The sequence below is a fragment of the Sipha flava genome, unplaced genomic scaffold (assembly GCF_003268045.1).
Source record: "Sipha flava isolate LNK unplaced genomic scaffold, YSA_version1 73_pilon_pilon, whole genome shotgun sequence".
Classification (NCBI taxonomy): Eukaryota; Metazoa; Arthropoda; class Insecta; order Hemiptera; family Aphididae; genus Sipha; species Sipha flava.
In genome coordinates this window covers 3,158,027-3,419,269 of record NW_020273613.1, presented here as the reverse complement: position 1 = coordinate 3,419,269, position 261,243 = coordinate 3,158,027, and the positions used below count along the sequence as shown (strand labels likewise).

Here is a 261,243-nt window from a genome sequence, read left to right as displayed (position 1 = left end):
ACTGCGTCTGCTACACTTTTACCACCTTGATAGAATAATTTATCCTAAATAGAGTACATAAATATTTAGCAATAATTTAAATTGTAATATTACTTTAGTTTTTATTATGAAATAATATTTGATTTACATCTTAACATTTAAGAATACTATTTATCATGAAATCAATATATTTATTTTATATTAAAATTAAATTTTTTAATAATTATTTACAATTTTCTTATGGAAATAGTTTTCATTAAACTAAAAATGAAAAACCTTGAGTGGTATTTTCCATTAATTTAAATCTTTGACTTAGTCCTATAAAATTATTGTCAATAATATTTTTCATTGTTATTAAAAATTTATTTTCTTCACTTACGTTACAAAACTCATCTTCTCCAATTTCCCAGGATAACTGTTTCTATTTTCGTAACCTGATTTTTGGAAATTCTGTCTAAATGGCTAATGTTTCAGCTTTATTCTTTGAATCGGATATAGTCTAATTTATACATTTCTCTCGAAAGTTATGTAAAATTTTATGGAGGCTTTGCAGATTTTTTGATACCTACATCAAATTGTTAGTTTTGGTTTTTGTAAAATTGTATTGATTCTGTCAATGCATTGAGAATTTTTCCCAAACAGTAAGTATTCAAATGAAATAAAAACGTTTACGTGATCTTATCAAATTATATGCATCAAAATTTGTTTCTCCCGATAATGGTTCTTGTTTTAGAACGTCAAAGCTTTTAAAAACCATATCATGTTGAGTACTTATATAATTTATTTTATTTTGAATTACAAAAAATGTAATTGCCCACAAAAATCGGAAATAGTCCGCGACGCAAATTATCCGCAAAATGATGGAATATTAAAAAGTGAAGTTAGTGGTTTTTTTTTAATTTTTGCAACATTTCACTAGCATTTTTGGATTTGATAAAAAACTAATTGTCCACAAAAATCAGAAATACGGCCGCAAAATCACGCAAATCATTCGCAAAATAACATATATTGCAAAAATAAAAAAAAATGCAAAAGTACATGTTAGCGAAATGAAGCTCCAAATTGCAACCATACATTATCGATTTCCAATCCAATTTTAAACCAGAGGCTGGAACTTATAGATTTTTTTGGTTCTGGTTTTGATTTCGGTTTTTTAAAAGAGTAATGGTTCTAAAACCGGTTAATTTCGGTTAATTCTGATTATTAGAGATTTATTGAAAAATAATACAAAATTATTTATTTATTCTTGTTTGAATTTAAATTTTTGCATTTCATGAAAATAGAAGTTATTATAAATAGTTAAAAAAAAATAATTATAAATATATTAAACATATATTATATCAGCTTATTATATTTCTTTGAGTTATGTTTAGTTATTTCATTCCAACTCGTAGTAAGAATTTGTAAAATATTTTGTAACATTGTGAAATATTATGATTTGATGAAATAAATATCTTTAATTTAAAATTTAATTTTAATTAGGAATCAAAGTTAATACTGGCTACTGTTGTAGCTATACATTTTTTATAAATATTAATTATATTTAATACTTAATTGACAAAATAGATGATATACCCATTGTAAATTGTAATATATGAATAAACATACAAAAATAATAATAATAATAATATTACAAATTTACTTATTATATGCATTACACTATTACAGTTTACAACACAAAATAATAAAAACATAAAAAGATTTGATTTTTATTTTTCTAAACCGACTAATGGACAAACAAAATAGTCATTACCATAATTTTACTGGTCTAAATAACTGACCTAAATTAACCCTTTTAAAATTTAGGTTACAATTACGGTTACGGTTTTTCATTTTTGGAAATAAAGGTTCTGGTTTCAGTTCCGGTTCCTAAATTTTAAAGGTTAACCGTTTCCAATACCGGTTCTTTTCGGTTACGGTTCTGGTCCCTGTTTTAAACATCGTTTGCACGGTGTTCATACAACCGTTTCGTAGTAACTTTACGCGTGAACCGAATTACAGACGAATGACGAGCACATCGATATTGCTTACGCTACCGGCCATTCTAAAACTAAAGTAGTCGAACAATTTGGCATGTCAACGCGAAACACGTTCCACGGTAAGAAACAGTATTACGTATTACGAGAATGTACACACGTACACGGCTTAGTGTGAAATGCGTTGTGTGTGCACGCGTTGTGTAGATGCGTGGGTACCAAATGAAATGATAACATTATTTCATACGCGAGTAAACAAAAACTGAGCAGAACTCGATTACGATTGTAAGCGTCGTCGGTTCGCCGTGTTCGATATCGTCGACATAGCGAACGAACGTCGTTGGCCGTTTCATAATTTCACTGTATTTACATTGCGAAGTCCCTGCAATCGCGTAGTATATGCAATACGAAAACGGATTCGAAGCAATGGCGTCGAAGCTTGTAGTAACCTGAAAGAGCGGAAACCATCGCTGCTAAACATTTTAAGATTTCCTTAATACGCTCGACTTATCGTATTAGCGCTTGGTATATCATGTATCGTGTACCTTAAATTTGTCTACCACCGGTTAAAAATTGTTAAAAAAAATATTTTACTTCTCATCGTTTGTCTTGACTAACAAAAGGTTCAATATTTTTACCACGACTATCAACATGTTGAAAATCCTATTGTTAAATATATTTTTGCAAAATGTTCGACAGTTGGTGTTATCTGTAATAGTACAAAATGTTAGCTGAAAAAAATACAATAGAGTTTGTTTAATATTACCAATCACATTCATGATTATACGTAGAACATGGTCGTGAATTGTTTAAACTAATTAACTAAAATTGTCTAAATTAAAACATTGTTATAAAACAATGAAATAAGATTAGATTGTAAAATTTAAAAACAATGCGCTTTGGGGACAATACTTTATGTTGTTGCCAAAACGAGTTAATAAACCGATTGAGATATATCTTAATCTCGGTTTCTGATCTTTCCCAAAAATATATTGCAGTTCAACACAGACGTTTTGTATGTTTTTCTTATTTTTCCCCGTTCCATATTCTATTGTAAAACATTGCATATAACATTAAAATGGTCGATTTTACATTTTTTTCCCGTTTTCGAAATAAAAACGTTGCGTTTCGAACCATCAAAATTAAACACAACAATCTCGTATAGCAGTTAAAAAAAAAAAAAAATTAAAATAAATTCTAACCAAATTCTATACTGTGATCGTGTCACGTGAAACATTCGCATGTACACCATTGCGTCGGATCGCTGAACATCCGTACCGCGACGTTTCTACATTATCCGTTCATCCTTCGCGCGATGCTGCGCGTAGCTCGTGGCTCGTAACGTAACCGAGCACTGTTTTAAACGCGACGTAATTACCGATCGGAAAAGGAAACCGTTCGCCGTCTCGTACGGGGCCCGACAGCTGTGGGGTTAAAATATTTAAATCGCGCGCTGAGAAATCAATCGGTGTCTCGCTAAACGTTCAACAAAATATTGCATTTCCTGAAACGGTTTTTCGGACGTTTTACGTTTGCGAACTACAAACTTTGCGCTTCTCGTTTAACCGATTTCCGCCGTGCACACAATACCATAATAACGTGCCGTGATCAGATATCGCATTAATTGCATTTTGCTCCGACAGTGCATCCTCGTCCCCTATCGATCGTTCGGATCTACTATCGCTGCCGCAGTGGCACGCGCACGGGATCCTTAACCGCAGCATGAACGAATTACTTCGTGAATAACATTACACGGTGACGACGGTATAGCGACGGTCAACCGGCCACGAATCCATCGAACATTACCGTTGTCACCGGGACGGCGGTCCGAAACTCGCGTTCGCCGACAACTCGTTGTCGACGCGAAACGTTTAATCATAACACTCTGCATAATATCCGAAACGCCGTGACACCAGACGAAATTCGAAAACCGTCACATCAGACTCGTTCCGACCACTTTAGCCTCGTCACCGGTTGTATAACGTGTCGTCTGCATCAAACACGATGTCGACCGCGCATCTATATCCTGTACATTCATAGGCTCGCGCGCACGGGGGGTGCCGAGTGTACCTGGTCATCTTCCGAAATGTCGTGAATGGAGTCCGTGTTTTAACTGATGTTGTTCAGATTAAATGTAATTTATTCTAAAATATTTGGTAATAAATAAATGGTTCATTTAGGTTCAAAAACCTACTTTCATGGGCGTCCTCAAAAATACATACATTATCCTTTTTCTTCAAATATAAGATATATTATAAGATAAAATAATTCGATTATTATTAAAGATAGTTTTCTCCTATGTATAATGTATATATATGTTATATTAAAGTAGTCTATGCTTACTAAAAAATGCTTTGAAAAACAAATTTAAAATTCTAATTCCCCGTCTTGCCCCTCCCCCTCTTAGGGACGCCCATGCTTACTATGATAATATAACAGCTACAATAGACCAACCACAAAATTACAGATTATAAATAATTGAGGTTGTCTGAAAAATTATACGAGATACAAGGAAAACATATTCATTGTCAGTGGCGTATTTACGGGGGGGGGGGGGCCGGGGGGACCGGGCCCCCCCCCAGAATCTCTCAAAAAAAAAAAAATTCTTACATATTTGCAGACCCCGATTTATTTAAGCACGCGCGGACATGTTTTTTTCCGTGAACAAAATATTTATATGAAATATAGTTTAAAATTAGTCAACAGTCGAACGATCAAAAACCCGCCGCCAACGTAATTAAACTTTTCCTTGTATTGTATGTATTACCACTTTATAAAATACCCGTATTAGATAAACATCAATAATTCTCGAAACAGTCAAAACATTCTTATCGCCAGGAATTGACGACTCACATCATTGTCCAATAAACTATTTCTATAGGACAATATAGATATCTATTATTAATCTATATGAATTTTTGCTTTGTAAACAACTAAACAAGGAAATTGTCGTAGAACCATTTACTTCATGTTTGTATTTCGTTACTGAACGACGCCGTCGGTTACGAGTGCGAACTGCATTACATTTTTTCAATAAAATACATTAGATCTATTACGTAAGTACCAACTAAATATATAATAAATTAGTAAATAATAATAATAGCTCATTGATCTGATGTGAGCCGTAAGGAATTTATTATTTTTAATAATAACATAAAACATTAATGTAACTTTTGGAGTCAACTGGTCGACAATTAGTATTCATTTAGAACCATGTTTACCTACGTAATATTTATTTTCTGTCCAGAGATAAGCAGAGTGATATGGACGACTGTTGTCATAATGTCATATTTCTATAATGTAAACCTATTTTTACGTTTTAACACGAAGTTGACAACATATTATTAAACTGCTATAGAAATAATATTAATTGTCAACGTGTACTGAGAATAATTATTGATATAGGTACGACTATCAGAGCTACGAGGCATACTTCAATATTCGTTTAACCTATATTATATACTGAACTTTTATATACAAAATCATATTATTTTTTCTTTAAAAATCTATCTGTACCCTGTGTCTCTGTGATGTGTATCGGTTCATAAATATCTCTGATATAAAATACATAGGTATTGCATATAATCGTCTTGCAAATCGTCGAATACAATGATTTTTTTTTTAATAACCTTTTGTTTAAAATTAGTTAATATAGAATACCTATTTATTTTTAAATACAAGGGTCTCTCATTTGTGATAGGTGTGAATACAGATTTGACAAAACCTAACATTTAATAATTATTTAATAAATACTATCAAATTAATTTTTTTATTTTTTTTATAGCTGTATATTTGCATCTATTTATTGTTTGGTAATTGGAATTGGAATAAATATGTCTTCCAATAAAAAAATAAAACAAAGTTCATTGAAATCATTTATAATTGCACCAGTCGCGTGTCCATCAGATCAAACAGTCGAATCTCCAACATTACAAATTCTTGAACCACATACAACAAAAAAACGTTCTTTACCGCCCAATATTGATGAATCAAATACATTTCCTGATAAAAGAGTAGATGAGAATATTAATATGTATGATATAGGCATGTATACGAATCGTTTGTTGAAACCACACGAAATTGAAGAAATTCTTCAGCAAATCTGGAAACCCGAAAACAATTTTCAATTTCCAGTAACTGTGAGTTGTAAAAAAAATTTAAGATTTCAATTTTCATGGTTATCTAAATTTACTTGGCTAGCGTATTCCTTAAAGTTTGATGGAGCGTTTTGTAAATTTTGTGTTGCATTTGCTAATAACGAAGCAGAAACCAATTCCCAACCACTTGGTGCTTTAGTCAAAAAAACCATTTCGTAATTGGAAACACGCAACTGAAACTTTTAGAAACCATTCCAGTTTACAATACCATTTAAAATGGTTATCAGACACTGATAATTACCTTAATATAAAAAAAAATCAGTCATTATCTATTGAAAACCAATTGGATTCTAGTTATGCAAAACCAGTAATGGAAAATAGAAAAAACATTATTCCAATAATAGAAGCTATACTTTTATGCGGACAGCAAAACTTGTCAATCAGAGGCCATCGTGATTCTGGTAAAATTGAAGTAGAAAATTCGGAACCCAGAGAAAATGATGGAAATTTTCGTAATATTTTAAAGTATCGAGCACTTGGTGATGCCAATTTAAAAAAATTCCTTGAAAGTCCAGGTCGTATTAAATACATTAGTCCCATTAGTCAAAATGCCATTATTGATGCTTGTAATTCTGTTTTACTTTCTAAGATTGTTAATAGAGTAAATAAAAAGATTCTCTCTTACCAGAAGACATTTTAGATGAACTTAGTAAAAAAGACGTTTAGATTTTATACTTTAAAATTATAAAATATAGTAAAAAAACTATTTTTTATTCTTATAATCTATTAAAAACTATTTTTTTATATCAGTACCTACATATCTATATTATGTTGGAATTATTGGACCCCCCCCAGAAAAAAATTGAAAATACGCCACTGTTCATTGTAACTAATATACCATAATATTAAACAAAAAATTAAAGTTATGTTTATTTAATAATATATACATTATAATTAATTAAATATACCAATACGTTTTGTTAAGATAGGGCCCACAAGAATTGAAGACGTCCCCTGAAATACTGATTTCAACGTACACATAAATACATAAAGTTTAAATTTGTAAAAACCTCTTGGTCCCTGTGGTTGCCATAAATAATTATGGTAATAAAAAAAATTCAGGAAGAAGAACTACAACTTACTTATAATTAACGTACATTTATTAACACAGAACCGTGATACATGCGGGGAGTATATTTATGAAAGATGGGGATTGGGTGCTAAAATGTAAGTTGTGTGCTTCGTTGAACGTGAATGCAAGAGTGGACTCTGGCAGAGTAGGTAGTTGGTCATACTTGCCCAGGCCCTTCAGAAATTTTATGTTTGTGCCTCAACCTAAAATTGTTCATTTAACACGAGTCATTTGTTAGCTAGTTTGTAAAACATAAATCTACCCGGGCCTTCGGGGCCTTAGTCCAACCCTGAGTGAATGTCCACCGGTTAATATTATCACTATTGATGTTCGCGTATACGTCAGGCCAGCGAGTCCAACGAAAAGGAAATACATTTGACCTCCGTGTAAACAGAGTAAGTACATTGTTGGAGTACTGTCCGTCACTCGACCAACCTGTGCCGTCGCAAGCTTTTGCAAGGTCTTGGGCAAAATTAGTATAATTGCGACCAATAGGTGTGAGTACATACGTGAATGCGTACTGCGATGACGCCGATCACTGCTGCAGTGAAATCGTTTAGCATGGATTAAATCAAGTGAGCAAATATATCATAAAACTTCCTAGATTTTCCGAAATGAAACTGAATAGGACTTTTACGTTCTGTTCATATGAGTCAGCGCAAATGCGACTTCCATTCAATAAAACTTTTGTTGTTTAGATTTAACGGTTCAGAAAAATACTACACGAGAATACAAGTGAAATTATAATACAAATACACGTCATCGTCATAGCAGTAGTTATTTTAAGTATTACTTAAACATGATAAATTGTTTTACATAAGATATTTTTAACTTTAATTGTTTACCTATAATTTAACAGTTCTCAAAACTTAATACTAACACTCTATTAACATTTTATTATTGTTATGTTATAAATTTCATTTTAAAAAATAACATTACTTAATTAAACGAGTAGAGGCACTTGAGGTTGTCAATTCGCATGGACTAGATGAATAAATAGTGGTTAATTTGAATACATTTATTCTTCTCCACTGAAAAGTTTTTAATAAAAAATAATTTATTAAATCAATATATCGTCATTAAATTGTTGCTGTTTTACGTTGGTAACCGTACGTAAGATGAGTTTGATAATTATTTGATTACATGAACTAATATTGGAAAAAATATTGAACCAACTAACAAATAAATAAAATTATTTAAATTGTTTAACTTGATACATGACTGTACATTCATACAAATTCCATTTAGGTCGAATTGGTACACAAAATACTAAAAACAGTACCATAAACGTGTGAAATTCACTATACCACAACTTTAACAAATGATTTTCATTACGCATTTTCTAGATTAAGTACTCGTTCAAAAATAATTAGAATTCTTTTGGAGTAATAATAATAAATTCACGATTTTTTTTTTTCTAATCTTATTCACATAATTACATTATAATGTAATACTCCGATAATGTAGTCCATTACAACATTTTATATAGTAATAATAATAATAATAATAATAATAGTTATAATAATGGAGTATTATTATTTAAAAAAATGTTCGTACCTAATCTACTTTAATGTAAGACAATAAACTAAATCATATACAAAATACGTATGCACGGATCAACTTTAATATATGACATCAACCTAACCTGCTATTGTAATGTTTTGGTCACGGAATTAAATGATAAATCTTAATCTTTGTCTTATAAAGCCATTATTTCTGTTACAAGAAACGAACCTGTATATAGGCTCGCCGAAAAAAGTAAACTTTTTTAATACTTTATATTACCTACGCATATAATTATAGAAAAAAAGGACGCCCAACGTAATATTTGTATGTGTTTTTTTTTAAAAAGATAAATCGAATACATTTTATATCATACTTATCATAATTATACAGTCGTATAGAAAATCATATAGATATATAATAAGTTGTCCAATGGCATAAACTTAACTTTTGTATGGGGGGGATCAGTTGTAAACAAATTATAATTATATTTATATTATATTATTATTTATATACAAATTATAATCCTAAACCTAAGTACCTACAAATTTAAATAATAAATAATAAAAGATATATATATATATATATTGAATCTGTCAAAATAATAATTTACAATAAATCCTTGCAATATTATTTTGTTTCCTTATAATATCCTTACAACAAGAACACTATTTTATCCAATTTTAAAAGAATTTGACCCCCACATCCCCCCTTGTATATGCCCCTGAAGTTGTCTGAACATTCTTACAAAATTATAATTTTTAGTTTTAGAGAATAACAAAGAAAAACCTTAAGGCCGATAAACAATATTTCAATAACATCACATATATGTAAAGAAAAAAAATAGAATTATTATTCAACTATTACTATTATTTTAAGTTAATTAAAACCATTTTTTTTAGTAATAAAAACAAAAAATAAATAAATATTTCATAAATTATAATATGAATCATTCATAACATTTATACAATTTAATTTAGGTGTTTTAGATTTTGTGTTACAAATTTTCAAATAAAACTTTTTTTATTGATTTTTTTCGAAAAACTATTTTTAGAGCCCGGTAAAAAAAATTTGACATCTTACCATATCAATAAATCAAAAATTAAAAACTTGTCGTACTATTTATTAGCCATGCTTTAATATTTCCATTTGTCTAAAAATATACGGGAAAACGTGAAAACAAAGTGAAACTTATGGAAAACTTATTTAATATAAATCTTAACGAATATTAGGTAAATCGGGTCCGTTCAAGGCAATTTTGTGAATGCGCTAATTCATAATATTAGTGTAATTTAAAATAATAATGCAATGATATTTACACTGATTAGCGTTGAAATATGAACAAAGCGTAAATGTGTAAAATTTTTAGAGTTTAGAATCTTAATTTTGTTCGTATAAATATTAAGTTTCATCTTAACTGAATGATTATTTATGGAGACATAATATTACTTTTATAAATCAAATAATATTGTGATAACATTTTAATTTTATCTTTATTTATGTGTTTGCACGAACAATATAAATAATTAGCAAAATTATTTATTGTATTTTAAATCTTTTAGATCAATTATAATTATTATTATTAGCTCATTTAGATAAACAATTGTATCCTTTTATAACGTGGAAACTATTATTGCGAAATCGAGTCTCATAGATTGTAATGCGATTTAACGAAAAAATTTCGATTTTATTTCAGAAATTATTATTAATAAATACCTATTCGACTCTTATATCATAACCTTGTGTCTCACGTTTCCAATATAGACTTTGTATGGCCATAAAGTATTTATTACAATAGTAATAAAAGTGTATCAACAAAGAGAACCTGTTAAATCGTTAAAAAAATATTATTTATAACATATAAGTAGAAAAATGGTTTCACAAATTTACTTAAACGATATCCACATCCCTAAGTATCATTAAATATTTACAATCAAGTAAATAAGATAAATTTGGTACCAAACAAAATTCAAAAATATTGATATTCAATATTTGAACATAAATAAAAAAAAATAAATATTTTTCACTACGTTTTTCTAGAAAAATGCAGTTAAATCTGAAAAACTTAACTATGTAAATAAAGTATAAATAGTGTAAAACAATGAGAGCATAAATATTTATTATTATTTTAGATTTTTTGTATATTCTTCATGTACTCTTCATGTATTCATCATCAAGTGATAAAAAAATCCAATATTTTAAGTAATCATTAGTATTACTCAAAAATTGCTATACTATTTTATGTATTACTATAACTCAATTTATTCGGCTTCCAAATTAACCTCCTTTATCGTCCTTCTACACGTCATGTACTAAATAAACTCTTCTTACATTCTTAATAAAAGTTTCAAAGTTTGAAACCACTTCAATTTATTTTTTTGACATTTATTTGGCATTACTTATTAAATTTATTTTAATGAGCTTATATCCTTAATAATTATTTTTTACCTAACACTATTCTCTAATTATTTCAGTGTCATTTTGACTTTATACTTTAATTAATTATTATTCAAGAAAATGGACAACTATGTTGATGTATGATAAATGTATTAGTCTTTGGGGATATATTAAACGTTTTATTAAAAATAATGGAAATATTAATAATGTGTAAATTACGATAAAATTAAAAGTGTTGTAAGAATTGTATATCCCGCTGAAGTGCTTGATTTTAATTCATAATACTAATACTGAATATATTAATTCGAATGCCATTATTTAGTATTGTTAAACTAACAAAGGCGACAGATATATATATATGTACATTTTACTATATGTTTACTATGCCTACCGTGAATTCGTTTTCAGATTATATTAATCACAATTGCGCAAATAGTATGTACAGCTTAAGTTATTTTGTATACACTCAAAGTAGATATAAAACATTCTCCGAATGATGAGATAACCGCAAACGTTTCAGTTACATGTAAATCTGGAAATATCCCATTTCCCGTATAGTTGCTACCACAACTCTAGTAACTCTGATAACGCTGATATAAGAGAACACACGGAGTGAAGGCGCAGCTGTCCCGTATAATTTAATGATTCATGCTTATACAGCATGATTTCTTAAACACAATAATTTTCTTTTCATACTTAAATATTATGCATTTTTCCAAATTCTTATTAATGAAAAATGAACTATAAAACGTAGATTATTGTACTTCATTAGGATCTTACGACAAAAACAGCTTTAGTTTGTCTTTATACATAAAATTATATTGTACTTATTATTACAAAAATTATAATTATTATTTATTTAATTTTTTTATTTATATTTATATAAAAAGTCATACTGTTACAAGGTATTCTTTAATAGATTCAAAAAATCTATGAATTAGAAAATACATTTTTATAGTACATATATTTTTTTAATCATAATTTTATCAAATACATCATCTATGCATAAAAACAAAGTGAACGTGTTCAGAAAGTGTACATTAAAACATGTATACTAAAATACTATATTTTTCAATAACTACATAATTTTTTTTTTTATCATTTCCTAATGAGTATACTACACTTTTTTTTTAAACGGAAACACCATTTTTTTTATTCATATAATTATTAAGTTTATTTTTCTTGAATTGTTGATGTAACATAGTGAAAATATGAACCAGCACTTCTGAATTTTTTTAAATTGAATAATAAAAAACTGAGTATAGTTTTGTGTAGTTGAATAGCCTTCGAGAATTTGGTACACAAATAACTGTTGGTTTGATTCAATATTAGGCGTGAAGAATGAGAATACGTAAAAGTAATAACTAGTATTTACCGATATTATTTTCATCCATACATATTTATCTCTGTTGTCCATACACATGTCGGTACCAAATCACGCATAATATAGTATTTTTAGTGCATAATATTGAAGCTATAGAAAGTATATATATATATATAGGTGGTTTACCATAAAAAAAAAAAATAATATTAATTACATTTTCAATATTATTTTACAGTTTTCGTACATAATTTTGAGGTTAAAAAAAAGATGTTGCCATTTGAAAATAGAGTAATATCATCAGGAAAGATACTTTTCAAGAGGTATAAAAAAGAACTATAAATCTGAAAAATTATAGTCTTGTTATAACACTTATGTTTTCCGCGTATTGAAGTATAAAAAAGGGATTATCAAATTAAAAACATTTATCCCGTATGACCTAGTTTACGGGTGAATTAGAGCATTAGTATTCATATTTTCGTAAGATTAAAAATTAAATTACGGTATATTTGATGAAAGCCGCGTGACAGAGTTAACGTTGAATCGGCGTCCAACGACGTATGAAATATGTTAAAATAATAGTTTGGTAAATTTTAAATCGCGTTCGAAATCCGTTATAATATTATATATTCTTTCTCTTCTTTTTCTACTCTCTCTTTCACTCCTTGAGAGGTATTTTACACCGAATAGATTGGCAAATAATGGATGGATAAACGCATACGTATCATATTTCGTCCTGCAGATTTAGCATAATAATCCGTGTCGTATGGTTTTCGTGCATGAACAGCAACAGTAATAACAATCGAAAAATAATGATAATAATAGTGATAATAATGACCGTACGGTTCGTTGTAACAATACAACAATCATGATAATATTCCAAAACAATTATTGCAAACACACTTGTATTTCGGATCGAGTACGCATTTCAATACGCGTTTTTAAACGCACATTTTACGTCTACACGCGCGTGCCATATCAATCCGAAAACTACACACTGTGAACAATTTTATTCAACTCGTAACCAAATTATTGTTAACAATTATTTGTTTTATTATTATTAGTTTTAATATTAAAATTATACACGTTTGATAGAAAGAAAACGCTATAATAGAACTTAATTATTGAAATCGTAATTCTAATGTTTTCAATATCTACGTATCAGCATTCTTCAGTTACACTGTAATATTTGAAAGCAAATAAAATAGTTTAAAACGTATGTGGATTATTAATTCAACGAAAATGACCGTTTTCATCTGAGTTTTTCAACCGTTATGAGTGACGATGCTGGTTAGAAATGCATGTACTAATAAAATAAAATAAAATTATGGTCCTAACCAGCAGGATTGTATATATATATATTAAATTATATCACCTAAACAGTCGTCCTTACATTTCCTCGGTGTTGTTTTTATATTGGATAATTTTTTTTTCATTACCTATTTTATAATAGTAGGAAACGAATTACAAGTCAATTTTACTGTACCATATTGTATGTGTATAATTTGAAAATATAATTTTTATAAATCAGGAATATCTTTCACTGCTCTATACAACATATGCACACCGCTTTTTTTACTAACCAAATTTAAATTCATAAACACTGTCCCGTTGTCTCCAATGAGGATTTCCACTGATATTTACTGATATTATTAATAGGTAGGAACCATTGTTTAGTTTAGTTAGACATCCTTTAGTATACGCATTGTTTTTAATTTAATTTTTAACGTTGTGTGCATATTCACAACGCACGAATAGGTACATCAAAATCTGTGTGTAATATAATATTAATATTATATTTGTATACTTTAAATGTACACATAAATTTGACCGAAGGTCAAAGCTATTAATTTCTATAATTAATGAATTTTGTCGAATCTGAATTATGCTTAAAATAGAATATTATAATATGTACGTATTATATTCACTTTTTAAAATCAATACCGTTACGTATCTTCCAGCCAGTGCCGCAACTAGCTTTATGTGCGCCCCTGGCAACCAATATTATAAATTTATAATGAATTATTTACTATTTATATATATATATATATATATATACAATTTTATGCTTAGAAAGAGAAGGGAGGGTTATAAATAATATTTAAATAGAGTTATATTTTAATTTAAAAATTATATTATTTGTATTAATACTACATATCTAATATATTATTGAAAATTTTATACTACATACCTATGTATTATTATTTATTTTACATTATAAAAAAAACAAATAACTAAAAATTTACTTTACAAGATGTAATAGACACAAACTCTTCTATGATGTCATCATAATTTAATGATTAGCTATTTCTGATTCAATTGAGATTATTGCCATATTAGACAAACGGTCTTGGCCAATGAACGATCGTAAATAATTTTTTATTATTTTTAATTTGCTGAAATTATGTTCCAACGAAGCAACGGAGATGGGAAGTGTAGAAAAATTCACAAAGCTATTTCTATGTCTGGGTAGGTTTCATTAAGAGTATAAGTATGAATTAAGTTTTAAAGTTCGAGTGGTGACTTTTCACATAAATCAGATGTTAATGATGCAGCTTGGAACTTAAAACATTCTATCTTAGATTAATAATTGATAGATAATAATTCAGCTGCATCTAAATCTTTAGAATATTTTAACGCGAGGTCAACAGAATATTTTTTTTAAATATTCAGTGGACCATGATTGTAGATTTTTGCCTATTAATAATGAAAAATCCGAAACAACATTATTTAGTTTTTTAAAACGCCAATGCATTTGACATTCCACTATTTGCATCCTCTATTTTATCTGAAGTGCCTCGAAGAGCAAGATTATTTTTTGCACAGAAAAGAATAAAGTCAATTATGATTTTTAAAATATTGCACCATTTTTCCTCATCGATATTTACAGCTTTTTGTATGAAATTATCTATTGTTTTTCCGTTTTTTAAACGTTTCTCTATCTCTTTACACTCCATAAAACATTTTCTGTGTTGGACATTATTTTCATGAGCAGGTATAAATGGATTTAAATGTTTCCAATCATAAAATCCGTCTAAAGAGTTAGAAAATGTGGAATATTTGTCTTTTGAAAATAATATGCAGGGAAAACAAAATATAGCATTTTTTGAACAACTATACATTATCCATTGGCGTTTTACATCTTCACCATTGGGAAGTTTCTTATAAAACCATTTAAAGTTAAATCGTCTCCCGTCATCCGCCAATAGAAAAGTGTATTGATCAATATTGTCTATTAATTTTGGGCCATTTTCTATTATATGAAGTCTAACTGTATCTGTAATTATTGGCATTTTACTGGATCGCTAAGGTCAAATGTACTTTGAGATATATTGGTTTTATTTATAATTATATCACTTTACATATATGTATTAAAATTTAATAAAGATTGGTCATTTTGTTCTGCTTCAATATCATTATTTTTATTTTCGTTTTCATTTCCTTTTAGTTCATTATTTACAGAAAGGATATATGAAATTAACCAATTTACTAAAAGTATACGATCGTTTTTTCTTTTTCTTTTCTTAATTTACGGAACTCATGTCCAGAATTTTTCGTAGACATTCTATATATTTATATAAATTAAAAAAAAAATATTTCCCATTCAACTGAAATACCAATTTATATGCAATAACAAAATATATTATGCTTATAATTACGCAACGACGCGTTCTCGATTTCTAATAATATTATATATTAGATAATGTTATAATATTAGATATTAGATAATATTATAATATTAGATATTACCTATGTAATGTGAAAATTCAATTGAATTATAGAGAGAAAAATTAATTAATAAATTAGATAAACGAAAACGCGAAAATAACAACCTACGATTATTTTTGTACAGTGTACAGACAAAATAGTGATAAGTAAATAAGTAATAAATAAACTCCAGCTGTGACCTGAAACATTAGATACTAATTATATTATTTATAACATTGGTAAAACTCGCTTAAGGTATGGTTTCCTATCTGCGATTGGCCGAATGCGATTGAACGCAACGATTAGTCGCAACTACTGATCTATATTAAACTGCGAACGTGGTTTCTTATGCGCGATTGACGCGTACGTGTCGAAAATAGTCGTTGCGGCCAGTGTTGCCGAACTAGCTGTTTTATAGCTAGATCTAGCTTTTTTGAATCGACGTCTAGCTATGAAAATATTGATTTAGCCGGTGGCTATTTAAATGGCATTTTCTTCAGTTATAATAATGGCAATTCAGCTATTTTAGCTTTTTCTCAAAAACTGATATTTTTTTTCTTTAAACAATAATACAATATTTTAATAATTATTTAACTATAAATAGGTAATTTCTTATTACGACCAATCTTATATTATCATTTATCTATGGGGAAAATACATGATAATCCGTAATCACTAAATCTAACCGTGATAGTAATTAGCACGGTTTAAGGTGGATGTATCCACCTTGACACGGTTATAGCATTAAACAAGGGTCCGGTATAATCGTATATTATCTACAACCGTGGTAAATAGTAAATAATATTTAGCAATAAATTAGTCTATCAGCATTGATTTTTAAATCAATGATAGTAGGTATCATGTCATCATGGTCTAAATCCAAAATAAAACTATTGCCATTTATCTCGATGCATAGAACTATAATTATTTATTAAATATTTAACAATATTAAAGTTTTATGTATTATTTTATGCTGTTGTTATTTTAATATAAATTATACTATATAACGTGTTATTCGCTTATTTGTTATTATGTATTCTAACTTGTACTGTTGTAATGTTGTCTGTTATTTATTGGTTTAATATTGTAAGTATGGGTAAGACTCAATACCCACAGAAATTTAGGGAAGAGTGGTTAATCGATTCGTCATTTAAATCATGGTTATTAAAAATTGATAATAATAACACTAAATGTAGAAGTCGATTCTACAAGACCAAAATAAATGCAAAGCATTTTGATCTTTTCCAACATGCAAAATCTAAAAAGCATCAAGAGTCCTCCAAAGCGTTTTCAACATCTCGATCAATGACATATTTTGTACAATAAAGTTCATTTAAGACAGCGGCTGCAGAAGGTGCCTTAGCATTATTTATTGCTATATATTGTTTTATTTAATCTTGTGACCATCTTAGAATATTATGCAAGAAACAATTCCAAGAATCAGAAGCAGGCAAAAACATCAGAATGCATCGAACAAAGTGTACAACTGTTATATCTAATGTCATAGCACCACATTTTCAAGCCACTCTAAGAAAAAGTATTGGTGATCAATCATTTAGCCTCCTAATTGATGAGTCTACCGACATCAGTGTATTGATGTTTTTGGGTATAACGATTATGTATTTTGATTTAAAAGTAGGTAAAATTGTTTCTACTTACTTAGCTTTAGTATAGATGGAAGGCTATGATGCAGATTCTATTCAAAAAGCTATTTCTGATGCCGTTGAACAAAAAGGACTAGATATAACAAAGATGATGGGTCTTGGAAGTGAATGCATCGGTGATGGTGGGAATTAATAATGGAGTTTACACAAAACTTAAGGAAAAAGTTCCTTCCCTAATACACATTCCATGTGTCTGTCACTCATTGCAATTAGCAGTGTCGGCAGCAGCAAGTGCAGCATTACCCAGGAATATTGATTATTTGATTAAAGAAACCTTCAATTAGTTCAGATACTCTACATTAAGACAGGCTCAATATAAAAATGTATAGAGCGCAATAAATGATGGTCATATTCCTCTTAAAATTGTTAAGGCATGCGATACAAGATGGCTCTCCATTGAAACAACTGTTGATCGTATATTAACTCAATAGGCTGAATTAAAAACCCTATTTGGAATAACTCGTCAAAAAAAAAAAGCATAAAAGCATAACTACAGAAGTGCTGTATGGTATATATTGCGATTCAAATAACTTAGCTTATTTAACTTATTATATCCAGTATTGAAAGAAATACAAATGGTAAATAAGTCTTTTGAATTTAATAATGCTGATCAAAGCAAATTGCTAAGTGATTTGATACTTTTGATGAGCTCAGTAGCTAAAATATTTGTAAATCCCTATTGTCGAGAAGATCCCCCCTCACATGTGATATGGATAGTTACACCAGTCCAAATATACAATGGCCCTATGCATTTTCACAAATACTACAAGCTAGTACATTATCAGAAAAGAGTAAAAAACTATTTAAAGAAAGGTTAGTTAATTTTTTTCTAATATTATTAAAGCAATTGTAACAACGCTTACCACAAAATATTGGTATAATGGAAAAAGTGTCAATGATATTTATAAAAAATTGTTTAAGAGTAATTAAGGAGCCACTGACACCGGTTTTGGAACTAATGAAGTTGAATGTTTAAACGATATACAAAATAAATTTTCAGTGGCATTTTTCTAGCATTTTTACATACAATATTTTCTTATTTTCAGTTATGCATTTTGGCAAAACTGGTTGCGGCTTGCAACTGTAGTGATCCGATAGCAGTGTTGTCGATGAGTCGCATGTGTGTTTTAATCAATAGTTTATTTTTAAGTAATTTATGGCGAATCTATTATAATTATTTAAACAATTATAATGTTAAAAACTATGATGTCAAAATTTTTGCCAAACGAAGACGAAATTTTAGTCGTGGAAGTAGTTTACTTTTTCGTCAGGTCGAATTGGTTTTTTAACTCGTTTAGACGGAGGTAATTGTATATCATCCTTTATCAACGAAAGAATGAACATAAACTGGTCTCAATTTGTACGAAAAAATTCGCGGAATTTCTGTTTACTGTTATGTAAATGTCCATTTATTAGAATTTCAAAAAGTACTTCATCTTTTCGAGTTGTAAAAAAATCTCCTTCTTCGCAGTTCATAACATATGTAAGGTATAACAATAATTATTAAAATATAAAGTTATAAACTAAACACGTCTGTACACTAATAAATATTGGAATAAAATGAACCATTATACACCAGCCGCAAAGTAAAGTCGCATTTAGGAAACCAGTCGATACGCAACGTTCAGTAGTTATGACTAGTCTTTGCGTTCAGTCGTATGCGGCCAGCGCACATAGGAAACCGTACCTTTAGAAAAAAATGTTTTCGTTTTAAATTTATATTATAATATTATACATCGAATTTCAACGTACGTTATGATGATGAGTACACAGATATGGCAAATGATAGTTGTGAAAAAAATATGTGCTAAAGGCTCGGTGGTAAATATATTTCGAATATTTTAAATTTAAAATTTATCTTCGATCGTTCGTTAAAATATCGTTATTATTAATTATATTACAACAATTTAGATTTTCAAAATTATCAAAGATAAGCATTTTATAAATATAATAGGTATTATGCATGTGAAATTGAAATTATTTCATAAAGCTCCGGGTTCGGCTTTCAGTTTGAGAAAAGTACAGTCTACTTGACTGTAACTTTACACACAATTTTCAAACAGACTTATACACTAATCCATTGCATAAATTTCGTGGCTTATAAATAACTAGATACTGAACAAATTAAGAAAACCACACTTTATACGAACATGTTTCTAATATGCATCACATGAAATTTACAAGTCTAAAACTTTAAAATAAAATAAAAATAATAATTATTGCTTTATATATATATATATAAAATCAAATCCAATCAAATTGGATTTTCTGTTCATAGAACGGTAAACACACCATATCGTCGGAACGACTTGTAATAATATATATGTTACGATAATATTACGAACACCGGTGAAATCTAGGCTTTACCGTAAATCCTAGGTTTTTCCGATTGCGGTAATTGTCCAAATTTCGGACATTATTTATTTAATACTGAAATATTTAATTATAATAGACGTTTGACATTTTGGTCGGAGATAATTATTGATTCAATGTGTCAACAAAACAATGTTCGATATAATAACACTTGTTGTGTGAGTGAAGGCTAAAATTCTAGAGTTAATATATTATATACATCATAAATAGTATTATTGGTAACCAAGGAAACGAAATTCTTGATAATTAATTGACGGACGGATCCTACTCGGTGATAGTTACGATAATAATCACAGGGTAATCCAGCATGTTTCTTGATGGAAATATTTTCGTGAATATTAATTATTGTTTTTCCAATATTTTTGTGTTAAGTGTGTAATTGTATCTTATTTACGAGATACGTTAAGGAATCATTTAACAAATAACTACAAAGAAGTCGGTAAGGTACTGGTTCCGGGGTTAGGACTTCTGTTGTGTTCATAGCATGGTGTATTAAATCACGTACATCGCAAAACGATGCTGAATGTAATTCTATACGCATACATTTATAAATAAAACGTATTACATTATGATAACTCTTTTCAATGCAATGTTTTCGATTTTATTTTTAAAAGCAGGTATTTGTCATATGATCAATTCGATTAATTATTTTGTAACGCCTTCTTAATGCTTATCATTTACGTACAAATTGTCAACAAATATAACTAATAAATTAAACAACATTGTAGGTGGCATTAAATACTTAATATCAGTAATACTATCAAGTATCGTTGCATCGATGAAATCAAACCTAACGATATAAGCACAAGATTGGCATTAATGTCAATCTATTTTTTTTTTTTTTTACAGAATCTATATGTTGACTTATAGTAATTATGTTATTTACATAAACAGTACTATAGTACATAAAATGAAGTATCCGAATAAACCAATTTTTTTTCATAAATTAAATAAAATGCTTTGAATAGTAGAATTTATTATTGTGTGTGCACACTACCATAATAATGTCTACTTCACAAATGTTTTTTTAATTTTTTATTTTAGTAGATGATTAAATATTGACCAATTTAAAACTTTTTTTTTAATATGTTATGAAAGTTGTAATATTTAATTTTTGTTAATTATTATAAAGTTGGCAACAAAACAAAAATCTATATAAATGTAAGATAAAAATTTAATTGTATTAATAAGTTTTATTGTTATAATTATCGTTAACAGACAATATTATACATTATTATTATTTATATGAAAACAAACGAACCAACTAATTGAGATAACTTGGTTTCGTTTATAGGGTGTATTTAAACTTGAAATATTTATAATAAAAATATATTGAACTACCCAGTTTTAAGTTCTTAAAGATTTAACCAAAAACCAGATGTGCGTGAAGTTGGTCCCCCTAAATCAAGCAAGCGACTCCAAACCTTCACAGACATTTTGCATTTAATTTGCTATAATTCGTTATGTAGTTTTCAGAATTTACATACTCGTGGTTTTTCCGGAAATTCATATTTTCCGTTCGGAGGACCAACTTCACCACAGCCTCCCAAATTTAAGCTAGCGACTCCAAACCGTCACAGATATTTTGCAATTAATTTGCTATAATTTGCTATGTAGTTTTCAGAATTTGTATAACTACGATTTTTCTGGAAATTAAAATAATCATTTAAATACGAGAGTTTTACTACTTCAATAAATTTTTCATCAAGAACAAAGTGTTACAAATGTAAAATTAATTGATTCAAGGTGCAATATTTCATTTATTATGATTAATTTATTAAAAACTGCACCTTCTACCATCGAAAGTATGGAATGCTCAAGAACAGAATACAAGAATAATAGAAGGAAAATTTGCAGTCCAACAATTATATTGAAAATGAAGCATAATTTTTCCAATTTTCAAAATGTTCTGAATCAATATTTATCAGAATTACACTATACATACGTTGAAGGTAACTGCGATGGAATAATAACATCTACTAGAGCAATTGAAAATCATTTATTTATTGAAACTGATATGGTAGCTAATGGACATCAATTTTCATTAAATTATTTTATGTGATCGTTCTGATAAGTAAGTTTAATATTGCATCTTAATTTTTATAATATTTATAAATATATTACTGTTTTATAAATTACAGCTACCTATTAAGAACTTATAAAAGAAATTAAATTATTAAAACATCAATGTTCAGCTTATTCATATATAATTACATAAATTACTTAATTTGTTCATTGTAGGTATATTCTCCGAGGAATAGTTGGATAAGAGTCCATTATATCGCGTGTGTAAGATGATCAGATAGATGTTGGGAAATACATAATGATTTAATTCAAAAAATTCAAAAAATTTCAAATCTTTAAAGATTTCATATAAATATACATTTAATTATATATGTGAAAATCTAAAATCTATAATTTAATTTATTGCTTGAATATAGGATAATTTTTAAAGATTTTGTATGATTTAATTCTAAAACGAAGTTAAGAAATAACTAGGAACTCTATCATAAAGTATTACTATAGTTGAAAAGTAATAATGGCTTTTTTGACAAAATTAAGTTTACTTCAGATTTAATAGAAAAAATATAGAAAGAAAAAATCAAAAATGATACTTTAATTCATTCTAATAATAAAACTTTTTTAAAATGGGGAGGGGGCATAATAGGAATTATTCGAAAAATATGAGTTTGTTTCCTTCAAAATGTTTTACATTAAATCTTAATAAAAACATTATTTAGTCTTTCAGAATGAATTTAAAATTAATATATTATATACACAGTGTGTTATAAAATTATTGATTATGTTTAACCACTTTTCTATTTAACATTTTTAAATTCTGAGTAAAAGTGGAATATGTATGAATTGTAAAAGGATTGATTTAATTTGTGTATACAGTCTTGACCAGAAAGAGTGCTCCGAGACTTAAAAACTTAGTACTCTCCAAATTAATCTAAAACACTCTGATCGGATGAGAAGGTATATGTAAAATTGTAATCATACAAGTGTTTTTACATGTTAACTAAGAAATAGAATAATATTTAAATTTAATTAATTTAGATATGCCTCTAAACTTCTTTCGTGGAACCCTAGGGATCCACGGAGCACAGTTTGAGAACCACATTTAATTAATTATAACCAAATTATTTTGAATTTCGATTATATAAACCGTCAAAGAAACATTGATGTACAATAATGTGTAAAAAACAAAATCAATCAATTATTGTTTAATCTCCATGAATAATTATTATTACATTAATTATTATTTATTATTACATGGATTTATTTTCTTGCTTTTTACATATTTTTTAAATATTATCATTGGGCCCTTTTATAGGCTGGAGCTATGAGCCTGTGTATTTGATATATGCAATATACACGGTTATTGCAGCACTGATTCTGGTATATTATGAATATATATATAAATAAAATTTATTATAATAAATAAATTATTGTTACTTTGAACATCCGAATATTTTCAGCATCTTGCAACGGGAAATATTCTATGAATCTAAAATATATATATTTTTATAAATATTAACACTCATAATTAAATATTACATTTTTTTCATATCTTTAAATTTATAACACTAAACCACTAAGGCTTTTTTTAAATTCTCAACATCTGTTGAAGTTAAACAGGTGTGATTTAAGTATACCAAGTCAAAAATGTTTTCTTAGAAAAATCGCGGGTATGCAAATTCTGAGAACTATAAAGCAAATTATAGCAAATTAATTGCAAAATTTTTGTAAAGGTTAGGAGTCGCTAACTTGATTTAGGGGGGCCAACTTCACGCACATAAAAACCAGTGCACTTAATGCGTTTGATTTCCAACTAACCACTGAATAACCGACTATATTTTTTTTAAATTGTTTTTTTTCAAACACACATAAACACACAATTAGTTCTCGTAATATGTAATGAATCACATCGAATTACTTTTATGCTCATCACAATTATTTACTTAAAATTAAAAGACCGATTATCGTTGGAAATATGCATCATCCTATACAGTGGTCGGTTTCGGGAATAATTTGTTGTACACAGTGAAAGTATAAGTGAAGCGAACCTGTACACAGAACATTTTAAAGTTAACTTTAGAAAAAAGCTCAGAACAGTCAATCGATCCACTAATAATTTTGAGAAGAAAGACCTTATTTAGTTTAATTTGTCTGTCAGCTAAGGATTGCAAACTTAATCTATTTGAGACTGTTTCAAATTTATGAGGTATATATTCTATTTTTAATAAATATACAGCAAATTTCAAAAACTTGCGTTAGCCCTTTCTATCTGATTGATATTACTCACGGTGGTGGGTCCCATATAATAACTGCAAATTCCAAAGTAGATCTGACAAGTGTACAATATAAAGTTTTTAGTGGAGTTTGTAGCTTAAATTCGTTACAAACCCACTTAATAAATCCAAGAGCTTTTAAAGCTTTACAACATTATGTATCTATATTGGTACAAAAACTTAAGTCTTTGTCATAGATAACTCCAAGATCGTTCACCGTATTTTCTTCAATAGTAAGACAGGTACCACATAGTAAGTATTTAAATTCCAAGCGAGTATGATTTCTATAAAAAGACTTTGACCAACATTTATAGACATTAAAGTCCAAGCCAAAATGAACAGCTCAAGCATCTACCGCATCTTAAGTCACTTTGGAGTAGGTTAAAGTCATTTACTGAGCGAATTTCTAAAAAGAGCTTAAGTCAACTACAAATAGTGAGATTACTAATATTTAATATAATAAAACCACTTCACGTCCTCCGTACATCCTGTATTCGTATAATAGTACGCGAGAGATGTCTAGCAACCAATAAACTTCAAACGAGTACGGTGTAAAAATAAAAAGACAATGCCTACTTACAGTTACAGTCGTGCTCGACAATTGCGACAGGTCATTGGAACCTCTACAGCAAGATTATTAAAACTTCATGGGTCGCGGCTAATATCCTGTACCCGTGCGATGAATAATGATTTATTATAATATTTTTACTGTTATCTGCGTACCGCAACGCACCATGGGCCGATAAAAATTTGTACCCCGTCGAACGCGAGTGTACGTATCATGGTAGTACGTATACGTTATTTCTATGTGCGCACGTGTACAATTAATACAAATAATGCACAATGTAATTACATAAATTATATCGTCTAAACAGGACCGAACATCGTAAAAACGTCCGCGGGACCAAATACCTGACCCACGGTGCATGCGAATGCACATAGCCACGGCAATATTGTTCAACCATCGTTCGATTGATGATTGATCGTGCGAGTGCAGCGAATAAGCAAAATATTCTATGGACGAAAATTACCCGATCGCTGGCGTTATCAAGGATTGCAGTTATCAAGATTAATATTTATTTATCGAAATTCATGTTGTCACGGGGGTGAGGGTGGGACAGGTATCAGTAGTTTACGGATCCTTAATAACGAATAGCGATGTTTTATTCGGTTTTTTTTTTACCTACTTTAATCGTTTATTGTATATTATTATCTCATGGGGAAAGAAAAAAATTACGATACACAATGTAAATAAATATCTTTTATAACTCGGAGCATTCGCTTGATACTTATGATAAGCACAAATTATGCCAATCACAGTTCTACCGTGAATTTCTCAACTTGCACTTTTTTCAAAAAGCTACATAGTCGATGCGTTGATGAACATTTATGAACGGAAAAATTGCAATTTAAATAGACACGATTTTTTTGTCCTGCATATGGGAATGAAGGTAGTACTCGCGTAAAATAATCGCATATCACAATACTATAACGGAGTGCTTTTGCGGTCGCGACAAACGTTATTGCTCCTTTTTGAGATAGATGAGTGGAAAGGTGTGCAAAACGGTCCGAGAATTGTTTTTCCTTCTATCGTGTCATTCGACCGCGCGGGAGAAATGTTTGCGTCATGTTTAACAACCGTAGACGTGGAAAGAAAGAAAAACAACCGACAGCAATATTTAAACACTACAGAACGCATGCGCCATTGCCGTGAACTCGATAGTACCATTGCACCGACGACGACACCACAGATGCTTTTCCCGGACCGTCATCAATATTGTCCTGCTCCTAGTGACTCATTGCACGCCACCGGCCGGAAAAAAAATGTACCGGGACGGCGGTGGAATAATTGGTTTTCCGTGATCCGTCGCGACTCGTGCCCGCGTTATCCCTTTTCGTGTGTTAGCGAATTAGTTTGGAACCTTTTACTGACGTTCTTATACGGTACCCAATATTGTAGCGCTCATGGTGCGGTTGCACTGAAATCAACGCAGTACTGTTTGGTAACGACCACCGGTGTGTAGACGTTACATGAGTCCCGGTCTGCAGATCATGAAACTAAATGGTACGGATAGATCTCTCGGTCGATCCATCGACATCAATCAAATAGTGACTAAGGTTGTTTATTTATTTTTAGTAGTTCATACCGTTATTATGAAGTTGCAGACATTAAAACTGCATGGATATAGATTTTATATGAATTACGTTTCAAACGTATTATCATTAATGTAATTTTAATAATATTTCCTTCTTTTTTTTGCATCTCAAATGTGAATTTGAGTTTTTGAAATGGATATTTATGGTTAGCGAGGCCATTTTAGAATTGATATTTTACAAAATGAACAGAACATAATATTATTAGATTCAAATGTTTGTTTGCCATTTTTTTTCAACTTATCACTCTTATTAGTCATAGGTATATATTTCACAAAACTACGTACGTGTTGTATTATCATCACTAATTTGTACAAACGTCACTATTGTATAGTTGTTACACAACTTTACTTTAACAATAACATATAGGCTTACTGATTCACTTAGAGGTAGCCGATATAATTTTACACTATAGTAAAACTAAACTAAACTAATTCATAGGGTACTATTTTATAATTTTTTTTTCTCACATAATATTTCGTGACTGAAAAGCTGACGAAGAAATACAACTTTATTGATCACGCTTAGTTCTAAAGTTACGGTAAAAAAAATGTTCATAATTTTATATTTCCGGAAATACCTCAAAGTTTAAATTAAAGTTCGGAAACTAATTATTTTCGCTCTCGCCTGTGACAGTTTTGCAGAGAATATCGAATTGTGGAATTACCTAGTTCAAAGCTCATCATGTTAAATCATTAATTATACCAACAAATGGAAACAAAAAAGTGTATTAGAAAATCGTGAAAAAAATATTGCTGTCAGAAAACAAATGTAAGATAAATCTTAAACAGGTTTATGTGAGTTAAAATCAAGTTGAGTTTGATATGATTACTGTTTTGATATTTCCAAATATATGATGACACGATTTAATATAGAGAGTGCGGCCGCACCAGTGGGTCTAAGAACCGTGTGTTACATAATATAGAGTTGCGCCCGGTCACCATACAATACACTACTGGTTTTCTTGAGTTGTTTGCCAAAGTGACGTCTCGGGACGCGCACAAGTCTTAGATTGAAATCGGTAATTGAGTTGCAGAGAGTTGTCAAACGTATGGTAACGATTTGTTAAAAGTTTTTGTGGACACGCGGTGACCGGCAAACACGGTTCTTATATATAATATAGTATACTATTAATCTCATATATCTTCATCGCAAACAATTACACATCATTAATTATTTTTTTATTTCACGCGAGAAAAAAAAACAATCCATCCAAGTAAGCTTTCAAAATCTACTGACTTTAGTAAATACATAAATACCATTATATAATATTAGTCACGCCACGACAATAGTATAATACTCGTACAACCGAACGTGTATTTAATGTAGCGTAAATAATATAGTGCGCGCCAAACTTACCTAAATAACGTGTACCCGTCGTTTCTTTCTCTTTAATTTTCCAATTAGGATAGTAGTTGAGCTACTAAAAAAGAAAACTTTGTCAAATCACGTGTTGGCCGTCGTCGTGCGGTTGATTTCTGTCGTCTGAACCTCGCGAAATGAGAGTGAACCTGACAGCAGGATGATCCATCAACGCCGTCAATCCATTTATCGTATACAACGTCCGACGCGTGTAAATATATCGGCGCAATTATGTTGATACGATTAAAAATGACGCCGAGGATTACACATAAAAACGCTATGTTTAATGTGATTAATAAAAATAATAATAATACACCATACCTTGTTCGCAACCCGCACACACCTGGCCTCGTCATTTTGTTCGTTCATCGTTTTGCTGTACCGAATTAGTGCTATTATTATTGCTTATAATTAAACACGAGACCCGAAACGTAATATAATATTATTAAAAGTAAATTTATAAGAGCCACAGATTGGAGTAAGCGATTCAGAAGTGGGCGATGTCTGCTTGGAAAACTGAAGAGCGTGGGAGTATAGGACGATTGTTAGCTAGGCGCATCAGACGATCAGTTGCACTATTCCTACCATAATTGACGGAACAAGCTTAGAGACAAACATACGTTACCCTTTCTCGAGGGGTACACCTTACATGGATATCTAATTTTTAGCATACAATTAACGTGTATTTGCATGACCATTTTCGAAATTTTAGATTTTTTGTTTTTTTCTTTATTTGGCGTGATGTCAAAAATATAAATGGTATAAGGGGGACCTGTCAATTACAAAAGACATTTATAAGTTGGAATACGTACGTAAGGAATAAAATATGAAGAAATACAATGAAACGGGCACGGAGCAATTCTAAACAAGAGCGTATCTAGGGGGTGGAAGGTTGGGTCTTTAAACCCTCTCCGAAATTTTAAAACAAATTTATAAAAAAAGTATTGCTTAGTATTTTTATTTTTATTTAATTTAAATTTAATATTATAAACAATTTCAAAGGTTATTTAAATATTTATATATTATTGTTGATCTATCTAGTAGAATAAAATTAATTATCCGATTAATTACTAAAATTATTATCTTGTGAAATAATATATTTTAAATATTTAATGGGAAAAATATTGACCCCCACTCCTAAAAAAATTCTAGGCATTCTCCTGCGCGTGAATAAAAAAGTCTTCCGTGGTGGTGGTGTGACTCGACCATTACAGGAAACCTATGTGTTATTTCAAATATTACCAGTATTATCAAGTAATACTGTATTATTATTTAAATTAAGTATTTATGTCTACACCTACGATTTATCGGCGTGTACGGTAGTAAGAAAAAATATTGTCCCATTAGTGACAAATGCGTCAACATTTTTGGCTACATAAATATAATTAATGCATAATAATATAGGAAATAGATACTCCTCGAAATAAAAACATATAGTTCAAATTGAAAACCCATACATGAATGTTAAAAAAAAATTTGATTTCTTAAATTCTACTTCAAATGTTTGCTTATTATAGACTACCTATAATCGGCTGGTACCGAATTCCGTTCCGGGCCCCCTATGGTTCCATAATTGAAGACCGAATTCCGTCCCGGAGGCGGAGCAACTATGTCTGAATTCCGTCCTACTACCTGTAACTATGATATATTTGGCAGTAATATTTTCCTTCACATTTTCCCCAGGCTTAGGACTGGCAGCTTTGCTGGCATGTTTAAAAATGTAAAATCCGGCAAAACAGACTTATTTATTTATTATTGACATACGGAGCAAAAAAAAAAAAAACTCCACTTATAGTATATGCCATTTATGTATAAATATGACAGTCATATAAGTATTTTAATAAATTTAAGAGTATAAGTATAATATATGTTATGTGTAATTAGTATTTAAATTATTTTTTTTTTTTTTTAATTATTATTTTTTAGATTTGAAATAGGCTGGTAAAATCTTAGACGACACCTGACTTTGGTATACACAATACATAGTATATAAATCGTTTCCGTTTTTATTGCGAATAATTGTGATAATACAAAAAAACGATACGCGTGATGTCAGGTGAAGCCTCTTGAAGTTCTATAAAATTGAACTTATATTAATACCGTCCAAGACTAGTCGGGACGGAATTCGGACATAGTTTATCTACCCCCGGGACGGAATTCGGACATAGTTGCTCTGCCTCCGGGACGGAATTCGGCGATTGCCCTATAATCGGGTTCCGCAAAAGAATGTTAGTTTCCGCATCTAAGGTAGCCAAATTATTATAAACTGATATGTAATCAGGCGCGTACACAAGTGGAGAGGGATTCACCCCCCCCCCTCAATTCAGGAAAATTAATAAATATATTTTTATAGATTAAAAGTGGTTTATAGATTATATCAATATGAAAATATTCAACCCAAAACCTCCCTAAAATTGTTGTTTATGTACTCGCTTGTATGTCACAACATAGCATAAGGTATTACATGTGGCGCGTTTTTTTATAGTTGTATCCAGGCCTTATTCTAAAAATAGAAGAAACTTCAGCAAAATTAATCTTTTTCTAAAAGTCGGTATGTCAATTGCTGCGAGAAAAATATCATACAATCTGCGATGAAACCGATAAGATACATTATAAAAGTTTCGGCAATTAATTTTACACCGAATGGTATGCAGTTTTCGGGAGAACATAGGGAATGCCTAAAAATACATTTTTCGATGGTTTTCAAATTGTTAACCCTTTTATTATGCGCATACGCAACGCAACTTGTAATTATTTTAAACGGCAACACCTACTTTTTATTTACCGATTTGGATAGACTGAAATTTTTTAAATAAATTTGTTCGTTTTACACCATAGCTCTAGAGTCGTGCAGCAGTGTGACACGCGCATTTCTCGTACGCTCCGGACGTGACAACGCGTTTACCGCCGGACGTGCGATAACATTGTTGTGCGCCACCGCGACGACGACATCGGTGGTCGTGTTCTGTTCGTTTCGTTGTTTATCGCGACGCCCGCGCTTGGTCGCAACCATACAGTTTTTTCCGTAACGCCTAGGCGCGTGTGTATGTTCCGCATTGTTTGCAGTAGTACACCCGTATAGATTGTGACGTCACCTAGCAGGGCCGTGGAGAGAAATCATGGGCCCCAGGGACAAATTATACCAGACCCTTCTCGCGCGAGGTATTAAACTTGCCACTGACATCTAATATCTTCTTTTAAAATGTGTATACCAAACAGATAGGTAATGTAATCGCAGTCATGGTTATCCCGCAGACTAAATTAAAATAATTATTTACAGCCTATGGATCATTCTTGAAAATGTTATTTGTCTACGTTTTAGATCAATGTTGTAGTGTTCAGTTTATTGTAGACTAGTTATAACTATACCGCATATGCAATTATTATTTGGGTAGGTTATTAGTACGATTCATATTGGTGATCCATAAATAGCTCGACACCATGACCGAGACGTAGTGAACTTGATCAAGCTCCGGGCCTTTCTTGAAGCCCGGGCCCCAGGGCTTACAGTCCAAGTTGCCTCTCCCCTCTCGTCGGGCCTGTCACCGAGGCACGTGTCAAAGCCGCTCGCCGTTGGTACTCTGGTCTCGTGCCCAAAGAAGAACCGCGCACGCATTCCAGTCATCATGCGAACGGTTGTTTTGATTTTGTGTCGTGCGTCGAATATAATAACAATAATAATAAAATACAATAACGCTCTGGAATGGCAGCCAATGGATAAATATTGTTCATTGCATGGCACCCTTATTTTATTTTCCATCCCGTTAACAACTCCGCCGTGGTAGAAATATTTAAATCTTAATGAATCTATAACATGGCAAGGCCATTAAGTCTTTTCTGTGACAAATGCGATCTCCATTTAACTATCTTCACAATAAGTGGACAACAATTTTCTGCAAGCTAACGACCTACAGCGATAGGCATAAGCCTGTGAAGTGTATAATGTGTTTCGAATTGCACTTTCAAAAACACTAATATTTTCCTACCCCCGAGTTTTATTAGTTTTTATGAAATTAATAAAATTTATAAATTTTTCCTTTGTTCGAATTTACTAAATTAACAAAATTCAAATCAATCGAAATTTCAAAAATTGAGCTCTGGAAATTCTCTATGACAGGGTGGAAAGTCCCCCCACCACAATAAATACGCTACTGCGTTGCACGTTCTGTACACACGATCGAACGAAATTTATTCAAATGCTTACTCACATGCTCACCTTGTGCGACGCACAAATATGCTCTCGTGTGTACGCTCCTTAGAGGAATCGCCTGTTGGGAGGCCATGGCGGTGGGTCTGAGGGAACTCGGCACGAGGTTTTTATGTACAATGATGAGAAAGAAGAATGAATAGAAATTTCGAACATTTTCTCGGACGTTTCGTGGACAAAAAAAAAAGAAAAAAAACTATTAATCCGGTACCAAGAGTTTTCGAACACGTATACGTAATAATGTTGCGTGCTAACCGTTTGGTAAAAACATACGATAATACATGTGTAACATAATATACGTGAGTGCGGCGTACGCGTACAAAGGTGACGGTTACGGGACCAGCGAATTTTCGTGATTTTAGATGGAATATACCACTTCGTATTTATTACTGCACAACCGTTGCAGCGCAGCAGTTACACGTGTAATTTTCACACTGTTTTTCCCGTTCGTACTGCTATGAATTACGTTCCTGCTTACAATAGAACGGTGATTTTTATAAATAAACATTTAAACTATCAAAAAACTGTGAGACGGAATTGTAAGTCCGATCGAGTTGTATTGTACGCATACATACGAATTTAAAAAGATGCGATTAATTTTTGAAAACGTTATGTCTGTTTTCAACCGCAATGAATTCCTCGTAGAACACTAATCATCTTTGTGATAAAAACAAATCATTGGACAAATATCTTAAAACAATTTACTTTCTTGACGACGTTTTCAGAGATAATATTATTTAGTTTTAAAGGTTTTCAATCATTTTGTGCAACAGTTATATGTATACACTTTAAGTAACAAAAATAATCAGCAGCTCTTCAGTATGATATTTTATAATTGATCCTAGGAACCCTGACACTAAATATGTCGGAAGCAAATATGTTCCTCGTGTGTTTTCACAAGTTGAATCATATTATTTAATACTAAGATTTATTCAACTTACAATAAATTACTTCAGGAACAATGAAGTTTAGCAATTTTATAAAAAAAAAAAACACATATTTACTGTCAAACCATTGCAACGCAGCAATTACATTTGATAATTATGCAGTATATTCCTGGTTCGTAATCAATACGTAATTTTACGAATTATTTTTAGTCGAGTTTGTTCTTCCGATTTTTCCATATTGATTTGCTATGTTAACGATATTGAAAATATCGTATTTTTACTAATAAAAAAAAAAACGCTATGTAAATAAAATTACATAATATTTTTACCTATTTACAATAAAATGATAATTTAATTAATTAAATTTAAATTATCAAAAACTACATTAAATGGAATTATATTGTACCATTGATTATTAATAATAATATATCAAATTAATTAATTCTCACGTATAATCAATGATTGTACGTATAGGAGTTTAAAAATAAGATTAGTTTTTGAAAACGTTATTGGTTTTCAAATATAATCGAAATAATTAATTTATAGAACTTTAAGACCGTCAAAACAATTGGGCTTACAATAAAAACTGCTGCTTAAAAAAAATATAAGTTGTGCTTCACAATAAAAAGATTAAAAATTTGAAAACCATCGAAAAATGAGTATTTAGGAGTTCCCTATATTCTACCAAAAACTGTATATCAATCGGATGTTACTAGACAGAATTATTTAGTGGTACCTTTAAAGGAATCATGTATAATATTGTAAATATATAAAATTAATTGCTGCAATTTGTATAATGTGTCTTATCGGTTTTATCCCATATTGTATAAAGTTAAATTTTTTAACACCGCAGTTTGTATATCAGCATTGGGAAAAAGGTTAATTTTTTCACAGTTTACAATCTCCCAGTTGCTCAGCCTGATTGGTCCATAAAAGAGCAGGTAATCTTTGCTTTCTTTTGGGTATGACTTTATTAATAATAAGCTATCCATAATCTTATAGGATTATTAAAGAAAATTATTCAATTAAAATTTAAACCGATGAACCGTTCAGAAAAGAATTTTATAAAAATGTGTTACCGTTCTAGATCTGGTAATAACTTGCATTCATAATATAAATATGATTAGTCATGTTATTTTACCTTATATCTTTTTTAAATCTTAAAGTACTTGAAAAATGTCAAACAATTTTTAGCAGTTAATTCTTGAGCTTCACTTATTGATCTTGTAGAACTATCAACGGTCCTGTCAATAGGGCTGATCACTACGTGCACATAACAATGATCGTTCGCTAAAATTATGAAACGATAATGTAAAAAAAAATCGAGCAATTATTATAAATCAAATTTTAAATCTAATTATATGGCATACTTGAATAATAAGCGCCAGTTACATATGACAATGTTAAGTTTTTTTCGCTCGTAATCTGGTCCAAGAAATCGATATAAGATTCAATTTCGAAGTCTGTTATTAATTCCAACTCCTGTTAAAAAAAAAAAAAACCAAAAAATACCCACATGGATAGGTATTATAGTAATATAAATACACTATTTTCCATCACAATAGACCAATATTGTTTCTATTTTGTAGTCGGATAAAATTCAATCACCTTAAGTTTTCGCATGCAAGGATTTTTTCGATGATAATAATCGTCTGAAAGCAATGTCGGCCAAAATCGCATTCTCCCTCATCGGTTCATTTATCGATAACCCAACGTCTTCCAATGAATCGCAAAGATGATTTCTTTGTTCTTGGTTCGACTTGACCGGGATTTCTATTGTTGGCTTAGTCGTCTCAATCACCTCCATCACGGTACATTTTGACGTTTCCCCAATATTGTGCACTTCAGCCGTCGTGTCACGAACAGCTGTTATAGATGGAAGCACGTCCTTTAAACTTACGGTACACAAATCGGAGGATTTCTCCGTTTCGTCAAACTCTTTTTGTCAAACCATTGTTTTTCCCTAAGAAAAAATACGAATCTTCACGTTTTTTATGTTATTAATTTTTTTTTTTTTACATAGGTAAATACATACTTTACGTCCACAGTGGTGGAAGTGGTTTTAATGATATACACTGGTAATATTTCTAATGCTGTTTGCGCGTATTGTTATGTGGAAGAAACCGATGCATACGCGAGTTAATCTGCACGGCGGCACTGTCCATTTTTTTCCTTATCTGCTTCTTTCTTCCGGCTTCCCAACTGTATTTATGTGAATTTTTAATTGCATATTATATTCTTATTTATATTATTGCCAATCAACCGTATTATGTAACGCTGATAATTATTTTCATTATATTTATATCATTTTAGTTTATTTTTTTTTTTCTCGTTCGTTCGTCGTCAGCCATTGAGGCAACTGTTTTTTTTTTGTATTTTAATCATCGTCGTTTTTGCACAAATACAATTTTGTTTCGTTTATATACTTATTTTTTGATACTAATATTTGTTGTGATTTTTTATAGTTTTTCCTTTTAGTCTCGCATTGTGCGAACTACTTAAATTTGTATTTATTAATTGTGCAATTATAATATATTGTTTTACGCCATTGCGGTTATTAATTACTAAAATATTTCTATATTATGCCATTGCGGCTAATACTTGTTAAATTGTTATTTTTATTCTCATGCCATTGCGGCTCTCTTTTGTAAACTTAATTATTGCTGTAAGGCTTAAATAGCCATCTCTTTTGATTATAAATTTATTACTATTATTTATTGTTAATCGGCTCTAATAGCCAATATTTAAATATTGTCTTATATTGTTTATTTCTTTTTGGATTATTATTATTTTATTTAGCTCAGGCAGCAGCTGGCCAGCGGTGCTCCACAAAATTGTGAGTTTTTATATATATTATTATTTATTTATTTATTGTTGATAGTTTTAGTATAAATTATTATATTTGTTGTGCCAACCAGGCAAATCAAAATTATATCATTCTTTTTATTATATATTTATTGTGCCACTATGGGTAATTAAAAATTATTTTTTTTCATTTCCAAACATTAATGTCACTACCGTGACTGGTCCTTCAATCGTCGTTTCGGCCCGAACAAATGCTAAAATAGTTGTTGGTATATCCACATCAATCATTGAATTTATCGATATTTGTCCATCTACTTCGACCAGACTTGTTAATTTGGTGACGTTTTCGAGCATGGTCAATTCGCTCTGCTCCTCTATCGATTATATGTGCCCTCTACAGAGTCATATTCATCTGACGTTGAAGCAATAATCTTCTTCGTGCGAAGGACATCGACATTGATCTCGCAGTCGTAATCGACATTTTTTATCGGATCACCGGTCAAAAGTTAAGTTGCTCTACATCTTTGATATCAATTGTCATTTGGTGTACTTGAGGAGTCTTCCTGCTTTCTGAGCGGAATTGGGTGACATTCTTTCAATTCCGTTGAAACGCTGACCATATCGACAGCATCCGCGTCGTGGTACTTTTTGTCGAACCGCACTTCCGAGACCACGGATTTGGCCATCATTTCGGATGTGTTGAACATGACTCGGTCCGGTGTTTGTACAAGTTTAACCATGTAAACTTCACTTATCTGGCCACTCGCAGGATCAAGTGGAAGTGACATCGTCGACCGATCGCAGTGTTGTTTAGTTGATTTCAAGCCGTTCATGAAATCAGTCATATCTTCCTTAAACTGAACAAATGAATTTTTTCCTGTTATCAACTTGTCCATTTCATTCTGTAGTCCATTGAAGTGTAAAATTTGGAGCTTGAAACTAGAAAAATCGGCTAAATAAAATCATATAACATGATATATATTATTTTGTCTAGTGAATATAGTTGATTTTTGATATTGGTATTGATATACCTTCCATGTTTTTCAATTTATATTCATTTATTTCATTCTGTTAACGCAGAACATCAATTTTTCGTGCCGTCATCATTTTTTTCAACAACAATATTGACTAGATACAAGTTATTTAATGTTATATTAGTAATTTAGTAACTTTTAGTAATTGTATTTATTGTATTAATTTTATAAATAAAATCATAATAATCTGGAGCTTATCTAGGCTGAGTTAAAGTATTTTAAGCCTCCCCCCCCCCGAAATTTAATACATTTAGAAAAAAAATATTGCTTTATATTTATATACAATTTAAATTTAATAATTTAATTTTTGTCTGGTTCATTGTTGAATTATCTAGTACTATTTAATTAATTTTTATCTGTTCTTTTTCTTCCGATTTTTCGTTTCTCTTAAAGTTTTAAAAATTCAGAACATTCAAATAACTCTTCATTCTCAATTTCTATTACATAATTAATGCAATGCAAATAATATTTTTCATCTTCGTAGCTATGATCTAAACATTTCTAATAAATATTGTCCTGTTATTTATTGTACACACATTTTTTACAATATTTAAAATAACGTGTTATACTAAGTTTGAATAAAAAAATAATATAAATAATCAATCGAATGTGAATGTCGTAATAAATGTATTATAAAATGATTGTGTCGTCATCGTGTATACATCATTAGTACCAATAATATATTATAATTTTAATCGGCTTACGAAATGATACAAATTATAATATGGATACATGTTTCAATTTACTCATCGCCACGTGTACGCGAAATGAGTACCTCAACAGCTACCAGCGTTACGCTGCGTTTCGTGTGGTTGTATAATAATGCACCAAATTTATATTTTAAAGAATAAGTATTAATTATTTCGATACACAATGCGTGAAAAGTACAATTGTTATTAATTGAAAAACATTAATTGCACGATTATAAACATCTTAATCATCATCGTTCATCAATTGGTTTCGTACTCGTAATCAACTATTGTTGTTTTGCGTGTATAGAGCGGAGTAGTTGTTGTTAATTAGAAAACTTGTGCGTTGAAATCGCATATTTAACATCACCAAATTGGTCTAAAAACCAATTGATGTGTTAAAATGATTAATGAGGTGTATGTAACATTGAAAAATTGCGAACTCTCTTTAAAAAACAATAACGTTATAAATATTAGTATTAAAATAATTATCATTCACCAGAATGTGTTACATAAAACGGTATAATTCATGTTGAATAAACAATTCAGTTTTTAAATAAGAATCTTTGACATAAAACTCCATACAGCAGAAATATATAATTTTATATTCATAAAGTTTATTGAATATACTATGCAAAATTAAAAAATGTTATATATTTTCACAGTCCTAATTTAGCTCTTTTATAATAATTAGATTTTTATTAATAAAATAAATGATTTTTTTTTTTTACATCTTAATGATTTTGGAATTAAAAACAAATGAAATGGTATATTTTAATGAATTTGGTAAATATCAAGATAAAAATATATAAATATTATTTTACTTCTACTGCGGTGGTTCTCATGTTTATTTATAAAACTTGTTTATATCATAATTCTTAAATTAAACTCATGATTGAAAAATACATAATTATCATGTTATGCATTGAATCATCCTAAAATACTAATAAAAGCAAAAATAATTTTCATTTTATCAAATTTTGGAGTGGATCATAAATATTATAATTTGTTTTTCTTTTATTATGATAAATATTTACAAGGATATATGTAAAATAACAATTACTACCCATGTCCAGTCGAAAAAACTATATTTATTTGTTTTTATGAGATGAAAAAAAACAATTGGTTGAATGATTATCTATTATAAATCATTTCTACATTTTTTGAACTGATAAATTAAAATTGACTGTTACAGGATATATTGGTATAATTGTAAATTATGTATCATATGTTTTGGGTAAGTCATACGTGTGTAGTATTAATTATTGTTTAACAATATCTTCGAATTAGAGCTATCGAAGTTGCGTGGCGGAAATTGATGATAATGTTCGCGCAAATGTTAAGTCGTGAATGTACACATATATTATTAGGGATTTATAGGAGCTCGCTTATATTGGTTTGTAGGATTCGCATAAATAAAACAAAGCTATCAATAATAATGTTTAATAATATCAAAAACTCAGATGTGTTGTAATTATTATAAAATTTAAAATTTTTCCATATACTATTTCAATAGAAAACAATGGAATGTATTATGTTTGTTGGCTATTCAAATAATCGAACACTTGCTTATTACTTTTTTTTCTTTTCGTTAAATTATCGAACAAAGGATAATAAATCTTAAACTAATCTAAAATAATATTGCAATTGTATTATATTGTTAATTTTATTTTATTAATAAACACCAATTGGCAATTACAATTAATCTGAACATAAAAAAAAAATTAAATTAAATAGGTAACTTAATATTATTGTAATTTTAAGTTATTTACAAACAGTAATGTGTAAAAAAAATTATGTTTAAGCAAACAGGATAGTAGTGAAATAATTAATTAATTTAAAATATAAATATTAATTAAAAAAAACAATGAATAACTTTGATACTGTACTGTGGCAAATACATATATATTTCTAACAATACATTTTCTTTTGAAGAATTTAACGAGGTTCTCGACGAGCTTTTCAAAGTAAAAATTTTCCAGGAATATGAAAACTCTCAGTACAATTCAACTACTGCAAGATTATCAGGATTAGCACTCTTCCATTGTCAACGAATTAACCATATGGTATATACAGACAATGTTTTCAAAGACTAATAGAAAAAATGGTTTTAACATTGAAAAGTTTTTATCTTATTTTTATTAGTTCTTATCAAGTAGTTCATAGAATATCTTATTTATATAATTTAATTTATCAAGTTCGCGTTATTTATACAATTACTCTTATCAAGTTCACGTTTTGCGATATCACCAAAAAAATTAAAACGCACCATTATTACAGTATTAAGTTTAATATTTAATGAATAAAATAATGATTTTTCAATCTATCATTTAACATTTTTTTCAGTTAAAACTAGTATTCCACATTTTTTAACTCACCATATATGTGACCCATTAAAGAGATTATTGTTTTTAAATTTTTGACTGTTGAAAAATTGTTCGACAACATGAAAAAGTTGAAAAATAACCGTAAAATAACCATTATTATCATGAAAACGGAAAATTTAAAAAAAAATTAATTCTTATCATAAAATTTCGAAATTTTTTTAATATAAAAATAATACACGATTTATTATTTACTATAACATATTATAGGTTAATTCTTTTATTACATTTATATCACTTATGCATAAAAATGTCTAATTTTATTATTTTAAAGGAAAAATAAAAGTACAAATATTTGCTTGCGTTCAAAAAGTAATATTCTAGTTTATAAGTGCGTATGACTATTATATCTTTTCGGTTTATTTCGTGTACTAAAAATCTCAATAAAGCGAAAACTATCCAATAAGTTAACGACCGGTAACATTATAACTATCTCAGAAAATATTATTAAATAAAAATATATGTTACATAGTTAGTTTTATATTTTTATATATTTAAAGTGTTGTTAAATTATTTCAAATAATTTCGATTCACGAGAGTACTCTTCGTTGTTTTTCCATTAATCCAATGAAATAAATTCGAGATATTTTTTAACATAATTATTTAATAACCAAAAACTAACCACGTGTGCTTACAACAATCCGGTACAGGTATTATTTTTTATATCATGAGTACTTTTTTATTTTTATGTTACTTACTTAAAATAAATTAGTTGTGTTACAAGTTGATCGAACACTATGAATTATTGTTATTGTAAATCATGCGTTTTCACTCTCCATAATTAAAACCATAAATGTGTACACTTTTATTCAATGTTAAATAACTTTAATTTTAATTAAAATATATTTCAATTTAGTAAAAAAACTATTTATACATGAATATACCAATAACATTTTTTTTGAACCAGAAATATTTTCACAATTTACTAATTTACGCTTTCCATGAAATTCAAGAACTTTTCTAAATATGTATTCATTAATATTAGTTATGAATATTAAATGAATATAAAAATAGTCTTTTCTCAAAAAATCAACAAAAAAAAATTAATATTTAAAAAAAAATGGTATTGAATCTAAAATTGGTTATATTTTATTTAAGAAATAAAACGATTAAAAATTACATTATTTTATACTAAATAAACATAAAAATATTTTCCAAATAATTATAATTCATTTTTACAATTATGGTAATAATTTAAAACAAGTAATATCAGTTTATACAATAATTCTTATTATTTATTTTTTTCGAATTTCACTGTTATATTATGCACGTAACACATCATAACAATATTAAATTTAAATTATTGTTGCCATTGCTTCAGGTGAATTATTTATACAGTTTATCCTTAAGCCTCAATGTTTAAACTGAGAGAAAATTCTATTAATTAAATTACAAAAATGTTTGTTTTGGACAGATATTTTTGATTCAGTAAAAGTATTTAATGAGTCTGTCCAACAAACAATATTCTGAAAAATTCCAACTCTAAAAATTTTTCAATTGAAATTTATGTCACGAAATTAGATGATAAAAAGAACAAATTGTACGACTTGTCATGTAAATGAAATAGTATTATGCACTTAGTAATAACTATAAAATAAATTATAAATTATATTATTCATACCAAAATTATGGTAAACAACTCACTGATCGATGGATCTTGACAATTGTCTGATTTACGTATTGAATAGAATGTCGGTAAAAAATGTAGCATTTTTCGGGATTATTTCTCCGAATATTACGACTTGAAGCATTTAAATATTTAGTACATAGTATGGAGAAGGTAGATTGACGTTGATTTATAGACATTACTTTTAGTAGGTAGCAATAACCAAGCTATTGTGTATTTAGTAAGCTCTGCGAAATAACCGAGAATCATGTAATTTGTGTAATTTACCTTGATCGAAGTTTAAATCAAAAACATTGCCATGCTATTCGAATGGGCAATTACGATGGGTGGAGTAGTGTAGGAATAATAGATCTACTGAAACCTCTTTTTGTTTTTTACATTTTTCATGAAGATCATCAACGTGACTTTACGAGGGCTTGTGATACTCAGATATAACGTCTTGAACATAAAACATACAAATCAAATATCAATCATGATTACACTAAATGTATAGTTGAGAGTATACGGATCCATTATGTCAGGTACATAACTTTAGTTAATTAAGAAAAATGTCCTCTGTATTTTTATGGAACAGATTTATTTTCTTTCATGCGATTGTACATAATGGAGAGTATTTCCAGTCAAAATGTACATCAAACAATATGACCAACAGATAAAACCGTAAATGATTTTTTTCGAAATTATCGGTCACTGTATGAATAATCAAATTGACTAAGATTAAACTGTATACAATGAACACGGATTTATTAAAATTTAATTCAAAATAAAAATTATTTCTAAGTACATTCATACTAAATACATTTTTATTTTAAGATAAATATTTTTTATTTTATAATACGATAAATTTTACATTTTGTTTTTGTTAAAACAGTTATGTTTCGGTTTCTGGTTAATAAAGGTTTCGCATTAGAAATATAGTTTTAATATATACAGTAGCGCCACTTATAAGACTCAAATTTCGTAAGAATATCATAGAAAATAAACTTCTACGTTGGTGACTATTTATTGATATAGTAGTTGAACCACCATCAAATACAGACCTTCTAGAGCAGTGATGCCCAACATTTTTCATTTGGCAGGCCACAAAGTATAAAAGTACAAAAATAATCTTATATATTGGACTAGTTTTCTTTTCTAAACAAAACGATATTTTAAAATTATATTCAAAATTTCCACACGAAAATTTTCCTGCTTTAAGAGACTTTATAATGAAAATGGCTACTGTATTTGGCTCGACATATATATGCGAACAAATATATTCACGAATAAAACAAACAAAATCGGTTCATAGATCGTGACTTACGGATGAACACTTTCATTAAATTATGAGGATTGGAACCACCAAATTTCAACCAGATTTTTCATTATTATTAAAATAAATAAAAGCTCAAATTTCACATTAAAAATAAGAGTAAAACCTTTTTTATAGTTTTTAGTTTTACTATTATCATTATAATTGTATTTTTTGGAATAATTATTTAAACGAATTCATAAATTTAAATAAAAATAATATATGAAAATAAATAACTTAAACATTTTTCATACATTTTTAAATTTTTTTTTATTTTAGAATATTGTAACGGGCCACAGATTGGGTTCCACTATTTTAGAGACTCTGGAATTGTTGAGGAGAGCTTTCCATCACTGAATTATTAATTTTAATTACAATACGAGTACGAGCAGTATATTTCCAAAATAATTAAATATAATAAAAAATAAACTATAATCACATTTTAATAAATAATATAAATTGTTATTAATAATATTATAATATATTTATTACATAATAAGTATTATTATCTAATATGTAATAAAAGCAAAATAAAGTTAGTAATTTATTAAGATTATTGTTTGCATTTTTTTCCACTTTGCCTATCAGATTGATTCGGTTATAAGACTCATTTTATGCTGGTCCCAAAGTGAGTCTTATAAGTGGTATTCGCATTATTTGAAACAGAACTATAGTGTTTGTTTTTTATTAAAAGGTGATTTCCGTCCTATAGGAATTCGTCATAAGGAGGTTTTTCTGTATCTATAATATGACGATGCTGATTCGCTTTTATTTTTAACTAACCTTGCCTTACACCGTCGGGTGTATATCGACCATATATGTTAACAAATTATCTCCACTGATATACTTTTACATATAGGATCGTTAAAAAAGTAATATATATATAATAAGATGCATCAGTCACGTCTTCTACCGTAATAGTATTTCTTCAATATATATTGTGATTATGCGATCTATAGAATTTTTGTGTGGGATAATTTAACGAAAAAAAATTGAAAACAAAAATTAGAGATTTGCCTTAAACCTATACTTTACAACCGTCAATACTCATACATTATGGCAAAACAAACGATTATATAAAACAATTAATTTACTGAGCTGTATGATTTTAAACTATATCAGAAATATCTGTAATGTACATCGTATACAATTTTATCTGTTATTTTGGTATACTTGCCCGACTTCAATCAGGATGAAAAAAAAATAACAATAATTTAAACGTGGGAACCAGGATAATCCTCGTATAAGAGCAATAAAATATAATTTTCTGAAGGGGGATTTTGCTTACTTCGTTAGTCCCACACTTCTGTTCCCTTGGGACGGGTTAAGATAATTGAATCGGATTGTATTGAATTGATACGGATATACATCACATGGATTAGAAGCAGAGAGTTATAACAATGAGTGTGTATAGAAAACCTAAAGGAAACGCTTATGGGTTTTTAGTTGTTTCCAACTAGTGATAAATTATATTGTACAGACATTTTTTGAAATATGAAAACAAATGTTTTTTTCGTAAAACTTATTACTATTATGAATAATTTAGTTTATTTTGATACAGGTATAGCGATCAATGTTGTATTTAGATATGTAAAAAATTTTATTTAATTCTACATTTATTTATCAGAAACTGTGCAAATGCATTGTTGTACTTGTATTACCCACATAATACAGTATACAGCGGGAATACAGTTAATACTGAACCCAATTATTAATAACCCAATGAATTATTTCAAGAATTAAATTGTATAACAAACACCGAATCTTAACAATTTAATCTATATATTTATAACAATAAAATCTTATTATCTGTAAAACTATTAAACAGATTTTAGAAGAAAAAAGTTTTTCTCGTCCATTTACTTTTAACTAAACTCTGGTGATAGTTAATCTAAACTTTGAAATATAACATTTAAAAAAAATCAACGAAAATATAATTTTAAAAATGTCTATAACACAATTTAATATAATTGCCTTATTATGTAACATGTGAATTAAAAATTATCAAACTACAATCAACTCGCGATATAACGAATTACAAGGGACCGAGTAAAAAGTTCGTTACTTCGAAAGTTCGTTACATCAAAATTCATTATATCAAAAGCATAAGTCAACAAAATTTGTTTAAACAATATTTAAAAAAAAAAATTAGATTTTATTACATTTTTATAATTACATACCTACATACAATATTAGATTATTATTAAATATTTTATTAGATACATTCATACATTTTTTGTTTATTACATACATACTTATTTAATTTTTTAAAAAATAGATTATTTTTTAAAAAATAGATTATTTTTTAAAAAATAGATTATTTTTTTGTGTGTATCCACTTGCGCTTGCGTGATTAATAGAGTTGTCCAAATTTAGAATATTACAAAATACACTGTCGTCAATATCATGTCTTTGCAAAAATCTTAAGGCAGTGCGGAGACCTAATGTTGCTTCATTCGAGCTCACGGGGGGGCTGTTCGTCATCAGCTTTATTCAAAATCACATCGTCATCGAGAATTACACAGATAACTAAATCTTTGTCGATAGCAACAAATTTTTATTTATAATTAATACAATTTACATTTAACAGACGTGTATCATATAAACGATACATGAACATCTTATCACATAAAAATGGCCGAAACAAACTCGTAAAATGTGTATTATCAATCTCCAAAGTTGTGAAAATTCGTTAAATTGCGTGAACTGTAGGACCAAATTACATTTAATTTTTCGTTATACCACGAGATTTTCAAGGATCTGACACTTTTCCACGTTATATCGAGATTTTCGTTATATCGAACTTCGTTATACCGCGAGTTGACTGTATAAATAATACGTATTTAAAAACTACTTAATCGATTAAAAATATTGTACCTTTAGCTTATTTTTTTAAATATATATTTTTTCAATCCTTTTTTTTTTTTGTTCGTGCAATTATTGAGTAATTATGTGGTTCACAAAAATAAAAATAAATTTAACTACATATGACAATTTTTCAGTACTTGGGTAATTTACTAAAGATGATTACAATTTGTTCAATTTATTTTTAGTATTCAATGACACTCAACAATAACAATTAAACCTTCGTTACCATAATTTATTACGAGTTCTATGTATTAAATCATTGATATAACATAACATTGATCCATCTATACTTCAAGAATACATTTACTTTTGTATTTACAAAAAGTCCGTATTTGAGTTTTAGATATTTCATTGAAACTTTATATATACGAATATTATAAAAGGACTAAGTTTTATTTTTTTAACAAATATCAATGTAGGTATATATTAAAGACCTGCAAGAGTCGGACCGGCCCAACCCGGTCCTCAAAAAGCCCGGCCCGTACTGAGAATGGACCGGGCCGGGCCTTAAAAAAAATATTGAGGGCTGTATCGGACTTTCATTTTCGTAAAAATTTTCAAGCCGAGCCGGGTTGGGCTTTTTTTGTAGAACTTATTGAGCCGAGTCAGGCTTAAGGATTTTTACATCTGGCCGCGCTTGGATATTTTATAGATTTTTTTTTGTATGACAAATAATTATTATTTAAAATAAAAATGATAAATTCAAATTACAACGTAGGAATAACCACGAATATTATGTAATTCGTGGAATATGGGTATTGAGTAATGGGCAGTGCTGCAAAAACCGGGTGTGCAGAGTGTGCCGCGCACACAGACCCCAAGGTTTACATAAATTTGATGGACCCCCTAGTCCCAGCCTGAAATAAGCTATACTTTACAAATATAAAATTATTTAATAATAAAAATAAATTTTTTTAAAATTCACGTAAGGTTGTTATAATATTTTAGAATAATACGAGTATAATATTTATTTAACAATGAGTCCATTGAATATTTGAGTAGGCATACAACATACCTATCTAAACTACTTAAATACATTTACTACATAAATATGTAATGAAGTATAATATACAACAGTTATAAGTATTTAGTTTGATATATATTTATACATATATCATACACTAAGTGATATGAAATGAGTTTTAAAATCTAAAAAAATTGATACTTAAATTGAACAAAGATAAATCCTAGAAAGGCGCCCAATATAGTTACCACACACGGGCCTCCTATTTTGTAGTTACGGCACTGGTACTGGGTATAATAAAGTTATTTATATGTAATTCATAAATATGTCATTAATAAGTAACAACACTACCAAAATATATGGCATACTATTAGCGGGGTAGAGGTACTTTTTGTATTAGTGAGATTATTATTTCTATGGTATCATAGTACCAAGTACCAATATAAAATAGAAACGATAATTTGAAGTATTTAAAAAAAATCCATTGTGTTTGACTATGAAGATTGTTAACACTAATCTAGGATACTATACTATAGCCGGTTTCTCCTGCCTAGTTTTAATGTTCCACGTTAGTGTACCAGTGAACATATGTTGCGTATCAACATTTGTTTGTTTAAATCAATATTATAAGGTAAGCTTTTAATGCTACCTACGTATATAATATATAATTGTATATTTTTCACTTTACTAATTTATCAGTATTTATTACGTAAAAAGTAATAACATTAAAGAAAAAACTGTTGAGGAACCTATTGCTTTTTAAAATATACAATATACATGCAATTTATTTCGCCATTCTAAAAATACAATAATAATCAATTTATTGTTTTAATTATTTGTTAAAAGAATTACCTAGGTAGTAGGTATCACAACAATTTGTTTTTAAGATTATAATTAATGGGTAATTAAATAATATTGATGAATAATAAACAATGACTGCTTTTAAATATTATTTTTTTATTTGATTACCTATAGGTAATATAATTTTTAGAAATATTATATTATATATATATATATTATTATATAATATATATTATATATTATATATTACTCATTTTAAAGTATACATACCTACTTGATACTTGTATACTTAATATCTATTTAACACTTTATTGCACAGTGACCAGTGTCCACATAAGTTTTTAAATCCAAATATTGAGTTTAACTCTTACCAAATACTTACTACCTACTACAATTGATTAAATATTTAATCTATACTACTATTTAGTCTAATATTTATGGTTTATAAGAAATATAGGTTTTAATAAGTATTAAAAATTGTAATTCAATCATTCAGGACAAAAGTCGACATATTATTTCCAATTTAAATGTGTTACCGACTTCCTATTTTAATTTTTAAATATTTTTGATCATCTTTAGATGTACTTTGTGTAGATATTGGTTATTTTTCAAATTGAGTATTTGGTTTTCAATAAGAAATTTTAAGTACTTTCTGTTTGATTTAGTTTCTTTTTATCAAACTCCAATGACATCATTTAATAATGTTTAAGGAGGGGTGGATCACATTTTTCTACATGAACAATTATTACTCGATAATTTTCTTATTATATAGTTATTAGTTAAATATGATGTTCTAGGGCTAAAAATATATCTCAGACGGAACCAAATTTTTTTAACAGCTTGGAATTATTTTCGGGCCGGACCTGGGCTTTTTTTACAAAATATTTTGGACTGAACCGGACTGTGCTTTTTAAGAGCTTATGATAATTTTCAAACCGGACCTGGGCTTTTTTTTACAAAAAAAAAAAAAAGGCCCTTGCAGGTCTTTAATATATATACACACATACACACATATTGTATATACATGTGCGTGTAGTTATATATGTAAATGTAATATATAATCTTCATCGTAATCTAATTTAACAAGTGTTTTCCCAAGCTATTATCATTTAAAGTTTCTTTGAGTACGAATAGTTGAGGATGAAGAAATAAACGACGTGATATAGGTATACCTTTTACCTAATACACCCGTACACCCGACTCAAATGCAGATCTCGTCTGGAATTCAAATTCGTACAAAAATCAAAACTTTAACGTTGAAAATAATAAAAGATAAACTGAGTAACATAAATTGCGTGGAAATACATTTAATACGGTTAAGTGTAAAATCAAAAGTGAGTATGAATTGATATTTTTTTATTTCACCGTTTACGTTTTATGGGTAATTTTATTTTATCTTTTATTCATACATTCTCGATTTGTAAAAAGTAATTTGATTTCAACATAAAAAAATAAATAATTATATTAATGATTACTTCAAATGTTTTGTGTAATGTCTAATATATTATATTTTAATAAAAAAATACTTCGTATGAATATTACAGTAGTCCTATGATCAAGTTTAACTAACCAATGCGTACCAGTGCCATTCAACAATATGATTAATTATTTAAAAAAAAACTATTCTATAACTATTTACCAGTGGCGCACGCAAAGGGGGGGATTAAGGGGTTGTAAGCCCCTCGAAATTTTCTCCGATGTCTAGGTTAAAATTTACAAATTTTACAAGTTTGAAATATGAAGAGCTAGTATTGAATACCTAGTATCATTGATTATAAAATAGTCTATTCTATTATCAATGCTATTATTTAAGTCAAAATATTTTATGAATTTGCATAATTTTGTTAATTGTAAAATGTGTTATATTTTTACCTTGACCCCCCCCCCGCGAAAAATACCTGTGTGCGCCACTGCTATTTACATGTTTTAAAATATGTTAACATGTTAATGAAAATAAAATTTAAAAATTGACTCAAATTTAAAATGCTTAAGAGATAAAAACTGTAAAGTTTACTTTATGCTCTACTTTTATTTTAACTCTTATGAAGTGAAGTTACTTAAAACACGTTTCTCTGATATAAATGAATTGAACATTTTTTGAAAATATGCAGTTTTGCAAGCCATGTTCATGTGCTACCAATAGCCTATCTAGTTACGTGTGTAATAATCGCATTCATTGTCGCCTAATGGACGGTAGCACTTTCACGTCTTCGTGAGGTCTGGATAAAAAAAAATAGTTATCGTGGAAAACACTCCTTCGTTAAGATCACACGTTTTATCGCACCGAATCCTGTGAATAAAATACCGCGTTCCACTCGCATCGTCCGAGGCGTTAAGACCCACACACGGTCAGGTTTATGCCTCAGACGTCGAAACAATATGCCGGTTCTCAGTATGGACTTTGACCTGAGGTCACTAGTCGGTTTAGCCTTCGAGTCAGCTAAGTGCGAGACTGGAGCAGTGATAGAGTCAACGACCATAGTATTATCGACGAGCATTATATTTTGTGTACAAAAATAATACGATCGTTATTACACGAGTTACATGTTTTCATCATTTTTCGGTGAACGCATTAAACAAGCTGATCATCAGCAAGCTTAATGTCATTGGAACGGTTGTCGCTACTCCAAACAAAGATTGTTAATCGAGTTAATCCGTGTTTTAAAATTCTTAAACAGTAAATGTATTACAAATGTCGACAAATACATTTCGTGTGATCGTTGTTGTTGGTTTAATTGTTGTCGGACTAGGATCCATTTGTTTAAAAACCTGTTTTTCTTAAGCCGACACACTGGCCCACACTGGGCTCGTCAAAAAATGTTCACGACGCCGTGACTTGGCCACGAAAAACTTTTTAAGATGCGTATTTTTTATTTTTATCATTGTTAAACATTTTTTTTTCAACGAAGTAGATGAACAGGATTCAGAAATATTATATTTTATATGCATATTACATTTATTTTTGGAATGTCGTGGCACACCAGTGCGTGGCGACACCTGGTTCGAAAACCACTGGACCGTGTCCTGCACGAACTGCAAAGTGAGATTCTAATACAGTTTTTCACCTAGGTAAATCATAATGTGCTTTGAGGAAAATTATGATAAATAACCGCAGTAGATGTGTTGTGAATCTATTAGTATTGCGTTCGGGGGAAAAAAGTAACAGCGCCCGTAAAAACAGGATTCGGCTAGCACCCAAGGATTCGCACGGCAACAACAGGTAACTTGTTTTCGTTTTGATCGGAGATGACCCGCACCACAACCGTAGTAGAAGTTTTTATAATGTGTGATTTTCCACATACATTTTCGCCCATATTGTCAATTGGAATTTCGAAAACAGATACTTTTAAAATGTCGTTTCCGGCATACCCTGGTGATTTTCCCGAACACGTTTTGAACAATAACTCTTAAAAACAACGAATAATCCAAAACCATGTTACGCGGTAACAGTGAGCGCTTCCTTTTGTCAAAATCAAAAAAAAAAAATAGTATATCCAATGAAAAGTGTAACGTATTATGAGCATTAAAATATGATTGATTTCACCTCAAAGTATTTATAGAACAATGCGGTCTTCGGTCCGATCAACCGAGTGGTTATATTTCCGTTTCCAGGGCTTTCCACAATAGAGATGGAACGAAATAAATTATAGCTGACAGAAAACCCTTTAGTTCAAGGTTGAACGGTCGAATTGAAAAATCAAAACGAACGTTAAAATACTACAAAATTTATTACTAAGTGTTTATCTTATTTTTTTTTTTCATTTTTCATAACAGTATATAAATATGTTACGATTTTGTTACAAATGTGTTTTTTTGTAGCTCTGCTATACTTATTATAATAATCGATGATTTACAAATATAACTAAATTGTTTAATAAAATGAAGAATATTGTTTTGTTTTAGATTTTGTTGCCTCGTTGTTTCATTGTTATCAATAACATAAAAAATACTGAATTTTAAAAATAAAATATTTTCTATTTTTTTGTTATTTATACAAGTAATTTAACGATTATAATAGATATGTACTAGATATACCTGTTTTCAATAAATATTTCGTTAAAATGAACATCATAATATTAAATTTCTATATTAATTTAAAATTTAAAATCATACTCACTAATAATAATTATAAAATTAAATGAATAAGTTTATATACATTTCTTAACAAAATTAAATATTTTTTATTTCTTACATCATATTTTTTTTTTTGGGGTGAAATGGTAAATAAGATTAACTATAAGCTAACTATAAGGTTAACTATATATTCTAACTAAATATGTATGTTATTTTTAAACTGCATGATCATTCAGGAGTGAAACTGATTAGAAAATGAATAATAAGTAACAATGGGAAACATAAGCGCACAATATAATAGGGATTTTTATATTACTTTGTATATTTTATTTTAACTCAGAGAATTTTTATTCATTTATCTGAAAACTTTTCATACTTAAAACTCCCTATCGTTTTGGTGAATAAGTTTTTTATTTTAGTCAAATAATTCTATAGTAATAAAAAAATAAAGTTAATCCGTTAAAAAGTTGATTAGATAGTCGTATTAATCAGCTTATATAAAAATGCTATTAAATACAATGTACAGTCAACAAACTTATTTTTAATTAATTTTATAATATTATTATAGAAAAATGTTTAATTGAAATAAAACAAAGCTCTTTGGACGCACTCAATATGGTTTAATAGTTAGGTTAGATTTTTAATATATGGCTTATTGAAATTAAACTGTTAATAAAATATAAATATATACTCCTTAATCTTAAAAACAACTCAGCATAACAGAATTACAGTGTTTTTGTATATTTTTAATGTCGCAGTACACTTATGTAATTTTATAAACATTTTTAAAACCATATCCGTATTAGAACTCGTTATTTTGTATATTTAGATAATACAAGTATTAAGGGATTGAAATTCTATTACAAAGCCAAATATTTTGGAAATCGTGTGTTGATTTACTCAAAAAAAAAATAAAAATTTCCTATGTTCAAAAACGATACGAACGATATGATATGGTCAATATATTATTAATACTCTATAACACAGCATTGTTTCATTATTTCCTAATCAGTGTTTACCTATTTGAGTATATCTTATTTCCGAACCACCATACGTAATTTATGAGCCTCAAATGAAGTATAAACATAAGTTAATATTTCATTACGTAATGCGGACCAATATAGTAGTATATGTTCAAACCAAAACGTAACCTAAAACGGTAAATACATCTGAACAATACGGTCTAATTTCGACGTGGATATGTATGAATTATGAATTGTACAACGAACAAATAATAATCCGATTTAATTAAGATAATGTCAATAAAGAGTACCAAAATATCATATATAATATTCCATAGGTGTAGGCTGGGAAAAACTGTTTGCATAACATCGTGTGTGATCGTAACGATGAAAACTTCGGTAAACGAACGAACTTGCGGCATGAGTTCGAAGGAAATAATATCACAAAACTAAACAATTTGACCCACGATGATCGTTAATTTTTGTCCTCTCTGAGAAACCGCATTGAAAAAAAATCACGTCACGGTCGAAAAACAACAAATAAAGGTCGATTGGATGCATTTAAATTATTTTCGCTCGCGTTGCTTACGGAAATAATGCACGTAGTTGATTACCGCACGACACGTATTTAATCTTGTCAAAACGTGTGTTTTTGGTACGCCAAATGTCTTCCGAAAAGCATGTGAGCTGCAGCGATTAGCCGACACGAGTGAATCCGGGTACCTATACCCAGAGGTGGAACTAGGAATTTTTACGCTCGGGGAAAATGTTAAAATTACGCCCTATCACAGACCAATAATCAAATAGCCTTCTCGAGAATTTTTTCCTAATGATTAATATACAATCATACTTATTGAGTCTTGACCTAATATCAGTATTTAAGCAAAATTAAAAATCTCAAATGAGTTGTAAATAATTACAAAAATTACACCTTCTAAAATTTTACGCTCCGGGGATGAACCCTCGTCTTCCACTCCCTAGTTCCGCCTATGCCTATACCTAGTGCCGACCTGTGACTGTTATTTCTTCTTCGACTGCAAAACAGTTATTGCCGCAAACGTTCCGTCGACAACACGCGGCTGATAAATATTCACGTCTACCGGCAGGCAGCGCCTACTTAACTAACGTCGTTCGCGTTTGTTCCATTAAAATATACAGAAAACGGTTACGGTGTGCGCGTGTTTATATCACGCACACAATATCCATTAATGTTTCCCCGGAGCTCACGACCGAACACAGCAACGGTTGAATGTAATGGCCGAACCGATTGATTGCGTTAGTGGTTTAGATTATTCGGCCTACGATTTGAAACTGATCCGACGTTGATGTAAAACCGCGCCAAAGTATTTTGTCGACAATCCGCAGTCGTTGACGGTCAGTTTAACCATTTTTTCATCGGTCAACCGCTGTCAAAGTTTTCGCGCTATTGTTCTACCCGTAAGACTCCCCGCGCAAGCGCATCGGCCTCGGAACGGACGATAATATCACTGTATTGGTCTACCGATTTTTGTGTCGAACGTTTTGCGACAATACCGTTGATGCTATGGAGGAAATCTTTGCCCTCGTATTTCTAAACGTTATGATAACGTGGCATCAATAGTGTCTATACAACAGTGGTTTTCAAGATTTCTTGTTCGTCCTTAAGACGATAAGAAAAATAATCTAAGGAACCTCAAAAACCAAGATTGCCAATTTTAAACTATTACTTGTAAAACACAATAAATCAATGTTTCGGTTTTTATTTATTTCTTATTTTACAATTATTTGTGTGTCGTTTAATAATTTCTACTTAACGTGATCAATGATTTTTTTATATTTTTCATTTACCGATTTGATGGGAGAAAATGCATGCGCATATCTGCTTCGATAGAATCTATATAAACATAACGTTTTAACTACCTCATAATAATATTCGAATTTTATTTAAAGTAAGATGTGTGTTTGTAAAGCTTTTAGATCACTCTCGCAGAGTTCTAGATCTCAGCGAAGCAGAGTTTAATAACCACTTAAACAAAACATAAATATCGTACTTATTTATCACGTTAAAACTATTCAAATTTTTTTTTTTTTTACAATGTGCGCGATAAGAAAATTACATATAATAATTATAAATTTATAAATAACACGAACAATTACGGAGGAGTGAGGTCATACAGCGATAGAAACCTCTTGACAGGAGTTTTTTTAGAAATAATATAATTAGTATTTTAAAATTACTGCTTTTAGATATTTTTTAATATTAAAGAAGATCACACACTGTTTTCGATTTAATCGTCTCATCGGATTGTAGTTCTTGAGATTTGTATAAAAAATAAAAGGTAAACACGTATCAATCAATATATAAATAAATAAACAAATAGTTTATACAAATAAATAAATAAATAAATAAATAAAAGCTTAGTTTTGAGTAATATTTGTAAAGTATGACCAGTTTCAAATTAAAAATACATCATCAGGTAGATAGGTATATACCATAGGTTCTTAACCCGGGGTCCATGAACCCCTTTGGGATCCGTAGATGACTACTCAGTAATCCACGGGGTGGCTGTGAGTTTTTTTGAAATAAGCCAAAATAAATTTGTTTTGATAGTATTTTTAAAATAATTATAATTGTTAAAACACTCGAAAGACAACAATGTTTTTAAATATAAAACTTAGATTACGATAATCTTATATGCCATAAAAAGCTATCGTAATCGTAAAATAATATAACATGGCAATACAATTTAACGAGCAGTTCAATTTAACATTGAAACCTATCACTTCTGTTGACCCGTCACCGTATAATAAAAATTATATTTATTTACCTATATATATATTTTTTTTTTTGCAGGGGGGTCCGTGATTTTATTTTATGCTTTAAAGGGGTCAATGGCTAAGAAAAGGTTAAGAATCTATGGTATATACAAAGTTAATAAAATTGTGACTGAATGTGAAAAAAAAACAATTTAAGTTGCGATTTAATTTTATTTTTTCATGTTATGTCGCAATTTTATTAACTTTGTATTTATATAATGATGAACTCGTGTTGTTCGATATTGTCACATTCGAGTACCTATATTATAATATTATTGCGCAATTTGAAAATGTACCTATCATACATTTACGGATTAAATTATGATGTTTGTTGAATAAAACAGTTTAGATGTAATACTTGTTCATCATTTAAAATAGTAGTACGTATGGTGATTTTGAACAGTTTAGGGGAGGGGGACAAACTTATGCAATTACGAGCAAATGATGTACCCGAAATATATAGGTGATGGTAAATAATTTTACTTCATCATAAAAATACTGTATTTTTGATTAATTTCAAAATCCAATTTCGAACAAATCAAATCATTAATACGAATTAATCAATAACAACATATTACTGTTCGTTCCGCATTTTAATTAATAATGAGTTTTAACTTTATTGGAGTCATCTACTCATAAAACTACGATAATTTTACTAATGAATATATGTTTACTTTTTACACATTGTAATAATTTTTTTTCTTTTTTATTTCACTTTTTCTCGTTTTTAACAAAATTTTATCGTATACTCGTACGATTACCTGGACAATGTGACTTCTGTCCACTATTACATACTGTACCTGGAATTTCGGTGTATTATTTTTATCAAAAAATAAATAAAAAGCATACGTTTACATGTGTAATCAGATCTAACATTGGATTTTTGAAGGAAAAAAAAATTAAATTGAAAAGCATTCCATTCATTCCGATACAGAAATACGGAATGACATTTATATCGTTTTCGATAGAAATTATTTGCGCTAAATTTTACACACAATATTATACCAAATCTATTTAACACAATAATTATAATATTTTTAACTTGTGAAATTATATTACGTGCAGCAATTATTACAGTGACGTATGGTCATGATATTTTAAAAGAAAACATACGTGTATTATATTTTCCTATGGAAAATTGGTCACTTAGAAAAACGGATGTTGTACGTGGAATCCAGCTACAAGTAAACGGACGCACATTGATGGATATAAGATTTATGTATAAGCCCATAAATGGAAACGTTGTGAATTATAAGAAAAAATTAAGTGGAAAGCCTCGTCCTTAAATGTCAGAGTCATCTGTTACCTTCTAGCAGACCTCGAATACTCGAAATGATGTGTTCAACAGCACTTATAAATGACATGTTGAATTTCTGATGAAAAAAAAAAAAATATTAAAAAAACTTCGATTCTTGTAACGATCCCCCCTACGGTCATTACAATATGCTGAGTATTAGTAATATAAAATGTGCGTTGTATTAGTAATAGTAAAAAATGTGCGTTGTATCTCTAATGTATCTAACTGTCTGTACTTTTACCCGGCGGGATGTTTGCATGATAAAAAATACATTTTTGTCGTCCTCATCGTACGAGTAAGTAGCTCCTTTGCGCGCGAAACACATTGAATGTTTGCTTGGTAAATCGCACCATCGACGGTTCACTGGCAAAAAACTATTTGCGAACGCAGTACGCAATTGTAACCACGTGCACCGAGGACGTCGGTTGATTCACGATCGTCGTGTATCAGCCCACAGCCTGCGAACGTAAACTGCAACGTTAAAAACGTATTGCTGTGCAACCGAATTCAACATTTGTATCGGTAAACCTAATTAATATTTGCATTGACGCATTCAGGTTCTGTGTGTGTGTGTGTGTGTGTGTGTGTGTGTATGTGCGCGTGCATTTTATATTTCATCTCCCTCGACGAACAAACAGCCGGGCCAATTAAATCCGATCGGCTGTATTGTTAATCAGCGACGACCAACGCCACGCAGCTGCGCATATTACATATGTATATAATTTTGCCCTGCGTTTGAAACGCAAATACTACTGCACGTTTAAATGTGCATTTCTATCCACCTACAACAAGACTTTTACCGAATAATAGTCGGATGTGTTTAAAAATCATTTTTCCGCACACGCGTGTAATCGCTGTTGCCGCGCGGTTATATTTTATTTTTTTTATTCATTTTTTTCTCGACTCAAAAACTATTCGATCGCTTGTTTGCCGGGAACGGTTTAAACGTGCCGCAGTATAGGTGTATACCGCTAAAGTCAATAAATCGTTGTGTATAATATCGGCTTTGGGGTAGCCGTTTTTGTCTTCTCAGAGGTTATAAAAATAGCGAAAAGATAAAGTTTTCCCCCGACGAGTTCCAAAGGGATTCGCTTATGGCGGCGCGCGGAGGCCACGGACGTGCCATTAATTTATTTGTTTAAGATGAAGGATAAGAAGCCCGGGAAAAGACATATATGGAAAACTGATGTACAAATAACTCTGTATTTTCTCATTACTTCGAGACTTTTTGTGCGTGCGCGCAAGTGCTTAAATAACCTACTGTAAGACATTTTATTTGAACACACTGCTGAAGTCAAATGAAAGCAAACTTCTGCGTCCGCTGGAATAAGTTGCTTGTCCTATACCGTCTCGATTTTCAATCCACTCAACGAACGCAACAAAAGCGATAGGAAAGACTCGCTTCTAACAAGAAAAACCGTCTTCACGATTTGTTTGAATTGAATAAGTGATGAAATTGCATTTAAATTGGTAATTATTCAAATCTGAATAAGCGAACGTACACATATCAACAGAATGCAGTGTAACCCTTTTGTGTAAAATCATGAAAACCTATTGATTATGTAATCGTATAAATCCATCAAAGTCTAATTGTGTAGAATGTTTTTTATAAGATTTTGTGTTCAATATCTTAGGAAACTAGAGCCTCAAATCTATTTCTAATACAATAGAATTATCTATAAAGAATGCTTCAATGAAAAAAATGTGCATATAATGGTGTTATAATATATATATGAGTAAATAATAAAATATTAATTTGATGTACAATGCTCCAATGTTAATATCGATTTCGTTCATTCTATTTTACAATATAAATTAACCCACATAACACCAAAAATATATCGCTATTGATTATTTCAAGTTAATTATTACTTTTGACAGACTTAATGGTTTATCTCAAATGCTTTATTTAAAATTTATAAAAACCTACCAAAAAAATGAAGGTGAATACATTTTTAATTTAAGGATATGAATTAAAGTGGCGAAGGACATGCCATTGTTGGTCTTATATAATAAACATTAATTCAGATAAAAGTATAATGAATCTCGTTATTATATTATTATCGCTTAGAACTACGAAATTAAAATATTAAAATGAATTCATTGTTGTTATTATTATTTTTTATAAAACCCACTACATATTTATAAATCTTATTCAACCTCGAAAAGTATTACTGTAAGAAAAATTACTGTTGTATAATAAATACACATTTCATTGGGCCTATTTTATTTATGATTTTTATAGATATTTTATAATTTTAGAAGTTCCAATCAGATTTTATTAAACTATAAGTATTTTAATAAACTTTAGTGTAGACTTTGAAGTCGGACTTGTTTCATTAAAATCTTCATACATTTCATTATTTATATATTATTAATAATTCAAACAATATTAGTATTTAACGTTAAGTCAGTGCTAGTCCTGTGGAGGGAGCAGTGTGGTTGCAGCGATCCGTTGCGGGGCCCCCGTACCACGAATAATAAAAATATTAATTATAATCTCATAAATTAGTTAATATAACTTAATCTATAAATAATCTTATAGTAATATCGTCACCATAAAAGGATTATTTGTTGTTATTATCGACGAAAATATAGACTTTAATGAAAGACCTTAAGTTTAAAAAATTATATAAAATTAAAATAAATAAATAAAATTTACGTGGAACCCTACATTAACTTTGTTAAGCGTATTTATGTACATGGTATATATTTACTCGCTTGTATTTTAAGAGAGAAAAAGTATACTATATTTACTAATATGTATTCACTTTTCAAAAACGATTTATTATATTTATATCAATTTATATTAATGTTAAATATTTTAAAGATCGTATTGAAAAAATTGTTCAGTCAAGTTTTATGTATTGTATTTCTGATTCATCTTAAACACTTTCTCACATCACTACATACATAATCCTATCTTTTAATTTGCTGATATAATTGTGATGTTCTAAAAGACAAATTATTGTATTAAATAAAAAAAATGAAATAAAAAAGAACGATTATAAAAAAAAAAAAATTAAGTTGTACAAAAATATATTTTCACATCTATGACGTTTCACGAATATCCAGAATGTATAATCAACTAATATTTGATAAAATATAAAAAATTCACCCATAGTAAATATAACACTTAATTATACGTTGTTTCAGAGTAAAATCCTAAACAAATCGGTAGTTCAAAATTCAGTAAAATATAGGGGGGGGGGAGGAAAGAAATTTTTTTGTCTGAACACTCTGTGTAAAAAAGACAAAATTTCATTGAATTAACCGTTTACCAAATTTCGTAAGATTCTCTAATATTAGCCGACCATGTTTACCAAAAGTTTTTTATTTACTTGATATCAAGGTAATTGATGAATTCAAAAAAGACTTTTCCGCACATCTCGAAACAAAAAATATAAAAATAATTAATTTACATTGTTCTCCTAAAACAATTTTCAATTATTATGGTCAACTAACGCTTACAAATATTTAAGTTGTTGACCCAAAGATAATTATGCATACATGCATACAACATGCATACATTCACGTAGTATTAGTTAAATTTATTTTTATTGTAAATAATAACTAATATTAAAATATACCACACAAGGATACCTATTGAGCTCAGTAATTTCTAACCAAATGAACATTTTTAATATATGGTTTCAACTTATCATATTCATAATTATCATTTATTATGGATTTACTGAGTTCACTAATTTTCTTTGGACTTATTTGGACCAAGTGAACATCAAAAATGTTTGGTTTCAACTTGTCGATAACCACCAAAAATATAGTGGTAATTACGGTTAGAAGTATTACACATATGTTGTTCGTCAACATTTAGTTAGTATAAAGTTATATAATATTTAATTACCAGTTGAATACGTTAATTATTAACATTAATAGTTTATTACTTAAAATTAAATTATTTTATTAACGACAAAAACATATCAGCATTTTAAACCCGAGCCTTCCGAACGAATAGTACATCACTACCTAAACTCGGGACCAGGGGGGGCCCAGACCCCCTGAATTCCCTCTTCTTTATAACCACCACTGTATTACGTACACATAAACACGAATCATGTTGGGGGGAGGTACGTAGCCCCCCTTAGACTAACCTCCTCCCTTTGGCTACATCATTGGTTATGTAGGCATCGTTCAATGTCGTTGCATGTCAAATGCATTCCGTATAAAAATACCAAACGACGATTGACTGGAATATAAAAAAAAAATACCCACAAATAGTTTGCAGTGAATATTTACGCGTGCATAACATTTTAATAGTACTCATGTCGTTCTCCTTCCACGTGCGTCTAGTTCTTGAATCATTGTCATCTCGCGCATATTATAACCGATGTGAAATGTATAATATTGTTATGTTCCGCGATCGCATTGCACCGTGCGCGTGACTCGGGTGTCGTTTTACGAAGGGTGAAAAATAACACGTCGGGCTTTGTCGGGCGTTTTATTCGAACAACACACTCGGTTCGGTCGCGTTTAGTTTTCTCGGGATTAATTGAATGCGGAATGTCGTTGGGGGATTTTTAATGCATTATATTACCATTATTATTATTTATTTATTTTTTTCGAACCTATTTTTTTTTCTATTTTTTTTTCATACTACTCGTGTGGGGAAAACGAACAACGATCCGGACGACTTTTATATAAACGAGCGGTAGATTTGTATTATTGGGTAACTCGTCGTGTTTACGCCATTACGATAATGACGGTCATAATAATAAAATAAAATAAAATAATAATAAAAATAACGGTAGTAGTTTCTAGTGGGGGGGAGGAACATGCCTGATTTTAACAGATGGTCAGGGGTGTTTCACGCGTGCACAGTTCTTCGGGGTGCAAATCGCATTATGCTTCGTACATTATATAGATCCATAAAAATGCTTTTAGACAGCGCACGTAATAACAAAAAAAAAAAAAAAAAATTACGTTTGACTTTTATAATGCAGAGGTGAAATAAATACCGTTCGATGATGTCCTTGTGATTAAACCATTTAACAGCTACTCAATGCGTGGGCGTATCCTTTTTGTTTAATTCGAAAGCGGTGTAAGTTTCAAGTGCAATATCCAATGCGAATACTCCCAGCGCTTGTGTTTATGATCAATCATAAGGTGGTTGCAACGTTAATCGCACTTGTTTGGTCTTGCAATTTTTTTTTTCTACATGAAAACTTTTAAAATGTTCAGCTGTCTACGTTATGTATACAATGTTGTAAAGAAAATCAAATGTTGTATGCGAACTATAAATACATAGTTTTATTTTTTTCAATCTTTTTATTATTACGACTTCATTGTTACAACTCAATATTCATATGTTTAATTGTACATTTCAGTGCCAGTTGGTGTTAAAATCGGTTATCATTGTATAATAATACCTTCTGTATGCGTTTTAATTTAATATTGGAATATTGGTTTCGTTATGACACACGTCTTTGTAATTTGTTATACCGTTTCAGATACTCCAGTAAATCCAAAATACCATTAGCACTAACGTTATGATTACTCAGCTTTATTATCGAAATGACGGATTTGCATTCTGAATGCCGCGTAATGAGATTTTTTTACCGGAGTTTATGTTTTTAAGATTTATCTTAATGCCTTTCGAATAATACGTTGTTCGACGTACTAAATGAGAAATTCCTCGTGGGTATAAATAAAAGTGTTCTTCTTTTAATGTCAAACTATTTCTTACCATACATAAAAAAAAAAAAAACGACAGCTATAAATTAACAAAATATTATAATAAATATATTCTGAGCAACGCTGGTGAATCTGATTACAAATCCAACCAACAAATGATTAACAGTACGGTGTGAAACTTAAATCTGTGTTACGTCAAAATTGTAACCTTATTATTATTTTAATACCTATTTGCCATTATTAACATGAAAACATTTTTGATTTCAGTACATTTTTATTTAAATACATACTTTTAAAAAAAATATTTGACATGATTATAATGATGCATTAAAAATATCAAAATAAAATGAGCCTACTAGAGCCATAATAAATCATTTTTCTGTTCTAACTATCATTGTTTTTTTTTTACGGTTTATATCATCATTTTAGAAAAGTAAAGTTACTAACATTCATATATTAAACTATCATTATACTCATATGGTCTTTACAAAAAAAAAAACCTCTTGACACTTATATATTATCCGATTCCGAGGCAAAGCCGTTTGTACATAATAAAAGGTTAAACATATATAACTTCTGTAATAAACAACGTTAAACGATAAGACATTTACGTATGTAAACATTGAAAAACACACTTATTCAATATTTATCATTTTATACTTAAACCATCTACTTTAATACCCACGAGTCGTGCTTATTAAATCATCGTTGTTTTCTTCCGGCACTTACGGCACTCTACGCGTACACGTAAATAGTTAACACCAACACTTTCAACGATTTTGCTTGGTGAATATTACAATATTTTGATTTTCGATACAAAATCGTTTTCTCTGGGTGACGTTCAATGGCCGGCGAAGTTTATGATAACACCAACGATTGGCTTATCAACATTATACGTATTATAATATAATACGAAGAACAAAACAATTCGCATGTAATCGCAAGGATTAGCAAATCAATTTTTTTTAAATTTACTATTTAAAAATTATAAATATCATACGTATGAATTTAAAGTAAATTAATTAAAATAAAAAAATCCACCATGTCCTTTTAGTATGATTTATTCTGTGTGAATTTTATTTTTATTTTTTTTTCTACACTTTCGTCTTCATATAACATATCTTTGCTCTATGAACAAATTAAAAATTAAAAAAAGTGGGTTTACAGAATATGTGAATATTAATAAAATAAGAATTCTAATGAGCTACTTACAATGACGTAATACTAGATCCGATCGACCTATACATTGTAGATAAAAATAATAAATATTAAATATTATATTTTATAGTTTATAGTTTTATACCTTAAACAGTGGACGCATATGCGTGCGTATGAGAGTGAAAGAGTACCTAATTCCCAATGCATTTTACACTCACTTATGAATAATGATAATTATTAATTAATAATTATTAATTTACTACCAAGTACTAATACTAACACACTGCATAATGCGTTGAATCATGAAATTACCAACACACAAATCCTTAATAAATGTCCCATTCTTCGTTAAGTGACTTTTTCTATATACCTACATTACGATATTTCTTTAGATATCGATATTTTCAATATCGATATATTGATTTTAATTTTGATATCGATATTAAATATATCATGATATTTGTATTTGATATCGATATCGATATCATATCGAAGTATCTATAATATAGATACTTATTATATAGATTCTATATCGTTAGAGACCCCTGATATTTTATAATCACAATAATAGTATAATGAGTTAATTACATTTTATCGTGCCGTATTTTCGTTTTTTCTAGCTAAACGAAACTTTCTAACAAAAAATGTAAGTTGAATAAAACAAATATGAAACCGTTGCCCGTTTAAAATTGCATTGAAAGCACTGTACTTAAAACCTTTCCGACACCATTCATTATTATACTCGACGAGCGTTATACTGTATGGCGGCAACGTGGTTTTAACATTGCTATTATAACTATTATTATTATTTTTACTGCAAATAATATTATATACGATGTATTAAAACAAATAATAGTACGTATAATATATGCAGTGCCGTTCCGAGGGTAAGACAAACGGGGCAGTCACCCAGGATCTCGCGTATATAAAATAATGGACGAGTATATTAAGTAAATAAAAATATTTGCAAACGATTTAGCAACGACTTAGAGTTTAAATATGTTTCAAATGATATCAATATTTGCAAAGTAAAAAATGTTTTTAAAAAAAAACTGACTGTTAAGATAACATAGCGAAAAACATTATTTCGAACTGGTACTCGTATCATTAAAATATTAATAATACAAATAAAAAAATATAAATTTGATAAAAGTATAATATTATGCGATAAATTGATATTTATTATCGTATTAAGATTCTATTATAACCATCAAATGTCGAACCGATATCGACGATTATTGAACATCATGTGAATATTGACTGAGTCCAGGGACCTTTAATTACAAAGTTGCTCAGGATCTCACAAATACTGGGAATTTCACTGAATATATAAGTATAAATAAGGACGTATAAGAGGTATGTTATGTGTTTATTAAAAAAATATACAAATTACACACGAGACACAAAATACAACATCAGCATTTTTTTTTAAAGACCCACCATGACATATGGAGACCTGTGACTAATTTTATAAGCATTATCAAAGATAAAAGTGCTCCATATTTTATATATTCATGCACTTATGAAATCAATTTTTTTTTTATTTGTATAACCATTTATTAATATTATTATTTTGTAAGTGTAACAATATATAATGATGTAAGAACTAATCATATTGAATATTAAAACAGTGGTTAAGGTATAGCAACCAACAGTTCCTTAAAAATATTAATGCTATAATTATTTCATAACAAAACAAAAATATACTTTGATATTGTCTATCCTGTTTCTGATTTGTAATAAATTAGTGAAGAATTTTTTTTTTAAATAATACAGCACGGTGATTAGTAGTATATAATATAGAATAAGCAGAACAATTAGATATTAAAATATAGATAAGGAAACCAGCATTAAGGTTAAAGGAGATAATAGAAAGAATGACAAGAGAGGATCGAGAGTTGAGGAGATAACTCTGATATCGGGTTTATGATGTAACTGAGAGACCGAAGATGATGAATGAATAAGGATAGTCTAAAGAAAGAAAGAGAGGCAACTTCCCCAAAGTCAAAGAGGCGGTGGTAAAGGTTGAACAGCGCTTTCCATAAATAGTTATGTGATAACAATAATGGTATGTAGATATTACCGCGTATCAACAACGATTTATGTGCGTTAAAATTTCTTCTCAAAATCGGTATGACTGAAAAAAATATTCCGTTACGACCAGAAAATATTCGATCCAACGTAATTAATTAAACTGACCGCCGAAGAAAAAATATAATTATTCATTTCCGTGTCACATAACAATACATATTAACATTATTCTATATTATTATTTTGTACTGCACTCGCCAGGCAACGGGAATTGGAGTCGTCCACTGGCATAAAATTATAATTATGTGTGTAATGATAATTATTTGTATACAATCACGTGCATTCGTCTATAATCATGTTAGGCACATTGATTACTTCAACTTCAATGGTATTAATGGGGTCGTATGAAAATAAAAATAAAAAATAAAAAATTGTACAGGTGCTGCTGAGTATATTATATACCTGTGTGAACACTTCAGCGCTTAAATTGAACCGGCAACCCTCAGATTCAACCAAAAACGTTATCCTGGGATTTCATTTTTTTCATTGTGTTATAGTTTTCTCGCGAACTATTGCAATCTTTTGAACGTCAAAAAAAAAATAATAATAATAATAACAATAACACGGAGCACAATATTTTCAATAGGTTTTATTCCACGAAATCGTTGCGCGTACACTACCAACAACGTAATCGCACCGGTTCTGTTCGTCTTGCAAAAAAATATAATTTTGCCACGCAAGCAAGTGAATTGTCGTAGTAAGTTATGATTAATGCTGGGATGTTAACGCCCTATAAAATCTCAAAAAAAAAAAAAAAATTGCCCTTCAAAAAATGCATAAATGGCTTGAAAAACTCAAAAATGACTCAGAAAATTAATTAAAATTAATTAAATATAAAGCTATAACAATTAATTCACACTGTGGAACCATAAACGAAACTCGTACTAAACGGTATCATCGAATGTACGTCAAATTTACCAATTCTAAACAGTCAATCAATAATTTTAAATATATTGCGTAAACTATCATAGACTTGTTGTTAACTAACCGGTTAACTAACCGCCACTTGTTGTCTAGGTTTAGATGTCAACAATTGTCCAATAATATAATATAAACTACGAGTGCCAAATTTTTAATTTGTTGCATTTATATAAAAACCATGTTGGTGTGTAAAAATCTTAAAAAAAATTTTTCAATTCAAATTTAGGATTTAAAATCCTAAAAAAGTTCCAAAAAGGATTTGCTACTCATTATGTACAAACATTTTAAAATTTTCCTGTCTGTTTAATAAGTTATATACGACGATCGCGGTCCAGAAACGACCGAGGGAAACGAGTTTGAATCGCGGCGACGGACCGACGACTTGCGGTACGGACCGACGGCCGGTGCGACGTGCCCCCGTGAAACCGGTGGTGGCCAAGAGGACGCCGGCTGTCGACCGTAGCAAGATTAACGCGCCGGCGGCGGGCAAGGGTGACGGCGACGATGGCCAGAAGGTCTAACGCGAGAACGGTGGTGGCGGCTGTGGCGGCGTGCGGACGCGAAGCGATGGCGTTCACGAGCCGAGACAACCTGATGCAGCCTCCGTCGAAATCGCGCGCTCTTCTCGGGTTCGGGATCGTGCAGCCGCTAAGCGCGGACGGAAAGACGACGGCCGCGCGGGTGAAAAACACTTACGTGGAGGCGAAAATGGGTGCGAGGCCGACGGGCGCGGTTCAAGTGCCGTCGTTTTACATCAACCGGAGCAAGAAGCAATCGGATATGGTCCGGACCAACAAAATACTGGTGAAAAAGATATTGAAGGTAAAGTCCACGTTGCCCAAGTGCCGGTGAACCACCGCCGCCGCCGCCGTCGTGGCCACGACCGTCGAAGCGTGTCCTTCGCGGTAATGGCATTAACGGTAACACACCCCGTTAGATCTGGATATTTTTCTAAAGAAATCGAACGAGAATTTGCACGATTCCATCATATTTGATTAAGTTTATTCGATAAAAATCGATTATTCGTTATTTTGTTATCCCACAATCGTGTAAACGTACGTATCCCTGCGGTGATCCGGCAACAAAGTTGAAGTATAATATATTCTATATATATATATTCTACAGATGCGGAAGCATTCACGCTTGAGTTTTCGACTAGGTACCTATGTCTGTACGTTATCGTATCTGTAGAATATATTGTGTTGTAGCTTTGCTCCGATTTGGCAAACTACTGGGAGAATATTTCATCCCGTTCGCACTAGTTTGTAATTGTACGATTGTAGAATTGAAAATACGAATTTTTGTTTACTAAATTTACTTACTTGATTTATTTTGTCAGCCGTAAGTTCTATAGTTAAAAATATTTGTTAATTTCAACTACTCGTATATACAGTGTGTTCTGTTATAATGGTATCATGAAATATTTCCAACGCATCGACTTGAATTTTTTATTCGGATTCTTTTATCTGTAAAAGTCCTTGGTTTTTACACTTATTTTTGACATTTTTCCCGCGAATAAACAGTAAAACAATTTTTCTTAGAATAGAAACCCGTTAAAAATCCGAATAGAATACAAGGTGATATTTTATGTTACCATTATCGTAGAACACACTGTATATTGTTGAAATTTGCAAATATCTTTAACGATAGAACTTACGTCTGACAAAATAAATCAAGTAAGTAAATTTAGTAAACAAAAATTCGTATTTTCAATTCTATAACCGTACAATTACAAACTCGTGCGAACGCTAGTTTGCCTACTCGGAGAAAAGCTACAGAGGCGGACTGGCCAGGTGAGACAGTAGGAAAAGTCATACTGTGCCGCAGGCTTTCTAAGGCCGCTGGGCCGAACCATGTAAATTTAAAATTTAAATATTTTAACTAAAATAAAATAATAATAATTATATCAAAGTCTATTATGTTTATCTTATATTATAAAATGGTTATAAATGCAAGTTTTTATTAACACAAAATAAAGAAAATATACATTTAATTCAGCTTGGTACGGCGATACTTCTATTTATAACTTTTAATAAACAAATAACAATGTAATATGGATAATAATTCCATTTAAATGCAGGTCATCATTTGGTTACCGGGTGGTGGCTGACGAGTTTTTTGTAGTATTGTGTATTTGTGTTCTAGTGTTCATTGTACATTTATGTAGATGTGTAAAATCATATCAGTGTGGGTGAGCATAGATATACCATATACATTCGAAAATAATAATTAATAATTATTTTTACGCGAGTACAGAATTTCCGATTGCTGACTGACGAGTGACGAAATGACGACGTGCACACTGCTGCTCGAGTACAAACGCTACACATTACAAACTGTAGTCTTGTCTATAATAGTATTCTTGTCTAGTATGGTCTACTAGTCTGTATTAAGACATATTATAATAGCGCGTCATTCCTTATATTGGATATATTTACGCTTTTTATTTTTGTTTGTAAAAATTTTAAATAATGAATTCTAATAAGCCAAAAGGTGGAGCTGCCAAAACATATTAGATGTATTTAAGAAAACAAAACCTAGTGCTAATGAGTCGAATAATGAAAATCCAGTGAGTATTTATTTTATAATTTTAATTTACACATTTACCTACCTAATGTAAAAATATTTAGTTATTTATTACACACATAATATACGACATTAATATTAGTATATTAATTAGGTTTATATTTGTTTACATTTTAGTGTGATCAAATAAATATAGCTGCAGAGAAGTTATAGGTAAGTTTCTTAATATAACTATCAATTTCCAATTTTTAATGAAATAATTCAACTTTAAAAAAAAAATGAATAAAAAAGTGTTTATTATTTATGTGTTAATTATTTATTATAAGCCTTTTCTATTTAGCATATTATTATATTTTTTTAAATTTTAGTGTGTTAGGAATTCTACTGCTATAGTTCAAAACGAGCATGATTTAATAAGAAATATTGGTTCAAGTTTAGCATTTACTGTGACTAAAAATCAAACAGGCACAGCTACAGAAAAATCATTGGTAATGTTTTTAATATTATTAACAATCAAATATATTGGTTTTAAATACTTGTTATTCTTTAGAAAATACACTTAAAAAAACAGTGCTTGTGGCCCAGGGCCCCCCCCCCAAATTTTTATAAAAATATGCTACAGTATTCTTTCTAATTATATCCAATTCAATAAATCATTTAAACCTTCAATTTTTTTTTTTTATACTTTTTCATCCGTTTTCTAACTTTATTTCTAATCCAAACACCTCTTAAAAATGACAAAACTGTGTTATAAAAAAAAAAAAAAGAACATAATTATATATAAAACAATTGTTAATTGAATTAAAGTTAATAGTTAATGTTATAATTAGGGCTATGAATTTAGTGCACTAAAAAACCTTAAATAATGTATTGAAAATGTCAAAAATTATAGTATACAATGCACTTAAAATGGTCTTTAATTAAATTTTTATATTTATATTGATTTAGTATATTATATTCTATATCATTAAATTGATTGAAACTTATATTTTAGGAAGTTGAATCTCTTGAGTATCATTTGCCATCTAATGAGGAGTTATTTAAACTAGACAACAATGCTGATATCCTTAAAAAAATAAACTTTGTTAAACAACATCCTATTCAGCCATCATTTTTTAGTAATATCCAACTAGATTTACAAAAGCTTTATTTTAGAAAGACACCAGATGACAAAATAATTGCACGAAAGTGGTTATCAGTGCTATGTTTTAATAATGAGCTCAAAGCTATATACTGTCCGATTTGCATTGCTTTTAGTTCATCTGCTACTACATTTTCTAACGGTTGTAAAAATTTCAAACATATTCATGAAGTTGTTAAAATACATGAAGAATCATTAACTCACAGGCACTTAGTAGAAGTCTTTATTCAATCATTTAATGATAAATCTATTGAATTTGGTACAATAATAATTTAATGGCAATAAAAAAAAATCAAATACTAGATAATATCTATGTTTTAAATGAAGTTTTTGAAATAGTTAAATTTCTTGGTCGTCAAAATTTGCCATTCAGAGGTCCTAAAAACTCTGAAAGCTTATATAAGTGGGACGATGAAGACAATTTGAACAAGGGAAATTTTTTGGAGTTGGTGAAGTTTACAGCTAAACGTGATGCTACGTTATACAAACATTTGAATTCCGCTATAGAGAACAGCAAACGCAGGAAAGTAAACTTGGAAAAGAAATCATTAACTTCTTGTGGTAGGGGTTCACTGGTAACTTTACTGTCTAAAACTATCATGAATAAAGTTGTTTTATCTATCATGAAGTCAATAAGGGATAGAATTAAATTGGAATCGGGTGAACAAAATTTCAGCTTACAAATCGATAGTACACAAGATGTTGGTGTTGTAGATCAGGCTGCAGTGTGCATACGGTACATTTATGAAGGTGAAGTAAAAGAAAGACTATTTGCTTTATTAAAAGTGGTTGATTCATCAGGAAATGGCTATTATAATATGTTAAAAAAACTTTTTTCTGAACATTCCATTAAGTTTGATCTTATTATTGGTGAATCATTTGACGGTGCAGCAAACATGAGAGGGGAATATTCAGGTTTACAATCTAAGATTAAAAATCAAGAAAACCAAAAAAGCATTTATTTATGGTGCTATAGTCATGTGCTTAACTTATGTGTATGTGATACATGTAAAAGTATGGAAGCTAAAAAACTGTTTGGATTTTTGAATCGATTATCAACATTTTTTAGTGAATCTTATAAACGTATGCACGTATGGTTACATGAAATTGATTCAAGTTTGGGATCAAATAAATTGAAAAAGCTTCAAAAAATAAGAGAAAACAATACGCGATGGTGGTCTCGAGAAAAAGTTCTGTTTTGGATTTTTGATGGTGATAAATGTCTTTTTCCTATAGTTATTAGTGCTTTACATCATATTTCTATTTCCAAAAATGTTGAACCTAAAGTTTGTTCAGAAGTATCTTCTTTATTAGATAATTTATGTAATTTTAAAATAATTCTCACAGCTCATATATTTTTGAAAATCTTTAAAATTATTGGACCAACGTCACGTTATCTCAGACAAGAGGTATGAATTTATTATCAGCTTAGAGAAATCAGCTTGGAAAACGAAGAATTCTGTGTATGGTTATTTCACGTATGACGAAATATTGAAAAAAATCATAGTGCAAAAGTTGCGGATCAGCATTGACTGTAAGTATCCATTAAATTATAAATTATAAAATTTATATTCTATACACAATACCTAGAATAGTGATGTAAATTGGCCTGCTAGATTTATAGCACTACATCATCAGTACCCAAATTCTGATAATTTTTGAAGTTTAAAATGTTTATCTGTAAGCACTTACCTATAATTTCTAATTCCAAAACTTTAAAAGTAAAAATTTGAATATTAGGTACATAAATGTAATTTTTGTTATGTACTATATAAAAATGAAGTTGTTCTATGTATGAATACCTATCACTGTGGGTCAAGGAAAGGTAAGCCATACTACAGATTCAACATCTTCAAAACAGTATAAATATATAAAATATAGTTATGTTATAGTAAGTCTTAACCTAAATCATAACACTCTTACGATTGGAAATTATAATGCATGTACAATGGTACAATGTACTCAATACTTAATACATATAGTAGGTATTAATGAAAGAAAAATAGAAATTAGTTTTAGAATTAGGTTACAAAGAATAATATAAAGACGTACACACATAAAGTAGTTAGCTATACGGTTAAAATCACTTAAAATTCTAATTTAAAAATAATTTTTGGTAACAGGTTATAACCGGTATTAACCGTAACCGTAACCTCAGTTTCATATTTTTAAGATTTATGATTTAAGCCGGGTTTACACTATACCGTGCCGTGTCGTGTATTCTAAAATAATTATCTCTGATTGGCTGAACCATATTGTTATATCAAGTTATACCGTATAATAAATCACAAGTTACTTCACTAACCATAAGATACCGTGAAGTTCATTTTATCCAATTTTTGAACGTGTGGTTACTGATTTTAATAGTAATAATTTAATATTCTATGATAACATTATTCATAACAACAAAGAGCTCGGAAGGTGTTGTACTTGCATGATTTTATTGGGCTATTCAATTTATTGCTAAGTAACCTTGAAATTATTTTCATGGCACTATGAAAAACCTAATGGGAACATTTTGAAAGAAAATTTTAAAATTCAATCTATTTATTTTATTTTATCTTACATAAGAAATATGAAGTCCTAGAAATTATGTTTAGCTTAATATAATATACTAACAACATTTGTACTGTTACGCACGAGTATATTTAATAAAATATCTTTATTTTGAACATTTTGCGTTAAAAAAAAAATATTTTTTTGCATATTTTTGAAGCATATTTGTACTTTTTTAAACGCATAAGTGCATTTAGTACATAGTACTTTTTAAGTGCATTAAATTCCGACCCTAATAATAATATAATACATACTGTCTACTATATAATTTAATATTCATCAGTTATTATTTATTGAAACTTATGGAAATATTTTATATCTAATAAAAAAACTGTGAAAATATGTAACCAAAATTTGATAGCGTCATCATAAGATATATATTGGTATCACACATTTTCAAAGCACACGGTCTGGTAAAATACACGTCACGATGTAGTGTGAACCCGGCTTTAAACCGAAACCGGAAAAAAACATAAAGGCTACAATCCCTGTACTACACGGTCGATTATAAGATAATATTAAGATAATATATTTGATAATTTGTATTACAGTCTGTGACAGGGGCGGATACAAGGGGGGAAATGGGGGAAGTTGACCCTCCCCTTAAGGGCCTCTGTATCCGCCTCTGGTCTTTGACGATATATGTATACACGTGTCTCTGTGTGAATGAGTCGGTGTGCGTAAACGAGTTATCTATTTTTAAGTAAACGACTGATTTCGTCGTGCGCAAACGAGTCGTCGATTTTCTGGTAAAAAATTTTGAATGTGCGCAAACGAGTTGTAGCGATTATATTTGATACGGTCATGCGAGTGAAATTACACACGGCCGAAGAATAATATGAAAAATTAATAACTCTTAAAAAAAATACAAGACGGTGTAGGCTTTTTTAAGTAAGTCGCAAACATAATTGAAACAATGTATTAGTCATAAATTATTACTTAGAACGAACACATGTTTTTTTTTCGTAACTAATTATACGAGGTTCGTATTAAAATTAAGGGTTTATTTAACATAGAATTTATAAATTATTAAAATAAAAACTAAATAATCTTTATGAAATTTAATATTGCAAGAGAAATAAGGAAAATGTCTGTTTGGTTTTTAAATTATATGTGTATTCACTATTTTCCAATGGTTAAGACGCTGATAATTTTGAATGGGTGTTAGTAAAATGTGTGAAATATAATTCATAAAATTATATTATGTTATAAAAAGAATAAAAAAATACTTTTAATACAAGTGTTTAATTCAGTGACTTACAAATATTTTGTGAGTAGTTTCCAGTTAATTTCAAGCATTGTAATTAAGTTGTTACTAAGTCGTAAATCATAATCGTTATGCATTTATAATTGTATCATATATTTGGTACTCGTACATTATTCACATTAAATTGTAACACAACCACATTAAAATATATACATCTTATGTATTCATAATATAATATTTTAATTACATCAGATATTAATAAGTTAATTGTAAACAAAATATATTTATCTAATTTGAATAATTGCATATAGTTATAAATTTCCTAAATCCATAATTCATTCGGAAAATAATAGACACGTGTTAAATATCAAACTATCAATTAGCTAGCCTTTGAATAAATTAGATTGAGTCTAATAATCGTAATAAATAAAAAATAAAAATTGACTTAAATATGCATGGAATGCAAAATGTTAAAATACTTTATAGTTGGTATGAATAATAAATATTGAACTTTGTACCTTGATTATGAAATTTATTGCTATTGAGAACTATCATTATTTGTTTATTATTTTTTTAAATTTATACAAAGGCACGTAATGTAACGAGTTACCCGCACCCACGATTATCGAATCTTACCAGAAATAAAATGAAATAAAACTTTATAAAAACGAAATTTTATTGTTTAATATTTTTCTTCCTTTTTTTTGCAAAAATATTACTCGGACTAAAAAAAATCAGACCCATAAAAATATACACACTATTAGTATTGAACACAATTATTTATTAGCAAACGTAATAATATTTGCATCACAAACAATTATTGTAAATAGTAAATTGTATTAATATTATAACAAACGTATTATATGTTTACTGAAAGTTGCTGAACAGTTTATTAATCGAAAACGAATGATACGTTAAACTTTGTTTTTGAAATTTTAAAATGTGTTTAGCATGATTGACTATTGTTTAAATCAAATTTATTTCTACCTACGTTTTTTCTCGAATACCGATTTTTTACTGTAAAACCTAATAAATTTTACTTAATTATAAAATCAATGCCAGCGTACCTCAAGGAAACGACTTATCAGCTATCTTCTATAATATTTAGACATCAGATCTCCCCATAACAAATCATACAGCTCTAGCGACGTATGCTGTTGATACTGCTATACTAACTTCAAATAAAGACCCAAACATAGCCGCTCACAATATACAACAATATACAATACCACTTAAATCTTATTTAAAATTGGATGAAAAAATTAAAAATCAAGGCAAATGAAAACAAATCAATCCAAATAAATTTCGCTTGGTATGAAAAATTGCCCTCAAACATCACTAAATATCATACCTATACCAATTCTAAACGTATATAAATATTTAGGAGCTTACCTTGATAAGCGACTTACGTGGGCACAAAATACAAAATACAAAACAAAACACTCTACACTTTCTCGCCCATTACTATCCCGTCAATGGTTCACAATAACAAACTTTTAATACATAAAACAATTATAACTTCTGTTTGGCCATATCGAAATTTTGGGCTAAACTAAACCCTCTGACATAAGACTTATACAAGCCTGATTTCCAATCTTTGAAAAGTAACTGGAACCCTGTGGTATATGACCAATAGTGCACTACATAAAGACCTACATATTCCAATAGTAAACAAAAAACTACCCGACAATACAAAACATTTCACTCTAAACTCCATTTAAACCATGACCCGTCAATCTCTCGTATGTCCTCGACCACTTTTCTTAACAATCCACCAAAAAGATTTGAAAGAAAATGGCCAAGAAATGCTCTGAATTAAAAAAAATAAAAAATAAAAACGGTTCTAACACTTAAACCCATCAAATTAAGTATGAGGTACTGTTGCTGAACGAGTTTTCTCCCTCATACTAATCAAGTCAATCTATTATATTTTATTGAGTCATCTCATTTACTTATTATGCTCTTTTATAATGATCGTAAAAAATTTTATTAAATAAAAAAAAAAAAATCATCATAAAAACTGTTCAATCACTCGAATAAACCATGATTTTAATTTCAATATTCACATAGGCCATATGGTATTGGTGATATACCGTGATTGGCAAATCCTCGAATACCCCAACGACGATGGAAAACGAATCAAATTAAAAGTTTGATCATGTTTACACCAGTGTTATCAAATTTAAAATTTTTTATTTTTTTTATGCAAACGCAATGATAACTTTATGTCAGTTTTAAATGTACGATTCCATTCCCGTTAATCGTTTTATCTCAGTTTCATAATGTAACGTATGGAACAGACCTAAAACATAATATTCGTTTGGTTATTGCAGTGGTTCTCAAACTGCTCCGCGGAAGAAGTTTAGGTGTTCCGTAGGCATATATTAACTATCTAAATTTAAATATTATTATATTTCTTAGTTATTGAGGAAAAACACTGGTATGATTACCTGAATTGCACAATGAGTTATACGTTTTAGTGACACCAATTTTATATAAGTAAGACTTTTTTTTTTTTATTTAAGTAAGTAAGACTTCTGATAAAATTTGGTTATTATGACTTCATAACTTGGCTGGTATTTTCACAAAATTAAATGAAGTAAATTTATCAATAAAATGTAAAATGACCAAAGTTTTCACAGTAAATGACAAAATCCGAACTTTAAAAAAAATGAAATTTTGAACTGTGTGTATTTCTCAATATGAAATATTATTAATTATTGTTGTCTTGAATATAAATTCCTAATTTTCGGAACTCCGTAAATTTTTTTGAAAACATGAGGGCTCCGTGGACAAAAAAGATTGAGAACCACTGAGTTATTGTATAAATAATCCAAATGCACAGCTGAAAAATATAATAACACAATAAGCAGTTGACTATCGGCAGTTTTAATTCCAAAACGGCAAGTGTCCGTTAGGTTAGTCAACTTAGAAGTCCATCCCGCCATCGTAAAATAACATTTGTTTTTTTTTTTGGCCAATCGATATTCAAAGCGTTGCGTTCGCAACAACAACGTCCGGGACGTAAAACATACATCATTATAATAAAATACACAGTGCCGCGGTTTTTATTAAATTATAATATTATTATCAATACGAAAACATCGATTAGGTACCATTATCTATTGATAGCATGTACGTTATTATGTGTAGAAAGTTTGCTCGGTTTATTAAAATTAACATTATACGTATTACGGTTCTCGTTACGCGCCCGTAATAATATTTACCGTCGCAGTGAAATCGATCATCGAGCTGTACAAGGATGTGTCAATTCAAAGCGCAGTATGGTAATTGTATTTCATTCGTGTCGCGTTGCAGTTTGTTCAGTCGTTATGGAAAAATGTCTGTAAACAGAAATATTTCAGTAGCGCGTAAAATATTTTACCACGCGCAAACGAATATCAATTTAAAAACGCATCGCGACTGTCCAATTACCGTGTTCTATCCGTGTCGACAAACGCTGAATTATAATACTTCGACGATGGTTTCGCTTCGGTTTTCTAATTGGTGTCGAACTGCACAATGCTCCGGCCTACAGGTTCTGAAATGAAATCGCAAACAGAGTCGTACCGAGCCGTTTTTTTTTGCTGAGGCAGAACTGAAGCAATGCGCCCCCTAGGTTTTAGGGTTGTCACACTCGTAGCTTTAATAACGTGTATAATACGGGTTCGGAAAAATCTGAAAAATTGTAATTAGGTTTCTAGCAAAATAAGAAATAACATTTCTTAAAATAATATAATTATTTAATATTTTTGCGCCTCCCAGCTTCAGGCGACCAAGGTAAGTGCCACGCTCGCCTCACTCTAGTTACGGCTCTAATTGCAACCGAAACCTGAAACGATTATCGTACTTCCGGTTATCCATTCGTAGGCCATTTACGTTCGGGGAGCTTTTTTAAAACTTTTCTCTTAATATTTACGTAAACAAGCGATCGCCGTATCAGGTTCTCGGAGCTGACTGCATACGCACGTTCGCAAGCCCAAAGTGGCTTCAAGTTTTAATTATTTTTATAGTTTTAGCGGGTCACACGCGGCTAATTAGAAACCAATATCACGGATAATAACAGATTAACATTTTTGACGCTCCGTCAGTGTTTGTTGAACATATAATTTGCAACGGTGCCACACACACTGCTGATGATCGAATGTATTACAATGTGTATCTAAGGATTTCGCATGCGCTGTTTGTGTATTATTATTATTGTCATCGCTATAATTCTCCGGGAACTTGTCGGCGACTCACAGTTCACACGCAAAGCTCTACGGACATTTTCACGCACACAAATTATTCACACCGAAATAATTGATCAACCACCCGGTCGTATTATATATTATTATTTTGAGTAAACGGTGTAGAAAACGGTCGACTAATATAATCAGTGCTCGACATGGAGGGGGATGGGCGTGGTAGGACTCGGTACCCTAACTGAATTAACAGATGTTTTAGCGTAAACCTACTATATTTTTAAAAAAAGAGTCGAGTGGGTGCTATATTTACAATTTTACGGAATTACAAAAAGCTTGTTTTTATAACAAACAAACCATTTACAAAATGTGTACCTAAGTATTAGTTTTTGATACACACACACAGATCAGTACATGATCATCAAACATCAAAATTGACGATTTTTGTTGGCATACACAATTGCTTACCTATTACTATGGCTCGGAAGTTGATGCATTTTGCATTCTTTTTGCATTTTTTGGTGTTTATTACTTTTTAAGTCATTTTTTGACAATTTTAGTTCATTTTCCCATATTTTTAGTAATTTTTATTGATTTTGCACTAGTTCACTTCTAATCGTTGATTGTTGACCATTACGCCGATAACTTAAAACTTTTTACATTCGTCGCGTCGTTGTGATATAGTGAATAATACCTATTATATCTAAATTTTATTATTTTTTTCGTAATATTTTCGAAATGTCAAAAATTAAAACGTAGGTTAAAGCTCGTCTGCGTCTCTCAATCACTTCGGTGGACGTGGAGAGAAGATTTTCTAAAATAAATATTTTTAAACAGATAATTGTCGTTTATTTATTTTGATAACATCAAATACGCTCTAATTGTACAATGCAATGGTTTTGATTTTTTGAGTAATTTGTAAGCATTGATAAATTTATAAAACAGATATTTGTAATTTTTTATTTCATATTTTAAGGTGAGTCGCCAGTTGCCCTTTCCTGTTATAGACGAACGTTGGACCAACACGTGTATTTTTTCACTACGTGCACACCAGTCGATAAATAGTCGAAATATATGATCAGACAACAGTAGTCGAACAAGATTAACTAATTATTCCGTTTCCCCAAAAAATATTGTGTTGTTATTTCAACATTACAGTGAACAGATATATTACCTAACTTAAGAGGAAGAACATTTTTTGTGTTTTATTTAGGGGTATGGTCAGTTTTGTACGATATTTTAATTTTAAAACAAGTGTTTGTTTTTTTTAATTGTAATATTTCGCATACTCATAATTCCTTCTAAAATTAAACTATCGTTAAAAACCGACGGACAAAACACAAGTAATGTTCTTCCCTTTATGTTCGATCATAGGTCAGTTTGATATGAAAACTAACAATCAACATTTGAACTGCTGAACGCAAATTTCCTGTATTGTAAGTTTGTAAAATGGTGACAAGATATGCGGGTGTAGCGTTCTTTTAAGTATATAAAAATTCCTATGTAAAATGAGTACGTATTTGTTATTATACATATGTACACCTTTATTGACCGTACCGTTATCTCGTTAGATTAAAAGTTATTCAGAATGATATTGCCCCCGGGATCCGGGTGAGTCAATTATATATGTATAAATATATTGTACCTAGATCTTACGATCCGTTAAAATTTTAAATAAATAAATAAATAACGTCACGTTTTCGACCAATTCAACTGCGTGTACTGTATCGAACCGGCTAAATATTATAAACAATAACGTCCCTGTATAAGTTTCTTACGTTATTACAGATATTCCTATGTCTGTCAAGAATATTATTTTTCGTTTTCGCTTTGAAAATTCAAAATTGTGTTTTCGATCGCGGTGATGCGTATCTTAAGCCTCGATCTGTACGACTTGTTCGACCGTAGGATTTGTTTCACATCCTGTGTGGGCGTGTATTCATTTGTGTGCATGTGTACCATGGACTAAGGTAACTTCAACATTTTAACATGAAATCGAAATTATCAAAAGATCCATTCGGTAGGATGTATGCGAGGCACTGAAAATAAATTTTAAATCAAACGAAAATAAGAAGTGCATGTACGTACGAGATGTATTGTTAACAAGTTTTGGTATAACTCACTCGTTTGTTTTTCATAATCCGATGGGTCAACACGTAAGTTTCATTGTTAAGTTTAACTAACGATTTGACGAAGGTCTGTGACCCGTCGAACGATTATTATTGATTATTTAATATATTGGCTTAAAACTTAAATCTACGAGTTTAAATATTCTGGAACAACTTTTGATCCGTCTGCGCAACGTTCGTAACAATTGAATAATGAAATTTTACGAGTTTACCGTTCCATTTCGGCGGGGCTCTAAACGTTCGAGTAACCCACCCTTTTATAATATAACCATACAGCCACTCACAGTTCCGCCATTGGTTAGCGGGAGCTGAGTGTAAACATGAGCGAAACCGTGACCCCTATTCTCATTAGATTTATTAATGCGTCTTCCTTATTTATGTTCTTAGTGCTTTGTATGCCATATGTCTATGCGGTAATACGTTGCATGTATTATTTATTTCACAGGGGTTCGCGATAATATTTTTTTAGTAAATTATTCGCCTTGTTAATGGCATGTCTAGAGTGGTCTAATGGTCGACTGGTTTTTTTTTTTCGTACGATTTGTAGAACAGCTTGTTGATAAATAACACTATACACAGCTCATTATTTAGGTTTGGTCCGATAGATTTTAATTTTTTATTTATTTTTTTTTTCAACAATGCCTCTCAATGTTTTTTTGTTTTTTTGTCTCTCAATGTTCTCGGTCAATTCAGTGCTCTGGTTCTCATATAATAGTAGATTAATTTCTATATTATTACGTTTGGGATTTACGAACATGTTGTTTTAGAATATTTACAATTAACTGCAGCACTATATGTTTATACAGCAGTATGTGTGTTGCGGTTAACATTTATTTCTTTTCCCTATCAATCGCACGGTTCTCGGAGAAATTTTAATCGTTGATCATCATTCTTTTTCAAAGACTATTGTTTGTACACCAGCACTATTATTTTGTTCTCCGCAACTTTGCGCGATAAACGCATCATGTAATTTATAGTTGTGTAATCATGTTTAAAGTCCGAGCGAAGCCAGGAATGTATTTGTTTTCTGTCTAAACTATTACGACCACAGGGATTGCCCCGATCTTCAATGTAAAGGATGATTTTGATAATAGAAAATGTCGTTTAGTTGCTACGTTCGGTAAGTAGTTTTCTTAATTTCTAAACAGTTTTCTTAATATTTTAAAAAAGTGTCAAAAAATTACAAAAAAAAAAAATTGGCTATTTGTCTACTGGCAGCATTGCAACTACAAGAACATTATACCGTGTTTTACCACTCTACAACCATATTTCGATTTTAGACAATATATTCTCATATGTGGTTAGTGGTTGTTAAAATGGTTTTAATGACGAACACATTTTTTTATAAATACGTAATATTTTTTAGGAATTACAAATTATTATATCAGTACTATCAACCGTTTATCGTCGTCTCGTTTAATTAATATTTAGAAATATAAAAAAATTTAAATGAATATTAAAATACTTGTGCTATGTCCCTTAGAAATGCATCACTTTTATTCACACCTCAAGTGAACTCAAGTATTGTCATCCAACGACGAAAATATATACGATCAACAATTATATAATGCAGGAAAAAGATAGTACTAATCTTTATTATACCATTAAGTCAAGTTAATAAAGATATAAATTACATAGTAGAGAGCATAACAAGCGTTCCGCAATTGCAGGTATACCGCAATCTGAGGTTACAGCATACGACAAGATAGCCAAAAAAAACACTAGATTTTTTGAATTTTTTTATTTAAAGGTGCAGGTTATACAGTATATTGTGAATATAATACTGTAGTGTACCTTCGATGTTATATTTTTTATATCCATAACGATTCGAGATGTATCCATACTTATTGTATTCATTATACATCTTGTGATTTTTGCGAATAGTGTAAGATGATGTTATTCTTCTTATATTTCATCTTTAAAAAGTTGTAAACTACATTCCGAAGCTTTTGTGGTCGATACGTTGTTATTAGTATGTTTTTATTTTTTATGAAAAGTTGCCTTGATGTTTTTTTTCATTAAAAGAAGATAAAAGTAGGTGTACTTCTTTCATCAGATTTTTATTCTATAACATTTTTCCTAAGCACCCATTTTTTTTTTTTGTTTGTCTCACATATAAACTCTCGTTTTATTTCGAATTTCATTTTGTTTGTATTGAAGTTTAATTACGTAGAACAAAGATTTCTTAAACTGACAAATCAATTTTTTCTGTTCTAAAAAGCACATTTATAAATTTATCTATTAATGTTTATATATGTGACGTGACTTTTAACTTTTCAGTAATGTTAAACAAAATGTTTGGTTTTCAATTTTTAAATTAAATTAGGACTAGTTATTTTAATTTGATAAGACATTTTTGTTCGACAAAAAACGTTTTTACATCTATACGTGTGGTCATTGATTATTTTTAATTAACGGTTATGATATTTTATGTTAGTCAAACTCTCAAAAATGTGAGAACAATGGTTGGATTTTTCATTTTTTGGTGTAATACTTATAATTATGATTACTTATGAGGGGCTTACATTGTGGGTTCATATAATACTTAGTAGGGTTCAGATCATTGTTGAGCTATAATTTATATTCGCCAAACGGTACGGTAGGTAAATGTTTTTACTTTTTTTTTTTTTCGGTCTCAGGCCCTACGTCATATCTTGCAGATAATTGAAACCTCTCACAATCTCCAAAAAATACACATACAGTATTTAGTTAACAATATTTATTCCTCTCTTATGCGTAATACTCAAGGCAATAAATTTGATGTTTTTGCAGATATTAATTGTGAAATTATAATTACAGTCTGTTAGAACTTTGAGAAAAAAAATCATTAATATATTTCCATAACTTCAAGATTTTATTAAGAGAAATCTGTTTATTCTGTGATACCATAACTTCATAAATTGTTACACGTTTGCATTAGCTCCAAGTCTGTGAGTACGTCAGCCTGTTAATTTTTGTATAACTTACATAGTATTTAAGAAGCCATGTGTCGTTGTTTTAAAGTTTGTTTCCCGGAGATAAACGACTCCCGGATTGTGTTTCCTAATAATTAGTTTTAATTACTCTAGTTTCATGTTATATACGTTTGTGTTTTATGTTTAGCTTTTGTTTTGTTGATATTTTTATTTTTTCTTAACTTTTTGTAATACATTTAATACATTTTTCATGAATATTAAAATTAAAATATTTCAAATACCCAAAGATTAAAACTAAATCCGGTGTAACGTAAAAAATTCAAATTGCAGATAAAATAAAACTATCAAAAATGTCCTTGAACTTTACTAAGTATAGAAACGATCATATATGCACGGTATAATATAGCATGTTTAGTGATCATCAAACACTGACTACTAATATAGATGGGTGGTTCAAAAATCTTGTAGTTATAACAGAGTCCCATTCAAAAATACCTAATAATTTATTTTCAAAATTAGTTTTCCATTAGTTTACTGAGTCATAGTATACCCATCGTTTAGAGGCCTACGATTAATTTCAATGCAAACTCAATTTTTAGAATTTAATATACAAAGCAATATAAATAACATTGCATGGTAAAATTATATACTAAATTTATATTGCTGTTCATATTATTGGTTCGTATATGTTGTTTATAATAAAATTTAATATAAATGAAAATATAAATTATCATGATGTGTGTCTTATAAAATCATTGTTACTAAATCGATTGGGTTAGGATAGAAATAACGACGTTGTTTCACAAAATATTGTAATTATTTTACAGTGTATCAATTATGAAACGAAATGAAGAGCTCGTTTGGCCATGTGATTAATTGAACCAACGGATTCTACTAATGAAATACGCATTATTGAATGTTACATTTTTCAATAAAATATGAATACATTATTTAAAAATATAAATTTTCCTTTACATTAATTTCAAACAAATATGTTTAATGTTTTCCAACAATAAAATTATTTATAAAAAATTCTTAGAAACATTAAAATATTATACATATATATAGCCCAATTTTTTTAGTTTCTATAGTCATAACTTTCCAGTCTTATCTATACGGTTACTTTTTACAGCCAAATAAATTTTTTGGACAAGAGATTACAGACCACAGATTACGTCTCGATAGGTCAACATTAATCACCGATAACTTTTAATTTATTGTTGATAGTAAAGTAAAAATGTATGCTCAATTCGTATAAATGTTTATATTTCAAAACAAGATCATAAAAAATATTATTTAACTATCTGTTTATTTGAATATGACATTATGATGGGTCATATAAAATACTTATGCCTCAGTTATACAACTTGATTGCGTTATATTATAATATGTAATTATGTATTATGTTTTTAGTTATACTCACCTCGTGTATCAGTCTTACAATTAACTTCACCGATTTAATAATATTTATAAGTTACATTTATAAATGATGCGTTTAAACGTTATGTTTAAAAACGAAAAAATATTTTTACGAAAATGCATATTTACACTAAAATATTTGTTCGTTAAAAACATTTATCTTTTCCGCTGCGACTGCAAAAAGGTCATATTTTCTAAAACTCAGTAACTGGAAACAAACGAAAAGTACAGACTTACACAGGTGTTCTATTTTTTTTTTTCTATATTAACATTAACAAACACATTTCACGTTCAAAAGTATTTTAATATATTTCGTTTACATATGTCCCTCTCAATTTTTTTATATTCTCTATATGTGCCAATTTAGAGTAGAGATATTTTTTTCACGCGTACAAACATCGTTTACGGACAAAGATATTTTCTTTTTATCGTGCTTCGTGTATGGTTAGAACTTATTGTATTTTTTATTATTTTTTTTCACATCTCACCTCTTTTTTGCAATTATCGCTGGTGACAAATCAGTTTGTCAAAAATTATTGAGTGGACGTAAATAACGTAAAAAAGGGGCGGTTAAATAAACAAATTATTATGATTGTTATTGTGTTTATTTATTAATTTGTTTTTCCCGTCTTAAGTGCGTAAAATCGTACAACATATGAAAAATAACTATTTATCGGTCATCAACGTGCGTGCATTCGACTTATTTTTCTTCGTTTATTTTAAACCGACACTCCGTAAAGTCCTATAATATTTATATCCCTTTAATTTCCCAGTCTTGACGAGAAAAAATTTTCTTCAAGGAGCTAACATAACCTAAATATTTATACCCATACATAACTAGATATTGTAAATAATATAAAGTTTAAGCTTCATTAATTAATGTATACGTGTAAAGTGCTTATTTTAAATAATTTAATTAATCTTAAAAATAACCGATTAGTTATTAACAAAAAAATAATTCTGGACATAAATAAACTACCTATTTGAAATTCAGCTGGTATTAATAATAGTTATTAAAGTGAAATTATTCAAACACTATTTAAAATGAGTATTGTACATGCCATGAAATTGAATCGATAATCAAGACATTCGTTATTAAACATGGTACCATATGTATTTTAAGTAGGAAAAATACACTTAAACACTAATAATTCGTTATTTGCGGTCCTTTCTTCTTATATTCAAGATTAACGCATCGATAACTTTCAATTTTACAGAATATTTTTCAATAAGTAAATTATGCGTGCATGAATACTTTGACGGTCATTGATATAGTGGTTAATGTAGGCTGTGTATTACAGTATCAATTACTATAGCAAATACGTATTATCTTGTATAAATTATTTATTCAAACATACATAATCATTTTTGAATGATTCAGCTTTAAACATTATGTGGTTAAATTCGTTAAATCAATAATTTCTCTGTAACTCGTTTCTTCTTTGATACGCTATACATATTTTGAATGTTAAGTACAATATTATTTATTTACATTTCCCTAATTTACGTTGTTCGCCTAGTGCCCAGTGTCTCCTTCCCATGCATGAAGTAATTGAACAGTATAATGTATTATTACATTTTTAATATTATGAAATAATTTGTATTGTGCGATAAAAAAAAATTCTAGTTACCAGGATATTAATAATAACAACTAAAACAATGTTAGTCTTTTGATGTTTGCCTTTAAACGAAACCTAAACTATCTACATTAAAATAATTTGAATAATCTTTAAAAAATGTACTTTTTTTTTAAACATTCACAATATACATGCCAAATATAGTTAATAGTAAAAATAAAAATAAAACATTTAGTTGTTCAAAGTGGTTTATAAAATTATTTTATTAATTTACTATGTATAATGACATGTATTATATTATATAAATACATTGTAAAATGTGTATAAAACATTGATAAGATATTTTAGCAATCGTATAAAAATTAAGAAGTAGTGTAGTCTGCTACGTACTCGTATAACTGATGACTGTCATGTCACTTCATAGTTTTATTCAAAATAATAATAATATTCTCAAACTCTGATATTAATCACCTTAAAATTAAAATAACACAATGCCTATCCTGAGTTCAAAGGTTGTATCCCTTCCGAAAAATATTACGTGAACCCAAACTTAATTGTCACCGGATAAAATTGACCATAAATATACACCAACGCCCTTAATTATCATCAATACAAATAGTGTACTCGTATGTCATAGTTGATCAATTAATTTTAGTAAAATATGTGATTGACTGTCTGAAATTCACAGCGACTGCTTTCGATCTTACCTAATACATTTGATATTTTTCAACATTCTTATAGGAAACTACTAAATATTTCTAAATTTAAATCACTTATGGTGAGGAAAAAAGACTTGCAAAAGATTCCTAGACTGGTGAAAAAACCCAGTCGCACCCTCGGCACACCTCTACAATCGGCATTATAATATGTACTATTTTTTTCACTTTCGTAAAACATAATTTAACAAACACGCATTACCTAGATATTTTCCTACATTTACTTGGGAGCATATTATCACTATCATAGAAATACATAATAAATTTATATATAATGATATTTTATTTTTATTTGTATTATATATAAATTAATAAATTTAAAAAGATTATAATTACTTGTTTTAACAAAGGATAAATAAATTCAATTTGAATAGACTCTATACATAAATTATTATAAACCTAAGTAAAGTAAAAATATTAACTGTCTACTTAATTGGATAAATAAAAGCCATTTTTACAAATCTATCGGAACTTAATTTCAAGCACGCCTTAGTTCGTAAATCCCTTCACTTATATTATAATGTTATAAATTATTTAATTTTTTTATTATTTTAATTTTAATTCTATACATTGATTTCATGTTTTTACTGTTAAAACGTATTCAGAATAGGTAATTAATTATTCAAAAGTCAAGGTACGTTAAATAAACTAATTGTTTCAAAATTATTGCTTTAATTTTTCGACATTTGAATATATAATTTTTTCTTTTTTACGCTTTTAGGACTTCGTACTTGTATATAACTTTTGTTACTATTATTTGAAACTAATATTTGAAATTAGTTATAGGTACACTTTTAAATGTTATAAATTATTTTTCTGCTAATTTTTTTAGAAACCTTATGAGTAATAACTATTCAAATTTTTAAAGGTATTGCATAATACTGACTTATTTTAAACAAAATAAATATAAAAATCAAAAAAAATCTAATTTTTGTTTTCAATACAATTTTGTTTGTTAATATTCGATTTACAAAATATATTATATAAATCAAATACACTTTTAGAAAATGATTTCATATTTTTTAAAACTAAATTAATTGTTTCAAGTCCGAAACAAACTAAACACTGTGCAAGAAAAAAATAAACACGGCTTATTTCACATGGATACATTTCACTTATTCGCATATTGCGGACAAAAATATTTATACTGTCCAACTTATGTTTCATTATTTCGATTTTGTTGACAGTTATTCATTTTTATCTTTGAATTTGGTAATATACCCTGGTGAACACATTGACCATTTTCTGTACATTTGTCGAGACTAGGTTAGATATTTGACATTTACTGATATAGTTGATATTTGTAATTGCTCTTCTACGAATACGTCTTATTATTTTATACTCTATAGAAATATGTTGTTTAAACATTCACAGTACATACATGTGATATTTATGTACATACCATTTTTTAAATTATATTTTGCAATAATTGTTTATGTTTTTATAATCAAGCCAAAAATTCTAATATTTATCTTTAGCAATACGTTATACATGACTGGCTGTCCACTGAATCAACTATCAATTTATTATTTAACTTTCTAAATGCATTCAATACTTTTATTGCTTTTTTTGATAAAATATTTATTTAAGTGTTATTTGATTTTTATTAATGTTAACTAAAAAATCCGGAAGTTGTTAATAGCTCTTTTGGCTGCTTTATCAGTATTTACATCATACTTGTTTTTTAGAGAAAGAATGTATTGAGTGATTTTCTCTTGTTAGTTTAAATGTATTTATTTTGTAATTACTCTATTATATAGGAGCTTAATACAATAAAGACAAAGCGAATGGTACTCATACATGTTATATCCTTAATTTGTTAAGAATAAAAAATATTTATAATTTTTACACCAAAATAGATTTATGAATTATTAAATGTATTATTTTTTTAATACCTAACCAAAATTCTAACAATTTAACCCAATGCTAATCGCAGTATAAAATACTAATAAAAACATAAGTACTATTGTTATGATTCGAGTATAAAATCGTTTTAGTCTTTAAAATGTAGTTAGTACAATATAATATTATTATAGATGTATGGTATCGTATTAATATTAATTTTTAATCTAATATAGATTTCATAAAGATATTTGGACAGTAAAATATAAATTTAACAAACAATTTAATTTTTAAAAAATCATATGATTAATACTATCAAAAATTACCATAGAAACGATTCATTTTTTTTTTTAACCATTTTAGGTTGAAAATGTAATCGTCATCAATCAAATTAGTATAACATGTAAATATTACTTTATTATTATTTAGGATTATTGTCTTATCTTACGAAGGTATACTAACAATGTAAGTAAAAATGCACAGCCCTTCGAAATATATTACGTTGAGATCTTCGTTAAGTATATGTGAATAAAAACGACTTTTATGATTTTAAAGCTATAAATAATGATGTAAATAATCGTCATAATTTTTATATTTTATGCAGTAATCAATAAAACATTATCTCTGTGAAAAATTTTTTTCTTTCACAGTTGAGCGAAACTCAAAAGAAGAGGACAGTGAGAATTATAAGACTGACAGGTGGACATGTGTGTATGTTGCAATATTCGAAAATTAATTGTAATTAATGTCCCGTTTGAAGTCCGTAACTGTTTGAAGGGTTGTATACATTCAAGTATGAGTGCCGGTAAATGTTTCGGAAACACATGGCTCTCGGTGGTTTGTTTTTGAAGTGCTCTATTATACGCATATTTTGAAATAGTGCCATTTTATACATGGCTAATGATTCATTATAATTTAATAATATATTTGTAGATATTATAGACAGTATACGTATACGATACACGTGCTATGGCTAGACTATCAAACCCAGTGATTTTCAATTATGCGTTTCATTTAAAGTGACCATGTCGAAACCAATATTATTTACCAGTAAAATATATAGCGCGGAAGAGATGAAAAAACTTGCGATTGTATTTTAGATTTTTCCGTGATAAAAAAATAAATAATACAATAAACTACATATGTATTATTTATTTTTTTCATTAAGTAAAATTAAATTATAGTAAAATTCAAAAATGTAACTCTAATTAAAATAACGCGTTTCGCACGTGATCATGATTCTACATTTATTAATTTTCTTTAGTAACCCTACAAACATTACTTAAATATTGCACAAAATATTTATAATTATTTTCGTAGACACTATATTGCGCATTTTGCTTTTTATGCTAATTTAATTATATAAACTTCAAAAAACATTTGAATACAATGATAACCCTTAAAATTATAATTTAATTAAAAAGTCATTATGTGTGATAATCCGATGGGTAATTTAGAATTAATAAAAAATTAAACCGTGCGATAAATGGAAATAAAAATATGGCTTTAATTGGAAAAAGTAATTATAAAAAATACGTATATTTGGGACCACATGCAACGCAATCAATAATGCATACATAGTGATGTATTTATATATATATGTTACCGTTAATATGGATAATCCGGTCTTTGCAAAATGCCTAGACGTTATTAAAATGCCAAAAATCACTCGGAAATATACATAATACGAGCTTTGCTTAGGTATTATGTATAACGCCAATTGTAGAATAGGTAATATGAAGAAAACAAACAAAAATGTCGTTTATCAGAAATATGCGTTCACGATTTAACACAATATAGATTAATATTATTGTACTACTACAATAATAATTCTGAGATATAATATAGAACGTACTATTAATTTTATTACAATATCATAATTTTTCTCGTAAATTTTGTGTTTCGTTTTGGTGTTGCAACTATACTTACGATTTGTATGAAGTCAAATTTTTATAACAAACTACAAATTTTTTAAAAAAAATTTGGCCACTAATACTAGTTTTTTATATAATGAACAGTATAATGAGTTGATAAAAATTAAATCCACAAGAATTGGCCAAGGATTTTTAAAATGTGTTTGTAAGTCCAAGTGTCAAAATAAAAAGTGTATTTGCCTTAAAAATAACATTTCATGCACTTCAAAATGTTACTTTTTTACAAAATGTTATAATAAGTAAATAGTAGCTTAAGTAAAATATTTATACATTAGTAATAATATAATAATATATAAACATTAAATTTTGACATTTATTGGACCAGATGAAAGGTTAATTTTAGTCTTCGTTATCCATAGCCATAATTAGGCTAGCTCATTAATATGAGACGTTTTAATAAACGCTTTATACATTTTTTAATAATGAGTATTGCATTGGAATTTAAAATAAACGTGCACCATTTAGAGGTAACCAATATTTTCATAGACTGCTACATGTTCATATATGTTTGGTGGTTTCTGAATCAATTCAAAAACATTTAATTTTAAAGTTACGGCATTGATTTAGAACAATGAGACCACTATAGATCAAAATTTAAAACTTTTCATACATCTATATGATAATATAAAAAGTAGTACAACGCATGTACATATATTATTAAAAATTTCTTAAGCTCCACACAGTTGTAGATCTTCGATATACTTTGTTATTTTTGCGACCCTCGTATTTATATTTTAAGAATACAAATAATACTCCAAATTATCAAAACACTTCGTAACAATACATGCATATCGAGCAAAAACTTTATTCGTAAAAAAGTCGACTAATGATTAATGGTGAGCGTGAGCTGAGATGAAGCAATCGTAGTGAACTCTGTCCATAAAAATTGACTTTGACATAAAATTTAACTGTATTCGCTAATTATCATGGATATTTTATATATTCAATAATCAAATAGTCGTTTTCCTTTTTTCCAGTTTTATCATTTTAGTCAATTGCATATTATATATATATATATAATATAATATACTTGACCAATTTGAAGTGTGCTGATGAATAGTTCTAAAGTGTTTATGTGAGCCCTCTAAATATTCAAATTTTGCTTTTGCGTAACGGTGTTATTTTTATGGAAAATCAAATAATTTTCAAAACAATATAATTAGTATAATTATGTATTGAAAGAAAACATACAACAATTATAGACCGTGTTTAACATTGGCACTAAGACTCGTAAAAGTGCATTGCTCTTTGATATACCATGTAGTCATATAGAATATAAAACCAACTTCGGTGTCAAATGTCTCTTTTATTTTGTAAGGTATACAATCATTTGAAAATATAGGTATAATGTATATCATATTATCATCAAATAATTTTCTTAGTTTCAACAACTTTGAAATTATATATTTTTACATATTCTTTAATAATGGGCAAGTAATTTTGTAAATGATTATAAATCAATCGAATCTTAGTTGAAACAGTAGTCTTAACAATTTCAGATTATACAGATTATTCGACATTAGTTTAAATAAAAATAGTAAACATTATTTTCTAAACAGCTGATACAAATATATGAGTGTAATTGATTTTATCAGAAATATTTATTCTTATCTCAACTAATAATTTATATTTTATTGATGCATAAAGAATATCAGCTGTAATGTTGTATAATAATTATTTCCCAGTAGTATAATTACACATTTATAAATTTATTATAGGTAATTATCATTACTCAAGCTGTAAGTTTTGTTCTATATGATATTCAATCGATAAACGTACATAAAATAATTATTTTTATTTAAATATAAATCATTTAAACAGAGTTAATCAAACAAAGTTACTCATATTAATTTAAATAGATTTGTAATTATATATTTACTCGTATTCAGCTATAAAAATGTCAAAATTAGAATTATACACAGATAATAATATTATGTTCAATTTTAATATTATACATCAATATATCAGCTAATACGCCTTGAAATATAATCCATTTATTTAATTCAAACGGAAAAGAAATATGTTTTAACTAATTAAGCATTCAGACACTTCTTTTCTTAATTTTACTAAATTTTACTGTACTATCATTGATTATATATATATATATATATAATATTATTGGTTAATAATGTAAAATTATTTTAGAGTTGGTACATTTTTTTTTCTTTTTTTTTTTATATAAATTAAAAAAATGCAATTATTTTTGGATAAATCAAAAACAAAATATAATTTTAATTGTTAAAGCATTATAAATTTATAATAAAAGTTATAGTAATAAGTAAGTTTTAAACATGTAATATTAGTTGCATTCTGATGATCAATAATAATGATAAAAAAAATTAATAAAAAATAGAAGAAAATCAAACGCTTATACTAACAACTAAGATGGACAGACATGGGTTATGTATTTATAAACGTTGTTCTATGAATACCGGTCAATAGCCATCTCTACATGTATAGGCCATTAGATTGGATACTTCAAATTCTATAGCTGATACTTTTTATAATTTTACTTACCGCACAACGTTTAAGAAAGAAATAATTCTTATTAAATTCATATTCGACCACCTACGTATAATAATTGTAAAATCCATAGAAGTCACCGGTGGCGTCAAAATTGTCAACGTATTATAAATAAGATAACGTGTTTCCGCCATTGACGCTAAGGACTGTTTATTAAATTAAATCAATAATGGCTGTTGTCAGTGCCGCATTTGGACATTTTGCGCCCCGGCGCAAAAAAAAAAATTGGCGCCCCTCTATGGGGTCTACCCACGGAAAATATAGAAGATAGATCCTCATGAACCTTTTAGATATTCTAAAATCAATGCTCTTTTTGTGTAGTAGGCACGCCACCGCACGCAGCAGGTGATAACATAATACACCGTATTATTATAAATAACTTATGTTTATTGACATTATCACAACAAATTTGGGAACTAATATTAGGTATATTAATAATATTCTGGATCGCTGATAGGTATATTTCTATAAATATATTAGTTCATAGTTGTTTTAAATTCCAAACAGCATATGACATTATTAACATTAATTCATGACACTGTTATTAAAAACAAAAAAAAAAAAATAAAAATTTCAAAATAATTTTATAAGTTCAATAATTCACAAGTGAACAAATTTCCGACCACAAAATTTTGGTGCCCGGGGCATTTGTAGTCAGTATCCCCCCCCCCCCTAAATGCGGCCTTGGCTATTGTCTATCGTCTATAAAAGACGTATACATATTGTATATGTATAATAAATATATATACATTGTATATATATATATAATATATACTATACTATTATATGTATGAAGTGTAGGTATATCCGAAAATCCGAAAATAACAACAGGTAAAACAAAAAATATCTGAATTACATAATATATAATATATTTTATGTTAACTTAATTAATTATATTAACAGTTATATAATTATTTAAATATTGACGACAAATTTCAAAATTAGGTTCGTTATATATATATATATATATATACACACACACAGGTCTGGAATAACACTATCGTAGGCCCTAGGCCCCTAGTCCTTGCAGGGCCGTTATCCAGTATTTAAATGATTAAGAAACCTTCTTTTTGGAAGAGGAAGTGTAAAATCTCATGTAGCAATAAGCTTTTAAAATCAATAATATTTACAACATAAAAATCAAATCTAAACTTATACATGATAACTATTATACATTTTTATACGATAAAAGTTTTAACAAATTTTAAAAAAAATTCATTTTAATCTAAAACATACATAATATAAATTGTCAAAAACCATAAACAAAATTTTTTATAATAATTTACATACTACAAAAAAAATCGTAGCCACACATTTTCGTAGGCCCTAGGCACAGTGCTTATATGCGCTAATACGGCCCTAAATATATATATATACATTGATTATAACTAGATAGGTTAACTATTTATTTAATAGATTAGTTGGTATATAGTGATATAATTTAGATTTTGTAAAAAACACCCGGATTTATTTCACATCACTATGGCTATATACCGTGTGTTCAATTTAGGGAACACTGAATTTCTCGGCCGGATTATGTTGGAATAAATCGATTTTTTTTTACAGGTTTTAGGTATATAAATACACATTTTCAGATAAATTTAAAATTTTTAATCCTCTCGGTACGCGCATGCGTGATGCAACTTTTTGTTTTTTTTATATCAACCGGTATTTTTGATATCAAATTCGGATAGACTGAATTTTTTTAAGTCATTTTGACCAATTAACCATGATTCTAAAACCAAAATTGACTGGATGAGAGCCATTTAAATTTTAATAAATAACACATTTTTACAATTCATTATAAAATACATAAAACCATTTATAATTATTTATTATTGATTACTTTTTGAATATTTTTACGTATTTTTTTTTTTTTTTATACGTTTTATAAACAAAATTAACATAATATGGATATATAATTATTTAATTAAAATGTATTACCTACATGGTTTTATGCATTTTATAATAAATTATAAAAATGTATTATTTATTAAAATTTAAATGGCTCTCATTCAGTCAATTTTGATTTTAGAGCCATGGTTAATTGGTCAAAATGACTTAAAAAAATTCAATTTATCCAAATTTGTTATCAAAAATACCCGATGCTATTAAATAAAAAAATAATAAGTTGCATTGCACGTGCGCGTACCGAGAAGGTTAACATTTGAAATTTATCTGAAAATGTGTATTTATATACCACTAACTTGTAAAAAAAATTCGATTTGTTCCAACATAATCCGACCGAGAAATTCAGTGTTCCCTAAATTGGTGAACACACGATATTAGTTACATTATGATTCAGATCCAAACGACCAAACTGGTGTATAATGCATGAGGTCATATTTTCTAAACTGCGCTTATAATACTTACCTACTACAATATCGCAATTAATGATTTGTCATTATACATTAGTTACAGGATTTATATTGCGGTGATTTGCACTTTAAAAACATTTAGACAATAATTTAGTAACTATCCAAATAAATTAGTGTTGTAATATTTTAATGCACTTCACGTTTAAATTAAATGACCAATTGTTTGGCATAAATATTCGAACCACCCAAGGTGTTTTATTATTGAAAAACCAAAAAATAAATAAAAAATAAAAATGTACATCTATTAAGCTGTTGTGAAAATTTGCGAACTAAATATAAATTACTCATAAATGTCTAATGGTCGTATACTTAATATCATTAATATGATTAGTTGATCGATGATTGTTCATGCACTAAATATATTATAAACACAATAAGGTGTACTTGTAGGAGAAAGTGTATTTTATACGTCATGACTGTTATAAAATGCACGATTAAAACAATGCAAATAAAAATGTTTAAAGTATAAACATTGTTTGTATATGACATACATATTATGCTAAGATGATGTACATAATAAACGACTAATATTCTATTCATTAATTTATAAAAACCTACAAATTACTATTTTATTTTTAAAGGTTCGCATGTTATAACTGAATTTAGATTAAAAACTTACCTAGAGATATACTATGTATTTAATGGTGTGTATAACATTGTAATTTATTTGAAAAAAGTTATTACCTTTTAACAAGTTGTTTAGTCATATATAATTGGTAACTCTCTAATTTTAGTATCTTACATTATTTTGTTATCTTACCAACTTAAAATTGCATTTATTTTTTATAAAAATATTCCCTTTTTGTGTTATCCAATGGAGTTAAAATGCTTACATACAATTATTTTCAGCTTGTTCTCTCAAAAACCATTAAAACCCATTAACTATAAATCACTTTTATGCAAAACAATTGTAACGACACTCTCACTCGATTAATATTATAATATAAAAAGCTAATTTGTTTATAATAATCGAAATAATATTAGTTTTTAAATTAATTTCATTTATATATATATAGTTATATCCCTAAGACATAGTCAAAAATAGAACAATGGAAGAAAAACTACACTATTTGTCCGACATGTGATTTTTAGTCACTCTTACTGTAGTTTATTATAAATAAATTACGAAACAAGTATAAACATTCTATATTTTTTTCTCGGTTAAGTATATAGGTAGGTTAAATTATATGTTAAGAATAAAATAAATTAACATTAAAAGTAAATGCTGGTTTATATGTCAAAAAATTGCATACTAAAATAAATGTTTACAAATATTTTCATATAGTTTTTTTTAATACATTTTTTACAAATATGTACAAATGTATTAATGGATTGTAATCATTGAAATCAATAAAAAATAAATAGATAATAATGAGTTGAAAGTTTCACATTACGAATATGAGATTTGTAATTTTGACTTTATAAATAATAATATATTGGTATAACAAAAACATATTGAAGTTCAAAATGATTTTCGTTATTGTATTACGGAGTTCATAGCCCTAATTTAAAATTTAAATTATATGACGTATTAATACATAATAATAGGTAAAAATAGATTTTTAAGTTGTAATAGTTGTATTTAAAACAATACTCACATTTGTGAAAATCAATAAGAAATGGTAGTTCCGTTCCGTCTATTGAATGACTCAGCATGTGACAATGTGTTTTTTACGTATACGTAAGAATGTTGAATTGTTCCTATTTCCTCTAAGCACTGAATATCATCGGGTGACTCATTTTCAACTGATGCACATTTATTTGCAGTGGAGAACGGAAGTTATATTAGTTTTATCAACTTTCTATTGGTGTTTATTAAAATACCACACTATAGATAATTTATGTATTTAAATATATTTAATCTATGAGAACACTATGTCTAGAACTGATTGCCAAATAACAGATGGTCTGGTATAGGTTTTCACGTACTTAAATTTAATTTATTCATATCCAAACTCATCTTTATCTTTATTTTTATTATTGAAATAAAATAGTTAAATTTTAAATGTATTGATTTCTAAAAATATAAAAACTATTTCAATGGATTTCAATTTCATTGGTAAAATAAAATTGATAAATTGAAAATAATAAATATTTTCCCATTACCTTAGTATAATATAACAATTGTTTTTATCATATAATAACTTACAAGTTATAAAAATCTATAAATTTAATACTTTGATAATACTGACAAGCTGATGAGTTGTGTTTGCTCAAAACAAGTCTTCACGTTCCCATGGCTCGTGGCTCGCCAAGTGATCTAAGTTCGCCGAGCCACCACTCGGCCACAATAAATCGACAGACGTCATGACAGACTCGTCGCACATACGAGCTACCTATACCAAGTTAATCGATACTAAACGCACGTGTACTAAACCGAGGTGTACCAAGCCACAAGCCCCGAGCCGAGCCACGCGCCGTTTGATCCCGGCTCAAATTGAATAATACAAAAAATATCCCAGAGTGATGTTCAGTGTTTATTTTTTTTTTGTTGTTTCTTAAAATGTATTGACGCCACAATAAACTGAGTTTCGTACAGAATTGATTTTCAAATGTACTGATTCATCATTGCTTTCAGTTTTAAAAATACCGTTCTGATGGCTCACCCGTGACTCCTGAATTTCACCTAAAAACCTAAATCCGAGCGTATTTATTCTCTGTAGTTGTAATATAGCATTGAAAAATGACTTGTAAATTAAATGAAATTAAATCATTGCCCCAATAATATTCATCGTTTTTATTATTAAAAGCTGCCAAGTATCTATTCGAATTTTTAATTGAGTAATCTGCAATATCATCAGTAATTCCCACCAAGAATTTACGTACCAAAATAGTTAGAAAACACCAAAGAATTATGTACACCGGCAAAAGTTTTATAATTAACGTTATGAAAGTTTGTATTTGAAGTTGAACGATCACAGAGTTTCGTAATGTAAGACCACACACGGCGTTTTAGCTGAACGGAGGTATAATTTATTGTCACCGTCAAACCTTGGTGAAAAATGTACAGGAATACAAATGGTTTTTTATAAGTCTATGTGATTGTTTAAAAAGCCAATCGATTAAGGTGTATGAGGTTTTCAAATCCTGCAATAATCCATTAAGAATTACGAACAATGGTTTTAAATTAAAAAAAAAAAAAAACATATTGGACTGACTACATAATGCGCTTTATGGCAAATCTCCGTTTGTACTTCGTGGGTTCGCACTGAATAATATTAATAAATAATACAATAATAAATAATAATAAGTTCAAATACATGGAAATATTTAGTCGTGTAAGTTAAATTACATCTGATATACAAATAAATAAAGCGGTGTGATTAAATACATTTTATATTTCATTAGTGCTACAGGTACTAATAAGTAGAGCGTGGATTAATATTATCTTAAAATAGACAAAATATGCAAAAATATGCTTTTTTTATCAATTAATTTTTTTAACATCAAAATTAATAAATTTAATTAATAAATAATAATTAATAAAATTAATAAATTAATAATTTATGAATAATAACATTATTAAAATAATAGTTAATAAACACTATATTTTTAAAACTTTGTTTTTAATGTTAAATTTATAAACAAAATAACACATAAGTTAAAATAATAAATAAAATAACAATATTTTGTTAAGATAAATTAGTATTCACCCTTTTAATTGATACACCTTAATAAATAATAACTGTGTAGTAGTCTTTAATGATTATCGATAGAAATATATCTAAAAAAAAAAAATAGTAACTTTATTAACCAGTCTTATGATTTTTCTTAAATATATAACCCTAAATATTGAAAAATGGGCATTAACATAATTCATATATCACGCATGAAACAATTTATTACAATGTAAAATAAAAATTCAACTATTACAAAATACTATAAAATTGATATTTGTTAATTTTAAATTTTAATAGACTTCGAATATAAAATTATAACTTGTTAACACTGGATGAAAACGGGCGATTGTAAACTCCGCCAGAATATTCCGTTAAGATAAAAAAGTAATAAAAGATCTAAAGTAAACTCCACCAGTTTTTTTTTTGTGTTTTGTCTGTAAATCCTTTCATAGTCATCTAAGAAATTAATTTTATAAAAGTTAACCGAATGTTCATATTTTTAGTAATGTTCTTATCGAATTTCAAACCCATACTTAAATACTAATTGGCGTATCTCAAGTAAATTAATTAAAAAATTCGAAATAAAAAAAAAATAACAGTATTACAGGATGCTATAAATAGGTGCACATGGAGTAATACAAGACTTAGAATATTTACAAATTGTATCACATTATTTTAGTTTCCATACATGACATAACTATATCTTTTTGGATTATTAGGTATGACCATTATTTATTATGATTTTTTTACTATGATTTAAATATTTAATGTGAACGATATGATATGATATTATATTATATTATAATTTTTTTTGAATATATTCCCTTAACATCAAAATATGCACTTATATGCAAAATACAATTTTGTATTCAGATTCTTTGTACTATGAATTGTTGACACATCTTACTCTCATAGTTATGCATACAACTAATAAAAAATATATTTTTACATAGAAATCCGCGCTCTACTAATAAGCAATAACAAAAATTGAGATAATTTGTATTATAGATTATAGCATACTGTATTGTATACTTTTTATAATTATTTAAATATTAATTTATATTAATTTTTTTTTTCAAAACCAAAGCTATTATACTATATATGTTATAAATTACGTTAGGATAAAACTAGGCATGTTTTGTTCATTTCCATTTGACACATTTACATTTTTTCTATTAACCATTCGAAACGAATATATATCTACGTCTTATCTTTGAAGATAGTGTCATACTCTAATATTATTTTTAGTTTGCTATGAGTTACTCATTATTTCATTTTATTGAAATCCTCTAAATTAAAGTTGCATAAAAATTGTTATTTGCTAAAAAAAAATCAGTATTATTGGTGTGCTTTTTTACCTACTCTTGATGGATGAGTAAATTTTTACATACGAAAAAGCTACAATTTTGTAAGTGACAATATTATTCAAATACTAAAATGAGGCAATCCAAGTGCAATTTAAATAAAAATATTTTAATTTGACAATCACTTACAATCTATTAATTTTGTTATAAATTTAAATTAGTTTAGTATATAAAAGTCATGAAGTTTAATAAAGTTAATGATAATTAGTAATTTTATAACGTTCAAAATCTATTAATCGGATAAACTTTAAAATTGCTTTATTCTTCTTTTCAAGTTTAAGTACTATCACATAAAAATAGTTAGTTAGCTATAATAGTATTGATTTTTTTCAAATTAATTTTGGATTTATTATATTTTAATAATTACATGATTTGTAATTTTCCATTTATATCTCACCAACTAGAATAAATTTTAAGGTTCTTGTTTGTGAAGCATAAATTCTAAACGTTCATCATTAAAATAATGTTCAGTTTGCACTACGAGTGACATATTTTGTGTGTTGAATTCAAATCTTAAATACATGTTATATTATATACGTACTACAGTTTTCTAGCAGTAGGTAACTATAGTGGTACATATTGAGGTCAAATAGGCCACTGCGAGAGACTTAGTAGAATCCGATAAAGGTTTTAAGGATTAATATGAGATGATAGAAAACTTTCTATATTTATTTATTAATTTTTTTTTTTTTGAGCATGTCAAAGTTCTAACATTCTCAGTCGATTGGGAAATATTGTATCATTCTTGCTTGTTATTGGTGACCGAGTATGTACTGCTATTACATACAATACTGTATAATACTTACAATTGTATCTTTTAAATTTTGAACCTATAATATTTTATAACTGATATTTTATTATGAGCACTTATAAGTGCATGTAAATTGAAATGTTTAAAATTTTAGTAATTTCGATAATTTTCTACAGTTCTTAAACACTTTTATATGCAATAAATTGCAAATTTCAATGATTTTGACGATTCACCCATTGTACATTGCAATTAATTTATCAATGACGTCACGAATTACTATTTACACGAAATGTATGAGACATAACCCCCTCCTGGTCTTCCACGACCTTCCTGTTTAAATACATTAGATTTTTTTCATAAAACGATAAACTTGTATGTGCAATACACATTGCGTATAGTTAAAGGATACATCAAACTTAATCCACTACTTTTTAACGCTCTTGAAACGAATTTCAGATATTAATAATTATATGTAATATGTGTTTAATAGAACAAATAATGACGATTAAACTATTTTATTATTTGAATATAATTATTGTGCAAAATGATCTTATATTTATTCAATTATACATACATCACTTTAATTTGTATGGTTAGATGTAACAATGGATTATTATATAAGTAAAATTGCGTTGATTAACAACTAGAAATTACCATTGTTATAATCTAAACCATTAATTTTTTGAATGTATTCTAGAAAATACATAGGTTACAATATACGAAATCATATTAGTATTCCGCCTCAGTACTGATAAGTGTACACATCTGTAACTCATGTTAAATTGTATATTTTGTCGTTTTAAATTACAGCAAACGGTGACATATCTGGAAAAAAAAAATAATCCGCAAACTTAAACAACGGGTTCGTAAAATTTTTACGTTCTTCTCGTTGGCTGTCCCGCATTCACAGCCATGCAGTAATAATAATTAGAAGAAAAAAAACAAATATTCCCTAAAGTCTTATTTTTTACGACCCTAAATAATATTTTATTGACGTTCATTCGTTCAACAATTTGCCGGTACGGGCTACATGCGGGACATCATGACGATAACATATACAGTTTTAAAAAAATAAACACGCTACACAGCCGCCACCTATCCTCGAATCGTGGTAAAACAGTTGACCACCGAATTTATTCTTAATAAAACATTCGCATAAAAAATTGAAAAAATTCAAATCGATCACTGAAGTATAAAACGCGTAATGTTTCAATAAAATGCCCATCGATGCGTTCAAGGATTCGTCTAGTTCGGTCACGTTTCGCATTCGACTGACCCGTAATCAAAACGCCAGTCACACGTTGATTTCAGTATCTATTATGCACGTGCTTTACAAGTTCTTTTACGGGTATTTGCAATAGTTCATGCGAAAAACAATCGTGTATCAATGTCATGTATCAAACGTATCAAATGTATCGAGCCGTTACGCGTGCAATTATCGCAAAGGAATGTAAAACACGTAGAATAGTTTATTCCCAGACAAACTAAGGGTCGATGAATATTTCAAAGTTATATTTACGGACCGTCGGCAAATAGTTTTGAATTTAAACACATACACACACACTGCCGCAGCGTTCGGAGAATGTTGTAGCAGAATAGTAAATATGTAATGCTATCGATAGTATCTTCCGTAGTATAGTCGTCGGGATAGAACGAAAACATGGTGGGATGAGCTGTGCGGCGGTTCAGGTGACGAGATTCGACGCGATACGGAGAGGCCGCTACGATGACGGTTGGCTTTACGTCGGGCGGACGGTGACGCGTGCCGGAGAAACCCATGAGCGAAAAGAATTTCGGCGAAACGGTCGAAGCAGCAAAATGAAATGCGCGACGGCCGCGTCGCGACCGAGGCGTACGCTCGAATAGAATTGAGTTCGGAGTTCGCGGTGGCGGCTGCCGTGGGTTCGGCGACCGTCGTCCGCCGTCGGCCCCGGTCGCTTTTAACGGTCTTCGGCGCGCGCGGTCCGGTTGTACCCGTCGGCTACGGTGGCGGCGGTGGCGGTGGCAACACCACCACCGCTCCGCTGTCGATGTACCGCGGACCGAATGGGCACACCGCCACTACGTTCAGTCGGCATTTTGACATCGCCTGTGTTCAGCGTGTGTACGTCACTCTGATTTTCCGTCGTCCGTGTTCGGTGCGTGTTTTTTATTTTAATTTTTTTTTTTTTTACCGTGCGATCGCGTGCCCGGCTCGTCCGTACCGTTTTGTGTTCCGCCGCGTGTTATTCAATACATCCGATAGGTCCGCGTGCGACCGTTTATTTTCGCGTTTTCCACGTAAACATTGAGTTCCGCACACGCGATCACATACCGGACCGGGGCTGAGCTTCGTCATTGCGCGTCATGTCGTCCGGTTTCTCGTAGCCGTTTTAGGAGATTACACGAGTCTCCTGCTGCCTCTTGCCATCCGAGGTACGTCGTCGATCTCACGTCGCGCGAGTGTGCGCTGCATCGGGGTAGTCGTGCTTGCGTACGATGCGCCGAAATAGTGGCCGGCCGCCGCCGCCGACATTTGCGACGCGATGCAGCTCGTCCGTACGGAAGACGTTGCTGCTGCTGTGTCTGATGCTAATGCCGTTCGCGCTTGTAGCCGCCGTCGAACCGTCGTCGCCGGACGATCTACAACAACAAACAGGTAACGAGAGAGATTTTTAACGCGCCATAACCAGCAACACTGTCTTGGATCGTCGATGGATGCGTGTGTGTGTGTGTATGTGTGTGCGCGTGTACATGTAAGTACACGACGACGACGACAACCGGTTTTCTGTGCGTGTCTACCTGCTCTTTGTTCGCGCATAACATGAGTGACGGTGGAGGCGAAAGGGGGTTTCTTTCTCCGCTCTCCCCCTTTCCCGCTCCGTACCTCCACACACGTCGTCGCCCGTCCATCCGTGTATAATAACAATTATTATTATTCCCCGTGTGCCGTCGCTGCAGCAGGTGTTCACCACGAAAAACCACCGGGTGCTGCTGCTGCTGCTGTTGCTGTTGCTGCCGCGGTGCTCTGTGGTTGGATAGGTCGACGACAAAAGATGCAGAACGCGCGCTGTCGTTTCTTTTCTGTTTTTAATTTTATTTTCTACCTTTTTATTCCGTTCTACGCTTGTATATCATTTTTCTGTTTCCACTCATCCCCTGTTCGCCCGCTTAACCGAATTGATAATACCTGTTCCGCGGTCTACGGGTAAAAAAAATTATACATCATCCGAATGACCCACATGTACCATCTAGAATATTTGTACGCAGGAAATAACGCGCGTTCCGTAGTAACACTAACACACATACATACGTAACCAGAAATACTTTGAATCGAAGTTTTTTAATTTTGATTAGAGATTTGTTTTCACGCCCGGGCGAACGAACGGTTTTCTTCTTCGCAGACCTTTTTTTTTTGGAGACTGGATCTATTATTTTATTTTCAAGCTCGTTTATTTATTTTCCTTTAATATGCTCTGCAGTTCTGTGTAAATTTTAGTTAAACGATTAACAATTACATATATTTCTGAAGTATTACGGTTTCTACAAAGTGTTTCTCTCACTCCCGTGCGGTCGATTTTATGAAGACTGAAAAAACTCGGCGTTAACTAACAGTTTACACCGGTTATTTTTATTAAAATGTCTCTAATTAATATAATAGTATAATAGTCTTATATTAATATAATATAGGTATTAAATATTATTTTGTTGAAAACTTTTTCTGTGTCCGAGTGAAAAATTAAAATTCCGAATTTTTCATCATGTATTAGTTTTATTTAAAAGGAAAAACCTTTTCAAAAAATGAGAAAAAATGTCGGAATCGAATTCATAGGCATTATGGAATTCATTTCTGTTCAAAATATTTCGAATACCTTTATCTCGTTGAATACAATTTGTAAGTATTTTAAGTATGTTTGTGTGAAGGTGTGCACATTACTAACAGGTACGATATAGGTTAGTATTGTTGTTGCACGCATACCCTCGGAATCATTCCCATTTCATGGAACACGTTTTCATCGGAACCCACGTTTCTTTTGATTGCTTGCTTGCAACGGTTTTCGACTACAGAGTGAACAATATCGTACAGAACTTTTAAATTTGATTGTTTTGTATAAGGGTTTATCTAATTTCTTTCGTGTCATAAGGAATGTACTGAGTAGCCAAATTAAATTTATTCTTGGGGTACGTCTAAAAATTATTTTTAAACGTTGCCAAGTATTAAAAAATTATTTTATTTGTCAAACCAAATTGTTCGTTATTTATAACGGTAGAAACCTTTTTTTTTTAATTACATTTGGATCTAATTAATACTATTGTTTGTATTAAATTTAGTATTTGAATAATTAACTACACTAACTTCTCACCTAGGAAGAGTAATTAAGTTATTTAGGAAATTAATATGGTATCTTAAGACTAAAGACTATCATATTTAGTTATTTTTGTTTTATTAAACAATGTTATTAATTTTCTTAGTATTCTTAATTAGGTAATCGGGTGAAACTAAATAAAAAAAAATCGAAAATTCTTTAAACTATTACATTTATAGTTATAGAAAAACAATAACAGATAGTATACGATAGACTTACATAAACTTTTCCGAGTGTACTAATCATAGCCAAACGGATAATGTTTTCATCAATGAGTCCATCCTTGCCTTTCTCAGGCAAATATGGCTAACATGACTTGAGAACATGATTTATTCATCCTTGTCTATTAAAGGCGAAAAAATTTAATTTTTTTATTATTTTAACAACGTAACGATCTAATTTTATTATTACTAAAAAGCTTTATAATTTGTTGTTGAATTTTGTCATCAAAGCAGTGGAAAGATTCATCACGATGAAATAAAATAGCCTTTTTAAATTTTACAAATAATTGTCGTTTTGCAGTTCCTTTACTATTCAGTCAATACCCTGTTCATACGTTATTGTTGAGTAGTTTTTCAGAGTTTACGCTTAAACGTGAAATGTTTAAGTGTTCGTACTTGCTTTATACCAGTGACGTAGCCAAGTAGAGGGGGGCTATAGCTCCCTTAGTGTTTATGTGTATATACTAAATTAGTATATTACTATTTGATATTTAAATATTTTATAACTTTGGTATTAACTAAATGTTGACAAATAACGGGTTTTTATCATTGTCAAATACATAAGCGTATTACTTCTACTGAGATTACTACTATTTTTTTGGCATTTATCGTAAACGTGTTTGGTGATTCTTGTTTTTAACATACATTTTATAATCACTATAGTTTTTATATCATGTTACGTCGTGGCGATGCTACCATAGCTGATCACCGTTAATTTATAAGTATTATTCATTTTATTTTAATAAATATTATTAAACATTTGAATATGTTAGAAATACATATACATACATATTTTTAAATTTGGTGATGGGGAGGGGTTATGAGTGAACTCTCACAGCCTTTCTTACCTAACCTGCCCAAAAAAGTTTTTAGCCCCTTCAATTTAAAAATTTTGGATACGCCACTGCCTAAAGTTGCCATAAATTTATAAGGTGAAACCCGGATAAAATAAACTCATTATTGAGTAATATACTTTTTATATAACTTAATATATTGAGTGCATTATAAATGTCCGGCAATATAATATTTTAAAACCCGTTTTAAAATATTTATATCAAATAAAATATATGATATATATAGGTATATGTGTAAATTCTATCTCTTTATTTAAGTTTATCTGTAAATCTATTACAATTAAAATTGTATTTTAAAATAAAATCGTTAAAATTAAAAATTAAATAATTCTAAATTTCCTCTAAACATCTAAGCCGAAACATATAGACGTCTCATTTACATTTTTCGTGACAGGAAGTCCAAAACCGGTGTCAATCTCGTTTTTCCGGGACGTATGTCAATCGTACCGTTGCCTTATAGTAATATCATTGTTGGTTTACATTTAGAAAGAATAAATGAAAACCACGTAGAAATCATAAGCTTATTATTAAAATTATTAAATTATTATTTAAATATAAAATATTTAGCTTATTTAAACATTTTTAAAACGTATACCATTTTAATTTCGTATAAACCACTATATTAGAATAATATTATAAGAAAGTTTAAAATTTATTCCTTAATCGTCATTAAATGTTATTATTATGACTATATGAGTTGGGTGAACTGTTGTCTTTGGTTTGTGTCAACAAGTGTCTTGAAGCGATAACGAATTCTTGTTATTATTGCATCATCATTGATAAAATGAATTTCCATTCTTCTTCTCATAATAAAATATAAATATGTGTATATAATTATATAACTATGACTCACTCATTTGTCATCTCGTTTGAATATTAATAATAAAATAATTTATTTATATAGGTACTTGGTATCCTGGTTACAAATCTGTCTTAACATGTTATAGAATTTTATGTATTGATTTCTTTAATGATTTAAATGTATACTTCTAGAAATAAAATCAATCTTATACAAACATTAAAATAGTTTAATTTTTTTTATATGTTTTAGTTTCATAAAAAAATTAAAAAAATGTTTGAATGCAGTATATACTGCTAAATGGATTTGTGTATAGTTTTTGTGTTGATAATAAAATCTTCATATGACTAGGAAAATCTTTTTGTATTTGAATTTACATAGGTACGGATTGACTATCATTATTAGTTTCGTAAATATTAGTATTATGTGTAATAAAAATTGCTATGTTAATTTGATAACTGGATGATTTATAAAGATGGATCAGAAAATAGTTACTTATTATAAACTATTTAATGTTCAATTTGTCGATTTACATGGTTAGATGATATATAGGTTGCTTAAAAAAAAAAAAAAAAACGCAAGATTTAAATCTGGTATAAATTAAATTTATATGTTTTATAAAAACATGACAAATATATCATTATCTTCAAAGTTAAAGTTTAATAGTGAAAAACAATATCGGGCATATGATCCTACAGGCGATTATTCTTTCCGTAAAATTTACCATCACTGGATAACGCATTACCTCATCAAGTTTGTCGAGAATACGACGAATTTCTTGCTTAAGTTACAGGAAATTTCGAACTTTATTCTGGTAAACTCGTGACTTAGTGTATCCCTATAAGAAAAAAACAACACGACGTCAAATCACAAGATCGAGGTGGGTAGCTTTGGTGTCCATGCGACGTGATTAGTCTGTCCGGGAATTTCTCCCGCAGCTGAGGGATTGTTTCTCTTGAAGTGTAACAAGTTGTGCCGTCTTGTTGTAACCATACAGGAATACCTATTGAGCTCAATAATTTTCGTTGTCCTCATTTGGACTGAATGAACATTAAAAATGTATGGTTTCAACTTGTCACATTAATAATTATCATTTAGTATGGATTTACTAGTTAATTGAAAATAAATTCATTCCCTTTAAACCTATATTCTTAAATATTAATATTTTTTTTAAAGCTGTGAAATTATCGTACTCTTTTTTATACAATTTGTTTTGCTGCTTTCGAAAAAAGTATAATAAATAAATAGTACCTTTTATGATATCTGATGTCTTTTTTGCCTCAAAAATATACAGATTTAATAATTGTATTCTTTAGTTTTTAACCAAATATTTTTTTTTCAATTTATAGAGAGGTACCTACATTCTCCAGCTGTATTAAACTTTGTTTTTCACTATTTTTTTTACTTACTTTTTCTCTCGCTTTTTTATATAAATTTAAATCGAAATTAAAATATCTGAGATCAATGCGGGTTATGTAATGATTCATTCAAGATTTATTCTATTAATTAAATAAATAATAATTTTGTTAATACTACATGACAGAATCATTATTCCCGATGAGTAGGTACAGTTTTGAGGGCAAAATGATGATATTGTCACTACCGGGTGCCTTTTAACTGTTCCTAAAAATACAATAGGCATCTAGGTATTTTACATAACTGGTGCATGATCACTTTTTTGCTGGATTTTTTTGGTGATAGTTGAATTTGGGTATTTGTAATTGTGTTGAGTTTTCTCTCACATTAGTGATTTGGATAAAAAGTTACATGCAAAAGGTTGGTATGACAATGTTTCATCTGGTGATTCCCAATTTTGGGTTATATTAAGCAAATATTAAACTGCGGTTATAGTTATTAAACAAAACGAAAGTGAGGTAGGTATAAAAAATATCTTCTTCGAATATTTACACTTTTTTTGTTGGACTAGGATTTTTAAAAATTTACTGTATAGAATTTTGCCTAAAAAAAGCTGTATTATTTGTTACTAGAAACATTTTGACCTGTAAATTATTTGTATTAGGTATTGATTTATAGATAATAAATGAGATGTATACTGATACCTTTTTACAGTAGGTGAATATTTATCATTTATTATTGAATTCGTGTTTTTAATTAAATACTTACTGTTGTTATATTTAAATGAAATTTTGTCTCTTGTAAATTAAAAATATAAAATCGTAATTTTATACGAATCTGCATGTTGAGTGGTATAATTTGGGTTTCATTTTTAAGTAAGCATACTACGATCCGGAATTTCCAGTATATTGATAGTGTTTATTGATAGATAGAGTTGTATACGGTTAAACCACGGTTTAAAAGCGAGTACGTCGATGGGTCCTATTTGCTTGGTAATCGTGATCACGCTGTATCGAAGGCGGAGTAAGGAAAGAAAAACCGTTATATGGTCTCTTTATTTATTATTTTTCTTACATTGTGTCACGTACTTCGTACACTACTCACAGGATGCTTAAACTATGTTTTGCGTTCTGCTAAATTTAAAATAATTTTTTTTTTGACTAAATATTTAAACTCAATTTTAAATCTAGTATTTTTTTTTCATTCTTTGTATAATTTATTGTAAAGTACCCATAAGTACTCATTAAATAATAAAAAATTTATCAGTGTACGAATACTTATTAAATTCAAGTTAAAGTTTGTATTTAGAAATTTTATGTATCCATAAAAAAATTGTTAAATTCGCAACTATTAAGTATTATCTAAGTATGTACTAAAATAATTGTATGTTCTGGTTAAGTATTTTTAACATACATTCATAATTTTGTGACTTGATTTATATGTTATGACTTGATCAGTTGTACAATAATATGGAAAAAAATGTATTTTTGTTATCTTTGAACTGTAGTTTCAACTTAACAAGTAGTTTCTTGTGTATTATTAAAACTTAAATAAAATATCGAGTTGAATTTAACATTATTTAATATTGATGAATGTAATTCAACGTTGATAAACTGAAAAAATTCGACCCTTAACTAAACGAGTTGGTTTTTTTTCTTTTAATTAAAATAATATAGCCTATAGTTAATTTTAAAATGTTTTTTTTCTCATAGGTAAACCATTATAATGTAAGTATAAAATAATGATAAAATACCATTACAGTTTATTCATAGTTTCCACAAAAATATTCATAAGTACAAAAAATATTTTATACATCATAAAATATAAGCCTAAGTATTATATAAAGTATAATGTAAGTATTTATTTGCAATTTTATTGCGATATTAAAAATTAACTTTTAGATTTGATGTACATAGAATTTTTCTATTTTAGTTAATCTTGGAAGTTCTTAATATATATGTATTATTATGAAATATTCAAAAATACTCTAAGAGCTATGATGCACAAAAAAGTATTTAATTTGTAAAGGTATTTATTTATAGGAAATAAATTCAATTTTTTTTTTTTTTTTTATATATTTTTGCTTTTCTATTATCACTTAGGAAAACAATTATTATAAGTGGTATTGTTGAGAAATAGAGTAGCACGTATATATAATTTATTGTTTTGTCCTTGTGACTTATAATTACCTGTTGTTACTCTTATGCCTTGTCTTATGCTGAGTCCTTTTACAATAGTAAACTGAGTCATACATTTTATTTTTTCTTTAAATAATGGTCAACAGAGAGGAATTAAGAATACAAATTTAAGTTGGGTAAGGCTAGATTCACATGAACACGCGTACACGCGCGTCAGTTGATCGCGCGTATATTAGTTATACGGGTCTCAAAATCATCGTTCTCATGGCGTCTCGATGCGAACGATTGAATTTTCATCTATAGTTTTTGAAAACGAGTGTTTTTTTAAATATGGAAATTGAAATAGATATGTTAATTAATAAAATAGAAAATAGGCCTGCCATATGGGACATTTTGATCAGCTTCTAAGGAGTCTTTAATTATCTTCAATAGGTCATCAAATGATTTAATGGACATTCTAAAGTAATTGAAAAATTTGTCATGGTGCTCTCTTAGTTTAGGATATAATGTAACACTAAATATAATGTAATAATAATATAAGATTATAAGAAAGCCTTGTTTTCAAAATAGGATGAACCCAATATTTCCTTTACCTCATTTTTCTGCATCTTCTCATCTTTAGGTGGACGGCCAATAAACACACAGTATCTATCACATTCATTTTTGATGACAGTCTAAACTATACTAAGTAATATAGTTTTTAACTAGAACATTCCCGTACAACGCGCGTGACATGCAGCCATCTGAACGGTTATACGCGCGTCGTTGTGAACTTAGCCTAACGCATTCTTAGAAAAATTATTTTTTGTTTTTATCATATTTTCTTCATGTATTAGGTACAAAAATAGCGTAAGACTGATATTTATGTGTTATGTCTATATATATATATATATATTTGTTTTAACTAGCGCTGAATCACTTCGTCCGTGTGTAGTATTTGCTTTCTTTTAATTAAATTCTTAATTTTTTTAGTTTACTTAATTTGATCAAGTGCTAAATAGTAGTAGCTGAATTATAAAAAAAAAAAAATATATATATTTACAAATAATTCTAATGACTCAATAATTATAGTTATAATTTCTATAATTCAACTTTATTCATGAATATTTACAAATGGTTCAATACTGATTTACTCATTTTAAAAATTACCTAAGTAATAACCTCTTGGTATACCACATTCAAAGTCTTATTTTGTATTGTATAAACGTTTAAATGGTCAAGTCTTCTTATTTTAGAAAATTTTCCGTACAATTGTCCATGTGAGAAACAGTTATTTTTCATATCTAAAACACAATAAGTTAAAGTATGCCTTGCTCTTAGTTTATTATCATTGTCTAACAAACTTTTGTTGAAAACTGAATTCTTCTAAACAAAGGTGGATAATCGCTGTGGTATAATAGTAATTTCAGTTTTTCTTCCTTATCACATTCGATTACAATTTCAGCTTTAATTGATAATTAATTACATTTTTGGAAGAAAAAAAATGATAGCACCTATAGCATAACCTAGGAAAATTCAAATTTTTTATAATATAATTAGAACTCCCACCTTCAGTGATATTTAGTGAGGTGAAATACTAGAATGTGAATTTAAGAATATTTTAGAAAAATTTACTGATTATTTACAACAACTATATTATTATCAACAACTATATCGATAGAAAATTAATTCTTCACGGTTATAACTGAAATGATCAATAGAATGAAATTGTGAATAATAGAATACTCGTAGGAGTATTTGGTATAATTTTCTGAAAAAAAAAAAAAAAATTATCGTTATATTATTTAAAGGATACGCTACAAAACTGTTATCTATAGATAAAATTTACTCTTTCCTTTCCTCAGATAAAAAAAAATTAAAAATCAGACGACGTGGTGACACTCAGGAGAGTATTTAAAACAACTCTGCAAAAAAAAAAAAAAATTGGAAAAATGTTAAATAGTGTCATCACAATATTGGAACATACAAAAAGCCTGTTCCTTTATATATATAAGGATAAGGATAATAATTTTTTTTTTTTTTTTGCTTATTTCCGGTGTCATGTAATTCAAAACTGCATTTATGACTCTTCCTATAAAGTATGGCTGCTTATGTTTGTCGACAGAATATTTATATGAATTCGACATACCAAAGGGTTTCTGTTATTGCAGTAAATTTTTAATGTTATGGGTAGGGTTAGATTTTTAAACTAGGGAATGCCTATTGTTTAATTATGTAGTTGAAATAACATTGTATGCTATATTGATTTAACAATTAGTTATTATTTTTCGAAAAACATTTTTTTTTTTTTAATTCTTATTTAATAAGATTGTAAGTGAGTTATAAACCTTTGAGTTGTATATGCATGTTGAAAAAAAATTACATTATCCTTGGGTAATTTGTATTAAAATAGTTTATAAATTTTAGTTTAAAACCAGCTAAAATTATTACATTTTTACAATATTCAACTATATAATAGTATACTTCATTATACTGTTACCATAATTTTTTTACACTGAATCTGGACACCAAAGTTTTATTTAAGAAGGGGTTGGATAAGTCCAAGGATATTGAGTAGAAAAAATAAATAAAATGTTAATTACAATAGAGAAATTAAAAAAAAAATTGTAAAAAATCAATATCATTGTATTATTAATACAATTTTACTTGGATATATGATAAAATTTTTATTGTACAATGTATTAAATTAAATGGGTGTTACATGGTTTTTATCAGTTCGTCGAGGAATAAACCATTTTTTATTGTTTTTATAATTATAACTATAATATTTGTGGTCTGTTTGTAATTTCACAATAAATCGTTTCGTATAATCTTCGTTATGAGGTAGTCAAAATAATCATGTTTGGGAATTGAGGGAACGATTTTTTCTGGCTGTATGTTCTTATAAGAATTTTGCCTTAATTTTGTTCATTCAAGTACCTAAAAATTATTCAAAAATCAGAAATCAGAAGGTAAAATGTATAGACTAGGTTTCTTAATTTAAATTTAGTTAGCCTTGTAAAGAAAAAATGATGAAATAAAAAGATTATACTTCAACAATAGTTCAATGAGTAATAAATTACTGAAGTATGCGTTGTATTGAGAGAAACCTTCCGTCTTAGGTGGATGAGTCATCTGAATAGTGTGCAATACTCGTATTAAGTTTCGAATAAGTATAAGTCATCATTTAGTCAGTCCATGAAATCTTCGACTAGATGTGGGTTTTTTCGAGTTTTTTCTATAATACTCAAAAATAGAAAAACTCAGTGTTTAAACATTATTGTAATGGTTTTAGAAACCGTTTACGAAAAATTTTAATTTCCCCCGTTTCCCATTATTGTCATTAGATTATTATTACAATGATTTTATAACGAAAATTATTCTTTATCTTTGTATTTACCTAAGTATAATTAATATAAGTTACTTATCTTGTGCATGAATACTTAAAAATACTGATTTTTCAATTTGCGTAACCAATTAATACATAATGCTACGGTCAAATATGTATATATATTTTTATTTATTAATAAATAATTTATTTAACAATTACATAAAATAATTTAATAAAAGTTAATTTGCATTTATTGGTTCATCGTAAAATTATATTTTGACAGACTTTCAAATATTTATTTTTTTGAGAGAAGATAATATTTTGTTCCGGTTATTTTGGTTCATATTGATGGTAAAAAATTAAATGTTTTATATCTGGCGTGTATAATATGAAAAATGGATTATTGTTGAATTCATTGTATCGTATTCCGAATTACGATTATTTTCATTATTTTTAAATTTAAAAATAAAACTTACAGATACTTAGTTATATTAGTGTTGTCAAAAGCATTTTAATTTATATAACTAACTCATTTTTTATTTTTATGCTCTCAAATAAATATTTCTGAAAATTATATACTATTATAAATGTTTCTTTGTTAATTTGTATCACCATGTTAGGAACTTAAGATAATATTTTAAAATATAAATTAATCACCATCCAAAAATTATGTTTGAATCTATGGACGATTTATCTAAATATTCATAATTTTTTTTTATGCATTCGACTGATTATAATAATATTTATTGCTAGATTTATTTTAACATTAGTGGTCAGAAGTAAGAAAATTAAAAAGTTGATTATAGCGAGAAAAATTTGATCAGTAAATTACCTTAATTTTATTTAGTATCTAGTAAATAAATAATTTAATTTGAAGACATATTAAGTGATACATATTTATGAATTGGAACTTAAAGTTTTATTTTTTTATGTCGTAGTTATAAATAAGTTGATAAATAGGTATTGTTGTAATATTTTTTTTTTAAATTTTTTTATTTAGAGCTTTAGTAAGAAACTATTTAGCTTGACAATTACAGTAATTTAATTAATGATAAACTAATAACGATTGAATTTAGTGAAAATGATAGGTACAGCAATAGATACAGATAATAGTAGTGTAGATGATATATAAAATAATCCAATAAATATTAGATTCATAATAATGCAAAAAGTTAATATTAACAAGTTAGATAACAATGCGGTATTTACAGTAATTATTTAATAAAAGGTATAGATAAGATTGTAATTATTGATTCAACGAGGACGTATTTAATGAAGTATTGTATTCTTAGAAAGTAATGTGTTTTGGAGAGTGGATAAAAGCAAAATTAAAGGGGTGATAAGAGAATTTAATTGCGTAACTAATTGTGATATAATTATTGAAATAGGTTCAGTATTTAATATATTCCAGTTGTCTACAGGAGCTGGACCATTATTGTTGTTTTTCGTGATATCCGCGTAAGACTTATTTGCGTGGGAAAGGTGATGATTGACCGGTACATTGCCGGTCGGTACGACTGGATAAACTTTTTTTGAAGCATTGTTGATTGTTGCTCTGGAATATTTCTTATCACGAACATTTTTTAACTTCTTATAGGTTGGGCAGCTTAATTAATTTGCTGTATGCGATCCGAGACATAGAGCACATTTCGCGGATAGCTCGCGGGATTTCTTACAATCCGCAGTGGAATGCGTTTGGCTACATTTGACACATCGTGGGGTGTATCTGCATAACCTTTTTGTATGACTGTACAACTGACATTGTATTGCATAGGATTGTGGGATTTTCTGGGTTTTTCGACGATGATTGTGGAGTATAGTAACTTAGTTAACAGAAGTATGTTATGACTAAATTCAATGGGTTCGAGCTCTACAGAAAATAGTGACGTCGGGCTTTTTGTAGTCCGATTCTCTATGTTCCAAACATTTGTGACAGAGTAGCTCAGTTCCATTAGTGTTATCTTAATATTCTCGATGGGAATTGAATGATGCAAGTGCCGAATAACCGCCTGGATTTGGCAATCGCAATTTGAAAAGAATGTGTGAAAGGACAGATTTGTTTTAACAAGGTAACTTACCGCATTTTTATGTTGGATAGTATTAATCGTATGAATCTTTACATATTTTTTTGACGATTAAAAGGTAAACCCATCGGGGCCCAAAATAGAAGTAAGCGTGTCATTTAGCTTGGGTAGATTAGTTAGGTTTTTTATGAAAATTGGTGGAGCTCTATTCGTATTTACGTTTTCAATTCCCAGGGTAAACGTGTCAACATCTTGAGCTAATGACGATTTAGTGACTGAAGGGGGGCTGAAAACATCCGGTAAATGGTCTTCGGAGAGTAGGGCAACCGATTAGGTGTAATAAATACCTTACTTTTCAATACATCTTGCTTGGAAGCCGACGACGATGAAGAAAGATTTCGTTTGGAAGTATTTGTATGAGGCATAGTCGGATTTAAATAATATAAAATATATTACGAAAATATATATCACTCGTGATGTGCATGACGACGAAAAATTGTGATGACGTAGTTAATGTGTACTATACGTGACAATGACGGTCGAAATGGAACTTATTGTTGTAAATTAAATTAAAATATATTTATTATTATTTAAATATAACGAAAAGCTAATGTTTTATTTTTTTACTTAATTTTTATTTTATTATTTTAATAAACTAATTATTATTTCTAAAATTAAAAATAAATAGTTCTTCAAATATACATAGTGAGTTTCTTTTATCTAGGAATCGATGGATGTTGGTTAAATGTAATGAAGGGTCAAAGCCCAAAGGGGATAATACTTAAAGCTAAGTGATTGTAAATCCCACGATTAGGGGATTAAATGGGCAAACGTGAGTAACGTGTAAACTTTTAAAACATTTCCGTTGCATCCGAACTCAACAAAGCCACCATGTTTAAATGTTACAAACTTTTAAATAAATATTTGAAAGTGGTAGTTTTTTACTGTATATTTTATTGTTTAATTTGGAGTCACTAGTTATGTGAACGTGTGTTTTAAACTTGAATTAAAATATTGTAGCATGATTTATTATTACTGAAAATATTTAGATACTTTCTATAAAATAAATATAATAGTTACTTTATTTGAGTGCTATATATTAATTACTATAACCCATGATATAATAAACTTGGTATGATATACAGTTATGTGATACACATATTCTCCTTTTCCGCCACCCATCACTTCAATAGTGCAATATTGGCGCTGAACTTTCGTCGTTTCATTCGGTTTTCATTGGTTGTGTATTATATTATTGTGATAAGCACAGATTCTGATAACTTGTTAAATCATTGTCAAACGTGATTACATGAACTTATAAATAATTAATTCTTTGATATTGTATATTGTAGAAAATTTTAAATAATTATATTTACTAAAGATGAATAACATGAACAGTTAGGATTAACACGGGGATTAACACTAATTGGAGAGATAAATATTTTTACTAAGAAAGTTTTGATGAAAACGAGATAATCAGTTACCGTTAAAAGAGTTTGAAGTCATGACAATAAGTAAACCATTGTGAAGTAGCGCCATATTTGCGCCACATAACACTAAAATACAACTGTTGACATTACTTAGTTTATTATATCCTGGTATACCTAACTTATATTTGGTATTAAAATATGTGAAAAATCTGTGGGTATACATTTCTATATTTTAATTTTTATTATGAATGTAAGTTTTGATAAGCTAAATAACATTATATTAAAATTTCTCTACTTGGAATTTTTAAATTGTATGCTATTTTTTTTAAACCTCATATATTCAGTACCATTAATTATATTATGTCAGTAAAAAACATGGACAAGAGTCCAAATTACTAGGTTAGGTTAGATTTTAATATATCCGTGCTAAGTCTATATAAATGTATCAATGATATATATATATATTATTTAACATTGATAAATTTTAAATACGATGTATGACGCAATTGTCATTATGTTATAGATGCAGAATAAGTCACGATTTTCATTAATGTTAAATGGTCATGATTTATGACGCAATCTTAGATTGCAACCTTATTTTATTATGTAAAATAAATGATAAATCTAAATTTAAAAAATTACATTCATAAAAGAATAAAAGAAGTTTAAACTGTTCATTTTTGAATATATTTAATTAAGTAACCTTATTTTGATTTTCAGTGATTTTAATTAAATAATAAAGAATTTGTAGATATCCATTATATGTTGATCATCGATCATATGTTAATTCATCGTTTTCGAGATAATTTGTAAATCGTTGAGTATCAGTAACCGTTATGAATTTTGATACATCGTGCAGCGAATATGATTGAAAATAAAATTATGTACCCAATATCATTATTTATTTTATTATTTTAATTTTACCTACGGAATCTGTTAGTAATAAAACTTATTCCAAAAGTCTTAATATTTTCTTATTATATATGATATTAATATAAGGTATAATATATACCTAATTTAACATGCTATATTTCCTGTATTGCCAATGGTCTTTCTAAAATAAAAATAAATTACTTTAGTGTTTTCTAACCTTTTTTTTAAACATTTTTTTTGTAATGCATTGTTGTCTTATTCATAATTGATTGATACAGAATGTTTTTTTGGTAACTCAAAAAGTGATAATGTGTTTGACATAATTCAAAGTATGTTCGAAAAAATATATTTAAACAAATATAATAGTATTAACAATTACGCAGAGTTGTTATAATTAATAATTAGTTCGTGGGTACTCTCCGATGTTAAAAATATTTCAGCAGTATTTATGCGGTATTTACGTACCTAACCGTACACAATGAATCATAGATGAGAGTATAGCGACGGATGTTCATGACATATTAAACCGCGCTTTCAAATAAACTTATGACGGACCAGTCCGCGATCACCGATTACGACTGATGGGCGTGTCAACAACGAGTGCCCAAGTGCAGCATGGAAACATGTAACAGCAACGCGTTCTCTCGGTCATTGGATACGTTTCACTTTTGGTATGGCATCCTTTTAATCGTTACAGTTTATATTAATTTTGATTACTTTTCTTATGTCAATAGTTCTATTTTGTATAATGTATGAAGTTGGTTTAACTTAAAGCCATTTTTGCCTCTCCCGACTTTTCAAACAAACCGGAAATTAATTACTCACCATACACCACTCATATCTACAGACACAATAGTCTGTAACGGTTATTAACGGGTTGTTATTATCATATACAAGTAGGTATGTTACAAATAATGCGGGTAGTGAGAATCTAAAAGTGATATATTTTTTTTATACAATATAACAATTAATAACCTACGTTATCGACCATCATAATTTACTATCTTCAAAGAACATTCGATAAAGATCAAGGGAAAGTATATTAGTTTTCCGGGATAATCTCCTCGTTATCCATTTTTTAACCATATAAATGATTTTTTCTAATTATTGTAAATTAATTATACCCTGATCCAGAAAGTAATTTTCCAAAAAATTATTAAAATATTTTCTTCCTTCTCCTTTCTCCCAACTACTTGGGGTCGACTACCCTTGTCCTAACTAAACCTCTACTCATCTCTATTTTAAGGTTATCAAAATAGAAATAAAATAATTTTTAATTATCTAAATAAAAAATGCATTGTGCTATAGATGTCGAAGTAATCAATAAAATATTGAAAACTTTTATTAGAGAAATCAACAATTTGTTGTTGCTTCCATTAAGTGGTTATTCTTAAGGAAAATAGGTTTTTCCTCGTAATTATCCATAATATTGTTTTTTTTTTAGAATAAAAATATTTATTTCCTATGATTTATTTGAATGATTTGAAGACTGGATGAAAAATTATTTAATTACTTATATTATTTTTATTTTTGTTTTGAAATATAGATTTTATAAATATTCTAATTATTTACTGTAACTTAGTTAAAATTTGTAAATTAGTAAATAAGTTATTTTTATTAATTATTATTTATTTAATAAACTTAATAAAGTCTTTATTTATATTTATTTTTTTTTAAATATTTTTATAGCTGCATAAAGGATAGAAGTATCATATTAGAGTTTCTATAATATCTTTGAATCTATAACATAAGTAGAATACACAAGTGAACATGTTAATATATCCATTAATTCATGTGGTTAAGTAAATTAAAAACTTAAGTACTAAACTATTTTATAATCAAAAACAATAGAAATTGGTTAACTATTAGGATGTATCTCGATATTGGTATTGACATAATTTTTTAGCTTTACTTAAAACCCCACTTAAAACTGTATTAAGTTTTTTAAGTGTTGATAAGGATATTGGTTGCTAAGTATATGTTCTAATTTTATGCCAACTAATCTCTTATTTCTAACCTGCATTAATTATTTTGATTTTTAGGAATTTATTATTACATAATTTATTAATCTATATTACATCAGATATTTGAGAGAATGTATGATCATTCATTATTGTTACTATTAATTATATATATTTTATTTTTGTGTTATATTAGGTAAGTATTTTATTGTTAAAATTGTTGTTAGGCTTCAATTGAGCTATGAGAACACTGTTACTAGAGATTGTATACATTATTGTATTGAAATAGAATGAAGTCTTGCGGAATTTCAAAAATGTATGTTTGTTCAATTGTGAAGCAAAAAAAATGTCTAGGTGATCACTAGTTATCACGTACAATAATTGTAAAGAAATCGTACGATTGTTTACTTTTTTGAAAACTCAACAGGTGGCATGTTAGATTAAGTAGACATGATGTGTTTGTCCCCAGGTGATACTCAAAATGCTTGGCGTTTTATACAGTAGTTATTTAGTTGTAAATATAGATCAAAGTAAAAAATAAAATTTCAAATGTCAATAAGAACTATTTTAATCATAACAATTGGAGGTCACTGACAAATTAAATTTTTTTTTGTTTTTGAATAACGTTAACAGAAAATAGTAATGCCCATTTTAATATTGAACTAAAAATCCCGTTAAAAATTAAATTTTGATATAGGTTACGTAGCTATTATCCTTATAGAAATAAATACTACCTAGGTATGTAAATAGGTTAGGTAACCTTTAAAATGATTGGGTTTAAAAAATGTGCAATAAAGTGTTATATACCCTCGTATATATCTTATTTGTGATTACTACAGTACGATCGGGGTAATCGCATTCTCAGTAATGTCCCTCTAGATTGAGGTATCTACCTCTGCTATAACGTGGTGATTGTGGAACCGACGCTAGAAATTATTTTAAGTACTGGCTCATCAACTGCGATGTGGAAGGAAAAAAATCTATTACATGACAATTCCTAGTAAAGCAATTTAAATCGAATAAAATCTTACTGCAAAACCAATCATAAGGTTGAATACGAGAAGCGAGAACCTTGGTAACAAATAAACATTATTCTTAAATTTGACCATAAAACTAAAATTACGTGTCTAATAAATTCAATATTTTGTCTAACGGTTGTTTAGCGTTTATTATACGTTTTTGCGTTTGTATAGTATAATTACTAAAGGCTTATCCAATAAATACCTATTTATCTTGAACCTATGTTTATAAATTACAATATTTCATCATTTACGTCAAATTCTTTTCTAAGGATTATATACCCAGTATTTATTAAACATTTGTGCTCTAGTATTCATTCAACAGTTGGTTTTTAGATACCAATTGCAATGTGGATTGAGAGTTGTTAAATTCATGTTTGCACCCTTGGACGTTTTCGATTTTCTTTGACTGGCAGGAATAATACACCCAATGTATCCGAATTCCATGCATAAGTAATGAGTTACAACTTCTGGTCAGGGTTAAACTAATTGCTGTATTTATATAACTACTGTTAAAGTAATTACAAATACACATTACATCCTATTAATATTTATAGACGTAAATTAAATTAAAATATATTAAATTAACCATGATAAATAACATCTGAATTTATTGTCATATAACTTATTTTTAACCATAAGTACAAGTTAAATATAAATATGTTTCCTTAAATTTTATGAAATTACACGCTTTGTAATTTTATTGTAATTATAATTAGGTTTTGTTAACTTCTTTTCTTTTTTGATAATATGTTTCATTCATGTGTTTATAGATAATGCTAATTTAAACATCTGCTTAAAATATGAATCAAGCAATTTTGAAAAAGCACTGATTTATAATTACTAGCCTTACCTCTTCTCTTTGAGTTTAGGGTGGAACATGAACTATTTATGTGAGTCACCTGGGACCGTTCTTTGGATCGGTTAGATTCCAGTATTAATTGCCCATGTCTGTAAAATAGTGACATTCCCTTGAACTCCTATCCACTTTTTATCGCCACCAGCTGAGATTTTAATAAATAAGCCGTGATAAATCACTTTAGAGGTTAATAATTTTAAATTGGACCTTAGCGTGTTAAGGATGTGAAGAAAATGAACGTGTAAGCACAGCTTTGTTGATTGTCTTAATGAAACGATTCGGTATTGCTAATTTTATTCTATCAGTTCCATCGTTTCAGACCGACAAAAAAAAGTTTTTATCCTTAATGTTTTAACCGTTATATGATTCATATATTTTTTTTACCAATTTATTTTATTATAATCGTTTCAAATGCCTACCAATCAAGTACAATTGTTTTAAAATTACATACATTGATATGTTCAAATTATACTATTGAATTATACATATCTTATATTCGAACTAAAACTTATATTTTCACTTTATTATTGATTAGACTCCTTAAATGTAATAAACTATTTAATTAATAGATTCTGAATTAAAAATTAATTCATTAAACAACGAGTATTTTATTATTATACTATGAAAAATGTATACTTTATTATTGTTGATTATACATTATGTTTATTAAATATATATTATAAATATAGCTAACATATAATAGATTAATTAATCCAGAATTAATCCAAAGGTCATGTATTTGTATAGTTAAAATATAAATACATATTGTACTATAATATATTTAATTAAAGTAAAATATTAAATATTATTTTATCAATTACGAAACCACAAAAAAATCATACTGTTAAAAGTGCAGTTGAAAAAAAACTCTGGTTACTATACTGACTATTGATGTAGTTTTGTAATCTTTTCTTATAATTTTCTCATTGTTGCAATATGATTAAAAAGTATCACATTTTCACCTTATCAGTCATCAAACTACAAGTTAAATGTATTGTAGACTTCGAAACTAACTTAAATAACGACTGGGTAATTTGGCTACGACGATTTATTGGTACGATGTTGTTGATTTATGTATAAGGCTGTAGACCGTCAATGTTTTCACTACACAATGGCTTAGTCCCGTCCCTTTTCCTATTACTATATGTATACGGCCCCCCCTTGCAATTTGTCTGGAACATATGTTCTTTATTTGGACCACCCGCTCTATCATGTCATTGCATCTCTAATGGAGGTAATTCTTTTATTAAAGTTGTTCTAATCACATATTTCCACTATCTTAGTACAAATGTAAAACATTTATGAATGTTAATTTTTATTTATCCTCAATAAATATTGTGATTCTTGTATCGTAAATCTGAACAAGTAGATAATATTCAAAATATTTTATTATTGAAATTTATTGTATGTACTGCAATTACATAAATATTTATATAATTAATATGTGTAACATTGACTGATCCATAATTTTTTAATTTAATTTACAACATGGTTTATGGTATAAAAATATACACTAATAGACTTATTTACTTAGTTGTTTATCCTTTAAGTTTTAATTTTATAAAACATTCCTAGATGAATTGTCTATTTTGTTTCATTAAGTATTAAATGAAGATTTAAAAGTACATCTCAGAGTACCTATGACTTTGTTTTTCACTATGTCAATAAATGTTTCATTAGTATCATATTTGTATAAGCGTGTTATTTTATGTTATTTCCTCAATATTATTACCTAAAGTGAGAACAAATATTTTATCATATGGCAATCACGAAATTCATGTAATAAAATATTAATTTTGTTAAAATATGTAGTATATTCCTACTTAAGTTATAATACTATTATATTAATAATACCTACCAAGTATATTTTTTTTAACAATAATTTCTGTAATTTTTTGTATAGGATTTAAATTTATGAAGATTGTTAATGTTATTGTAATTATGTTCATTATTTTTATATATCTACGTTAAAGTATTTTTAAATTTAAATTTTGTGGAAGACATTTTGTTTATAGGCATATTGGATATTTCATTATTAAAAAAAAAATATCATGGTTAATCTTAATAAATAATTATTGAAATATGTTACTTATCTTGTTTACTTATATTGTTAATTATTTTACTTAATGAATAATTTATTTTGTTTTAGGTGAGTGATAATACATATATTTAATATGAAATTATTCAATATAAACTGTAAGTACATACATATGTATGTACTTACAAATATTGTATTGCTTAAAAATAACAATTATGTTAGGTATCATTTAAAATGCTTTTTTTTTTTTTATCTACGATTATTAGCAAAAAGATTGAGAATCCCCACAGGAAGTTGAGTAACTTATGTAGATAAAATTCCATCACCGGCCAAGATCAAGTGATCAGAGGTTTTTCGCACTTTTCCAGGCTTTTCTTAGCACTTATGTACATTTTGGTACCTTCTCTGAATGCCTGTATTGATCAAGTACTGGAAATCCAATACAGAGTAACGTTGTTATTATAGATTTATGCCAATACAGATACCATTACTGGTCATTACTGGCTACCAGTAGTAGACAGAATTGGCGTAATACCGAGCCCAATGTGAATTTCCAGTTGGCCTTTATTTATTACTTGTACCTCATTAAGAGTTTATACTTAATTAGTTCATAGAAATATTATTATGTATTTCATTTACATAAATTCAACTGAAATAAATTATACCAAGTTAAATTAAATATTCTCTATAGCGTTAACAATCAACATTAAGATACAATCTCATGTGTACATTTCGTTTGAAATTTTGTAGATCATTGATTGAAAAAAAGTGGTTTATCTAATTGTAGGACTTCGATGTAGGTTAAAGAAATATGTAACCTTTCAAATGCCAAAGATTTCTCCCTTTTGATTTGGTTAACATTAACCAACATTAATTTTCTACATTTTATATTCCAAGTAAAATATTGATGTATAGAGTAAACTCTGGATAATCTGTTAGATATCAGACCACAGTACTTTCTTATTAACAAAAACGATGTGTTAATCGAGTTTCATGTATAAACGTATTTTACCTATTGAAAAACCTTAATTTATTTTATTACAATGTATTAATAGTAGATACGTGCATACATATTAATTTATGACATACTGTTAATTAATCTTTTGATGGTACAGGTTTAAAAAAAAAGTTATCAATTCGTTTTTGTTTTTTGTTTCAAATTATGTTACAAAATTTTAAGAAAAAATTATGCCGGATTATTGGATTTAATGGATTATCAAACGGCCGGATTATAAAGAGTCTACTGTATAAAATTTAAGTAAATTATACAGTATTAGTGTGATGATCTGTCGATGGTATTCCTCTATTTAACTTGAGAACTCAAGTAACCATAAATTAACCAGTTGCAGAATCGTTCTTTGAGTTTCGGTAGGACTACTTCACCGTTTAGACATTGTCTTCAATGACCAAGAATTAACCGATTACAGATCGGACAGAGGAATAAGATTTAGTATTGTAGCTTCTCATAAATAAAACTCGCACTAGAAACTGAAATTATATTGGTAAAACAAATGTAGAAAATAACGGGTTTCCAATGCGTAAACACATATACTCTATCAAAAACCCGCATTGCCTTTCAATCGTGGTGTTCACATACTTAAATATAATTTTACAAATTGCTGTCTCAGCTCATTTGCTTCATTTGGTCTATACTAGGGGTTTCGCTTTTGTACGTGAATATGAATGTACGTGTTCACGTATACCGTGATCACGTGAATGAATCAAAATAAATCACGTATGGTTAATTCACGGCAATCAACGAAAGCTTAATCACGTGAGCACGTATCTGAATCATATTCACGTGATCACGTGAATTAGTATATTCACGTGAATTGGCATTAATCAAAAATATGATTGTATAAAAATTAGTTATTTGTAAAACAAAAAGAGTTTGTTAATTTTGTTAATGATACCTACATGGTGGTCATATATTGCATTACAAAAACCGATTTTGGGTACTGTTTATTTTGTTGTATTTTATTTGAAAATATATTTATAATTTTATTGATTAGCTTCATTATCTTTTATTGAACTCTGTAGTGCCCGTCGTGTATGACTTATCTAGTTGTTGGATAAGTAGTGGTGTGCCGGGAAATCTTTATGTGCTCGTGGTAATTCACGGCGTCCGGTTGTGAAAATAGAACTCACACACTGACACCCAAGGTTTTAGATAGTAAAGGTTACCTCATAATCATGTGTTTACATTCAAAACTACCGCTTTCCCCCCTTGTCAAGTGACGTTATCATCGTACAAATACTGTTACGAGCCTGGCCATAATATTGTTTTACTAATAGTGCAGTATAGTAATTACTAATTTCTAATTATATATTCTGATCTAAAATTGTATTGTTAAAATAACGTATTACAATATCTATAAATAATATTGTACTTATTGTTAATATTACTATATAATGTTAATAATATGATATAATTTTATTAAAATCTGTCTAATTTAGTGGTTATACGAATGAGATTTTAACCTGCATGCAGTATACATCTCATAACCAGGCCCTATTTTTATGTGCACCCCGACACACAATGTGCACTACGAATGTACAAGTATGCACTACGGTTTTAACGTGTGTGCCAGGGGCGTATTTATGGGGGTGTCTGAAAAAAATAAAATTCTTTTAAATGCACGTCGTGTATTTCACATTTTCACGTGTAGGATTTATAAATACACGAAATTCACGTGAATTACGTGATCTGCGAATTACACGGTTTTCATCACGAAATTTTTAATTTCACGTGTACACGTGTTTTAAGAGCTCTAGTCTATACTATGAAATATGATACAGTGGTCTTTATGGGAAATTGTATTATTAATATTTTAATATTATGCTTATTATTATATTATTATATTATGTTTGATTGACATGTACAACAGATTTAAGATGCACTCGTATGTAATAAAACAGCGGATTTTTTGAAAATTTACTAATTTCATATATATATATATATATATATATATATATAATAATAAGGTAAATACAAACTTTCTACATCATTCTCTTATTCAAATCTGAACTAAACCAAAATAATCTATTTGAATTAAAAAGTTATCGTATTTAAAAAATGTACATATATTTCTACTTAAAATTATTTAAAAAAAGAACAAAATGTTTTAATACGAATCGTAGAATAAAATAAATTTTTAATGTTTCGAGTTAAAGGAAAAGTTTTTAGGGTTAAAGTTAAAGGGATTAAACTATTGACTATGCTTATGGAAATTTACAAGTATATGTTTATACTTGATGTATATTGTTTAGGTGTAAGGATACCTACTGTTTAAATATTGTATCAAAACTCTATCTATTGAGTGAAAGTTCCGTTTACCTATTGTGTAGCTTATGTGAAAGGTCGTCGCATGACAATGTGCCAGGAATGGATTGTTCTCTAACCGGTTGATAACGAGGGCAAGGTCTGGCATAACATAGCGGATGCAGCGTAGTATAAAGATATTGCATTTTGTTTTTTTTTCACTCATAAAAACATTGTCACGTACATGTAAAGAAAACGTATGTAATCCTCTAGTCCTAATGTTTAGTCACATTCGAGGTAAAGGGTCATATATTGAAGGCGATTCTATTTTATATTCGCTTCATAATATCATCATTTTGCCTATGGATTTAATTTGTTAAATAATATATTTTATTCTTAGTCACGTTCCAATCAATGTTTATATTTTGTGGATATAAATCTTTAAATCAGTTAGTGTGGTATATATATAGATAGAGATTACCATCTATTTATAATATATTTATTATTGATATCCTGTAAATTGCACTATCAGAATTGTTTTAATTCGTTAACTAATCATACCAGTCTATATATAATTTAATTGATTTTTTTTTTAGTATATTTTAATGAAATAAAATGTTTATATTTTATATCATTATTACACATTAGGTATTATAACGAGACGGCAACTATCATACTTCCGTTTTCTATATCGATCTTTTTGCAATTGTTAAAGATTTTTTTTATTAAATTAAATTTGTTTTATGGTTTTGATTTTGATTTTTTTTATTATTTTTTTATTATTAATTCAAATAAAAATACAAAAATGTTATAGGAATGTTAACCTTTTGTCTATATAATGATAATTTTTTTGCTATACAGCATGAAAAGTTACAAAATATATGATGAAATCCTAATGGGAACTTTAAAATAGTAGTAAATATTAAAAAGTTTAAAATATAATATTGACATAGTTATTACAAAAAAAAAGTAATTATAATTTCTATCCTTCTCAATTCTCATCCTTTTTCTGTCATTTTGTTAATTAAAAATTGCATGCTTAGTGTGGTTTGATAGTTATGTATATCATTATTGAGTATAAATATACAATGTTTAAACTTCCATGTTGATTAAATTATTTTCAATAAATTATATTTTATTTTTACACCTAAAAAGTAGGCTTCGAATTACTAGCATAACCGTAGATGTTTGTTTTAAAGTTTTTAATTTTAATTATTTTTATTTTCTAAAATAGGTACTGATTTTTTTTTTTTTTTTTAAAACTTTTAAGTCAAGTATTTTATAAATTATTCATAAGTATTATATTTATTTTATTTTGTCTAAATATTAGATAGATTAGATTCTAAAAAATTAGAAAAATATATGGGTTTTACTATATTAAAATTTCTGTTGTTATTCAGTCAGTCCGTTGAATCTCGTTGTAAATTTTACTAGGAAATTTCTATTTAAAGTTTTGAAACCATTCTCATTGGGGGATGTGTTTATAAGCGATGAAAGATATTTTGCAGATAGTTAGCCAACCATCAATGCGTAGAACTAGGTTTGAAAGTAGTTTTGTGTTTCGTTGTTTAGACCTCGAAAATTAATAAATGACTGCCAAGGGATAATCGGAGACATTTCCAAATCAGTGTATGGTCTTAAATAACCCCTTATTTCAAAACTGTTGATGCATAATAAATAATATACAATTAATTTAACTATTTTCTCGGGATTCAATAAAATACTTTCATGGACATAATCCTAAGTTAAGATAAAAAAAAGTTAATATTTCATTATCTAATAATTTATCTGTGAAGGTAAAGGTTCTCTTTAAGTTGAAATGTTACTTAATTGTCTAATAATTATTTGTCAAACAATGATAATATTTTAAGATTTTTTTTTTTTTTAATAATTAATCAGTTTACGTATTTATTTATGAAAATTTTTTATTATTTTCATCTATTATACTTTCATAATTTATAAAGAAAATAAACAACTCAAATAACTTAAAAACCATATGTTATCGGTAGAAAACGAGTTATTTTAATTATTAAATTCAAAAATGAAATTACATAGTTTTTTCTTCGAAGAACTAGAATTGATGATGCCAACGGAAGACGACAAATGACTCCTCAATTTCTGCCATATTATAAAATATATGTAATGCACTAAATAGTATTTATTTATTTACCCATTATGGATAGTATAATATCCTGTATAATATAAATAAACAATTTATGAAGTCGAATATTCTTTGCCAATATAAGTATCATTTGCATCAATTACAAAATTAAAATATTGTCAAAACAAATAATTTACAAATAATAATAGTAAAATAACAAGAAAGTATGAACGTAATGTACAGTAATGTATAAATATGTTGACTCAAACATGATTATACACTCAAAAATGAATCGTCTTAATGGTATTTCATAATAGGAGAACTTGATAATATATATTTATACCTAACCTTATGTTAGTCCGAAGGTGAGTAAGGAAAATGTAGTAAAATCGCAATGTTTTCCTTTTATCTGTCATTATTGACAGAAATTCTGAATAAAAATCATCCGATAAGCGGTGATTGGTTATCCTTTTTTATCCTACTAATAGTACCGTTATCGGTAATAACTTTAAAAATATGATTTATGCACTGCATTGAAGTTCTTAATGCCATACGCTAAGTAAAATAAAAAAAATGCTTTAGAATTTATGGAAGTAACAAAAATATTATTCTGTTATTATTAAGTGTATTAATAATTAATTACATTTTTTTCTGTTAGAAAAATCGACTGATAAAACTGTTTCTGTTCTACATGCTTTTAATTCCATTACATTATTTTGAATTTTATTCCTGAGAGATCATAATCTCTGGATACGACGGACTGATGGACCGCAATTAATCACCTGGCATCAAGATACCGCCCTTTTTTCTATGTTTGTCTAAACCCCCAACCCTTTGAACTATCAATCATTCCAGTGTATGTTCGATCCATCCACACGAAATGCCCTGCTGACATCTGTGAGAAAGATATACCAATGCACGATGTCGATTAACGTGCTATTGAAAAGACACGTGACCTAATGCGTAGGGCGCTGCTAGGTGAGGGTTGAAAACAACGAAATTTTATAAATATATCTTCTAATTTGATTGGCATATTCAATGTATTTGTCCGTTGGGGATTACAAGATACAATTTAAATACTTTAATAAAGTATGTGTGTTCTTGATAGACACGTGCGTATATGTTGTACTTGGTTTTGACATGTTGAGATTAGCGGTTTTAATAATCTAGTTTGAATTCGATTAGAAGAATATAAAGCTGTTTTATTAGTCAACATGAATTCTTATTAATATGATAAAAAAGCAGTAATGATTTCAATATAAACAATTTTTCTACATAATATATATTTATCACAACATAATTGATAATTTTTATAAATTTCTAATATATTTATATTAAATACACATATTTATAATAAGCATTTACTTAAATGTTTATATCGAAAATTTATTTTTCTATAGTATTTATTTTTTTTTTTTTAGTATACATATATTGTAAGAATATGTAAAAATGTTAAATAAACATAACTTTTAATTATAATACTTCGTGTTCTATCCTTTTTTTTCTAGTTATATTTAGATAATTTTTTTAGAACCTGCTTGGTATTTGATGGAAAACATATTTCTTTTTAACTTAAACTTCTGATTGAAGCATTTTTTTTTTAATTTTAAGGTATTAAATATTGAATCTAAAACATTTAAATTTATTCTATACCACTAATTGATTATAATATTAACTTTTGGTAACTGATATTATGTCAACTGACACAAAATCCTGCCAAAACCAATGTAAATAATTTATTGAATTAAATTTTCAAACCATATTACTGTTATAAATTTAGTTAAGCATCTCTTTTGAATTTTATTTTTTGAAACTTACGTATTTCACCGTTTTAAAAATCTAGACATCAACCACAACGTATTTATATTTTATTAAACGATTCATTTGGTAAAAAATAATTATAATACAACTAAGTGAGATTTGAGTAGATCGTTTGTAGATTAAATTTATGTAAATTAATATCCATTTGTCATTTAAAACCGGCATTATTATGACTATTTGTAACCTATCCACTAAAATATACAATGTTGTCGTATTCGAAAACGTTCAAACAAAGTAGTAAAACATTATTAATTATCTTTAACTTTGTATTAGTACGAAAGAAATAATAATTGGATTAGTATTCTTTATTAAAAATTCCAAATAAAATAATCTTCTGAAATCGTTAAGAAGAATCCGTCAGGATTTTTTTTCATTGGAATAAAAAATATTGGAATAAAAATTATAATTTTTATATAATTTATATCGGTATATGATTTCGTGCATTTAATATATAAAGTTCAGTCTTGACGTTGTATTATAAAATTTTTATTTTGACATTTAAAAGACAAACAAGAGTGGAAAGCGTTCACACCGACATGCATTGTATCACATATCACCACGCTATAATAGATGTATAACACTAAAATACTGTTACTGTTGGTTCATATTAGTATTTATTAAGAAATAGTGTTCCTCACCTTCAAATGTATTATGGTTAACTAATGTTATTACAGATACTTTTAAGAAACTATAACTTTACAAGTAAAAGTATAATTATTTATTGACAAAATTATGGTTATAGGACAACAAATATAATTATCAAAATAGATAAACTTCTTATATTACATTTTCTGGAATATGATATTATTTTCGTGTCAATGACTTTTCATTGATATGTATCGGTGAGTAATAATTCTTATCATTTTCGCCGGTCGTGAATTAAAAATTGTTGAACTAGATTTATCAGTTTGACACATCGCCGGCAAACAACCTCAGTTAATCAAATGTTCGTAGTTTTATTAATGGTCGTATTACATAAATTCAACAACAAACGCCGCGTACACGGACGTGTTGTTTTCGTAGTCGAGTTATTTGTATATGTATTGAAATTGTACGTAATGTGTTACGACGATTGCAGTGTGTAAACAAGTATTTTATGGCACCACTCAAGTCCCTTATCGGAGTCAATGATAACAGAGCATAATGCAATACAGGATAAAAAGAGGTTCGACGTTCGGTGTTTCGTGTTGTTGTTGTACGCGCAAACAATAAGAGGAGGTTGTCGTCGCGCTTGGTACACCTGCGACCGGCGACGTAAACACGTATGAAATGTCATCGGCTGTACCGCTGAGGGCCGTGGCGACAATACTCCTCCGAAGCGTAACCGGTTTCGTTGCCGTCGCCATCATCGAGAGTGCGTTGAACTCTTCGCGCACGCGTATTCACGGCCAGAGGAGGTGGTGGCGCGTTGGCTGTTGACCGACCGGCCGTGTGCGCGCGCGCGCGGTTCAAGGGCAACTGCGATATTGTTCCGTCATCGCACGGTAGCTGGAAAAACTTTGGACCGATAACGAATGGACGTCGTGAAGAATGACAGAAAGGCGGCCGGCAGCGACGAGTTATTCATCGATAAAACGTGCCTAATACATGTTATGCTATCGGTGGGGTAGCTACCTTAACAGTGAACACGAATTCTATAGTAAACAACACAACAAACGCAATATACATTCGGATCTTGTCTTTGAACGACCAACTCTCGGTATGCCGACTACAATAATAAACCAATAACGTTCGCGTTCTTCATTAGCAATACGTAGCGTTGTCGTTATTGTTGCAAAATCTGTAACCAACCGATTGTGATTTGTCACATCTCGTTATGTTTTGGAACCTCGCAAGTTCATTATCGATCGTACATTTAATTAGATACGTTTTATTATCTATACCTATAACCTATCGGATATAAACTCTGTTTATATTAATGATTTAACTCTCCGAATACCCTATAAGTATTCATTTCTGGTGGTAAAAAAAATAAAAAATGATGAATTATGTATACCATTTTTGACCATTATACAGTCATCTATCAAGATTTAAACGCAGCCATATATTATGATTGTATGTTGGAGTTTCTCGAGTCTCGACACACTGTAATTAAAAGTTAGTGTACATTTTTATTATGTTTATTCTCTTGGGTAAAGTTTCTAACGAGAGAAAATGCAAAATTTCTAACATTATTGTGGATTGAATAAATTAGTAGGCCACGTAACCACAATATATACACAAAAGCTCCCACTCACCGTCCCATTTACATTTCAAACTGTCAGTAAACATTCACATTTAGTCTCGTGTCAATTAAATGATCAGTAAGCAGATATATCGTATACATTGTAATAGTCGTAATGATATTATAATTTCGATGGCCAGAAATAACTTTAATACCGCGGGAACTTGGAAAGTTTTCCTAGACTTTTGGAAACAATCCAACGACTTTGGAAGCCAAAAATGGAGTTAAATAAATAAGTAATTAACACAGTCCATTACGAATGATCTTTTTAATCAGTTAAATGGTTATATAGATTGTTAAATGTATAGACATTTTTGAATGAAGATGAATTGTTCATTATAACAGCGGTGTATTTATTTCAAAAACAGATTTTCCTTAAAAAAAAAAAAAAAAAAATAATTATGGACCATTTTCCTCCACTTTCCATTTTCGGCTACTATTTCTTCAGTTTCATTTATGTATATAACTGTTTGACAAGAAGTTAAACAACATCGCCAACGTGATAATCCAGATTCTGATTTTAACTGCTAAAAAATATTTGTAACGATCAAATTATCAAAGGTTTTCCTCAAGAACTTTCAACAAACGTTGCTTTTTCAGACATCTTAAAAATTAAAATTTGATAGATTCACAAAAACTATAAAACATACTATCCGAAAAGAACCGACAGTAAATAAAATCTAAGGTTTCAGAATATAAATCACCAAAATTAAAAGGTATCTTTGTATATATATATATGTAAATGTTAATCTTCAATAAAAAAATAAAAAAGTGCTGTAAAGAAACATAATAACAGTACGAATAACCTGTTAAAATTGAATGTTCATCATTAGTAATGCAAATATTTTTTTTCCAAAAACAAAAATCGTGGTATGTAACTTAAATAATAAAAAATGTTTTATTTCAACAAGTTGACTCACCAAAAAATATACGAGTTTACCAAATAAAATTAGTTATTCTGTTTAACGATCATCTCGATTGCGACTGTTTTACTTATAATTCATATGTAGGTATCATTAAATCATTAATTTTTATTTGAAAATTCTCAAATTTAGCTTAAAAACTAATTGCAAATAATTTTTTATATATTTAGATAAATATTTTTATTTTATATATATCCAAACAATTAAAAAAATATATAACTATTACATTTAGTATGATAAAGTTAAGCAACAATCTATAAAACCTTTTATTTACGAACATATTTCTATAACTAATATCTTTAAAGTTATAAACTTTTCTGTGTATAAATATAATAATTTAATATTTATACTATTGTACTACCATTAATCACTTTTATAATGACAAATGACGTATAAATAATGTAATGAATGTTGAAAAATTTGAATATTGAATAACTATATTTTATTGGAAATAATCTCAAATTTTTATTCATATTATAAATAATTTATACTATTTACTACCTATACTATATATCCTCGTGTTTATTAGACTCTAGTTATTAGTTATGAATTATAATATATTAACTAGATAGTAAAATAAAACTATGTTATTGAATTTAATTATTTTTTATGATAAAATAAATATTTTAAAAATGATTTGTGAAAATAAATAAAATCTCACATAATAATAATGTGGATGAACTGCAAAAAAAATACTCTTTTAAAACCAGAATTCCGTAAATTGCTCTTAATTTGTGAGCTTGCACTTCGAGAGTTTCCTTCCGGGTTTACCACCTCTAGATGATTTACTGAAACTGTTTTGGAGCCACTCTGTAGGGTCTAATTAAATGATATTAATTAATATTTTCTAGTCAGGTCAAAAAGAAAGAGCATATTTTCCATTCGTATGGTTTTTTTTTTTTGTGATTAATTAGTATTTATAATATCAATTATATTATAATTTGCCATTAATTATTTACGTTTGAAGTTGAAGTGAAAATTAATAAATAGGAACTTTTTTTTTTATGAAATTATTTATTTTAATGTTGGTACATAAATGTCAGTCAATTGCTATTCATATTATTAGAGATTATTGACTTTTTTAACAACCTATAAAATTGGAAAAACAAATTTTTATTTTTAATCTGGTTTCTTCAGTGTTGTGTCATTTACTGTGTATATTACATAGCTTGTTGTGCCTTATACTTAAATATTTTTAAGGAGGTTAGAAAACATAAAAGTTTTTCATAGTCGCAAGTAGTTTCTTTAATTTTTGGCACAATATATACTAACTGGTATTACTACTAAGTTTTAATATTAAATATCTATTATACATTTATTTAACTATAGTTAATGATAGTAAAATATACATTCATTTTCTGATTATTTATATTATATTATTAGTTTGTTTTAAGTTAAATCGGTATTAAATAATTGAAATTAAAAACAACTATAAAGGTTCTCTTTCAGATGATATATTTTCCGATTGAAAATATCAAATACGTATTCAAAATAAAATTACATTATTAAAAATACCTAATATATTTTTTAATGTGCATTAAAATCAATTTTTATGACCAATTCACGAAAAGTTTATAATTGACATAGAGAAACGAAGAAAAAGGATTTAACGAGAAGAAGCTCTGGAAGTTATTGAAATGTGTTCAAATTGAACGGATGACAACAATATAGAAGAAAAATACCAGTCACTAAGTTGAAAGTTTGTTTTTATTACATCTCGTGAATAAACCTCCGGAGGTTAGTCTTTCTATAGAAAAAAAAATATTTTTCTTTTTTAGAGGTTTATCAAATTCACTATTTTAAAACTAAGAATTAGTGATAGATTGAACTATTCGAATATTGAACCGAACTATTTATTGTTTAGGTATGTTCCATATTTTAACTTGAAAATGTTCTTATTCAAACAATCTAAAATTAATTTTCTATACTTTATAGTTTATAGTAAGTATCATAGTATTAACTATTTATTTATTTTTTTTTATATTACGATTAGGTATGATAAAATAAAATAATTCCATGTTGAAGCATATGACTATTTTTGTAAATATCTAGGTAATATAATCATAGATTATTTTTTATATGATGTGTGATAATACGATCAAAACCACAAATATAATTTTGGAAAAGTGAAAAGGATACCCCATGGTATTACTCCGCGGCTGTTCTGTTGATAAAAATGTGTTTACACTTTTATATCTACTACAATATCATGCCACATGCTGTTCATATTTATAAAATATTTGTTATAAGAGTATTACGACTGTTTACTGTGCCATCAATAATTCACATTTTCATCAACTATTAATTACAATAAAATTAACAAGAACCACAGCTTATTTTAGAGCATTATTTTTTAAGTAAATTTTTATAATTTCAATCTATTTATAAAAGGAAAAAAATATGACGAATTCGAATTTTAGTTCGATGAAAAATGTTAACAGTTTGGTTCGGGTTCGTAATACTTTGATAATGTTGGGTTCAATACCGAAAAATCAGGTTCAACCTATCTTTACTAAGAATCCTATAGTATAATTTAATATTGACATTTGAAAACTTAAAAAATGATAAGCTCTTAGTCTAATTACAAAATATCTCTATAGGCCTAGTCTACAATAATTTCATTACATGTTAATAATTCACCGTGATTTGAAAACCAAATGGAAAATCGCTTAAATAATAATATTTATTTTATCCATTATCTAGTTAATATTTATTTATATGTATTTAAAGAAAAATAAATATAAATTATTTAGTTCATTATTAACTCCGTTTTAACTATTGTATAACATAATGATTATGAAAAAATTATAGTGTAAAATTTAATGCTATATTATGTTTAATATTTTTTGGAATTATTAAGTTAGAACACGCACCCTACCCTAAATATTTAGATGTTAATCTTGATAGATCACTTAACTATAAAGAACAAGAGTTGCCTTAAAACGAAAAATATTCGTTAGAAACACTCTATTGCGAAAACTGGTTAACTCAAAGTGGGGGGCTCATCTCGAAACCGTTAAAATCTCTGCTCTAGATCTATGTTTCTCGGTGGTTGAATATGCATGTCCTGTTTGGGGCAGATCAATACACACTAAACAAATTGATACTGCGTTAAATGAAACGGTACGCATTATAACAGGCTGCTTTAAGCCAACATCAGTTAACAAAATATACCAACTAGCAGGAATAGCGCCACTACATATACGTAGACAAATTTCTAGTGACATAGAATGGACGAAACAGATTATGGATGAAAGGCATCCGATGTATAATACATAAGTTGAAGGTTTCCGACTAAAATCAAGAAAAAGTTTCCTAAAATGCAATAAGAAATTAGAAGATAACCCACAGACAGCAAGATTGAAATTGTGGGAGATGAAGAGCGGGCAAATAGTCGAAGAGAAGTTACCCCGAGGACATGACAATAAATGGTTGATCTGGAGGACATTAAATCGCTTACGTACAGGAGTAGGACGCTCGAAAGCGAACTTAAAAAAAATCGGGAATAAGCGATGGAAAGATACGGACTATGTATGCGGAGAGATCCAGACAATGTCGCACCTGCTAAACTGCAATGAGTGCTCAGTGAAATGTGAAGTAACAGACATGTAGGCCGCAAATAACAAGGCCATAAGGATGGCAGAATTTTGAAGTGACGAAATAAAAAACACAATTTCATACATTACCTTTAAAATCACCCGTTGGTTACCATTACCATTATGATAATTATCAATATCTACTTAGTACATTAACACTATCTTATTTTATTTTATACACCTGTTTTAGTATTTTTATATTTACCTGCTGACGTTTTGTTTATTTATATGTTTATGTTAGTTTACATGTGATGATGTTTAAAAATTTATTTACTAGTAAAATGACCTGTCACCCCGACTCGTAAAAAAAAAAATATATATATATAAATATAAATATAAATACATGTGAATAAAAGTAAAAATGATAAAATATAACATCTTAAGACACTTAAAAGGTGAATAGTGAAGAATACATTAGGAAAATAAAAAAAGAGGTACAATATTTTCTATCTGCACATAAAAATAAAATGTGTTCGCTTAGTGAGTTGAATTGACACACGAAATTCGTGACCAAAAACTAAACAATCTAAGTGAACCCACGTCTAAAGATGTATTGATAATACTTACAAAAAGGTTATCTAAACATTTCACTGGTTATTATTATTATTTAATCAATATTCGTTAAGTCCACTATAAATTTTAAAAAATACTCTGAAAATATCTTTAATTAATGATTTTTGTAATTATTTCTTTGTTTTAAAATGTTTCGTTATTAAAATAAATAGATATTTATTTTAACATTCTTCTTCTTTTTTTTCTTTGCCTTTTTTTATTTATTTTAAACATTATTTAGTGTAATTTAATGAAAAAACTATATATTTCATAACTGTAAGATTGATGCATGTATCTGATGTATGATGCTGAAGTATCAGTGTATATTAATTAGTGAAAACATACTATTTTGTAATTTATTTTTCTCAATAATGCACACATTAATATAATATTATATAGTCTTATTTTAAATTCCTCATATACAAGTAAAATTGCACTATAGTTTCACATAGATCTTGTCTCGATATTTTGAAGGCTATTCAATTATGCCACAAAGTTTCTTTCTGCAAAAGATTTTTTCCTTTCATCCTTTTCTGTTTTTATTTTATTCTTTTCAAAAAGGCCAAAGAAGGATTTTTATATCTTATTTCTTCATAGCCCCGTACATCAGACCGTATTTAAATCTTATTATGTAAACGTTTATTGTAATTTATTATTTATAATTTTGTTGGGTAAGGTTTTTCAAAAACCATCTGTCGATCAAACTAATATTTACACAGTGCGTTAGGAGACTTTTGAATTAATAATTTTATGTGTGAATACTGTGAAATATAAGTTTGGTTAATCCTGTGTACTATGTAAATAAAATGTCGATCGTTAATAGGAATAAAACAGTTTTTATTGTAGCTAATTTGTATTGACGTCGATTGCATTGGTATTAAGAGCTTCACGATGGTGTGAAGTAAGAGGAGTAAATTAGTTTTTGACGTGTTCCTTTTCTTATATTAGATAATACATGAGTAAATTCCTTTCCCGTCAATCAAACTTTAGTATCCATGTTTAAATGCGATTAAAAATTTAAATTGTCAACTTTATACTTAGATTTTATATGAGAAAGTCATCCAACAAATATACTCTTTCCATAAGTATTATTTATAAATATACATTTTATTTGTTATTCAAATTCCAATAATCGTATTAGGTTACCAAATAACGCGTTGTCCAAGTTCTCCCCAAGTATTCGAGTAGAAAATCACGTTATACGATTGAAATATTCCATTTATATATTACATTTTTAACAATATATTTGCTTTTGAAAACATCCACGGTAGAAACACTTATGGATGTGCTATGTATTGTGTATAGGTTTTTATTTTTAAATTTAAATAAAAACCATTACTTTTCGTTTAATATGTTTATCAAACGAATGCACATACAAACAATTTAATTATGATATGTGAACATATATTATTATGCGTTAGCCTTTGAGATTTACATTTTTATTTTACATCATGGTATTATAATAATTTTCTAAATTATTCAGTTAATTCCTAAAAATAAAATTTAGAAAAATTAATGGTAATGTAAAGTCTGATGCATCTATATAGCAGCTAGTGGCATATATAATTAGTCTCTTAGTTAATTTTATCGTACCCGATTTAATACAATTTAATTAACATGTAATCGATTTTTATAGAAAAAAAAATAATAATAATATGATATTTTTCTTTGTGTCAATTTGTAGTAATTGTATTTATATTGTTAATAGTTTAGTAGTTTACTAATTAGCAGTGTTGGGAATAGATAATGCAAAATTTATCTAGATAAAGATGATAGATAATTTAATTTTTATCTAGATAAAAATAAAGATATTTTCAAAAAATGTTATTTTTTGGTCAATATTTCATATTCTAATAATATCTATGAAAACTCAATTATAATCATTATCAATAGGTACCTAGGTATTTAATGTTTATTGTAGTAATGTAGTGTACTATTAAGCAGTATATGTAATGTACAATATTTAATGATAGTTAATCACTAAAATGTTACACAAAAAAAAAAAAATGAAAATTGCTCTGAACATATCAGGATGAATACAGAATACTTATAAAATTATTTTAAGTAAACAATATTTTTTTCCATACAATATTAATTTAATGATTTTCATTATTCTATAAGTAGTGACGACTTTATGGGTTCCAAGAGTGAAGTAATAACTATTCAGCGTATGAGTGACATGTGTATATTAAAATCAAATACCTACTATATTTGGAACTTCCGTGGAAAAATAAGAAATTAAGTTTAAAAATACCAAAAATATTTTCCCGACATGAAAATACAAACAAAATGTCATACCAAGAAATAATAATTACTCATTAATAATACATGAATTATGATTATGAATACAAAATCTATATGTATAAAAGAAAGTCAGGTTGAATTGATAGTTCGAGAATGGCTTGGCGATTTTGATGATCTCTGATTTGTTGGATTCGTTTCCGTACAAGAATAAAAATAACTCTAATCTTTGCAAGAATACAGACAATTATATAGGTAAAATTATCTAGATAAGTAAAAATTTTATCTTAGATAAGTAATTAGATAACTTAGCGTTATTTATCTAGATAAGATAAAATATGACAACAAATATATCTAGATAAGTCCCAACACTGCTAATTAGTAAACCCTTTTATAAGGTTTTATACCAAACGTTATTTAAAATTTTTGTTGCTTTCGCGTCAAAATTGTATTGATGCTGACACACTATATTGAGTATAATAATAGATTTGTTCCAACACTTTATAATTTGACCGCATGTCAAACTATCATACAATTGGTGGGAGCATGCGCATTATATTTTTTTGCGTTCTAACACACCCTAAACGCAAACTCAAACTATCAGACAGTTGTTCCAACACGTCATTAGGCCAGATTTAGGATTGGTTGTGGACTATCACAACAGTCCGCTGATTCCGACGGGGATTAATAGTCAGAGAAACTATTATCACATTTATTATTGTTATCAATTTTTCGCGTTTAAATTTTCATGTATAGTTTATCAACAATTTTTTTGTTTCATGACAAACTATATATATTATAAAATAAATATACTATTATAATATAAATATAATATATTATTATTAACGTCTAAACTGGGTATCTAAAACAATTAAAATGGAAGGTATTTACATACTATGAATTTTTTTTATTTAAATCGCAATTTAATTTTACTAATTATCAATCTCATATCTTATCATTGAAAATCCGAAAAGCGTTTCAATAGAGCTCAGAGTCCGTGATCAATCTACATGAACGAATGCGCAGTAAATCAATCACGGATTAGTCGGCAACTAATCCCAAATTCCGTGTTGAAACAAACCTAATGTATAAATATTTCTAATTTTTCAAAATAATAAGTCTTGTTAAAAAAAAAAATGTTTGATATTTTAAAAACAATTAATATTTACTCGAGTATTTAAGTTTATTACAAAGATTAATTATTCAGTTTCTATAGAAACTCATAATGAAATTTAATTAAAGTTAATAAAAGCAGTTAATAAAATTATATTATTATTATTATTATTTTTTTTTTTTTGTTAAACGTAATATTAGTTCTGTATCTGTTATAAAAATTATTTAAATACATACATAAAAATAATAGATAAACAAATTTACAATATTATTTAATTTCAACACAGCAATTATTTCCAAAGTTCTTTATTTAAATTAAAATGAACTCTAATTAATTTTATTTTGAATAAAATAATAAAATTAAAATCAATTGATTAAAACTTTAAATTCTTACGGAAAAACATATTACAAGTCTGAATTATCGTTTATTTTTAAATAAATACAGTAAGAATTATTATTTTGTGTACTTAGATTAATTTCAAATATTTTTATACTATATTAATAATAATAAATTTATAGACGGCCTTGTCTGAGCAAAAGAGTGTACATTTTACATTTTTCACACAAAATATATAATATTATATAACTAATAATACATTTTAGTTTATGTGAATATTTAACTAAAAAAACTAATTGTTGATTACAATAAGAAACATATCACCAATTAATAACATATTATATGTCAGTAAGTATAACATTTAGAATTATTGAATAAATTTAAATTAATGAATAATTAAAATAAAATAGTTTTGTACTTTAATATTCATTATAAATACACACAATTTATTTAAATAATTTTTTCATAGTAAGACTTTAATGTTTTATTGTCATTGATTAGGTTTATTATATTCGAGGTATATGTTATAAGTAGTGTTCCAAAAATTTTTACTTAAATGTTTGACATTTAATTTCTGAGGATAGAACGATAAATTAGACAACTATTTCAAAATAACTGCAAAATTAATTCAATAGTCTTGAATTTAACTGTATATTAGTTATAGATTTTATTTCATGTTTTTAATATATACACACTTTTAAAAGAATAATTTTTGTAATTAATTTTTAGTATACATTTTTTTTTTTTTAGATATTCTTTGACTAATATATTTCTATTAAAATTTGGCTATTCAAAAGTGCATACAGTTATCGTGGGAACATTTTACGCCTAGAACTATTTTTCCATCGTATGTATTATATGGAGACAAAAGAAATAATAAATACTTTTTTTCATTTCTTCATGTTTTTATTTGTAATTTTACGGTCTGCGGGACACACCTATATACTATGTACATTTCATTAAAAGAGTTTATCGCCTTCTCAATTGTACCATTGGAATAGTATTCATTATTGTTACGCTGTTAAAAACGTGGTAAAAAATAAAAAATGGCCTGATATTACTTTTTCATCAGTCTATAATATAAGAATTACATTATAAAATATTTAATCATAACTAGTATAGTTTGTACCAAAACTTTATTAGTGAAATAAACAAATAATTCCATAGAATTTTTAAATATTTAGTAAAATAATAAAATTTCTTATTTAAACATAAAATTTATTTACAGTTATTTTTATGTATGATAGCTCGTTTACTCGGCTTCAACCGTGAAAATAAATGTTTATCTTTATGTCAGGTTAGGCCATTAAAATAAAATTATAATCATCGTTTTCTAAATCTCATTTTAAATCATACAATATTGTACAATATTTATTTTTCAAAACTAGGAGTAACAGATGAACTTCTTTTTACTTCATTCTTTAAGTAAAAAATATATTTTTAAAAACTTTATTTATTCTAGATTACTAGGTAATTGAGAACCAGCCAAATAGTAAACTTACTCACTTGAGCTTAAATGTTGGCATAAAATTTTTATGCTGAATTTCTGTTGCACCAAATGATGTAATTTAAAAAGCCAAATTATACATACAATGTTTTGAATCGTGATGAGAATAATTTAAAAGGCTTTTTAAGGATTCAGGCGGATCGTATCTGCAATGTCTTAAAAAAAAAATTTTAATAATTCTTATTTCTTAATTTTGATGTCACTTATTTAAACAATTGAAATAGATGACTACTATTTTCTACAAAACCTCCTAACAATTCCACAATTGCTCTCTTCTGAATTTATTCGATGAAGTTATACTTGCACCGAACTACCACGTGTTCTACACCACTGTCCATAAAATAGATTTGGAGAAATCTCAGGTCATCAATAAGCATTGGGATCAATGACCCAATCTTATGGTTTCAAAATTACGTCCATCGGATGTGAAACCGCAAATTTTAGTTGCTCCAAATTACATAATTTGGAAGTAAAAAATTAATTTGGGTGTCTTAGACAACAATAATTTCTAATTATTTAAATAGCCAGCAAAAAATGATCGTAAATGTTCTAATGGAATGAAAAGGGTACAATTTGATTTTGATGTGTAACACATTTCGGGTGTTTCATTACTGAATTTTAATGCCTGACAAAAATAACATACTTTATTTATTGCGACTATAACAATTTTAGATTTCGCAAATTAATTAATGTCTTGTGTATATTCAAACGCAAAACGAAAAAATTATATACATATAAATGCATGGCTTGTTCATGTTCTCTCTCGATCATGTGCTCTAATTGTGTTGTTCAACCGCTACCTTTGTTCTCGATACTACTTGTTGTAGACATTTATTACGCTGTTCTCGAGGTACTTGTGCACGACTCTCTCTTGTCCTGATTCTTAAAGTGTGTTTTTGTCATGATTTGATTGAAGTTCTCTTACATATTTTTGTCCTACCTCTCTGGTATTCCGATTATAAAGGTTAGATATTTTGGTGGCATCAAAATAAAATAGAAATCATAAAATGAAAAACAAGTAAATAATACTTATAAGTTTTTAATCGTTTTTGGTATGTAGTTGTTTAATGTTACCGAGATAGCAATAAGTGTTATTAAATTAACTCCATCGCTATCTGTTTTTTTGAATGTAGTGTTAACATTATTTAACTGTTGTGTTCCAAGTGTAATACATCGGTACCTCAATATACAAAAAAGATTTTGCTAATTCAATTTTTGTATAGATATCAAAAATGTGATGAGAGCCGTTTTTAGAGAAGAACGTATATCTTATACTACGGTTATAGTCGTTTTTAGAAATTATTTTCAGTAAAATAGACACGTTCACCAATTTTTTAGGTGCGCATTGTAGTGTGTGCTGATAGGGTTCCTCTTTTTTTTTCACGACAAATAGTAGGCTATGTCCTTCTCCAAGGTATAATTCATCTCAATACCAAATTTTATCAAAATCGGTTTTGTAGATTTAAAGTTTATTGGACAGAAACTTTCAAACGCATCATTATTAACTGTAACAAATGTTCAACTTATTCGGTAGATTTTCTAAAAAATTTTATTTATGCACAATTTGTCCAGACAAATTCGACGAATAATAAAAAAAAAACCAATTGGTCGAGCCGTTTTCAATTTATTTTATTTTAAGTATTAATCTTAAAGTTCCATAATATTATATAGATGCTTGTTTATCGCCATTTTTGTTATGATTCATAATCTAACTTTATATACAACTTAAAAGTATCGTTGAATTTATTTTGGTTATTATATAATCTTTATTTAAAATAGTAATCGTTTGAATATTATTTGTAATTTGCCATTGGCTATTGTCTAGGTACACATTAAATTGCAATAGTGGTCGTTGGCCCGCAGTATTTGGATGCATGTGTGAATTTATTTGTTGAATTTCCAACACATCATATTTTTCTCTCATGATGGTGACAACAGCTTATCGGACATAATCTCGTGATGAAAAATACCCTTTATTTCTAACTCAATCATACATCCCATTATATGTGTTAGTACTTATCGAAATGTATGTGATAATATAATATATACTTTTGCTTGTGTTCACAAATATAAAATTAACTATAACGGAATAAATTGGGGATTAAATAAGGGATCTAAAGATACATAAGTCATTTGAAAAATGATCGTACGAATATGTAGTATGCATCCCCTTCCGTAGTCTCTTTAACAATTAGGCAATGGTACAGCAAATGATTGCAACAAACTAAAATCTTGTTGCAGATTTCTTTAATTAATTAATATCAATCATAATTTAATAATAAATAATTTAAATGATTATTTTGTGTTTTTGTGTTTCAGGTATGATTGGCACGTATCTATTTATTTGCTTATTGCAATTTGTGATGACCGTTATCCAGTAGTTAAACGCAGCCGTCACACAATATTGATAACAACATTAGTCGTCGGTAGTGGTAGTGGAAAACGAATATATAAGTTATGTTAGGTTGAATCAATTTTCTCACACTGTCCTATTTTCAAGTTCAAGTGGGTATAGGTATATTTTAATATCAAAATTATTGCTTGCTATTTTAATTATTTTTTCAGTTTCTGTTGATTTACTATATTGTAATAATACTTAGCAAATCTAGTAAACAACAAAAGTTGGTTATAACTTTTCTGTTATTACCTATTTATTTTAAATTTTATAATAGAAGTTATCATTAATAATTATAATGTAGCAAAAAAATAATATTTAAAAATTGTAAAATTTATCAGCTATGTCAATAATTTACTTATTAAATAAATCATAAATGTTAATGTTTTGATAAGATTAAAATAATTATTGATATAAATACATTTTTACTTTTCCTTATCTAATCTTAAAGATTAAAAAGTCGGGTTTGACTATTACTTGTATAAAATTAAAAATATCAATGAAATATTAGATAATATTTTGATGGATATTTATAATGAAATTTGTTTAAAATTTTTGGAAATTATTTTAGGTAAATCTCAAAGGAAATATTTTAAAACCAGTAAATAATTTTATTTTAGTAGGAGAAAATAATTTAAACATTTTTAAAAATGCAAATAAATTAGTATACGAGTATAAATACAGTATATATCGTAACCATCATCAAAATCCATCCAAGGAATTAAAAATAATCATACAAAAAAAAATGTACAAACCTTTCCGTTTTCATAAAAAATGTATTTATTCATTCGTTCTGTATTATCGTTATAACATTTGCTACACTTTAAATATATATATATTTAAAAATCTGCAATGATGGCTAACAAATAAAAATAAATTGTTATTTATTTTTTATGCATATTAGTCTAGTCGATAGTTTGTGTGTACATCAAATTTCAAATATATATTTTCCATAATGTTTTGTAGTAGGGAAAACATAAATATTGGTATTAGATTATTATAGAACTAAGTATTATATATATATATAACTCGATTCGTGAATTAAATTGCTTGAAATTTTACTAGGTGCGTTATAAGTTAGCCATTCTTGCTATCTATTGCAAAGGTACAGTTGATAATACGAGTAACAGTAAGTTACTCGTATTAGGTTATTTGCGAATATAGTATTTATCTATATTATTATCTTTTAATAGTTGAGTTTATATTTAGAGAGCAAGGAGACGCTTAGAAGAAATCAATCAATTCTGCCTAGTTTATATTATAATTATTAAACCGTTTTAATTTTCATAAACTTTGTAGGTTTAAGACGAAAAGTTATTGTATGAAGTCAAATTTCCCTTCCAGATTCCCTCTTTACATATCTAAAAAATTGAGTTGTTCTCATTGGTAGCAATCAACATCATATTCAATCAACCCCCCCCACCATCATACTTCTATTTCTTCTTATCTTCTATGCGTGTATTTTGGAAAGACAATCCAGGTTATAAGAGCCTGATTACAACACTTATTAGCTAACTAAAACACGAATTTCATATTTCAATTTTCACTACGTATACCTTGATTTTTCTTCATCGCTTACTAAGTTCTAGTGTTTATTAATTTTATTTAAACTCACTGCTAAAGGATACTTTGCTAAAAAAATGTAATGTAATAATTCGATTAAATTCAATGACTGTGTGTGTATTATTTAATATTATTTAATAGTCTACTTTAATTAATTACTTTACTTTCATATTGCAATTTAAATTGTTTTAATATAATCTATTTTCAAAAATTGTATAATGTTTTTATTTATTAAAAACAATACAAATTATAATAGTTGTAAAATAAAATATAATAAAGGTTGAAACCATTTTAATAATAAAATAACATATTGTTCGATATTAAGCACTAATAAAGAAACCTAAGCGCCTCCTTTAGTATTTTAAAATATAAAATGTTATCAAATAGACCACATTTTAATATTATAATATTAAAACATTGTCTATTCGTCTATTTTTTTAAAAATAGATATATATTTTTTTAAAAAATAGACGAATAGACAATATTTATAAGTACACACTTTACAGTTTTTATGTTAAAGAAACTTTCAGCTTGCACCAAATTTTAAAATACGTCTTGATTGTGTGTATTTAAACGTGACGTATTGTATTAACTATGAATATGAAGTGTGTTCAGTGATGCCATCATATTTTGTGTATATATTATGGTAATACTTTGTTAAATGTCATCACCAAGTCTATTGTACAATTGAGTTTGTTGATTCACTTGAACATGACTGTATGTTCAATTAGTATTTATTTTCCTCATTTTAGTTTATAAGCGTTTTATTATTATTTTCAAAATTATATTGAAGCGTTTATACAATTATTCAGGTATATTATACATGATTAATAAATACAATAAATAAATCTTCACTTTACCAAGTTGTTCTCGTATAATAGTTTAAAATTAAATATGCAAATCATTAAAACGTTCCTAATTTCATTAAATTGCATTGTTTTTCTGCTACTAATCTAAAGAAAATTTAATGTAACTGATTATACTTTTTTACTTTTTTTCTAAAATGTGTTCCCTTTTACAATAATTAAACTATATATATTATTTAGTTGTATGAATTGATAAAAGCGCTTTTAGTAGTTATTTTATATTCTAAACCACTTAAAACTCAGTTAAATTTCACTTTATAGTATGCATATAATATATAAATAATTATAATATTAATTTTTCTCCATATGTCCTAAAATGTAATAACTATAGGTAATTTGGAAAACTAGATTGTAATTAGTTCTAAATTAGATCCAAAATATTGGTGAAGGTTTGAAGTCAATAGGACAAAGTGGGGAAGCAACTTCACGGACGAAAGAAATTGACAAACTGACTTGATCTGTGCTTAGTGACCGAATGGCCACTCTGCCACGCTATAATTTGGTAAAGCCTTATGATCTATATACGAGACCGAATAAAACAACAAATTAGAAGCAGCGGCGAAAATGTATCCGTGAAAATAAATGTTTATGTTATTTAGCTTTTCGTTATTGGATATTCTACATTGTGCAAGTTTTGCGTTCACTCGGACAACGTATCACATGCTATTGAAAATAACCATGGTTACATATTCAAACAGAAGTTGGCTTATCTTCGGAAACAATGTATTGTATATATTTATTTTGTGTGCGTATATTATTTTCACATGAGTATAGTAAACATTTTTTAAGTTGATTAAGACAGTATAAGTCACATGTTATGTGATTATATAATAATGTAATATTCATCCGAGTATTTATCTAACCTATTATAATACAATTATTATAATGTGTTTTATGTTTAGGACGAGTTAATTTAGGTTTTTCTTGGGAAAACAAAAATAAAATAAAAAAAGACACTGTAGATAAAGGCACGAATATCGTTATTACAATCGATTACGCACATCATTTGTCCTGGTTTAAATTTTTACTCTCAAAAATTTGTACTGAAAAGACAAATCAAAATATTCTGCGTGTTATATTCTGTTGCCATTCACACAAATACATCCATTCGATACGGCCTGCAATATTTTATTCAACAATAGCTATCGACTATTAAAATGTTATAGATTATAAACTACATAGCCATACCCATATTGTATCTATGTATTACTTACTGTGTTTTAATCATATTTCATTCTTGCGATTTTTTCTTCGAGTGCATTATATCATCCATAATAAAATCTAGTTATCTATTTATTAATCTATATTATTTCGTATTGAAATGATTCTTATGGTCCAATCGATTCAATTTAACACGGACTCGATGACAATCGTTCAAAAAACTTGTATTATCCTGGAAATAGTGTAGGTACTTTGTAAGATACTCAAACTGTGTTTATATACAGTATGTATAAATTATATTCTCATGTACATCTACAAATGATAGACTTAATTTATTTTATCTATACGTGTGTTAAGTTAAATATTATGAACATTTAAGTATTTAAATTATTTGTTATAAACTTATAAGTCTGTTTATGTTTTATTTAAACATGAATATTGAAGTCCTTTTATTTTTTCGATTGATAATGATATGTCCATATGTGTAGTCAGACTTCGTGTTCAGGGTATGCAAGAAAGATATATATATGTATGTATACAAAAGTGAACTTATAGGTATAAAGACAAATTGCTGTTTCCTAAAAAATAGAATAAAAATTATAATTTCTATAGGTGTTAAGGGTATGCAGTTCCATACCATGCGGCCCCTCTGGCTACGCCTATGCATATTAATTTAAGACATAGTAAAATGCAGTTTTTTTAGCTATCTATTTTTAGTTTAACCTTCTAAAAATGTTTACTTCTATAACAGAAAATAATTTCACAATTCTAAAATCAACTTAAAATTATGTACTAAAATGTACTTCTACTTATCTGTTTTTAACCTGTTTGTCTTATCTAATGTTAGGTTAGGTTAGGTTAACCTAACCTAACGTTACTTATTTTAATAAACAAGGCTTTTAAATTATATTTATGCGTGTTTATTTATATAATATTTATTATATTATATGTTACTATGTAACTATAACATTGTAACATTAACATTGATATATAATTGAATTTCATGTTGTTATATCCTTTATTTCCCTAGTGCTTTCTTAACAATATAAAACCACGGTTGTAATGGCAGTTCGCCAACTTTTATTCCCTTTGCTATGTTTCTTCGATTACCAAAACATATTAGTTTCTAATGAAATGTTTCGATTGGTTAGATTCCGTCTAAAAATATTTCACTTGAAGATTTTATTACATTAATTGAAATATTGTTAGCAGTATATTTTATATATATATATATATACATGTATCTATAACATTTTTTGGGAAAGTTATTTTTTTTAATTTTAGCAAATCACTTAATGAACTTTTTTTTTCGGAACTTAATTCATATTTATTCGTATGTTATTTAGTCTATTATTATTTTTACTTATTTTTTACTGTTTTTATATGCATTGTTCAATATAATCTGGTTCCTATTTTTTTTTAATTATATTTACTGTAATTAAAGTCATACAAGGTATATCACTGTGTTTTAAAATGAAAAGTAGATAAACGAGTTTGTCACGATAACAATAAATTTTTCATACATGTTTGTATAGTTTTTATAACTTCACCTATTTTATTACGGACAAGCTGGTCACGTTTGTCGTTCAAAAACTTTATTCTGTGAATATCGATGAGTTTCGCGGAAATGCCAAAGCATTTCAATTTGGCGTATCAGACGTTTTTATCGAGACCAGCAGGCATTTGGTGAGAACCGAAGCGGGTCGAACACTAGTGCTCTAAAATGACCTTGTACTGTTATATGATATTCAGTGAATCCAGCTAATCTTGCTATCTGCAATTTTTCTTTGAAATATAAATGCCTTTTGTTGACTAGATGCTTTTTTCCACAATTACTGAGAGAATCAAAGACAGAGTAACTTATATTCATTGCATTTTGTTTTTATAAAAAATTTCCTATTTATAACTGGAATTATGGATAGTAAGTTCGAAATTAAGTTTAGTCAATCTAGTCATTTTATGTAATTATATTTATTAACGATTAAGAATTATGATTATCTGCCATAGTATGCAGTATAAAACTAGCAAATAAGCTAGAATAAAACAAAAAATATTGGTAACATAATGTTTAAGACAATTCGTAAAAATAAAAAAAGTTAATGCTTAAGTTAGAAATAATATACTATAAAATTAATTAATTTTATTGTAAATTATTTGTGTACTTATGTAGCAAAAGTTTTAAATTACACATTTTAAATTGTGTATTTAATAATAAACAGTAAAATTAGTTGTACGTGTATAGAATTTGGTAATATATGTTTAAATTGAAAACGAACGAATCACAACTTTCATTTCAATTGTTTTTACGATTTTCTTTATTATATCTCGTGGTTAAATTTATTCAACTCAATAGATATGTGTTGTTCGTCTGTATCCGCGCCTTTTTTCAAGTAATCCAATGTTACTAACGTACGGTTGTGTCGGTGCATCATTCAATTATTGGTAATATAATCCAACATAATATGATGATTTTTATACCTTTTGTTACACGATACACTCATCTTATCATTATATCGACCAGTTGAACTACATGTTTTCTAGTACATCACGCGAGTAAAATAAGACGATTAATTAAAGCACGACGAGGTATGGCGTGGATAAAGTTATTTTATCTTTCTATATAATATTAAAAACAACACATATGGCGTGCGTAAGTTAAAAACCTTTAGGTAGTATTGTATTCACAATGCCACATTTATCTGTGTTAACTGCAGAAGTGACTGTTTGGTGGAGAAAATACGAAAATTTCATTGATATTTAGCATGTGGTTGAGTGGGAACAAACCAAAAATAAATAAATAAAAGTCCAATGACTTGGTGGAATAAAGAAACGTCTGAATGGTTTTTGGCTTTTGTTGCACGGATGTCAGTATTAATATATAAGAATAAGACTTCTTTGTCGTATTTTCTTTTACTTGTATCTACAATGAAGATTCCTTAATCCAGCGGTTTCCAAACTTTCTCAGCCTCGAAGCCTTTTTTTAAGTAGAAGTTTTTCATGGAGCCCCCAAGAAATATTTAGCGTTAATTTTTATCTACTTATGTTCTATCTTCTATGAAGTATAATAAACATGAATTGTATACATACGGGAGTCAAAATAAAATTATATTTATTAATAAAAGTGGAACAATAGTATTAAAATAACTGGAAAAAAATATTATTTATTATTTAAATCTACAAAACGATAATATTTAAAAGTAATACATTGTTACATATACAAGTCTTGATGTGTTTCTTAATGTAAGAATCTTAATGCTTTTTACAACTGAGTTTGTCGATGTCTGATGTCACAGAAGTCTGTTGAAGACGCATATCGTTTACTGCATCCAAACATACTCGACATTTTGTTTTTGTAGCTGTATACAAAAAACCGTTTCACGAAGATATGTAGTACCAAAAGGCAGTAAAAGCCGTTTAACTTTTGAACTTAATATTGAATAATCTTCCCGTTACTGAGCCCAAAATTCAGATATTGGTTTGCTTTTTAATAATGCCTGATAGCAGCTATCCGAAATCATATCAATGAGAACATCGTATTCTGCATTGAAAATTGCTGGTTTTGACGTCACTAAAAATGGATTTATGGTCCACTCATAGTTTTTTTGAATTAATTCTTGAGCATCTTTTGGAAAGTATAAATTCAAATTTTAAAGCAAATAATTTCGGTGTTTTTTAATTATTACTAATAATGATTTATTATTTGTTAAATTGTTTTCTTGTAAAAAGTTTGAAGTCGTTGAAAAACATATCATGACTTTATCGTCGACATTTCGCCGTTTTTTCGTCTGCCATGCACTTCACTACATTCACTATTAGTGGTTTTATAAGAGTCTTAGAGAGGGTGTGTGGTTTGCCACCAAGAGCCAGTTCATAACTTATTAAGTACGATGTTTTCAGTACTTTTTCGGAATGTGTCTTTACATAAGATACAAACGGTTACTGAGTTGCATGGAGCTCATTACTTTTTTTTTTTAAATAGTTTGCAGTTTTATTTATAAAATCAGGATGTGTTTCAAAATATCGTTTATGCTTAGCAGAAAATATTGAGCTATTAGGCAAAACTTTGCTATATATCACACACTGAGGATGTTCATCGGCAAATTCAGTGAATCCCATATCTAAATATCAATCGCAATATTTTCGTTTTTTGCTTCCTTTTCGAATATCAAAATCAGCTATAGTAGATTTTTAAGTAAAATCATGTACAATATGTTTCGAATGTAATTCTAAGGAATAATTTTTACTACAAGTACAGCTATTGTTATCTTTCTTTGACTAAGCAATAGTTGTTGGCTGACGATTTTCAGGTCTTATGGAGTCCGTTTTAAACCACCGTTCCATTTCAGTAAAAATACACTTGGTCATTTACATACGCATATAAACAACGGACCGAATCGTCAGGGTCGTTTCGAAATATCGTTATTTCGTATTATCAAAAATTCTAAAACTAGATAATTATATACAATTTTCTAATCGGGATTTTACGAAATATACATGTCGTCGAATTATGGCATTCAAGTCTTCATGAAATATGTAATAATTTTAAATAACGAAAATTTTTTTAAATTTGTTGTAGTGTTACAAACGGAGCCCTTGGTAAGCCATTGCAGAGCACAGTTTGAGAATCGCTGCCCTAATCCTATTAATATATACCTATATTTTAATAATTTTGAGCATTTTTACTTTTCATTTCTAATTAACAGATTAGTTTTAATCTAACTTAAAACATAAAGTTTTAGTTATGTTTAGTAGCTTTAATTTATGTTTATTGCGGAATTGGTTTATGAAATTAATTATACAATGTATTAATATATTATCAGCTCCTAACCTAACTAACCTATCCACAAATTTAATGACTTTATTTTTGCTTCTGATTTTTTTTGAGTAGTTACTTGTTATTTGTTATTGATAACATACCAAAGCAATTTCAACATTTTTTCAGGAATTTCTTATCGTATTATAGTTAATAAAATAGTTTAAATTTACTGAAAATATTGTTATAATAATTTTGTTGTGCTATGTGTGTGTGTTGTGCCGTGTTTATTTCAAACCTTCTATAGCGGTAGTGATATTGTAATTGTTCGTGTGATAGGTGGTGTGCCATAATATTAAATAATTAGTAAACAAATACATTTTTTTAAAAGGGGGGATAAATTTTCTTCAGTGTTATTATCCTCCGGTCGTTCTATAAAAAAAAAAAACATGTGTTTTGTCATCGGTTAAATCTTAATAGCTTATTATAATGATTCCTCTTGAAGTGTACAAGAGATGATTATGGAATTTTCTGAGAATATTTGCATTTCTCGTTATCTCAGTGATTAATTTAAAATAAGTCTCATGTTAAAACGTTTCTCGCTTCAATCCATGTTTGTGCTTTCTTAATTAAAAATCTTCGATCTTATTAATATAATTTAAAATGTAAACCAAACCGTGATTAAAAATCATTTTTATAGGTATGTTATTGATATAATACATTTATAAGTCATATATGTATGTTTTTGTATATATATATATACACATATTATGTGTGTGTTATGTATATTCTTACCAACTCTTTAAAAAATATTAAAAATTATTGTTATTCATTATGAATAATAATAATTTTAGAATTAAATATTATTTTACGAATCTGTAAATTATAAAATTATAAATTCTTTATAAATTGTTGAAATTATAGTTTTTTGCAATATTGTGTATATATTTTACCTGTAATGTTCTTAAATTCCCTCTTGGTTTAACGGGACGCAATTCGTGTAATCCGGGAGGGAGATCAAGTGAGTTTTACGCCGTACCTGAAGTGTTAGAATTATTTCTCATCATTGATACCCAAAAGTACCGTCGCCCAGTACATCGCATGATGCACTGCAATAGCCACCACAACGACCTAAAAAAGTCGGTGTAGTCTGGTCCTCCAGGTTGGGGGTTTGGCGACGAGCTAACAATCCGTCCCAATAAAAAAACTATTGTTAAGAAACCACAATAAAACAGTGGCAGCTAAAACTCGTAGAGTTGTGAAGGGCACATAAGAAGAAGAAGAAAAATGTATATATACTTTTAAATATTTTGATTCTAAAATTAATTTTATTTAATTTCAGTATTTTAAAATTAAATTTAACCGCAAGTTCCTTATTTTTATTAATATAATCCTTGTTATATCTTAGAGAAATATCACGGGCTTATGCAAATAAAATTTAAATTAATTTAAATTTTTTAGATATTATTCAAAATAATAATACTTACGAATTTAAAATTGAAGATAAATAAAAGACTCTTTGAGTTACCTTTTGAAGTTATTATCAAACAAAATAGAAATGAAGCACTGTAAATACAAGTTCCGACCTAAGAGATAAATGCATTATACATCTGTTTTGAATAACCTTAATATTTCCAACAAAGTCAAAATACTCTAACTTAAATATGTTTTAATATCAAAGTACAATGATTATTGATTCATTTATTTTCAATTACGTAGTAAATAATCTAGATGATTATAATTTTACATCAAAATTATTTTAAAATTTGAACAGATGTCGATCGTTTTTCTATAATATATTATTTACAATTTCAAAGTTTGTACATCTGTTGTTTATTCGAATAATACATTATATACCTTATGTTATGGTCGGTCAACGTCATTCCGTTATTGAACGCGATCCTAAAATGAAACAATCACCAAGGAATATGTTAACATACACGATTTACTCAATTTTTGCGGTAAGCTTATATCACGGAAAATGTATTACTAATATCATACTTTTTATACTTATCATACAAATTTTTAAAATATATAATCCAAAAAATATTAAATTGCCATTTATTGTGTTGATAGTTTATCAAAAATAAATCGAGTTAGAGAGTTAGCAATATTAAATCAAAAATTAAATTATAATTAAATGTTAACATTTAACTTAAATTTTATTTTTTGAAATCGAATTATTTTTAAATATATGACTGCTACTTAAACATCGTTAAGCGTTTTACATTTCGATATTGCAAAATTTTATTTATAATAAAGTATCCTTTATTGAAATTATATTTTATATTTTTGACTAAATGGTTAGTTGCAAATTTTAAATATATATAATAGGGTTAGTTTAGATAACTAATTTGTGTTTTTAATGAAATAATTTTAAAATTATATACTTAAATTTTAAATGGCCATCATACCAGAACTTATTCGTTAAACATTTAAATTGAATAAGATTTTCAGTCCCGTTTTTTAAATGAACATATATTTAATTTTTTTTTATAATTTATAATTTATAATTTAAAATATAAAATTAATGTTAACATAAATTTTAACAAATTATACTATTATGACGTGGTTTAAGGTTTATTAGTATTTCATATATTATTTTTATTTTAAGTATTATAAATATATATATATATATATATATATATATATATATATATATATATATTTTATTATCAAATATTTTTATCCTGGAAATTTTGGATTTTATTTTATGAAACTAAAATAGTTAGACTTAAATGTATTAACATTAAAACTCAAGAAAAATATTTATCCGTTTTTTTTGAAAAATAAAATCTTTAGTTTTATTTCTCTATAATACACTGCGTAAAGATGATAAACGTTCATGGTTATCATATTCATAATAAATTATTTGCAAAAATGTCATAAAATTGTTATATTGATGATGAATTAGAAATACGTGACATTATTCTTTAATATTCTTGTCATTACAATTAATTTCTTGTCTTTTTTTAATAAAAGTTTTCATTACTTTATTTTACTACGGCCTTATGTTTTGTCTGTGAATAACCCATGTTTTTGCATTTCTTTTTTATCTTTGATTATTGGAATATATATACATTATATCTCGCCTTTTTATGTTTTTTTTTCTACCGTCTTGTAATAAACTTTTTGAGTTTAAATTTTATTTCTCTTTTTCTCATTACGTGAATTTTATTTATGATTTTGTTGTCATTAATATAAATAATTATACTTCTGTTACTCCAAGTATCCTACTTATATAATGTTAAAATAATATACAGTGTAACATACATGAATAAATAGTTTTTTCGTTGTAAATATATTAATATATTTTAAGAATATAAACTCTAATAAAAATATTGATTTTATTATACAAATCAAATAAATAAAATAATACTAACTTAAATTAGTATTTCTTCTCAAATTTGTTATACCATCCTACTAATGTCAAAATACAAATTTGAGAATGGATACATAATTATAATATGTTAGTAGATAATCTCGGAATTTAATGAAAAACATTTTGTGTGTCGCACTGGTGTAATTTTATTGTTGTAGACGATGTTAATCTGCTGGTGGGCAATGGTATCGGCTATAGAGCAACCGGACCTAATCGGTCCCGAAGGGGTTTTCGAAAAATCCGTGTTGGATAAGATGAACTCAGAAAAGGGCATGACTAGGGACGTTGCAGAAATGATGGTTGCGGCTGAGTCATTATCTGCGAACGATCCTGGGACGAAAAATCTCAACAAGGCACTAAACATCTTGGATGAGCTTCAAAGGTGTTCGGCAGATTTGTTTGACAAGATGTATGATGACTTCTTGGATATGTATCCATGTTGGCGAATGTACCTATTATCTAATGATGAGGCACAGAAAAATGCCTTATTGAAAGAATACAAAACCCTATTGAGGAGATTCAACAAAAGTCAAGAGAATCTGATCCAAGAATTAGGAGCGCTCGTTGGAATGGAAAAAGCCCTATTGCCGTCAAATGTGTACGTCGATCCCAAAAATAAAGTCCTGCCTACGACAGATGTAGGAGAGATACTCAAAAATTTATGATGATCGCCATTGATATCATGTGTTAATATGGTCAATATGTTAATATTTAATACTTAGGAAATTATTGTCGTAATTATCTGAATTTTACTGTAAAAAAAAATAATAATAATCATAATAAACCATTGATACATTTTTTTTTATTTACAGCGTAAATAATATTTTATATAAGTAAATTATATTCTTGTAAATTGTTAACTATTCTGGGCTCCAATAACTATAAATTGTATTTAATTTCTACTCGGTATTTCCTGAATTATACATTAGAACAATTGTTTGTGTTTATCAACAATTTTGGTTAAACATCAAGTTTCATAAAATAACTTCTCGTATTTCACGGGTTGATGAATAAACATCATTTCTATTTCATCGTAATTTATTATTTGATGCACACCAAAAAAAAAAAATTACAAATTTTTTTTTGCCTACTAAATAATTTGTGTATCATATCTGGTGTATAACTATTTATGCTTACTATTTAATCGAATTCGTTGAATTTTTCGGCAGATATTCAGAAACTACAATATTACTGGTGTTACTTGTTTTAAAAAACTTTTCGTTGTCTATGTAAAAGAAAGGGAGGTGTGATTCAATTCACTGGCGTGTTTCGAACGGAGAAGATTTATGAGACTGGCTGCAGCGAGAGAATAAAAAAATACTTTGTACGATATTGTAATCGGTGTAAAATATATATGTATATGTTATGCTGAACAGTCGAAAAACCAGTAACGCCTCAACCCGACAATCACACCATGGCGCTTATTTTCTCGTATTTATTCTGCGCCCACATAATATTACCTCTCAAATGACTTCTTGGAACCGTCGATCATTTTAGTATCATTATTGTTCTTCCCTTCATCTTATCGATAAAAAACAATAAAAAAAACAAAATAGGTAATATGTTAAATCCGCGTTCTCTCGTGTGAGCACGTAACTTATTAAACTGATAGTGTGCACTGTGTATACAGCATACGCGTCAGTTCTGCATATTTATAACATACAAATGCTTTAGTGTTTTTCCGCCAATTTACCTAATTGTTACGCGTATTAAACACACACTTTACACGCCCGTCCGGATTTGCCGTACCGTAAATAATAACATACGATCCGTGTGAACTGACGAAGCTTCGCGACTAGATGCATATTGTAAAAAGGATAAACAAGCGAACAAACGAACGTACCGGGAACGTGTCGATTTTACAAAGGAAGAGGGCAAGGAAAACGAAAATTTCCCATCGCTTTTCTACTCTGAGCAAACGACGGACGTGTATACAGAGAGCGTTGGTATTCACACGTTTTGTATTTCAATACTTGACACTCGTTAAACCTATTACACACACGTCTCTATGTAGGCAATAAACGTACGAATGCCGTTTAGTTATATATTTATTTATTGTCATAATTATTATTGCATAAAATATAATATTCGAAAATCGTCAACGTCTTTTTTTCTCGTTTGTTATTGCATACTATTCGAGTACAGCACTTCTATATGATTATTATAATTGTATGTCAACATTTGCGTTTTCTTCCCTCCCATAGTTCTTAGTTAATTATACATCTCTTGTGTCGTTATTTTTTTCAGCTCTTGTTTTATTTTATTTTAAATAATGCTTCGTAGTCTCATCTTAGTACATTTTTGTATTGTCTTCAACATTCAACACTGACAATATTGCATAATTCCATAGCTTTATTGCCACTTTTGTTTGTGACTCGGTGCTTGTAAAATGTATGAATGACCTATGTGTATATATTCTTCAATGGTTACCAATCTATTTTGTTTTTCACGTTAACAATTCTTCTAACTAGTCAGCGATGTGACTAAATCCTAATTGTTTGAAACATTAACGAAATCGAATAGAATTTTATTTGTGATTTTAGCTGCCGTGTATTTTGTAGTCATTATAACCATTCCGTTCATATAAAAATCTTATTGAAATAAAGTGATTTTATATATTCAAATCGACCATCAGAAACAAGACATGCATGGCTTTTTTTCTATTAGGTTGTATCAGTTTTTATAAAAAAATTATAATTTTACTACTTACTACAATTACTTTGAATACTGTGTGTTGTATTCTTATACATTTAACAAATTGTATTATGATAAGGTATCAGTGCAGTAAAATATAATTAACAATTTACAAAAACTATAAATAATATTTTAAAAAAATATTAAATATTTTATTTTAATGCTATACAAGATTCAAATTTCAGTAAAGTATATAATACCTGTATTTTTTACACGTTTATTTAACTAAAATTTAAAAAGAATGTGTACAACATTTAATTAATTAAGTAATCACTTAATATTATCTATGATATTTGATTATTTGTAATAAAAATTTTTTAATTATCTAGATATTTCAAAACTTACATGTTCAGTTGTCCATCAATACATAATTATAATTTATTGTTACTTGGTATAATTACTATTAGTCAATGACTAAAATATAAGTAATCGTCTATAATTCTCGATCACGAGGGTTACGCATAACATTAATGTTCATAACAATAAATAATTTCTATAAATACAATTTCTGTTAATGGGAATACGTCAATATTGTCGTATAATAGTTACGTACCTTTTGACTAAAACAAAAAGCAATTATTAGTATAGTGGACTTATCCGCTTTCGTTATGCTACCGCATGTTAAATTATTACGCACCACTGGGAACAGTGATAGGAAGTCTGCCGTGAACACCACTTGGTGCCCAACTGTATAATATACTCTCTGTTCAAAAGCGTTAAAAAGTTATATATATGTATAATTGATGGGTCGAGCCTGATTTTTCGGTGTCGATCCTTACTCGAACTGAATATTGTGTCAAAGTATATTACGAACCCAAACCGAACCAAACTTATAATTTTATTCAAACAAACCTGAGCCGAACTATTAAAATGTTTTATTGAACTAAAATTCAAACTCTTTTTTTTTTTCTTTTATAAATAGATTGAAATTATGAAAATGTACTTAAAAATTAATTTGTAATATTTTTAATGTTGAGGGGCCCTCGTTTACAACTTGTGCTCCGAGATGACGTCTGATGGTGGTGCAGAAGTATTTTGTTTATTTCGTTTTCTATATAAATGCAAACAGTTTCCATGCATCCTTAATCCATTTTCTCACGTTTAGAAATGGTTCGTGCTAAAATAAAAAAGCAGCACCATGTCGTGTCACCCAGAGCCCTCATACTATTTTCTTGTGACAATTTGGCGCTGTTTATGGTTCTTATTTTATCTAGTATACCATTTTTATTTCCCCAACTTGATCGCTGAAGTATGATTTAACTATTTCATAGTCTCGACAACAGTGGTACACAGTGGTTACACGTTTAAACGAACATAACCGAAAACTTTTCTATCTTCGACATAAACTAAAATTTTCGTAAAAAAAATATAAAATATATCTTTTAATTATTTGATGATAAATATTTTATGCGTCTTTATGTCTGGAAGTAAATATATATATATACGTGAGAGATAATTAAATATACGTAAATCGGTCTTGCATGCACACAATTATCATAATAAATTGAATGTAAGAAAATTGTTGAATTCAGTTTATTTCTGTACGAAAAATAACATATGCAATAAAATGCTTTTTGTTAAAATATAATTTTGATAACATTTTTCCGAAAAAAAATAATATTTAAGCAAATTTAGATCTTGAAGATAAGTTATTTATCATCAAGTTGTTGAGTTTATGCGTATACATAAATGCAAGTAGAACATAAATAGTGGACGGTCACTGTGTATTTTAAGCTGTCTATAATTTTATTTAATTTAATATAAGCTTATAAGGCTTAAGGACCTAAAGAGGGTGATCGGATATGGTTAGGTGGTTGGGTCTAATATTTGGAAAAGGGACACAATGACACCGATGGTATATTGTGTTATGAGTTTAGTAAGTAGTGAAAACGTACTTTTGCTTGCGCATCAACGATTAATCATAAACGATAGTGATCGTTATATCGGAATTATAGGATCTCGTTATCTCTTTGAATTGTGTTGATTGTTTCAAAATATATTAAAAGTATTCCTATTATAAGATATCAACGCTTTTATTTGAAAATATTCTACTTGTGATCCATATAAATGTGTTCAAATAATGAATAAAAGTATTATTTTCGTAACATATTTATGTTACACGTTATATTTTAAATATTAATATATCAAATTGTATTTTTTTTTTCATTTAGTTCCGTCCAATAATATGAGGAGAGACACAAAACTGAGACATCAAAGGCATTTGGGACAACCACTACCACACCCAGAAGCATACATATCCTATGATTACAATATGAATCCAGTAAGTGTACGAAATTATGGTTTTTATTATCGAATAATTTAATATAATTATAATTTTAAGAGGGAGTTAGAGAATACGAGAAAGAGTACTGAAAATTAATAATATAACCATACATATACGGAAATTTAATCTTACAGTTGTCTGCAAAGACTCATATTAATATTATAACAGTTTTGCTCATCTACTTATATACTTAGTATATATACAGTATTTATATACGTATATTGTAATTTATTCGCCTAAGTACGTATGTAATTTATTAATTATTTTGAGGTAGGTTTTCGTATTCAATTTTTGATGGATACTATAGTGTTTTGTCATTATTTTATTTATTGGGATTGTTCTATGAATAAATTTCTATACATTTTAAATAAAACAATATTAAGAGATTAAAAGAAAGCTTTTCAATTTTTTATTTGATACTAACAATAGAATTTTTCCATTATTGCATATGTGCTTGTGTCTGTATATTTAAATAAAACTTGACAGCGCATAAACGTATATTGTATACTAACCTTTTAGAAACCACGATTATATATTTTTATTTCAAAATTAACTTAACATATATTTTATTTTTCTTCTTCTTTTTTTTATTTAAAGTAAAGGTTTCAACATATTGTAGTCAGTCTGCAATTAGAACAAGATTAAAAGAAACAAGAATGAAATATTTACAGATATTTACAATTTATGGCTAATACATGAAATGGAAAAAATTATAAATTATTTCGGTATTTTCTTCGCTGAGAACAAGTCGGATGGAAGTTAAGTTGATTGTTGAAGATTTTTTCATACAAAAATAGCATAAGTTTCCGCTGTGTAGGTGTTAGTCTTGGAAGGAAATGAGAATTGATGATTTTCGTGTTCTATGATTACCGCAAAACCCACTCCATTGGAATTTTTGAATGCGTCTGTTTATACGTATTATTATTACTATACGTATTAGTGCACTGCTGGATTCAGTGGCGTACATTCAATCTTGTTCGGGGGGGGGGGGGGGGGGATTAACAAAAATAATCGTTATCTTTTTTTTTTTTTCGTTGCATAGATTAATTAAATAAATAACTGCTATAAATAGATATTATTTTATACAACTATTTTACCAATTTACAGTTTACTTTTACATTACAATAAATTAATAGCTATTGGAATATAAAAACAGCATAGTTAACAAAACTTTTCAAACATCTATAAATTTAAATATTTAACTATCATAATATTTGTATTGTTGTATATTTTAAGTTCAAAGCGTAATAATGAAACTACGAATATATTACTCGTCATCAATAGTAAAACAATTTTTTTTTTTCTGGCCCTGGAGGGGGTTTGAACACAGAACCCCCCCCCATCCCCGTATGTACACCACTGGCTGGAGTATTGTTAGGACATTATCGCAGATAAGAAATTACGAAGAACGATGTTATCAGTGGAATGTTAAGTGTTAGTTGTGTATTGATATAAGGAGACCACAATGAAGGGGGAGATAAACGCTGTATTTTGGTCAAAAAACCTATATTTTATTTTTTCTTATTTGTAAATTTGAATTTATTCAAACTGATCGTGTTCAATTAAGTAAGCACGTGTTGAAAAAATTTACTTTTTAAGTGCAAATTAAAATTATATATTATACCATATAATAAACTATTTAAATTTCAAAATAATTCGCAATGTTATAGTATTAAAGTGCAATAAAGCATGCTACTAATTAATATATTCGTGTTCTAATGACCGTAATATTGTCAATAAATACAAATTATAACATTCAAAGAGCTATAAGCTATATTGTGCTAAAGTGTATATTTATAAACTTTAATATTAAACCACTGCAATAATCCAATACAATGAATACCTATATAATAAAATCATTGCTTTAAAATATTACTATGTATCACCTTACAAGGCTTCCTGTAAATACTATTTTGAATTGCATATAATTCCGTTCGAAAACAAAAGACGTTGGATTTTGATTATGTACGAAAACAACAGACTTTGTTAAATTTTATTATTATATAAAATTATATAGCTTCGTTTCCATTGTAATATGATAATACTTCCACTCGCCACCCATGTATAAATAATACTTAACACAAAATCATAAGAGGAAATATTAAATATGAGAAATACATGCCTACTAATTGTATACGAGAAGGGGTAATAAATATATTCGTGTTAACATCAAATTAATTTTTTCTAAGAACTCGATTGAAAAAGTTTCCAGTTAATTATATTACAGTGAAACCTTTCTTAACGAACACCTCCAAATATCGGACGTTTTTCGGGAACAGGGACATTTTCACTAATTTTCTGTAAGAAAACCTCTAAATAACGGACTCAATTTCTGAAGTTGATAATTTTTATCGTAAGTTAAAAATAATTGTGGAATACTTAAATAAAAGTCTACGCTAGTAAGTTATATTTTATTACATACATTATTATAAAGTAGATATACGAGTACTATACAGAAAATAGTATAACTTATCTTATACATCCAGTCATTGAAATATTACAGCTTCGACCGTCGAAGTTCGACGAAATGTTGTCATATTAGTATTTAGTTATGTTTATAATGCCAATACAAACGTATTTTTTTCCCCATAAATGTTAATTTTTATGATGTTTGTATTTAATTAATGTAAAAATTAAACTTTTCTAAATTATTTTTGAATTTAATTTATAATTCTTATTTAATAAAAATAATATATCACCCTCTAAAAAGCGAACAAAATTTCAACGATTTGACAGTGTCCGGATTTAAAGGTTTTACTGCAGTCGACATTTGTATAATTTATAATGCGTGTAAAGATATGGCCTAAATTTATTTTGCTAGTAATTTTAACTTCTTACGTTACATTATACATATAATTATATTAGGTAATTATATTACCTAATATAATTCAAAATGTTTATGCTACCCATATTTGTATAAAAATTGTTGTGACCTATGTATTATAAATCGGTCCTAAAAATCTTGTCTTAAAATATATCAGAAATATAATTTTTAATGATATTAAAGAATGACTCCGTGTAATCAAATAACAAATATCGATCATCAGAGATGTGCATAATTCTGAAAATCAATTAAAAATATGTGTAATAGAATAATAATGTTGTATCTTGGCTTTCTCAAATTTAAAAACATTAGCCAAAACGGAAAAACTACTTCTTTTATTCCCTTTTCCACTGATTTAACATATTCTCATTTTTATGATATGTGAAAATAGTGCAATGCATTTTGAAAAGTAGAACCAATTATAAGCATATCATTTTTTGTACTCCCGATAAACTGGAGTTTATGTATATATTATTCGTTTGAATTTGTGAGAATGTGTATATATTATGATATGACGCTGTAATACGATAATATATAAACACATATTATATAGATGAACTATAGCGGCCTGTCCGTACAAGTTGTTTTTTATAATCTTCTTATTCGATTTACTGTGCATGATGCTGCGCAGCAGTAGGTTCCGCGTTCTTTAGATATAATTTTACATTTTTTAATAGGATTTTACAGTGAGCAAAATAGACCGAAAAGAATCAAACTTTAATGTGTATTTTACGATTATGAAATTAAAATTAAAAATCAGAAATTGATAACTGTGTTCTGGAAATGAAAGGAGATATACCACCGCATACGCATGTATATAGTTTTCTTTTTTCCCTTGACCAAGTAAAGCTATTTTTTTTTATGTATAAACTTACACACTGACAGCTTCTGTACGTATATGTAGTATTTTTTATTTTATCATTTTTTTACCCCGTATACCTATTCTGTTGGCGTGAAACGACCGTATTAATTACGAAAATTATCCAGAGGATAGCGTGTCACTGTTGTATAGCTATTCCGCTGCGGTTATGTACGCTATGTGCACGCAAAATCAAAATAATAACACATAACAACTGCATCATCACCATACACAATATACATACATTATGTGTGTGTGTGTGTATTCTGCGACAAATATATTATGTTATGTACCCAAGAGTCGGCCTAAATTATTCTACAGATGTAATATTTACCCTGTCTTTTCGTGCATCTATCACACTATATAATTATAGGTATGACAATATAAGTATTTTTATTAATATAATTTTATTATGTTATATATTAGCGCAATAAATTTTATTCTATATACCCAACACATTTCAATAAATTTCCGTTGATTAACAAAAGTAAAATTACAGACCAAATATTGATTGAATGTTAAGCAGATACAATTGCGTTCAATCATTCTTTGTTACAAGCCATTGATGAGTTATTATTGTTTTTTATACGAAAGTAAAATCGGTTCTATCAGAAAACGGTTATGAGTAAATCTTTAATAGGTTTATTGTATGTGGGTCTTGTATGCTCGACCTTTAGTGTAAATCTATGTACATTTTTTTTCATTATGAATGGGTTATTGTCTGTGTTAAAATATCAATTTTTATTATGCCCAAAATTTCATAATCTTCTTCCCCTTCGCTTTTCTCCCGATTATTTGAGATTGGCCACCTTTGTCCTTAACCTCCACTGGTATCGATTTTCTACATCCCCTATAATATGATTAAAAAAATAAGAACATTTGTGTTTTTATCGACAAGGCTAAATTTTCATTTAGTTTTACTGAATTTGTTGAAAAGATTACATATTTATGTATTGTCTGGCTAACCCGATATATAACTACAATACATACGAAACCGAAAAAACATGTTTTAAACAAATAAGGTTTCCACTCAGCTCAGATTTAAAAATGATATAACACATTAGTATTACCTGCATAGAGAGTAATAAGGTGTATTGCTTTCTTACAAATAATTGTATTTAACAATGGACAAAAATAATAAACAAATAAATAAATGAAGACGAAGAAGCCCATGGGGTAGAAAGTATCTATTTAATTCGTTCCGTGTCTGTGGTGCTCGAAGGGCATTTTTCTTGGACTTTTAGTTTATTTACGAATTAACACGCGTAACCGACACAGCGTAACAACGCACGTTGAACGATCGAATGTGTGTGCATGCACTTATATATATATATTGTACGTGTATGTTCATGCCTACAGGAGGACCTCTTTTTCTCGTTTTATTATATATTATATACTGAAAATGATTCGGAATCAATCGAATGCTGCCATCGTTACAGTTGTGTAGAGCTCGTTCCAGTTCGTTACGTTCGACGTACGACTCGCAGGTTCAAGGATTACTCGTTTAATCTGCTTTAGTCTGTCAAAATGTGTCTTAATCTATATACATCGTTACATGAACACTGTTTGCGATGTTTTTATCTTAATCCTTCTCACATCAACAGGATATTTTTTAAGAACGATCATCATAGAAAACGAAACAAAACTATACAATAATTACAATAATATGCTTTCATCTCGAAACTAACTTTTAACTTTGTTATATAATCGAATATAGTTTATTTTTATAAAACAATGTCTCTACGCGTACGTAATATCGATAACAATTGTCATATGTCTAATGTACAGTTATTATTAACCATTATTAACACATATCTAGTGATTTATAATTAATTGAATTATGTATAATTGTTGGTCCATTGTATTAATTGTTTAGGACAGGTCAACCATTAAAATTCCATTTAGGAGTTAAAATCCCTTTTAAGCTCAAGTCGTACATTTTAAAAGTACTTGATGATATAAAAAAAAACACTCATTAAAAATCGTTTAAAATCAGTAGACAGTCGCTTTAATATTCTTTCCACTAACTTTTCCGCCAGATGACTAATTGCTTTAAAAACATTTTTTTTTTCACACAACTACTGGACGCTTATTATTTTTAATCTCTTTCTTTCTCCAAATTACAGTATTCAACTAAGAATCAATACCGTTGTGGATTTAATTTCAATGATTTTTGTCAAATTACTTTTTAAACATTTGAAATTTTCCCTTTCCCAAAACGGGAATTATTTAGTTTTAATCGATTTAAACATTTTTAACCACTACTTACACTGCGGTATAGTATTTTCTACTTCTATTCTTCTCGTTCCATTAATAATTCTCCATCAGCCCAGATACAGGTACAGAGTATACAGATTATGAACCTGTGCTGTGAATTGAGTATCACACGGCCAAAAAGTCTTCGTATATATATATATTTCTACCAGCTTGTCCACGTAATTTAATATCGCAAAATATTCGATAATATCACTTATTGTGTGTAAGTTTGTCTGTGTTCCGAGGCCGGTACATAATATGTAGTAGCGAGGGAGAAACTAGAGTAGGTTAGGTAGATCTCAATTTTCTACATTAATAATATTTCCTGTGTTGTATTTAGTACCAAGGAAACAAAGGATTTGGGCCGAAAACCGGATTGCCAGTACAAGATAACCACAAACCAATATTTACGAACTGTATGGACTACCACCCCAGCGTTAAGGAAGAACAACCGACCAATACTTATGTGTTCACTGTAAGTAAATTTTAATAATAAAAATAATATGATATAAAGAAATTGAAAGAGATAGGTACTAAGTAATAAGTGTATGAGTGTGATTTTATAATACCCAAGTAACGATAGATAGTAATTTTTTGAATTGTATGCAAATTATGAGGCTGAAACAATTTTTTAAATAATAGGTACGAATATATTAAACCCGATAATTTCTACGTAATTAAACTTAAAATAACTTAAAATTAATTTAAATACAAATATATTAATTACATATTACATTTTATGTTCTTAAAAAAGTAATAGAAACATTTTTTCTTATATATTTATATAATTCACAGAATAAAGAATACGTTAATAATAAACAATTAGTCAGTTTATTAAGACGTCTTTTACTTTTCATGAAGTATTCAACTATATAGTGTCGATTAAAAATAACTAAAATATAAATTAATAGCGCATACTTGTACTAGTATAATACCATTCTATGTTTTGTTAATTTCGACAATTAGTTTTCATGGCCATTAAAGTTTCGATCTTAAACAAAACAAAGAATAAATTGGTCTTACAATATTTATATTATTTATCTACTTACTAACCTATTTTCAAAATTTCATGCTGCCCTATCAATTGGTTGAAAATTTAACACAGTGGTTTTCTGGATGGATTTTTTTTTCGTATTTATTTTTATGATTATTGTAAAAAAACTTTCGAAGTTGGAGTAATATTTACAAGACTCTAGTTTTCTACATATTTGATTCTTTAATAATTTTATTGGTTTCTACAATATTCAATTTTAATTTTCTATACCTGAAATATCGAAAATTCTTAAAGATTAATAAATGCCAGAAGAAACCTTTTTTTAAGTCAGAGGTTCCCAACCAGGGTGCCGCGGCACACTAGGGTATCACGAGATTAAATTTAGAGTGCCGCAAAAATATTTGAAATATAAATTTATTTTTTAAACGCCTTCATGAAAAATATAGTACTGTGAGTGATCAAACAGACTATACTCTATGTCCATAGTATATAACCTATTGTGTATAATTAATTAGGTATATACAATATAATTTAATGAATTAATTATAAACACATATAATTTTTACATAGTCATACTGAGATGTTCAATCAATTTTAATTTTCATACTGGCTCGATTGTTATCGATTTGATGTGAACTGTTTTAAAGTTATTTACGGTGAAATAGATGTAACTTTATCTTATCTTGATTGTTTATTATTGCTAAATAAAATCGAAGTTACAAAATATAAATTTAAATATACGATATATTAGTATTGCATATTCAGTATAAACTATAGAGTATAGGGCAGGGGTGGCGAACCCATGGCACGCGTGCTAAAAATGGCATGTTGACCAAATTTTAATGGCACGCGCAAAAAATTGAAATTGTACAAAAAAATTTTTTTTGCTATTTATAAAATGTTGGTTATAAGAAATTCAAATAAACAAATTATATATGTTTTAAAAATGACAATATTCTTTATGCTTTCATATTTTTCGTCAACCTATGTTTGTGAAAGCTTATTCGCCATAAAAAATGTAATTAAATCGAAGAGAAAAAAGGTTTTGACCAACAAATGATTGCTGTTTGTGTTTCACTAAGAATAACTATAATTTAATAAATATAATGTAATAAATCTGTAATTTTGTTAATAGTCTTAAAAAATATAATTTTCTTTGGGTACGTAAACGGTTTTCAAAACCTGAAAAGGAAAAATTTGGCACTTGAACCTAAAAAGGTTCGCCACCCCTGGTATAGGGCATAGGCTATAGGGTGCCTCCAAATTTTTAGAAAATAATAAAGGATGCCGTGAGCCAAAAAAAGTTGGGAACCTCTGTTTTAAGTATTAATAATGAAATTGATATTGTAGATAATTCAAACTAATTTTTAAAAGCGTTATATTTAAATTGCAGCATAATTCACTGTTTTAAATAACCGAATTTTTGTTTCGTATCTAATATTATTTTAAATTATTTTTCAACCCTTATTCTCTACACAATTATTGTTTCTCTCTTTATCAATTACTTTTAAATTCACCTTTGGTTGTGTTTATTCATAACTTAAATAATCATGAATAAAAAAAAATAAATAAAAAAAATGGAAATATTTTTCAATGACTTAACTCTAAAATATTTAAAGTGATATTTACTCGGCATTGCCAATTTGTGCTAACTGTACGTTTGCTTCCATAAAATGTTAATTACATCTTATAAAAACTACCGCTTTTTAAACCGTGTATATTATACTTAGTCTTTTATTAAATCATAATATATTTTTCATTTTATGTTATAACGATTTAATTCTTTTAACTTTTTTCGTCGTAATTATTTTATTGAAAATAGCTACTTGATCGTTGAAAACATTTATTACTAAAAAATAAAAATAAAACTTGTGGCCGTATTGAAACAAGAGATACAACTTAGGTTTTAGTAAAATTATGTTTCAGCTATTGTATAAAAATCTGGTTAGTTCGTTAATAAATCACATTTTTTAATGTACACTAAAAAATATGCAATATTATTTTGTTATGCTCTATAAATAATCTCTCAGAATAGACCACATATGAAACAGCATTAGTTGTTTTCTTTTATAAAACATCATATGCTATTCTTTTATTTTATTTAAATTATTAATTATTCCTCAACTATGTGTAGGTTATTAATTATATAAATAAATGTCATCAACTTCCTAGAAGTCTCGATTTGTCAGTTAATATTGTATACCCGTTGGGCGTTGGCATTCCATTTTTGAATAGAAACATAATTTAAAGAAAAAATATTTAACAACAAAATAACCTAAATTAATTTATAACTTAATGATAAACAAATAAATCATATTCAATTCCAAGGCATTACAATATACCTATATTAAAAATTAAATTCTGTTAATTATTTGTATTTTGTTTTCAAAAAATTTAACCAAAATCCTCAACGTGATCCAAAAATGTACACATTTTATAATTAAAATTTGTTTTAAATTGTACTATACAAGAATAATAAAATAATAAATGCTCGTATTAAAAAATTACTATTGATGCCAATAATAGAAACAATCCAATACCAATAATTAAACAGACGTGTCTACCATTTATATATTTAACAAATGGGTATAGACTATTTTACAACAACGTTGATAGTATACTATGTATTATACTATTATGAATGTTACGTGGGAAAACAAATGTGTTAAAAATTAAATACGAGTCGGCATAGTAAATATAGTTGTTAAATTGATGATACCTTTGCAATTATAACGACTACTCGTATGTTGAATCAGTTCTTTAATAAATATGTGTTTGTGTGTGTGTACATAAATACAGTGGACCTCAATTATCCGTGTTCGTGATTAGCCGTGCTCACTTTTCCAAAATTATCGTCGTTCAAAATGTTTCGTCTAAAAAGTTTTATTAGGTGGGACGAACGTATTTTTATATTATGTACATAATACACATTATCAAAAAACATAAACAACTTTTTCAATTATATGAATATGGTCATATATGTCACAGGTAGATAAGAGTTATTTAAGATTAATAGAGACTATTAATAGAGGTTCTTCAACGATCATATTTATCTAATCACGTTATAACTAATACCATTGATTACAAATACTATCTATAATCAATGCTAATACATATGAGAAATTTTCAATTCTGTCGAATTTGCTCCATACTATGTAGTGTGTTTTTACCATTTGCTATAGCCAAAAATAGTCATTGAAATAATAACATTGTACACACTTAATGCATTCAACATTGTTATTAGGTCAAAGCGTTTGACAAGGACCCGCCGGAGAATGGGGGCACGATCAGCAACTACACATTCGTCGCACCGCCCGGCGAACGTCCAAAGTTCTCCATCGACCGGTTGACCGGTGTGATCACCACCCGATACGTAAGTATTTCTTATCGTTTATACGAGGTAGTTTTATATCTCCTCCTACACAGAAAGACTTACATGAACACTTTTTTTGGTATTCGTAGATGTTCGATCGAGACGAGCCGACTCGCGAAAAAGAAGTGTATCTGACGGTCAGGGCCACGGACAACGGAAAACCAACCCTGGACGATGTGTGCACCATTAAGGTGACTATCGAGGATGAGAACGACAACTCACCGGTTTTCGACAAAGTGGTAAGTTAAGTTCCTGCCATTGTTAGACATAAACACGTTATTCGTTTACGTTATAATGTAATGCACTCGTGCCTGCCATACCTACCCGTAACAATATAATACGTTATGCTAATAATATTGTGTACTAACAGTATTTATTTAACTCTCCAAAAATACAGGCCTACCGTGGATTCAACTACAAGGTATCTACATTTTCTGCATGCACCGTCGAGTATATTATACATTTTTTCGTTTCATTTTTATTCATCGTTGTTCGTCGCTCTGTTATATTTTTTTCATTTTTTATTCTCTGCATGCATTTTGTTCGAACGCCGTCATTAGCTAACCGTCGAGCTGATATTTGATTCAATGGCAACTTGATAAAATCAGTTTTGTTTTGATTTTTCTACACATACATGACTGGTTATGTTTATTCTCAATGTTTGTAGTCAGTTATGTTTTAAATGTTAGCACAGTACTCCATACATTTTTATGATTCTAAACTACAGCATAAATTTATTACAATTCATCTCATGCGTGTCGTATTTTGATTTAATTATTTTTCATTAACTGTTTTTAAACGATATTTTAAATCTGGTGAATGATTGTTTATATTTTTTTTTCACCGTATAGTTTTACGCTGAATCTGTTCCTCAAGATTTAGGAGTGGGAAGTGAAGTGATGAGGATATCAGCCACCGATATCGACGACGGTTTGAACAGTGCCATAATATACGAACTGTCAGCCAGAGTGCCCGTAGACACTAATTATTTCCGTATCAACTCAAACACTGGTGTTATTCACTTAGACCGCACGATTGATGTAAGTATTATGTACATACTGTACATACTAGTACACTCGATCGGGCAAACTATAATTAATATAAACACAACCATAAATAATATTAAATTATATTAATAAATTATGTTTGTAATTTGTTCCTTTTTAAGAGAGAACCTGGCTACAAGTTCAAGATGCGTGCCACTGCTACCGATAAAGGTTCAGTTCCTAGGTCGTCTACAATGGATCTAGAAATCATGGTAGTTGAATCCCATAAAAAAGCACCGACGTTTATATCCGTTATCCCAGAAGGGATTATTTATCTACCAGAAAACTTGGCTAATTTTAGTTACGACATAGCCACCATCATAGCAGCGTAAGTGCCCTCCCTAATCCCGTGTTGAGATTAATAAGCAATTTAAACCAGACGAGATGTTAATTTATTAATGTTTCGCGTTTTAGATCAAATACGGATGAAAAATCCCCAGTTTTCGAATTAGTAATCGGTCGGACAGAACAATCAAACAAATTGAACACATTCCGATTAGAATCTGAAGGAAACACTGCTCATATCAGATTGTCGAGAACAATGGACTATGAATCTGTATCTGAGTACAATCTCAACATTCGAATCCAGGTAAAATATATGTTCCTGGTTGCAAATAGATGTGTTCACAAATATCAGTGCTTTGTTTATAAATAATGCAATATTATGATTTGTTTTATTGTGTTATGCATTATACCACGGTCTTCAAACTATGTTGAACTTGGCATGAGTTATTTTTTTTAGTTAATTTTTATTGATTCTGAACCATAAATGTGTGTACAAATCCGTAATTTAAACCATAGACCATTTTTATTATTAAAAAAACTGTCAATACTTTTTCAAATATAACCAATCTAATCAAATTTATTTTATTAAACATTTTATTTAAACCTTTATAATAACATTTATCCAACAACATTATTGTCAGTCAATAACCTTCAATCAGGCCCGGCTTAAGCTTTTTCAGCGCTCAGTGCAAGAATTATTTTTGCAATCCTCCATCTTAAACGACTTAAACATACTACTTAAACAGGCAGAATTTTTGGAGCTGGAGGGGTCTCATTATGCATATTTGCCACATATTTGTAAATCGTACATAGAACAAATATAATAATACTTGTAACAATATAGTGATGGTTTATAAAACTGTAATTATACCTACAAGTGCAGCCAATCCTTGCATGTCAATAGAATAATAAATAATAATCACATTTTTATTAAATCACATCGTGAATTTTTTTTTTCTATCTATAATAGATAATGTGAGTCGCCAACGATTGATCAAATTTAATTCTAATTTTGACGCCTCTCACGGGTCCTTCTGATTTTGGCGCCCTGTGACGTCGCACGCGTTGATTATATCTAAAGTCGGTCCTACCTTCAACTAATTTATTGTTAATAATTATTAGCTATCTGTATTTTTAAATTTTGCTACATATTTTTATATATTATATAAATTATATATGTGCCTAATAAAATATTTAATCGAACCCGGGGTTTGAAATTAATTTGATATTATTATTTTGAAAAGCATATTTTAAATATATCTCTGGTTTTATTCATGTATCACATTACAATTAATGTATAAATCTATGTTTTCAGAACAAACACAATTTAGCAGCGGAACATCAGTTAACCATTGAACTGAAAGATGTCAATGATAATATACCAGTGTTTCCTGAAGGTGTGATTGGCTCTGTATTGGAAAATGAACCAAGTGGAACGGCTGTGATGCAGGTCCGAGCAATTGACGCTGATTTGACTTCTGCCTTCAATCAAGTTACTTACATGCTTGCAGACAACAAGGAATTTTTCACAATCGACCCAATTACCGGGAATATTACGACTTTGGTGACATTTGACCGTGAAACTCAAGATGTATATAACGTCAAAGTAATAGCTACAGATAATGCACCATCAGCTATAATGCCAACGGGTGAACATAACAAGGGTAAGTGAAATTTTCTTTATAGTCTGTAGGTGATAATATTTTTGGTGATGAATGATGAAGTTATTGTTTAGATTATTTGGTTAACTATAAATGTCATAGTTATATAGTTGTAAAATTGGATAACCCTTTCATATATTTTATCCGTACTACTTTCCATTTATATCCTGCCCAATTAAAATACTTATTTAAAACAATTATTAGTGCATTTTTAAGGTATTCATTCTATGTGTAGGTGAACGAGTATTCCATATTGAAATTGCGGATAAAAATGACCATCCACCTCAATTCACTCATGCTGTGTATGAAGCAGAAGAAATACCAGAAAATACTAACCTTAATACTTTGGTTACCGAAGTGAAAGCTGTGGACAAAGACACAGCTTCTTCTGTTACATATAGTATCATAGAAGGTAATATTAACAATGCATTTTGGATTGAAAATACCACCGGAAAAATTAAAGTTAATAGTCAGTTGGACTATGAAAACATTACTAATGTAAGTCAATTTCACTTTATGTTATTTAATTAGTTAACTATATTTAAACTCGTATGTAATCAATCCACAGTACGAGTTGAAAATAAGAGCATTTGATGGAGCCTTTGAGGATAGTTGTACTGTAAAAATAAAAATATCAAATGTTAATGACAACCCACCAGTGTTTTATCCTTATGATGGTAATATAACTATCACAGAAGAAACACTTATAGAAGGATGTATTGCTATGGTAGGTGGTTTTAAATTATTAAAACTGTTTATTTATTTTAATATTTATTTTCTCAACAATTATAATATTTGTTTATTTGTAGCTACAAGCATACGATCCAGATATTCAAGATGAGAAATTAGATCAACACATTGTCTATGCTGTAGTTAAGGAAGAACAAAAAAAGTTAATGAAAATCGATAAAAACGGATGTCTATCTCTTATCAAACCTCTTGATCGTGATCCACCTAATGGTTATGCTACATGGCAACCAATAATTCAAGCCAGTGATGAAGATGGCAAACCCAATTGCTTGTCAACAACTACAAATTTCTTTATTACTCTTCTAGATATTAATGACAATGCACCATATTTGGACATGGTAAGTTAATTGTAATTTTCAAAAAGGATATAGTAAATTGAACAATATATAATATATATAGAAAAAATTAAAAAAATTAAAAAAATGTATTAGTTTTTAATATTAATAAATTAATATTAACTGTTTATATTGTTTTAAACTGTGGTTAAAATTGTTTGGTTTTGTCAATAATTTTTCAGTTATTGTATTTATTATAAACTGATCAATTAATTTAATCTTCAATAGAATAACATTAATTTGAAGAATCAATAAATGCAACCTTTTTACTTTTCTCTCTTATACAAATTCCCCATAGTTTAAAAATAAATTTAAATTTAAAATTTTCATAAAAAATAACTTATTTTATATAAAACATTTGATTTTATTATAGCCTCAACCTATAGTTTGGCGAGAGAATCAATCACCTGGAACTATCACACAGTTAACTGCCAAGGATAATGATGGACCTGAAAATGGTGCACCATTTATTTTTTCAATTTCTTCTGATGCTTCATTTGAAATCCAAACTAAATTTGGAATCAATGGTTAGTATTTTTATTATAAAACTCACATGAATTAATATCCAATGAATATTTGTTTAATATTATTTATATAGGTGTTGAGCTAAATGCTTTGACTTCATTTGACCGAGAAGAGAAAAAAATGTATAATATACCAATTACGATATCTGATAGTGGCATACCTAGTATGACAGGAACTAGCACACTCCAAGTTGTGATTGGTGATGAAAATGATAATGAAATGTTACCAGGTAGAAGCTCCATATTTGTATATACTTATAAAGGTGAATCTCCAGACATGGAAATTGGACGTGTGTACGTTGAAGACAAAGACGACTGGGATTTGCCTGACAAAACATTCAAGTGGCTGCATTTGCCACATGAACGTTTTGACCTGAAATCAGAAACTGGCATGATTACTATGCTGCAGAACACTAAAGAACAAACTTATGTTTTGGAATTTGAAGTCACAGAAGAAGGACAAAAGATCAACAGACATACAGTGAATTCTGTTGTTGTTATTACTGTAAAAGAAATACCTGAAGAAGCTGTTGATAAATCTGGATCAGTTAGATTGGGTGGGATTTCGGCTGAAGAATTTATCACTCCTGGCGCTGTACGTCTTATTAATCTAACACATTGTTTTTTGTATTAATAATTTATAGTAATATAATTTTTCGTGTTTTTAGAATAACATAAGTAAAGCCACTATTTTAAGACATCGATTAGCTACTATTTTAAATGCTAGTGTTGAAAACGTTGATGTATTTACAATTTTGCATTCCCCTCACAATGCCAACACCACTCAACTCGATGTACGATTTTCTGCTCATGGTTCGCCATATTATGAGCCTGAAAGAATTAACGCTGCTATTGATAAACATCAAGCTGAGGTAAAAAAAAAATTAATAGTTTATATATTATACTAATAATTAATTTGACTTACTCTTTGATTCAAAAAATAATAACAATTTTAATTAAATTTGTGTTTTTTGTTGAATAGCTTGAAAAAGATTTGGGTGTTGTTTTCCTCATGGTCAATATTGATGAATGTCTTGTGGAAAAACTTTATTGTGACACATCTTGTAGTAATTTCCTGAATAAAAGCAATAAACCAGCTGCTGTTTATACCAATACTACGTCTTTTGTTGGTATACGAGCTGTTATTGATCCTTTTTGTTCAGATAGCCAATGTGGGCAAAAAGAACCAACCATTATTCCCTGTCATAATGGTGGCACTCCAAGATCAGATGGGCAAGTGGTTTACATAAATTATTTTATTATTATGGTTAATGTGCAGGGCTAATGCTGTCTTTTATACATTTAGAAATGGATGCGAATGCCCAGCTGGATTTGATGGACCTCGATGTGAAATTCTTAACATTGGTTTCTATGGTGAGGGTTATGCCTTGTATCCATCTCTACAGTCTTGCATGGAGTCTCAAATGTCTTTGGAAGTACGCACCACTGTTGATAATGGTCTATTATTTTACATTGGACCTAGTAATGTTAAACCTAATCCATTGTCTGTACAAGGTAAACTATATAAACTAGGTTTATGCCAAATTAGATATATTGGTTATTAATAATATGTTTATTTCTTGTAGATTTTATGTCATTGGAACTTAAGAATGGTTATCTAGTACTTTTGATTGACTATGGCACCGGAACACGTAAAATTGAACAAAAACAAATAAGAATATCTGATGGTGAACCACATCGTATTGAAATCATATGGACAAAAACTGTATGAACACAAATACAATTTATACATTTTACAATGCATTTTCAACACTCATCGTTTGAATATATTTTCAGAATATCGAAATTAAAGTAGATAATTGCAATCTCCCATCGTGTTTAAGTGTTCATACTCCAATTGGACCTAATGAATTCTTAAATGTCAATGGACCTCTGCAACTTGGTGGTACATTCATCAATCTGAGTGCAGTAGCAGCCACAAGAAATTGGACTTACAAACCATTCAATAATGGATTTAATGGCTGTATTCGAAATTTAACATTTAATAGCCGTCTGTACAATTTGGGTGCGCCCAGTTTATCTCATAATGTAGACTTTTCGTGTACACATGGTACAGCAGTAGCTGTGTCATTTGGTATCGACGCTAGTTTCTTGATAGCCATATTTGTTTGCCTTGCTGTTTTATTAAGTAAGTTATTTGACATATACATTTTTATCAACAAGATTTAATAAATGTTTTAATTATTTAGTACTGTTGCTTGCGGTTGTGGTGCATAGAAGAAAGTCTGATGATTTATATAAAGATACAGATGATATAAGAGAAAATATAATCAACTATGAAGATGAAGGTGGCGGTGAAGGAGACATGACTGGCTATGACTTGAATGTTTTACGGCTTATGTATGATGGCACAGAACCAGTACAAGGATTTGATGATGCAAATCTATTACAAAAACGAGGTATGTTTATTTAAATTTATAACTTGTAATGTATTCTATAGTAATTTTAGTTTAAAAGTTTAAAATTATATTTTGATAGAAACTCAATTGTAATGATTTCTCCTTTCTTATTTTTACTGAATAATATTTTATTCTCTTTATTTTTAGCACCAGATGAGGTTCCTGATATTTGTGGCTTCCTTGGCGACAAACTCAACTCAGTAGATAATGATCCTGATTTAGGTCCATATGATGACGTACGTAATTATATGTACGAAGGTGAAGGCAATTCTGTTGGATCATTATCATCATTGGCTTCAGGTTAGTTTTTGTCTTTAATAATCATAATTTATAGTATAATTTTTTAATTATTTTATTTATTTATAGGTACAGATGATGGTGACTTGAACTTTGACTATCTATCTAACTTTGGACCGCGATTCCGTAAATTGGCTGATATGTATGGTGAAGAACCAAGTGACGAAGAAAGTGAAACATACCGCAATACTCATCCCGAGTCGTGGTGCTAACAGTCATTTGAAAGTCGCTCCAAATAATCAGTTACCGGTGCATGTTATCTGTAACGTTATAGTGACTACAATATTTAAGTTTAAATACAGACTATGTAAAACAATTAAAACAAATAATTTGTACAGAGAGTTGATGGTGCTCTAATGACAATTATTGAAAAACAATATTTACTATAAATATTTTTAATTTTAATTTTATTTATTATTATTATTTCATATTTGTTTTGTGTATTATTGACAGTAACGAAGACAAATTTTTGTGTATAAATTCAAAAAATTGATTCGTGATCTCAACAACAGACTGTTTTAGTCTAATTATATTTTGTATTTGTATTTTTCCTTTTTTTTTTTTTTGTAAAAAGAGTCACCAATTTGTAGGTGTAAATTATTTATATTTGTTCTGCTTTTGCAATAGTGAATATTTTAAAATAAATACTTCCATTGCTTCCCAAAAATAACTTATCATGATTCATATTTTTGTATAGAATTTTATGTAATTCTAAGGAAAGGTGATATCAGAAAATAATTATAATATTTCGTTATACAGCATTGTTGACGATTAATGTCTTTTTTTTTGTAGATAATATTATAATAATATTTATATACTGCCATTGGATCATTTTGAACAACTTTTTACACGCATTATACTCATTTGTAAATATATGAATAATCAATCAGGGTTAACTATTATGCACAGATCAGCATACAAATTTGATTGCCTTGAAGTAACAATAAACTGATGTTTAAAATCAAAATAATTTTTCCTACTTTTCATGTGTTAATTATCATTTATATTTTTCTATATAGTTTTTATAATTTGCTTGTAAACTGAATTACTTGTACTTTGTTCTAACTAACAACTATTGATGAATACACAGCTTAGAAGATGCCCACATGTTATTACCTACAATTGCATTTTTTTTATGTTTATTATTACTTTATTAAATTTAAGATTTTGTTAAATTTTTTTTTTCTCAATAACTTTTTCAACAAAGAACTAATTATTATTTTATAGTTTTAATATCAAATCATCATTTAGTATCATGAATTGGTCTTTAACTTGAAAAAGTATATAGTAATTTCAAACTTAATTTTCCCACTCCTTAGAATATTTGTTAGTTTTATTATTTATTATTTTGTATTGTTGCCATTTGTGATATGTAATAAGATCATTTATATTTTAAAAACTGTAAAAAAATAGACAAACATTATGTTTATATTCAAAGAAAAAATAAAACATTCCATTTTGAAAATAATGTTGTCGATGCGCATATCTGTGCAAATAAACGACTGAAAATTTAAAGGTAATGTTAATTTTAAGTTAAAAATTTTTTTATTAAATTTATGTCATATATATGATTTATATATTATATAACGTATTGATTAAGTTAAAATAATTAACGTGTATATTAAGGTAAATAAATATTGCACATGATTTAATCATCTTTTTTTGTACCTATTATCATGTATTGTTTATTTACCTATACATTTATAAATTAAATTGATGAAGAATTATGCATTTTAATACCATCTGTATTATTTATTTAATAAATGTATTTACCTAAATTTATTTTATATCTATTTTGTATATTTTCCATAATCATTATGACAAAATTTTTATAATTATACAGCAGAAAATCGTGAATATTTTTACAATCATTTAAAGTAATTTCATAATTGTATATTATCATTTGTTTCAGTTAATTATTATCTGATATTCATTACAATTAGTAGTTGAATGAAAATCCAAAATAGTTGTCTTACTGCTTGAACTCATACTTTAATCATAAAGTCAGTAGTTTATAATAAGTTATTTGGAGATAAAAAAGTAAAGTATTATTTTTATTTACAACTGAAAGGTTAATTATACATTTATAAAAGAGTTCTAAATTTAATGTAAATCAGCTGCACAAAAATTATATTTCTTTTGTAAGTAGTTAAAGTACTGGTTAATACTTTTTAATTATAAATGTTGTATTATTTGTTTATATGTAAATGTGATTTATTAAGTAGTAAATAATAAAATGCCAAAAATAAATTACTCTGACCAAGGTGAAAAAAGTGACAGACTTATAAATCACTCATGTATAATTAAACCAGTTGATTGGAGCATACCAGGTAGGGTTAAGAGAGGTGTTATAGATTTTACAAATTGAATACTGTTTATAATTAGACGCATTCCTTTTTTATCAATACTGTCATTTTAAAAAATGTGTTATTACTAAGGTGTGGATTTCAATGCAAATTACTTTTATTTCCGTATTTTCTGTAACAATGCATTCCAATTACAAAGTTTGTTTTATATATCAAGAAACTAAGAATGTGAGACATATTTTGCACTTTTCTAATTTTTTTTTTTTTTTAGCGCATTTTTTAAGTTTTTAATAAGTTTGGTAAAATTTATTTTGAATTTCTCATTAAATTGCTGAACATATGATTCATATGAAATTTGTACTTGTAACTTCAGATGATGTGAAACGAAGTTCTTCTTCATACAAAACAATACTGTCCAATAACAATGAAGATTTTTATTTTAAATATTTAACATAATTATTCAGTGCTGCAATGAAACACAAGGTATAAATATAACGAATATACCTATCTAAATTGTATGTACATTTTTTGGAAATAATTTTTAATGTAAAAAGAAGATCGATAATCATTTATAGTTTAAATAATAAAAAAAGTGTTTTAAAAACATTTTTCTTTAGTTTTAGAGCATTTAAGTACTTAAGTAATTTTCAAAACGTTGTTTAACACTTAAGGCGGTTGAAAGTGGGTCGTTTTTTCGTGTATTTAGACCAATAAGAAAAAAAAAATACGCTTCCAGAAGTCCAATTTTCGTTTTGAAAAAATGGTTGGATTTGTTTACTGGTTGTCTGTGTTATGTAGGAAGTGAATTTTGGAAAAAAAGAAATTTAATTTGGTACTGTAATAATTAAACAATAGAAAAAATCGAATTTCCTACATAACCTAGTAAACAGAATAATGAATTTAAATATGTTTTCAAAATTAAAATCGGGCTTTTGGTACTGAGTGAATTTTTCTTCCGCTTTTTGGGACTTTCATAGCCGCATTGGAGTTGAAACATTTTGAATCGCAAAATAGAGTGACGTTTGACTGCGCGTAGGTACGCTATACAGATTTCCGAGAATCTTAGCCGTGACTATTATACGAGCGATAAGAAATCAATTACATACCCATATTATAGCAGTAGAATAATAATAATGATACACAGCTGCTAATAAAATATTCAGTAAATGTGTATTTTTTTTTTTTGTGTGTGTCTGTCATGTTTCGGGGCAGTAAAAGTGCTTCAATTTTAAAAACCCAGGGTGGTTTCTGGTAGCAAAGTGAATCTAGTTAGAGTTTTGGGTGATCAAAAGTATAAATCGGGAACTCGCTCTGCTGTACAGACGTAAAGTAGGGGTGGGTGGACATCGGTCATAGAGTGTAATGCGAATGTAAATTTAGACTCGTAAAATTTTTTTAATCGACTTACGCTTAATTTTTTTTTATAATCATTGTAAGCAAAACTTATGGACAACAATATGGATCAACTAATATTGATTAAATTTTAATGAAAAGTGGTATTAACTTACATTAATATGGAACTATTTTAAAATTATTAGATTTTCAGTTTTCTTAAAATAATTCCAATACAGAAACTATATAAAATGTAATGTGGTATTTAGTGTGGTAACATTGTTATTACCTACTTTTATTATACAAAAACAATATTAATTTTCAATGAAAACAATATTATTGTTTGTTTATGTCAATTTTTTTTGAAAAATAATAAATTAAAATTAATAAAACGGATTTTATGGTATTTTAATACAAGTATTTAAATTTTGGTAAAAATACAATTAAAAATTATTCAAAATACTTAAAAAATACATAAAAAAAATGGTATTTAGAATACCTTATAAATACTTCGAAAAGTATTCAAATACTTGTATTCGAATACTTTACAAGATTACATATCATATAATATACTTATCTAATTTCTTTTCACTAGGTTCATTTATTGCGGTAGTCTAGTATAGCGCCAGTGGCGCCCAGACAGGTTATTAAGGGGTGCATTGCAATTGCAATTGCTCTCGTCGGGGGTGGGTGTATAGGTGGGTTGGTGGGTATACAATTGGACAACTTGGTAACAAACATTATGGAGTATGGTAAGCAAATAACATTATTATTAGAACACAAACATTATACCTATACGGCACTGGATGTAGACATCTTAATTTTAATTAATTATAATAAATCTTAATTTCTTAAATTTATAGTTGTTTTAATAGTTAATTACATTTACCGACAACAATTTAAACGAACGTTTCTTTTTTAAAAAAAAAAAATTGGTGGGTGGGTGGGTGAGTAATTTTTTTTAGTAGCATCTGCTCTCTAAATACTTCTGTGCACTACTAGCGGTGGACGTATTGTTAATATAAATCATTTATTTGATTCCATTCGGAAAATCAACCACCCAATTTTTGGATACCCATAGATCTTACTTTAATAAATGAAAAAAAATGATTTTTATTCCGAATTTATTTTTAAGTGTATGATGTGCAACAAATTAGAAGTCATAACAACTAAATGTAATAATTCATCGTCGGTGTGCATAAATACAGAAGTGGTAATAGCAGTTGTAAATACTGGACAAGGATACACTACAATGCGCACTGTGACGGTAATAAAATTATTGTTGAACTGTTTACTGATAAAACAATAATTACGCGTTCGGGGAACTCACGTACACTAATGATCAGTTACTACACACACACTCACACAACAATTCCTAATGATATAACATATTGCCTATACTCAACCCCTTAAAAACGGTCCACTCTCAATCGCCTTAAGCATATAGTATTGATGAACACGATCTAAACTAAAATCACCTTTGTAACGTATTTTATTTATTTACAATATTTGAAGTCTGGACGGTATATGTTTATTATATTACTTAAACATTGATCTTGATGATTCCAATAGCTAGTAAATATAATAGTAGTTAAATTAGCTAGTAGATCGTTGCGTTTACAGGAATATGGAAAATGTTTTGACGTTTGCACGCGATAATTTGGTCTGTTTGCTTTGCATATCGATTTATATTGAAGTATAATATTAATTTCTCGTTTAATTAGGTTCTTTGAAGTACACACACTCGATACATTTGAGTACTTGGACCTGATCTACGAGGATTGAAAGTTAAATTTACGAATTGAATGACCTATACAAAAAATAAATACATCTCTATAATAATAATTTCTTTACAAAAGTGTTGGTGGGGTGCTCTCCGCTCAAGCACTCCACTGGCCTGATATACTCATTCGGATTCAAATTATCTAGTTGTGTTCAAGCTACCTACTGATCTAGGTACTATAGCAGTGATGCCCACCAACCTTTTTTCCTCGTTGGACCTTCTTCCTCGTAAGTAATTATCATCGAATGTGCAACCAAATATAAAATGAGGAATAATTTCATTATTAATCTAATAATATAATTTTGTTACACGAAGTAGGTATATGATCAACATGTAAGTTACGTATTGAACTTGTTTTCATATATGTTATTGACTGTTGAAAACGTTACAGATCGAGGTACATGCTGTAAGTTCACATTAATTTGATCAGTACGTTCTTCCAAGTACACGGGTCATATCGACATTAAATCAGAACATTTCTATTTAAAAATGCCCGAAAATAAAATAAACAAAAAAAATAAAATTTTATAATAATTTTATTTATTTTTTTTTAAATATTTTGTTTTCTTTTAAAAATGCATAACTGTCCACATGAAATAAACCGAATACCTTCATGAGCGTATCGTGAACCACTGGTCTTTAGTAACAAAAAAAGTGTACATATTTTTAGTTAAAACTTATAAAACAGGAATGGACAGCTGGCGAGCTGCTTACTTCTTTATCCGGACTATACTATATTTTCAAATTATTTCATACAATTACGGTGTTTGTCGATATTTCATTTTATTGCGTTTATTGTAAAATGTAGTTATAATATTCTAGTATTGAACTGCAACTAAATTTTTAAATTATTAAATGCCTAAATATAATATATATTAGCATAGTATTTATTTTATTGTATTGGTTCAGTCGTAAATTTAATGTATATAAGGCTAATTGTCAATTTTAATGATTTTTTTCCCAGTTTTAAAATTTGGTTTTCACTAGTTTCATTTAGTTACCCATCCCTGTTATTATGTATTTAATGAAAATAAATAAAATATTTACTTCTATAATAGTTTTTATAAAAAGTTATAAGAGTTCTAAACATTAATTTCAAACCAATATGATATTATAACAGAAAATAATAAAAAAAAAAAAATCAATGGGAGAACTATCTCCAATACCCTTCTCACCACATAAATACACCACCAAACACAGGTGATATTTAGCTACGTAAGTTAATCGCAAACAACGATGTTAATGGTAATATATATATATATATAAATAATAATAATTTCATTGTATTTTATTTTTTTAATATTATGTTATCATCTCCCGGAGAATCCTCATAAGTTTTAGTACTAAAATTAATTATACCGTCACAAGACCAACTACTCTTACCAGTAGCAATGGCGCCAAATTTTATTTCGAGTGTTGCTGTTATATATATGTAATAGCTATACAGACGACACTTATCACCATTTTGTTTTTCGGAATAATTTCAAAACCCACAACAAAAAAATGTAATAAAATGATAGCTATTCAAATCGCATGTACCCTTTTTAAGAAAGAAAAAATTTTTTTTTTAATAAAAATAATAGGTGAGTAATAAATATTATTGTATAAAATTATTATTGCAATACGTTTTAATATATTATTTCAACATAATATTTTACATAATCCTACTTATCATGAGATGACAAGTTTCCGTGGCACTTGTGAGAACATAGTCTATTAACAGCGTGACAGGCACATTTATTATTTGGACAGTAATGACAATGACATTGTTGATAACATTGTGTTCCCCTTGCACTTCTACTATAATTTGTTTTTATATTTTAACAATAAGTTAATATATATTTTCCGAATAAGGAGACTTTTTTTCCTGCATGAGGCCACTTGAGTTCTTATGTATTTGTTCTTAAGATAACCATTTCCAGTCCCTAAAGTGTTGATTTAATAAATATTTTTTATGAATGAAAATGTTCAATGAAGTTTGCTTAGTACTGAAATAGTTTTCTAACCTTGGAAATTTTAGCCCGTACATTTCGATATGAGCCTTAGTCGACCGAAGGTGACTTTTGCAATGCTAAAGTTTACAATCGCCCAGTAGCGTATCCATTGGGGTGGGTCGGGTCAGAACCCCCCCCCCCCCCTGAACCTAAGATGGTAAACTAACTTTTACATGAAACACGGTTTTTTCTTTAAAATTTTTATATTTTAGAATTTTGACTTGGAAATCATATTAATAGTTTGTATAAACACTATAAACGTATTATACACACGCTGCACACACACAGACAGGTTATAATATTATGATCATATTTAGATACTTTGATACTACTACTTTAATAATTTATAATTTTTGCTTGGGAACATATTATTTAGGTTTTTTACAATGGTTGATTCTGAATCGGTCGTCTTGTCGCGAAAACTGAGATAAAATCGATATCATTGTCTGTATTCAAAGTTTATTTTAGGTATACCCAGGGCTGTCCTGAAAGAGGGTATTGGGAATGTGTCTCACCCCCCCCCCCCAACGAAAACACCAGTCGGCAGTCGGACTTCTTTCATTATAGCCTAGAAGGATCTAATTTTACTTACGGTAAACAAATATTACATATTTCGTAATACAGTGTATACACGAATAAAATTTATATTACTACTTATTACAGAATATAAAATATTATTAAATATATATATATATATATAATTAAATTGTCAATTTTAAGAACGTGCGACACTAACACATATATACATGTAAAAAGTAAAATTATGACTACATAGAGTTAATTATCCTACTTACATTGAGTAAAAAATTGTAGTCGGCATTTTTCATATTATTCAACCCCCCCCCTTGGTTTTTATCTTCGGGACGGCCCTGGGTATACCTATTGCGTTTGCGGCTCACCGATCATTTAACACAAGCATCTTATTGTGTACAACTAATAGTTATTAGTAGGGAACGGATTTATATGTAATAAAAATACATAAATATGTACATATGTATGTAAGTATAATTTATAAAATATGTACTAAAACCATCCAAATAGGTAGGAAAAAAATTTAAAAAAAAAAAAATTATAATTATTAAACTATCAAAATGATTTGTTGCATTGAATTATTACAATATATTTTAAATTATCAAATATTAAATGTCGCCTATTAAATCTGAAAATATTTTCAAAACGGCTAAATGATCGTTCCACATCAACCTACATCGGTTGATTTAAGCATATTTGAAGGGCATAATATTAGAAGGCGATAATTCCAAATTTTTGGAAGGGTGTCTGCCACTTATTATGTCATTAATTGATTTAAAATCAATATGGCCTGAAATTTTTTCTGTAAAAACATGAATTTTCTTTTTTACTACTTCTCCTATTGGTCTGTTTACGAGTTTTCATTTTGCAATCGTTGATTCGAAAATTTGCATACTTTCATTCAAGGACATATTTTTGTTTCTAATTTTGTTATTGTATGTGCAATAAAACTAAAATTCACTAAGATGAAAATTAAATTTGTTTTCAATGTTTCATTTTGCATAATATTTTGAGCTTTTCTAATAGCGATAAAAGTTCTGGATCTAAATTTGAAATAATTTTTTGTATTTTTGTACGAAGAAGACGTATGAATGATGAAATAATAAAATATGTTTAAAAATATTTACAAATTAGTGAAATATGTAAAAATATGTAATTATACCAAAATATGTAAAAATATGTAAAATTAAAGTAGCATCATATTAATAGGAATGATTTAAATCATGAACATTTCTTATCAAATTTTAAATATCTCGTTTTAATAAAAATATGTATTTACATATAAATCCGTTCCCTAGTTATTAGTAAATAGTTGGTTGTTGCCTGTTGGTGTATCACTGTTTTACTTACTACTCGTTTATTCGTTTATATTTGACATTTGTATTTCATTATGTTTGTTTTATTTTAATTTGACATCATTCTAAGACGTCTAAAAATGTCATTATGGTAAGATATCTTTAAAATTTAATCTTTAGCATACCTAAGTGATTGAACAGAAAATATTCTAGTATCTAATATTTATGTTCCTATATTAGTTCCTAGTTTTTAAATTGTTATAATTATTATTATTATTATTATTTATTATTATAGACAAATTCTCTAACAAATAAGCAGACCTGAATTTTTTTTTACCCGAGTCAAAAAAACTAATGTCAACCAGACAAAATACCGAGATCAATACAAATAGTAGTGAAAATGATTGTGATAAGATTAAATATATATAAATTAGCTGAACCCCACCCCCATAAAAATTTCCTGGTTACGCCACTGAAGTCGTCTATAACTGCAGCTTTTTTTTTATTTATGAAAAAATTGTATTTATTATGTTTATTTTTTAGGTATTTCACTGATTATTGTAACCGATCGTGCATTACATTATTTCTTCGTTTGCAACTTTAAAATGAAGAAAAAAAGAATATAGAAAATAGACAAATTAATTAATAAAAATTGTATAAGTATTGTTAGTTATATACAAAAATATCAAACATAAATTTTCTTTGTTCTTGTAAAATATGAATTTAAATATGGATTTAATTATTATAATATTTTAATGTATCCAATAAATAAGCAATTGGACTAATTTATTTGTAACTAAGTTAATCTTTTGATAAATATTTATTTTTTGGTCATAAACGATTATTAGTAATTTAGTTGTTTTCGATAATCGTTAGTTGTTTGTTGATAGTCATTAGTCGTTAGTCGTTTATGAATAGTCATCAGTCGTTTAGCTGTTTATTGTTAGTTGGTCATGGAAATTATAACCAATTATTAGTCGGTTTTTTAGAGTAAAATACAACTATTAGTTGGTTACTCCAATTATTCGGTTGTGCCCATCACTACCTGGGGTGCTACTTGGTATATACCACCCTGGATCAGTCCGTCTTTGAATACGTGAGTAACTCTAAAATACGTGAATACGGATTGAAAATTCACTTATATTAATTAAGTATACGTGAATACAAATGTTTCATTTAAGTGTACGTGGACTTCGTATTCACGTACGTATTAATTCACGTTTTCAATCGATACCTCAAGTTTTGTGTGTGATTCAAATTTTTTGGTAAGATATATAAGATTATATTTTGAGCCCTTGTCTGTCTATCAGCTAATTAATTTAATATATTTAACTCTGATATTTGAGAATTAATTTAATGACTTTACTATAGAATACATTTGTTCTTGCATTCATGGAGACATAAAAAATTTATAAAAATAGCGGAATAACACAATATCACTGATAAGGTAAATATTTTACGCACTGCACAACATAGTCGTATGTTATATGTAAAGACCAGATTTTGCATAAAATGCATGTTTTTGTTTTTAACATCATATACATGCAATCAATGAGTGTCCACAAATCATTACATGATTGATTAAATATCAAAATTTTATACTGCATATTTTTGCATATTCTGACGTCAGTGTATGTTCAGCATATTTTTGTATATTTTAACAAAAAACCTTACGAATACACACACAACGATCCAAAAAGGTGTTGAGCAAAAAAAAAAAAAACCTAAAAGATCGTCGTTATAATTCTATAGAAATAAACGTAGAACATACTTTAATAATTTATTGTTTTTACAATTAACATACTACATGAAATTTTACGAACTTTTTTCCTATTTATATTACCGATGTATCTACTATTTAATTTTAATAAAAATGTTTTCACATTCCTCTTCACGCAACACAAAATACACTGGTTTTCCTGACATCGATTTTTTTGTCATGGTAAATTTGTTGTCGAATCGTAGTCAAAATAATGAGGTATCATCCGATTCCGCTCTTATTAAAAAGTGTACACAACATTTACCTACTACGATTTCGACCAAGGTTTTACTATGAATTTATTATGACATCCAAATCGTTGTGAGGGGATCTGTGCATTTTACTCGTCTGTACTTTTCACTGGACCGGTGCGACATTCGACGTAAACGTTTCGAACGAAGTTTTTGCATTTTAACACCCGGCGATAGAACATAGTCCATGTTATGTCCATATTTGATGAATATAGTCATGTGACGATTTTGTGGTCCGTGTTTTCGTAAATGTACAACAAAATCAGATCCGTAGGACACTGTTAAAACGTTTTATATGTACACTTATTAAACCGTATTAATTACCCTTCGATACGAATGTTGAATACAATGTAAAACGCGTGTCGTTCGCACATGGGAAAAGAGGGTGGGTACAATACACTATAACTATTTGTTCCTTAAAAATAGTTGTTTTTCCCCCGGGTGAAACCTTGTAAGCGATACACATTGTATTTATGTTCATATGTAGTCCATTTCTGTTGTCAATTTGTCAACAGATTGTAATTTAAATTACACTCCATGGACATTTTTTAAGTTTTCTTCGTTTTTGTAATCATTATATTATTATCATTGTGTTAGAAACGTTATTTTCTTCCCCTTCCCCTCTCCCACCAATGCAATCAACATCAGTACAGCTATATACATTATACTAATATTTTCTAATTAGTTGATAGCGTACAGTATTCGATTGCAAATCAAAATCCTCAAGTTCTAAAAAAAAACCAATCAAAACATTTCGAGGCCATTGTTAATTTTTTTTTTTTTTTTGCAATAATGCTTCTGTGGCAATAAATTAGCGTAAAAATGTGTACAACGATTGATGACGGAAGGAGATGGGGTGTTGGTGAATATTTTATCATTGACTTCTCAAATATATTAGCTTGTTGGTTGATGTATACGAAAACCTATATTAAATTATATAATGTGTTACGTACAACGTGTATAAACTACGGATGTATTTCTATCATTAAGTATTCGTACTCGAAATAATATTGGTTATTAATTGAACTATTGTCAAAAAACATGGACAGAATCGTACACCTACGGATTTACTTTTAATATTTGCGCTTGTCCCGTATTAATTAAAACTTTATGACGTTCAAAGGCAATGATTATAGTTATTTGATGTTGTTTTAACCATGAGTAGCGTACATACTTCTATTTATACTGCGATACGTGGGTCTCACCAACCGAACATTTTAAATCACAAATCAATTGACCAGCTATCTCCGGAACATTTAAGGCAATATATGTGTATATATTTATGTATCTTTATATTAATATACATGTTTGTGTGTGTTTATATAATATATGTTTATTTACTTATTTCTGTAATGACCTCACGTCCAATGTAAATTATCTTTATTTGTTCAATCATTAGTACACACTATAATAATAAATATTAAACATAATGCGTTTTAAGTTGGGTTTAAATAATTTAAATTTTTTTATTTTTATATAATTATTTTATATTACCGATAAAGAGTGATCTTTATTTGCCAGTTTCATCATAAATAAAAATAATTGGTTGAGCGGAAATGAATGCGGAACTGAATGTTTAAATAGCCAACAGAGCATAAAGGGACTTTGAAATATATGAGAAAAATAAGAGCAGGATAACCAATAACACACAGGTAGCGCGGAAAAACTGCAGTTAAGAAGGCGATTGAAGTATACACAATCAAATCAAATTTTGTAATAAAAACCTTAATCACCGTTGAGATTTTTGATTTGGATAAGATTCAAACCGTGATAGCTGCAGGGATCGTCATCAAATAACAAGTCCACAAAGCGTATCGATTCATGTACTAACAGCGAAGGATGCATTAAACGTCCAGGTATACAAGAATAATTTCAAAATATTATTTTTTGGTCCCTTCCATTGTGCGGATATAAATTGAACTTAAAGCGTATGATATGGTTACACTTAAAATGTCATGATCCGTAATTATGTAAATATTTTTATAGTTCGTTACAACGAAAAATTTACGAGGACCAACGTAAACTTACTGCACCTGTTGTACTTTTGATAAATATCTACTATTCGTTGGTGCGTGCATACTTTTACCTCAGGTGCAGCCTAATTATATACATATATGTATGTGTGGTTGTAAGCCTCAAGTCAGGTTGTCCTCATCTGCATGCATTAATCACATTCCATAATTTGACTACTCGGGTAGAGATGGATAATTTCACTGGGATGGATATCTTAGTTTGGTAGAAAAAACTAGAAGAACTCCCCCCCTACCGCTGCGCTTAAGCTCGAAACAAATTTTGAATATGGTAACGTATAAAATGTGATCCTAGCTCATGGGTACATCATACAGTGTGATAATTTCACAGTAAACTTTCACGTGTGTGAATGTAAATTTAGAGGCTCACAACAAAATGTTCTGGTATATTATCAACTCCTTTTAAGACTTTTGTGAACTGTGGTATTTTATGAGTAGGTATGTACAATTAAAGAAGTAAAAGGAAGCATTCCTTACAAATTATCCCTAGTCAGCTAAAACATTCCCAAAACCTAGATTTTAATAATTAGCATACTAATTTGTACTGAAAAGTGAAAATATGCATATTACACGTAATGTCATCGGGCCCAAATAAATTTTTACAATATAATTCACATTTAGTATTGGTAATTGTTTCGTAGAAAATACCAGGAAATTATTGTTCGAATAATTGCACAAAAAATCGTAAAATTTTAGGTGTATTGGAGAGTTATAAAAACCCGTGAGCACGCATTTCCTATGTAAGCAACAGTTTCACTTGAACAATCGGTTTTAAATTTATACTCCCATGATTTTTTTTTTTTATAGTATGTAGAATACATGTCCCATAATACATTTTTTTTTTTTTTTTTTATACACTACACTTGTGATTTATTCATTAATCATTAAGCCATATTATTTGCAATGCGTCCAATTTAAATTTAAATTCGTACAATAGATATTACATTATTAATTATTAGTATTATTAATGGATGGTGAAAAAACGTGATTCAGACCACATATTGATTACAGTTATTACATTTTTAACATAAGTTTTGTCAATGTGTACAATCTTGTGACAAAAAATATTTTTTCATCAATTGTACGTAAAAATAAATTAAATGTTGAGTAACAAACATTTTAATTTCCTCGACCCGGAACCTATAAATATTATTTCAGTTAAAGCTGTAGCCGTAATTTTTTCTTAAAGTTTAATTGAATGATTTTAAATGCCTATATATCATATGAAATATTAAAATTTATTTGTCAAAAAACATATTTATATTTTAAAACCGACCTGAAATCTTTTTCTGGCTATGGTCTTGATTCTAATGTTCGGCGATTACTATATTATAAGTTTGTATACAATATTTTTTGCAGTATCTTTTTTCAATATCTTTTGCAGTTCCAAAACAAAGTGGCAGCGCGTACAGTATTAAAGCAAGTGTAAATAACGTCAGATAACAGAATATTTTAAGAACAAAAAATAACTTCACGGGTCTCGTAATACGTTTAATTTAGTTTTTTTTCAGTATGAAGAACTGAACTTTTTCGCGGTTCAATTTTCCCATATCTTCCTCACGATACCATTGAGTCACGAGCGAAAAATAATCAACGACGTTGCTCCGTGTAAGTGAAACAAATTGAGTTCTTTAATTTTTATTTCATACATTAGAAACACCGTGGGCGTGTACCCACATTTCTATGGTTAATATATGTTTCGTGTAGGGGAGGCTCTGCTTGCTTTCCATTACTAGCACCATTTCATCGCTTGAATATTTTTATAATTATCATATTTTGACACTATATGTTAGTAATAATATAACCTGTTTTACATGAGGCTACAGCAGAAGATAGTACAAATTGTATTCTTATAATTAAATTATATTATAAACGCCCGTCGTCTTTTACTGTAACTAATGTGTCAAAAATGAAATTAAATAAATAAAAATAAATATATAGAGTATAGAAGACGTATTAACAATTTAATAAAAAAAAAAATTCACTTACGTTTAGACATATAAGGACTAGAAATGTTCCGAACGGTCTTAGGATTAATTTCGGAGGGTAGTTATAGATTGCTTAGCTTCCCTACGTTTACGGATGTAATAAATTACAGTTGAAAATCAGAGGGATCACGTGAGAGTAGTGTTTTTATGAAGTGGTTACACACAATGTTTTCTGTACCTACCGTACCACGGATATCGTTAACATACTTTTTTTTGGTACAATAACCTATTCATAAATCGTTACTTGATGGAGAACCTTATTTAATTTTTCATTGTTCACTGTTATTTCTCCTTGGTACAGTTCACCTGGAGACCGTACAAGCTTAAATATCAATTTATCGTTTACATATCACGGTGTACGGTTGTTATTGTGTCACATAACAATGTGTGAAAATATTAAATAATAGCAAACAAAACGTATGTTTTCAACTAACCAACACATAATTTTGAACGAATCAATGTGTTCAAAATTATTTTTAAAACAATAATTGAATAGTTCGTTACGTTTTGTGTATATCTTTACATTGTAATCCATGTATTAATAAATATAATTTAAATACCATTCACTCAGTGTCACTCGGTGTATAGCAAAAAACTACTATACTGATTAATTTAAAATTTCGAGGAAATATTAAAGGAATAGAAAGTATTTTATTCTGTTAAATATGTTGATTTTAGTAACTACTTATTAAGATTTTTGTAAATCAATAAGGTAAAAATAAATATAAGTATATACTATCAGAATATAGATTAGAGCTTTTTTAAACCTAAATTTTTTTCACATCGAAGTATTATTTGTTCTTATCCAAAAAATACACTGTCAAATATTTCCCGATAAATGTCGGGTACTGCAGCTGGTATATTGTGTATATTTTCAAAAACAAAAATCCTGGGTTCGACCCCTCCAGAAGAAAAAAAAAGGTTCAAAAGTTATAAACGATTTGATACGAAAGTATAGGATAAGAGAACATAATCAATACCATGTGGTTGTAAAATTTGTATAAAAATATAATTATTAATTCATATCTTATATGTTATATTTATAATATTATAAAATCACTTTTTTTAGAAACATTTTACCCCCTCCCCTCATAATTTATTAAAATGTTTCTTGAACACCGAAAAAATCAGTTTAATTTTCACTTTAAGATGTATGTAAACGTTGGTCAGAATTCGAAATTGCTTTCTGTTATTTATTTTGGCTACGATTTGTGTTTATAAAACTTCAGTTCATTTCTAAACCGAAATTACCAATTTAAAACGTAAAACTTATACTCTTTATGTACCTACAGTATTATTATATGATAATGTTTTCGCTTTTTGTCATACTATGCACTTGATTAGGATTCTTAAGGGAGGGTGTGCTTATAATAATTCACTAGATTAGGGAATTAGGTAAGGATATATGCAGAAATATTGAGAAACATTCAACATAATGTTTCACTTTTTTACCTCCCTCCGTGTGCACCGTTGCAAATGTTTTTGTTAACTACGATCTTAATTTATACTAAAACCGTCGAGGTGCAGTAACTAAAGCCAATAACCGTTAAAACCTATTGAATACATTGTATTTTCACATGTTATATTTTATAATATCTATTATTCCATTACAATACGTAAAATATCGCGTTCATGCCATGGGCGAATTTTAGGGGGGGAGAGCGAAGGGGATATCGCCCCCCTGAATCCGTATTTAAAGAATTGAATACATGTGAGATACGCGATTCAAATTTTTTTAATGTGGATCATTTTATAACGATATCAAATTACGCGTGGCTGTGAATAGTGAATTGAGCTTTTTTTCTGGTCCATATTTAGTGAAAAATCAAATAAAACACAAGCGTCACTTTCAAAACACAGACAGGTGTTAAAAAAGAACTATACAGAAGTCGATTCTAAGCGTAATCGCCATTAGATTAAAAAAAAAAAAAAGGACCACAAACATTAAGGATTCACCTTATTTAAATATTATCAACAATTTTACTTGTAAATGTTGTGCCTGAATTAAATAAAAAATTTGAGACCCCCCCTGCCATAAAAATAAGTCGGTCTAAATACGCCCCTGGTTCACGCGTCTGAAAGGAAATCGTGCCGAGTATTGTCCGGTATGTTTCGTTGGCTCGACCGATTCGTTTTGGACGACGGAAAAAATTCTTTCCGGAATTTTTTCTTTTCTTTGCACGCGCAAACAATTCGTTTGCAAAAAGAACCTGCGCGCGCGTGTGACGCGCGTTTTGCGAACGGAACGAGAAAAGAACATCTTCGCACGGCCATGCCCATACGTGCGTGCGTGTATGACGTACGTTGCGCGGCGTCGTCGTCGGGTTTCTTCGGAGGCGTAGGCGTCGGGGGGGGGGGGGCGGGGGGGGGGGGGGGAGGGGGCGGGGGGGTTGCGGAGGCGTAGGCGTGGGGGGGGACTGGCGGGGGGGGGGCTATAAAAGCTGAGCGCTTTGCCACCGTCGGCCATCACTTGTCTGACTCGAATCTTTTCGCGGTCACCGATCACTTTACGCCACCGCCGACCAACCTGCGGACCGCTATCGCCGCGCACTCATTTAAATCGCACCGGCGAACGTCCCCGGTCACGCCGCAGCAACTCTCCGAGCTCCACGTTACACGGTACGCCCGGACGAACGTATATAGCGGTAAATTCACATCTAAAAATGGTTTTATTTCAACTGTTTTTCTCTTCCCCCTCCCTCTCAGTTCGTCCTATCCGCCGTCCTTGGCCTCGATCATCGCGCGCACGGAAACAAGAGATTAATAATTTCAAATGTTGCGCACATGTTTTTGTGTGCACACAGGTCAGGTCCGCGAACGCGGTGCATCGCTGTTAACGGACCGGTCCACCACTGTCCGGCGGAAGTCGCGCGGTTTCTAACCAGGAAACGACCAGAGGACCCGTTCGCTCGACATGCGTACCCTGTTGCTGTTGGCCGTGTTCATGTTGTGCGCGTGCATCGTCACCGCTCAGGTGAACTTTACGCCGACGTGGGGCCAGGGCAAGAGGAACGCGCCGGCATCCGTGCAGGCCACGGACGAGTGCAAGTCAATGGATACGCTCATTTACATCTACAAGCTGGTCCAGGTGAACTATTTCGTTGTTTCGCGTAAACGCACGCGCACGCGAACACCTCGCAGGTCGATGTCGTACAGCGATCAGGACTAGAACGGCAGTAGAGGGCCGGGGCCACGAGGGTCAACTTCCCAGGGATCGGTTAAGAGAACGTCACACCCGCATGTGTTGTCTCCGTCTGCAATACGTACAACATAGCTGATTTGAGTTCAGTGATTCAAATGTAACAATTTTTAAGCGTGTTATGAGTAATGTAACATTTAAAGAAACATCATAACTCGCTAAAAAAATTAAAATATCGGAAAAAACCGACCAACAAAACACAGGCCCGTGTCTTCCCTTAAAGTTTGATTATAAATAAGTTTACTCTAATATTAAAGCTAACATCACTACATTTGAATCACTGAACGCAAATTTGCTATGTTGTACATATGTCAGACGGAAACAACTCACAACGTCCTCTTAAGCAACCGTTATAACTCGTACAGAATCGATCGATTCCAGATAAGTGCTCGGTACACGTGCAACATCTTGGTCGCGGTGTAAATTCAAAATATTACGTTTATCGAACTGGGGTAGTATCGCGTACCGAAATGTTTCGTCCGCTTACACGTTTTGTTTACGTGTTTTTGCCTGTGCATCTGCGTACATCTTATGCGTTTATAGCAAACACGATTTCTTTCTTGTCCCTCGTCTCTCGGTTCATCTCATTACCACCCCGTCGACCGTGTACATTCCGGCTATAATTGTGTCTACAGCGTGCGCGTCTTCCGAGGAGAACACTTCTCCGTGATCTGATTTCTCTCTGTTCGAGGTGTTTAGGTGTTTATGCGCGTCCTCGACTTCTTATAGGCGCTTAATCCCTTATCGTTCCAACCGTCATTCAAAATTTTGCTTACAACAGTCAAACAATGATATATTTACTATACACTAGGCGTGTGCGTCATTTAAAAATATGTACGCAACAGCGTATATCGCATTTAACGAGTTGTTTCCCGAAGAAATGCTGGTACACGAGTTGTGTCCCTAAAAGTGAGGTAAATTTAAATTGATATTTTACACAGGGATATAATATGTTTTTTCGTAGATTGAAATAAAAATGTTTTTATAAATTCAAATCCAGAAATGTGTAGTGATAAGGTGTGCGTAGAGCTACAAAGATTGTCATTGTACATCTACAATCGTTATTATTTACTTACTCATACTTTTTTAGATATTATTATTTTTTCAAATACTATCAATTATTATTATAAATTAACAAAACAACTTTTATTCTTGTGTAAAATGTTGTATACATAATATATGGGTAATATTTTAATTGAAAAATGTATCAATTTGTGATTTTTCGGAATATAATTCGTGTAACCCGAAAAAATACACCGGGCACAATTCCGTATTTAGGGCACAATTCGTTTGTATATATATGGATGTGTCGTTCTATTCGAAGCGATTCAAAAAGTCATTCAAAAACAACACTTTGATTAATTATATTTTTAAGGAAGATCTTGTAATTATTTTCTAGAACATTATGTTTGTGTTATTTGTTCTTTTTACTTTTCTGACTACAGCTTAATATTTTTGAATTTTCGATTTCAATATGCGCACTTAATTTATTTTTTAGAAAAAAAGTGTATAAATATTCAGTAATTATTTTTTTTTAAAGTTTTAATAATTTTACATCAAACGCGCCCACAGATATTTTTATCTACTTTTCTTTTTCTGTGCTTTTTAAAATTCTCTAGTTTCTTGTAATTTAACTATGTCAGTATCATTCGTATTCGTGATATCGATTAAACCATCTAGAAAATATTTCATTTACACAGTCTGTTTCTATCGGTGATCAGTTGTATCGGTTGTGGGCCAATTATTATCGGGTATAAAAAATTTGAATCGCGAAAATATGCTACTTATTCATACGTAAAAAGGCAATAAAATTCATAGAACATAAAGCGAATTAGTTTTATAAGGTAAGATATTAGAAAAAAAATTATTTAAAGCCCCGTAATTGGGTACTCTTAAATACAAAGACTGTTATCGAATCCATACCGGTCGTCACAAGTATAACAGTAAGCATCACGAAATATTTTTAAAATATAATTAATTTTTAACCCCCGTCCAAATTATAATAATCCGACACGTGAAATGGACGAACTTCGAAAAAAAAATTTAATTATATTTTTACATAATTATGCATATTATACTGCTTATCGCGTTTATCAACTGGTATTTATATCGTTACGGTTTGACTAAAACAAACAAGCGATTGTAAAACCGTCGCCTCGCACACGTTGAGATATTATATTATATTATATGTTGATATTTTTTCATTTTAATCTGCTGCTTGAAATATTTTTGGTAAACACTAAATCGTTTTAATTAAGTTATTTTATTTCTGCAGTTGCCATTATGCGATTTAAGCAAATTATTCGCGAATAATCCAAACTAAAATAATTATTTCTGAAAAAAGTCGTGAAAGAAAAAAATATAACATTATTATGATCGAATACAATTTTCCTTGATATCGCTATTCTAGCATTTAAGCATTCGGTTAGTTTTCACAAGTTTTAACTGTCAAGCTTTGTTTAACATTATACACGCTGAACGTATAACTAGAGTATATCGTCAATCCACTAGATATTTTACGCTTAGGTAAACGTTTGTTGCTATTTTTCTTGTATTATTTATTTTTGTAGATGCTGAAGTATAACATGATAAGATTTCGATAAAAAGTTTAAATATTTTTGATTTTTATTCAAGTTATGATTTATAATTTAAATTAACTTTAAATAAAATAAAATAAATATTTTTAATAAGCTTAACATAATAATGCACAAAAAATCCCATTATATGAGAGCCCTAATTTTTTTTAAGATTAACCTCCTAACCCTCTTCCTCAATCTAAAAAAAAAAATCCGGCTTCAAGAATACGCAGTACAACTAAACAATAAAATAATAATCATTTATATTCGTGGAGGTTTTGTACTTCTGTTATTGAACGTGAAATAACAGTAATTTAAGCGTAGAAATATGTTTCACACGGAACAAAACCATTCATGCGTCAATTCGTAGTAAAGTGTCCGTTTTTATTTGGTTTTAAAGAGAATAACATTACCTGCGACGTGGCGTTTTATTTTTTCAGTTGATAAAAATGAACTCAAGATTATTCGTACGTTAATTTTTATAAAATTTGAAGTTTTTTTGTTTAGTTTTATAAAAATATTGAAAACTAGATTTGATTAATTATATATTATTTGTTGTCGTTATGAGTACTTAATAATTTATTGCATATTGTTATAAAAATTAAAAATAGTTAATGTATATTTCTTCACCTCCATCCTGGAAGATACCAGGTTTTGTGCCGACTTTTACACCCATCACTCTATTCCGCATCCGAAAAGAAGTCACTGCGACGGTTTCCAGCATCACCCAATAGCCATCCACAGCTTTCACGCTCGATTTACACTTTTGTTTGTTTTATCGTTTCCACAGAACGAAGCCCAACGGATCGCGATGTGCGAACGGATGTCCACGTCTTGAACATATGCGACGGATGGAGATCGACGACCATATTAACATGATGGGCCGACCGTCGATCGCCCAACATGCACAACTATGACGAGATCCACGTATAATATATCTATATTCTATTCGTGTTACATTTTATTTATTTAATTATTATTTTTTTTTTCGATAATAGTCGCAATTAAATTATATCAATTACACACGTACACGTTCTACTTTAAAATTATGTACACACCGAACATCCACGGTTGAGTGTTTGATTTCCATATTCGTTTTATTTAGATAATATTTAGTTGTATTCATTAACATTATTATTATTATACGCATTTGCTTTCTCGATTCAAACCATCTCGTTTATAATTACACATCGCTATAGTACGTTTTATTGACTTTAATAAAATATAATGCAAGCAACACCGGTGTACTCGTAAACAATACATTGGTACGAATTATATTTAATAACCATTTAAATTATCCATTTATCTATCGCGGTCGGTCGTTAGGACAAGTCCTAGCTAAACGTACGTATGGTATAATGCACATCGGCTGATACGCGTGACATGCACGTATTTTAGTAGTACGGTGATAATTATTACGATATTCCACCGATAGCATCAAACACCATATAACATATGCATCGATTACCGCACGGTTGCAGCAGGGCTGGTCTTGACCGATATAACGATATTTTTTAAATTCAAAGGGTCAGTTACTTCCGGTTTAAATTCAAAAGGTACATTACCTTCAGCCTTAGGCGTACGCACGGGAGATGCCGGGTGTGCCCGGGCACCTTCCAAAACGTTCTAAACGGGGCCCTACAATTTAAGTCTCGGACTACAAAGGGCCCGTATTTTAACTGATTTGGCTCAAATTAAATATAATTTATTCTAAATCATTTGGTAAAAAGTAAGCGATGTTTCACAATAGGAACAATAAAACAAAATGTCCTACATTTTCGTGCAAAGATTTTTTATGATAATATAACATCTACAATTGACTGTAAAATTACAACATGATTTAAGCTATCCGAGAAAAAATGTTCTTTGGGATTAATATACCACAATATTCAATATAAAATTAAAGTTATGTTTATTTCATTATTTATACATTATGATTTATTAAATATATCTACGCGTTTTGTTAAGATAGGGCCCAAAAGTATTGTCAGCAACCCTTGACATACAAGTCTGTGCATGCCTATGCCCCCAGCTTAAGTTCATGGCTTACTATATATTTTAAGCGGTGGCAGGGGACATGTATCAATGGCGCCGGAAATCGTAGGTGAAGAAAGATAAATTTTGGTGTAGGAAAAAGGTGTACATCAACTGTGCCAATAAGTGTTATTCGAATGTAATATAATGTTGTATGTGAATTGCGCCAATCTATTCCTACATACATATATATATATAAACGCGTATAATACTATTACCACTGATTTTAGAACTTACAGATCAGCAGTGTTGTACCTTTGGTAATAAATGTGTTTATGTTGTTGTGCTCGTAGATACGTTTGAAAACAATTATTTTTATCATAATATTATTTTATTATATGAAGATAGAATAAAACGTGGATAAATATTATATGTTTGTAAGATAAATTTACAGTATTGTTCAGTACAATTCCAAGTGTTGTACGTGTAGTCGTGGCTCGTGCTTAAATTTATGACGGAAATAGTTTTAAGTGAACATGGTAAAGAAATGGTCATTTACCAAAATTATAAATTATCTTTTAAATAACTAACCTACCTATATACCTTTTCAGTATGGTTAAAGATTCTCCGACGCCTTTTTATGTATACCTATTTTATATCGGCGCAATAGATGTATATTATACAGATAGTGTCCCAAATCTGGCGTATTATATGAACACCAATAGCAGTGATGTCTAAAACGCATCGAATCCTGAGGGATTTTTTTGAGAACGAGGGAGTGTGATAGAATTCTGTATCCATTCCTTCAGTGTATTATACTGGTGTAATATCTTATACTGTAGTAAAATGAGTTTGATCACATGCAGCAATTTGTTGAATTTATTGACTGAAAAATTTATAATACTCGAACGATGTATAATTTAACTAATTTATATGTTATCATTTATATGTATCACATTGGTTTATAAATACCTAAATCAGTAATTATTCAATTCAACATATTAAAAAAAATAAATTACTTTCTAGGGGTAAATGTAAACATTCATACATCTAACCCAGAACCCAAAACTGTTTGAACTCTGATGCGATTATCGAAAAATTATTTTCTTGGTGAGCCTAAAAAAATAAGTATTAGGTACGATATGATATTGGCTGTAAGAAAATCATTGAGCAAATGAATGAGTATATGAGTGAATGATATGTAAATATTATTTAGTTAATAATAAGAATAATGAGTGCGGATTACGTATTGGATTAAAAAACGTGCATTAAATATAGAAAATAATATTACAACATTAATATTATACTACTCATATTCATTTAAGGAGCGTAAAATTTTCATATGATTTCGTTCATGCAAAAATTGGGTTGTGAAATTTAATATATTATAAAATCTATTGTAACTTATCCTAATGAGCCGTATGCAATGATTGCAGTCGACGTACACTTACCAGACAGTCTAACAAATTAGGTTAACCTAATTATACCGCACAATTCGGATAATCAAAAGCAATGATATAATAATTAAATTTTGGTTTTACCATTAACTAGGATTTTCAAGAAAAAGCAGACATCAATTTTTATAGAACTTGTTTCGGAACCTTAAAAAAAGACGAGACTACATTGCCTTGAAGCATTGGTTCTCAACCGGGGTGACATGTCACCCAAGGGTGACATGGACACAGTGTAGGGGTGATACGAAATCTCCACAGGAAAAGGAAAAAAATTAGAAAAAAATTAATTTTAATAAAACCATATTATTACCACAACAGTCATGTAAATATCATACCTTTAAGTTTACATCTTTATATTATTTAGATCCAATGAATATGTGCAGTATTGTAATTAACGCAAAATCGATGTATTATCGATTTTTTTATCGACTTAACCGGGGTCGTTAGTTATTTTACAGTCGTTAGATATGTAGTATTATTATTATATACAAATAAAACAAATAAGTATAAAAATTTTTAAAAAATTTTCTCTTTTTTTTTTTTTTTAATTTTAAGTATAAACTTTATAATATCAATGTTTATTGAACAATGCATCTCAATAAATTGAAGGTGTTCTACTGTTTTCTTCTGTTATTATTCTTCTGTTTTTATTGTTTTTGTTATTTCAAGAATTATTCTAAAATACACAGTTAAGATTATTTATTATTTTGATGTTAGGGTGACGCGGTGTTTAATTCTAGTGGCTAAAGGTGACATGAATGAAAAAAGGATAAGAATCACTGCCTTGAAGTGTTTGCCTAATTTATAACTCGACATTGCGTATATCATCTTCAAGTGTACAAGTTTTTAATTACAAATGAATCGTTTTATGATTTCTAAAATACACATATTACGTGTATGCTGTACGACATGTGCATTGGACAAGATTAAAGAAAATACGAATAATATGATATCACTTCGATTTATTTTCTTATACTAATAAAAAAAAGTATTACAATAATAATGCTGTTTGAGCGATTATTAAATTATAAACCAAATAAATATGGAGTGATTAATGATTTATTGTTGTTGTAATAAAATGAATAATTTTTAGCCGAAATATTCATTATGTATCATAACAAGTGTAGTATAGAAGATAATATTACAATATTTTACTCGATAGCGAATAAATAATATTATTTCCAATATGAAATCTGAACACTGCAATTTATTTTGAGACATTTCGGAAGTTGTGCGTGCATGATTTTACCCATTCATTTAATACCTACAGTGGTACGTAAATAATGTCTGCCGAACACGACTATTGGACATACCCACATTTTACGCGGACAGCATTTATGGATACTTGTTTGGAACAACGCAAACAAACGTTGTGTACAACGGAAATTCTACAGCGCATTAGTTTCTCATTTATTTATTCTGCACAGGGAAGATGGACCGAATGCTTTTGGTTTAGGCAGCTTTTATTCTCAGAGACAGCTCAGGGAGGATTCGAACCTAACCGGGGTGGCACACGCGTCAGTACTATCACGGTTATTCCGCTTGGCCATCCCGTATCCTTGACAATATTATAATAATGTAGTTAACATTTTTAATTTTAAAACTATTTGCGTTTCATTGCCGAAATAGTTCACACTAAAGAGACAACTCGTTTTATTTTACATAATTATTACAAGTTACACGATTAAGTATTAAATGTATAACTCCTGCCTCGCACAGCAGAATTCGGATGTGCCCCTTTATATATTAATACACTGGCACCTGGTACACGACGTAGCTTGATTTTGTAATACACCGTATATTATATGTACGTTCAGTGCGCAAACAAGGGGGTGTTTTAGGTGTCTGGACACCCTCCTTGAATTTCATGAACAAATTCTGAAATGTATCATCAATTATCGTGAAAATAAACATGTTATTACAACCAGAGGCTGATTTACGCATAGGCAACCTAGGCACGTGCCTAGGGCGCAACATGTTTCGGGGGCGCCGCAGATTTTTAATATATTGTATTTCTAATTTTATTAATAATTTATAATATATAATAATAAATTATAGTTTAACAATCTATGTTTTATATGAGCTTAGCCATAGATAAAACCGTTCAAACGACAAAAAAAACCCAGTGTGGCAAGGACGCAAGGTATGCACATCAAATATAAGAATATAATTCTAGAAATCAAATGTTACGTTTTTGACAATAATAAGAATAATAAATAATAATAGCCACCGCTACGATCGCGACGCCGTCGACGCCGCGCCGTGACATTTACTCAGATAAGAGAAAACCGATTACTATAAAATACTAATATACCTATTACCTACGTACTTAAATGAGTTGTACATTATTACATTACCGATTATTTTTGAAATTGTGAATTTTGTGGCAATTGATGTTTATCAACCATCGTGCGTACATTTTAAACATCAAAGATGTCAAGTAAAAAAAGTGGTCATTAATTTAAAAAAATACGATAAGCAAAGTTTGCCAAACATCAAGATATGATAAATAAAACTAGAAAACTTAATGGGATTTTATGCAACGTATGTATAAATTACAAAAACCCTCTTCTCTTAATTTGTATACTTAATAATAAGTGATCTTTAATTATTAGTTATTTCTTATTAATTATTACTATTAATTTTTTTCACTCTTCTCTATTATAAACATTGTAACTTATAATTTTATTAGAATATAGTTCACAAAAGTATTGAGCAGTCTAAAACTGAAAACGAAGATGAAAAAAATTTGGTTGAAGACAGTTCTAACTCGATTACTATGACATCAGTATCCAAGGATTCCAAGTTATGTGCAAAAAAATTAATATTAATGCGATCCGATCTAGGTTATCTGGTTATGAAACTTATAATTTAATGAAAATATTTATATGTTTAAAAAAAAAACAAAAATCACACCAAACAAAAACTACAGGAAATTGTGTAGGTACGTTCGTTGTTCATACACGCGTGCCGTAGATCACATAAAGTTATACTTTTATGCGTAAAATTTTATATACTTTATATTATTCTACGCACCCTCGTCTAATAATCATAAAAATAGAAATATTGTTTTATATTAATGTTAATATTTATGTAAATAATAATAAAATATTATATTTTATTTTGTACATTATAATATAGAAATAAGAATATGTGTTTTGCTTATACATTTTTTTATAAATCTACACTAGTAACAAAATAGGGTAATAATATGTACGTATAGTTAAATGGATCTGTCGTGGTTAAAATGGGGGTAATTGGGGCGATGCCACCGCGGGTAACCAAATTTTGAATGAAAAACTATTATTTAATGTATAAACCCACCCAAAAAATTTATATCCTGGCTACGTGCCTGATCGGCGTTCATAATAATTTCGAGACGGCAGTGGATACTATAATAATGACTTTCAGAATGAATTAATTTAGGTACATTATTTAACAAAGGCTATGTGTAAATTAAATATTAATAATAATGTGAGTAGGTCATATGATCCAAAAATAACTTATTTTAAACAAATAAAGGAGCTTCCACCTTTACCCGTGACGGTTTTTATTACTAAATTTATTACAACAAAAATATAAAATGTTTAGGTTGATTCATGTGATGTACGAGTAAATGCCAATGAAATAAATAAATATAATTGTAACAGTTTGATGAAAGTACAAGATGAGAATTTAATAGAAGAAGTTATGCATTTTCCAACAGATCTAGCAGATTGGTCACGTACTGCGAGTTTTATACAATTTTGCGCAGTACATGGGATAGATCAAAATAACAACGACGATTTTATTGAATCAAAAAATCAATATTCATTAGATAATGTAAGATATTGTAATAAATCCATGTTTTTTTCAAAATTACCAAATGGTGATCAAACTCCACGTTCATGGCTTGTTTACTCTCGTAAATTAGGAAAAGTTTTCTGCGCACCGTGTTGGCTATTTAAAAATGAATTTTCCAATTTAGCTAATTGTGGATTTAATGATTGGAAAAATGCGCATATACGTTTTAAAGAACATGAAGGGTCGTTAAATCACAAAACATGTTTACTAAAATTGAAACATTTAGGACAAGAAAAAGGAAGAATAGACTCTAAGTTATTTATTCAAATTGACCATGAAAAAATGTATTGGAGAAAAGTTTTAGAGAGAGTAGTATCTGTAATTAAAACGTTAGCTTCACGTGGACTACCATTCAGAGGACAAGAAGAAATTTTTGGATCACCTAAAAATGGAAATTACATGATGCTTCTTGAATTGTTATCCGAATTTGACCCTTTCTTAGCTCAACACATTTCGAAATATGGTCATTCTGGTAGTGGTTCTACTTCATATCTATCATCAACAATTTGTGAAGAAATTATTAATTTAATGGTCAAAAAAGTTAAAGAAGTAATCATAAATGATATTAAAAAACGTAAATATTACTCAATATTTATTGACTCTACGCCTGATATAACACATTCTGACCAACTTGCTTTTATACTTCGCTATGTCAGCAATGAAGGTGTACCGATCGAACGATTTTTAGAATTCATACCAAAAGTTGGACATAAATCTTTGGAAATAGCCGAAACAGTCATTAAGACAATCGAAAATTTAAAATTAAATGTATCAGATTGTCGTGGACAATCATACGACACAGCAAAAAATATGACAGGTTGTTATAATGGCCTTCAAGCAGGATAAAAAATATAAATTCTTTGGCATTTTATATTCCATGCGCAGCTCATTCACTTAATCTTGTTGGTACGGATGGAGTTGAATGTTGTAATGAAGCAGCTACATTTTTTGGACTAATGCAAAACATCTATGTATTTTTTTCAAGCAGTAGTCATAGATGGGATATCCTCAATAATATGGGGTCGAAATCACATACATTAAAAGCACTTTCGAATACGAGATGGTCATCAAGAGATTCTGCTTGCCTGAGTTTAAATGAAAATTGGTCTGCTGTTGTAGCTACATTAACTTATATAATGGATGATCACACTGAAAATAATATAACTAGAAATGAAGCAAAAGGACTAATAAATAAAATGAGTTCATTAGAAACTACAACTACGTCAGTTTTTTACTTAGTCGATTAAACACTACGAGTAAGAAGTTACAAAATGTTAATATTGATTATTTGGACGTTCTTCAATTATATGATAGTTTAATTAAATTAATAGAGCACACTCGTAAAAATTTTGATGATTTTGAAACAGAAGCATTAGCAAAAGCAGTTAATAAAGATTACAAAATAAATACTACAAGAAAAAAAAAAAAAAGAACGATTTTTCACGATGAATCTGAATCTGAAGAATAGATTTATCGGCACGAGACAATTTTAAAATACATACATTTTTTCCTATCATAAATAAATTGCTTCGAGAATTAGAAACTAGACGACATGCATATGATATTTTCTATAAACCATTTATATTTTTAACACGACTTAAGGAATTAGACAATCAAGAAATCAGAAAATCAGTTAAATTCCTGCAAAACATTTATATAAATGATGTAGAATTTAACGACTTTATAAATGAAGTTTTACATTTAAAAGCTCACATCAATTTAAGTTCTATCGGAGAAAAACACAATCTGCTTAGACTTCAAAAATTTCTATATGAAAAAGACCTAACAAATATTTATCCAAACATAGAAATAGTACTACGTATTTTTACATCCACAGCTGTTACAAATTGCTCAGCAGAAAGATCGTTTTCATGCTTAAAAAGAGTAAAAAATTACTTACGTTCCACCCTGACCCAACAAAAGTTCAATTCACTTGCAATTCTCAATATTGAAAATCAAATAACTCGTCAGTTATCATATGATGAAATCATAGATAATTTTGCTAAAGATAAATCAAGACGCAAAATGATTTAATTATACACCAATTTAATTATATTATTACTTACTGACTTATTATTTTATAATTGTTTTAATTGGTATGTGTATCAATATACAAAATACAATTGTTATAAAGTTACAGTTTTTATTTTATTGGTTATTAAAATATTTTGTGAAAAATAAAAGATAAGTGTTTGAATGTGATTATATCAATGTATTTTTATTTTTTGTGGGTTACGAGGCGCCAGTCTTAGAATCCGTCTAGGGGCGGAAAAATAGTAAGTCCGCCCCTGATTACAACCGTGAAAACTAATACAATGAAACCTCTATTAATGGACACCTCTCAATAGTGGATCCTTCCCAATAGTGGAAACTTCTAAATTCCCCGGCAAAAACGTATGCACATAATAGGAGTTATACCTCTTAATAGTGGACAATCCTGATAGTGGACGTGGATACAATAAACGGGTACTAAATTAAAAATTACCTCTCATAAATGGACACAATACATGAACATATCGAAAACGATTTTTAAGTAATAAAAATACTATATTTATCTGTTATACATTCGTCCATAAATTATCTTATCTTAATGGTTTTCCTATTCGAAAAATTGGAAAAATTGGAAAGCTTACCGTAAAGCATGAATAAATTGAGATTTAATGACAGACTGGCTAATGTGTTTTAACAGAAAAATGGAGATAGAAAATAGAAAAATTATTTTATTTCTAGATAATGCTGCCTCACATCCTGATACATTAAACTTAAAAATTATAAAACTAATATTTCTCCCTCTAAATACAACTTTGATTTACCAACCACTGGATCGAAGAATAATTCAAAATTTTAGAGTTCATTATTGCCAATGATTACTTTGTCATATTTTATCTAGAATTGATCAGAATGTAGAAAACAAATATATAAACGTTTTAAAAGCAATTTTTTTGGATAAAGTCCGCATTAAAGAATATAAAACCAGAGACTGCCAAAAATTATTTTAAAAAGTCAGGATTTTTTTCATCTGATACAGCAGAATATGTAATGGAACATGACAATGTTGCAAATTTGAACATACTCTCAGAACTTGTGCCGAGTATTGTTAAAATTGAGAACTATATTTAAATAGTTGATAATATCCTTACAGAAGACAATACATTAATAATATCAGATATAGTCAATTGTAATCTAGAATATTTGAGTGAAAAAGTAACCGAGCAGCCCGAAAAAGGAAAAGAATAAGAAGAAGAAGAATACGAGTCGATATGCAATCCAACGTTTAAAGAAGTTTGGAAAACAATAAATAATTTAAAAACACATTTTAAAAATAAAGAAGATAATTATCAATGGTAAATATTGGAAAATATTCGCATTATCAATGGTAGCCAATTTACATATTCGTAGTAAAGAACAGAAAAAATTTACAGAAATAAGATTACAGATTTTTTTAATTGTACATAATCATTGAAAATTTTTATAAGCATTTTTATACTCATTTTTTAGTACAATTTATACTCTGTAGTGTTTCCTTATAGTGGACATTTAGTAAATTCTCGCTAATGTCCATTATATAGAGATTTTCTCAATAGTGGACAACTCCCTATAGTGTACCTTTTTTAATTCCCCGTGGCTGTCCACTATGTAGAGTTTTCACTGTATTATTTGATGATAATGATAATCACTGGTGTGTATTTATTTTTATTTTTATCAACAAATCGGCAATACATCCGCCTCCTGGAAATGCCACATAAGTGGGTCCCTAATAGCTAATATTTTCGATTTATTGTTGTCAACAGCTGGATGATAAAATATTTGTTTAACTGTTTGTGCATAGATGTTATATCAGTTCAGTTGTACGAATATTATTATCACCACCAAAAAATGAGTAAACGTCCTAATAAAATTATAACAGAATTTTTTATTTAAAAAACTTTAAAAATACTGAAAACATACCTCAGAAACTCAATATCAGTGAGTAGATTAAATGGATTAGCAGCGTTGACTATTCACCGTATAATTTCAGTTATTACAGATTACGTTATTATAGAGTTAACTCTGAAAAAACAAAATTAGTAAAATTGTAATATGTATAATAACTTTCTAAAATGTCTTTATGTTAGACGTGACTGTAAAAATTATATGTGATTTATATCTAAAAATAAATGTTGGTAATAATTTTCAGTTTATCGAATGAATGCTAAACACAGAAACATTTACAGTGGTAGGTTTGAATAAGGTAATACAATAAATATTAAATAGTAGTGATTCGAAATCCTATAACTATTAACTTTTAAAAAATAACTATATATTATACATTATACCACTGGCGGATACCCCTCGAAAAATCCTGGTACATGCCACTGTGTACGTTTATACAATTGGCGATTTACATTAACAGCTATATACAGCAGAAATTCTACAACAAAGTGTAGTGCAATATCTCGTCGAACTACGGAGGTTTTAACTCACCCACTAGCAAGTTTATCGTTAGCTATTTATTTCAGACATAGACCACCTCTGGCCCTGAAAATACCTATGATCCGCAATTGGATTCATGGACCACGAGACTGTTCACAGAGTTTTCACAAGATACGTTTGTTTTTCGAACAATTAGCGTAAGTGTGGGTACGTTTTGAATGGGTCATCCGATGTACGGTTATAAAAAAAATTAAATCCGTTTTACTAATATATGTGTAGGTATGTACGAGCACCCCGTTGTTCACCTCTTTATGCACGACTTTTTAGATTTTCAAAAAAAAAAAACCTCCTATATAGAATTTGGGCTATAAATAATGAGAAAAATAGTTAAAAAAATCTAGGACCAACCCTTATGTCGTGAAGATAGTTTACAACCCCGTTATCATATGATACCTCTGTGCATATTTGGAACAACTTTTTTTTTTAAATGCATTTTTATAATTAATACATTTTAAATTTTGACAAATTAAAATTATTAAATACACATTAACTATATACTTAAGGTAAATATATTGGGTAGGAGGAGGACATGCCCCCTGGAATATCTAGGATATCTACAACTTGATTAACTATAAAGATGTTTGTATATTTAATGTAATCCAAACATAAAATAATAACACTTTGTATGAAATAAAAACAATATTTTCACAGCTTGTGAATATACCCTGTATAAAATAAAAATTAAATCTTTCACAGCTTGTGATTATAAATAGATTAAGAATAATAGTAATACAATTAATATATGCATAAAATAAAAAATATGTTACTAACAAAATAAAACTAAATGAAAAACTTCTTTCATACTCTGTATAAAATTAAAATAATAACTTGTAATATTTCTTATGAAGATAATATAATAATAAAAATAGTAAACAATAACTAAATTACACAAAATAAACATAAAAACAATACTAAATGTTACCCAACAAATATGAAAACAAAGTAAAAAAAAAAAAATATTATAGTTCATTCTTTATTTTCTATGGAAGTCTTCCATGCACTCTGGACAAACTGGAGTATCATTATATCGATTATTACAACGCCATCAGGCTCATTAGATGGATTATTATTTTCAAACCTGATATCATTGTTCATATCCCCTAAGAAGTTACTAATATATTGAGGCAATAAATTAAATTTTTCAATATTATCTTCCTGGTCATCATTTTTGTTTTTATTATTCTCAGCATTACTATCATCGTCTTCACTATCACAAAAGCTGACTTCTGAATCACTTGGTATTTCAAAGTCCAAGAACAACTCAATTTCATCGTCTTTCAACTTCTCCATTTATTATTACTAAATTATAACAAATGTAATATTACCTAGGTAATAGTTTTTATTAATATAGTCGTAGGTACCTTTTATGCACAGTTGTATCAAATGATACCGAGTATACTACCTAACAATAATAGATGTCAAAGATCAAAATTAACTCTTACATGTACTCTTACGTGTACCTTATACAAAAACAAACCTAAAAAATATTTTTTGATGTAGCTTAAATATTTTAACGATGAGATATAACAACAGTTTTGTCGGTATATTTTTGCGTATTATCAATACAGGAGGTTATCACACATGTGACTACAAATTCTTATATAGTATGAATATAGGAACGAATATTATGTTACGGTTGTTATCAAGTGTATCATATGATATCTTTGTGCACAAATGGATCAAAAATATTTAACAGCGGCTTTATAAGCGGCTTAAATTAGTTGCGGTATCATATGATACCTACATGCACGAAGAGGTTAAGTTAGGACATAAGTGAGGTTGATATTTAATTAACATAATAACGACTGGTTAAAATACTAATATGGTTGATTAACCTCTGAGGTTCTGTTTTTATCAGAGTCCGCGCTCTGGACTCCCGAACCGCGAGAACCGTTCGCCACTTAACCGTGGAAATGCTGACCAAAGTACATCCTGTAGTTCTGTACGCCATTTCGCCGAGCAATGAATAAATATAAATATATATATATATATATATATTAGCATGTACCTGTAACACACAGGATACACAACATTACACAACTACTGCCGCCGCCGACCGATGAACGGACGAAAACTCCGCCAATAATCTGTTGTCCGCCGCGAGGCGAAAGTGAATAATATTGTAAAACTACATTTTCGGGTCCGTCGGATACTGTTCAGTGCGTTGTTTGCCCGCCGGTCACTAGCAGGATTTTACATATTATACGCGGTTCATCCCGTGGATAGGCGCTGTGTGCGCAACACAAACAATATGTTTTTCGAACGGCTACAACGACTACGATAATATAATGTACAATATTACACGACCGTTGTACTGCCTCTATAATAATGTTCATCGCAATGAACGAGAACCTACGCGTTGCGAACACTCGCTGTCGTAGTAGCAGATATAAATAAATTATTACGATCGTACGTGTCGTAACAGTCGGAGTCAATGTATAGGTCAATATGTGTATTTTGTATATATTTGGTTCTAAATTCCCAAAAAAATCAATATTATTTTAATTTATTAAAACCGAAACATAGAAAATATTTTCTTTTGAAAAAACAGGTTATCTATCACCGATCTGTTGGTGTACCTACTATATATCATTGGAAAAAAGATTCCGAATGCACCAGCTGATGTATTTCTGCAGTAGATAAATGTATGAAAATAAAAACTTTAAATTAGATTAGTTACTCGACAGTATTTGTGAAAATAATAAAATAATTAAATATTTCAGTTTTGTTATTATTAAATCATCAACTAATTAAAGACGTTATGTTAGTTTTTTAGGTTTTATATCAATCGCGCCGCAAATCGCAGGTAAAGAAAGAAAAATTATGAGATGGAAAAAGGTATACATCTATTGCGCCGATCAATATTCGAGTTAATACTTTTTGCGATCACCTAATTGATACATATATTGATGAAAATACAACTTTTCCTTCGTATCTTTGATCATCATGTATCATATCAGGCGAAAGAACAACAAATGTCTGTGAGGCATTTCACTCAGCGTTTGGGAAATATTTTTATTCACCCCATTCAAATATTTTTGTTTTTTATTAGGTTTTAAAAATAATGTAATGCAACAATCATAATACGTGTTCTCTTTGTTATCACAAATAGACCCAACTCTACATTTATGATAAAAAAATAAATAGTAAAATAGACATAACTAATTTTAATATTAGACCTAAGAACTTTTATAAATTTGTAAGATTAGTGTGTATATAATCTACAATTAGTGTAAATACCAAGTATGTAGGATGATGAGTTTGATTTTAGTTTTAATTTTTATTTTTAGCCATTATTATTTTTTACTTGTACTGTATAGTTGTTATACCGGCGCAATAGATTTTTACCTTTTTAATATACCCTTTTAAAAAAATGAATGTGTTCATTTGGCCATCCATTTAAATATTTTTATTTTATATTTCGAATCCCCTACCAGTATTCTATATAAATGGGGACTTTACAACGGAGGCATCGGGAATTTATTCAGAGTGGGCCAAAGAGTGGTAGGCACAATAGAAATTAAAAAAGTAAAAATGAAGGGGATGACAGAGGCCGGAACACCCTTAGTATAAATTCCCTAATTTTGACCCTCCGTATATAAATAAAGTATCTTTGTAATAAAAATTGTTTATTTAATCTCTTAAGGTCATTGACCTTTCCCCCTTGAAAAATAATGTTTGTGTAATAATCTAAGTGAACAAGAGTCTTTGAAATCTAAATTGTAAATGTTAAGCTGTGGTGGAAAACATATATTCCAGGTGGTTCAATTTAACTGCCTAAAATATTAGAATGTTAAAAAATAAAAATTTAAATTCATTTTTTTATATATTACTTAACAAGTATTTTCTATTTAAAATAGTATATTTAATTATTAAATATTATATAACATTTTTAATTATTAAAGATGTATAAAAAAATGTTTTGGTATTTGAATGGGTGGTAAATTGGATTTATGTGGGTAAATGGATGAGTCTAATTATTTGAATTAGCAGTTTCAATTTCATTCGGCGTCACTGGTGTTAAGTACATCATGTCTTAGACATTTTAGTATTGTACAAACAAATATGAAATAATTAGCTACCTACTTGATATCGAACTGAAACATCAAATTTTAATTACTGATAATTCAGGAGAATTTTTATTTTTTTATTTGCTACGTTATAGTTAGATTAGGTATATTGAGTAATTACTAATAACTTATATTTGTATTACAAATATAAAATATCTTCACAAAATTAAGATAACTAAATATATATATATATATATATATACAGATACACGAAGAGTTTTGAAATGTTGTCTTGATATAATATGCATATTATACGATTACGATTGTTAATTATATTTTAACGTTCAAAATCAATTTTGAATTTCATTAATATTATTAGTAAATAGTTTTAATTCTTAAATTTGTATCCAAATGCTTACGACTACTAGTGCTGTTGTTCTGATATACTATAATATATATTACTTTGATAAATAATGATATAATCGTATCACAACTATTTAGAAAATTTCATGGAAATTGAAATTTTTATTCTTCTTCTTTATTATAATATTAATAATTTGAGACCATAATATAAGCAATGTCTGAAATACCATGGACAGATTTAATTTTATTGTTATGTCATATAATTTGCACCACCGTCAATTGAGATCCGGCCTTTTCCTTTGCTGTTTTATATTTATATATGAGAGTATCATTCTTATTGTCGACTAAAAGCATCACTGCATTAACTTTTATTTTTACTTAACTTTATTTTAATGAGGAGGAATTGAAATAACAATTGTAAAGAAAAATTTGAAAAAAGTATTTGATTTTAAATACAGATACTCTTATAAAATTTAAATTAAAGTTAACAAAAATTTTATATCGATTTAAAAGTAAAATATTTAACATTATCCACTACTGACTAATGTAAAACGATTCGGGTAATGTTGTGATTTGATTTTCATATAGAAAAATACACTTGTCAAAACCATGACTTATATTGAATTTATCCGGCAAATGTTGAATAAATTGAAGTCCTATTATTATTTTTAACATTACAAATCGTACGTAATTCGCTTTTATTGAACTAGTTGGCCAAAACAAATAAAATTAAACAACTATATAGTTCGTTGATTAATCTGTTAATACATCGAATGTTTGATTTTTGTTGATTTAAAGACTTTAGAATTATATAATTCTACGACTTGTACGGATACTATATAAAACTCTACAAAGATTTTTACAATATTCTTAATTGTTCAACAGTTATATTCTGTTTCTATAATACACCGGATATTAATTTAACGGAATGGATTCCAGTAGCATGATTTGTGAAGAATCTACCGCCGCAAAGACAATGAAGACAAAGATGGTCATGTACTGTATGAACATGATGAGGAAACGCACGGTCGATGAACAGCTCAGTGATTTATCGACAATCATGAATTGTTCGTTGGATCTGATAATTCTGTACCATAGAAACGAATTGGAAGTCAGCTACCGTATTGGATCGCAAATAGCTTCGGTGAACGGTTTAGACGAATCGGTGCGTATAAATTATATATAACTATTGTATAACGCAGGGATGGGTAACTCAAAGTAGGTAGAGGGTAAATGTATAGAATTTTAAAATCTGGCGGACGAGAGTAATGAAAGTAAATAATAGTCATTCAAATTGACAATCAACATTTACTTCATATAATTTAATTTTACCCAAAACCTATAGCTATGTAAGCTATAAAAAAAAAAGTACGCCAGTCACCAATTTCTCATAACTTGTATAACGAATACCGAAACGGATTTATATCGGCTGCATGTATTTTTCAATCTTATCAAATGTTTAACTAGACGTGCGTGCGCCAGTGCAAGCGATACATTTTGGACGAGCTTCAGGTGTTTTGTGGTTACACCAAAAATCCGGTACGGACATCGTCGTCAGCCTGGCAAGTCCGAAGTGACAAGAGTTCCGAATTGAGTCGAAGCGAGTCGCAAGATGTTTACTCCGAGGTGAGTGAAATGATTACGATGCGTTCTAAATGTGTCACATTGTACTCACTATTATAAACTATTCGTTGTTTTGAACACACGCGTGTGCTTCCACAGATCGAATTGTGCAAGAAACGAGCGGATGAAAAAGATGCAAGAAAAGCGTTCGACGAGAAAATCGTAATGGTCGACCCAGAAATGGATATCCCGAGTGAACTATGCGACTATATGACAAGTAATAAATGTCCGTTGATACTTACAATTAGTTATTTTCCAACGGAATGGAAAATGATCTTCGAATGCGGACCGTACAGTGCTTCGACAGATGGTTCCGTATACTCGGTAAGTGTCTGGAGTACATATGTTAATAGTAAACGTACTGGGAGTATAATTAATGTTTTAAAACACTCCGATCACTTGTAGACGTGCATGCAGCAGTGCAAAATACTACTGTTGCACGAATTAAATACGTTCGTCACTAACGAACAAGAAGGTGCTCGAAAAGAGACTATTAATGAAAATCAACGATGTGACCAGCAGAATCGGAATGAGATCAACGAACCTACCGTAAAGTCGGTTGCTCAACCTCCGAAAACTACAAACCACATACCAGTTTTCACGAATTTACCCGTAACCAGGTCCAATGAGGAGCCAAAGAGATCTTGCAATGTCTTTGAACCGCACGAGGTAATTAGAAACCAGCATGAGTGGTATGATGCATTAGATAATAATTATGCCGAATGAATGGAGTTTGTAATGAGCTAAAGCAAAAATAGTACAGTAAATCATTATGGTATCACGAACGTATATAGTTGTAGAAATAGAGTCTCGTCGAGTTGAATACAGTCGAGAAACAACACAACGCTTTTACTTTACTCGCATTGTGTCGGTAGTAATATTCGGAAAACGATTTTTTTACATTTTTGGCAGAAATACGTTAGCAGTGCTTCCACGGTGTTGAAAAATGTTACGTGGGATACGTTTGAGGAAAACGCCCCACGGTTTTTCGATGTAATCGTCCAAGCGGACCGCGAGAATAGATTTTACTTGAAGATGATCACGGATTGTGTTGTATCAAATGTACAGTACCGTCGGAAACATATTCACAGTTTTTTCACGTTTAAATTAAACAATGTTTACGAATAATTATTTATAACGAGCCATTATTTAACGCTCCTTGTGCAGGCGATTGACAAGCCCGAGAAATGCGCCTTATACGCGACACTGTGTTGTCACGTGATCGAAAATACTTGTGTGGACTCGAGAAGAATCATATGTCAAGGGTTGTCGACTACGTTCAAAACCGAGCTGATAAAATCTTGCAGGGTCGTGTTGATCGAAGCCGGCGTATTACTCCGGATGAGAACGTTTCGACAGCCTCATGACCCAAGGCGATCGGAACAGTGGTTCGACGTAAAAGTTCGTGACCGTACGCATGGAACATGTAGGTAAAAATTTTCGGGTTGTAAGTGTTGGGTAACGGATATAAATGTTCGAAAAAATATGAAAAAAATTATTTAAAAGAAAAACCTATCTAAACGTCCAAGATAAATGTTCAATTTTTTTTTTTTTTTTTTTTTTAATACAAAACGAACCTATTGACATTCGGAAAAAAATACTATTTGCATTAGAATCCCTATTATTATAGAAATATATGGATATTTTATAATCGTTGTACGCAATGTGTTTCACAGGCTTATGGGTGAACTGTTCATGAGGGATCAAATATTCAAAACCGTAATGAATACCATCGATACATTTATGCAGATACACGACGCGCGTTCGTTGGAATGTCTCTGCGTTTTACTGACCATAATCGCACCAAAGCTTGAAAAAGTAATATTAATTATATAACATACAATACTACTACTGGTTATTTTCGGTTATTCCTACCATTTTATGCTAAACGTGTGTGGGTTGTTCTTGTATAGGTTATCGATGCCCCAAGACAAGTGTACAATCAACTAAAAAGCTACTCGGTCACCGGTAACGCGGGCAACATTCCTCTGCCTCGGCAAACCATGCACATGATCAATATACTTCTGAACATGCGAAAGTATAATACGAATGGTTCGAATTCGTGGCGAAGCGATTTCACCGGAGGAGAGACCAGGAAAGCCAGAAACAGCCGTCATCAGAAAGTGCAGTCGGTGGATCACCGTAGTAATCGCATCTCCAGCGAGATTTCGCAATCCAGCCAAAACCGGTCATCCTATAATACCACGGAGTCTTTAAGGCACCACGGAAAACACGTCACGTTCAACCCCGTGGAGTCTATACTTTATTATCGTAACAATTAGTAGTAACGTATTAACATTCCCTCTCTTTCCCACCACCCAATTTACCTGAGGGTATCTTTATTTATGTTATAAATATTTACTTATCTCTTATAATCTTTATTTATATATCATTTGAACATAAATGTTTTTGTAAATACATTGGAATAATGTGTCAATATATAATATAATTTTTTTAATTATTAATTATTTTGAGTCACCTTCAAAATTTAAGCACCTTTTCGCAGTTAAATTATTAGTTAGACTTAAAAAAAAGTTTTACGGAAACGCGAAAAAATTTTAAAACTACTTTTGGTGAAGGTATAGAAGACGTTAGAAGACGACGAAAAAGTGTCCGCCTCACAACAGCTGTTACCGACGAAAACGAAGCTCGTGTACGCATGCTGCTTAACCAAGATCGTCACATGTCTCTCAGAATGTTAGCAGATGAATTGAACATTAGTAAGAATAGTGTGACGATAATTTTTTAGGAAAAATGTACCGAAGAAAAGTGAGCTCGCGTTTTTTCCCTCATTTTTTAACGACGGAGCAAAAGGATCGTCGCGTCGATTGTTGTCGAGACTTGTGATGCACATTCGAACATTCCTTTCATCAATTGTTACCGGTGACGAAAGTTCAGTTTTTTTTCTGACGAAACGTCAGTCGTCCGCATGGCTTAATACTGACGAATTTTTCCTCCATTTCGGGATTTGCACCTGCGACACCAATACGCGTTCCTCAAACACAACTTAAATATTGAACGGAAAGCGATACAATTTTGTACACATACTACAGTTAATTGTAGCTACCTAGTACCAGTTTTGTCTGATAGATTGTTTCAATTGTACAGCCGCTGTAGAGAAAGTTCGGGAAATTTTTCGACACACTGTATAATATTCATTGTATGACTCAAAATAATTAATGATTAAAAAAATTAGATTATATATTGGCACATTACGCCAATGAATTTACCAAAACATTGTATTTTATGTTCAAATAATATATAAATAATGATAAAACCTCAATAAAAAAATACACCATGACTATAAAACAATAAAATAAAAAACAATTTGCAAAAAACAATTGTGTACCCAACGTATGGACCAATCGTGCATAAAAACGAGTTTTTGTTTAGGATAATTGTAGCAACTGCTCTTTATATATATTATGGTCAATATACCATTAATACGAGTAATAAAATAATATTATTTTTCTTTAACTGTGGATGTGTCTATTCTGTGATATTGTAAATCCATCTATATATATATATAAAATCCAAATACCAATGCCTCACTAATTGCTGTATCTCAAAAACTACGTAATGTACGGACTTGAAATTTGGAATAGAGGTTCTTCTCATATTTTCACTGTGCAATATGAAAGGATTTTTCGAAAATCGCATATTCGGGTCCGGACCCCCCATTGAAATTTCTACATACTCAATCGTTCAATAGTAAATAGTATATAGTGTACTTTAATTTGCCATTATTTTTAATATACAAAGTTTATAGATGATATAATATATCTATAATGTATAAAAAATGTTTAATTTATACTGCTTTTTTAATATTATTTATTATTGTTAATTAAATAATGTATTTTTTTTATAAAATTTTACTACCAAATAAAAATTGATTTCAAATTATAATACCTACCTACCATAGTAACCTTTTGTGTAGAATATGTGTGTTGTGTGTATAACTATTGTGACTATTACTATAGTTATTAACAGTTATTTGTTGGTATTGAATTAAACTATAATTATAATTAGAGAACAGATAAAAAAAAAAATGTTGAACTCCCCCTCCCCCTTTAAAAATTCCTTGGTACGCCCCTAGTTCAATACCTATAGTTCATGTTTCTGTTGCTCATTTGAGTGAATAAATAAAAATACAAGTACCAAATTTAATTAAATATTTATTTAATGAATATATTTAAAACCTACTACATATAAAATAAGTATTATTAATAACAACACAAATAGTTCTTATATTAAAATTGTACCTTCAGCTTGAATCCTGTATAAAAAAAAAACAACAAATAATCATAGTAGTAATAATACCTATTAATTCTTATATTATTATATTAAAAATTTTAAAAAACAATTAAGATAGATATCTAAGTAGAAAACCTAAGTTTGATAAGTAGTCAAACAACAAATTCCAAATTTCTTTTTTTTTTAATTTGGCAAATTTGTTGATTGTTTCATCAATGGATAAAATATTTTTATGCACATGCAGCAAAGTCAAACCTGTTAGTCTATGCTGGTTTATTCTTGATCTTAACCATGTTTTTAATTTACAAAAATATATTTTTAGCTAATATTTGCAAGTTAAAGAATATGGAATATGGAGCTTCTAGCTCTACAAAATACAAAAATATGCATGCATTTGTGTACAAAATAATGACTAAATACCTGTGCACAACAAAAAATACGAAATATTATATTGTAAAAAAAAAAAAAATAGGAAGTAAAATTATTAAAAACTTATGTATATAGCTCTAGTAAATACAAAAATATACAATATGCATAAATGCACTAACTAGTAAATATATCGTAAAAAATTTCTACTTTAAATTACTTTATATTATCTGATATACATCAGTTATGGTTGTCTATAACCGTAGCAATATCTGTGGAAGATAATACCACTATTCGTTTCAAAACCAAAAATGTTTCGATATATGAAGATAAACAAAAAATGATACCCATGATCAAAATTACATATTATTGAATTTATTTTTTATTAATTATTATTGATAGACTAGTATAATTTATATTATTGATTATTTATACATTACATTTTTTAAATAAATCAATGTATTACATTCAAAAAAAATACGAGCCGTGGGGGTAAAATACCTCATTTGTCTCCTCAAATACGCTTTTGCCACTAAAACGATAGTATAAACTTATATATCAATCCCAACCCAGAATCAATTCTAAATTACGCCACTGAGCTGCTCATAAATTATGTAGGAATACATTTAATTTTTATTAAATAAGATAACTAATAATTCATTTTGAAAAGTTATTGTGAATGTAATTCATTGTATTGATGCATTTAAATGGTTAAGTTTAGAAAACTATATTTATCAACAAATTGCAAACTTGATGTGTTTTTTTTTCATACTCGTGCATTTTTTTGATTATTGAGGGATCATCGAATTAATTTACCTAGACCCTAAAAGTCCTTAAGACTGTACGAGAACCGACTACAACTTGGTGTATATTCGTTTAATTTTGGAAACTGTCATTTTTTGGCAAAACGAAAAAAAATTTTAAGTCGATTTTTTTCTTAAAGTGGCTATCGATAAACACCAATTGATAATATAGAATATTAAGTTAGATTTTTTTTTCTTCTCCGTATTTTTTCCTAAATATTTTTTGTATATCCCCACACACACACATCAACCTTGTCGAATTTTTTAATTTTATGAATTTATGTTTTATTCAAATACAATAAATTAACCATCATTGGATACCTGCCGTGATCGTCTAGTGGTTAGGACCTTGCGTTGTGGCCGCAATAACCCAGGTTCGAATCCTGGTCACGGCACAAAAATTTTTGTCTTCTTTTTCTTCTTCATCAATAATTTTGTACTATTGTGGCAAAAGCTAATAAGTGCTAAAATTAAATTTTACAGGACGGACATTATAACATTTATTCGGATTTCCTTTTAAACGTTTTTTAACATAAATCATTTTTTAATGATATTTTATCAAATAAAGGTTATTTATAAAATGTATTAACTATTTATAGACTATTTAATAGTCTTGATACACTGAAATACTTTTATAATAATTTTATGCTAATTAGAAAGTTATTTTAAGATTTAATAATAAGTGTGTTACTTATAATAACTATGATTGATAAGAATAATAAAATGCACATAACATTTTTTGTCATTTTTTTTCGTCTGCCAAAGTAACACATAACATGTTTTGACTAATAGGTTTTATAAACAGCTAGTATTATTTTTTTTCAAATAACTTTATTCCTTTGATTATTAACATAAAATAAAATTAAAAACAATCAACTTTTTTGTTATAACATTATATTACAAGTATCTATAATTTGTATATTGTATATATATTCGATGATGATATGTAGTATATCATGTATTTTCACAATTTTATTTTCTGCATTTAAACAGTTATCACTTTCGTTTTTTTGCTTATAACAAATATAATAATAGAGATACAAATATCATATTTTGACACAATACAATTTCAACCTCATTCTACATATATCATCTATAATCCCAAAATTGACTTTTTGGCACTTATCAGCTTTTGCCACAATGGTACAGAATTTACTTTTCAATATTTATATATTTTTATTAAGTATAATTATAAAAAAAAAAATACTAACTGAATTGCTCAGCATCGTAAACTTCGCTAACAGTCTTAGGCTGCGGCTACAGTGGCACCGACGTCGGTTGGCCGAGGTCCGTATCACCAGCACGGCTACTTTTGAATAATAGTACCAAACCTTGACAGTATTTTGTACTTTTTTTTGTACAATTTTGTACAATCAAAATAAAATTTTGTACACCCACCAAAACCCGAGAAACCCCGATTTTTATATGGCCGTGCTGGGGATACGTACACAAGCACGGCCATTAACCAATTATTATAAAATTGAAATTTAACTTACACAGTATAATGTACTTTTGTGTACTATTTTTGCACAATTTTATACAACCAAAATAAAATTTTGTACACCCACCCAAACCCGAGAAAACCCGATTTTTCTATGGCCGTGCTGGTGATACGGACCTGGTCGGCCGATAATTTTCGTTCAGACATCGGCCGATAAAATTGACCATCATTTTTTCATTTCAATGCAATGAGTGCGGGTTATAATTTATAAAATGGACGTCCCCTCATTTTTGTGTTTGGAAACAATTCCTGCTATTAAATATTTATAATTAAAAAAGCAAAAGTATCACACGAATGAAATTTTTAAGGATAGGGAAAAATACGGAGAATTCCATACATTGTTTTATCAACTATTAGAACAGCACGAAGATATACTACTGTGGTTCCATAAGCTCATTCTTTCGTGGATCAAGCTTATTAATTTCTCGCAGTCCACGATGAAAATGTAATATTGTAAAATATTATTCGTGTTTGAATTGATTATGTCGACTGAATCGGCCGATAAAAACAAACGAAATTGAATTCTGTCCGATGAATATCCGACGTCTTATTATCGGAGGGGAAGGGGGATGAAATTAATCAAAAATTTACTGATCAATTTAAAAATCTATTTACATACAACTTATGTATATATTATACATTTCACTTAGTACTAACCGAACCACACTCATAATTTAAAATGTTTACCATCCAATAAAATGGTGCCCATCCGTGCGGGATCAGCTAGTCTCTTATATATCATATTCTCCGGTCACAGTGTTTGTTATCGAACTCCTCCGAAATTGCTTGACCGATTTTCATGACATTTATTGTATAAAATTGGTAAGTCTGAGAATAGTTTATAGGCTATTTTTTAAACCTCCAGGTTTTAAGGGGGTCCACTCCAAACGCGTAAATTAAATACCTATAATATAGGCAGAGTCATTGGCTTCAAATAATAATATTCATGATATTATTATTATCATAATTATTATGACATGATCCATAGTATCTACACAATCTTATTGTGATAAGTAATATTATTGTTTGTATTTAAAAAAAAAAAGTTTGTTCTATTTGAACAACCCCAGCTAGACGCAAATTAGTCAATTTGTGTCCTCGAACAATTAAACACACATGAGAAATAAAAGAGAGCAAAGAACAGACGAACAAATCCAATCCGATAATATGAATGTGCTTGTGAGTATGGCGCGATTGCGTGAATCTCAATCACAACAGGCACGAGATGAACGCAATTAACAACGACGATTGGACCGAAGACAAGTCCGTTAGTTCATAATACACGCAGAGTAAATGACCGACAACACCAACAAGTGCATCGAGCTCCTAAGCTGTGCATTTAAGGGTTATCTCAACCTGCACATGAAAATAAAAAATAATAACAATAATTTACTCTGTTAAACTATATTATCCATGAATTTTATCTTTAAAAATAAACCACAGACCCAATCTTCTGCTATCATCATTTTCGGTCAGACAAACTTTAACTTCGATAGATCAATCGGTGAACAAACGGAATTTGCAATAATATGTACTGCTCCGGGCGCGCACTGAACACGACTGATCCGACGAAGTCTTACGGTTGTCAAAACAATGTTACTATGTAGCTCGCCCAAACTCCTTGACCGAAAAATTATAGTAGGTACACAACACCCACAATGTAATAAATATTATAATTCCGTCGACTAATGGTTGTTTGAACTTTTATTGTCGTTCGCGTAAGCCGATCACCAAAACTAAAAAAATAAAAAATAATAATAATTCTCTCTCTAGCGTACGTTTTCAGTGAAAACAAACCTATGAATTGTTTGTGTATTAACAGTAACTAGATTATTGTCTTCAAAAGCATCAATTTTGTAATCCACAATCCGTCCCAATCGGTCTCCTTCCCCAATTAAATATGCTCTACAGCAGAGACGGTTTAGATATAATTACAAAAGGTGCACAGTACTCCCAAAAATATTTGGTGGGTGTATTTTTGTTCATTTTTGGGAAACTGTTATCGTTAATACTTAATACTACTACCATGTTTATGGACTATGATGATATTCAGTGGTATGCGCAAGAATTTGGTATTAAGGTATTAAGGGGGGGGGATGTCATGAATAAAAATGTATTATTTTTAATTCTTTATTATTATATAAAAAAAAAATGCAATCAAGGCGGAAATTCATCCTTCTAACTTTTACACTAAATTGATCAATTATTTGTTCTGTAGATAATGCAATGTCTCGATGTATGTTTATTAACGCCAATCCACCAAGAGTGCCCCGTCGTATTTCTTAAATACGTTTTTAAACGTTTAAGACTAAAAAAAAAAACCCCACGGGGGAAATATCCCCCATCATCACCCCTGCGCACGCCACTGATGCAGTGGCGTATTTACGGGGGGGGGATATGGGGGATAGATCCCCCCCTTGACCTTTTTTTTTTTCCTAGGTAGCTATAAGTTGTCTCATTTTCTCTAATATTCTTAATATGATATTACTTTCAAGCATGTATGTTTTCTGTTTTCTAAATGTTCTAGTCGTGGTAGTTGTACCGCTTTGATAGTCTGATATACTAATCGCCACTAATCGTTTATCGTTGGCGGCATGTACGACTATCAGGCATATACCTATATTATGGTGTACTGTATTTTGTACGTTTTTGCGAATTATTTTTCATGCAAGAGTGTTTATAATAAACCCGATAAGCAATCGGTAAACAAAACAAAATGACCATGAAGATCGTGGATTAACCATAGGGCGGCCGGGTGGGTTTATTTTTAGAAAATTTGTTACTAGTAGATTTATGGCTAATGTATAGCTATATATATATATATATATTTTATCTTATGATATCGTGATTCGTTAAAAGTAGATATGTACGGTCATTGGACGTTGACGGATAGCGACGCCGCGCCATTCCGAGTACTGACTTACTGCCGAATTGACTATTGTTCGACTTTATTTTTTGCGTCTTGTAAGTTGTAACTGTGAAATTTTAAGACAATATGAGTAATATTCAAAAACAAAAAAAAACTTTATTTTCTTATTTTAGTACAAATAAAAAAATTTGTTTGGAAAATGATGAGGTAATTATAAAGATTAATTCTTATTTTGCCTTGATCCACACTAACCTCAATAGGTAACAAGTTAGGGGATTTTAAAGATGTATATTATGTACGAATTAATGGGTGTTAGGATGTATTATTATATATTTCATCCCCCCCTAGAAAAATTCCTAAATACGCCACTGCACTGATGATATTAATATATTATACTTATAGAATCAGATTGATATTGTCCATTGTTATAGCTGATTATATTATTACAGTCTATAAATGGTATTATTAAAATTTAAAAACATGTCAATCGTCACGGAAAAAAATTACTCGAAAATATTAAATACGTGAGACGTGCAACTTTTATAAATAAAATGTTGTTATCATTGTAAATATACAGAGTGATCACGATCACAGGTACTACGAAATATCTTAGGCAATTTTTATATAGAACACAAAAGGCCGATGTACCTACATTTATTTGTTGTATTTTTAGTTTTTAATTTTGCTATTATAGGTAGATAACGGTAACCCACTGTTTGATTGTTAAGTGATATATTTTGTAGGTAGGTATTATTATATAATTTTTATTTCAAAAATTTAAATTTTTGTTTTATATTTATTGTTAATTTTGGAGCTATGCTGACTTATTTTATTAAAATTTAAGTAATTTATAGTATGGGACACAGAAAACTGATGAACATACAAAGTTTAAACTTTAAATAGAATATTATTTATTGATATAGAAATAATTATATAAACTGTTTTATGTGAAAATAAAAATTTTAATTATTAATATATAATATATTCTATTTGATATTAATAAAAAACAAAAATAGTATGTATAGACAAAATATAGGAATTTAGTGGAATTTTCCTATTATAGTATTATCATTGATTATACTATAGTTAATAGTATTATATTAAATAACAGAAATAATTTTATGTAAATTTAATATATGTTATATAAAATAATTAACTTAAAGATTTTAGAAAATAATATAAATCACATTAAATTACCTTTAATCATAAGCTAAATCTAAAAATTTAATATGTTTCTTAAATATAAATAAATTACAAATTAAAAATTATTGAAAAATATGAATACATTTCAAATTTTTCGCATTTAGTTCTTTCATATGGTATTATTTGTAGTGATTCACTTAGGGTATCATATATTTTAACTCTTTGAGTTCTTTCACTTAAAAAATATTTTATAATATTATTCGGCATTCCTCTAATGTCTGCTTTATCCAGTTTATTTAATAATATCATATGATCTACACAATCAAATGCTTTTTAAATATGAAGGAAAATAATTAATACTTTGTTATTTTATCCATATTATTCCTAATAAAGCTATCAATCTCAAAAAGTGTTTCTGTTGTTGATAAACCATATCTAAATCCAAATTGTTTATTTGAAACGATAGATATTTTATTTAAGACATTTACTATTCTGACCTTGATACATTTTTCAAAAATTTTAGATAATGTTAAAAATAAAGTGATTGGTCTGTAATTATCACACAATAATCTATCACCTGTTTTAAACAAAGGTATAACTATACATTTTTTGAAAGTTGAAGAATATTTTCCAGTTAATAATGATTTATTAAAAATTAATGATAATGATAGAGAAATCTATACAGTTATTCGTTTTCATAAAAGGAAGTATGATTTTTAATTTTTTTAGAAGATTTGTAATCTCCCCTGTTTCAATTGGTTTTAAGAATATGGTGTCTTTGGAAATATCATTTTCAGTTTCTGGTACATTTCCATTGACTGATTGAACAATGTCCAAACTTGAAGTAACGTTTATGAAATAATCATTAAATTTATTAAAAATCTCAAAATTACATTAAATTATAATACCATCTTTACTTATATTCTTAATTTATATTTTTATTTGGTTTTCATATGATCTCATTTATAATACTTGTATTTTAAATTTATTTGATAGGTACTGGATTTAAAGATTTGTAATCTGTTTTGATAGTATAGTTGGTTGGATTTTCGCAATAATGAATTTAATATATTACTATAGGAAATATAATATTGTTTGAAATGAGTATCAAAAGGTCTGATCCTTAATTTAGCTGATAACTTTTTCTATCTATAATTTGTATTGGAAGAAGATGAATAGTTAGTAAATTCGTTAATTTTAGAATTAAAAACATCAACCATAGTATCAACATTATCATAGCCCAAATATGAATGCCAATTTTCTGTTTTTATTAGTAAGTGTAAATTAGTAGTGTATATTTTATCTGGTCTTAAATTTTTTTTTTAGTATTTTTATCGTGTGTATATAAATCGAATAACATCAATAATGTTGTTAAAACAGATCTCAAAATATAAGAATTAATTTTATTTGATTCAATATTATTAGTGAAAATATGGTCAATGCATGTTTTAGATTGATTTGTCTCTAGTAAAATGATTGATGCATGGTAAAAAACTATTTTTAGCCATTGTATTTAAATAGTTATTGCAATTATTAGAATTTTTCATTTTGTCAATATTAATGTCACTGCAAAAAATAATAAACATTTTTTTTATTTATTTGAGGTAAAAATAAATCTGAGCTTTGTAAAAAATGTTAAATATCATCATTAGGTGATCTATATTTGCAAATTAATGAAAATATTAGGATTCCAACATTAAATATAATATATACTTAAAATATATATACTAATAAATATATACTTAAAGTATAAAAATAAATAAGAACAAATTTATTTACCTTAATACATTGTTATTTTGTTTCATTTTTCCCATCTGTCGACTAGGACCATAAAATCGAATAAAGAATTTTACACGGCCAGTGGCATAGCCAGGATTTTTAAATGGGAGGGGCTAATCACTTTTTTGGATAAGTAAGGTAAGAGAGGATATGAGAATTTACCTTTAACCCCCCCACCATCGACCACCAAGATTTTAAATGTAATTCAAGCATTTTAGTATAGTTTTAAAAATATTTATTAATATATAATTTATAATAATAATAATAATTTTGGTTTTAGTGTTCAGTCACTTGCTTCACTTTGACAGCTGCATTTTCTTAGGCGAATTTCTGGCAAATTCAGTTATTATTTCACTTTCATCGAATTGCTCTTTTTTATTTATATTAGCCATAGCTAACCCATTCAGTCCATTCAGTCATTTTCCGACATGATACATTTTAAATAATTTTTTAAGCGTTTAAGTGCAGAAAACGATTTTTCCGGAGTGGAAGAGGTAACTGGTAACTGGTAACGTGGTGAATAATTGTAAAAGTATTTTAATGTTAGATTGAAGATTGGTGCAATGAGAGAGTGAATTAACAGCAGAATTCGGTTTTGGAATAGTATTTTGACTCCATTGTTGCCTCCGTATGAACAGTTCAGTTCTGATTGTAGATGAGGTATCATCATGGAGATCTTAGGCATATATTTTAGCAGCTTTAATAATATTTTCATCGTCATACATATTTAAATTGGCCGGAATAAGTCTTTCAAGTGGCATAACATCAATAAGCATTTGATTAAAATGAGCATCCATTGATTCTATTAAATAGTCAAGAAAAGGAATAAAAGTAGAACATTTAAAATATATTTCTGGATTTTCAGAAATAAAATTTTCTCTCTGAGTTTGTCTTTTACATACTCGTGGCATTTTTATTTCAATATTAACACTTTTTCCCATGTTGACAATGTCATTAAATATTTGATAGTGATTCGCCACAACATTGCATGATAACCATCAAAAAGATAATCACTATCTTTTCTAATACTTCTAGTTTTTACCATGATTGTGATAATCATGGTAAAAACTAGAAGTATTAGTAATCTGTAATATCTACGTCAAAGACAAACGCCTGTTATTCGTTAATCGTCAAAATTTAGTTAATACCAAAGATTTAAAATACTTAAATAAAAATAGTAATATACTAGTTTAGTACATAGATACACTATACATATAAACACGGCCCATTGGGGGGCTATAGCACCCTGAGCCCCCCCCCCCCTCTTGGCTACGCCACTGTACACGGCGTATTTCGCCGGTCGTATTACTGTTAATTTTAACTGAAAGAAAATATAGGAAGGATAACAAGACAATGGACTGTAAAGGAATAAGGATGAGATATATATGTATGTAACCTGGTGTGACCAATAACACTATAAACTAAATAAAATAAAATTATTTGACATATATTAACACATATTGAATAATAAATAACTAATGCGATCAAATAACTATATAATAATAATAAAAGGAGGAAAAGACGAACTATACCTAACGCTCCTGGAACGAATGGGATGACGGCGTTGATGGTGAACGTCTGGAACTGGCCGAACGGCAAGTTACAGTATGGTGGTGGCGATAGAACAACCGCGGCCGAAACATAAACAAACAATTATTCTTAAGAACATATACCGGACGGTGATATGCGGAAAACACAGGCGGACACGTGGTCAACGCCTTTGCGCGTATGTGCCCGGCAATCGAGTGGCGGAAAACACACAGATACCGGTTGGCGTGACGGAGGCACAAAAGCTTGGTTCACATTCACGCACAACGGAACAAAAACACTCGGGGAATCGCATGTGAGTGGCTCAGAGGACCGTTGACAGACGCGATGCCAGCCGAATATATCTGGGCTATGTGTGTGTCCCGACGGGGACGCCTACAAAACCACACCAATAGCCATCAGAAAACGTACTGCACTCGAAGACAGGACTCGATGACGCTGGTGATTGTCGACCATTTCCCGTGAAAAACCTGTTGGTTTGCGCAAATACGCGCAAAGGCTTTATTTTAACGGTTCAATCTGTTCTCAACACCATCAATTTTTAGTTGCGTACCTACCTATATTGTACTATTTATGTCAGCCTCAATTTTAATTTATATTACAGAGCAAATGTAAAAATGCACATAATAACCATTCAAAAATATGACTAATATAATATACTGATTATTTGTTTACTTGCCTCCCAAAATGTTTTCTTCTGTAGTGGCCAAAAAATGGGAGGGGTACTCATGGACCCTCTCCCTCTATAAGTGTCCTTGGTGGTAATGGTAGTGTTTAAAATGTAGGTGGGTGGTATGAATTAATATGTGTACCTCCTCATATCAATTGTCTCAATCCGCCACTGAAGTAATGAAAGTAAAGTAAATTATTGTTGATGAACGAGATTTTTAAATAAAAGAAAAACAAAATTAATACAAAAAAAAAATGTATGTGATATTTGAAATACACTTAGATGTAGCCCACATAGTTCGATTATGGGTATAGAATATAACGTATTAATGTATTTTAGAAATGTATGAATCAAAAATCCTACGTAGTTGGCTTATAAAGATAAATATCGTTGTTAAGTAATTGTTTATATTGATTTTATGATACCGGGAAACGGTTTATAATTCGTCAATTCTAATTTGGTATTAAATTATTATTATTATATTATTAATATTATTAATATATTAATTATTTATTAATATTTATTATTATTAATATTATTATATTATTTGGTATTTTGTATATAAGTGAAATACAACGTATCTGTAGCTTTTTAATATAATTTTCTTCTATGCAGAGGGAAAAAAATGAAGATGGACAATAAGAAGCTAAGGCAACCGAATCATCCTAAACGAACGTGTATGATCGACGTCCAATCGCCGATCAAACACAGTAAATAAATGAATAAGGTTTCAGAAAAGTCATATCACACCGATCATGTGCAAACAATTATTTTCACGCCCCACATCGTATTTTGACCAGCTAATGAGTGTTGTTTTTTTAGTAAAATGAAACTCTTGCAATCTGCATTTCAAACGGGTCCGTGCCTGACACGTTGTCTGAATCCATTCGGATGTCCCATGGATACCTCAGAACCGGCTACCGACAATGATTTTAGAATGGAGATCGATTACCCCGATATCCGATTTATAAATTTCGAGTCGGTTTCTAATAATTAGGTATCCATGGTGAATCATCGATCCACAAACAGCTGTTAGTCGAGTTCAGACACCAGGATATAAGCATAATGTTAGCCTATATATAATATAATAGAAGACAAACCATTAAAAAAAAGATGGAAAATACGAAGAAGGAAAAATCGATCAAGAGGTAGGAGATAAATATGGAGAAGAGGACGGAAATTTGAAATAGAATAAAGAGAATGCGACGATAAGAAAGAAATCGAAGAAACAGAGTAGGTAATAAATTTTGATAGTAATTATATTTCTATTAAATAGCTACAGCAGGATGTAACTCATAGTAATATCATAATTTTTTCCAATTCATTAACTTTCAACTATATACACATATATATATATTTATAGTTTAAATAACAATTTTTTTCTACGAACTTTTATTTGTTACCGCCGCAAAGACAATGAAGACAAAGATGGTCATGTACTGTATGAACATGATGAGGAAACGCACGGTCGATGAACAGCTCAGTGATTTATCGACAATCATGAATTGTTCGTTGGATCTGATAATTCTGTACCATAGAAACGAATTGGAAGTCAGCTACCGTATTGGATCGCAAATAGCTTCGGTGAACGGTTTAGACGAATCGGTGCGTATAAATTATATATAACTATTGTATAACGCAGGGATGGGTAACTCAAAGTAGGTAGAGGGTAAATGTATAGAATTTTAAAATCTGGCGGACGAGAGTAATGAAAGTAAATAATAGTCATTCAAATTGACAATCAACATTTACTTCATATAATTTAATTTTACCCAAAACCTATAGCTATGTAAGCTATAAAAAAAAAAGTACGCCAGTCACCAATTTCTCATAACTTGTATAACGAATACCGAAACGGATTTATATCGGCTGCATGTATTTTTCAATCTTATCAAATGTTTAACTAGACGTGCGTGCGCCAGTGCAAGCGATACATTTTGGACGAGCTTCAGGTGTTTTGTGGTTACACCAAAAATCCGGTACGGACATCGTCGTCAGCCTGGCAAGTCCGAAGTGACAAGAGTTCCGAATTGAGTCGAAGCGAGTCGCAAGATGTTTACTCCGAGGTGAGTGAAATGATTACGATGCGTTCTAAATGTGTCACATTGTACTCACTATTATAAACTATTCGTTGTTTTGAACACACGCGTGTGCTTCCACAGATCGAATTGTGCAAGAAACGAGCGGATGAAAAAGATGCAAGAAAAGCGTTCGACGAGAAAATCGTAATGGTCGACCCAGAAATGGATATCCCGAGTGAACTATGCGACTATATGACAAGTAATAAATGTCCGTTGATACTTACAATTAGTTATTTTCCAACGGAATGGAAAATGATCTTCGAATGCGGACCGTACAGTGCTTCGACAGATGGTTCCGTATACTCGGTAAGTGTCTGGAGTACATATGTTAATAGTAAACGTACTGGGAGTATAATTAATGTTTTAAAACACTCCGATCACTTGTAGACGTGCATGCAGCAGTGCAAAATACTACTGTTGCACGAATTAAATACGTTCGTCACTAACGAACAAGAAGGTGCTCGAAAAGAGACTATTAATGAAAATCAACGATGTGACCAGCAGAATCGGAATGAGATCAACGAACCTACCGTAAAGTCGGTTGCTCAACCTCCGAAAACTACAAACCACATACCAGTTTTCACGAATTTACCCGTAACCAGGTCCAATGAGGAGCCAAAGAGATCTTGCAATGTCTTTGAACCGCACGAGGTAATTAGAAACCAGCATGAGTGGTATGATGCATTAGATAATAATTATGCCGAATGAATGGAGTTTGTAATGAGCTAAAGCAAAAATAGTACAGTAAATCATTATGGTATCACGAACGTATATAGTTGTAGAAATAGAGTCTCGTCGAGTTGAATACAGTCGAGAAACAACACAACGCTTTTACTTTACTCGCATTGTGTCGGTAGTAATATTCGGAAAACGATTTTTTTACATTTTTGGCAGAAATACGTTAGCAGTGCTTCCACGGTGTTGAAAAATGTTACGTGGGATACGTTTGAGGAAAACGCCCCACGGTTTTTCGATGTAATCGTCCAAGCGGACCGCGAGAATAGATTTTACTTGAAGATGATCACGGATTGTGTTGTATCAAATGTACAGTACCGTCGGAAACATATTCACAGTTTTTTCACGTTTAAATTAAACAATGTTTACGAATAATTATTTATAACGAGCCATTATTTAACGCTCCTTGTGCAGGCGATTGACAAGCCCGAGAAATGCGCCTTATACGCGACACTGTGTTGTCACGTGATCGAAAATACTTGTGTGGACTCGAGAAGAATCATATGTCAAGGGTTGTCGACTACGTTCAAAACCGAGCTGATAAAATCTTGCAGGGTCGTGTTGATCGAAGCCGGCGTATTACTCCGGATGAGAACGTTTCGACAGCCTCATGACCCAAGGCGATCGGAACAGTGGTTCGACGTAAAAGTTCGTGACCGTACGCATGGAACATGTAGGTAAAAATTTTCGGGTTGTAAGTGTTGGGTAACGGATATAAATGTTCGAAAAAATATGAAAAAAATTATTTAAAAGAAAAACCTATCTAAACGTCCAAGATAAATGTTCAATTTTTTTTTTTTTTTTTTTTTTAATACAAAACGAACCTATTGACATTCGGAAAAAAATACTATTTGCATTAGAATCCCTATTATTATAGAAATATATGGATATTTTATAATCGTTGTACGCAATGTGTTTCACAGGCTTATGGGTGAACTGTTCATGAGGGATCAAATATTCAAAACCGTAATGAATACCATCGATACATTTATGCAGATACACGACGCGCGTTCGTTGGAATGTCTCTGCGTTTTACTGACCATAATCGCACCAAAGCTTGAAAAAGTAATATTAATTATATAACATACAATACTACTACTGGTTATTTTCGGTTATTCCTACCATTTTATGCTAAACGTGTGTGGGTTGTTCTTGTATAGGTTATCGATGCCCCAAGACAAGTGTACAATCAACTAAAAAGCTACTCGGTCACCGGTAACGCGGGCAACATTCCTCTGCCTCGGCAAACCATGCACATGATCAATATACTTCTGAACATGCGAAAGTATAATACGAATGGTTCGAATTCGTGGCGAAGCGATTTCACCGGAGGAGAGACCAGGAAAGCCAGAAACAGCCGTCATCAGAAAGTGCAGTCGGTGGATCACCGTAGTAATCGCATCTCCAGCGAGATTTCGCAATCCAGCCAAAACCGGTCATCCTATAATACCACGGAGTCTTTAAGGCACCACGGAAAACACGTCACGTTCAACCCCGTGGAGTCTATACTTTATTATCGTAACAATTAGTAGTAACGTATTAACATTCCCTCTCTTTCCCACCACCCAATTTACCTGAGGGTATCTTTATTTATGTTATAAATATTTACTTATCTCTTATAATCTTTATTTATATATCATTTGAACATAAATGTTTTTGTAAATACATTGGAATAATGTGTCAATATATAATATAATTTTTTTAATTATTAATTATTTTGAGTCACCTTCAAAATTTAAGCACCTTTTCGCAGTTAAATTATTAGTTAGACTTAAAAAAAAGTTTTACGGAAACGCGAAAAAATTTTAAAACTACTTTTGGTGAAGGTATAGAAGACGTTAGAAGACGACGAAAAAGTGTCCGCCTCACAACAGCTGTTACCGACGAAAACGAAGCTCGTGTACGCATGCTGCTTAACCAAGATCGTCACATGTCTCTCAGAATGTTAGCAGATGAATTGAACATTAGTAAGAATAGTGTGACGATAATTTTTTAGGAAAAATGTACCGAAGAAAAGTGAGCTCGCGTTTTTCCCTCATTTTTTAACGACGGAGCAAAAGGATCGTCGCGTCGATTGTTGTCGAGACTTGTGATGCACATTCGAACATTCCTTTCATCAATTGTTACCGGTGACGAAAGTTCAGTTTTTTTTCTGACGAAACGTCAGTCGTCCGCATGGCTTAATACTGACGAATTTTTCCTCCATTTCGGGATTTGCACCTGCGACACCAATACGCGTTCCTCAAACACAACTTAAATATTGAACGGAAAGCGATACAATTTTGTACACATACTACAGTTAATTGTAGCTACCTAGTACCAGTTTTGTCTGATAGATTGTTTCAATTGTACAGCCGCTGTAGAGAAAGTTCGGGAAATTTTTCGACACACTGTATAATATTCATTGTATGACTCAAAATAATTAATGATTAAAAAAATTAGATTATATATTGGCACATTACGCCAATGAATTTACCAAAACATTGTATTTTATGTTCAAATAATATATAAATAATGATAAAACCTCAATAAAAAAATACACCATGACTATAAAACAATAAAATAAAAAAAAATATAATATAAATTATAATATATAAATAATGATAAGAATTCAATAAAAAAATATACCATGACTATAAAACAATTAAAAACAATTTGCAACAAACAATTGTGTACAGGTTGGGTATGGACCAATCGTGCATAAAAGCGAGTTTTTGTTTAGGATAATTGTAACAACTGCTCTTTATATATTTTACGGTCAATATACTAATAATTGGTTATGAAATTTTTGTGCTATTGAATTTTGACGACTTTCAGATATGAAAATATTGTTAATAAAATTGATTTGATTAATTATTAGAAAATCAGTTTGAATGTGAATTATAATGTAACTGGTATAATTTTAAATTTGAATTTATTGATTAATATTATATTATGTATTTATAATCGCAAAAAAACAATTAGTGTATTATTTATTTTATTATATTTATAATTATATCTTAGTATTGAAAAATTGACGATCAAGAATGAACTTGATTAGTGTGAAGAAAAAAAAATATTAATTTATTTATGTTGTATTAAGTATTTATAATTGAACAAAAATCGGTTAGTGTATTAATTTATTATATATTTATAGCTAACCAAAGAATTTTCCTTGGGTGTGGTAAAATGTTTTGACCGAAATTGGTCAATCAACCCTAAAATTTTTAGAGCGCTATTGGTATATGAAATGTCATTTTAATTGCAATTGGTTAACTCCCCCCAGATTGAGTAAGAAAATATCAAATAAAATAAGGTACAAAAAAGTACAAACAAACTAATCTTAAGGGTAATATTCGTATAATAGCAGTGAATAATACGAACAGAACCATATCGCAATAAACTAAGAATGAACTAAATATGAAATGAAAAGAGATGAATAAGTGAAATCCCACTGAAATTCGTTAAGTATCACAACATGAAATAAGTAACTATATGAACGTAATAAACCAGGAATTCGGACAAATAATCCGATGTGTATTAAAATATTTATTTGTTAAACATATTGCACTATCAGTGCAAGAGGACCATATATCAAAAACATTAAATTGTTCAGGAGAGCATTTCTAATGTTTGATAATTTATAATAGTTTGTAATTTTCTTCTGCTAAATATCAATATGACTAACTAGACCAGACATTTTCTTATAATATTGTTATTAACAAGTATAATTTAAAGGCCACATTTCGTATTACGGCTTTACTGTTTTCAGCTACCTCTTGATCTGTCTTAGTGCAATAATTTTATTTATATAACTGATGAGTTAAAAATATAATTACATAGATTGCACCACTCTAAAAAAGAAAAAGAAAAAAATACGAATTCAGAGATACCAAAAACATAAATTTAAAATTTTTTGATATATGGCCCTCTTGCACTGATAGTGCGATATAATCTTTGTGATAATTATGACTACTACTATTTAATACTATACATTGATTATAAAATGTCATATAGGTAAATTTATTTTTAATCGTAGTTTATTATAATTAACTATAAATAAAAATTGATTTAAAAATAATAAATCATTTTTAACTTAGTGTTGTTACGTTTTACAGACCTGTAAGGACTCGAAGAAAAAAATTGAGTGCCTATAGATAAAAATTATTTATTTATTTTTCTAGAATTATATGTGTTAGATAACGCTTTATTTTATACGTTTTTTTTGAGTGATTTACACTTTAAAAAATATTGATTCCACAACGATCTACACTGTAAATGAATTGAACAACCACAATTATATTTTCAGGCAACGCTGGTTAATGTATTTTGTAATGTATTGTAATGTATTTTCTCAGTAATGTATTTTCAAAGTTTTTGTAGCGATTTAACCGATGAACTACAAAATAACAAAATAATAATTTCATAAAGGTGCGATAAAATGTATAAGATTTTTTTATAAACATAAATATATGTTTATTCATTTATATTTTTATATTGTGATCTTGATTGTCATTTAATTATCAAATCAAACAAGTTAACAGCGCGAAACGTGAGCTCGTTCAATTCATCGAACATAATTTATTCAAAAATAATAAATACTTCCTGATGGATTTGAAAAGTATAACTATACTTTTTTTTTATTACACTAATAACCTATGCAAATAATCGTAAGTACGATTCATTCGTGTTTATAAAGTATTTATTAATGCATTTGTATTATAGTACAATAAGTCACGTTATCAGAATTGTTTGTTATTAAAAAAATTGATTTATAAAAAAAAAAAACTTTAAAAAAAAACATTTTCAATATGAATTTAAAATTATATATTTATATATATAAATAAATTACTTTAATTACACGATTTTCGTTCGCCTTGTCTCGTTCGTAATAACAGTAAAAATAAAATTACCTAATTGACCGAGATAAACATTTTCCTTGAAGGTTAAATTTATTTGAAGCTTAGCAATGATGAAACAAAAAAATATAAATTAAAACCTATGAAACTTTCGTCGTTTTGTAACCGTACTGGAGCACTTGACATTCACTTGAACACAGACTTAGCGTTTATTACAGTGCGATCTGGCGGCTTCTTATAACATCAAACGTGTGTTTGTTCTTTTCTCCGGAAGAATGAAGCATGCGATTTGTTGGATAGAAAATGCCGTCTGCAATAATATTATTGAATATCAGGATTTTACTATGTTCAGCGTTTCCCGCGCTAGAATAGTTGAATTACGGACGCCGTCCACGGTTGCTATAACATACGTGCATTGCCATATTTAGAGGGGTTGTACACATGCCTAAGATTGCATGCCTTAGGGATGACCAAATATTTAAGCAAAATTAAATTAAAACATTTACATACTTCATTTGATGTACCGACACACATTAAAAAAAAAAAGGATAATTATACTACGGGCAAAAATCTCATTGATCAAATCGAGTTCATCGTGCGGCCGTCTCCAATGAGATGCTCGATAGGTAGGCTACATTAACTCTACTAAATAAGAAATTTTCTAAGAAAAAATTTTACTAACGACTTTTTTTTCCATTTGTATAATTTAGTGATGCTAAAGCACCTATACTCGACATCAAATCTACACTTAGTATCGTATTATAATTCTTTCGTTTGCCATTCGATTCGTGTCTCAAGGCCATCGACCTTTGTGAATGATAATTCTCATTTAATGTTCTTCTGGAACAGAGGCTTTCCTGTTCATCCATTATGTTCCATACCTCTTCAATCTTGGAAATTAATTTTTTTTTTCAAAACTATTAGTTTTGTTTATTGTTTCGTTTTTAATTGTACATCTTATTCAGTCGAATACAATTCAATTGTAAACGCGAGGATAAATACTTCCTTAAATGAAACCATAAAAAGTTTTATAAAAATAATTACGTATAGTTAGTTTTGATCTACTTTTTATTGTTATACTGTTAACAAAAAGCAAATTATTTAACTATATTTATATATATATTTTTCTCTTTCGACCATCACAAACAATGATACAATGAAAAAACCTGTAATACATACCTAATTTTCTTACGGATTCAATTTACTAAATGCAGTTTATCACTAGAGTAGTAGTATCGTTGCTTATTAAAATTAAAATTAAAAATTTTTTAACATATTTAATGACATTTACATTTTATGCGATCTCGATGATTACAATTTACTGTACCATAAAATTACCTACTTTAATCATTTTCTTGGATTGGAAAGTTAATTTTGACCATAATTGTTATCTAACTAGCATATATACATTTTTTAGCGTATATAAATAAATCTTGATTTTTGATTCAAATCATTTTCTCAGTATAAGTATCAGTATTTTCTCAGTATTTCAATTTTCGATCAGTTACAAGTCACCACGCAAGGTGAACAGCATCAACGATATGACTATAAATACAAAGGTAAATCTTTTTACTTTGATTTTGATTTCGATTCTTTTTTTTAATTTCTAATTATGATGTACAAACATAGATTCCGCTACCATTGTTTATTTTGCTTTCGTGACGGTCAGATTTAACGGGCGATACTGAAACAGGTAAGTCAATAGGGGTTTGGTTCAAGAATTCGGGCACGATGTATTCGATCAGGCAAAATGTACAGGTTATATCAACCAATATTCCCAAAACAACAGTCTGGCATATCATTTAGGGTGGAATGGGTACCCAGAAGGAAACGTTTTCAATCCATATCAAAATCTGGGATATGTATATCAAAACAAGGATACAATGGAGGTCTAGGATTCGCAGACAGCAGTCAACTGTATAGTGTCCCACAACCAGTAAACTTAATTGGTAATTGTAGAATTAGGATGTAATTATTAACACAAAATCACAGTTGTAAAAATACAGCTTTAATATAATGACTTTAAAAATATATGTATTCTAATAATATAGTTGGTAATAAAAACAAAAATAAATTATATTCTATTATTTAAAGTAATTGCAATCATTTTTTTCTAGTGGTTAAATTTTGATTTTGTATTTCAAGTATGGTAAATGCAAAGAATCAATAGTAAATGTAGTATTTAATTGTATACTTTTGTCTTAAAACCAGTGGCGTACATAAAAACAATTACTCATCCATCGACCGGGTATTGGTTATGACCACTAAATGTATTGTTACATCCTCCTCTTAACTACATTAAACGACCATGAGTATCAAAAATAACATACTACTCTAGATTACATGAATGTTAATGTAATAACTGTTAGTTATTATTTTAGTTAGTTGACGGCACGAGTAATTAATAACCATTGCTTTCTACAGTGATATTATTTATAGGTACTGATTTCTTTTATTGAAAATGTTTACCCTTAAGCATGGTCGTTGACAGATAACAATTACTTTAGAAACGTCTTACTATGGTAAATAGAACAATACATTTATAAGAAACATTAATTAAATTAATTATCTACAGCGAACGCAGAGGTAATATAGTAATGTATTTTACATTATGTAAAACATTAAGTTTAACCGAACATTTTAAAGCGAATATTATACACCCCTCCTCTCCATCTGGTTTTTACACTATTGAAAAAACGTTAAATTATCTGACATTGAGATAATATTATTCAGATAAAAATATTTTATTATAAATTATTCGATTTTATAAGTTTTTCAGTGCCTTCTCTATAGACTTGTTTCCTCATCTTTTGGTTCTTTTGTGCTGTAGACGCCACTTTCGTTTGGAACTGTGTTCACTCGTTTGGAGAATCGCACTGCTTTCTTCCCATTAATATTATTTTCTTCTTGATTTAAATCGCACACCTTTATCAAGAACCCGCCTTCGCTCGGAACTCTCACGTTTATGACGCCAGATTGTTCCAGGAATAGTACGGGCGCGTCGTCCGCCAGACACTCGTTTACTTTAGATCGCTTCAGTCTTTCGATAGAAATTTGACGGCCATCCGAGACGGAATTTCGAAACCCGTGCAAGTAAAGCTCCCTACATTTTTTCCTGAACACTTTATGGTAATATATTACAATCAGCGGTACAATTAGATCAAACAAAATGGGCAATTTAGATAGATAACCGTCCAGCATATCTTCCGCTGCTTCGTTTTCGGTCCAAACATTTTCATTCGGTTTACTATAGATATAAACGCACGACGAGATGAAACTCGGCGTCACAAGGATCGTGAACGACATAAAAATCAATTTGCACGGAACGAGATCGATTTGTTTCTTTCTTTGGGCAGATGTGAGTAAAATATTGGCAGATTTAAGAGTCGTCGAAGGACGTGATACAAATACGAAATAAAACGATATCGACCACGGTATCATAAAACTGAAGACAATCAATAAAGTAGGGTAAAACCATCCAGTTGTGTTCGTGATAAATCCGCACCGACTTCTGTAAATAAAAATACTAAACTTACTTCCAATTATGTTATAATTTCAAATAGAGTCAATTTTAATTCACTTAAAATTAATCTGTTTAATTACTTTCTTTGAGTTCATAAGCTACATCAAATTTTTTTTAATTTTAATTAATTTTTTATCTAAGTACCTTAAAAGCTACCTAAAGTCGTTTTTTTTTTCCAAATGCACCACTCCATCAATTATTTATAACTCTTCTGATTCCGTAAAAATTATTGTTTCAAAAGTAATTAAAATGTTAACATAAGATATTCAGTTGAGTTGATGTTGCCTATTCTGGGCCAAATCCATTCAAAAACAAATTGCATTTGGTGAGACAACACCACAAGTATTTGTTATGTATGCTTCCCATTAAAAACAATTTAAAAAACATTTTATACTCAAATAGCCATATACATGGATTACTTGATCCAGTAAAGTATAGTAAAGGTATTGTTATTCGTAAATTAATTAAAATTATATTTATAATTTATGGATGCATGTTAAAGTTTTGATGAAAACAAACAATTCATATATAATATATTATATGGCATGATTAATTTAATTATCAAATGCCATTATGCCTAGTTTTAATTGATGCAAAATCGAATTGTTTGCTAAAATAGTGTGACATGAAGTATTTAAATAGTAAATTTATTAAAAATTATCATCGCTCTATTTTTAAGTGCTCGTGAATAATATTAAACTATATCACAGTTATTGTTGAATATACAAAAGCAAATACGTGAGTACATGAGAAAATGTAAATTTTATACAAAAATATTGATATCACAGATGGAAGTCATTATTACGTCCACGGGAAGAAATACAACCGCAATAATTCTAAGGGATGAAAATGAAAATATTAAACATTGAATCGTTTCTGTAAGTCCTATTATATACCCACGTACTCCATCACAAATTATATTATAATATAAATAAAAAAAACTGCTAATGTAAAATAAAAGCATTTACTATATTATGTGTGGTATAAACTATGGTAAATAATAAATCACTAATTTCTATTCACAAATGTTTAATTCTATGTGTATATCAAATAATCAAATGTATATCCATATAATACCACAGCGAGCAACCTTATTCGTAGAAATTAGTGGAAAAATGAAAACGAGTAATTATTCATTTGAAAAATAAACCGTAAAAACAAGTTTAGCATTTTTCTTTTGAAAATCGCTAGTTTTTAACTTGATATTAACAACTGCCGAGATATAAACCCAACCTGAAATGAGAGTAGGTACTCCATGTAGAAATTTCTCAATTAGATTCAATTCCTTACAGTTGTTTAACAGACTTTTCTATTGAACCCAATGTAACAGACCCGTAATATATCCAATCTAAATACATTTTTAATGAATTCAAAATTATTGTACTTCTGGATACAACGAATAATTTAAACGAGCATTGCAGTGTTATTAATTAAGAACAGAAATTAAGGCACCCCAGTTTTTATCAGCATTCTGTACGAATTCGATCGATATTCGTGTCCAGATTCCGAATTATATTTACTGTTCACGTATGTTACGTAGTAAGTTAGTGCCCTAGAACCCGAAACAGTGGAATTCGGTCTTATTCCACTTGTTCCTACTAACAATCATGAGAAAACTCACTCCATCGCCTTTATACTTCTATACCAGTGGTAGCGAACCTATGGCACGCGTTGACCAAATTTTAATGGCACGAGCAAAAAATTGAAATTATTAAAAATTGTTCACAAAAAAAAATAATAAATAGTATTTATAAAATGCAGGTTATAATAGATTTTAATAAACAAATTATAGATTTATGTTTTAAAAATGACAGTATTCCTTATGCTTGCATATTTTTCGTCAACTTACATTTGCGAAAGCTTATTCGCCATAACAAATTTAATTAAATCGAAGGAAAGAAATTATGACCGATAAAATGACCGATGAAACAATTGCTGCTTGTGTTTCACTAAGAAAGACAAAAATTTAATAAAAATAATATAATAAATCTGTAATTTTATTTTTATTCCTGATAAATATAATTTTCATTTGGGGGGGGGGGGGGGCACGTGAACGATTTTCAAAACCTAAAAAAGAAAAATTTTGCACTTGAACCGAAAAAGGTTCGCCACCCCTGGTCTATGCGAACGCATTTCATTCGCGTTGTTTTACATTCAAACCGGACGGCAATCATGCGTGTACGTACCTGGACGGAAAGTACCGCGCGTTAAAGAGTAACGTGGGCGTGAGTATGACGTACGTGTACATGGAGGGCGCGGACCACATCGTGGCGGCGGCGGGCAGCGGCAGCTCGTCGTAGTCGGCTCGGACGAACGCGTTGAAGCACGCGAGCACGGCGAACGTGACCAGCTGGACGGTGGACAGGGCCGCCGTGACGGTGGCCACGCCGCGGCACAGGACGGCGCCGCCCCCGCCGCCGCCGACCATCAGGTCTCTGGTCACGGCGTAGTGGCCGACCGCGGCGTCCATGGCGCATTGCAAGCACAGCGCGGACACCAGCACGGCGTACGGTGACCGCAGCTTGTCCGTGGTCACAATGCCGATGAGCACCATCACGTTGGACGCGATGGCCGCGGACGAGAGCGTCAGGTACGCCGCGGCCAACGACACGGAAGACGGGCGCAATAAGGATACGGCGTCCGCCGCGGGGTCCGGCAGCACGGATAGCGTCCCGTTCGGGTTAACGTACACCACTTTGACGTCCATGAATGATGCCACACACGTCACTCCGCCGCCGTCACCACCATCGCCGCAGCCACCGCCGCCGCCGCCACCACCACCGCCGCCGATAGACTTCTGTCGCGTTATCCGTTCCTGCGGGCAAACCAACAAACATACGGAATGAAACAGAGTCGTCGTTGTGTTAACCGCTTGTAGCTTACAATTGTCTACTGTTAAAACGAATTCGGCGATTATTATTTTTCAGATCTACGACCGAGCGGATATACTATTGCAATTGGTGCGGAGGGCGGCACCTGAATCGGATCTCGAAATTAACATTTCTACCCTAAACGGATCCCATTATCAACTGAATGTATTTGGCTTTATTACGCTGGTTGGATCTTATTATTAACATTTATAAGTTTCATCATATGAGCGAAAAAACATTTTCATCCACACCCGTGGTCGATAATTGATCGTGAACAACCTAATGAATCAGAGGAAAAATGTTAGTGCAGCGGTTACCTAAAAAGGTCCAACGAATGTATTAAATACCTACCTGAAATAATCCGGGACTCAACTATAGAATACTTCCTTTCATCATCTCCCTTCCCTGGTGTTCGGGACCTAACCCCGATTCACTGATAGGTATTGAGTGTACTGATGATTAATGTTTCAGAAAATATTGATTAAGCATAGCAGTTAACCGTTATGGTAGCCCATAAATGTTCTTTGTGTTGACCCTCAACAAAAAATAAACCTAGTCTGCTTTAATATTAAAAATTTACCAATCATTTCATTATAGAGAATTTTATTACTTACTTTAACGCAATACTGCAAGACTGAATTCTAATATATATATATATATATAATTATATTTTTATACCTATATTTGTATTATGATAGTTATAATTATAGTTCAATCAATTACAATAGGTTAAAAATCGTAAAGATTTTATATTTTAAAAAGGTCTTTCTTAATTAAAAATTTTTCTTCGCATTTCTCTAAATTATTTTTTCCAGATAAATAATTTATTTAACCAAAATGTAAATAATATGCAATTAATGTTAATCATTTGTCTAGGTAATTAACATCCAAATGTTTATGATAAACTATTAGCTATTATACGAACAGATTACAAATTACTAAACTTTATGCATATTTATTAAATCAACGATATTGTTTTGATGTTAGTGCCGTTAACACAGCGCGCGCCGCAATCTTATAGTTTAATAAATGTCATCGGTAATCCAGTGGGATGGTTCAATAGTTTAATAGTATGATTTTACCGCAGTACGGAAAAGTGGTTTGAAAGATATGGGTAGGTAGAAAATAATCATAACACTTTTTCGTCATATTATAGGTTTTTCGGAATACATTGGCGCTCTTCCATTACGAATTATCACTTACATTCAATGGCATACAAAAATTTTCATTTCTGAGGAGGCCGATCATGTATTTGATTTTTGGGGAAGAGAAGGAAGGAGCACACTATAACGACAAATATTTTTTGAATAATAAATAATTCTTGAAAATAATATGAGACTTCTCGAATGTTTTTACACCATCGGAGAAATAAGAAATTAAATTTTTTTAATGATTTATAATTTTAAAAAAATATAAAAATTACATTGTAATAAACAATTTTTTATCAAACATGCAAAATTCACCACGCATTTTCTTAAAAAAATAAACATATTTTATAAATATAAAATTTTAAATTATCGCATAAGCAACATTCTCGGTTTCGTGACAAAAAATTTTCGGAATAACCTCCAGCCTTAAGCTATATCCATGTCAAAAATAACAATTTTTAATAATGGTGTTTTTTATTTCGGGGAGGCGTATCCCCCATAAATACACCCCTTCTCACATATTATGTATACCAAGATAAATCGTACTTTTTTCATGTTTAAAAATACAAATTTTCCTAATTCCAGTAAATATCATAAATCACGATAAAAATAATTTCTAAAAATACGATGAAAAAGAAAATTCTGCATAGTATATTTTTTACATTTATTGACGTACAAAGTATATATATAAGGGAAAACTAATATTTGTTTTTGCTATTTCCGAGCTCCAACATTACTCTCGGCACACACGAATATACGTAAAACAAATATGCGTAACGACAGTCAACATACTTATGGTAATGGACTTACTATTTTTTTTTCATTCTCTAACTTAAAGTAGCTCTATACTCGTATACTAATACCGATTCTTTTACTTTTGCAACGTCTTACAAATGTATTTTCTGAAGATAATACGTAAGTTTTGAAATGTCGCTTTCTATGTATTATGCAAGCATGTATAATATATATGTTAACTAATGCTATTAGTATTACACAAGTGAGATAAACGTATTTAAAAAAAAAAAAAAAAAATGGAATACCTACAAGTAAAACAGTATTTTACTACAACATCAAACTTCCTAAAACCAAATGAATGTTATGGCATAAAATGTTTAAACGTCTAATATGTATAACCGACACGTTTATTTCCATTTCAGAATGCTTTATTGGAATTTGAAAAAAATATTTCCTTAAACATAATAATTGTTGAAGAATTATCGCACTAGCTGTACCTACATGGTATTATTTTTGATTTGTAATTTTGGAACAGTGGAAGGCAATGATTGATCGACGTACCTATAGTTCAGGAAGATCCAAGGAAGATGGGAACGTGTGAATGGAATACAATTACAATGATTCGTGATAGGGATGATAATGGTTCTCTTGGCGGAAAATGCTCTCAAGTTGTATAGCCCAAAGAAGAAGAAGAAATTAGTAACAGTAGTTACTGTTAGAAGTTCATAGTGTTTTTGATTCAATGTTTTTCAACAAATGTTGATACATTTAATAGCCAAAAAAGATACAAAGATAGGAATGAAGAGCACAATGATTAGTAAAGTAATTTCAAATTTATATAGTATACCTAGTAAAAATATATTCTAAATTTATACGTTGATTTTTCTAAATATTTCATGTGAATTTCCAATATAAAACATTTTTAAAATCGCGATGACTAATGGGTGTTCTCAACAATACTGGTGTACAAATATATTCATTTTATTTCCATGATTGTAATTTTACAAAAGTTTCTTTTACACATTTTTACATGAAAAAATAAACTATAAAGACCGCAATGAGTGAATTTTTGAGGAGTATTAGATAAAAATAACAATCTAATGATTCTATTTATATAATTAACATATTATTATCACTCGTATTTATTCGTTATTTGAAGTATTTATTTGTATTATTTTCAACATATATTAATCTTCATTAAATGTAATATTTTTCGTATTTTCGTTCGACGATAAAAAATAATTGATTTTTTTTTGTTTTTACAACTTATTTAATCGTTTTGGTTAGTTTTAAAGGCTTGACTAATAATCGTAGTATATTAAAAAAACAAAGGACTGAAAGTATGAATAATTAGCTACCGGTCAACTACGCAATATCAATACATTGTTTGTACATTTGTTAGTCTTCATTACCTTGAATACACATTTGGCTATAAAGGTTGACAGCTAATACATTTTTAGTTTTTACCGAAAACACTGTTGTGTTAATGTTAACATAGAACTATATTGCTGTCAAAAATACAACGAACTTCATAAAGTATCGTGGTATATACAAAAAATGTATTAATAACTATTTTATAAATGTCGTTAATTTGAGTAATGACTAGAGAGCAATTTTTAAGTTCTTAAAAGTTTATAATATAATGCTAATATTTTCTAAAAATACCTCAAAATATTCTTCTAATATTATTTGAACTTTTAAAATATGCTAAAAACATGATTTTTATTTTATTTCAAATAGTTGTATACACGTGAGAGTAGGAAATATGTATTGTAAGCATTTACATTACATTATAAAATATTTACATTTACCATTAAAACATTGTACCTCGTTATAAAGTTAAAATAAACTATATAATTTGAAAATCAACCAGAATTCTCAAAATATGCATTTATATGTATAATTTATTTGTTAAATTATTTAAGCTCAGTTATATATGAAAAAATGTATAAATTCTTATAATAAATGTTAAATAAAATAAAAAAAGTTTATAAAAATATAGGTTATAACTTATTTAATAAAATAAAATATAAAACAATAAATAACTGTAGTACACAATTTCTTTGACAAGAAGTTAAATGTATAGAAACTTAAAAAAATGTTTTTTTTTTCAATCAAATAATAGATACATAGGCGTTTCATAAAATCAAGATACTATTAAACATTATAGCAAGATAAAATATATTTTTACTGCTCACCAATAAATTATTAAAATTTAAAACATTTAATACATATAAATTAATTAATTTAATAATATATATAAAAAACTAAATAATAAAAAAAATAAATAACTGTTGTAGATAGGATTATACATCATTTCTTTGGTAAATTATATAAAAATATTAATTAAGATGTATAATAAAATATATATTTCACAGTAATTAAGATCCAATTTTGTGAAAAAAAAATTCCATTAATGTATTGCTTCATATTATCAGAAGTTCAATTTGTTCTTCTATCTATTAATTTTTTTTTTCATATATATAAACAGAATGATTTTTTTACGTCGACCGATGTCAGTTGTACAATCTTTATATTAGTAACAAAGTTAGGAGTTAAATATTCACAAAGTTGTTTTCTATTTTTCCCTGACGGAATAAGTTCAATTTTAAATAAATATTATTGCCCGCCAAAATATTTTTATTTTCTACTGTTTAATCACGGCTGGAGAGTACCGTGACCAACATTATATATTTGATACCTATATAAGGCACCTACTTGATTACAAAAAAAAAACCTAATGATTTAAATTTCATTCTTAAATCAAATAAAATTTTTTTCCTACGGTGAGAAATTAACCAAATATATATAATAATTATTTTTATGAACAATAATACTATATATTCTAAAACATGAAAAATGGACTGAATATTTTCTAATCTACAAATATTCTTTAAAATACAAAATAACTGTTTTCCCATGAACTCTATAATAGACAAATTGTCTACAGATTTTATACTCATTGCACTGCATAAAGCAATAAATCTATGTAAAAACTTAGAAATCTGCTATCTAATTATGACATTCTGCAGTTTGGGTAGGACTAATAACCTACTAGTAATAGTTTACAATGTACGTTTTTAACTCATTACTAATCATAACACAATATATTTGTAGTATTGTGTAAAAATGCATATTATTCACATTAAATTATTCAAAAAATATTTTACGCTGGTATTCGTAACTGATTTGTATCACACTAAGTCTTTCTTGTCGTATTTTGCTTGACTATCTTCATAAGTAATTTTTTGTGATAGCCAAACCATATGCTCTTAAAAATGATTATTTGACAAGTGTTGGTCTTACGTAGAAAGCTGTTTGTTAACATTCGTTTTGTTGCTATGAAAAATATTTTCGCAATTGTGTAGTGCCTAGTGAAATTTTATATCCGTGTTCAACTACGACGAGAACTATTTTTAAATATCTAGCTATTGTACGAAACGTACACCAGTACTTCAATGTATACTCGTACGAACAAATTTAAATTATTACAGTATAAAAAGAAAGCGTTAATAAATAGATGTACGGTCTACACGACTCTTACCGGCCATTACCGGCCTACTCAAGTCACTTGAACATAATGATAAAATATTTATTCTTAAATCATGTTTTAGGTCAAATATTTATTGAGTCTTATAATTTGTTATTATTCATATAATATGCTCGTTACCCATTCTATAAATTATCTAATTATTGGTCACTTTAAATTGTGTACGATAATAATAATATAAGAACTATATATCATACTTTGATGTCGCGTTGCGTGTAGCTGAATTTAGTTATATTAACTAATTTCTCAAGTTAAATTGTTATTTAAATAATGAAGTGGCTTAAGCCCGGCTCACATTGAGACGCAGGCGACGCAGCGCAGCGTAGGTCAGCGCAGCGCAGGAAAAACTGCGCTACCTAAGTGAGCGTATATTACTACGCAGTTCTGGCGTTTCTCCGACAGTTGTTATCCACAGTTACCAGCATGAGCGATAGTATGATGGCCGAAAATTTAATAAATTTAAGTTCTGAATCAGATTCCGATGACGAATTTGATGAATTAATTTCGTTGTATTCGTTAAGTAAAGAAAAAAAACGTGGAAAAGTAATTTTATAAAGAGAAGACAAAGTCACGGTGAATTCAATTTGTAATCGGAATTTTCTAACAAACAATTTTTGAACTACTTTCGCCTGGACCGAAATCAATTCAATGAAGTTCTTAATTTAATACGAGATACTATTTATTCATCTGGATGTAATGCTCAAAAGCCGATTGATCCTGAAGAAAAACTGGCAGTCTTTTTAAGGTATATCGTAATTTCCAAAACTGCACTGCACGTATGCAGTAATCTATGTCGCGGACACTGCGTAACACAGGCACAGTACTGCTCTGTCCTGCCCTGCCTCCCAATATGCGCTAGTACGTTCTAACTAATAGATTACAGAAAACTACGCTGCGCTGCCCTGCGCTGCGCTGCGTCACCTGCATCTCAATGTGCGCCGGGCCTTAAGGTGCACGAAAATATGTTCCCATGTCTGAAATGTTTTAATTGATTTTCATATATTTTTAACAATAAGAATGAATACAATATGTATTATATGGGTACAGGTACAAAGCGCGATGGGGTGTGGATGGCATTTTTCGTATTCATTGAATTCCTAACCTACCCATGGGTCACGTTTTTCTCTCTTATAATATATTTTACCTAGAACGGTTCTTTGTGTAGCCATAAAAGAAGACCCTTGCAATATTAATCTGACACAGGTGGTACGTCTTCTATACCAACCAAATGTAATCTGTATGCCCATGCCAAGATCGACATTATTGTATACAGAACCTTCTAGACGTTGAGAATACCATAGCAGAAGACTGCATTTATAATGCACTTGACCGGAGATAATTGAAAATTGTTATCATTATTTTTTACAGGTATGCGTATGGTGTTTATACTACACTACGAATGCAAATTTAACAAATCCTAATGGTTTCCAGTTGAACTATGATTGTGTTGTATTTAATTAAATTTGTTTCGATTGAATGAATAAGATGGTACTGCTCTATTAAATTCAACTTGAGTGCATAAAATTAATTTTGTGCTGTATATATATATATATATATATATTACTAATATACATTTCTCTATACGTAACATCTGTAGCACATTATCATCTGCATAATATACTAACGGTAAGCCAAATTTATTTCAACAGGGGGCAAAATCGAAACTCATATGAGTAATCGATAATAATATTATAGACATGTACAGTGTACATTGTACACGTATTCATCAGACTTTTTACGTATACACAATAACTGATGACCGGATTACTATATTGTATTATGTAAACCTGTACGTGGTGGGTATGTTTAGTTGGATTGTATTGATTTTACATTGTTATGGATTGTGGCCTTTCGCGGTTTATGATTTGCCAATGGACTATATTTATGTATAATAATCTGTCATGACTGAGTACTCGCATAATAATGTGCTTAATAAAATTATTGAGGTAGCAATTATTCCAGAAAAATAAATCTCCCACATAAGTTCGAATAACATTGAAACATTTTTTTTCATACCAATTAGAATACAGATTAAATATAATCACAGTTCCATAATAATTTTTTTCATTTGCAAACAATAAAATTCAAAGATTTTAAGTAATTATATTTTATTAGTCATTTTTTTTATCTGTAAAAGTGCATTTGAAATTAAATTAACAATACTGCAATTGTTTGTGCTAATTTTCCTCGCCGTAAATGATGTTCGTGCAATTAAAAATAAATTACAATTAGAATAAAAAAAATACATAGTTTTAAAATAGAGCAATAATATAAATTTAAGTAGAGTATTTAAAATATTTCTAAATTGGTTTTAAGTGGTAATTTAACAATATTTTAGGGCGTTATGTTAACGAGGTCAAATCTTGGTCCCTTAGTCCTAGAATTACTTTCTATTCTACAGAACATTTTTCGCATTCCTTTGGGAAATTGAACATGGTGACAAAGCTACTGCAAAGCTTCGTGAAATCTTTGTGTGTACTGAATAGAATAACTATATTATGTAGCCCAAAACAATTATCTTCAGTCTTTATTGACTCGCAATTTATTTAGGTGACTGAAATTTTGTGCCATCCAAATTGGATTTCATAGAGAATAAGAACTGGTATACATAGTATGGGAATAATTGGAATAAAATTGAAAAATAAAAATTTTAAATTACATTTACAAATTCAATAGTTCAATAATATTTATAATTAAAGAAAATAGGTCTATTACGATCCAAAACTGGAGATATTTAAGTCTCGATTTCAATGAGAATAAATTAATCAATAAGTTAGTTTGTAATCACTTAATGAATATCGTATACTTTATGTGTTTGATGTTTAAGAACTAAATATATTATTTAATAAACTTTGATTTAATTTTATTGTTTTTAGAGTATAGTATTTATTTTATCCATAACATTCTACTTGAAAATATTCTCATATAATACAGTCGCAGAAATTTTGCATGATAAAAACGGTGGAAACAATATAAATCTTTTTCTATTACTTTCTATCATCTTTTCAACGGACAATCTAAGAAACTGCACATAAAATAATAAAGCTACCAATAACACGTTTTAAAAATATCTAATAACACAACTATTTTATCGTACCGAATTGTGTGCTATATAGTACAATGATAGTTAATTATGAAATGATTCGATGTTTTGATAAAAGCATTAATTTATATAAAATAGAAATATTTGACTCACTTGATTCGCAAAAGAATATTTTTTCTTGTTATTCCATAGCTCTCGATTTCATGTGATAATGCATCAAATTGCATATTATATGTTTGAGCATACTTATGAAAATGTTGAAAACGCTCCGAGGGTACTGTTTTAGCCGTATGTTGCCAATAGAAACCAAATATATAACTTACTTGTAACCTTCGTTGTATAAAATTTAATCGATAGTCTAATAACCCCCAAAGTTATTCAGTTGACAAATTGAGAAAAATTAAGTTTAACTAACAGCCGCGGCATCGTGTGAATGAGAAAAACAATACTAATTTAAAACAAAATATAATAAATATCGAGTATTTGGTAATTTCACTCGTGTATCCAAATGTATTTTTTTTTTCGATTCGACTTACACATAAACGTAACGTAAATTTTATAAGCAAGAATAATTTATGTAATTGTCAAAAACCTTATTGCACACAGATGTAACTTTAATATAATAATAAACGAAACAAATTACTGTCGTATATTACATTTATGTAATCGACCGGTAATTTATTAATTCGTACTTCGGTGTGTTGTTGAACGTATGCATTTAGCAGTGCGCGTACATAGTTTAAAATATTTGTTGCGTCAAATCGGTTGTGATTTTATCTTATCAACTGCCATTGTTATAAATACGTATACATCGCAGTACTACACTATATGAATATATTCTACCATGGGTAAAACACGGTAAGTAGATGAACTAGATATTAATATATTCACCATATAACACTAACTACATCTCTAAGTACAACACTAAGTACATACTTTTATTTACAACGACAAAAATAATAATAATACAAATTGAATCAATTTCAAAAAGATCATTGATTTTCGTTTTTTTATTGAACTATGTTGAAAGATAGGTAAAAATAAATTTTTTACTCCCGTTTACAATTAATCTTTATATAAAAAAAGTCAAAAAGCCAAATACCACTTACTCACTGATCGCTATTTCTCAAAAACTAATAAACGTAAGAACTTGACATTTGGAATAATGATTTCTCTAATACTCTAAATGTGCAGTAGAAAAGGATCTTAAAAAATGTTGTGTTAAGTATATTAGATTACGATTAGATTAGATTTGAATAATAATAATTCACCGTCATTACGTATATTGTACAGCACGACGGCTCGCGATTTTCCAGCAACCTGTTACCCGTCTTTTTCATTTGTAAATTATGTACTTGATACCGATGAGTACCTAGATATGCATTTTTCTGATGTTTATCGATGAAAATTATCTCACACGTTGTGTGTACACCATGTATACCAAGTACTTTATTAGGAACTATCTTATACAGGCTGTGGTATGAAAAAAAAAACATTTTTCTACCAATAATTTAAGTCCATCTGACTACCACTTTCGATTCAATCGACAACAGTTTCTCGTCAAGATCTAGTTAACCATTACACATAACAAAACGCAAGGGTAGTCTGTGAAAGTGGAATAGTTTAAGGAATTACTGTTTCTCCCATAGTCAACTATACGTGACTTGTTCTCTGGTAAGCTTTCCTTATAATCTGGTAGTACTACTGCCTGAAGAAAGTACCAAAAATAATATATACAAAGAGGTATAAAAAAAAAAAAACATAAAAGTCTGACAAAGCGTAAAATATATTTTGCACTCAACAATGTTACCCATAATATTTTAAAATAATGTTGTAAGTATAAAAAAACCTAAGAAAATACACAAGTGCAAAGCCGGGTAATTCAACTAATAATAAATAAGAATGATCCAGTTTTTATTAAATAAGCTCGATTGATTTCAGTATAATTATGCAGCATTTTATTCCGCAACAAAAAACACGTGTATTGACACACATAAAATATTTTATTATTTATTCACACGCTACATTATATAATATACCATTAAATATATGAATCCAAGATTCAAACCAACATTTGTTTTTTTATGTATTCCGGGTGGAATAATATAATATTGCTCACACATGGACTAAAATACTTTGATTTTCTAAAAAATATCCATTATAGAGTGTAATATATAGATGAAAATATATTCCAATTATTCAATAACAATACTTAATATAGGTACTTAATATGTTTACTCAATCGCAATTTAGATCACGGTCGTGCCTAAGGTCAATCGATTTTTATTTTTGTAACGAAAACTAATTTTATTACATTTCGTAGCTTTTTTGAAAAATAATATAATTATTACTTTATTGTAATATTCATTATTAGCGAATTTTTCAATCAAACAAAACATTATAATTAATTAAAATTGCTATCATAACTTGGAGTGATAATTGAACGGCCTTTAATATACCATACCAATACATTAATATTCTTAATACAAAGAAGTATTTAAATTTCACGAATTCCTAAGACCTAAAATAAAAATGGAACGATTTTGTACCAATTAAAAAGTCATTAATTATGTCGTTCGATGATAGGTTTCTACATGTGGTTATCGTTACTATGTATTTTTAATTTGTAACACGGCCGGTGAAAACTTTTGAGGGTCCCAGAGATTATTGGTTCCAAGTCCTCTTTACCTAAATTTGTTTGGCCAAGATATACTACTCTGCATACTTGTACATACTTAAGTATAATAAAAATATTTAAATTTGCATCTTATGCTACGCCGAATGAGATTAAAAAAGAATTTGTAGATTGTAGGTTACGAATTTAGCCCTCCCTAATCCCTCCCTTGTTGGCCCTGATTTTTAAAGTTTATCGAAATGAATTTGAAAACATAGAAAATAGATAGTTTGCTTTCCGGACACTGGGTAAGCGTTCGAAACACAAAAAAAAGTGCGTAAAGAAGTGTACACTAAAAGGACGACGTAGTGATTAATTTCACTATTATTTCAATAAAACACGTATAAATTACCGAATCTCGTGAAGTAATTAATACTTCGGAGTAGAACAGTACCATTTTGCGCGCAACAGCTGCAGCAATACATAAACGACGTAACAGCAATAGTACGTAACGGTGCGACACGTGCAACGACCGCATCGTACACATGTACACGAATATAACATAATATAAATATTGTACAAGATGTTATTGTTGTTTCGATTGTCATTGTTGTATTGCAGGAAACGTCAATATTATTCAATGCAGCCCGTGCGCGGATACGGATTTTGACTTTGGTCGGTGAATCAAAATAATGAACTATTATAATTGATATACGTTGTTATTTTTTATCAACGAGCGATCAAACCGCGGTGGACGGTAAACGGAAGAGCAACTCCTAAACAGCGTTTCCAAACGTGTCCCCGTGTGACTCGTCCAACGATTTCCAACGTGTTCGAGAGTTTTCGGACATTTTTTTCCGGTCCGCGCTCGTAAGAGTTATGTGCGGAATTGCGGTGCGTTCAAACGCGAAACGGCCTTCATGGGTACCGCCGCTCTTAGTGCACGGCCGGGATACGAGAGGGTAGGGATCGTTTGACGCGCGACGGTTAACGGGTTAGCGCAGTTAGAGCGGTCTCCACCCCCCTATCGTCGCGATGAGAGGAGAAAAGGTTGGCGACGGCGTCGAAAGGGCCGGCGAAAGCGCCGCCGAAGTGTGCGGAACCGGACGCTTCGGCGGGATTCGAATTCACGGCGAAGCGGGACTTTGACGCGGAGGGACGAGAGGAGCTGGCTGGCGCTGGTAGAGAGCGCGCGCGAAACTGTTGCTGCTGAGCACGGTGCGTGTAGTTCGGAGCGCGGACTACCAGATGGCCTCGGCGATACGCGTCCAGTGATAAATCGATAGTAGAAGAACGAGTGAGCGAGAGAGAGAGATTGAGTGAGTGAGAGAGATCCCGCCCCCGTCCTCCGCCGAGACGATAATAAATAAACTCTGAGGCCGCCGCGGCCGGCATGCGATTTGAGGGGAATACGCGACGCGCACACGCACGCGATCGGCCGCAGTGTTGTTTGACGGGTGGACGACGACAACGACGACGGCGGCGTTGGCGGTCGGGTGTGCGGGGGCTGG

General features: G+C 29.1%; 6 protein-coding genes and 1 non-coding gene across 12 annotated transcripts; 5 read left to right on the top strand and 2 right to left on the bottom strand.

Moving 5' to 3' along the window:
• Window positions 1-15,143: 15,143 nt before the first annotated feature.
• LOC112692462 (zinc finger MYM-type protein 5-like) lies at window positions 15,144-15,698 on the bottom strand. Its single transcript, XM_025567139.1, has one exon. It carries the CDS (start codon window positions 15,696-15,698, stop codon window positions 15,144-15,146), a length of 555 nt encoding a protein of 184 aa, XP_025422924.1.
• Window positions 15,699-103,300: 87,602 nt separating this feature from the next.
• On the top strand, window positions 103,301-181,260 carry LOC112692429 (DE-cadherin). Of its 4 annotated transcripts, none has more exons than XM_025567107.1 (24): window positions 103,301-103,889; window positions 146,476-146,484; window positions 163,142-163,251; window positions 169,534-169,668; window positions 173,432-173,560; window positions 173,650-173,799; window positions 173,958-173,981; window positions 174,412-174,600; window positions 174,729-174,934; window positions 175,021-175,195; window positions 176,207-176,555; window positions 176,788-177,050; window positions 177,121-177,279; window positions 177,362-177,640; window positions 178,011-178,164; window positions 178,236-178,756; window positions 178,830-179,033; window positions 179,144-179,394; window positions 179,468-179,676; window positions 179,748-179,887; window positions 179,959-180,310; window positions 180,372-180,581; window positions 180,729-180,881; window positions 180,948-181,260. In XM_025567107.1, exons 1-24 carry the CDS (start codon window positions 103,730-103,732, stop codon window positions 181,088-181,090), a joined length of 4,674 nt encoding a protein of 1,557 aa, XP_025422892.1. In that variant the 5' UTR covers window positions 103,301-103,729; the 3' UTR covers window positions 181,091-181,260. The 4 variants fall into 4 exon arrangements, with proteins under 4 accessions (XP_025422892.1, XP_025422893.1, XP_025422894.1 ...); XM_025567111.1 differs by lacking the exon at window positions 103,301-103,889 and adding an exon at window positions 119,192-119,273; XM_025567108.1 differs by lacking the exon at window positions 146,476-146,484 and having other exon boundaries at window positions 103,302-103,889.
• Window positions 156,775-159,081, top strand: LOC112692430. Its single transcript, XM_025567112.1, has 2 exons — window positions 156,775-156,855; window positions 158,435-159,081. Exons 1-2 carry the CDS (start codon window positions 156,802-156,804, stop codon window positions 158,939-158,941), a joined length of 561 nt encoding a protein of 186 aa, XP_025422897.1. The 5' UTR covers window positions 156,775-156,801; the 3' UTR covers window positions 158,942-159,081.
• A 17,341-nt stretch (window positions 181,261-198,601) lies between the features above and the next one.
• LOC112692404 (adipokinetic prohormone type 1-like) lies at window positions 198,602-203,161 on the top strand. Of its 2 annotated transcripts, none has more exons than XM_025567072.1 (3): window positions 198,602-198,766; window positions 198,952-199,235; window positions 202,713-203,161. In XM_025567072.1, exons 2-3 carry the CDS (start codon window positions 199,062-199,064, stop codon window positions 202,758-202,760), a joined length of 222 nt encoding a protein of 73 aa, XP_025422857.1. In that variant the 5' UTR covers window positions 198,602-198,766; window positions 198,952-199,061; the 3' UTR covers window positions 202,761-203,161. The 2 variants fall into 2 exon arrangements, with proteins under 2 accessions (XP_025422857.1, XP_025422856.1); XM_025567071.1 differs by having other exon boundaries at window positions 198,602-198,792.
• Window positions 203,162-208,597: 5,436 nt separating this feature from the next.
• LOC112692461 (zinc finger MYM-type protein 1-like) lies at window positions 208,598-210,661 on the top strand. The gene is made up of 4 exons (XM_025567138.1): window positions 208,598-208,603; window positions 208,942-210,010; window positions 210,079-210,415; window positions 210,508-210,661. The coding sequence occupies exons 1-4, from the start codon at window positions 208,598-208,600 to the stop codon at window positions 210,659-210,661; spliced, it is 1,566 nt and encodes a 521-aa protein (XP_025422923.1).
• A 14,747-nt stretch (window positions 210,662-225,408) lies between these two features.
• Window positions 225,409-225,480, top strand: Trnah-gug. The gene has a single exon. It is a non-coding gene; the product is annotated as a tRNA-His (tRNA).
• An 18,877-nt stretch (window positions 225,481-244,357) lies between these two features.
• LOC112692416 lies at window positions 244,358-257,390 on the bottom strand. 2 transcript variants are annotated; one of them, XM_025567088.1, is made up of 5 exons: window positions 257,272-257,390; window positions 248,994-249,177; window positions 248,656-248,921; window positions 247,959-248,587; window positions 244,358-245,760 (listed from the first exon to the last, which is right to left on the bottom strand). In XM_025567088.1, the coding sequence occupies exons 4-5, from the start codon at window positions 248,477-248,479 to the stop codon at window positions 245,037-245,039; spliced, it is 1,245 nt and encodes a 414-aa protein (XP_025422873.1). In that variant the 5' UTR covers window positions 248,480-248,587; window positions 248,656-248,921; window positions 248,994-249,177; window positions 257,272-257,390; the 3' UTR covers window positions 244,358-245,036. The 2 variants fall into 2 exon arrangements, with proteins under 2 accessions (XP_025422873.1, XP_025422874.1); XM_025567089.1 differs by lacking the exons at window positions 248,656-248,921; window positions 248,994-249,177.
• Window positions 257,391-261,243: the final 3,853 nt, after the last annotated feature.

Coding starts and splice junctions, on each gene's coding strand:
- LOC112692429 (XM_025567107.1), top strand. CDS start 103,730: ATGCGCCGAAATAGTGGCCGGCCGCCGCCGCCGACATTTGCGACGCGA. Junction 174,601..174,728: donor ACTTAGACCGCACGATTGAT/GTAAGTATTATG, acceptor TTCCTTTTTAAG/AGAGAACCTGGCTACAAGTT. Junction 179,034..179,143: donor TTGATAAACATCAAGCTGAG/GTAAAAAAAAAA, acceptor TTTGTTGAATAG/CTTGAAAAAGATTTGGGTGT.
- LOC112692461 (XM_025567138.1), top strand. Junction 210,011..210,078: donor CACAGCAAAAAATATGACAG/GTTGTTATAATG, acceptor TTCCATGCGCAG/CTCATTCACTTAATCTTGTT. Junction 210,416..210,507: donor TCATTAGAAACTACAACTAC/GTCAGTTTTTTA, acceptor ATTATATGATAG/TTTAATTAAATTAATAGAGC.
- LOC112692416 (XM_025567088.1), bottom strand. CDS start 248,479: ATGGACGTCAAAGTGGTGTACGTTAACCCGAACGGGACGCTATCCGTG. Junction 245,761..247,958: donor GCGCGGTACTTTCCGTCCAG/GTACGTACACGC, acceptor TTTTATTTACAG/AAGTCGGTGCGGATTTATCA.
- LOC112692430 (XM_025567112.1), top strand. CDS start 156,802: ATGAAACAATCACCAAGGAATATGTTAACATACACGATTTACTCAATT. Junction 156,856..158,434: donor CGATTTACTCAATTTTTGCG/GTAAGCTTATAT, acceptor TTATTGTTGTAG/ACGATGTTAATCTGCTGGTG.
- LOC112692462 (XM_025567139.1), bottom strand. CDS start 15,698: ATGCCAATAATTACAGATACAGTTAGACTTCATATAATAGAAAATGGC.
- LOC112692404 (XM_025567072.1), top strand. CDS start 199,062: ATGCGTACCCTGTTGCTGTTGGCCGTGTTCATGTTGTGCGCGTGCATC. Junction 199,236..202,712: donor ACATCTACAAGCTGGTCCAG/GTGAACTATTTC, acceptor TCGTTTCCACAG/AACGAAGCCCAACGGATCGC.